We start from the raw sequence: 256382 nt of genomic DNA, 5'->3' as shown, positions 1-256382 counted from the left end.
CGTGTCGAAGCGAAGTGTCGAATTCAGGAGAGATCTACGAAAAAAGTCAGTTCTTCCTTATGTTCCACATTGAGCAGTCGACTTAGTTTTAGAGTCTCGGGCTAATTAATTCAATTTAATAATGGATAAAGTAATTCCAAATTTTGCTATGGATCGCGCATTCCCTGAATCTCGGTACGTTGTCGCGTGTAAAGAAAGTAATTAATAATGTTTTTCGAGCCGTTGTGTAGTTTGGTTATTTGTTTTGTATTTATTGTTATTAAAACCCATGCTGAAAGTTTTGCTGTTTCTTTTTGTTTCTCTCAACTTCAGTGTCACCCTGTATATAGCCAGCCACTGGATTACATTCTACATAAGCAATAGAGGGTAAGTGCTTGAAATTCATTCTCTGAACATACAACATTTCTAAGTTCCCACGTATTAATTAAAGTATAATGATAATTATAAACTCCCTTTCGAGAATTAAATAATAAACTCTTTTGAAATCCAGACTCGTTGTGATACTGGTCACAACGGTAGATATATAATTAAAGAAATAACCCCTCAGGTCACAATATTATGACATCGTCTATATGGCTCCGAATTAAATGTCTTTTTGAAAAGCATTTGCAACCTTCCGTCTCATTTTGCTCTGACTTTATTACCAACATTGTGTGTCAACACTTTGATAAAAATAATATATTTCTTCCAATTTACATATATATCGAATAAATCTACTACTAATCTTGAAAAAAAATTAAATATATACATATATCGAATATATCGAAATTTTGACATAGAGCAAAAACTCATTTTATTTATTCTAAAATCATATATCAAAACTCAATTTCATTTCGTGTGTACAATGAATAATTCTCATTTGAGTAGATTATACTGTAGTTGTAGTACTAAAATTATTTGTAATAATTTATAAATTGGTGACAAAATAATAGTAACTGTCGAAATTGATGAAATATATGAATATCACTTTTTTTAACGTGTCTCAGGAGTAGTAATTCTTGTTCCCTGCTAAGATTATTCTTATCGAGTAGAATTTTATCTATTTTTTACATGTTATGAGTTAAATAATCACAAATTTTTAACATGGTGTCCAATTGTTTTTCCCATTACGTGTTTTGACACTACAAAATTATAATGAAAAATATAACTTGAGCATTATACAGGGTGTTCCGAAAGTCCGTTAGGAAACTACTGGAGGTAATTCTACGGAATAAAATAATAGCAGTATGTAATGAAATTTTTTTCGAATTGTCAATTGTTTGCAAGTTATAGCTTGTCAAATTTTATTTTTTTTAATTTTTCTATTTAAATAACTTATTTAATTCGAGTTCGATTAGTCTCACATTTGGCACACCCACTAAGTAGATCAAGCTCTATTGGACAAGTCAGAGAAAACTTTCTTTATGCGCCGCTAGAACTCAAAATTTAATTGTTCATAACTTTTTTCTCATGCTGGACATCACAGAAATTTAAACATTATTAAAAGGAGAAACAATATAAAAAAAATTATGTACTCTTTATTCATGCCGATAAATGTAATAGACCAAGCAAACAAAATTTTTACTCGAAAAAAGTCCTATCCGCTAGATTATTGTAAAATTGTCTAAAGGAACATAATACAAGACATCTCTCATCTCGTGAGTCAAAAACTTTTATTAGCTAACTTTTCTATTTAAACAAATAAGTGAGGTAAAGAGTTTTTTCACTTTGCAGGGAAAACCATCATTTTTAGCGAAAAGTGACTCACAGACAGCTTATAGGGAGTAAAATTATCTACAAAATGAGACTTGTTAAATTAAAATCGGTAAATAAACAAAAAAGTTATTGCAAAAAAAACAGAAAAGTGCCCATGTTTTAATTTGTTTATAACTATCGCATTTATTAAAATTTTAACCAATTGAGCTTGAATTGAATTGAAATAAGTTATTTAAATAGAAAAATAAAATGAACACCCTGTATACACAGAGAATTTATTAAAATTATCGTACAATATTTTACAATCTACAATTACAAATAAGACAAAAAAATGTATAAAAACACAAGGAAAAATACTTTCTAAGAGGGCTGTAGTCTCTTGAAAGTTACTTTTTCTTCTAGATATCTCCCACTTGTTGCCTTATACCTACGATGAAATTTGAAAGTAAAACTGTTGTATTACAAATCGAATGGTTACAAAATATTTATTAAATTATTTTTATTTGACATAAAACTCAATCAATTCTTGTATAATTCTCTAGTGGTACTCGAAATTAGGCCTCACAGTATATTTTAATATCTTAAAATTAAGATCGGAGGAAACTGCAATCAAAATAGATTTACGATTCTCCCTGTTCGTAAACAAAACAAATTATTCGCCGTAATAGCCCTTTATAGGTTGCTAAATCAACGTTGAGGTTAAAGTATCTGCAATTACACCCAATGAATCAACTCAAGCGAATTATCAGCACCATGAAGAATTTAACAAAGACAAAGTACGTTTAATGTGCATGAGGTTAATATTACACGACCGCGTCGTATTCTTCTCTGTCACCCAACCCAGTGTTTTCAAGCACTTCAGTAATTATCAAGAAATTAAACTTCGCTTCACGCAGATCCGTGGATTACTTGTGGAATCTGCATGTAACCAAATTACATTCTTATCCCTACATAATTTCGCTAATCTAATAATTTATAAGATGTTTCCTAATCCTGTGACTTCGGGAGATAGTTTCTTTGTTCGTCCACAGTATAAACCTGAAGGCATAAAATTCATGGATATCTTTGAAGGTGTCTGTGCTACTTCTCATATCAAATTATGTTCGTTTTCGACACAAGTCAACTAATATTTATTCATCATTACCCATTCCAGGCAACTACAATCCAAGGACATACAAAACGCAGATAGGCCGATTGTACTCAAAGCGGACTCCGCTATAGGATCACTGCGGGTCCATCAATGAAAGTGATCGAACGTCTACTCTAGTGTCTTGCAATGTATTAACCAGGAGCGGAACTTGGCCAATCAAGTGACGTACATCAAACTTATTTATTGTAGTCAATAGAATTTCAATAAATCCACCAACCCCTCACGCATTGTCCAACCTACGCTGATGATCCCAATGGATACAGCAAACTCCTTGAAGTTTACAAATCCATAGGTACTCCCAAACTCTTAAAACCAATGCTAGTCAAGGCGAAGTCTAAAAGGCAACGATCTAGACACGGGAGTAACATACTCAAAGTCTCTACAAAACATATTTGGTTCAAGTAGGCTTATTTCAAAGCCTCCAATTCCGTGCTGTACCGAGGGTGTATCATAAGTGGAGAAAAGCGAAATAAATTAGATCGTTGACATTTTCAGTTGCTTGCCTCGCTTTCGATGGAGGACAATCGGCCAACGCAACGTCTACACCCCCAAGCTTGTTGAGGTTGGTGTGATGAGGGAGGCGACCGAAAATCCCGTTTGTCACATAGCTAACATACATTAACGTGGACAGAAGTATATTGGATCAAAGATTAAAAAATAATGGAAGTGTCCAGTTGTATGAAACATCTTTTTGAATAAGACCAAAACCAAAAAGGAAATCTTACATAAAATAAATAATGTAACTTTATTTCACTAGTAGAATAATGAAAAAATAATAAACATAATAAATCAAATTTAATTTATTTACTTATTAACATTAACATTTATATTTATAGTAATAGACATTTCGTTTTTTGTTTTATCACATTTAGCCTCCTTTCCGTTAATAACAACAAGAAGTACATTTTTGATTGATGTACCTTAAAAAGCATATGTCTTGTATTAGGCGAATTGGACGCAGAGAAATTATATTTTCCTTCATATTTCAACACCATTCACGCAAAATCCTTCTATAATTGCACATTTTCTTGAAATGCCGTCTTGATGTCAGGTACTGAAACAAGTAGGTAACTACCAACGTCGTGTACGTCACTAATTTTCAAATTTATCAATTTGCAACATCGACAACCCCCATTATTAGTGCAACCTAAAATAAGTCAAAGTTCACAATATACCTAACTACATGTAAAAGGTAAAGAAATAAGACCTTAGTCATTAAATACTCTTTATCGGATGTCCCAGTCAAAAATTCTTCAATATGTGCTCTTTCCAATACTGCAACTTTTCTTGCTTTGTATCCTCTCGATTCACTCTTCAAATAAGCAGTTAGCTTGTTATATTTTCCAGTATCTATATTTTTGTAGACCTTTAAAGTAGCCTTCAACATCGAATACTTCAACCACATAGATGAAATTGCTTATTTTTTCTTCAAATTTAAAAAATACGATAGCATGACTTCTTCATTTATTGTCATTACTCTCTGTTTTTTCCTCCACTCGTTAAATTCGGCGAAGAATTAGAGTGTAAACAAAATAAAACTGAGTAAAAATACATATATAAAATCACATTGTCTGAACATCAAAAGATATTTTCTTGTAATTCAGCATTGCCCACTTCTGCCTTAGTATAAAGTATAACAGAAAACAGAGTGTAGGCGTCTTTTTGAAATGTCGTTTATAAAATAGCAGCAATTTTTCATAATAACGTATCGTCACTTCGATATTTCACACACTCTATAAGATATAATATCATACAATAGATAGTAAAAAAATTGTTCTAGCAATATCTCCCGGATTTTCTTGGCAGAACCATTAGTTTACATGAGTGCCGATACAGCCATCTCTATCAAGCTGACATGTTATGTGGTATAAATTGCTACTTGGGCTGCCGATACCGATAAAAAATATAAATGCGTCCAATAAAGAAGGCCCATGTTAGAAAGGCTTACAACTTTTAAGAGCGCTCAAAACATGATCGATTTTCCTTTTGCTTCGTGTTTTAGTCAGTAACAAATTAACTGATGAACTTAATCTGTTTCTCATTTTCACCCTATAATTTTACTGTATACTGTAAATTTTTTAGATAGTTACTAAATCTACCGATATACTGCGTCATACTACACATATACGCAATCAAATAGTATAAATTTTGTCTGGCCTCTTTTTTAATTCGACTTGACTGGCAATATTTTAAAAGGTTCCCTTTCCGTTTTTTTAACATTTTTGAAAATATCTTTTAGACTTCTGAAGTTCGAAGGCTGCTCTTTTTAAGGATGTATTTCCAGATCGCGATCTTCTGATTAATTTCAATCCAATATTTCAATTCTCTATGTTTTTTCAAAATATTTTTAACAAGATAATCCTTTAAACCAGATTATTTTAATCTCAAGTAACAACTTGTTTTATAGAAAAAATTGACATCTTAGATACGTAGTATTATGATACTGCCTATAATTATTTATTTATTTATGGCATTCTCAGTTATTTTTTTCTTTTGTTTTTTCATTCTTCTTCGTAAAATTTATTAACGCCTAACAGATTTCAGCAGCAATATTTAAAAATACGTATTTTAATATTCAAATTGCCTCGGAACAAACAAAAAACAATGAGTTTAAGAATTTGAACTGAGATTAAAACAATTTCTGCATAGTATACGTTAATTCTCATCCGATATTTTTCTAAATTGTGTACTTTGATTGGTGTATTTTTACGCGGCTTATTCAAATGCAGAGAAAAACATCCCATTTACATAAATAACATGGACGTTTGATACAGGTGTGTGAAAGCAAATGGAGCATATTCGTAAAATCGTTATTGATTTTTGTCGATTTCTGACAAATTAATTCCTATAGGTATGTTGAACTGCTCTTACAAAACCGCCGCAGCAAAACCGTTGAAACAATCAAACTAATTTGCCAGTTGTGAATCATTAATACTAAAGTTAATTGCATTAAACGCGATGATTGCTTTTGCGTTATGTTGTCTGGTTTCATTCCTTATTGGAAATAGGTCTCGGCTTAATTTTCCAACCTTAGGTTCACGTATATGTTGCCATTAGTGAAATATGTAATATATCCTGACAATTCCTGTCTCTTTCTTTCAAAATGCGTGGGGCTTAGGAATCCTATAATCTTTATGAAAATTATTCTCCTGATCCTAAGATGCGCATTTTTTAGTTATTAAGAAAAAATTAATACATGTAGTTACCATCTGATTCAAAACATTTGAATTAAAAATATAAGAACTATTATTGCAATTATTTTAAAAGAATATATTAATATATTAAACAGAAATAGTCGCTACGGTATTTTTTTATTTTTGGCTTCATGAAAAGAGTTTCCTGTAAAATTTTATGGTCTTTTGAGGGCTTCAAAAGTTTATTTCTGCAAAAAAACAACTGAACATCATATATGCATGCGACTTCTAGATGAAATGAATATTTTTTTAACAGAAATGCCTGCCTATATTTTTTTAAATTGAAATAAAATTAAATCTGTAAGTTTCTCTGATTGTTACCCTTAGCATCCCTTCCTGGAGTTTGGTGCAATTCTTCCGACTCACCCTGTATAATATAATTGACCTAACAATTTTTTTTAATTTTAATCAGAAAAAACGTTTTGAAATTTGGAAATGAACTAAATTTTTTTGCCAACTTTTTAGATAGAGGTAAGTTCAGTCAAATCGCAACTTTACATAACATAGTCATCGCAATTAGAGACTAGATTTCATTAACTATCTTAAAAATATATAAGCAAGTTTAATAATAAAATTACAACTTATTTTTATAAAACGCATTTACGTTCGTTTAGCCAATATCTTTCCTTGCCGCTCTTACACATATAAGCCTATTGATTTCCTTCGGTTAGCAATCTATTTTCGAAGAATATATGTCCATATAAAATGGACCTATTCCTTAGGTAATAACTTTTGTCAACACGGAAAATGCGTTTTCCACCATTTCTACACCATTTGCCTCGCTTTGTTTGCTGGGAGATGATAAAAAAGGTGTTCAAACATATATCTGAGCCCTTTTTATAATAAATCACGCACGACAGCTGAAAATAAAAGACAAACATAGTATTATCTGACTGTTATTAACGTATTTTTCTGATCGAGCCACTTTTTCCGGCCAAGGAAATGATTTTAAATTATTCTCTTCATATCGTTGTTAATATCGCGTACAATGTATAAGTGATTGAAACCTCGTGTATTTACGATCTAATATTTCAAAGTGGTGTGAAGATTTACAATAATTTGAACAGTCACGTCGGATAGAGGTTCTAAAGTCATTAATTCTGTTTTAATGTTTTGGTATGTTGGTGATGAGTATTCCATTCTTGTCGAAGTGAAAGTGACATTTTTACTATCGACATATTATTTGAGTGATACCGAAAAAAGTTCAACAGGGCTCAGATCAAGGTGGCATGGTGGTCGTCTAAGATTGTATGACTCTTTTATGTAAAATTTGATTGAGAAATATGTTAGTTTGATGAAATATCACACTCTAAAACTAACTCTATATTCTTTTAGTAAAAACTGACAGTGTCAGGAGACCACAGAAATTTGAAAGGCATTGTCTTAAAAATTAAAATTAATGCAGTTTATACGATTTTTTATAGGTATACACACAGCAAAACCATAGTTAGCTTAGCTATTAATCTTAAAAAAGTTTGCATTTGAATTTTTTTAGAAAATTGTCATTTTGTGAAAAAATTTAAAGTATTTGGTACATAAAAATGTAACATCCATGGAAATTTATAGACAAGAAATGAAATCACCAAATTGCGTGCAAGTTTGAGTTTAGTTTTTTCCTCAATGGAGTAGAAAAGTGTTGGAAACCGAAACAAAAGTCCGACGTTGTTTTATTACATGCCATCACATTATTCTTAACCTTATTATTTTCTTTTCCACTTTTTTATATAATTCCTTAATAGGTTGACCTAAAAGTCACCTTGCCACTATAATTTCAATGTTTAGATTTCTTTAATTCTTTATAATCATAATTTTTATGAATATTTAGTGGCTTCTTGTCAATATTGAACACACAAAACATGAATAAAATAAGACAATCCTTCATGAAGACAATGAGCTTATCGTCTTTTGTTTTTGAGTACAAGGAGTCAAAAATAATTTTTTGAAATTAAATTTTAACCATCTTTCCCAAAAAATTTGTTACAGATATGGTTTTGGTTACAGCATTGATAATTTTTTAACATTTGCTGGAGATCTCTAATTACTATCTTGCCTAATGATTACTGTCCTCCTTCACCCTCCTTGTTAGCCAGACCTGTCTCCTTGCGATTTTTTGTTATTTCCGAAATTAAAATAAGTGCTGAAAAGACGTCGTATTCAGACTATCGATGACATCAAAGCAAATTCGTTAGAAACTTTAAAGGCCATTTCAATTGAAGCTATCCAGGAGAGGAGAACCAATAATGTATAAAATTAGTAATAAATTTAAAAGAAATAAAGTTCGATTATTTTCCAAACAGACCTCGTATCCACGACTTGATTTTTTTAAACTCTTATGTATCACGCGACCCTACTTCTCTATCTATTGATCCACGTTAGGGTAAACCTCTTTCTGTATTTTCTGCGTATTTCCATCATTAGATGTTACGAGTGCATGCATACTCCCTGTTTAACCACCCTGTCTATAAATTCTGCGAACATATCCAGTCTTCCGAAACAGATGTTTTATTTACCACAAAACTTATGCAAAATTTAAAGCTTCTTGTTTGTGAAAGAAGTAGCTAACAACACTTTGACACTTGAAATTTATAACCCGCCAAAGGTAAATGGACAACCTTTCTCGGTAATTTGCATATTACGTTTAAAACTTCTGAATAAACGTTCATAACATTGATCTGCTTAAAGTAACAACAGTATCGTACTATACAGTATTCTTTAAAAATGATTCGTGCAATTATAACTTTTAGTATAGACACATATACAGACAAAAGTAAAATACAAAATAACAATATCATACAGGGACCATATCATAATACAAGTAAATGATTTAAAATGAGATAAAAATTATATAAATTAAAACACAAAAGAAATATAAAAGTAATACAATAAAAAAAGAACAATTAATTAAATATAGCTAAAATCACTTGTTAAAAACTGTGCATTGTTATAAAAGGCATTTTGTAAAAGATAATTTTTAGTTTTGCTTTTAAATTGTCTATAATTCAGATTTCTCACATGCAATGGGATAACATAAAATGTACGTCAATATAACCTGTTCGTTCTAGTTTTACTCAATCTCAAAAAATTTACTGAAAGATTATACTTAGACCTAACATTATGAGTGTGAACTTCACTTCTAGTCTGAAAAATATTTAAATTATGTTTTATGTATAGCAAATATTGCAGTATGTATGTACATTGATGGAACTGTTAGAGTAATTAATTTAATAAATTGATTTTTGCAGTCATCTCTGTAACTAAGACCTGAGATAATCCTAATTGCTTTTCCCTGCTGCGCGAACACATCCATAGCAGAAGTAGCATGACCCCACACAATAAGTGCATACGATATGTGAGAATGAATACAACCAGAATATGTTGTCACGAGAATGTTCACTGACACCTTACTTGTAAGGCTACGAAGTAGTACATGTTTTTTGCAAATATAATTAGTATGATGTTCCCTCACACTAAATCTCTCGCAATGAAAATATCATGGTCTCCGACTTAGATATATTTAAGCAAAGCTTATTAGCGGTAAACCATTGATTAACAGTTAACTGAGTCTGAGGGATTGTATTAATTAAATCTCAGAGTATTTTACTTTTTACTGACAGACATGTGGCATCAGCAAACAAAATTCCCAGAACATTATTATCCAACGAGTTAATTGGGACATTAGTATAGGTTAAAAATAGTGTGGGTCCCAGTATTGATCCCTGGGGTACTCCGCGTTTAACAGTTTTCAAGTCGGATTATTGTAACTCACTAATTGCTTCCTATATGTCAAGTAAGAACTCAACATATGTATACTGTCCTCGGTAAACCCATAAAATTGTAGCTTTCTGACAAGAATATATATATATGGGGCGTTCCACGCCAAATCGGACGGTTCGAAAAATTTAAATTTTCGATTTCCTTAATTTTTTTATATTTTCTAGTACCCCTCAAAAAAGCCTTTCTGGTAAATTTTCAGATTTTTTTGATTACTTGTTCAAAAGGTATAAAATTTTCAAAAAAACGCTCTTTTTTTGGTTTTTTGATCATAACTTTCTTAATAATGGTCCAAATTAAAGCTTTTTTTTATAAAAATATTTGTTTTTAGATGGCCTTTACAGATAAAAATACAAAAGAAATATTCAAAGTGTTTTTGATTAAGATTTTTAAGTTTAAAATTTTAAATCGTGTTTTTGAAAGTGAGTGTATCTTTCGATTTTTGTGAAAATTTTCTATTTCAAACTACTATTCTTTTAACAACTTTTAGGACCGGTCCGGTCGTGGGCCCTCCATAATTACTATTTTTTTTTTATTTTTTGAAATTTAAAACAAAATTTTTCTCTATAAATCATTATAAGTACCGATTTTTGTATACCCTTTTTTACTTATTTTAAATTAATATTAATACTTTTTAATTATTAATAGGTGTTTAAAATCAATAAGTAAACGTTGTCTATTTATAAACAATGATAACAAACGTTTTTATTTATTTTCGTGTTCTTTTAAAAATTGTTTCAAAATTATTTTATCAATGTTTTTTTTTGTTGCAAAGTATTTTTTTTTATTTAAATAATAGTATCTTTATGAATTTCTATTCTATTTAAAAAGAGTCGCACATCTTATGATTATTATTGATGTCAAATTTTCACCTGAGAAACACTATTTAGATGCAAAAGAAAAATTAAATTTGCGATACAATATAGGGACCCAAAAATTTCATTCAATCATTCTAAGGAGCAATGGAAATATATTAGGTAAGGAGTATTCTAGTTTACAAAATAATATTTTGTTCCTTGGAATGATTGAATGAAATTTTGGGTTTGTTTGGGTTTGGCTGTATTGTAACGCAAATCTAATATTTTTTGCATCTAAATAGTGTTTCTCAGCTGAAAATTTGACAGCAATATTCATAAGATGTGCGACTCTTTTTAAATTGGATAGAAATTCATAAAGATACTATTATTTAAATAAAAAAAATACTTTGCAACAAAAAATAGCATTGATAAAATGATTTTTAAAAGAACACGAAAATAAATAAACACGTTTGTTATAATTGTTTATAAATAGACAACATTTAATTATTGATTTTAAACACCTATTAATAATTAAAAAGTATTCAAATTAATTTAAAATAAGTAAAAAGAAAGTAGACAGTGACAAAAATCAGTACTTATGATTTATAGATATATTTTTTTTAATTTTCAAAAATCAAAAAAAAAATAGTAATTATGGAGGGCCCATGACCGGACCGGTCCTAAAAGTTGTTAAAAGAATAGTAGTTTGAAATAAAATATTTTCACAAAAATCGAAAGATACACTCACTTTCAAAAATACGATTTAAAATTTCAAACTCAAAAATCTTAATCAAAAACACTTTGAATATTTTTTTTGTATTTTTATCTGTAAAGGCCATCTAAAAACAAAGATTTTTATAAAAAAAAGCTTTAATTTGGACCATTATTAAGAAAGTTATGACCAAAAAACCAAAAAAGAGCGTTTTTTTTGAAAATTTTATAACTTTTGAACAAGTAATCAAAAAAATCTGAAAATTTACCAGAAAGGATTTTTTGAGGGGTACTAAAAAATATAAAAAAATTAAGGAAATCGAAAATTTAAATTTTTCGAACCGTCCGATTTGGCGTGGAATGCCCCATATATAAGTCTACGAACTGTGTAGCTATATATCCATCATTATCAAAATCTTCATTAATATATGAAACAAGTTTGTTTATAGCCAATATGGTAGAACAGCTATTGGGAAAACCATACTGATTTGAATTCACAATACCAATATAGACTCATAAATTTTTGCAAAATATGGTATTATGGATATGGGTCTAACATTGGAATTATCATTTTTAGAGAGTCTGGAAAAATACTCGACTTGATACTAGCAATTAGTATGGTATGCCTTACAAAAGGTCAGTTGAAACTTTTTATAGTTATAATAATACAGGGTGATTCACAACTTATCCAAAAAAATTTGGGAATAGATGCGGCATGAGAAATGGAGTCAATATCGTAAAAAAAAACTGTAAAATCCTTATAGTTTCCGAGAAAAAAAATATTGAAGTTGTAGTACATTCAACCACTACATAGCTGGACAACTGTAGTCTCTAGCGTCATTCACCTCGTGGCCTCAGCGACTCCGAATACTGAATTCGGATTTTGCAATCGTCGTTGCGATATTTACATGTTATCTGTGGTGTTTACAATAGGTTCTTAGTAGTTAGTGTCAAAAATGGGTAGTTAGTGTCAAAAATGGTTTACGTGTACTCGGAGTTGATGGNCCAACATTTTAGATAGAGGTAAGTTCAGTCAAATCGCTCCTTTACATAGTCATCGCAATTAGAGTCTAGATTTCATTAACTATCTTAAAAATATATAAGCAAGTTTAATAATAAAATTACAACTTATTTTTTATAAAACGCATTTACGTTCGTTTAGCCAATATCTTTCCTTGCCGCTCTTACACATATAAGCCTATTGATTTCCTTCGGTTAGCAATCTATTTTCGAAGAATATATGTCCATATAAAATGGACCTATTCCTTAGGTAATAACTTTTGTCAACACGGAAAATGCGTTTTCCACCATTTCTACACCATTTGCCTCGCTTTGTTTGCTGGGAGATGATAAAAAAGGTGTTCAAACATATATCTGAGCCCTTTTTATAATAAATCACGCACGACAGCTGAAAATAAAAGACAAACATAGTATTATCTGACTGTTATTAACGTATTTTTCTGATCGAGCCACTTTTTCCGGCCAAGGAAATGATTTTAAATTATTCTCTTCATATCGTTGTTAATATCGCGTACAATGTATAAGTGATTGAAACCTCGTGTATTTACGATCTAATATTTCAAAGTGGTGTGAAGATTTACAATAATTTGAACAGTCACGTCGGATAGAGGTTCTAAAGTCATTAATTCTGTTTTAATGTTTTGGTATGTTGGTGATGAGTATTCCATTCTTGTCGAAGTGAAAGTGACATTTTTACTATCGACATATTATTTGAGTGATACCGAAAAAAGTTCAACAGGGCTCAGATCAAGGTGGCATGGTGGTCGTCTAAGATTGTATGACTCTTTTATGTAAAATTTGATTGAGAAATATGTTAGTTTGATGAAATATCACACTCTAAAACTAACTCTATATTCTTTTAGTAAAAACTGACAGTGTCAGGAGACCACAGAAATTTGAAAGGCATTGTCTTAAAAATTAAAATTAATGCAGTTTATACGATTTTTTATAGGTATACACACAGCAAAACCATAGTTAGCTTAGCTATTAATCTTAAAAAAGTTTGCATTTGAATTTTTTTAGAAAATTGTCATTTTGTGAAAAAATTTAAAGTATTTGGTACATAAAAATGTAACATCCATGGAAATTTATAGACAAGAAATGAAATCACCAAATTGCGTGCAAGTTTGAGTTTAGTTTTTTCCTCAATGGAGTAGAAAAGTGTTGGAAACCGAAACAAAAGTCCGACGTTGTTTTATTACATGCCATCACATTATTCTTAACCTTATTATTTTCTTTTCCACTTTTTTATATAATTCCTTAATAGGTTGACCTAAAAGTCACCTTGCCACTATAATTTCAATGTTTAGATTTCTTTAATTCTTTATAATCATAATTTTTATGAATATTTAGTGGCTTCTTGTCAATATTGAACACACAAAACATGAATAAAATAAGATAATCCTTCATGAAGACAATGAGCTTATCGTCTTTTGTTTTTGAGTACAAGGCGTCAAAAATAATTTTTTGAAATTAAATTTTAACCATCTTTCCCAAAAAATTTGTTACAGATATGGTTTTGGTTACAGCATTGATAATTTTTTAACATTTGCTGGAGATCTCTAATTACTATCTTGCCTAATGATTACTGTCCTCCTTCACCCTCCTTATTAGCCAGACCTGTCTCCTTGCGATTTTTTGTTATTTCCCTCTAGAACTTTTAGTTCTGCATGCTTTGTATATAATAAGTGAATACAAAAATTTACAAGTTCCACTTTTTATTCGTCGAAACAAATGATTAATAAGTTGACATTTTATAACAATGTTAATATAATTATACATACAGAGTGTTTGTAAATAAGTGCGAAATATTTTAGGGGGTGGTTGCCAGAGTTATTTTGTGAAAAAAAGTTAATTTAAACATAGGTCGAAATATACTTCGTTTCCGAGATACAGAGTTTTTAAATTTTATTTTTTTTATTTAATTTTATTCATTATTTCAAAGAGTTTTAAAGATATTGGCTCGGAATTTGATGATTGTAATTCATTTAGAAATATTGATAACAACCTACTACATAATGTATCAATAGAAATTAAAAATACACAACTTGCAATAAAATATTTTTTTTACAAAACAAATAAAATAATAAAACAATTATGCAGTCTGTAAAAAATACAAAAAAAATGCATGATTTAAAAGATTTAAAAAAGCCTTTATTCTTTTGATAAGATAAGGACTGAAACTATGAGAAAAATATATTTGTTAAAAAGCGAGTATATTTTCCCTTTTCTGCAAATATTACAATGGGATATTTGCATAAAAAACGTTTTATTAAATACTACTCTACACTGAAGGTTAATAACTTCTTATATTATTTTCAAAACCTTCATTAATATATTAAACAAGTTTGTTTATAGCCAATGTGGTAGAACAGCTATTGGGATAACCATACTGATTTGAATTCACAATACCATGGGTGTCAAAATAATTGGTAACTTGTATTTTCAATGTAAACTCATAAAGTTTTGCAAAATGGGATATGGGTCTAAAATTGGAAGTATCATTTTTAGAGAGTCTGGAAAAATACTCGACTTGATACTAGTAATTAGTATGGTATGCCTTACAAAAGGTCAGTTGAAACTTTTTATAGTTAGAATAATATATTTTTGTACATAAATAACACTTCAGAAAGTATTCTAAGGCATCAGACTTTGTATGATGATGAAAATGTAGTCTAGGATTGTGGCCTGAAGTCACTGAATGCACTGCCAAATAATGTAAATAGAAAATAACGAGGACCTTAAACCATTCCTATATCAGAAGCTTCAATGAGTAATTATTTTAAAACTTACAGTGTCTAGACGAAAAAATATATAATTAGGAGGATGCATAAAAAATACATAGACCTCGTGGTCGTTTGCTTGAATTTCAATTTAATTCGCTCATATATAACAGGCAGCAGTCTAGCAGAAAAGACTTTTCAGCAAACACGCAACGGAGAGTAATAGGCATTTTTTTTTTGTATGTGAATTGCGTTGTGATGCTATTCTGGGCTCATAAATCTACTTTATAGGTGAGAAGGGTTAGGCTAATGTACTCACATCTCGACGCGCTCCACGTTGATGCCCCAGGAATCCGTCGCTTCATCCAGGAGTGCCTTCATGTGCTGGGAAATGCTCTCACGTTCGCTAAGTATTTCGTGAAGTGGTCGCTGGCCCATTATATTACGCAGAGTCGTTTGAGCAAGGAGACGGGTGGAATGATGAGCATTTTCCACGTTGGCAATCGACACGGTGGCATTCGATACCCGATAGTAGACCACTGCGTCCACGGATACGGTCACGCTGTCCTTTGTCAGTACCTGCAGAAAAAAAAAGTTCAAAATGACATATCGTTATCTCTGTTTCAGTTATTTTACGAAATAGAACATAGCATAGTCAACTGTTACTTTAAACAAAGCTACAAGAGGTTCAATTACGATGGCATAACTTGATGACTTTTTTTTCATTCCAACGGTTGCTTAACACGTTCAAATTTAAGAATATTTGATCATTTGTGTGAATTTATCCACAGATTCCCAGACAAGTATCTTAACGTATTGTAACAAAATCCGGGATTCGTGGTAGATAATTTGTCAGTCAACAATAATTATTGAAAAGTTAAGGGTCTTCAAGTAGGTTTATCGTCGCCATAAAGTCGTTTACCTCTTGTCACCGGGAGTAATAAATTTGCAAAGCTCGACCATCGCAATCCTTCGGAGAAGGCCTCATGAAATTTAGCAACGATTCTGAACAAGTAGACTTAGATCGTCGGGGTTCATGTGTTGGGCATCTGGTACCGACTAACTGCGTTGGTTCAGCCCATGGTGAAGGGAAAATCTATATTTCTAATAACGCGCAAAATACATTCCAAAAGACGTAGGAATTCCAAGATATTTAAATAAATTGTTAGAATACTGTGAGGAAAATAATAATAGATCAAATAGGTGGTTTTTAGGCAGATTTTCACAAGAGGAAGGTGTAGAGTTACTTGTAAGTTCAGTTTAGTCACAAAATTATCCATACAATTGTAAATACAGTCAATTAGTTATTAACATGGAATATTTAAGCCGTTTCAACCCCCGATATTCAGGGAGCCCACCAAAAAATAAGAACAGAAACTTCTATACCCAAGAAGTTGTGTTTTGTTGCTCTTCCAAATTAAGTATCCATCAAGTGAGAGTACAACCAACACCTGGATTATACTCTTCGTGAGCGACGTACGGTAAGTGTCTAAAATCATTCTCTGAACGTACAACATTTCTAAGTCCCCAAGCATCAATTGAAGTGTAGATGATAATTAATTAAACTCCCTTTCGAGAAGTAAATGGTAAATTCTTTTACAAGTTAATATCGTTATGATACTGCTCATAACGGTAGATGGTTAAATAAAGAAATAAAACCTCAGAGTACGGGCAAACAAAGAAAATGTGGATATCTTTACTAGTAGCGGAATAGAGAGGAAAATATCATCAATAACACATATTTTTGGACACTGAATCTGAATCTGACCTCTTTTTGGATCTTATACGTCAGGATTATTTGTAAATCGTTAACTTATACACGGGTATCTTGAAGAGTCCTCATTAGTGGATTCCAAACATCCACACCAATTCAACGCCAAACCATTCGAATACAAATAGTAACATTAGGTATTTCATGGTCTTTTCATGGGAATTATTCAAGCCCTCTGACTTCAACTTCCATAAATATATACTACCATAAGCCTGAAAATCTGAGTGACAGTACCAGCAGGCCCGTATCTATTGACGATCTTGAGGTGTTTCAAAAATTTTGAAATGGGGAACTTGGTACCTACTCTATTACCGTTCATTATAAATCACCATAATTCATGAGCTCAATAATTCAATTTACATAACTCCTATGAAATTGGAAACGGAGTAAAAATGACGCAGGAAATCAAATGATCACGATATTTATGGTTGACTAACCGTGAAACCAAGACTGAATTAATTCTAACCTAATCCTTTATCAGAAATCATCATAACCTCATAAAACTAAGAACCTTGTAACCCCATAACCGCTACGAGACTGAAAATGCAGTGTAGAGGTTTGGATTTTTTCTCACTGTTCAATGCATCTCAATCCCATAGGGTTGTGGAACTATGGGGTTCTTGGGTCTATAATAAAGGGTTACTCGATTCTTAGTCAATTATAAACATCGGATCAATAGAATTCCTTCTCTCAGTTCATATCGTTCTCAATTTCATAGGGTTATCAGTTATTGGGCTTATGATGTTATGGTGGTTTTTGATAAAAGGTAATACAGCTACTGATTTCCCCTATTCCAACGCTTTGGAAACCCATCAAGATCGTCATTAGATAGGCACATCCTCGTACTTTCAGGCTTATGCTATTATGCACTATAGGGTTCTGTTGTTATGGGGTTAAGTTAGGGGTTTCAAGGTTATGCAGCTTGTTTGTAAGGTTCATTAAATACTATTTTCACTATTCGCAATCGAATGGTTTGGCGTTGAATGTGTTGGGATCCTGGAATCCACTATTGAGGACTTTTCAAGATATACCTTCATATAAATAAAAGATTTACAAAAAATTTTGATTCAGTATCCCAAAATTGTAATAACATGGTGTGCGTTACAACAAAGACAACTTTTTTTGTAGATCTGTGTACGTAATTAGTTATACCGAAACTAGAATAGAACCAAATGAAACATTAGCAATAAATATTAATCACTGAGAGCAATAAATATTGATCACTGAGACTCATTCGAATTGAAACTCAGGACCCGTTCTGAAGACATGAAATTATTAGTAAACAGTAAAATATCTGTCCTGGAATTATAAAATTACAAGAAATATTTGGCGAAACCGCGACGTCCAGTATTGGAAATTTTTGACATAGCAAGTATGATGTTAGAGATAATTACACTGAAAGTATTGGACCTAAGTACCTAAGTATTTATTAAAGCAGAACAAAAATTTATTTATTTTTTTATTTTGAAGATTTACAAATTGTGTAGTATTTGCATATAATTATCTTTTTCATTACTATTTTTATGTGATGGGGTATTACTTCCACACTGAAAGAATATTTTTTTAAATAAATAACTTGTTGCACCAGAAACGATTAAAAAACATTTCTTTTAGTGTAGAAGAAAAATGTAATTAAATTGAATAGTAACATTGACAGTTTAAGAAATTATCATCTGAATGAAAGAAAATATCAACTGAAACTTGACATTTTTTAAATTTAGTATCTACGTTTTCCTACCTTTATAACTTTAATACCAGTAAATTTTTTTAACATTTTAATACCCTTTAATTATTTACGCCCTGGTAAAATTTGTCATCGAAGCTGATATGCAAGAATAACGAAAAATGTATAATAAAGCAGAAATAAGCCGTCATAAAACGTATGTATAAAAAAGGTAATTTCTATAAAAACAGCTATATTTTAGCTTTTTATAGTTTCCCATAAAAATACCATCTCTTTAAAAAATCCATTAAATAAGGTAATCCAGTTTTTAAATTAATCGCCATAATATCTGCTAACATTGCAGCAAGGAATTTGTATACAGGGTGTCCCAGAGCTATATTGACAGGCATTATCTCGGAAACTAGTCGAGATAGAAAGAAATGTTATATAGAAAAGGTTTTCTGCTTAAAAAGATGCGTTTAATCATTTTATTTTCAAATATACAGGATGCCTCAAAAAGATGGTATATTGCGGAAATTCAATTTTTTAAATGGAACACCCTGTATATTTTTAAGTTTTTGGGTTTTACTTTTATTTTTGAACATATCATCGTGTTCAATCGCACAGTGTACGATTCGTGCATGCATATATCCCATATTACGATATACATTTTGATTGTTAAAAAAAATTAAATCACAAAGCCGGAAGTGTTACTCTGCCAAGAAGCAACAGGTAGTTTAATAACAAGAGCTGCACCAACGAACATACAAGACTAACCAGTGCAGAAGGAGATCAGGCTTTGAAAGCTGTTACAATATATGACCGTGTTGCTTCACACTCCAAAGGGCAGGTAAAGCCTGTTTGTTTATTATTTGTTGTTTATTCAGTGAGCCACATCGCTGCATCTACACAGGTAACACAAGGTGACTCTGTTGAAGTATCAGCAGAATGTTGGCTGTATTTCCCAACCATCAGATTCTTTAAACAAAAACAAATAGGTTCTTCTTCAATTAATTATTGAGGCTACTTTTGTAACTGTAAAAACTTTATTATCGATTTGTAGCAGTTTTTTCATATAATTTAACTTCCTGGTGTAGTAATCTAATTATTAGGTAGGTAGCTTAAGAAAACTGCTTTGTTCACAGTTACGTAAAGTCTAATATTTATTTATTTTTTATTACAGACTAAGGAAAAATATAAAAAATGGTTATATGATATTGATAAACTATTTATTTCCCACAATTAAGAAAAAGCAAAAAAATTGTGTGAGGATAGGAACCAGGAAATATTGAAGTATTTCGTCAGATCATAGTTTACGTCGCTATTTCAAAATATTAATTTACCCAATTTTTCTCATGTAACATTTTTGCTCAAGTTCAAATTAACATTCCACGTATGATCTTTTACAGTTTTTTTTAATCCACAAAATAAATTCGATATGACTGGTAAGTAAAACTATTTGTCGATGCAAAACATTAAAGTAAATTTACAAAACTGCTTTTACAGACATGTTTCTTGTGGTGCAATAAAAGTTTTAATAACTTTCGCCTCAGTTTTGAGTATATAATCGCATTTACTAACTACAAACAGCTTAAATTGGATGCGTAACCATCCAATTTTCAGTTTTCTGTTGACCTTTAGCCTGGCAAACATCACTTTGTTTCATAAGAGGTAGTAACTGATGGTGTCTGCTTTGCAAGAGGGGGCTTAGTCCCTCTTTTTACATCCATTCTGTTTTTACAGGATCTGTTCCAACTTTTCACAAAAGGATTTAATGTTTGTTAGTTGTTTTCCGCCGAGTTATCTCTTAAAAGCATAGAAAAGGTACGTAGCATTTTATAATTAGTTTATATTACAGTAAATCCAGGTAATTATTTTGTGGAAAAACGTTCGGACACGTCGATTAGTTTTTTTAGTTGCGGATTTTTTGACATAAGAAAATTGTATACAGGGTGTCTCAAGAAGAGCATATACAGTCATCATTATTTTTTTTAATGGAACACCCTGTATATTATGCCATTTTTGAATTGTACGGCAAATTCTGAACACTTTTTGTATAACATACCAGATTCTTAAAACCAGCGATTTTCGTAATAATGCCGTTTGAAAATTGATATTTTGAAATACACACAAGTAGGTAATTAAATAAAATGTTTAAATTGAACAACCTTGAAAAATTTTTTTAAAGCCAACAAAAACAACTTGGTATGCCAAAACAAAACAATTTTCTTCGTATTAATAGTTTTTCATTCCTTGACCCTAGACCATTTTGATGTAGTATTTTGTGACAATGAAAACCAAACTATCACTATTTTAAAAATGCATTTATCTGAGAAAGAACTTATTGAAGTACTTATGATGATTGGTTTTGGAGACAGAGACAACAAGAAGTGTGTAATGTATTTAATGTAATTCATCCTGATCGACCTCCAATTACTAGATCTACTGTCAGCAAAATTGAACTGAAATTTGCTGAGCACGGCCACGTTAGAGATTTATCTAAAGGAGGACCAGCAGAAATATCAGAAGGTTCTAAACTAGACGTTTTACTAGAAACTGTAAATAATCCCCGGGTAGCCGTTAGCACAATCTCCAGGAATAGTAATTTGTCATCAGGATCTATGTCACAAATACTCCGAAAAAATATCCTTATTAGGTTCAATTGTTACATGAACTATTAGAAGTCGATTTTGTCCGAAGAACGTTTTGTGAGCAGATAATTGAGATGAATAGATTTCACACGAAAGATTTTTTCTGATGAGGCTACTTTTGTTTTAATCAGACAAAACTGCAGGTACTGTGAAAATTCTCGTTGGATACAAGTCTGTCACACACAGCATAGTCAAAAAATAAATGTTTGGGCAGGTATTGTCGAAAACCGAATTCTTGGACCTTATTTTTTTTTAAGAAAATTTAAATAGAGGACGCTACTTTGACTTTCTTCAAGTTTGAACTCATCCCCGCTTTGGTTGTTGTGTTTGCTAATCCAGAAGATCCATATATTCCTCATATTGACATGGTTCCAATACGATGGGGCAATACAATTTCTTGACTAAACTTTCCCTAATAAACGATTGGATGCAGACGTCCTATTGAGTGACCACCAAGGTCCCCAGATTTAACCCCCTTAGTTTTCTTCTTATGGGGTTATTTGAAATCTAAAGATTATGTGAATAGACCAAATAATTTTGATGACCTGAAACAGAGAATACGCCAGCAGAGGTAATTGAAAACGTTCAACGGGAAACAATCCTTCGACTTCAAAAATGTATTGAAGTAAGCAATGTTTTATGATTAAACATTTTTTTTTCATTTTTCACATTTCAAACGTTACTATTACGAAATGCGCTGATTTTAAAAGTTAAATAATAATAATAATAATAAGAGTGTGAGTGAGTAATTCTGTTACAATGAAATTTTACATTATAAAACAAGTCAAAACACACACACTGTCAAAAACCTAACCTCAAAAAAGTCGACATAATATGTCACTGGAAGAGACTTCTAACAATTGGTCCGAAACTAACTAGTTGCCACGTCATCGGTTTAGTCTTCTTGGTGCTTTGCGAGACATGTTTTTGATAAGAAATTGGAGATTAAGTACTTTGGATAGTATTTATATTACCCGCATTCTTCTGAAGCATTCTGATTATTTAAATTCGTGTTTCCTTAAGAATTAATACCATACAAAACAACGAAGATAGAGACCGTTATTATGTATGTGATGTATGCCCACAGTTTTAGACAAACGCCCTACACTGATTGTTTACATTTGTTCTCATCATTAAACATGAAAATAGTGTTATGATAAATTTTAATTTTATTTTTCTTTCGATAATAAAAAAATATTAGTACAACACAAACCCAACAACACTGTGTTGTTAAGGTATGCTGTCAATTTGTTTCGAATACTTTTATAAAAACACCGGCTTTATTGAAAGCTCACATTAGCAAAGCAAATGCAGATCGTCTTCGCAGAGTCTTTGCTTGGTAGTCTGTTCCACACAAATATAATTAGAGTTGCCGTACCTCCCACATTTATTAAGTTATGTTATATTTGATCCCTTTGCCCTATATTCTATTTGTATCCCGTCTTTTTCCATAGTATATTGGGAAAGAGAAACTGCAAACACGTTTTTACGAATCCTTTCATTTTCAATCGGTTCCTTCTAATTCTATTGCGCTCAAAAATTGTTTATTCATGCGAGTGTATTTATTTATTCGTTGATATGTTCATTGCAAACGTACCTTTGACCAACTTTATATGTACAAGTCCACTACATAAAATCCCCATGAAATACCCTAATTATGAACTGAAACTGTTAATTAAACTGATGAAGCTTGTTTACAGTCTCCCACTACGTGAAAACAGATATAATTGAAAACTAATTGCAACTTCAAATTGCTAAAAGGGGTACCTAAATGTATCTCTCATGAAAACAATATTGGATGTTTCAGTATTTTGTTTTTCATCGATTTATTAATCTGTTATAAAGGGTATTACGATAGTTTCCTTCGTAATTACATATATTATATTACTTCTCTCACTCATTATTAAAGTACCTATTAACCTAATTCAAACAAATCCTATCAAACGAGGTATCGAGGAATGTTGTTTGACTTCATTTGATAGGACTTATTTCAATTACCTTAATAAAGAGTAACCACCGACTACGTAATCTTATTAAGCTTAATAATGTAACCAAAAAGTGGGTGTATGATTTTTTATTCAGATCAATAATATTTCACAGTTGGAGATAGAATATCCAACTAAAATTGAATTTATTATTCAAATAACAAAAGTTTTACTATAGACGCAAAACTATTTTCATAAAAAATATGCTTTATTGACTGAATGTTTTAGCACAAGGGTTTATTTTATTTTTAATTTTTGTTCGCTTGTGACAAGATAAGAAAAAAAAATTAAAACTAACTAATGTGTGAAAAAATCCCTGCACCCTTCCTTGGAAAACTATCCAAAGGGACAAATATTCCGGGGTTGATCAAATATTTAGGTGTGTAATTCACTTCCGGCCGATCCGAAACAGTCCTCAATCTTTCCTTCCGAATTGAGTCATGAAAAGCAATAAGTCTCAGTAGATCAGTCATCCGGTTAAATACATTGGGCCACGATAGTGTTTAAATACCTTTTGTGAGAACCGTGGATGTAGGTATAGAAGGAGATTGATCTAGTGCCTAATCTAAATTGAATTTGGAAGATAACTCACCTCTTGCGGGGGGATGTCGTATGTCCTAGTTCGAAGATCCACTCTTGCGTAAGCGTCGATGCATGGCAGTATAAAGAATATCCCTGCAACAAAAATTACGTTGCTGTAGTTATGCAAATAGAACAAATATAATTTATTCCTCATGCCAGTTAATATTTTGTATATGGGTACTTTTAATCTCATTAGACTAAACTCACGTTTAAATATTATTAAAGCATGCCACCAAACTTTATATTTGAGAATAATTCTTAGAACACTGTACACAAGGAATATAATAAAATTACAATAATCAAGATAGGTTCATTCGTTGCCATTAGTATACAATGTGCATTACACTAAAAATTTCTAATAAAATTACACACTCGCATAAAGGCGGAAATACACATACCAGTAAAATAGGTAAGTAACTTGCATGCTAAGAAATGGCATATGCCGGCGGATGGTACACTGCTGATACATTTGCAAGTAAAATGGAATGCCTCGTTAGTATTATGGCTTATTGGCATGTCAGTAGGTAGCAAGTAGACACGTTTCGACATGCCGCTTGAACTCCCCCGAAACCCCCCGCCTCACATTGCATGCCAAAAAATCAAATGATGTGTAATTTACTTGAGCGCCTTCTACAGGCATGCCTTTTAATAAATACACATACCAGGGGCCATCTTCTGCAAGCTACTTGCATGCTATTGTGCAAGCAAGAGGCATGTGTATTTCCGCCTTAATAGACATATCGATGCCGCAAAATTTAAAATTAGTTGATACAAGTAATAGTTTTTTAAGTAGACAGTAAAGTACAAGATTTAATCCCGCGCTGATATTAAAAAAACCAATGCTTTAAATCTACTTTACTGACAGTTAATTGTAAGTAACGTTCAGATGAACGTTAGTGCAATGGTACTGCAGTTGTACCGTTGCATTGTACTTGTATGGCATTATCTACTCAGTTTACATAAAATTAGTATTATTTACTGTATTGTATGTTTTGTGGTGTTCTGTCAAAAATGATGTTGTCTGATTGGTCCTAGTATTACTATGAGACGAGCGTTATTCAGTATATTACTTAGGTACACAATCACATTGTTTCTATTTAAATCCATAAAAATAACTATTTATTATTTGAGATAGAAGAATTCACATCAACTCCGTCATAAATTATTGAATCAGCAAAGCAAATAGGGTGTATTTTATTACCAGAATAATCAAAGAAGTATATCAGCAAACATAAAAAAATGTATTGTTTATCGAGCTGGTACATTTTTCTGAATTAAACAAAGTATGAAATCTTTTTCACTATGCGATGCTCACCGCTATTTGAATGTCTACAACAACATCGATATTGGAAAGTATCTAAATTAAAAGCATTCTTGAAACGGCAATCGGGTGGATATCGTGTTAAAAAATCTCGCGTTTTAGAAAATAAACGAAATAAAAAATTTCTAATGGATGTCCCTGATGATATACGTATTTACGTACAAAAACAAAATATTTTTGTAAACGAAGAATACTGAATCTGGGTCGTGTCGATGTGATGAACTTTTTTATATATAATTCCACATGTAAATATTCTTATAACATTTACTTGCTTAGTCCTACATATAAAATTATTTACCTTTATTTATAAGTACGTGAAAATGATTCTTAAAATGTGTGGTTAGAATAACAGCAAACGCATGTTTTACAAACGCTTTTTTTTAGTTATTATTTTATTTGAGTAAATTTAAATGGTAACAATGAATAAACAAAACATCAAGGATTTTATTTTTGTGCTTACTTTTGTTCTACACGTTTTACTTTTAAAGATTTCAGTACCTAAAAACGCCAGAAATTTCACTATTTATCGGCCAGGAATATGGCCACCTTAAGGTCCATAACTCGTAAATCTATTGTTAGCAAAAAAATCCCTACTGCAGGTACATCAAGTGTTGGAAGCGATTTTCAGCTCCTAGTGAAAATATTTCAACCTACATAGACGAAGTAAATGTTTCAAAACAAACAGGACAAGAGATATCCCTTACAGGCTGTTCTAATTTCACTATAAATGTTTATAATAAATAAAATTACTTTCGTTAAAGTTTTAATTTTTAACTTAGGGGCAGCAAAAATTATTCTAATACCTAGGCAATACTTGCCTGACATCTGTCACTAAAACTATGCCTTTAATGTCGATAGGCGAAAAAGTTATATTATGCATATCATTCTGCAAGTTTCTGTAATTCAGTGGAAACATAAGTTTACATGAAAATATGTTACATTCCCATTAATATAAATAAATTAAAAATAAAGTATACAGCGCAATTTCGTGCTTTTCCTTTCCAAAGCAATCGATATTTACGATACTTAATATGTAATTTGACTAAAAACGGGGAAATTACTTTGTATTATTAATTAGAAAGCTTTTGGCTTCTTTTTCCAAGGAACAAGCTGCGATGTAAATGAAAGGAAGTAAATAGTCATTAATACAGCAAACGATAGGTATTCCTTAATGCAAAAGGAATGATTAATTGTAAACTAAATAATTAAACAGTTAAACATATCTCACGCCGACTGGAATACTGTTACAAAGTTACTATTGAAATAATAGCATCTTAAATTCTTCGTGCTTTTATTTCCTTTTCTAATGAAATTTTTCCGTATTTTTTTTGTTGTTAACATATCAAACTATTATAAAGAAATGGCACATTGTAAATGATTTTTTTTAATAAATTATATTCTTTCCCTCCCTTTTTAAAAAAGTTGTGTAGGTGTATTTCTTAATAGCTAAATGTGCCTTTTGCAAATTTGTTTATTAGTTATAAAGGTATTTTGTATTTAATTTCGACTTTAATCAATGCCACATAATTATACGAAAAAATGCAAAATAGTTATTAGCTAAAATCACTTAAACATCTCAGAACGTTAATAAGCTAAGTTATGATTTTCTTTCGGGTTTTAAATTAAAAAATAAGTTATCCCGTACTATTGAAAATTATATGAAGCCTCTTTTGCTGTGAGAAATAATTGCGTAAACAATATATTTACAGATAATAAATAAACGAGACATATTTTAGGATTATATCTTCCATAAAATGCGTTTCTAATTTAAAATAATTATGCTATTAAATAAAAACACTCTTCACTTAATTTCCTGGGAAAAAATCTGAAGTTTTTCATTAATTTGAGTACCTAGTTTTCCCGTCGATGAGCATTTTCCTTTTAGTTTCTGTCAAGCCGTATTTTAAGGTGAAATCTTTGTATTTTGTACACAAAAAACGGTCCAAGTAGAATAACCAGCATGGGCTTCAAGCGACAGCTTGTATATAACAATTTAACAAGGTCTGTCCGGTGATAATATGGTGTTTCTCATACTTTTTAACAACGTTAAATGAAGATTTACACTATTTACACATCATATTATTTACAGCATTTATTTTTCATCTAGTGGGACATCTATCTCGGGTTGACCTTGATTTTGCTGAACCATCCGTTGAAAATATATTTTAATTAATCATAATGATTTCATAAAATTACTAAACCTAAAATATTCATTCAGATGGTAACCTAAAATAATTGCATCATTAGTGAACGGAGTAATATAAAGCTTGGCAAATTCATTAAATAGATTCCCAAGAACTTCTAACTCTCATTATGCCAATGAAACAAACGGTTGTTTTAAACATTGAGTGATCATTATACTAAGTTACATTTAATGACGTCTTTAACGACTTACTGCAGTGAGACAAAAAAAATGGTAATCTTGAATTGATATTTAACTAAAATTTTCTGCCAATCTCTTCACAATATTTACAGTTAAGTATATGCGCTATTGCACATAATTTTCCTATAATTTGGCTTTCTTACAATTTTCTTACATCCTTAAAACTGAAAAGATAATTGTTTCTTCGTTCTACACTGAAAGAAATGCCCATTAATCTTTTATTAGTTTAACTAGAATACACACAACATGCCTCTAAGAAATAATGGTTACAATAAATTACTTATATATTTTTATAATTGTTACAGGCTTTACGTCATATTATAGTAGGCAAGATTTGTTGTATAAAGACCAATATACGAAATTGTTACATTAACAGAATTATTCGTTGTTTTTAAAACGTGTAAAACGCGTCTTATAGGTGATCATCACCTTTCGGTGTATAATGGTTATGATCGTAAAATATCCGACAGTTCGCTGTGCATCAACTATTACGCTTCTTCTAGTTGGATGAGCATAGACATATGTTTTGTGATATACATGATCACAAAGCGTTGTGTGAAGTGGGAAGTTATGTAAGTATCTATATAACTGCTTTATAGTCTACATTTTTTTTGTTTTTTTTCATATTTAAATATTGTAATACATTTATTATTATACCTACTTACTACTAGATGTTCTAATAACGAGTATGGAACTTTTGGTAACGGATATAAACAGCGTTGTGTACTACTTATACAATATTTTAATAAAGAGTATGGTTTCTAGTCACTATACAACTGTCTTAGCCAATACGCGTTTAATATCCAATATTCACCTGTTTATCTATCACATATGGTATACAATGTTCTCATAATATCATTAAATAAAGATAAAGCGCATTTCTTTCAATGTATTATCTATACCATAATATATTTATACCGCTTTAATATTTAGAAGTTATAGCTGTGAATATGGTAAATTTAATTTTGATTAGGTACATATTTGGAAGGGCATTTATATTTCTTTGTTCTTCTAGTTTATTTCAGTCAATGTTTGTCTGATTAATGGTTTCCGATACCTTGAAAGAAGCTATTTTTCATTGGGAAGTAACTTCATATAAATGATTTTGACGAAGTTATCATAAATTCTCCACGGCATTTATATGACACTTGGCTGTATATATTTTTTCAAGTTTTAGAGACATTAGAAATAGAAATTTACCAAATACAGTGCTTGTGAATATCGTAATTATGTTTTTCATTGTGAACTATTTACAAATATATTTTAAAAAAAATCTAAATAATTTCCGTACACTTTTTGTTCTACTTAACTTAATTTTGTTAGAGAAAAGTTAAAGATTAAAATTTAGGAACCTCTTCTTTACTAAAGATGTCTCAGTTTCTTTTAAACTTGTGAATTAGTAAGTTTCATTGCATAAACAATGTTCGAATATGTTCTCGGTGAGTGAACTACAATAGTTTATCGTGCGCTTACACTGTCAAAAAAAAATTCACTTAACTTTACTCAATAATATATCAATTCCTGTCTACACCCGATTGAGTGAAATTTTCACTTTATTGGTATGAGTACAACTGAGTGAAACTATTGTATCAGAAATGAGTGAGTTTTACTCAGATCCGAGTTACTGCTAACTATCAATTGTCCGACTTTTGACTCTATTCTGAGTATATAAAACCAACTTAGAGTCGACTTTTTCTCTAATATGATTTAAATTTAACTATTATTGAGTCATTTTTTACTCAGACTTGGTTTTTAATTAACTAAACATTAAGTGCAAAAATAAATCACTCATAAATGATTAAATAGGATGAACTTTCAAATTAGGAGATATTGTAAAAATAATGTCTCAAATCTACACTCAATTGATAGTTAGCAGTAACTCGGATTTGAGTAAAACTCACTCATTTCTGTTGCAATAGTTTCACTCAGTTATACTCGTACTAATAGAGTGAAAATTTCTCTCAATCTGGTGTGGACATAAATTGATACATTATTGAGTAAAATTGAGTGAAATTTGAGTCAAATTTTTTTAAACGGTACTAAACAAAGACGACACTTTTACGTAAATATACGAAATAAATAAATTACAAATTAATAGCTTTATGAATAAGTGAAAATATTTTTTATGAAACATTTTGACCATCGTTAAAGTTGAAATATATGTCATAATTTTGTTATATTGCAATTGTTAGGTTAGGGAATTCTTGTAAGTTTCTGGGTGTTCTTTTTTAGATTAGGAATGGTGAAATTAACTCTCACTCAGACCATCTTATAGTAGTGTCTTGCATTAAGTATTCGTACATATTTATCACATTATTTTATTTATTCTATCATATCATAGACACTGATTCGAAGTTTAAGCGTTGCAATCAATGTGCATTAACTTTCCTTTAAAAGTATTGACTTTGGTCTTCTTCGCCCTTTTTGAATCTGAAGCGAAGATTTACTTAGCTATAAAATAAATTTCACATCTGAAGCGTGCTGGCTTGCTGACAGACTGAAGGGATAAGGAACGGTAATTGAAAAGAGGTTTTTTTTTCGTAATCTAAAAAGACGTCGTCAAAGGAGCCCATTAAGGGTATTTGCAATTTACTTATCGAGGAGATACTTCCAGATAAATTAAGATTTTGACACACATTAGGTGAGAAAGGAACTATAACTGAATGCAATGTAGTATTGTTTTTTATATGATATTCCTACAAATACATTAAATATTATTATAAGTAATGAGGTTTTCCGGGTTTCCCTCATTCCTGCACTGAATGGCGGTTAGGGCCTACCAACATAAGTCGTTCCTGGGCGCAAATGCGGCCTGCTTAATAATAATAATATGCCGCCTCCTCTCCCGCACAAGTCTCCGACTTCTGGGCTAATTCTCGTGGTTAGAATGAGGGGTAGAGATATTATTATTATTATATCTGCAAGGAATTATTGCATAATAGGGTAAGGGCAGTTTTGAAACTTTGAATAAATTTTCCACGAGGACCTGTCATAGTTTTCGAAGAAAACATTTTTTTTCGTACATCAATTTTTTTTATTTTATTTTTTTTTTTGGAAAAGTTAGTGGACCTTTGAAAAAGTTCTAGCCGTTTCTGAGACGATTTTAATACTCATTTTTTAACAGCCGGCATTTGTATTACACAAAGTGTTACAACGAGTCACTAAACGAACGACTTAGGCTCAAATCAAAGCTACTTGACCATGATAAAAATTTTAAAAAAAAAGTACAAACTTTTGAGTACTTAATTTTTTTACTGAAAAAAGAGAAGTTTTGAAAAAAAACTTTTGATTCAATTTTCTTTTGCCAAAAAAAGAGTACTTTTGAAAGAAACTGTTTTTTGAAACATAGGTACATACGTACATACAATACGTACAAACGTACATACCCCCTAGGGTGAAAGGGGTGAGTTGAAACTACGTCCGCTCTTAGGTCTCCCCATCCCTAGTACACCCCTAAAATTTCTGATTTTTATATTAATTTTTGACGGAGATATGGCAGGTACCCAAGAGCTATAGTCCAACCCGTATGTAAACTTCGTAGAAAATGTCGAAAATCAATTTTATGAATGTGTTTAAATCGAGGACGAAACTCAGTTTGGGGTATCAACTTTGTACTTAATGCAATTAAATAAAGATTAGTATAATTATTGTTTGCAAAGGTCGAATCGTACAGCAACTTTTTCAAAAGAAAAAAAAGTTATTGTGGGTACATTGGGCTGTAAAAATTTCTCTCAGCATTAGTCTTTTCATCAACATACGGTAGATTTTCTAAAAACCGTAGTCATTTTTTTGAAAATAACTAAAAAAATCATGAAAATTTTTCCCAGTAGTATATTTTTGTAATATAATTTAAAAAACTGAAAATTATCTAAAGGGCAATTACTACTCTTTGTAGTAGCAGTTTTTTTACGTGGTCATCTTTGTTAAAGGTTACGATTAAAGTTGTCAGAGAGGCCGCAATTCAATGCCAAGCGGGTCAACCGAGACATGTGTGACCCGCTGCCTGAGAATGCTTTTCACGTTCACGTCACGCTAGTATACTGTTGCCTTTGTTATCTTACGGATGTTGCGTAATCAATTCCTTCTATTGGTGCTTATGGTGGTGTACTGTACACTATTTAATTTATTGCTTTTTAATAAATAAAGCGTACGCCTATGTCCCAGGGCACAGTTCTGACAGCCAGTCCTAATACTTTGTTGAATTATTACATTTTAACAATTTCGGTTAATACGAGAATAAGTTGCAAGTATATTAAAGCGTATTCTGTGACCTGTCACCATTCGAGGCTCAACTCGCACGAAAAACGGAAAACGTACGTCGTACCACAGATACGGGACGTGCGGGGACGCGACAATACGATACGTCGCCACGTAACAAATGAATGCCGGCCTTTAAAAAGAACAATACTCTTTCCGCAGCAAAATCCAGTACGCCCTGGCTCTTCTGGCGTATCGGTCAGGTGCTCCCGAAAATCTACGTGCGTGTGTCGCTTGTTCCCAACGACAACAACAAGTCAACAGCGACTAGACTTTCACTCTCGATGCCCGCCGGGGCGAACCGGAGCTTAGCCGGAGCTGCCACAAGACCGTCGGATCGCGGTGGGCCTTGACATTTTCGCGTCGCACGCTCACGGAGACAATCACCGCTGCGCTCCAGCTCCGTCGATTCGCGGCAGGCCTGCTCGCGACACATTTTCTAAAAGATCGAGGCTTGAATTTTGTCGTCGGGTAGGACGCTTATTATTAATTTTCCCCACACCTGTTTGCCCGAATCTGTCTTCGCATTGCGCCTGTGTTTAATCAACAATAAGTGCCACTTTGCGTCTCATTTAACAGGTTGTCGAGAATGATATTCCATTAGAGATCGGGTTGGCGGGTCGCTACTGCAGTTCCGATGGAGAATTGTTATAATCAAACCGCTTCTATCATTTAATTTTTTTAAATATATTAATTAATATGAGTGAGATATAACATGTTACTGCTAAACGGGGCTCTAGTCCGCAGGGTAGTTGTTTTCTTTGACATTAGTGTCAAAGAGCCTTATATACACGGTGTCCCATTTTAAGTTACGCATTGCAATATCTTCTTAGGGAAGCACGTCCAAGAAAAATTTTTGGACAAAAGCTGTAGGGTTCTGAGGGGACATTCGAAGGTGATCTTGACCTTGACACAAAGGTCAACCGTAGGGGTAATTTGAAAGTCAATTAGCATATTTAGATACGATAGATATGTTTCTGACATGGAAATGGTTAGAGTGGAGAATTTTACGTTCATATATTCTTTATGTTATGGGTCAAATAATTTTAGGGTCAGATAAGGTCCTGAATAATATTTTTCGNAATATTCTTATAACATTTACTTGCTTAGTCCTACATATAAAATTGTTTACTTTTATTTATAAGTACGTGAAAATAATTCTTAAAATGTGGGGTTAGAATAACAGCAAACGCATGTTTTACAAACGCTTTTTTTTAGTTATTATTTTATTTGAGTAAATTTAAATGGTAACAATGAATAAACAAAACATCAAGGATTTTATTTTTGTGCTTACTTTTGTTCTACACGTTTTACTTTTAAAGATTTCAGTACCTAAAAACGCCAGAAATTTCACTATTTATCGGCCAGGAATATGGCCATTAAGGTCCATAACTCGTAAATCTATTGTTAGCAAAAAAATCCCTACTGCAAGTACATCAAGTGTTGGAAGCGATTTTCAGCTCCTAGTGAAAATATTTCAACCTACATAGACGAAGTAAATGTTTCAAAACAAACAGGACAAGAGATATCCCTTACAGGCTGTTCTAATTTCACTATAAATGTTTATAATAAATAAAATTACTTTCGTTAAAGTTTTAATTTTTAACTTAGGGGCAGTAAAAATTATTCTAATACCTAGGCAATACTTGCCTGACATCTGTCACTAAAACTATGCCTTTAATGTCGATAGGCGAAAAAGTTATATTATGCATGTCATTCTGCAAGTTTCTGTAATTCAGTGGAAACATAAGTTTACATGAAAATATGTTACATTCCCATTAATATAAATAAATTAAAAATAAAGTATACAGCGCAATTTCGTGCTTTTCCTTTCCAAAGCAATCGATATTTACGATACTTAATATGTAATTTGACTAAAAACGGGGAAATTACTTTGTATTATTAATTAGAAAGCTTTTGGCTTCTTTTTCCAAGGAACAAGCTGCGATGTAAATGAAAGGAAGTAAATAGTCATTAATACAGCAAACGATAGGTATTCCTTAATGCAAAAGGAATGATTAATTGTAAACTAAATAATTAAACAGTTAAACATATCTCACGCCGACTGGAATACTGTTACAAAGTTACTATTGAAATAATAGCATCTTAAATTCTTCGTGCTTTTATTTCCTTTTCTAATGAAATTTTTCCGTATTTTTTTTGTTGTTAACATATCAAACTATTATAAAGAAATGGCACATTGTAAATGATTTTTTTTAATAAATTATATTCTTTCCCTCCCTTTTTAAAAAAGTTGTGTAGGTGTATTTCTTAATAGCTAAATGTGCCTTTTGCAAATTTGTTTATTAGTTATAAAGGTATTTTGTATTTAATTTCGACTTTAATCAATGCCACATAATTATACGAAAAAATGCAAAATAGTTATTAGCTAAAATCACTTAAACATCTCAGAACGTTAATAAGCTAAGTTATGATTTTCTTTCGGGTTTTAAATTAAAAAATAAGTTATCCCGTACTATTGAAAATTATATGAAGCCTCTTTTGCTGTGAGAAATAATTGCGTAAACAATATATTTACAGATAATAAATAAACGAGACATATTTTAGGATTATATCTTCCATAAAATGCGTTTCTAATTTAAAATAATTATGCTATTAAATAAAAACACTCTTCACTTAATTTCCTGGGAAAAAATCTGAAGTTTTTCATTAATTTGAGTACCTAGTTTTCCCGTCGATGAGCATTTTCCTTTTAGTTTCTGTCAAGCCGTATTTTAAGGTGAAATCTTTGTATTTTGTACACAAAAAACGGTCCAAGTAGAATAACCAGCATGGGCTTCAAGCGACAGCTTGTATATAACAATTTAACAAGGTCTGTCCGGTGATAATATGGTGTTTCTCATACTTTTTAACAACGTTAAATGAAGATTTACACTATTTACACATCATATTATTTACAGCATTTATTTTTCATCTAGTGGGACATCTATCTCGGGTTGACCTTGATTTTGCTGAACCATCCGTTGAAAATATATTTTAATTAATCATAATGATTTCATAAAATTACTAAACCTAAAATATTCATTCAGATGGTAACCTAAAATAATTGCATCATTAGTGAACGGAGTAATATAAAGCTTGGCAAATTCATTAAATAGATTCCCAAGAACTTCTAACTCTCATTATGCCAATGAAACAAACGGTTGTTTTAAACATTGAGTGATCATTATACTAAGTTACATTTAATGACGTCTTTAACGACTTACTGCAGTGAGACAAAAAAAATGGTAATCTTGAATTGATATTTAACTAAAATTTTCTGCCAATCTCTTCACAATATTTACAGTTAAGTATATGCGCTATTGCACATAATTTTCCTATAATTTGGCTTTCTTACAATTTTCTTACATCCTTAAAACTGAAAAGATAATTGTTTCTTCGTTCTACACTGAAAGAAATGCCCATTAATCTTTTATTAGTTTAACTAGAATACACACAACATGCCTCTAAGAAATAATGGTTACAATAAATTACTTATATATTTTTATAATTGTTACAGGCTTTACGTCATATTATAGTAGGCAAGATTTGTTGTATAAAGACCAATATACGAAATTGTTACATTAACAGAATTATTCGTTGTTTTTAAAACGTGTAAAACGCGTCTTATAGGTGATCATCACCTTTCGGTGTATAATGGTTATGATCGTAAAATATCCGACAGTTCGCTGTGCATCAACTATTACGCTTCTTCTAGTTGGATGAGCATAGACATATGTTTTGTGATATACATGATCACAAAGCGTTGTGTGAAGTGGGAAGTTATGTAAGTATCTATATAACTGCTTTATAGTCTACATTTTTTTTGTTTTTTTTCATATTTAAATATTGTAATACATTTATTATTATACCTACTTACTACTAGATGTTCTAATAACGAGTATGGAACTTTTGGTAACGGATATAAACAGCGTTGTGTACTACTTATACAATATTTTAATAAAGAGTATGGTTTCTAGTCACTATACAACTGTCTTAGCCAATACGCGTTTAATATCCAATATTCACCTGTTTATCTATCACATATGGTATACAATGTTCTCATAATATCATTAAATAAAGATAAAGCGCATTTCTTTCAGTGTATTATCTATACCATAATATATTTATACCGCTTTAATATTTAGAAGTTACAGCTGTGAATATGGTAAATTTAATTTTGATTAGATACATATTTGGAAGGCCATTTATACTTCTTTGTTCTTCTAGTTTAATATTTCAATCAATGCTTGTCTGATTAATGGATTCCGATACCTTGACAGAAGCAGTTTTTCATTAGAAAGTAACTTCGAAGTTTAAGCGTTGCAATCAATGTGCATTAACTTTCCTTTAAAAGTATTGACTTTGGTCTTCTTCGCCCTTTTTGAATCTGAAGCGAAGATTTACTTAGCTATAAAATAAATTTCACATCTGAAGCGTGCTGGCTTGCTGACAGACTGAAGGGATAAGGAACGGTAATTGAAAAGAGGTTTTTTTTTCGTAATCTAAAAAGACGTCGTCAAAGGAGCCCATTAAGGGTATTTGCAATTTACTTATCGAGGAGATACTTCCAGATAAATTACGATTTTGACACACATTAGGTGAGAAAGGAACTATAACTGAATGCAATGTAGTATTGTTTTTTATATGATATTCCTACAAATACATTAAATATTATTATAAGTAATGAGGTTTTCCGGGTTTCCCTCATTCCTGCACTGAATGGCGGTTAGGGCCTACCAACATAAGTCGTTCCTGGGCGCAAATGCGGCCTGCTTAATAATAATATGCCGCCTCCTCTCCCGCACAAGTCTCCGACTTCTGGGCTAATTCTCGTGATTAGAATGAGGAGTAGAGTTATTATTATTATTATTATTATTATTATTAGAGTTTATTAAAAGTATTAATGGTTTCTTACGTGCCTTAGTAAAGTTTAATGTCGTCACTCACACTATATTTATACCTATAGGTACAGACTACTTCTCTCACATTTCAGAATGGTTTCCGATGTAATTAACATCGAGTTTGATATAGATTCCTTAATGGTATTCCGGAGGATTCCTAAGAGTAAGCAATTATTATGTACATAAATCCGCCGTTCCCTTAGCTAGTTGTGTTCACCGTACAAGATTAGCAAAAGCTGGATTCTCGTTGAAATGTCCCAATGGTTTTAAAATTAAGATTTATTCATCTCTGTTCCAGTAGGTAATTTATTTTCATTCCGTTCCGCGAGCAAGAAGGACTAAGCTAAACTAGAATAGGTACGTTGCAAACGATAATATATCATCCATTGAGAATACCTTTGCATTACCAAGCTGCTTCGTTATAAATGCCATTAATTCCCCTTTGTAGATATCTATTTACAATTCCGATATGTTTCGCTGGCTAAAGAGAGAGAAACTGGGTTTACTTAGGACCGTTTCAATTAAAACCTTGAAATTGTATTGTGGGTTTACTAAGTTCGTTCGTAGGCTCACTAAATTTACTATAGTGGGACTGAATACGTACGAATCATAATAAGAAATTATATTCGCAACGATAAACATCCCAGTTATCGACGAAAATGACCAAATCTAGTTTATTTCAGTCAATGTTTGTCTGATTAATGGTTTCCGATACCTTGAAAGAAGCTATTTTTCATTGGGAAGTAACTTCATATAAATGATTTTGACGAAGTTATCATAAATTCTCCACGGCATTTATATGACACTTGGCTGTATATATTTTTTCAAGTTTTAGAGACATTAGAAATAGAAATTTACCAAATACAGTGCTTGTGAATATCGTAATTATGTTTTTCATTGTGAACTATTTACAAATATATTTTAAAAAAAATCTAAATAATTTCCGTACACTTTTTGTTCTACTTAACTTAATTTTGTTAGAGAAAAGTTAAAGATTAAAATTTAGGAACCTCTTCTTTACTAAAGATGTCTCAGTTTCTTTTAAACTTGTGAATTAGTAAGTTTCATTGCATAAACAATGTTCGAATATGTTCTCGGTGAGTGAACTACAATAGTTTATCGTGCGCTTACACTGTCAAAAAAAAATTCACTTAACTTTACTCAATAATATATCAATTCCTGTCTACACCCGATTGAGTGAAATTTTCACTTTATTGGTATGAGTACAACTGAGTGAAACTATTGTATCAGAAATGAGTGAGTTTTACTCAGATCCGAGTTACTGCTAACTATCAATTGTCCGACTTTTGACTCTATTCTGAGTATATAAAACCAACTTAGAGTCGACTTTTTCTCTAATATGATTTAAATTTAACTATTATTGAGTCATTTTTTACTCAGACTTGGTTTTTAATTAACTAAACATTAAGTGCAAAAATAAATCACTCATAAATGATTAAATAGGATGAACTTTCAAATTAGGAGATATTGTAAAAATAATGTCTCAAATCTACACTCAATTGATAGTTAGCAGTAACTCGGATTTGAGTAAAACTCACTCATTTCTGTTGCAATAGTTTCACTCAGTTATACTCGTACTAATAGAGTGAAAATTTCTCTCAATCTGGTGTGGACATAAATTGATACATTATTGAGTAAAATTGAGTGAAATTTGAGTCAAATTTTTTTAAACGGTACTAAACAAAGACGACACTTTTACGTAAATATACGAAATAAATAAATTACAAATTAATAGCTTTATGAATAAGTGAAAATATTTTTTATGAAACATTTTGACCATCGTTAAAGTTGAAATATATGTCATAATTTTGTTATATTGCAATTGTTAGGTTAGGGAATTCTTGTAAGTTTCTGGGTGTTCTTTTTTAGATTAGGAATGGTGAAATTAACTCTCACTCAGACCATCTTATAGTAGTGTCTTGCATTAAGTATTCGTACATATTTATCACATTATTTTATTTATTCTATCATATCATAGACACTGATTCGAAGTTTAAGCGTTGCAATCAATGTGCATTAACTTTCCTTTAAAAGTATTGACTTTGGTCTTCTTCGCCCTTTTTGAATCTGAAGCGAAGATTTACTTAGCTATAAAATAAATTTCACATCTGAAGCGTGCTGGCTTGCTGACAGACTGAAGGGATAAGGAACGGNATCGATTTTCAAAAAGTAAGAATCGATGTATAGAGAATTAAATGCCCTTTCTAATAACTCCCCACTTTACCTCCATTCCCATTTGAAAAAATTTAGGGGATAGCACCCCCACTTAGGGGGTTGAAGATTTTGGTATGCTTTTTGAGCCAAAAGTTGTCCCCCTCAGAAACAAATTTGACCTGTTTTTGGATTTTGCCGAAAAGTTCTTTACTACCCTGTAATGCCTTGCGGTATGTTTTTGATGGGCTACCCTGTATATGTATTTTGATGGGCTGAAACCAAATCCGTAGCCGGAATCACTCTATTACCTTATTATTACCAGTGTTTTTATACCGTGCCAAATAACTCTAAAGTCTTGAAAATTTCTTTCCAGAAATAGGTAGAACTTCAACCATTTGGTGACTGCAGAGATATGAGGGCATTCGTAGATATGAACTTCGTTTCCAGATAAGAAATGACGTTCCTTTTACTTCTTTCTCTTTTCTGTGATTTTGTCTCGTTTTCCCTTTTAATCATCCAACAGACCACATATTAATATCCCACGTTCCTTGGTAGACGCTCCATTTCCTTGATGTCTTGGTGAAACCGTCCACTTTGATCTTTACTATAGTCTCCAAGGTTCCCCAGAAGGGAGTCAAGATGAGAGTCTAGGAAATGCAATTTCAAGTTCATCAAGCAACCCAGTTGTTTGAAGTTTTCCAATTCCTCAACTAAATTCTGGTGATCCTTACTTTTCTGATTCCCCAAGAAATTCAGAGTGACTTTCTTGTAGCTTAACCACGCTGATCTTTCATTTTCATTCATTTTTGTAATAAATTTTCGTCTGTTAACACGGTAGATATGGATTTGAGGTTACCTTGACGGTAAACCATCACGCATTTCCGGAAACAGTCACCATCTTTATCCAACGCTTTAACGAACTATTTTACGAAACCAAGTTTGGTATGTAGAGGTGGAAGCAGAATATTTGAAGGATCAAGGGTTTTGCGGATAATGTTTTTCAACCCTGGATAGAAATCTTTTTAACCATACATTTCTGTTCATACTGACTCTTTCTCTCTACAATCCCATTGACATAAGAAACGAGGTGAAAGATGAAGTTGGATTTTGAAAAATAGAATTTTCCATATGTTCAACGCATCATAATACATACATAAGGACGCGTAGATCCAGTCCTTGGGTCTGTATTATTTATCTCATAGCATCTTTTAAATCGCTTGCTTCACTCCTATAAAGTCAGCAGTCAATTGATTTGTTTTTTTTTTTAGTGTGGAAAGCACAATTGTTTTTATCTCCCGTAACAATGTTGTTAAACAATTCCCGTCATCTAAATTTCCACCTGTATGTACTTCTCTTCAATAATCAAAAGGAAGTAATGCCGAAGGACTGACGAATCTAGTTTCCATAATATATTAAAAATATCTCAAGCTCGGCAGCATTTGTTGGCAATTGAGGAAATGTGGAATATTTCTAAAGCCGTTTAGGAAGAGAATATTTATTTACTTCTACTGAAACGTTACCAAAGGAAATATGTTTTATAGGGTTACTGCTCACCGTAAGCCTTAAAACTGATTATTTTGCGTTCCCTTTGTTACATATCTTCTCTGAATATTTTGTTTGTAGTAAAGTAGGATATAAAAAGTAATGCCCTGAAAGTTTTGTAGATAACGTGAACAGTTACAGCATTATGCCAGTCCACTTATAATATGCTCTTGGCTATGGCTTGCGGTTGTAAGTATTTGATATAAATATTACATTCAATATTTACATGCTGACGTCGTCATAAAATCAAAAGGAAAGCGGAAATTGCAGCACTGTATAAAAAAGTTTCCTTGTAGATACAGACTGAAAGGAATCACGCTGCCTATCAAAATAAACAAAAAATAAATGTAGCGTTTTTAACTTAAACTTCTGACCCTATTGTCTTTCAAATCTGAATTGGGATTTTTGTATCAATTACCTTGAACAGTTGAAGATGTATCAAAGTAAATACGAGAATTCAGTAAATAGATTTTATCCACAACATTATAATCGGACATCCACACATATGAACCGTCGAAAGAGATACTTTATCCACTAATGGAATAAAGTAACTTTATTTCACTAGTAGAATAATGAAAAATAATAAACCTATAATAAATAAAATTTAATTTATTTACTTATTAACATTAACATTTACATTTATAGAAATAGACATTTCGTTTTTTGTGATATCGCATTTAACTTCCTTTCCGTTAATAATCCTTTTAGCTTTGTTGCCATCATTTTCGGAACGCATAACATCTGCCGAAGTTTGTGAAGAATTTGCACAAGTTAAGGATGTCTCTTCTTGTAAGGAACAGCTATATTTTACTTGGATTTTCCTTGCAATATCAAGTATGTTAGACTCCTCAACATAACTTTCTGCTAAAGAGGAGCTCTTCCATCCACAATGGCGTTTGATGGTTGTAAGATCAGCACCTTTATTGGCCAATAAAGTTGTTGAAGTGCGCCTCATACAATGGAAGCAACTATTGAGGTACCTTCGCTAATGTGTTGATTGAACAGGCTGAGAAGTACATTTTTGATTGATGTATCTTAATAAGAATCTGTCTTGTGTTAGGCGAATTGGGCGCAGAGAAATATATTTTCTGCATATTTCAACAGGATTCACGCAAAATCCTTCTTCTATAATTGTAAATTTTCTTGAAATGCCAGTCTTGGTGTCAGGTATTGAAACAAGTAGATAATTGTCAACGTCCTGTACGTCACTAATTTTCGAATTTGTCAATTCGCAACATCGACAGGCACCAGAAGCCCCTAGTGCAACCTAAAATATTTCAAAATTCACTATGTTATTAACAATATGTAAAAGGTAAAGAGATATTACCTTAGTCATTAAATAATCTTTATGGGAAACCCCAGTCAAAAATTCTTCAATATGTCTTCTTTCCAATACTGCAGCTTTTTTTGCTTTGTATCCTCTCGATTCACTCTTCAAATAGGCAGTAAGCTTGTTATATTTTCCAATATCTATATTTTTGTGGACCTTTATAGTAGCCTTCAACATCAAATACTTCGACCATATAGATGGAATTACATATTTTTTCTTCAAATTTAAAAAATACGATAGCATGAATTTTTCATTTATTGTCATTGCTCTCCGTTTTTCCCTCCATTCGTTAAATTCGGCGAACACGTTTTCTTAATGTTTCGCTGGCAATAAATGGAAAATTGCTTCTTGAGCTTCTTCAAAAACAGCCACAGAAGCACAATTACTTTCTTGCATTTTTACCAAATTCAAATACAACTGTTTATTAAATTGATAATAAACAACGTACCATAGCAACTAGTAGGTATAACAAAACCTACCACGTTTCATTGAGTACTAGTAAGAAATATCAAGTCGTGCGAATATCTTTTTATTAAATTCCAATAATTCTGACTCCACAAATATGATTGTGATGTGATTATGGATAAAACGTTGTATTGCATTCCTGTTTTAATTGCCTTTTATCCACTTAAGAATATTAAACATTCTTGCCCTCGATAAAATGCTATTTTAAACACTTATACAATAAATAACTATAAAATACTATAGTGGTATTATGAATAGGTAATAACCCATTCCTACTAGTTTTCATTAGAGAAGTTGGGCCGCATAAAGCTTAGATGGAGCCACAAATTACAAAACACTGTCTAGTTCAGAATTTTAAGGTATCTACAGTTCTATACATTTTGAAATGAAACTATCTTAGGATTTACTGAGATCAAAATTTATAGCCTTCAAAGATAATACAGCGGGCGACGTGACCCGTTTCTATTATTTAACTCGGCACGTAAAAAGAAACTATAAAATATCCTTTACCTGGTCCTTTGGCCCCTCCGGACAAAAGACGACCCAAACGGAATATTACAGCACGCTCATATTCTTGAACCACCTGAAAGAATATTTATTATTAATACAAATTTAAAATTATATATTCCTACTGTACAAGGTATTCGGTAAGTATCTAGTAATCTTTCGGGAACGCATAGGGATAGTCAAATTAATAATCTACCCACTCTCCATAATTTCTTCCCTAATTTTGGATTCTAACTTTAAAATTACAATGTATATTTTGATAAAATTTTAGCGTTGTGTATTATAATTGTGTATTGATTATCCACATAATAACACAAACCTATTTCCGTAGAAATAAAAACAAATTAGTATTTTCCACAGGTTTTACACTTTTTTTCACTTACATGGATCAGATCAGAAGAAAATAACAGGGATCGACAAAAGCTTTTGCCATTTTGCACACTTTCTGGCCGATCTTAAAAAAAATCTAATTTTGTCTCCTTGAAGCGAGAACTGATGGTGAATTGATTTGAAACAAGCTATGCATATCAGATTTCTTCCACGACATAAATTTGCTTTCAGGGATTAACTGCCTCCGTGTGAGCAATCTTAGCCAGAATTTCTATTTATTTAAAAGACGAAATGCTGTTTTAGGCGCTACTTCTTAGGGGACTCAGCAGTATCACTGGAAGAGAATAAATCTAATAGGATTAAACGAATTTAATCGTTTTGTAGAAAATTCATTTTCGTGGCATTAATTTAAGATTCACTTCTGAATGAAACTCATCCATTATAATTTAATGTTTTAATAGCGGTAATAGAGAATAAACAACTAAGAAATTAAATATACTCGTAGACCTAATTACGTCTCGGAATTTCAAGGGAGACTGAATTAGTTCCCGGGAGTAGAAAATTATATAAAGATGTTATAGTCTCCCGTTTCTGAATATTTTGTAATTGGTTAACTTGGAAGTTAAATAGCATTATAAAAATTTTATATTTATTTGATCATATTTATTAAGGAGAAGGGAATGTACAGTGAAACACAATATATGTGAATCATTATAAAAATACGAGAATTGGAAATATTGTGCTATTCCATAACTTTTTCTATTCTGTTAATTTATAATGTTACAAAATTCCACAAAGTTTATTGATATACACTTATTGTTGATAAAGACGCATATATTTGCTTTTCATCATTAGTCAATAGTATCATAAAAATGTTTTTAAATAAAACTAATTACTTAACAAATACCTAATTGGAAATTAGGCATGAAGGATTCAAAAGAATATCTATAAAGTAGTCACTAATTTAAGGGAAAATTAAAAAATAAAGTATAAAAGCATAGATTTTCTTGATTAAATATAAAATTGATATTCCAAAAAAAAATTGGAATTTTATTTCAATTCTACACATAAAATTTCTTTTCGTTTTATTTTTCAGGTGAATTTTAAAATTTGGAAATTTGGGCAGTTTTAAAAGTTTAGATTTCGTAATTATTTGTCAATACTCGTACTTTATGCACTTCAAACTTCTATTGGCAGTAAAGTATAATTAATTCAGTCATTTTAATAAGTGGCAGAAATAATATTTCTAACGAAATATTGATAATTACTTTTAGTTTTACATTTTATATTATTTTCTTGAAAGAGATAATTACTCAAATATGACATTAAGAATAAATTATTTCCACCTAAATCGATTGGACTGTTTTATAGGGTCGTAGACGACTAACAATTATGGACCTCTCGTGACTGTTGCAATTTATAAAATCACTAAGTATAGTGCATATATGCAGGCATATACAAAAAATGTATGCAGTACCATTAAATATGTAGAGTGGTTTCAATCAATATTTCTATGAACAATTTTCTAATGTATGTTCCATAATTCATACATTCGTCAGTCAAATTTATATTTGTAGCACATAACGATACGACTCGACGAATAATATGAATAACTGGTGATGCTATCATAATATCTAATACAGGTCACTTTCTGCCAATTTTTGGCTTCTTTATAGGTCTCGAGCAAATAGTCATTGGTCACTAGATGTAGCTCTTAGCTACATCTTTCATTTGTGATTGAACTAACGTTTTTATCTTCTTGTCACCAAACTTAACATCTTATAAGCTGAGACTAAATCGTTATAGTTACAATAATATAGTTACTGAGGAATTTAATACTATTGTAGAACGTCAGATCCTGTGCCAAAATCCAAGCCATTTATAAATAATAAAAAAGTGGTCCCAAGTAAGATCCTTGAGGAACACCTGAGTTTGCTCAACATTCATCAGAAAAAGAAGACCAGGAATCCACAACATACTTTCGATCTTGAAGATATGTCACTATGTAATTATATTACACAGCCCCACAACAAAAATGTCATATGGTTTTGATTGAACTAGTATATCCTATAGTATTTTGACGCGCTTAATCCGAATCCACTGTCAGAATTGCACTAATACGTCACATTTTTTTCTAACCTCAAAAAAATTGGTCAGAAATAGCAAAAATAGACGAAGTATGAGAAAAAACAACAACAAAAATTATTTTTCACATTTCTTATCATAGCTATATGTAATTGGGCTCACTGAATCCAAATCCACCTTTAAAAGTCTTACAGCATACCTCATTTTTTGTAACCTTAAAAAAATCGGCCAAATATCGAGGTTTGCAAGAAATAATGATCCATGAAAAATTTGCTATGTAGGAGTTACAGATTAATACTACCCCGTGGGGGTTGAATTCTGAATTGCAAAATTCAACATGGCGGATCCAATATGGCGGACGAGATTTTCGAAAAATCAATAGATTATTCCCGAATTGAATCCTGAGGGGTTTAGAGGTTGCTGATCACGAATACAAACTCAGAATTGCAAATTCAACGTGGTGGATCGAATATCCTCATACACATAAGGATATAATGCAAATTTGAACAGAAAAAATATTCAAGATTTTGACTGCCTTCAATCATCAAATTTTATTTTAAAATTTAGGTAGGTACCTAATTAGTGCAATGAAAATTATTTATTTGAAAATATATTATTATTTATATTTGAAAATAGAAGAATTCTTTCTCATGGCAATTTTTTGCCCTCAATCGACTGGCATAATGAATTTTTATATGTAACTTTTCGTCTCTCCAGGGCCATCATCAGCTTAATTTTTTTTAAATACGACCCTGGAAATTTTATTACATTTTTGCACGCCTTCATGACCCCCAATTCTGTACTGCCTCAACCCGAACCAGATTCAGTCATTTTGTCTCAGAAAATTCATCTTCAATGTATTTGTTCCAAATATCAAGTATTCTAGTTATTTGAACTATTACACGTTACAATAAAACATTTATTAGTGTTTTAATCTCCATCACCTGCTCATACATAATATCGATAAATTGTTGCTTCACCTAACCTAACCTCAACTGTGAAAGAGCATGTCACATGTATTTGTATGAATATCCTGAAAAAAATGTGTTTTTTTTCAAATATTTCGAAAACTAATCATGTTAGCCTTGATTTTTTAGAGTATGATTATGCAACTTTGACCCCATTTAAGCTACTTCTCACCATTTCCGAGATTCCTGTAGTGAGGAATTTGTAACAGCCTATATTATTTGTTCGTAGTTATAATCGGCGAATTCGCCATAATATCGAAACCATTACACACGGCACGGCCCACAAAAAAGTGAAGTTCCAGAAGGCAAGACTATGGTATGTGTGTATGTTTTAGGGGTCGCTGAATCCGAATCCGAGGTCCATTTGACCCTGTCAGGTTTGCTAAATACACTGAAGTTCTAAACTCAAACTGCTTAAGTTAAGTATTAAAATTTGAGTAACAAATAGGATTAAAGAAAGAAAGCTAATTGTTTTGACGTGACAAAGTTTTAATATCTGTAGGCCTAATTAAGTAACTGTATCCGTTAATGCTTCATGTATATTAATTTACACAGTGAGTCTATGTCGATTGAGATTCTTGAGAAAAGTTTTTCAAGGTAAGAGGTTTTTTGGCCTTAGTGATCACATGAAATCAGTTTATCTCACTATTGTGGTATCAAGACTACTACTCACTTTTGTGGTATCGAACTATTGTGTGTAATCGGCTAACATGTTTATATCCCATCTGCCTTAGCATCTTGGTGAAATCTTTATGTTTTAAGGAACTAATTGAAACCTTTTTAGGAAATCGAGAAAGTCCAGACTGTAAAGAAACAGTGTTGAATTTGGTAGAAAAATTCAAAAACCTAGGCTGCTTAATGAATCTCAAATTACATTTTTTATATTCCGAAGTGGATTATTTCACAGAAAAATTGGGCGATTGTAGTGAGGAGTATATACCGTACATATATTAATTTTTAATTCAATTTAAAATTCAAAGCGAATTGTTACAGCATAAATTATGTCTCACTCCTGACAACGTATATTATTTTTTTTGTAGTTTTTATTTATTATTTATTTTAGTATATTGTTTTTAAGTTTGTGCATATATTTTCATCCGTAGATTTAAAAACGTCACTTTCATAGAGACTAAGCCATGAAAAACCATTAATTTTTACATTGTGTAGGTTTGAGTAGCATCATTCTTATGTTTTATAACATTTTTTAATATTATTGTCTTAATATGAGTGCGCTAAATTGCTTAGCGCTAGTGATCTCTATAATCTAATGACAATAATCACTAAGTCTTTAACAATATTTGAAAACAGAAAAAATTAAACAGATAAATACACAGTAATATTTACTAAATAGATGATGATTTATAAACAACTAGTAGTTATATTGTGTATTACTTGAATTATTATATTATAATTAGTTAATTTTCTGTTAAATATTTTGGGCCAGAAAAAAGACTACTCATATTATGATATTCTTACTCATTATAATTAAGTGTACGGTTAATTTAGTAACTTAAAGATGGTAATTTACTGCACAAGAATTACCAATTATCTGTGGGATCATCCAAAGTAATAATGAATTCTAACATTTTCCAAATATTTTGGATAAACAAAGTCAAAGGATATATATACGCCTTTATAAGATTGAACCCTACTTACATATTTATGTATTCCGCCATCAAAATGAAAATCAAGTTTAAAACGTTTAAGTCCGTTGCGCCTAAATTAACCGCGAAATTATTAAAATTTTTAGCCATCCTTGCGTGTAATTTCGCTATAGCATATTATCCAAATTTCTTAGAATTAAATTAGTTTTATGCCATACAAATTTATGACTTTCTTCTGTGTGATTATATATAAAATGGATTCGAATCCCGATTTTTCTGTCTATCGAAGAGGATTAATGATTATTGGAAATATAATTTGATACATAATGTATTAGTCGTTTAACAGCATAAAGCTTCGCTTTTACCAAATGACACAACGGAACGGATGGTCATGTTTCATATGATTTCTAGTACATATATTTATTTAATACCTATAAATTTCATGCAATACTAACATAAAATAGATTTTTTTTTTTATAATTATCGCTGACTTGTAACCGTTTAATAACCATGCATGGGTATAATAGTGTAGTAAATACGTATAATAATTAGTGCTCGACAGTTGGGTGCGTAAACAAGGCGGAGAAGTTGGGATCAGTATCGTCGGTTCCGGTGGCTAGCCTCTTTTCTAGGAGCCGAAACGTCGAGACTTAAACAGTAATCAAACATCAGTACTATTCAAATATTTATAGGGGTCACAAACTTTATTTTTTTAGTCAGTAGCCTTTCTTATGTGATTTTCTTCAATATGTTTCTACTGAACACTTTCAATTAAAGAAAAATGATTAACATTATGAAAAATTATGTTGAAAAAAGAAATTAACTTCATAAATGGCTTGCTCTGTGTGGTGCTATCGTAAGGCAACGAAATATGTTTAAACTGTTTTACTTAGAAATAAAAGTAAGAACATAGTTTTAGGAAATGTTCTTCAAAGAACTATTTATTTTCTTTCACTAAGACTTATTAAAGTTAGATTTTTCAATAGCAGCTATAATACAACATATTCTGAAGAGAAAGTTTATTAGCACCAAAATAATTGGCACCGTATTTGGGAAACTATAACTCGAATTTACAAACTCATGGCATACTAGTTATGCGAAGTAGACCCCTGTATTAAATTAAAGGATAAACACTAAGACTGACAAGAGTCCTTTACAAAGTCTTACCACGGTGGCTTTGTTCAGAATCGATCCGAAATTCTGTTATGGGAAATGAGAGAGGATAAGGACTTTAATTAATTAACCCCAATAGTAGTCTTATCGACCCCAAGGATTGTATAAACATAATTAGTTTTATATCGGAGTTTCTCAGGGTGAAACGCCTTATAACGCCTGAAAAAAGAGAATAAGATGCTTATGAAGGTAAACTTAATTAACATATTGTTAATTAGTGATTTTAACAGATTTATTAATAATTATCTATTATAGAATGTAGGCATCAAATTAAAATAATATTTGCATTAGATTTTATCGCTAGAAAGTACAAAGAGCAGTTTTACACAAAAACAGATCTTTTTTTCACAAGATTGTTGACTAGTTAACTTTAGAACTATACAGGGTGTCACAAATTAGTAAGTCAAACCTACCACAGATTTCTTGGGCGAAAATAATGCGATTTTCATTATATCATTTTGAATTTGGGCTTATCTCTTTTCCCAGTTACAGCGTGTTAGAATCAAGAAATTTAAAAACGATTTTTACTAATAGTACTGTTCATATTTTTGTCTTTTCTAATTTTTACTTGTGCCTACGGTTGAAAGGTTCCTGTCGGCTTTCGCCATTTTTACTTCGGGAATTACCCCTAATATATTTATTTGTTGCACTGTCCGATTGTCCTCCGTTAGAGGCGAGATAGATTCCTAGAAATGTGGGAAACGTTCTAATTTGTTTGCTTGCCTGCTTCCGCTGAGCCCTGTTGCACTTTTCTGGCGACATTTCGACACTCTGGTGTTCAATCAGTGTCTTTTAGCCTAGTATTGATTTTGGGTGCTTGTATAAGCCTTCTATGAGTACCTATTAATTTTGGGCAGCTTCCATGAGCCGAATCCCTTGGGATCTTCACCGCAAGATTGCATAATATCTAGGTGGATGGGGCGCTAGAACCGAGTTCTAGACCGAGAGCAATGTGCTCGTAAGAAAATTCGTGAAATTTTTTCAATTAAGTTTAGAATTATTATTATTGATCTTCAAAATGCAAAATGGCAATAATTTAAAACGTACTACATGTACTGGCAAGGTTCCGTCCCTAATTAATGAACGGAAGGCATCAAGGTCGACGTTCGATCACAGGCCTTGATGGGGTCCGCAAGAGACTTGTAGCGAAGTCCGCCTCAGGTTTGGACAATTGGCATCACAGAATTTCAACCATCTTTAAATTATCGCCGACTGATACCAACTATCGACTTGTAGATTTTCGGAAAACTTTTCAGTTTCCGAAATTCTAAACTGAGGCAATTTTTTTCTTGCAGCACGTCATCGGCGGCTGATCTTGTAACAGCATCGTCCTTTGACGATTTCGTTTGCTGCGTCTTTAATATCTGGGTGCGGCTGAAAGCTCTTTATAGACTTTCGGCGAAAATTTTGGAAAGTTAGTTAAAAATATTATTTTCTGCGCCGAGCCTTCTGCTTCTCATGGGAGGTAGTTTGGTTCCCCTTGGACTTGGGACCTACGTAAAATGGTTGAAAAGAAAAGTTCTGATTGGAAAGATGAGCGAAAATTTGAAATGATATAATGAAAATCGAAATACGACATTCCGATTTTTAGATAAAATAACACATTTTAGTGTTTGTAAATAAATAATCCCTGACTCGAATGATTGGTCAGTGGCGACGAAGCATTTGAAGAGTAACCACTAAAGATGGTGGCAATGAAGAACAGTGAAACATTTGGAGGCCTTGGATGCGACCACGTTTCACAGAAGAACCGAAATGAACATCAAGGCAGGAATAGACATTCTGACAACGGATTCATCCCCACCGAGCCTAGCCCAAGAACAAGGGCAAACTAAGATTGTTAGCTAGTAACCCGAAAAACGAACGTACTACCAACGTAAATATCAACACTGACCGTAAAAGCCTTAAAACCGTTAAGCGACCCTTTTTCATAACATCTATTCGATTTTCGTTGGGGCAAGATTTACGCGTAACAGAGTATAACTCTTGGAAAGTTTGATAAAATGATTGGCGTAGAAATTTTGTAGTTCGTTAGGTATCAGGATGTATACCCGTATGAAAAAGATTTCAGGATCTTTTGTAATTGTACCAAAAGTTATATTTCTAGAGAAAAAATTTAATAAATTTTTTGTCAAACGAGTAAATAGTTCTAAAAACCGTGAACTTTTGAAATCCCACATGCCTAGATCGTGTGGGTTTTCTCGTTACATCAATATCTTAACATTGTTTCCTTATAAAATACAGCGCCACAGGTACATACACATCATTTTTGTGTACAAAAAAAGGTCACATGTTCAATACATGGACATGACTGTGGCGTTTCTCAAACAGCCTGCTCATTGGAGTCACCTTTACTAAAATTGTGTTTGATCTGAAATTAAATTTCACTGTTCTTTTAAACGCGGTTATTTTGAATGACGATTGTCGATCCCACTCTCAATGGGCCTTTCACTGTTCCATTATTTAATTTTTCTTTACACCAACTGAGGCACTAATTGTTCCCTAATTCATTATTGCTAATTATATGGGTTCAAATACAAATATTAACCAAAAAAATGATTTTTCACACATTTTATTGTAGGAGGTTGTATAGATGTAAATTATTTATGAAAGGTACATAGAATAAAAACAAGGTGTCTATGTTTTGGGTCTATATAATAAATTAGCGTTCTCTAAATCAATTTCAGTAAATCGTACACATTCTGCAGTCTGTTAAGTAAATATAGATATGGTCCAAGAAATTTGATATGAACGCTTGAACTGGAAAAAGTATATAGCTGGAAAGTACATTCATCTGAAATAATCTGCGTGTATATCTCTTTATACCGCTGGATTCTAGAAATATTTTCTCGAATAATGTTATTTCTTCACAGCGACAGGATATCGGTTTCTCAGGATTATCCATGAGTAGGGATAGTAAGAAATACGTGACAAATCAAGTACAACATCGGTCACGTCGATACCTAATTTCCGACATCATTCTGAATTTCTGTCTTATTCAGCCAAATCTGTTATTGTTTGAAAATGCCATGCTCATAATACATCAAATAGCAGTAAGTACCTAGCATATACAGGGTGATTTCACTTTAAATACAGAAACTACAGGAATAGATTAGTTGACAAAAAATAAGTAGAGTTTGCTCTATAAACTTTTTTCCTGGGCGGCGTGGTATTTGAGATACAGGGTGCTCAAGTTTCCGAAAGAAATTATTTTTTTTTTAATATTATGCCGAACGATTTGAATGAAATTTATTACAGCGTATTCACTTAATTAGTTTTTTTTTACTTATTTTTTGGTAATGAATCTAGTCCTGCAGTTTCTGTATTTAAAGTGAAATCACCCTGTATATACAATCATAGAGACGTATAGCAATTACTAGATTCCGTAACTAAACCTACCTCTATATAAAATTATTTTGTTTAGACACTGAAAAGAATCCGCCAAAAATTTTCTATCCTAATGGAACCTTTTATCCCATGCAAGTGAAATTTGATATATTCAGTATCACTTTGGACACAATAACCGCAATGAATTTGTTGATTTAGCACGTGAGATAACTTTTTATGTTCTTAGCATAATTTATTACTGGCCATCAACAACGCTTTTCGAAGCAAATAGTATTTAATTGTCGTCAAAAATATGATATATTTCATAACAAAAGCAAAATTACGTTTTGTGAAACTGAGGAACTTAGAATTAAATATTCTTTTGTGCAAATTAATAGAAACGAATGATGTAAATCAATAAAAAAAATATTCGTATTCGCTTAAGGCTCCCCATTTTGCAAAATAAAAGTCTTTGTTTATACTAAACTAACATTGGATTTAAATTTAGTCAATTTTGTTTAAAATAATTCCATGTACGCGAAATATTTTACCACTTTGTATATTATTATGACGGGTCAAACGAGATTTCATGTTATTCTGGAGTCACCTGGACCATACTAGTACCATCGATTGACTTTTCCAGTTTTATCCAGAATAAACAAATCTCTAAACTCTGCCAGCTCAAGGTTTGGCAGAGATCAGAGCTTTCTCTGCATTACGTTAGGTAATGTAAGATATTGATTAGTAATCACCAGTAACACTACGCAAGTGAAAGCGACATTAATATAATATTAGTTCAATTCGAGTTAGCATTAGGTAGATTATTCTAGTTTCCTTTAGGAACAGTATGGCTTATATAGTAAAACTGATTTTGTCCACAAATAGTTGACTATGTAGTGGTTTTGCAATTTTACTTTATTGTGAAATCAAATTTTGTTGGTAACTTATACAGTGTGTTTCAGGATTGACTGGCTAAACTTAAAGTTTTAATTTGTGTTGTCAAAATAAGTAAAAGTCATATGCAGAATATTCTTCGCTTTTGGGAATGGGAGGGTTGAAATTGAAAGAATCGTATTTCCTGAAACGTCTCTGGCATTTGACATGGACTGGAGATGTTTTTAATTGTTTACATAATGTTAATTTTCTGTCAAATTTCAACATCATGTATCTCTAAATCGAAGCAGTTCTATATAAAGTTTTCTTCATTTTGAATGGAAATCTCAAGTTTGTACAATTATTTCTGATGCACTCTATATAATAAGAAAATGAATGTTGAAGTGAAATAGTTCGTAAAGTTGCAAATGGTCAAATGTCAAATTTGTAGTAACTATAAACAATTCCTCACATATAGTTAATTTTTGTTTAATGCCAATACATATACAGGGTGTGGCATGTATAACCTACAAAAATTAAACTACAGCTTCCTGATGATATTTGTAATAGAAAATTATACGAAAAAGTTATATCTTCGCGTTTTTTTTGTAAATTAAAATTCATTTATTCAACGAAAATGAAGCCCGAGCCTATGTTATTTATTAAAAACTTTGGAAATGTTTTTATGCGACCCGAGACGCAACTTTATAATTTAAGTCGGTATAATCTAATACTAGTAATACTAAAAGAAGGTTAGGTTACAATGTCAAAAAGTTTGTGCAGACAACTGATTTTGTATTTGTATTGAATTCATTATTCACTTAATTATTAAATATTAAACATTCCATCACTATTAAAAAGTGAAAGATTCCAGACAAATGTTTTTATTTTGTAATTCCACGATAGTGACAGTGTAATTTTTATAAAGAAGTAAAAAATAAGAATAGCGTGCCGATTACATTAAAAACGAGATTCTTATTTCTTCATTTGCTTAATTTTTTAGTTTGTGCACAAACTAGTTTTACAATGAACCGAGATGCATTTACTATTTCAGAACGTGTCGATATGGTGTTAGTGTATGGTGCAGCCGGAGAAAATGCGCTCGCTATTTTGATCCATAATTGAACTTTAATTTACAAAAAATAACGCAAAAATAGAACTTTTTCGTATAAGACTTTTCTATTACAAATATCGTTAGGAAGCTGTAGTTTAATTTTTATAGATTATACACGCCACACTCTGTATAGAGCAGGGCAATCAAGAAACAATTACTTAAATACCAAATTCGAAATTCGACATTTCATTCACATGCTCAATATTACATCTTTCATAGAAACGTACTAAAACGAACAAGTATCTGTGCATAAAGAAAAATCTATTTTAAATCACAGACCTAAAGTACATTTAATCCTTTAGCGTTCAGCTTCCTATAAAAAATTAAATTGCACCGATATTAAACTGAATTGCAGGCCAATTCAATAGCGTCAACGTCAGTTTGGCGATATTCTAAAATAATATCCTGAAAGCGTTTAATTAAAAGAGTATTATTACTCGGCCTTTGTATTTAATAAGTCCCGTTAATTTTCAATTTTGTTTTGTATTCGTTCCCTGTTATTAATGCTAGAGGCTTCAAAGAATATTACGAGGACTCTTCTCGTTATAAGTATTTAATAATAAAAGTCACTACAGATTAAATTATCTGAAGCGGAATGTTTTGATATTTTTATCTCTTGAAATCAGTGAAAATTAAAAAGTTTTAAAATATTAATAAATACACCGTGCGTTATAAGGAATCAGTAAACGCTATACAGGGTGTCCTGAATTGCATGAGCCAAATATTATCTGGAAATAAATAAAAAACAAAAAGGAAAATTCCTATCTAGATTTCTATAGTCAACTCACCTTAAAGCACACCATCAATGAAAAAGGCATTGTTAAAATTACGACAATCCATGACAGAACTGTCAATATTTTTCCACAGGTTCTGTTTTCTTCGACCACCGGTTCTGCTGTAAAGAATAAGAAACGCATTATCATATAAAATATTTATAATTTTCTTTAAATTAATATTGTTTAAATGTAGTTATATCTAAAATCTCAATTTTAGGAGTAATACTAATTCGATTAGCTATTTCTTTCCGGTTTATTTTTTTAATTTCATATATCCTATTTTCCTCTTTAATAATGTGAACATTATCAATAAGGCTTAAATGAAAACAAATTATGAAATTACATTCAATATTCTCTTGTATTTATATACTTATATTGCCTGTGTTCCTTTTTCCTTCTCATTCTTCCTTTAGAATTGAGTTTGCAAGAGGGTAATTTTAAGAGAAAATAATACTATGTACGCAATATATTTCTGAAAGATAAATAAAAGTACTTTTTTAAGTTCTACAAGTTACAGTTTAAAACATTTGAGTGAAGTTACGGTGTAATATATTTTTATAAAAATGTAACATACAGATGATATTTAACTGGACACTTGAAAATAGAAATATTTTATTCCGCTTATATACAGAATATCTCACAGGAAGAAATCTTAAATACAAACCTCCATTTCTTATTGCAGATTTCTAAAATCATCAACTTTCGTTCGTAAATAAATACGTAATATGATAGAAAAGTATTTTCCAAACATTCATAACATTTTCATTAAGAATTTCATGTAACACACTTTAGCGTTTCTTTAACAACTTCAATTTATAAAAACAACTTTTAAGGTATTTATAAACACAACTTTTTAAGTCAGAAGTCCCATTAAAATGATTATTTGCCAAAGAACTTCACTGAGCCGATAAAATGCTTTGTACATATTTTGTTTGATATTGCCGTGTTATGGAGAAAGGAAAAGCTGGTAATAATTTGTTCCATTACGTAAAAAATTTAATTTAAGTACGAAAACGCTACATTTGGGGAATTTTCTTATTACTTTGCATTAGCACAAACAGTATGAAAACTCGTCCCAAAAGTAAGCGACATAACCCACGTCACATTCCAGAAAAGGTCACAGAATTTTGATTAAGGGAAGGGGATTCATCTACATTATGACATTTACCTAGAGGTCTCTCAGTTAAATTAGAGCAAAAACACCGAAGTATTCTCTTAATCTGATATTTTGAAACCGAATTTATTCATTTAGTACATCATTTGAGAAATACAAGAAAATGTATCTTTCTCTGCAGTTATTTAGAAACTAATATCGAGTTCAAGGAGAATAATAGAAAACTAATACATATTAAATGTTACTGAAAAAATTATATATCAATTAAATAATAGATAACTCTCATATTTTTTGAAAAATGAGTATTATAATAGTAGATAGCTAATACGGAATACTATTGGACAATAGAACGTTAAAATATCAGAGAGAGTCAGACGTCAATTACGAATACGAAACTTTATTAAAAAAATGTTCGATAATAATAACAAAAGCAGCATAACAGCATTAGTGAAAGATAGAGTAGAGCAAATGTCCTCCTTCCATAATGTACTACTTTTTAAGCACCTAATAGAATTTTTTCAAAAGAAATTCAATATTATGATAACAGTTTGGCTTTTGAGAATAAGCCCTGGTTATATAGGTACACTATATAAGTGTTTAAACGTACGAAATATATTAGATGTGGTCCAATCACTAAAAAACTATTTGTATGTTTCTAATTAGAGCATTCATTTACGTAATATGTTACTACCTATAAGCATTTTCACGTATTTTTCAAAGCACCATGGATGTCTTAAATTATTACTTATTAACCACAGAAATAAAGTTTATATTTATTGTTAACTAGGGAACTATTTGGAGAAATTTGTAAAAGATTCTGAGGGCTATTTTGTCCTCACATGGGGATTCTTTGTATTTATGTGTTGGCATCACTGCATCTGTTGAACAGTTGATTAGAAAAAAACAAGAATTGCTGCACGTTGCGTATAGGCACACTTCGGACAGTAACATGTGCCACTTGTTGTTGATTTTCAACAGTACACACTTCTTCTTCTTCTTCTTCTTCTTCTTCTTCTTTTTCTTCTTCTTCTTCTTCTTCTCAATTGATGGCCTAACATTTAGATGTATTTGGCCAGGTTCACACCAGTACACACTTTTAGAAGCCCCTATTCGCGTTTTCCATATCTAACTACGCCATTTTTAAACTCACTCTCTTACTATTAACTAAGAAGCACAATTACGAATATTAAACTAAGGTCGCTATAAATAAATTGATTCTTTACAAATCTCTCAACAGAAAATGTTCGCTGTTCAATCGTGGAGGCAATAGTTTTTGACAACTACAGTATTTTAATACTTTGATAGTAATGTTTGGTTTACAATAAACAAACCTCCAAATTCTACAAATCGCGATTGATGCAGTATTCTGTGAAACATTAGGACATGGATTAAAAATGATAATAATCATCTTACTATTTCTATGTTGGCAACATGTTTAGGTTTTTTTTATTATGATTTTGTTAAAAAAAAGGTCATATATTGACACAGGGAACAAAGACATTTAGTTAAACAGAAGGCGGCACCAAATAAATTCATATATCACAAAATTTCTGTTAATTTATTCTTTTTAATATCAACAACTTTCCACGCAATTCTTAGTAAACATCTATTTTTACACATTAAAACTAAAAACTACATCAAAAGCTGAGACGCAGGTGTAAAAACAAACAGAAGAAAAAACGTTTGTCTCTTTGTTAATGTCAAGGGTTTTAGACTGTTGAACTAAAACGATATTAATAAATGAAACCTACAGACATTTTCCATTGAGATAAATATTAACGAGATTCTTACAAGGTTTTTCAATTAGGTACGTGGCGAGTGCAGTTTCATTTAATTTTTATTTTGGTTGTAATCTATTTATAGCGACTCTCCAATGTTCGATTTATATCTTTGAAACTCAAGAAAATGTCTTAAAACTTTGGTATTACTAGTTTTTTCCTAATAAAAAGGTAAAGAAAGTAAGAGGAGTAAAATGTTATCAATAACCTTGTACTGCTGACAAACACAGTTGTTTGTACCTGAATCAAGAGATGTATTTATAGCATTATTTGTTCAGAACTTTGGCCACCTCTTGCAGAATTTTAAGTGCGAAGAACACACATTCAGTTTTTTTCTTATAACTTATATTTTCGCTAACTTTAACATACCACTTTGAATAAATCAAAAAAGTAAAACTCTAGACTATAGGTTGAGCTACTTCTTCGTAAAGTGTTTTTAAATTCAATTTTGATACTCCAAATAGTCGGATACATTCTTTTATAGGAAAACATTCAAATATACTTGGTATTGAACAACATATGACTTCCCTCGAGAACTTTAGGAAAACTTTTACAATTAATTTGAAATGGCTTTTAAATAAAAGTACTTCTTTAATAATAAAAAGTATATGAAATACCTACTGCTAACAACTCAGCACTAGTTACCTGAGTACCCATTAGCAATATAGACTACAGGACCATCGGAAATTTTCAAGGGGTCATTTGATCCAGCATAAATTACTTATAAATCAATACTACCACATATAACAATGACTTTAGAAACTATGCCGTTGTTGGTACAGGTGAGTACACAGGTAATCTAAACCTGTCCACCAAGGGGGGTGGTTTTCGGCAAAACATTTTTGTACGGCATTTCTAAAGTATATAGGTTATACAAAAAAAATGAACCTCGACCTAATGCCGTACAAAAATAGCAATACCGGAAGCCAGGAAAATTTTTGATTTTCTGAAAATTTTGGCCCGGTTTTTAGTGGTTTACTACAGTATGACATTTATACTGCAAGTTTCGGATCGATACGTAGATAATTTTTTAGTGACGTCGTACGTATCTGCTGATACAGGGGTTAGAAATGCAGGGCACAACCCTCTATTTTAGCCCCCATTGTTTTAAGTCATTGAAAAATGTACTGCATCGATTCCACATGATTACTTAACCTTTCAAATAATTCTTAGCAACTATGCCGTCTGAAAATTATGGTTAATGCAAAAGTATATAAACAATTATTTGTATTTTGGAATTGAGTTTTATTTTTTTCGATAAAACAAACAAAACAAAATATAACCAAAAACTATCGTACTAAATCATGGCCGGTTATAATTAATGGTACAAATTAAAAATTCGAATTAAAAAACAAATAAATAAATTTTGAAAATTTACAATATTTTGAAAATTCCTTGCTTTAAACTAAAAATTTTATATTCAAAATATTATGGCAGTAATTGACTTTTCATAAGTAAAAAAATAAAGAAAACCAATGCCGTACATTTTTAACTAGTGGATTTTACATAGCTGATAATATTTTTCATTACATTTTACTACATTTTTAGGACATTAATAACTATACGGCATTTACAAATTTTCATCAGAAATATAACATAAAGAATGGAAATTGCAATGCCGTACATATTCGTTGGAAAATTCATCGAAACTGTATACGTCCAAAATGAGTTTTATCCTAATTTCAAGAAAAATGTAATGTATACCGTAGAAATTTGATGGCATTGTCTTTAAAATTAAAAAAAAAATATGTATAGAGAATCGAGAAAATATTTTGAGAAATTTAGAAATTTAATGTCGTGCAAGAAAGTATTATTTTTAAATAAATATAATAATAAACAATTATTTTTAACTCAATATTCATCAGAATTCCTATATCAACATTTAAAACAGTGATATAATATATGTTTTGAAGTAACAGTACCCTCGCATTTGCATAATTTGCAACTTCTGTTACAATTTGAACAATTTACTTATGCAAACATTATGATGAAGCCATTGGCATATAATATATGTTTAAAATTATTAAAAATAATTTAAAAGTGCATTTGTTAAAAAACAACTTTAAGATTGTTGGTCATAAACATGAATAAATCCATACAAAAATCTACACGCCAAAAAGAAAAAAGAGACAAAGAAAGAAGATGTTTTGATGGCCAGCTAGAATGTCGAAGCGGTAATTTTAATTTTAAAATAAAAATAATTCCAAATTTTTTAAAAAGTATTCTAATACTTTTAGATTTTTTAATAATTTTTTGGATTTTGAAAAAATTTTACTTATGTACCTGTGAAAAAAAATATAAATATATGTTTTTCATAAAATTAATAATTTTTATATCGACCTACGGTTTTTTAACGGTATATTACTAAAAAATTATTTTACATCTTAAATATTGTTGTAGTAACAATGCCGACCATTTTTCAATAATCGGAAACCACAAGGGTCAGAATAGGGGGTTTGCATCAGGGGTTTCTCACTCCTGTATCGACAAATATGTTTCTTATGTTACATTACTGAAAAATATTTCTATATGATATTGTAAGTATTATTATAGAAAGGCCGCATAGTAGTAAATAATTTGTATTAAGGAGAAAATAGTAGTAAAAATAAAATCAATTCTTGCAAGTAATACTTATTTGCAAAAATATATTTCAAGCCATTTAGAACCATTTTTTTGTACGGCATTTTGTTTTTGTTGATTATTGTTGTCAATTATTAACAAAATATATTAATGCCGTACAAAAATTTTTCACCGTGAAATCCTACTTTTCAGAGGGAAATTAATTTTCCTATTGTGCACATGTTTCATGAAAAATGTACAGGGTGGTTGATTTTCGATAGTTTTATAGGGTACAGCCAAAACGGTGATAGATACAAAAAATCTGATTTCGATGTTCTGTCCTCTTTTTTTGAGTTTACTTCGCTGGTAACAAAAGGTCTTGGCTAACTTGATTAGTTTTAGATATACAGGGTTTTTTTGAAAAATGGCCCATTTACATTAACCTCTCTATCTCCGTTGTCATTCAATTTACAAGAAAAAAGTGTGCACATTATTTGTTCCATTTTTTATTAGGAAGCCATTGGCGTACTCAGATTTTTTACAAATCGCACAGTTTCTCCGATATTGCATAAACATAGGTTTTTTTAAATAGAACACCCTGTATTTGGCCATCCCGTTGAATAGCATTTTTTTTTACCTTTTCAGCTATATATAATAATAGATACTTTTTATTTGCCTAAATGAAGAAAAATGCAAAAATGTATAGATATAGATATTTTTTCAGTTGGCCATGTTATTTATTGTTATATTTAGTATTGGTCTCTTCGTTTTCTATTATTATTTTTATGTTAAGCACCTAACTTAGACTAAAAGATTAAAAAAAAAATAAATTAGATTATCCATTTATCTTTACTTAATAGGTTTAATTATAGGTACACTTATAACTATTATCTAAACATAAACTAAACAAAAATAACAACTATAAAATGAGAGAAACAACAATAAAACAAAAATGACATAACAAAGTCACAGCAAGTGCTCGAATTGTCGGCCATTTTCGTTGATACATAACTGACAACGTTTGGCAATGGAACGGGTCGCATTGTAAATGTGAATATTTGACACCCGCTGAATATAGTTTTCAAAATGTTCCCTTAGCTCCTCGACATTATTAGCTCTATACTTATAAATTTTGTCTTTAACATCCCCCCAAAAATAAAAGTCTATAGGGGTTAGGTCTGGTGACCTAGGCGGCCACCTGTTTGGTCCGTACGTACCGATCCAATTGTCCCCGAAATTATGATTTAATAATTCTCTAACTATGTGGGAATTATGTGGAGGCGCACCATCATGCTGAAAGAACATATTATATCGTTGAGCTAGTGACATATCGTCCAGCAGTTCAATAATATTTTCTTGTAAAATTCTCACATATCTCTGAGCGTTAAGGTTTTCATCGTACATTTCGTAAGCTAACACTCTATTGTGGAAGAGAGCTACCCATACATGAAAACCAAATCGCCCTTGTTGAATTCTGGCCACAGTTTGGTGAGGATTAACATCTGACCAATAACGCGCATTATGCCGGTTGAATATACCTTCGCTGCTTATAAAAGCCTCGTCGGTCCAAATAACATTTTGAAAAAAATTGGGGTATACATGAGTTTGCTGCAAAAACCATTGGCAGAAAATGATGCGTCTCTCTTCATCTCCTGGATGCAAATGGTGGACTTTTCTTATAGTATATGGTCGAAACTTGTGTTTTTTTAAAATTCTCAATGCTTTGAATTTACCAATTCCTATCGTTCTTTGAATTTCTCTGCTGGATACGTTGGGATTTGCGACAACAAAAGCTAAAGTATTGATTTCATCATCTTCTCTATTCTGTATATTATAAGATTTAGCTCTCGGTTTTTGAAAAGAACCAAACTCACACAAATTATCATAGAGTCGGCTAAAAATTCTCTTTTCTGGCTGATGACGCTCTGGGTATCTCTCCAAATATAAGTTTAAAGCTGTGTCACTATTTTTTTCACTTTCAATGTAACACTCTAACATTTGAACTTTGTGAAGATTTTCGTACACCATTTTTATACTTTTCAAAATTAAAACCAAGTAATAGACGTTTAACAAGCTTTCAATCAGTCAAAAATAAACTAACTGTCAATATTAAACAACAAAAGACGAATAAATAAATAACATGGCCAACTGAAAAAATATCTATATCTACATTTTTGCATTTTTCTTCATTTAGGCAAATAAAAAGTATCTATTATTATATATGGCTGAAAAGGTAAAAAAAAATGCTACTCAACGGGATGGCCAAATACAGGGTGTTCTATTTAAAAAAACCTATGTTTATGCAATATCGGAGAAACTGTGCGATTTGTAAAAAATCTGAGTACGCCAATGGCTTCCTAATAAAAAATAGAACAAATAATGTGCACACTTTTTTCTTCTAAATTGAATGACAACGGAGATAGAGAGGTTAATGTAAATGGGCCATTTTTCAAAAAAACCCTGTATATCTAAAACTAATCAAGTTAGCCAAGATCTTTTGGGACCAGCGAAGTAAACTCAAAAAAAGAGTTTCGATATCAGATTTTTTGTATCTATCACCGTTTTGACTGTACCCTATAAAACTATCGAAAATCAACCACCCTGTACAGCATGGCCAAAAACCTGTTGCGCCCTGTATTCCTAACCCCTGTATCAGCAAGTACGTACGGCGTCGCTTAAAAATTTATCTATGTATCGATCCGAAACTTGTAGTATAAATGCCGTACTGTAATAAATCACCAAAACCCGGGCCAATTTTTAGAAAATCAAAAATTGTTCTGGCTTCCGGTATTGCTATTTTTATACGGCATTAGGTCGAAGTTAATTTTTTTTGTATAACCTATATACTTTAGAAATGCCGTACAAAATGTTTTACCGAAAACTACCCATTGTTATATGTGGTAGTATTGATTTATATGTAATTCATGCTGGCCCCTTGAAAATTTTCGATGGGCTTGTAGTATAATAGTTGATGTATTACTTCCCTAATTTTTAATTAATTGATTGATATGCATCGCTCGGAGACGATGGTTTGCTACGGCTGAAACGCAAACAAGCGAAATATATTTGTTTTTATTTGGTTGATAGTTGTTGACTGAAGGATCCGATTGTAACAGTGCAATCACAAAATGTCATTCTATTAAACTGGAATCTGGTTCACTGGTCAGGATTCCGGTTTAAAAATCAGTTCGGGATAACTTGTTCCAACTAAAAAGCATGAAACTGCTGTAAATAAAACAATATGAATTTTCACTAAGCAAGGGACAAGCTAAAAAAATAAAAGCTACAATCCTTCTAGTAGTTTATTTGAAACATTATAATACGAGTATATTAGGTGCTCCAACAAGTTTCTATAATAGCATAAACGAACAGAATCCGTATTTTGACTTTACCAATCAACAAACTTTTCCAGTCAGCGATCTGTGTTCGCAGATTAAGCATTCCATTAAAAGTTTTCAGAATTTCCAACACCATTTAAATGTAATAATGTTCATAGGTTATGCGACTACCTCAGCTGCTTCAAGTTCAAGTTAATTTACAATTAATATTACAAAAATATTTCATAATTAGTTTTTTTAAAAAGATATTCGAAAATTATTGTAATGTATATTTTATTTTGGGAAATTATATTCTCATAACTTTCTCAATAATATTCGACCACCTTTGATGTCAGTAGCGTTATTAGAAAATCACTATTGATTTTAATTTGTGCTTATTTAATTAAAAAAGTTTCTCTTTCCAAAGTTGAACATAACATTTATGTGTACAGGGTGTTGCATAAGTGCAACAAAATTCAAAACTGCATTCCTTGGAAAATTTTAAAGGGGTCTTTCATATTAATTTTTTTAATTGGAGCCTACCCTAAAATGTTACAGGACGGTGTTGCATAGAAGCAAACGAAATTTGGCATGGTTACAATACATATACATATTTTCCATTTCCCTGGTTTACTGTAAGGGGCTGAAGTAAACCACCCCTTCCAAGTTTTCTTTTACAAACGTTTTATTCTTTTAGATTTCAAAAGCGGAATAATATTTTAAGATGCCTTTGTTTATTCAGAAATTTGTTTATCTCTTAGAAACATTTGTATTGTTCTTAGCTTTTGAGAAAAAAATATATTTTTTAGAAAAAAAGTATAAATTCAGTAAGTCAGTATTTACTACAATTAATTGTGGCAAATAAATCATCATTCTGAATGAAATTTATAAATAATAGAGAGTTACCTCTTTTTGCCACAAAAAATATTGTTTCCAACTTATAATGGTTTTCAACAAGTCACAAAAACATCAAACAATCCCAAAATGATTGTATTTACTCAAATATAATGAAGCACAAATCAACTAATTATAATATAATTTTGCTTACAGCGCAGAAATATTGAAGAGGGAAAATTTAAGATTCAGCTTAAATATTTGCATTATAAAGCACTTATAAAATTGCTTGTCTTAGTATTTCCTTCCCTACAACGGTTGAATTGTTTCAGGAATAAGAAAATACATTTATTATTGGTTCTTAATGGCGGATCTAATCTATCTAAGTTATATAACATTTATCGGTAATCATACATTTTACTACCAAAAGAGGAAGAACCTTTTCCGTAAAAAGATACGACGTAAACGCGTAAATGATTTCTCTTCTTAATTAACCAGCAGACTTCTTCTACACCGTTGAAATAGGATCACATTTCCAAAATTAATCTCTGTAATTGAATGGTACCAGGTCGAGTCGAGAAAAGATAAGGGAACGCTATAATTGATCAAAAATATCGGGGATCGCCTTAGTGGCTCTGAGCGTATCCCCTTTAACTCTTTAGTGTAACTGTAAATAATAATTATTGCAATGTATTGACATTCAGCACGAGTTCTGTTTAAGCAACTTGCAATTTAAAAAAATCGAAACGGTAGTATATTTATGAAAAATTGACATATTTAGAAGAAAATTATTTCAAACACTATTTTTCGACGTAGTCGCATTTAATCTCAATGCACTTTCTGAGCGGATAAGCTTTATGATACCTTCGTCAAAAAAATTTCCCGCAGCCTCTCGGGCCCATTGTTTCACGGCACTGGAGGCCTCATCGTCAGTAGAAAACCTTCTTCCACCCATAAACACCTTCAGAGAAGGAAGAAGATGAAAATCAGATGGTGCCAGGTCAGGGCTGTGAGTAGGGTGGTTGTTCCAACCGAATCATTCATTTCAACACGCCACTACAACAACAGTTCTCAACTGACTGAGACTAATGAGCACGTGTTCTGCTCCCAACACCTTGGTCTTGAAAGTAGTGTTGCCAACTTTGTCAAAAATAAGAACCACAGAACATCAGATTCTCAATATTCTTACTTTGTGGACGTGCCTCGTACAAATAATTCGAAAAATTGTTCTAAAATCCTACCAAATGGAGTCAAACAATGTTCTTTGATGCCGAAAATATATCTAACCTAAAATCATGTCAAAACATTGTTAAATATCCGCAAGAACTCAAACATATAATAAAAGGTTATGCTTTTTTGATATATAAGTGAAACCTAGTTTCTAGACTCGCAGGGATTATACATATAACTTTAGTTGACATAGGTGGCTTTCCTTCAAGAAAAAAGATTGATGATCTAAAATACAAAGAATAATGGCATTCCAGAGTCGAGTAAATAAGACACATATCCCCACGGAAAACGTTGAAATTACAATATTTCCTTAGGCGATCTTTCCGTTGAATATAAAAGAGATAGAAAAGAGGGTTCTATTAGAATATTGGATCACCAATAAAATTTTAGAATAAAATTTAGGATAGACTTTCATGCAAGTCATAAAATACGTGGAATATCTTTCATGCTTGAAGGACAAATTGGATCATTCCATTACATACATATGTGTGGTGCATTCTTAGCAATGAATAACAAATTTTTATTTTTTATTCATTTTCTATGCCCTTGTAACCTGAAATTTTCTGCTTAGAATCTAGCTATTGCTTTTTTAATACTTACAGCTACTAACAATAAAACGAACAATTTCCGACAATTTTACTCTCGAATTAAACGAAACGCAGGGTAAATTTTAATTAACTGGAGATTACAAATTTCCAATTTATATTTACTTTGTTTGAATTGACTATTTGAAAAGAACAACAAAATGTGGGGCTGCCTTATAATTACAATTTGAACATTTAAATTAAAGGAAGATGCCTCGAATGTTTAAATCTATAGAATTAATTGTTTATTTAATTATTACTGAATAACGGAAATCATTCTTGAGTATAGAAACCTAAGCGAAAATTAAATAAAACTCATAAAATATTCATAAAATCTTCCAAGCCTCCGAATATCTGTCTAAGACAGGTTTTCCAGTACACATTTTTACAAATTCATTTGATTGCAAATCAAATTCAACCTTTCGCAAATCAAAATCACCCTACTGGGATTAAAGTATAGGTTTAATACAGAAATTTGAACCACGTCATCAAATTGCAATTATAAGGGAGGTTAATTTTTTTCAAATGGGCATTTCAAACGAAGGAAGAAAAATTTGTACAAGGTAAACGAGAATTCTTTTTTAATTTACTGACTTGATGTTAAGATATTTGAATGCGACAAAATGTATACAGGGCGTTTAAAACTTAGAGAAGATGTGAAAACTTCGCCAATAATTTTTACGACAAAATATACACGTTTTCGCGATGAGTATTAAAGTTAAACTAGCAGTGTTTAAGCTTACTACAAAAACGGGACAAAAAAGCGGGAGACACGTACTTAAAATTTAGTTTGAAATTTTTATGTGAGCTCCTTTACTTCTTGCAAGATTTCACAGCTTTTACTCTTTAAGCGGTGAAACGAAATGAGCTCCGTGGTCCCCTTTTACACTTTGTCGCTACGCACTTGACCTTTAGCACCCAAATGAAACAAGTCAAACCATACGAATGCAAATGGCAGATAAAAATGTAAAAATAATTTTTAAGTACATATTCGCTATGTGGTAATACCTATCAGAAAAGTAGTATACGGTCATTTGCAATATTCCACAAGTAAGTGCCACATTAAAAAAATATTTTCAACCTTTCCCGCTTTACTAATATCAGCAGATAGAAACTAATTGCAAAACACACAACTTACAATATAATCAATGCTGGGATTTTGCACATAAGAGGCGTTAAATTAGCTTTCAGACAAAATGGGAAACATGTCTATCCAAAGATAAATTGGTAAATTTTTTGTATATCTATTGACAAAGGCAACTTGTCTAGAGAAAGCTATTAAGTTTAACTTTTGTCATTCGTATTTCTTCCGTCTCCATTTCGGTTAAATTGATGCTTCAACAAATTGGACTCGTGGCGCTTTTTGTTGCATGTCATTAAAATGAATGTATCTACGTTTAAGTATATATGTTGCATGAGCGTCAGTATCGCAAGCTGTATTTGTACTAATATTGATTTTAAATAACTTCAAGAGACGTACCGCATACAGTGGCATACGGTATCCCCACAGAATTCACAACATATATTTTACTTCGGAGATTTAAAAAATATATACTTTTGTTGCTGCGTTTATTTTTTACTGGAACTATATCAGTGGCAATAAACACAAATTTTAAAAGCCAAAGTCAAAAACTACATTCACGTTTTGTAATACTTGCGTAACTATCTAAGTTACATACACCCCTAAAACATCCCTTTTTATGTAGGAAAACAGAGTTATTTGCTAATTCCAATACGTCATGCATAAAGAGAATGGCAGAAATTCAGCGAAAAATACATAATAAACATTCATTTTTTTGTCTGCAAATAAAAGGGTTGTTCGAGGTTAACTGCTGATGTTTGTTGAAACAGAGCAAATATAGACGATACAACAGAAAAGGGAAATGTCAGACTGCTTTTGATTTTCGCACAGCGGAAACATGGAGTGGTCAAATATAATTGTGTTTATTTTTGGGGTCTAATTTTTAAATAATTCCTATAGGGGGAAGGACGAAAGTGGAAAAACAAACACCCACATTGCATAATACGTGAAGATTATCTTCCATTTTTCGGAATTGTTATTAAAAAAAACTACTGAATCAAAATTATTCAATAGTTATTAAAAAATTCAAATTAAGTAAAAAATATTTGCGGGAAATGCTCCTGCAAATATTTTGAGAGAATAATTAGGGTCTTAAAAAGTCATCATTTGGAAAATAAGTTATTTTCAAATTATTTTTACATCTGTTTTATTGTTTTTGTTATAAAATAACTTAAATATATCATTAGATGAAATTAAATAAAAAATTCATCATAGAGAAATTTTTTTTACAATTACATTTTATTTAAAATATTAAAAATAACATAGTCAACAATTTTAATGTTTTCAATGGCAATATCCTTCTCTGTCACTGGTTAATATATGGAGTGTTTCAGGAGAAACAGTAAATATTTAGTTATACTAGAGTATTGATCATTTTGAGCAGAAAAGCTCATATGAACAATGAACATGTGTCCAATTCTCAGTTATTATTGATATATCGAGTCTAACGTTCAACTTATTTCAAAGTAATTATCAATGAGCTTCCTTAAAACTGGTGTAAATTTTGTGACCTGATAAATTTATTTCCAAGTAAATTCTATGTATTCCTTTCCGTATTTATTGAATATTTGGCAACCTGTAAAAAATTTAAAAATGTTATTGAATAAATCCTTGCGCCAAAAAGATTCGTTATTTTAGGGTTATTATTGTGAAAACAGTATTGATTAACCAAAGATCCTACAGTGAAAAAATCAGACAAATATAAAATACAAAAAACCCATATCACTATACTCGTATATTTTACGCACTTTAAAAAAAATTATCTGTTTTCGTCTTCTAAAATCTAAACTAATAATGACTTCGATAATAACTTTTTCGAATAAAATGGAATTAAAAGTACTTATCCAATTTCCGAAATATGCAGTGGCATCAAAATTATATATCTTAGTAACGACGTTTTCCTGTATCTCCGCTACTGGTTGGCAGATTTGTGTACCAACTCAATACATTTTTGCTCATAATTATCTAAGCTATTGGCCCAAGTTTTATCAATCTACGTAAGGCATCTTAAAGGATATTTATATAAATGCGATATTTTTTTTAATTTCGACACCTTGTATGTCAGAAACGAATCATTTGCGGACATTGTTTACAAAAACTCTTCTATTGATTTAAGATGTACAATACGCCATTAAGGTAAGTATAAACACTGACAGAAGAATTGATAAGACTTGAAATTACATTAAAAAATATAACAACTATAATCAGAACAAATTTTAATTCTTTTGAATTTCAGTATCGTATAGGACTTAAAACTTCAACGAGTTGAAAAGTGTCTGAATCCCATTCAACAAAAAAAAACTTGAATTGAAGCTTTCCTGGTAAAAAAAATCTTTTCATTCAATCACCCAGCTCTAAAAACAATGAACGGTGTTGGATGTATGACTGAAATTTAAATAAATCTTACAATAATAGGAACTTTTTAAAAACGTACAATAGGATTTGATGAAACAGGAATGGTATAGCCTACGGGATTTTAAATGTTTTCTGTTCCTTCATCCATGTTGTGATAATTATGGGTAATTTTATTTAAGGTCTACAATGCCCGAAAATATTTGAGTAATTTGATATTAGCAAATATTTAAAATAACGTAATTCGCGGGCTGTTTTCAGTAGAATCCAATTCACGATAAACGCATTTCTTGTTGAATGTTCTTATAATTTCTGCAGAGAAAAGCTTCTGAAAGGACCTCTGAAAAATTCAGATGTTTTTCTTGACGCTAGTATTTAAAGACGATGGTTATTATGCCATGACCTGTGTATCTGCTCACCGTCAACTACCTTTAACTTCCTTTGCCTTATCTAGGAAACCTTGACCCGCCCTTGTCGTTCTCGGGCTATGTTCTGTGGGGGCGAACCCGCTATTAAAGATTCTAATGGATATATTAAATTAAATTAAATTAAATTAAAATGATATAAAAATAAATATTAAATTAAATTAATTAATTAAATTAAATGGAACACCCTGCACGAATAAATTAATTAAAACTAATTTTAAGTCAGAAGCATTACATATCTTATTGTTAGTGTACGAGTTACGAAAATATTAAAGACATCATTGCATTATCTTTCTTAATCTACAGCCTCAACATCATCTGATTTATTTTTGCAATATCGTATTCTAAAGCTTTATTAAATTATTCCTATATATCCTTTATGCTTCTTAATCTAATGTACTATTAACTCATCTCGAGATTTACTCAAGATTAAATTATCATAAATTTCCGAGTTCAGCAACTCTTTATGTTTATGCAACACGACCTTTCAAGTTATCTAAAGCTCTTCTGCATTTACAAAGATCATCCAAGTAGCGGGTACTGGTAATTTATGAAAGCTTGCAACGTACTTCCCTAAAGGTCTGAATACTAATTAAACCTAAGTTTATACCTTTTACCTACGACCACTACTGTAAATACTTAAAATCACACCGTCTGCGATCAATGTAAGATTCCTATTACGTACGGTAAAAAAATCGCACAGTTTTCCTAGCAACCGCCTAGCAACGATCAATACAATACTGTTTGTATTGACCGTTGCTAGGCGGTTGCTAGGAAAACTGTACGATTTTTTTACCAAGCTGTGCGATTTTTTACCGTACGACATAATAGGAATCTTGCATTGATCGCAGACGGTATGTTTTTAAGTATTTAAAGTAGTGGTCGTAGGTAAAGTATAGTACGTAATACGTGGTGTAATGCAATTACGCACTCATAGAATTACGCACTCGCCGCTACGCGGCGGCGTGCGTAACTTTTCCATTCGTGCGTAAAATGCTTTTTACAACACTTATTACGTAATATACTATTATGGTAAGTAGAAATTACGTATAAAGAAAACTAATATCCATTTCCACTCTTATCGTGATTGTTTTATTTACACATTTTAATTTAAATTCTCCTAATAAGCAAACTACGTTGTTATATTTATTCTGCAGGTATACAGCAGATATAGAGAAAATCGATAATTAGCACTCACCAGTTGTTTTGAATAATTAAGAAGTAGTAAGAAACGTTAAAATATGCCGCAGAAATAGATTTTTCGATTACTCGGGTATAAATAAATTAAATATCGCATTTTCAAGGCGACTGAAAACTTTTACATAATAAATATGAATATAAAAGATCAATATTACTTGATACTAGAAAATTTTAGTGACCTTTCTCATTTAAGGCTAATTCCGTTTATCATTGAATTGGTTAAAGATTATTATGAATTGTACAACGATTTTTTATATCTAGTATCCTCTACAAAACATTATATCACATTTACTGATTTTGTATAACATAGAAGTAACCAGCTCCACAAATAATTTCTTGTGTAACTTTTTTTTCTCTTACCATATTTTAAAAGTATGTTTTGGATAATTCGATTTGTTCGTAAATTTAACAAAAAATAAATTAGGCTTCAATGCACATAGGATTTTGCTCCATAGTAGAAGTTTGTTAGAGTAAAAATATATTAAAATTAATCATAAAAAGACTGATTATACATTTCTGGAGGATTTTGAGTTACCATGCATCAATCAAAAATGTGGTTTCCCAGTTCTTGAATACCGGTGTCTTGAACACAACAATTTCGAATTTACTCCATATACAAAAATCTGTAGGGTTTAAATCAGATGTTGGACGACGTCAAAACTAAGGTCTCCCTTGGATTACTCAACGATTTGAGTGTTTCGTATAATTATCTACTAGCGTGCTCTTACATTAAAATGGACAGTAACCTCGTCATGCATGAACCAAAATTAGTCTGACGGTTATAGGTAAACGTTCAAAAAGTACTGGAAGTAATTCGAGATAGTAAAAGTGTCATCTGCATTGAATCTATTCACAAAATTTAATTTTTTTCCCAAAATCTATTATAATTACAGAAACAACGAAAGAGATCAAATTCGTTTCAAATAAATTAAGCTCTATAATACAGACAGCAGTCAAAAAACACTTCAAACAGAACTAAAAATTATAAATTCCAGTAATATATTACCACCTCTATTTTTATAGCTTTCGATTTCTTAAAAAAAACTGTGTGGTGTTAGAAATTGCTAAAGTTCTTTTAAATGCCAGAACCAGGTAGATTAATCTTATGATTAATTAATTAAGTTTATACTTAACTGAATTATTACCTATTTAGATGTTATTTCATGAATAATAATAATTTGATATTGCATTTCTAGCAATCTGAATGAATTTTAGCACCAGTCTTGGAAAGTATTTTTCCTAGCAAACCAGAACTAAAATATTCTTTTGTAAAATTTTTAAATCACAATCGTGTGCCTTGGTCAAGACACGAGACTCGATGAACAGATCACCCATAAATCAATTTGCCTGTTGCAAAACTTTAGAGTTCACGCTAGTTGTGGTTCAGTCAAAGCAAAAAGATGACAGCTTGATTTATGGGCGATTCACTCACTGAATCTCACGCCATAGGAAGGCGTCCTTAAATCTAACATGTTAAGCAGCGAATTAAATTTACTACGTCCATATTTATATCAACTACTTCTTTAGTATGTGCCTAGAATTCGATTTTTTTAAACTAAACATAACTCTTATTTCCAAACACACCCAGTATACATCTGAGGAGATCGAGCCTGTTACCTAAGCTACTCAAACAGCGCAGGTCGAAATTTTCACCGATCTTTCGAATCCAGCCGCTAGAGCTGTCCAAAGAACCGAAAAGCGCTCCAGACACAGCCAAACAAAGTAGATGACGCCCGCAAAGCACGATGCTATTAGCAGAAACGAAGACAGCAGTGGATCACTAAGAAAATCAACGATTATCAAACTGAAGCCAAAAGTCGAGCCACCTCCAACAACGGGTTAAAAATGTCCCAGGAAAGGTGGAACTTCCTCAGTTCAAGAACACCCGCAAACAGCATTCCGGTGAAAGCATCAAGGGGTGTGATCGGACGTCGACTCTGAACATCTGCGATTCATTAACCAAAACTAAGTGCCTGACCGGTAAGCATTGTACGACTTTCCAAATTTCCCAAATTTCATATCGTTTCATTGTATACAGCCTATTGCACCTAACTAACGGTATTATACAAAAATAATATAAAACAAACTTTTCATATTCAATATAAAATTGTCGTGAGCTCAAGCTCAGATCTAGATCCGAAGTCTAATGTTCACATCTTCAGTACAATCCTACTGCCGATACAAAAGTGTTCTAAACCTCTAAAACATACCACTGCAAAAAGGTTTAGTAGAAAGCCTCAGTGGAAAGTGCCATCGGGAAGGTGTGAGGAAAGTTATAAACCTTGTTGCAAGCCTTAGGAGAAAAATCAAAGATGGAAAGAGACCAATCAGCGAGAAGCTTTAACAGCTAAAATTCCCCAAGTAAACCAATTCCTCAGAGTCAAGGTGAGTGGTGCCTACTACCGCAAGAAAAAAATTATAGTGTCGTTTTGCTCTATTTGATCTTCATAAATCTACAGAAGGTCATACACATCAGCTTCAACTTCGATTTACTGTCAGGACAGTTAAAATTTGGAATTTTATGAGACTTATCAGTATTTCAGCACTGTATTGTTTCAGAATGTACTTAATTAGATTGTGTTATTGAAAAATGGCACATATGTATGATAATGAACTTTTTGGTATATTATTAAATTGCGGGAAATTCCATTGTTATATATTCAGAAATTTCCGATGAAATTCCGTCCCGTTCTACGAAGATTTGTTTATCTCACACCGTCGAAATTACACAGGATAAAATAGAGAATTCCGTGTGTTATAGGCAGAGGAAGAAGTTTTAATAATTGTAGACGAAGATCATTTTTAAATCTCGGAATGGTTTCATTAAAATTTCGAATACATCCTGTACTTCCTGAAGTTCAATTTCCCTCTTCCAGTATGGATATTATAAAAGAAAAAAAATTAAATTTAAGTAGTGAACGGTTTATACAACAACATATTTCAGACAAATAAGGATCCTTGTTCACTACCTATTACCATTAAGAAATTGCAGAACCATCTTACAGTCTTAACATAGACTTTTTGAAGAAAAGGAAAAACAAGTTACGCTCTCAGCAATATTTTGTCTCATTGCGATATTTTAATGGCCATTTCTTTTTCTGGATATCGCTTCCGGAGGATTCACTGTTTGTTATGTGTATCATTACGCAGTATCGCCTGGCACGATACAAAAGAAATGCTAAAAACGTGCTCCCTTTTAAACGATATATTTATATTGGGGGAATTCAAAAGAATGCGGAAAAACGCAAAATTTTGCGTTCGTTATTATCAGACGATTTTCCTTCATCATTGGCGAAAAGGTGAGTTTAACACTGATGACCTGGTACACTTCAACGGTCTTATTAGTAGAAGTAAGCTTAATGTTGATTTATAAGCACCCTTAATTGCTATCGAGTCCCGAGGGTTTATAAATTTGTTGGTAGACATGTGTGTACGTTAAGTAAATATAGAATAAAGCTGAGGAGAGTTAGACCGGAGGAGAGGAGTTAATTTTTAAGATAAACTACTAATCAGACTGCCAAAGTGGTAGAATTTGTATTAGCACACGTATATGTTGTATGTGATGTGTATAATGGAAATCGAACATTGTTTTTAAGGATAACTTTGTGCTGCTGTATGGTACCATATGAAGAAAACAAGAGTAAATAAATGCTGACCCTAGTTAACAAAAACAGTGTGAATATATTTAGAAATGCTAGAATAGAGAATAGGTATTCGTTGTTGCCATCTAACCAGTATCGCGTATTCCTTGAACGGGTATTAAAATCTTGCAGCACTTGGTGCTTGAAAACGTAGAAAACCATTCGCCATGCAGAAATAAATTTTTTCTCTGCAGCCGCCCCATTTTCTCTACATTCATTTTATATTAATAGCATATCCATCAATTCATGACTACTATAATTATAGGCCAAATTAGTAAAGCATGAACAGAAATAACATTCAATTACTACGACTTTATCCACACGAGACTAATATCGAAATACTAAAGACACTTAGATATGAAAGCGGTAGTTCGATTTCCTTTAAATTCCATTAAAAAAATCCTCACCTTTCGAATTACCTGAATGTGAACGACCAAGCCAATTTTTACTAAAATTTCAAGAAGAGCGAGGAAAGCGTTTTTCTACCGCCACCAAAAAACTTTCTGCGAATAGCAAAATGTAGGAGAAAATACAAATTTTCGCTAAACGAATTTTCAAGTCAACTAATCTTGCATCCCTCGAAGCCACGAAAGAGGTGTCAAAGTTACCACGACGATGCAGGAGTACAAAAATATCACGATAGTTTCGAGTGATACTAAGTGTTGAAAAGCAATCGCAACGAAGCCTACGAGCCCAGGGGGTGTGACTTTAATTGTCTAGGACTTAAATTCTAGTGAAACGCGATACCAGGTCAAGACCTCCAAAGCACTTTTTTCAAATTTACACCGCACTGATCATTTTGTAATAAACAATAAATTCGAACAACAAGAAGGTAAGAGAAGCATCCATAAGTCCAAAACCAAAACTGGAATTAAATATGAAAGAAGCTGAAGTACCACTTAGGTATATAAAATCTTGATTTATCTACAATTTCTTGAATGCCTCATTTACGATATTTGGATAACAAAAAATCTGTAGGTGGGAGACGAAAGCTACTTACAAAATCCCACATTCAAGAAGAGAGATACAGTTTTTCATAATAACGATTCGAAGTCTATATTTCCAAGTATGTTTCAGTTGGAATAAAATAATTTGCTGCCATATATTTATTTAAATCTCCTTATAAATTGATATATAAACTCATAATTTTGTTTCATTCACAACAAAATTTCAGTTTTACTGTCTATTTTGCGAAAATGACGTAAAATGCTTACTTTGAATTTCGATGGACTACAAAATATTTTCTGAGAAATAAATAAAATAAATAGTTTAATAGGAATATTTTTGTTTTTGCCAAAAAAACGTAATCCCAATCAGCTATTATCGCAGCAAATTAACTTTCACATTTTGACAGTAGTTAGTGAATATCGATAAAACCTTACTTTAGAAAACCTCATTAGAAGCTCTTTAGGAGTTATTCCGACTACAGCAATATTAAAGTGCGGATTAATGCTAGTTAATACAAGCTTTACAAAATACCTACTTCATTTCGAAATTCCAACGTTATCACGTCCAATTTTATTTATCCGACAAATTGGATATGGAATTTAATTATGCTCTTTTTAAAGAATCCCTCAGTGCTGAAACTGTTTAAATTACTATTTATTAAAGAGCTAAATTAAAAACTCAGCTGAAAATGTAACAAATATAACCATCATCAAACATTATAAATATTGAGTTTCATATTTACACGTGAAATCAGTGGCTTTATTACAAAATTTAAAAATATTTTTATGCTGCTCAATATGAAATGTTTTTGATTAGGCAAAAATAAGTCTACAAAATCCACAAGGGGTTGTTTATTTGAAATTTTTAAATGAATAAAAATGATTTTATTCATTTTTAGTTCATATATTAACAGTAGGTTATATCAGGTAAGAGTTTTATAATTTTTTCTTATGATGACAAATAATAGGAGCACACAAAAATTGTATAACAACTCTTCAATAATTTCACGAAGCGATAATAAAATAGATACTTAATGTGACGTAAGAAATCATTTAGCTCCTCGATCAATATTCAGTTCTATAGATCAGATTACGGGTCTGTTAGAAAGTTCGCCCCTAATTTATACGTGTAGAAAAGGTCGATATGTCTCCGGAGAGCAGGGCATTGCCTCAAGAGGAGCTTTATATGTTTGGATCAGTGTACCCATTTTTCTTAATATCGAGCATAAAGAATGTATCTACAATAAAGGAACGGGGACAGATACGCGAATGTCAACTATGTAATAAACGGTCGGAATAATACTTCATAACATTTTTTAGAGCAGGGCCACAGCTTTATCCTGAAAAGAAATAATGCGATATTTAATGTCAGATATACACGGGTATACACATAACGTCACACTCAAATTTTATGTACGTTTATATTATAAGGTATTAATAAATGGTTTTACAGTTTTCCTGTGATAGTAAAGAAAAGTAAAATCACTTAGAAATTTTCGCTTAACTTTCCAATCCGAACAACGAAATCGCCTCCAACAATTCTACGCAGGGCAAAGTGAAAACCCAAGTCCAATGGGGTCCAAATCACCTTCACGAGAATCAAAAGGCGCGATGCGGAAATTAAAATGTTCATCTAACTTTCCAAACTTTTCGCCGAAAGTCGCTTCAAACACCAAAACCGCAGCAGACGACACCACCAGAGGCGAATTCTGTTGGCAGAGTACTCACCCGGCGAAGATACGATGCAAAAATATAAAATTCACCCGGAAGCAAACCAGACTATTCAAATCATCTTTAATTATACTGGAAAGCATTCAAATGAGAGCCAAGCAATTGGCTGCAAAAAAAATGAGGAGCAACTACTAAAGGGCGATTAAGATGAATTAAAACAAACGCCATGTGGCTCCCGTTCGTTCATTTTATGTATTTGATTGTGATAATTTTATATATTTGATCGTTTTGATTTTAATCATTTTATGTATTAGAGTGTGAAGTGTAGCTCAATTTGATTGTGAAGTGTAGCTATAAACACAATTGTGTGATTGTGAATTGTGTGATTGTGAAGTGTAACTCTAAACGTATGTGTGGTTCTTAACACATATGTAGCTCTAAACACATGTGTAGCTCTAAACATATGCTTGTGAAGTATAGCTCCAAACACAATTGTGTGATTGTGAACTGTAAGTATAAACACATGTGAGGCTCTAAAGACATGTGTAGCTCTAAACACAGTGATTGTTAATGTAACTCTAAACACAATTGTGTGATTGTAAAGTGTATCTCTAAACACATGTGTAGCTCTAAACAAATGATTGCGAAGTGCAGCTCTAAGCACAAACAAATATGGAAAGTTTCCGTAAAGAATGCCAAGTATGCTGGCTGTAAATTTTTTCATAAAGGCCTGTTAACATAAAATATTATACCAAAAATGCCAAAACAACTCTTTTCTGTACAACTGTAAGAGTATGATAGTAGGCTATTCATTTAACTTTTTTTATTTTTTAACGCTAAACGCTGATTATTTGTTTTCTCAATGCCATGTTGACGTGTATGGAATCTACCCTTTATACTTTATCCATTTGATTTAATAATCGATAATCGCTTGTTAACCGACGTTCCGTGAGATATTCTGCAAGTGTGAATACAAATTAAACCATGCTGCTTTATTTACATTAACGTATTAAAAAATTGGCATAATTTAATACACTGATTGAATTGTTTAGCATTAAAATATTCGTAGTTAGTATTACAAAATAAATTTACAAATTGAAACTAAAATGAATAAATTTGATTGTCTGCTCCTGCTTTTGATAAGAAGTAATTTACGATTGAACTTTAAATGTTATATTGCTCGTAATTAAAAAATAAACGTAACTTGCAATACTTTTAAAAACTGTATATTAAATGTAATTAGTGACACAGCTTACCCAGTGTACTAGGTAATTTCAGTAAAACACTAAGTAAGTATTCTATTTCTAAAAGGCTTATAAATTATTATTAATAAAATGGAAATAAATAATCCTCTTTCATTTTGTCTGTGTAAAATCAACAAAGAGAATTGTAGTTTTGTGAAGGTGTTCTAAATTCTCGGTAGGGAACGAGCTGGTAAAATTATTACAAAGTAGAAAATACCGTTCCTGAACAAATAATTTGATCAAACAAGTTTACAATCGAATTTATCTCCAGCAGTGTAAGTAATTTTTCAGCTTGAAAATTGTACTGCTGACAATTCAAAGTAATGAACTTCTATGACGCTATATTCCACCAGCAGCTACACACATAATATTTTACTTTAAAATTCATGGCAACATAACTGTAACTTATATACAGTCAAAATATAGCGATTGAGCCAAACGTGCCTTAATCAATTGTTGCTCGTTTTCGTTCTACAGGGTGTTAAAATTGAAAATATGTTTTTTTTAATCTATATTTTAAGTATGTATGGACCGATTGTTTTGAAAATTTGTAGTTTTATGTTTTTTGAGGTGGCAAATACGAATATGCAAATAGTGTTCGGGACACGTCTAGGGGGCGCTAGTTGTACTGTCCTGTCAAAGTAAAAATATGTCTAACTTTTTATATCTTGCAATTTTGAATTTTTTAACTAGAAATTGTTGAACTATGTTCTAAATAAAAAAGGTATACTTGCTACAAATCGATAAACTCAACTTCAACAACAAACTTTAAGTTTTTGAGATTCGACGGGAATTAAATTAGAAAATTATTTTTCCAAAGTAGTAGGCATGAACATAATAAATTGACAGCTGTCATTACAATAGCATATTGTTTTCTACTCAATTTGATTAAAAAGTAGTTTTTTCCTTGTCGTTATTTTTTAGAGAAGAGAATATCTTAATAAAAGGCTAAGAAAGTGCATTGAAGTTGCTGGTAGTTAATAATTTGTTAAGATATGCATAATAAAATCTTTAATTGCTGTAATGTTTGTCTTAATTCTTGATTCAGGCTTGGTATCTTAAGACCTGCTAATTTTCTAATTTAACTCTTTTATTTAGAATTGAACGTAATTCAATAATTTGTAGCTAAAAAATTTAAAATTGTAAAATACAAAAAGTTACACAGATTTTTACATTGATAGGACAGTATAACTAGCTCCCTCTAGACGTGATCCCAACATTGTTTGCATATTCGTATTTGCCTCCTAAAAAACAATATGCCATTAATCTATGTACCATTATTAATGACTCGCCCTATATAGAGATACGACAAAATGTAACCATTTTCAGTAATATTTTTCAAATTAATTTGCTGACTGCACTTGAATTTTGGTTGTGTCCTATTTCAAGATACTTTCTATACGTATATGTGTTGCTTTTGAAACTTTAATTAACGTAATCATTGTTTAAATAAAATGTATAGGCCTAATCAATTTTGCGGTAGATAGGTATGGGGTATATATTTTTGTCAGCATCTGCATGTTTTTTCTATAAAATGGCGAATGCGCCAATAGTAAAATTCATAATTTTAATAAAAATGTAAAACTACAAATTTTCAAAACAATTGGTCCATACATACTTAAAATATAGATTAAAAGGGAAAATATTTTTTTAACTTTAACACGCTGTAGAACGAAAAGGAGCAATAATTGATTAAGGCATGTTTGGCTCAATCACTATATTTTGACGTTAACAATATGCCATTAAGCTGTGTACTATTATTTATGACTCACCCTGTATAGATAACTTTTTATAAATATTCATTTTACAGATGCACATTTTCATTATTATGAGATAAAACAATAATAATTTCTAATAATTTCTTATACAGACTATTAATGAAAAGAACTACATTGTTTGAAGGATAATTCTACTGTCATAAATAAGAAAATTCAAGATTGATAAGGTTTTAAGTCATACTTTAGAACTGATATATTTCTCTTTAATATGTACTTTTTGAGGATTTGGTTATTTCTTTATTTAAAATATTACTACAATTTTACAGATAACAAGTGCCAATAAATAAGATTTTTTTAATCAAATCCACTTATTTGTTATGTACAATTAATTACAGCCGGGATGTATCGTCTAATACCACATTCTGTTGACGTTTCGGAAATTCAAGCCCCACGCTGGGCGCCATGTCGTCTTTCATTGCTTACGAGCGATCTAATTTTTTTGTACACCTTCGAGATGTCACGGTTTCTGGAGGTTTTCAACTAAGCCTGAATACACTTTTTGGCGACACTTCGAGTATAGTGACAATTCGCCTCTTTGGATTGTAGTTTTTAGTTTTCTATGTACAAAACTAGGATTTTCCATCTTTGCAGCGATGTCGTCTGCTCCGGCTCTGGTTTTCGCCAGAGACTGGGAACTTCGTACAGAACATCGACGGAAATTTTTTAAACACAGTCGAAAATGTTATTTTCCGCGGAGTACATTCTACTTCTCGTGGAGGGTAATGTGGGTCCGCCTTAGATATGTGTCTCTTCTCTGGCCAAGATTCGCTCTGCGTAGAATGGTTCGAAACGGTCTCGATTGGAAAGTTGAGCGAAAATTTGATAACAAAGAACTCTCACCGCGCGTGTCAAGGTTAGATCTATTGCAATGTTTTTTACAAATTTTCTGTAAGGAATTTAAAAAACAACATTGTGTTAAAGTATGTGTTATTAAATATTTTCACATTGTATACTACTTTCTATTACAAACACGGAAATAGATTTTTAATAGTTCAATTTTACCACAATAAGACATTTCTGTAGAATCAATACCAAAATACTGTTTACAATAATTGTTAACATTTTTTGCACAAAATGAAGCACCACAATAACATTGAACTTTTTAGGAGACATGTTTTTGCGTGTAACATTTTACTCTAGACTACACTAATTATTTGTCTGTTGATTTTAATCGTAAAATAAATTGAATGCCTTTATATTACCCAGACGGTTTGACGTCCATAATTTAATTAAAACTAATCTTTAATCATGAAAATCGATTTAGAACTCGAACAAAATTAAATAGTTGCGTTAATGTTTTAACAATATGATTTTAAAACCGTGTTTTTTAACAGTTCACCTATCAATTTTAAATAGAGTTGAATTAATTAAATGTTTTCATTTATTAAATTTTAATTCCAGTCTACGTACTGATTTTAAATGAAGCCAACTTCCAGTTGAAATTGAAATAACCGGAAGCTATAATAAAAATTATGCTCAGTTTCAACAATTGATGCTTTAATCCGTTTTATTTTAGTTCGAAACAAAATATATGAAGCATTGAAATTTTGGTAACAGTTTTATATTTTCAAATACTTAATTTGTGTAAATTTTAAGAATTGTGTAACGAAAATATTTCTGCGACTGAATTCTGTCCAACCGCACATAAATGTAAGAAATTGTCAAAACGCAGATAAGTATCTAGTTCTTTTAACAAAATTATTATTTTGCCCAAAACTAAATTAACACAAAAACATCTTTGCTTTAATTACACAGCGCCAATAAAGGTGCTGAACCGTGAATCAGACCAGTGCTCTAAGGTCAGATTTCCCATATAAGTTCGTGTTTTGATCCTAACATTAAGAAACTCCCCTAGAAAGCGTTGATCTGGTTCAGGCTTGTGACTCTGTGTGACTTGCCCAAGAATCAATGTAATAATGTAATCTTTAGTAATATTTAGCTAATATACCATTTTTAGTAGGGCACAAATATGGATTGTATCAATTCAGTCAACTTTCAATCAAAAGTAAAAACCCAGATATAAAGGTGGCTCTAAATAAAGTGAAACACAGTGTATATCTATAATACATTGGGTTTTACATTGGATACATTTTAACTGCAATGAAATGCCCAAGCAAATATCTCACAGGATAACAAATCGCAAATTGTTTTATATTTAATCTGCTAATGCGCAAATTTCCATTAAATTTGTCGACGCGGTAATTTGGAAATATATATTTTCCATGTATTTTTGTACACAAAACGATGAAAAATTTAAAAATTACAAACGGTCGGACTAACATGTCCTAAGTAATCTTTATACAGGTAATTATTTTATATTAAAATACTGAAACTTTTCAATTGGGCAGATATAAGGGTGGCTCATGAAAAGTACAGTACAGTATATAGGGTGTGGCGTGTATAATCTATAAAAATTAAACTACAGTTTCGTAACGATATTTGTAATAGAAAAGTCTTATACGGAAAAGTTCCATTTTTGCGTTTTTTTTTTTTTTTTCGTAAATTAAAGTTCAATTGTGGATCAACATGTTTTCTCTGGAACGGTCCTATCCGTGTGCTGTACGATGAGTTACGTGCTGTAGACCAGCCGCGTAAACAAATCGTCGTTGAAAGATAGAAATATACTTCTCAATTTTTCAATGCAAAAGTACAAACTAAGAAAAATAGATAATTAAAAAATATATATATTTTCTTATTATAATAATTAATAGTAACTACTATCTTAAATGCATTGTTTTTACTGCAAGAATTCGCAAACAAAACCACATACCTATGTAAGCATCTGTCGTTGCCAACTGCTTGCACTAAACAAATTCCATTAAAATATGAAACAGAATGAAATAAAACTTACCATTTCTAGAGAAAATGTAGAAATTGATGGCATGGCATGGCACCGACGCACCCAATTTTGGCGATTATTTTCCCAAATTTCACAATTCTTCCATCGGAGCAATTGGAGTATTGTAAACTAATGACTTCAAGTGATTCCAAAGATAAAAGTCCATTGAAGTTAGATCGGGTGACTGAAGTGATCATGGCACAGGACCGAAGCGTCCAATGCATCGCTGAGGAAACATTTCATTCAAAAGTGTCGTTACTTTCCGAGTACTGTGTGGAGAAGCCCCATCTTGACGATAAAACATGCGTGCCCGCACTTGTAATGCCACATCGTCCAATAATTCAGGCAACCGGTTCTCCAAAGAGTCAGCATATGTTGGTCCATTTAGTCGTCCTTCAAGGAAATAGGGACCCACGAGTACATGACCTATTATGCCAGCCCAAACATTTACTGAGAACCGATGTTGAAAATGAGTTTCCTAATCGCGTGAGAATTTTCATCGATCCATATGTGCATATTATGGAAATTCATTTCATCACAATCATCTGTTACACAAACATAAGCAGGAAAGTCTACTTGATCGACACATTGCCGTAAAAACCATCTGCAAAAACGCATTCGTTGATCACAATCCGGGGATTGAACTGGTTGCAGATAGAGGTGCATCAGCTGGCGCCTTAAGATGCGATGTACGGTACAAGATGAGGTTCCTACTTGCTGTGCGGGTCGTCGAGTACTAATTGTGGGGTATTCGTCAAGATTTTCCAACACTGCATCTTCAACATTAAGGTTCACTTGCTGACCACGTCCTTCTCCTCGAGGAATAACACTTCCCGTATCTCGCAACCGCTAAACGCACTATAAGATTGTATTTGCACATGGGGGTTGACGTTGTGGCCATAGTTCCGGGTACTACCTAGTCGCCGCGAGCGCATTTTCTCCGGCTGCACCATACACTAACACCATATACCACCATATATACACAATATCCGTTCGGAAATAGTAAATGCATTGTTTTCTCGGTTCATTGTAAAACTAGTTAAAACTACAAAATTAAGCAAAGTAAGAAATAAAAATCTCGTTTTTAATGTAATCGGCACGCTATTCTTATTTTTTACTTCTTTATAAAAATTACACTATCACTATCGTGGAATTACAAAATAAAAACTGTTGTCAGGAATCTTTCACTTTTTAACACTGATTAACACAATACAAATACAAAATCAATAAATCAAAAATGAACTTTAATTTACAAAAAAATACGCGAAGATAGAACTTTTTCGTATAAGACTTTTCTATTACAAATATCATCAAGAAGCTGTAGTTTAATTTTTATAGATCATACACGCCACACCCTGTATATGTACACTACACTCGATCCAACGACAAGGAAACGCCAATACAAATCGCAAGTTGTTTTAGTTTTAATCTGGTAACGCGCAAATTTCCATTAATTACGGTCATTCGACGCGGTAATTTCAAATTAAATAGTTTGCAGCTATTTCTTTTTGTTTCACAAAACGATGAAAAATTAAACCGGAGTTAATGTTTAAATTAGTAGGCTTTCAATATTGGATGACAAATTGTCTCAAATAAATGACAAATAAGCTATTTGTATAAAGTTTTCGTTGTTAAAATACAGTAAAAAAACAATTATTTTACTTTCGTCGATTTAGCCTGTATGTCTCCTGTGTTTCGTCAAGCTGAGGGAAATGTTCTTCAACCTGGGTTTAGGACAGAAACATTATCAAAATAACGTACCTCTCATTTATTTTCAACAACCTATTGTTCAATATTCAAGGCCTACCATAATTTGTGTACTAATATTTCGTTTCCTACTTATGAAAAATTGCAATTACCTCGGAAACCACACCCCTTAATAAAATTTTATAAATATTTTATTTGTAAATATTATGTAAAAAATTGCACAAGATTATTAAATAATCCCGCCTTATATTTTTTTATTTAAAAAAAATACAGCAGTGCTCCCATATCTACTCTCCTAATTATTTTATGTCCAAAATCAACTTACTTCTTACTAGAACACCTGCAAGTTACTTTCTCTTACGAATTAAGTATGGCATATCATTTACATACTTATTTAGATAATACTATTTCCCTATTCTAACCAAAAGGATTAACATGGATCTGTCGGACTTCTGCGAGGGAGAGGTATTTTATTGTTCTCTAGACCGATTTAACGTCTAAGAACGGGTTATAGTAGTTACTCCACAATAGAATAGATAGAATTATAGAGAACTTCCAGTCTCAGTACTAAGATCTAGGATCAATAGTTTGTATTAGAAATAATTTATCTAAAACCTGGGCTTTGAAAAGCATGTGTCATTGTTGATTTTTGTCGTAATAAAATTGTTGTACATGAATAGATATTTACCTAATTTTAAACTTCGTAAAGAACTAAGTGAATCTCTTGTAATTACTGTTGTCAGTTATTGATTTATAGTTTATTTTTCCTGTTGAGATAAATTTGCCCAAAATAGATTACAAAATGTTTTGATCATGTGCTACAGATTTGTTTACGGTATGGAAAAATATGATAAAATTACTCAAAAATATGAAATGAACTCATAACTTTATCTAAATCATGTCAATTTTCTTCAGTTACAAAGATTTCATAGAGCGTTATTTCAGAGATATTACTCATTTACTGCTGTCTTGATTAATAAAAATTTAGGCAAATCTTTGGTTGCCTCGGGAGGAATATAGTTAAAGTTTTAATATACCGCAAATGATTGATGTTCTTTAACTAAACAAATCAAAGCTCTATAGAGTTATGTTATAATTCTGAAATAAAATATACTTTTCAGAAATATTTTAATTATCTGTAATCCTACAATACTGTTCTAATATATTACCTTTGTAAGGAAAGAAACTTAACTTGCAGTTTGTTTCAAGTATTTCCTTGTTGGATTTGATTGTCGGGGAAAAAGTTCGTATGAGCGTAAAGCATTCACATTTACACTTAAAATGGGTTTCAACTGTATCGTTGAAACGACAAATGATACTTACAAGTTAAAATTTATAGTAGGTCCACGAGGGTAAAGGTTTAACAAAAAAATTCAATATTTCACTTCATATGTACAACAATGCAATGCAACGTGGTCGATAACACGTTCGTGATGTGTCGACCTTTTAATGATTTCCGTTTAGTATCACTGAAAACTGCTACATTTTGAGAAAGAAAGAGATTCTACTGCCTTTAAACTAATTAGTCGACTTTTTTAGAACATATTACAACTTTTTCTTGTAAAAGTACAACTTTTTTTGATTAGGTAATAAATAGTTGGGATGGATAATTTAAAAAAAATAATAAAAATTACAGATACTCTTACAATCTGTACTCAATACTCAAAATTTAAATATGCAAATTTAAATGTTATAAATCTTGCTTTATTAAAAATAAAAAACCACTGGCCTTATTCCGTTTATAGATTAAAACTCCGTAATCTAATCAAATACTATAACAATGAAATTATTTACACATTTTCAAGCAAAAAAATATTACCGCCAAAATACCAATTCAAAAAAAAAGGACAGCCGACCGTTGGGAAAAGCTTTTATATATTTTATAGTTATTTTAAGTTCATTTAAATTATTTATAAAAAAAAGAGTAAAAAGAAAGAGAAAAATGTTAGAAGTTCAAAAACTATTAAAGTATTTTAGTTTGAAATGATTTGTAGTCACAGATGTGTATAGGTTCGATGTCCATCAAACTTATGCCCTAAATGCATTCAAACAATTAAGTTAACAGATGCACTATGAATTTATATGAGAACATGTAAATTAACTAACTACGGTTTAAACCAGGAACTACTGATGGAAAATGCTCTAATCTAATTATGAATACTTTGAACTCACTCTGTTTTCGTGTCACTGTAACATAAACATTAAAGTACACGCCCATTTCACTTTGGTATGGGTAAAAAATTCGTAAAATAATCGCATTTTTAGTACTTCAGCACGTTCATTTCCGACTACATTGGAATCATAACATACTTATTGCGTTACAGAGTACTTAACAGACACTGCTTGTTTATAAATTTAACATCTCATCAACAAACCTGAACGGTTGTAGAATTTACGGGTCGATTTATACAAATTGCCTAAAAATATTCTCATGCAACATAAAATCTGACTGACCTTCTGTCATGTTTAACAGTTTCAGCTCTGTTATCAAAAATATTCAACCGAGTACATGTCATGCGGTGGATGCTGCAGCAACACTGTTTGGAAGCTTATCAAGAAAAGTCACTACCTATGCGGAGGCTGTTCTCGGCTTCGGCCCCTTTCGGTTCCGTTCGACATGCGCCGAACTGGAAAGCTGGAACGCATCTTGGATAACTTCCCCGTGCATCGAATGAAAAGCAATAATACTCGATTATGCCATTGATCATTGTTTCTGAGTTTACTTCAAATGTCTGCATCATACAAATGGAACATACGTATAATAAATTTTTTAGATTCCAGAAAACAAGAAATTTAAATTGAAATTTTTCAATGCGTCCACATGTAAAAACTTTAAACAGAAAAGAATTCAATATAATAATTGAAATATATTTATTAAAAAGTGCTTTTTATCCTTTTAATAAATTTTTAAATGCAAATTTCAACAATTTTCGAGATTAGTCTTTATACAGGGTGTCCCATAATGGATTGTACATAGATGCGATTTATGACGTCACAATAATGTGATCTGGCCAAACTTACCTTAGTCAAAAAGTTGGTAGTAACCGAGATACAGGGTGTCAGATGAATATGAATGATAAACTGCAGAAAATCTAAATTCTAACACTAATTAAATAAGAAGGAAACAGTTTGTTTGTTGCGAAGGTAAAAATTCTAGCATTGTTCCTATAAATAATGGTGTACCGCAGGGGTCTGTTTTGGGGCCTCTACTTTTTCTTGTTTATGGTAATGACCTTCCCGGTGCTCTTGACGGTCATTGTGTATTATGTGCAGATGATACTATGATCTTATCAAGTAGTGACACATATTTTAATGTTTCCCTATTTGATAAAGCTAAAAATTGGTTTTCAGCAAACAAACTAATGTTAAATGAGTCTAAAACTCAACACATGAACTTCACATCCGATAGACGGACTATTAGCTGTACGTCTGTTAAACTGTTAGGTTTAATGCTGGACGATCACCTAAACTGGAAAGGACATATTGATATTTTGTGCTCAAATTATCTTCTCAAATGTTTGTATTCCGCCGACTTAAAAATTGCTTGCCTCATGATATTCTAAGATCTCTTTATTTCTCTCTAACAAATGCCACTTGACTAACGGGGTTTTATTTTGGGGGAATTCAACGTCGTTTAAGGGAGTCTTCTGTTTACAAAAATCGACTATACGCATTATCAGTAATTCTTCACCAAGCCATTATTTAAATAACTAAAAATTCTTCCATTATCCGGTTTGTATATACTAGAGTCATTACTCAACATTCACCGTAACATAAAGGAGCTTAGACACAATTATGATAATCATAATTATAATACAAGGCATGCTGATGATCTGATTGTCTTGAAATCCAGGATTGACATTGATAAAAAAACTTAACGTATTGAATTTTCTTCAACATTTTAAAACATTTACCAAGCGTTACTTAACTGAAAATTGTTTTTATAGCGTTCAAGAATATATCAACAAATTGACATTTAAATAAATTTTGCATATTCACTTACTGTCTTCTTTTTATATTTTATTTATATTAGTGACACAACATGTACCTTTTGTATATAAAATTGTCAATACACAATATGCAACATCAAAAAAACAAATTAAATAAAAATAACCCCTTAAACTCTAGATTTTGATTATAAAATTCGTGAATCTTTTCTAAATAGAGCTACGTGATTTACTGACCTTGATGTTACATTTTAAATTAGATTGTCGTTTGATTAACATATTAGTTTATTAACCAAATCTCTTTTTGAAAATTTAGGCTTTATTTCGCGTAATTCTAAAGACTTTTAAAACGTAGATATTCTAAATATATTGTATGTAGCATTTGTGCGATACAAATTACAATATGTATCGATTGTTTCGAGTCTCATTTATCATGTTTTGATGTTCAATTAGAGAAAGTAGGTACAACGCAGATATTTAAAGACCATTAACATTAATAGTTATAGAATTTATCCTCCTCGTGAACACTTCAAGAATTATTGCTTTCTTGTTTTAATTTTAAGTCTCTGTCGTAGGCGAGTTATGTTTTCAATTATACTTCTTTTTAAAATTATAAATAATACTTTAAATGCAGACTCATTAGTTTCAGATTTTATATTACATTCTTACACATAATTCTAGATATCATTCTGCTTTACAATTACCCACACATCGTACAAATTTAGTAATGGCATCCCTTATATCAAATGAATTCTAATTATCAAAAGTATGAAGACCGACGATACATTTTTTCATTTTATAAATAACAAAATATTGTGTATTTAGCAAATGAAAATGTGCTAAACACACAAATCCTAATCTTGTATAATGTTATGTTATTTATTATTTGTTTTATTTATCTGTTATTGTGTATATCTAAGTTGTATGTATTGTATAGTACTTATGTATTTGTACTTAAAGTTAGGTATTTTTTTTAAAACTTATTTTTTTTAATGCGGAACAAAAACGTAATTATGTATATGTGAACGTTTCATGATTGCATAAGTATTTACACCTAGAAACGGATTTCCTTCCCTTTATTCATTATTAAAAATAGTTATTCATCAATAAAGCTGGTTATTGTGCACCAATGAATACAAATATTGACGGAGAAATTATTGAAGAAAATGGCGAATGCGCCAGGATTCGATATTTTTGTAGTATTTCTCATTTCAGCAGGGGCTGTACGCGTTTCTCCAACAATTTGAATAATTCAGGCGGTAGGAGGCGAGCGCCATTTTATTAAATTAATAGACTGCTGCCATATTCATCATTCATACAGGGTGTGGCGTGTATAATCTATGAAAATTAAACTACAACTTCCTGATGATATTTGTAATAGAAAAGCCTTATACGAAAAAGTTCTATCTTCGCGTTTGTTTTGTAAATTAAAGTTCATTTATTCAACGAAATTGAAGGCCGACCCGTGTTATATATTAAAAACTTTGGAAATGCTTTTATGCGACCCGAGATGCAACCTTATAATTTAAGTCGGTATAATCTAATACTTACTAGTAATACTAAAAGAAGGTAACGTTATTGTCAAAAAATTTGTGCAGTAAACTGATTTTGTATTTGTATTGAATTCATTATACACTTAATTATTAAATATTAAGCATCGTCTATCGACCCATCAGTGTTAAAAAGTGAAAGATTCCAGGCAAAAGTTTTTATTTTGTAATTCCACGATAGTGACAGTGTAATTTTTATAAAGAAGTAAAAAAAATAAGAATAGCGTGCCGATTACATTAAAAACGAGATTCTTATTTCTTACTCTGCTTTATTTTTTAGTTTGTGCACAAACTAGTTATACAATGAACCGAGAAAACAACGCATTTACTATTTCCGAACGTGTCGATATGGTGTTAGTGTATGGTGCAGCCGGAGAAAATGCACTCGCGGCGACTGGGTTGTACCGGGAACGATGGCCACAACGTCACCCCCCATGTTCAAATACAATCCTACAGTGCGTTCAGCGACTGCGAGATATGGGAAGTGTTGTTCCTCGAGGAGAAGGACGTGGTCAGCGAGTGAACCTTAATGTTGAAGATGCAGTGTTGGAAAATCTTGACAAAGACCCCACAATTAGTACTCGACGACTCGAACAGCAAGTAGGAACCTCATTTCGTACCGTACATCGCATCTTAAGACTCCAGCTGTTGCACCCCTATCATCTGCAACCACTTCAATAGATTTTACCCCCGGATTGTGATCAAAGAATGCGTTTTTACGGCAATGTGCCAATCAAGTAGACTTCCTGCTTAATCCTCCACACAGTACTCGAGAAGTAACGACACTTTTGAATTAAATGTTTCCTCAGCGATGGATTGGACGCTTTGGTGCACCTCGGTCACCCGATCTAACTGCAATGGACTTTTATCTTTGGAGTCACTTGAAGTCAATGGTTTACAATACTCCAGTTGATACATTGGAAGAATTGCAAAACCGTATACTTGAAGCTGCTGACACAATTAGGGGAATACCTGGAATTTGGGAAAATATTCACCAAAATCGGGTGCGTCGGTGCCATGCCTGTATCCGCGCTAATGGGGATCAACATTTTCTCAAGAAATGGAGAGTTTTATTTCATATTTTATTGGAGTTTGTTTAGTGCACGCAGTTGGCAACTACGGATGCTTACGGATGTGGTTTTGTTTGCGAACTCTTGCAGTAACAATAATGCATTTAAGATAGTTACTATTAATTATTATAATAAGAAAATAATATCTATTTTTCTTAGTTTATACTTTTAATTTTATTTTATTTTAATACTTTTATATTAAATAATATTTAATAACTTTTAATGAAAATTTAGAAATTTTGAGAGAAATGTTATTGAATTTAGAACTAAAAATTATATAAGTAATATTGTTACTGTGTTGGTGTCATTATAAATTCACCATACAAAGATCAGGGAAAAACATTTTCCAAAGACCTAGAAAAGTAGCTACGTATAAAATGTAATTAAGAATACAAAATTAAATAAGAGTATCTACAAGAGAATACTGGTTGCTAATTCGCGGCGAAGCAATTGCAAAATTACCACTGAAGATGCCTGCAGTGAAGAACAGCGAAACGTTGCGAAGTACTGGATGCGACTAGTTACAAAGGTCACTACGGAACATCTTAGAGAAACACCATTGCCTCAGAGGCGGCTTTAGAACTAGCAAGAACCGAAATGATCATAAGGGGATTCTGATAGCGGGTCTGTCCCCACAGAGTCTAGCGCGAGAACAACAAGTCTAAGGGAGTACTAAGTAATTCTGTTGTTGTGAGGCCCACGTTATTGTTGTAGTTGTTGTGAGTGCTGCAGGTAACTGTGCCGCCAATTACCTGCAGCACTCACTTTTTACGATTCATTGTACATGCCTCTAATGAGAGTTATTATAAAACAGACCCGTGATTCCTGTAAGTCATTAGCCCTGCCGGAACCTCTCTAATATTCAGAGGTGACAGAAATGCTACCCCTAAGTATTTGTGTCTTTTTTCCATTTAGCAGACAAAGTGCCAGAGCAGACAGCAGACATAAAAGCTAAATTATGTTCCTCAGTCTTAAATTAAGAAAAATGTTTTTGTCTAACTATTTTCCTAAAACACTATTTATAAATATTTACATTTGCAGTGGATGAATTATAATTTTTAATAATTAGTGTTTGTTGTTGTGATATACAGTGATTATCACTAATTTTCAAACAAACTGTTATTACTTAAGATCTTGTTTTAGGTTAAAATTTAATATTTAATGTAATTAAAAAATGTTTTTTTTTGAAGACAAAACAATAAATGCCTTTATTAAAAATCAAGTATAACGACAAACACGTACTGTCTCTAAATTAAAACCCAATGTTCAAAGCATTTTCTTTCTGCGCAAAATAACTTTTAGGCATATAACCTTTAAACAAAATAATTACACTTTGTTCCAGACTTTCATTTCAGTATTTATTCGTGTATATGAAAAAATATTTTAATATAAAATTTCACTTTATTACACAATAATTCTCTCGTTTAAGTTAAAAATAAATATATTTACTCGTACTTCACCTTTGAGAACAAAGAAAAATGCTTTAATTAATGAAAAAATATATAGCCAAGTCTTCCAGAATACCCTTTTGTTTACTCCGTGAAAGAAATTTAACTTATTCATTGTAAAGGGTCTCTCAAATTTACTGCAACATGATCCTCCTCTTTTATATTCCGCTCATTAAAAGCTTATGAGGCATTTTCTTACAGACGATAAGAAAAATTCCGAAAGATTTCATCGAATTTTGCGAGATTCTAAATGAGATTTATGAGATTTTATTGACATTCTAGGAAGATCTTAAATATTTGATTGCCACTTGAGAGATTTGATAGGATTTAAAGAGACCCTATACGATTGCATAATAATTTATAAAGAATATTATTAATCTTAATGTTTTTTTCTGTTGCCACTTATTAATTCGACGTAGTACCAGAAAGGTTAGCTGTCAAACGATAACATAACAACAGACGAGCGACGAATGCTACTGAAAAATGAACAAATGTCAATTTTACTGGCGTATTCTTTATTATTACAGTATCTCCAAGCCATAACAGCTTGTAAAGTAAATATTGTTTGAAATAGAAACACGATTAAATTGGAGCTTTTATCAACGAAATTTTAATTAAAGAAAGGCTTCTTCTCATTGGGCTGTCCAAATAAATGAAATATTTTTCACTTGTTACACTACATTATTAAATTTGAGGAATTGTAGTTTTCCACACAACAACATTAAAAATGTATATAGCCAATTTAATTCTGATTTCGTTGTTGAACTTACAATGTTGTAAAGACTATTTATAAAAAAAATATAGACAAGACCAACGTAAATAATTCCGGCTGTACACTGAAGAGTTAATTTTGAGAAAGAAGACTTACTTCTTAAACTTTTTGCATAATAACATGTTACTCGAACCCTCCAAAAAGAGTCTTATTTTGCTACCTACGCGAGAAGTATCTGAAACTTTCACAGTTTTGTCAGCATTCCTGCATACATTTAGGAGGTATTTTACCATTATCGATTATCCATGAATATAAATTATTCACTGAATAAAATTATGGGGATAGTTGCTCTATCATTGCGATTACCGTAATATAAGTGTCAACCTATCACATACGTAACTTCTGACAGGTCATATTTGTATATAAATACCGGGTGATTTCTTAACCAAATATCTCGAGAAATAAGCACTCTACGAAAAAAATGTCCATAATCAAAATTTAATCACTCCACTCGTGTTCTTATGGATACGTAGTTATTTTCAAAATATATAAGGTATGTGTTAATAAATATTTTCTGTGTTATCTTCATAACATTATTTTGACTTTTGATAGGTATATATTTTTTGTGGTAAATTCTCTACCTATTTCTGATAGTTGCGTGTACAAATTTAAACATGCAAAAAAGTTACAGAAGAATATTCAAAAAGGGTTGTAGTAAAATGAACGCCTTGTATGATTTAACCTAATAGGAACATAATCACTACATATTTCATAAAGAGAAACTAAGCAACAGCAAATTTTGCTCAAATCGGTTAACTGGGTTCTGAGTTAAAGAGAAAACAAGAAATAAAAGCAAGAAACTTTTAACGCCCTGTAATGTTTTTGCAGCATTTTTCGTTCAAGCAAGTTTGGTTAAATCGACACTGTTTGGATTCTAGATTATGCCCTTGTATATAACATTCGTTATGTGACACCCTGTATAATTAATTAATACAAATAACAGGAAAAATGTTTCGTATATTGAAATGCTAAAATACTATTATTATATTAAATATATTTTGTTTATTTATTCTGTTATTTTTCCGCGTATAGGACAACCAAATGTGCAAGTAAAGGGTTGTTTCTCAAAACTTTTAGTCTTCTTGATTACCTAAATTTTTTCGAACAAAATCGAAAAAGGTGGCCAGTATGTAAGATTTTTTTCCATGCAAAATTATGTTTATAAATTCAACTCTTTCTTTTTTTTTCAGACTGGCAAAAATACCCAATTAAATAAGAAATAAAGCTTTATTATGTAACTGAAAAAGAATTTGTAAGATGGGAAAAAAATGAGACACAGCTTTGTTCAGATGTAGTAAGAATTGATTAATACGTTTATAATTACCCTAGCAAATGTGTGTTGGGAAGTGTGGACCGCGTTGAATTAATTAGTTAGTGAAACTATTAATTGAAAGTTCAACAAACTATCGACTGGCAAGATATCTATAACACATAACTTTCAAATCAGATATTTGAGAATTATGTGTTATTCTTGGTACGTATACAAACAGAATAACACATTACCCTATGACACATATTATTGCTCTAAAAAAAAAAGGAGAACTAGAATTGTATCAGTCATACAGGGTGTAACTTTGAATAGAGGTCATATTTTTACCTTTGACCTTTAGGAACCTTTTTTAACCCTTTTTTAGTAATTTTCATACTCCGCCGCTGGAAAAGCTAGTGTAACCTCAGATAACGGCGTGCGTTAGTGGCATCGCATACACACTTATGAACTACGGTATGCATTGTTGGCAAACGTCATAATTTAAATGAAAAGTTGAGAATTGCCGCGTGTTCGTATAAAAAGTAAATAGTCTTGTTATTCACCTAATTTTTGCAGTAAATGATCAAAATTTTCTCCATTGTTGTCTAAGCATGCCTCAACACAGTCAAACGTTGTCTCCTTCTTCGTTGTATTTTCTCCTGTACCACTCGCAGAATTCTACTTGTCTGGTAAATCTTCAGGTTTTATCGTCAGTATTTTCTGAACATTGTACAGATATAATCTATGATGCTTCAGCATTCGCTGTACAGTCATATGGCATATTTATTATATTGTTAGCCACAATATTTCATCTTAGGGTACTGGTCCCAGAATCCTCTTCTAAGGCGTCTAAAATTTCTGGTTCTCACTCTCTGAGTTTGTTCCCATCTAATTAATATTAGTATTGGCGTTCAAACCTCCCATAATGTCTTAAATGTTGAACCAATCATCGGTGTGAAAAGCAGCCAAAGATATCGGCCAATTTCGATGTACCAACAACCCGACTGGAGAATGGTAAATGGTGGATTTACCACTTACAAAAAATAATTGCACTCACAAGGCAAATACTCCAGTTATTAATATATAAACTAATCAGTTATAATAATACAAACATCCCCTAAATATTAAAGTAGCAACTGAACGGACCTTGACCCAGATATGCGACATGATGCATAAAATACAGTAAGGCTGTATTAAGACAATCCCTAAAACAGATTTACTAGAAAATTATATGGAGGATTCAAACATCCTTGAAAATTATTGGTTTAAAAAGTTTTTCTTACAAAAATTCTGAAAAGTTTCTCTATAATGAATTAATTCACTTATGATATCTGTTTTTCGCTAAGGTTTAAGAGCAAGGATATAGTTAACTTTTTTTGCTGAGCCTGTTATAATCATTTTTTTTTATTCTTTTTTAAGGAGGATTTCTGTAGGAAGCCGTAGCGACAGAAGGAACAGCATTCGAGGATGTATGTTCTAAGTACCTAGACGTTGAATGATATCGTCTGGGACTGGGAGTATATTTTTGATGCTGCTTCGATCAACGTGGCTACAAGGAAACGCATCGCACAAATCCGTATGAAGAAACCAAATTCATTTTTTCCCTGGCGAAATGCATTTTTGTATATTCTGGTACAGAGATTTTGCTCCCTTTTCTGTTTTAAAAAATTTCCCCTCCGCCTCCCCACTGAATTTTTTGCTCCCTCTTTTGTTATAAAAAATTTCCCATCCGCCCCCTTCCGAATATTTTGTTCCATTTTTTGTCAATTTTCAAAAAAAAAACAAGAATACAAATTTTAATTAAGTTTTAAGGAAAAGCGCGAGGATTTTTTGTTAAATTTTTTACTCCCGTTTTTGTTATAAAAAATTATATTATATCTATTTTAGCAAGCGTAACGTGTGTTTCAAAAAATAGTTATTAAAGGTATTAAACCAATCAAACAAATTCAAAATATAATATAAATAATAAATAATATAATAATGCATATAAACTCGTAGAATACTTATGACATTGCGTGAAACAACTATTCTGTAAACTACTTTGTTTGAATTTGTTTAAATTACGTTAACACCGTTAAAATAGATGAAAAAGCATAATATGGTCCTATCAAGTCTTCAGTAAGATTTTAAATTTTATTAAATTAAAAGATCTACTTCAATTAGGTAACACAGTTATGAAATTAAACTGAAATTATTGAAATTACTTAGGTTCAGTGTTTGGAACAGAAAAATTAAATTTAGGTTTCAAAAAATATTTTTTACGCAATATTTAACATGACATTTGATATTTGTAGGGAATGTTTGTAACTCTCCACATAATTTGCAGGTAAATCTTTTTCGGTGGTCGTTTTGGTACAGCTCTACTCTATTTTATACACCTTGTCACCTTTATGGATTTAAATTCGTATAGTAGGTAGCCACGTATATTTTATTAAGTGTTCAAATTGGTTTCCCTCTGCTTCCATACAATAACAAAATCTACACTGCACTTAAAGAACACAAAAATCACTAAAATTAAATGAGATACCAACAAACCAACCCCATAAATATCTCCATTAGCAAGTAATTCAAAATGTTCGGTTATTTTCTAAACAGGCCTTGTATCATACAAATAACATGTCAAGTATTTACTTACTAAAGATTCTGCCCAATATACATGACTAATTTTATTGACAGAATGTTGCAAAACGCATTATAGAAAAAATTTTTATTTTCAGACTCATCGTTTTTCTCATGACCTCTTCAAATCAAAATAATAAACCTTCAACTTCAAATATCAGTTATTTTGCTCTACTTTGATGTTTCACGTTGACAAAATGGGCTGTCCTTGGTATCGAGGTTGCGCTACTTATATTCCTTTTTCATGTTATAGGAATTTTTCAGCTTTCGAAATTCATTTCGAACCGAATAGAATGTACTCAAAATGAAGATTGCTTAAATAAACAATCAAGAACTTAATCAAAAAGTTAAGAGAACTAAACGAAAAATAAAAGTTACTTAATAGAAAACCGAATAACCCCTGAATACATCAATATGTACTAAATATTTAAAATTTATTGCATATTAAATATCCATTACGTAGTTTTAAGTATTACGGAAAACTTTGTAAACGACTAAATCGGTGGGTTTTTTGCACATTACGTCGCGATTCTTCTGTAGGTAAATATTTTGTTCTACTGAATTAATTAACGACGCCCCACTCAACATCCCAACTCCTCCCTTGTATCAACTCTAGTTGCCTGTTAACTTGAAATCCCTACCTACGTCAACAATTCCTAAAAACTTCGTCCCACATTTTAGGAGGTTTGTATTTGACATCGTAGAATAAATAATTCTAACTAACTCCCTTGATTAACTTTTTCAGTTCTTTCCTTTCTCATCCACTGATCCAGAAAATTAAATATATGTGCCAACCAGTATCTCAAAAAGGCACCTAACTGTTATTTTGCTAAATATTATATTATTTAAACAATCATGTGTAAGAAAAAAATTGGGAGCGGTCATTATTGAATCCAGTAGTGGTACCTTTTTTTAGGGGATGATTTCTATGCTCACATAAAGAACCTTCGTGATGAAAGAATTTACGAAATGAAAATAAAGGTTACCGACCCTGAATCTCGAAAAGTGTTGCACAAACTAAACTCATTACTACAATAATACTGAAAAACAGATGTCAGAGATTCATTATTAGTTCAAAAGTTAGGAAACACCGACAAAAAAGCAAATGCATGGTACTTGGTTCATATCCTTTTATATGAAATAGAAGAAAAAATATGCAAGGTGAACTTTTCGGAAGGGGCAATGGAATGAGAGTTTTCCGAATGAGGTAATAGAATTTTAAGATTCTCTCTTCAGAAGTCTGTTGATCTTCAGTGGTATATGATGATGTACATACATCTAAAATAAGTCAGTTCTCACAAATGGTTCCAAAGTTCTAAAATTAATCAAAGATCCACGAATTTTGACCCAAGTGTTTTTTAAATCGCCATTACCCTGCTCTGCTATTACAGTATACTCAGTTCATCATGAGATAGATACTCCAAACTTTGGAAATTTCTACATAAAACGAAAATGATTTTTTTTCCATCTATCTTTGTCAACACACCTTCAATGCCTCATCATACTTACTATTTCCATTATTTTATAAGCATAGATATTATTACCATCATTATTATGTTACTGCCATCTTCAAACTTTTTGATAATCAAATGCTAAAGGCAATAAATTTCATAGCACAGTTCCGTGTATATTAAAATAATTTAATGTAAATTCTTACCATTGGTAGATGAGGTGTGTTATGCCAAAGTGCGTATTTACTTTTTAGTACAATGCAGGTAATATAATAAAATTTAAGGTCCCAATTACGTAAAACAAACAAATTAAGTTTCACAATGGCTTCGTTGGGGAACAAAACTGTGTTCAATAGCCCTCATAAAACCCATCAACTTGCTGAACTTATTGTATAGATATTTCTCGAAACATTCTACCTAATTTACAATTTTCTTACTTTACCAGAAAATCCACGTAATTTATTATCTTTTTAAACCATTTACTTGAAGGGGGTGATTGTATCAAAATAAGAAAATATATATGAATGTGGTTTTTGAAAGCCTTTTTGAGAACAACTTTCAAAACTCAAAAATTGAAAGAAAGAAACATTTTTTTATACGTATTGAAGTACATTTTATAGAGTTAAATATTTACACTTTTTAAAGTTCTAAAATATTTTTTTATGTTAAAAAAATGAGCAAGGACATTATTATATCACAGGGACAATATAATGAAACAAAATAATAAAAATACTTAACTGGTCTAAGAAAAGTAAATTATAAATTCTAAAGTAAACGAACTGAAAAAATATAAAAAATTTGTCTCGTTGTACAGTTTTAAAATCTATGGCACTTAGGTACCGCTCAGAAAATGATAAAGAAAGAAGAATTACTTGAACCAATGCTCGACCAACATTGAATTACATCAGAAAAGAACAGTAAAAATTACCAAACACAGGCCGGATTGAAGCGTATTAGTGCTCTTGTGTGATACTGGCATTTAATAAACCATTAAAACTTTTTAACTGAACATGTTCGATTTAAAAAAGTAGAATATCTTTCTAGAATGTACCCTAAGATTATTCTCATCATCATGCGACCCAACCACAATAGTCTCTGTAAAACTACACTCCGTACACAATAAATTCGTGTCCACTACATTAAAGTTTAATAAAATTTATAGGCAATTGGTAAACATTCGTTTGTGCAGATAAATGATCGAACAGCTGCACCGTGGAACATTAAACTTGTATTTCGGAAACCTTCCCGGAATCTAGCACCAAACATTGAATAAATTATTGAGGGGCATTTGGAACAAGCTACAGAAAGCTATTAATTGCTTCAGTATTGAAGTTAATTAATCAGATGAAGCTGCTTATAGCTAAAATACTTCTATTCTACATTACGTAAGTTGCATGTTTCATTTACACAATCAATCGCAAATCGAAAAAAAATTATAACGAAATCATATAATTTTATAAGACAACATAAAATAAAGTTGTATAAGTCATTGAGAAAGGATGATAATAAGAATAAAACAAAAAATAGACATAATTGTATTCATTTAAGTTTGCACTTTTGTACTTCACAGACCTATGCACTGAGTGTATCTAACTTTGTTTCTACGCTAATCACAAAAATTGAAGAATAAAAATTTCCTAAATTTTTAGATGATTCGTTCAAAGAAAAAATGACCTTTATGGCTTTGATAATTAATTAGGTACTCGGGAACTAATAATAGTACAGAAAATGTAAGCAGGGTTTTGCAAACATCAAAATATTCTCTATAAGAGTGCTTGTTGTTATTTGATTAAAAAAATCGATGCAAGAAACTTGATTTAAAAAATATAAAAAATTGCGTATTTAAAGATTTTTGCTAAACTTGAGGCAACTTTACAAATAATGAATAGAGTACGGATCTTTTATTTATTTTAACCTCTAGATATCCCAAAGAAACCCTCAAGAGTTTCTCTCATTGTGATTCGAATGACTGAAATTTACACTTTTTCTTAAAATCTATTAAAGGATACATTTTGCATATTTCATTAATTTTTCTAATTGAAAATGTTTTTTTCGCAAAAATGGATACTTTTTTCATCAAAAATTGCTAATGTGTATAACAAACAGTAAAATCAAATTAGTTTCCGAATGAGAAAGATATAAATTATATAGTCAAAATCATAAGTATTCCTTTAAAAATCTTTGTGTGTGTTTTAAAGTTTCGTACTATTGCCCTATTATTTTACTTATATTTCAAGAATGACCACAATAACACAAAAACGCAGGATATTTGATTTTGAACGACTCCTATTACAACAACTCATGCTAGGTAATTGTAGATTAGTGAAATATTATGAGTAAAGCTCGGGGTTTTCGTTGGCTAGTCATAGGCGTGTTCGGCGTGAAAAAATAAATAAACAGGTAGGTATAAATAAAAATAAATAAATTTGTCTACTTTATCAGCGAAAGATCGTTTTTTACCCCTTGGCGCGTTCGAGATTATGAAAATAGAAAATAACTGCCCTTATTACCGGTTTCGTATGGTGCACTGTAGCGAAAGGCCGACGCGAAGGCTATGATCATCCGAACGACTCCCGACTAATTATGAGCATATTCTTCAAAGAATTAAGCAAAGTTTTTATTACCTTATTGACAAAAAAGATTATTCCTAATTATTAATTATAAATTAAATATTCAAGCTAAAATAGGAAAACTGTTCATTTCACAATGGCAGTTGTTAATATTTAGCTAGGTAATTGCAAACAATTACTCTACATATATTTTCACTAAATGCCAGTTAATAGATATGGTTGTATAATCGTTCTCTGATGGTCTATATGGTAAATAAAATATAGGAGCTCACAAATGTTCATTTGTATTGGGATATGGTTTTTAGTACTTATGACGTTCTGCTATATATCTATGCCATCAGAATGTATTCATTTATATATGCTTACTACATGATTCTATCTACATATTCTTCTTTATTAATAGATGGCAGCAATTTTCAGTAAGTGCCTCTAAAAAGTTTTATCGCTTTATAATGACCACTGTCACTGAAAATAACACAATATAATTTGAAACTAAAAAGCTGTATACCTAAAATAGATTTGTACATCATTTACACACTAATGTTAGTTGATAGTCGTGAAACAACGATCGATAATAATGACAATACATATTTTACTAAATGTAGATTGTAAGGTCTAATGGTATTATAATTAGCAGGTATAGTTCTCTACGTGTGGGTAAAACTTTATTTTAACAATTTAAACTGACAAGAAAATTATTATTTATAATATTTAACATCGATGTTAAACTTTTTTCGTTCTCCAGAATACATCAGACACAGTTAAGTATGTTTGAAGAAATACTGCTTTTGTGCAATTTGTTCAGCTATTTCAGATTATTCAATACAGGGTATCCCGATACTTGATATAAAAAAGTCGAGTAAAAATAGATGAAGTCAAAATAATAACAGTTCTTCAAATAATTTTTTTTCATCTGGGCCTTCGTTAAAAAGTTACGGGCCCTCAAAGCTGAAAATTAAAAAGTTATTTTTATTTACAATCTCTAAACTATTAACTTCAGCATAATGCAAAATTGGTGATCGATAACACATTCGTATAGCTTGTTTTTTATGTTGTAAGTGAAATCTCATTATGGCCAGAACGCCAGGGACGGACTATGCCCAATGGCCAACAACCCAGCATTTTTGCATAAATGACGATCGCAATCTGCCCGTGTCAAAAATAAATTCACCGAAGAATTTGCCAGCGATAATACCCTCTCGATTCAACTCGGTAAAATTAACAGTTTAGGAAATATTTGTGTTTTTATGTCACAGTGCACATCGAGTTTACGCCATTTTTTGTTTTTAATTTTTAATTGGACATAATTGGCGTTCTGGGCATAATGAAGTTTCACTTACAACATCAAAAAGAAGCTGTACGCATGTGTTATTGATCACCAAATTTGCATCACGCTGAAGTTAAAAGTTTTGAGACAGAACAAATTTTTAATTTTCATGTTTGAGTTCCCGTAACTTGTGTTGTGTAAGAAAAAAATGTATATGAAGAACTGATATTATTTTGACTTCATCTATTTGTACTCGACTTTTTTGTATTAAGTACCGAGACACCCTGTATAATGAACACAATAAAAAAAACACTGCACTGCAGGATATTCAGGGTCCTAATTATGTAACGTGATATGTATCCATTAATATATAACACCATATGAATATATAATTTCACAAATATTTTCTCATGCCAATTATAAAATAGCTAAATTTTGAAACAAACAGTATTAACATTATTTTTTCAATGACAATTTGAAATAAAAATTCCCTTTTGGCGGAGGTTTTTAAGAGAATAACGAATATAAAAACCAATTTAATTGGCCAAAATAATTTTTGTTTGCTCAAGTTGAAAATATGTTACAAGAAGTTGTAAGTAAAACTGATATCAATAGGGGCACATATTTTTCACATTTACAACAAACACCTTCTTATGGTAACCTATCGCTCTCTGTTTTTGAGAAATATAAATTGTCTTTTAGTATGAATTTAGAGTTTATTATAGATTTTAAAATTCTGAACCAGATTCTGTTAGAAGCTTCGTTTCGTAAATTCTTCTAAAAAAAATCTAAAAATTATAATCGTATGGGCTGCTTGCTCACCACAAAGCAACAGCTTTTAAATTAATTTAGCGGCTAATATCAAGGGAAGGGCAAACGACTATCTTGTCATCTACCTAATGATAGTCATAAATGCGGAAGAAAGCATCTGTGTAATAGACATAATAGGAAAAAAACTTCGCCTTTGCACGCAAGGTTCAGTGACTGACCAGACATTAATGTATCCATGTGTTGGTTGAATCGATATTTTCACGAGTAATAGGTATCACAAGGGAGTAAGAATAAATTGAAAATAATTTTTTTCGAACACTTGTTGCCAGGCAGACCCAAGAGTACCAAGGGCTCAACTAGATATTACCTAATGACAACAGATTTGACAAAAGCTCCGACGAATTATTTTCTAATTTATCAAAAATATTGCTCATTGCAATCAGAATATTTTCGTTATTTTATTACTAACTTCATCCACTGGCGAAGTACCAAATCGGTTTTTATTTTAATACGACCCCCCGAAAATATTTGACATTGCATGTTCTGCTGAAACGTCAAGATGACAACTATAAATCAAAGACGTCAAAAGGTTTGTCAAATCTAGGCCGGAAAAGTAACTTTCCCGTACGGTATTTTAAGGTTTTTACGAAAAAATTCTCTTCCAAAGAGTCATTTATAGTCTTATTCGCCACATGAACTACTACTGATAATTACTTTTATATTAGTATTTGTCACTATCTGTGTTAGGTGGGATGTAAATGGAGTTAATACCTACAAATGGAACAAAATTATGTACGACACTTTTAGAAAAAGTGATATTTCGAAACAGCAAAGTCAAGGATGTTGACAATATGACTAGATGAATGTGAATTATTTCTTTACATAACCAATTTAATTTTTGGTAACAAAAAAGACTGCTTGAATTTTAGAATTACGTTTTGTTGAATTAATTTAAATAAAATAAAAGAAGAGGAACAAATAATGAAATATATTTTTTCAAAGAAATTGTGCCTGTAGGTTTCATTTTTATAAAAGTCGGTTTCTAGACACATTATGAAGGAATTAAAGATACAGCAATAAAATTAACATCGTAAGCACGTAACACGTTATAGCAGTGTTCTAAAACTGTACCTTATCGATCACTGAAATATAAAACTGCAGCCAACTGTTGGCATTAAAAAAGCGCTGTGAACACACGGACTTCAATTATAAGGCCGTATGCGGCGTCCTGATGTCTCTCGAGTAATAAGTAATTTGTTCGGCAAATTAGGGAAAACTAGAAGGCCTTGTGGGCTCCTATTTTTATGACAAAGCACGTAGATATCTATAAAAGGAATTCAAAGTGACTTTGTTATCTAGGACATGAACTATTATTATAAACTAATTCTAAGAGGCATTTTCAGTTTTTATTTGCGGAATTTCTTAAATAGCTTTGGAAACGTAAACAAATAGTAAGAGTATAGTATTTCATAGTGCTTATCCACTTGTCCACTGACGGAATACCTCAATATGCAAAGAAATTTGTTGTTATAGATAAACATTAATATTAAATGTATATACAATAGTATATTTCTATTTATTTTACTAAAGTATGTTTCTATTGATTTCATTAAAGTTCTAAGAGATTGCTTCCCTCTACAACAAAATTACGTAAATCTGTTCAGCACTCTATTTTTATGAATCCCTTAAAGTTCTTCATAAATAATAGGGTAAGGTAAAGATAATACAAAGTTTTAAAAAGTAAAAGAAAACTTGGCTCTAACCAAGATATGAATTACTCTTTTTATATCGTAAAATTTGAAACCGCAACTGGAATGATTCCATAAAAATACAACACAAAAACATAAAAATGAATTGAATTAAAGTACGCCATGGTTCAGTATTGCTTAATTATATTTCCCGTCTAATTTAAAAAGTAGAAAATATGTTTGATATAATTCTTCCAAACAAACACAAAGTATTTATTTTATTAAATAATTTTAAAGTACGTATTAAAAGCAATTTACTTTAAATTTAATCGGAAATACACCTATTACAAGTATCATTTTATGGATTTAGACCAAGAAATATAATCCACAAAAATAAGTTTTAAAACACTTCCAATTCAATTTAGTATTAGCATTAATAACTGATTGTCTTCTACTACAGTTATGCATTATGAAAATTACTTATTATTTTCTGTATATAAATCAGAATTCAACGGAAATAAAAAATAAGTATAAAATTAATTATTTATGTTATCAGGAAAAATACAAATGACAAAGTGGGAAAATAGTTTATTCTATAGAAATATTAAATAATCATAACCCAACAGGATACAATTATACTAAGGAAATAATTTTCCTGATATCAACTACCTTGTTCAATATTGTAGGTATACCAATTTCTATATTAATACATACTTAAAAAGTTAACGCAATATAAAAACAATATTCATTTAGAAATTTGGAGCACATTTAAATACGATTTTCTCATTATTTTGTGTTGAAAGTAAACACCAACATAAATTCCCGTAAAACGATTAACAAAAAAAAATAGACTTCCAATGTCCTCCAATTTTAAGAGATTGAATACGAAAAGAAAATTTACCAACTTTTTGCTATACCTTTGAACTGAATATATCAAGAAAGAAATTTAAAAGTTCTCAAGCAAGAAGGCAAGGAATATTAAATAGGAATCTTAAATAAAAAAAATTACAAAATTAGATATAAAAAAGTATAAACAAGATTGTTGTTATTTATACAAAAGTCAAAATGTCAAAGTCAAAATTAAATAGTGCTACAAATAAATGATTACTAACAATTGCTTAAACAATGTTTTACTCTCAACTAAATAAAAAAATCAAATAAACGAACATATAAAATAAATACATTTTAATTAAATGAGGATGTCTCCTAGTTACGTCAGGTGAGTCTATTCTTAAAAAACATTACACGCTTGAGATTTTTCAACATAGAAAAAAACGCGCCATTTTAATTTTTTTTTAATTTTCTTGCACTCACAATTATGCACAACTTTTTCAGCAGGCGCGTATCGCAATTATCATTTTACATAATATTTAGAACTATTTCCAACAAAAATTGGCGTTACTATATGAATCATCCTTGCAACCTACTTTTAAAACAGATACCGATTGGACTATAACTGCATATTCTATATTCAATAAACTTCTCCCTGTGACTATAAAAAATCTATACTATGAATTTTTTTTACTCTTCGAATTTGATTTTAGCACATCAAAGTCTATAAGAAATGATGGGCCTGATCTTTTTTTGTCGGCCTGTGTAATTATTAGATACTAGGTCGAAGTCCCATGAACGTGGAATATTGGGACACCCTATATAAAGAATAATTTCCAAGACGCTTCCGTTACCTGATATACGAATTTTAGTATCTAAAATTCGCTTTCATTACAAAAATAAATTCCGCAAGGTATTATTAGTGTTATAATGGAAAATAAAATCTCAAAAAATATTGTACGTGGAAATAAAAGTAATTTTTTGTAAAGAGTCAAGCGAATTAATTTACGAACATGAATAGCCCTGGGCGCATCTGTATCCTACTTTCGCAACGTCAGGAAAATATTTCATGCAAATTTAAAATATTCGGAGGCTTTATACGGGATTTTAATGAAAATATGTGACCCTCATGTTCACCTTTCACATAAATGAAATTTTTTTCATAATGAACATCGCATATAAAATTAAGGACTGACCTAATTATCTAACATTCTAACGTGTGTAATTTACTTCTTAGGTTGCCAAAACTAAAATAGAATTTAACAATCTTCACTATTCAAAAAATACTTCTGCTTAAAGCAAAATTTAACAAAATAAAATAATGTCTTTATCACCATTATTATCACAAGCGTAGAACTTGACTTTTCCTAAATTTTAACCCGGTTTCATAAATTTCACAAAAACATACTCACTTGAGAAAACGAGGGCAGCTGCAATATATACTAGGATAAAACGCACAACGCGTTATATTTATCTAAAGATTCAACCGACAAAATAGAGAAGTCTGACTTATTCTATTACCAAATATACTTCGCAAAAATAAAATACAATGTCAGATTAATTTTTCGACCTGTTTTGACAGCAAAAGCGTTAGACTTAATTTTATACATAATTTTCAATTTTATAGTTCAAAAACTAATCTCAGAGTTAGAATTTACCATGTTGTAATATTATAAAAGCTACATAAAGCATAAAATGTAATTTTAACGAATCTGACTGTTATTTTTTTGAAAACAGAGCACAAAAATGTAATTCTAATTCTATTCTAAAAGCCTGCTACTAACAAAAAAACCGTTTAAACTATACTAGCGGCCATGCAAACTATTTCATTACTGCCTAACAATATCTTGCTAAGTAAAAAACTTACCAGATATAGCTCCTGCATGAAAAGGAAACAAAATTGCATTAATAAAATAGTATTGATATTTTAATTGTTTACGTCTATCCTAACTTACTAACAATTTAGAATACAGCGCCCTTTCTACATTCAATTTAACATATATATAACTTATATTTGTTATTACCATTGTTTGTATCTTCAATAAGAAACATTGTCAAACTTTGCATACAAGAATAATATTCTTAGACTCACGCAATATTTATGTTTTACTAACTAGGATGTGTGAATAGCGTTACTTTGTTTACATTATGGAAAACGCGAAGTTAACTTTGCTACAATTTTGAACATAAACTTCGTTTGAACATTGGAATATATTCTACAGAAGAATAAAAAGACCTAAAATAATAGCTTAATTTTTTTAAGAAACATGGAAAAAGAGACAAAGGAACTGAATTTTATTGCAGTACGATGCTCTTCATTTAAGTAAAATTGTCTACCATGAAAAATACCGGGAAATGCCTAATTTAGGAGCACATATTCCATAAGAATAGTTTCTGGGTCTTCCACAGCATAAACTGATATAAAGTAATTTAACATAAAAGCATTATTTGTGGGTATCAACAAATAACATATATGACAGAACAAATTTGTTGTTCTCGTCACCTTTAAAATAAAAACTGATATTTGGAATGGAATAGATGGTGCCAATATTTATTTTATTTTTGTTTACAAGTTTGGCCGGTCAACAAAAACATGTGTTTCCAATAACAGAGCTCTTGCAATTTTTTAAAATACACATATGCAGCAATTTCAAAATGAAAAACAAAATCACAGAGAAAACGTTTCCATAGTTTTTAGTAAATATAAACATTTATTTGGTAAAAAAAATACATGAACGTGTTAATGAATTAAAAATGCCTACACAAACGAATGAGCCTGAATATACCTAAAATTAAGTAATGTTTGCCATGTAATTTTATTCATATTATCTGTCTATAAATATAAATAAGTCTATATTCGAAAAAAGATAATTGTACACTTCTTACATTCTCATCAATGGAAAATGGAAAACGTAATTAGTTGTAGTAGGAGGTAACCCAAATAAATGTTCGACAAAATACTCTAAAGTATTTAATCTGTAAACACTTAAACTGACGATAACTGTGGACCTTAAAAGTTATAATTTTTTTCTGTTTCAAACAACTTAATATGTTCCAGATGACTCCGCACTAAAGAATTATATAAAAGTGTGGTAGACTTGATAGGCAGAAACTCTTTGTCTCTCAAACGATTTTTGTAACAAAAAAATCAATCTGATATTCGAAGGTTAGACTAAATAGAATATTATACAGGGTGGGCCACCAGTAACGCCTCTGTCGCTAGTGTCCAAACGGCAAATATTATAGAAACCTGTTTAGGTGGGTACGTGTAGGTTGATTACGGCTACATTTTAAAATTTTTTTGAAATATACTGGATGTCCAAAAAAAGCGCACCATATCAAAGTTATGTATTTTTTTAATGGAACACCCTGGATTTTACTGCATTTTTTTAAAGCACCATAAAAAAATAGGTGAACTTTATTAAAGGTTCTGCATACCTAGGACTTATTGTTTGTGAGATATTTCAATTCTAGTGAAAATGCGGGCTTAGCGTAGAAATTTAATATTAGCAATAAAAAAAATAATTTTAAGAAAGCAACTTTGTATTTTAGATCCTCGAAGTTATAAATTGTTATATTTGTAGTCACTTAGTATTATTGTTCAGGGTGTTCAAAAAAACTGCTGAATATTTCTCTCAACTTTAAACAGCAATAACTTGGTTATTTCAAATGGGACACCCAGTATATTTTCACTTTGGAAGTTAAGAAATTTAAAACTCTCTTTCAATCTGTGTATAGGTTCCCTATCCTATCTCTAACGGTTTTGGAGATATTTGTGCCGTTTATCTGAAACGATTGCATCAAATATTTTACCAAAAAGTACATAACAGAGAAGCCCCTCTACAATTTTCTCGAAGTACTTTATTTCCAAGGATATACTGATCACTTGTGCTAATTCTCATATGCTTGGCAACATTTCTCCCTTCATGACTTATTGTAAATGACATAAGATGGATCTTCTGTCAACGAATTAGCATAATTTTATAAATACAACAAATATTTTATCTAGCCCACAACTTTAGTTACATCTAACTTTTACTCTAACTTAACTCTGCTAAAATTTGTTCTTTCGATATGTATTAATAAACTGAAGAAAAAAATTGCTTTCGTAAATAATCGCAGCGGAAATTCTTTGAAATATTTAAATCAGTACAAAGTATTGATATGAAAATTGACAAAGGTGTTTTAGGTGAAAGATAATTTATGCACTTGATGTTTTAATTAAGTCCTTTTTTAAATTTACATATTTCACAATTCAATAAAATATTCACAACTCACTGCGTGCCATGATATGGGGCCCATCCTACAGATATCGACTAAATAAAACTTAATTGAAATTAACTTAATTAATCAGACAAATGGAGATCATTGTATTAAGTTACTCTAGCTTTCGCTAAAGGTCAGTCATTTTTAGAACATCATAAAAGTACCTTAATATCAAACAGAAAACCGATACAATCACGCTGAAAATGTAAGTTGTTCTTTATTTAATTTTATAAACACCTACAGTGTCTTCGTCAACGATTCACCTATAATGTGTCGCATTAATGACCCTTCGCTCCCATTATAACTTTTCCGAGATTAATTAACGTCGGATATAGCAGACATTCCGCAGAGACAAAAGCAGCAAACGGCAGAAACGACAACAACAATCTGGGGCGTGGAAGATGGACGGTTTGATTAATTAGTCGTTTCACAATTATGCCGAGAATATATCCTCTTAGTGATTAACGTCGATCAATGACATTTAATGCACGATAAGGGATCGGGAAGATATCGTGACAGCCATCGAAAAAATCTCGCAAGGGATTGAAGAGGCATGCATTTTGTGTGATAGTGTCCCAAACGCTAAGAGAACTCTAGAAGGGAATTCCACGAGTGCTGATCAGCAATGTGGTGTGACAAAAAAAGTATAAAAAAGTGGTCTGTTCCTCGCATTGGGCCCATGGTATGTATTTGGACCCCTGAAGAACTAAAAACCACTATATCGATTTACTACTGCAGTCTTTAGGTACAGTTTTAACTTTAAAATCTAACTCATTTTGTGCGTCTTATACTTCCTTGCCGGGACTGGTAAGAGTATTTGAGACAGTATCCTGCAACTCGATTGTATATTCTTTGTTTCTCATTTTTAGACATTTGCCAATTTTTACTCAAATGACTCAATTTTTTAATCATTCATAAGGCATTTCTTTGGGTGCTACATACCAATTTCGTTGGTATCTTCCAATCCGTCATATTAGGTAAAAATAAATTATGTATAAAGCTTTATCTTATCCTCACTATTTAAATGATTCAATTTTTTAAACATTCATAACGCATTTCTTTGGGTGGTAAATCTTCTATGGTAAAAATAAATTATAAAGCTTTATCTTATCCTCACTATTTAAATGATTCAATTTTTTAAACATTCATAACGCATTTCTTTGGGTGGTAAATCTTCTATGGTAAAAATAAATTATAAAGCTTTATCTTATCCTCACCATTTCGCCCTATTTTAGTCGATTTTTTAGCGTTTTATTAAAAAATGCTCTGGTAGATCGGTTTTGGGTCCAAATATCTAAATGCGTCAAAAATTATTGAGGAAAAAACAACTTTTTTATCTTTGACTGCCTATATGTTTGTTATTATTAATTTTTGCACCAAGGTAAGTTAGGCTTAATCAATTTTATGGTACTTCATAGTACGTGCAATTTATGACCATCTAATTTCATTTTCTAAAAATGAATGACATTTAATGAATCCATTTTAAAAAGGGAAGAAAAAACTATTATCACTTATAACTACTAAATGAATTGGCAGGTACCAACACGTTCAAGGTATACTGGATGCCAAGACATGAAGTCATTGAAGGAAATAAAAAAAACAAATGAACTTGCAAAAAGAGACCTGCAAAAATTTTCTGAAGGTTAGAGTGTGCTTTCGCTGTGCCGCTGAATGTGATGTTAAGGCTTAGGCGCAGGAAAATAAATTCAGAAATTAAAAAAAAATCCTATCAGATGGAGTCAACAATATTCTTCGATAGGTACCAAAAGTACTTATGCAAAATATGTATAATCCTACAATCAAGTCCCCTAACTGCTGATATTGCGGGAAACAGCTATTCTGTAGGTTATACAGGGTGTAAGAAGTCTGACTGTCATTAGCATGAGATAGAGTAATCATAAATGAACAAAAAAGTTGTATATTACAGTGGTGTAAGATTAACTTTTCAAAATGAAGTGAGTTCTAATATTGGGAAGTTTCGTCACAACGTGACAACAGCGCTTAACCTAATGCTACACAGCTGATGCACACCAATCGAACTTTTGTACAAGTTGGACATTTTGATAATTTTTTTCTCGGAAATGGTTGAGTTTAGGACCCATGTCATATAAGTTTTTTTTGTTTATTTTAATTATTCTATTGTACGTATTGTATTCATAACTTAAGGCAGTCAAACTTCTAACATCCTGTATAGTTGAGACATCTAGCCGTTTGTCTACTATCGACATAAATTGTATCATACTCAAATATACAGATGTGAAATATAAGCACCAAACAAATATCTCCTTAAATATTCCTGAACACATGTATATTATAAATTGTAGTACATCAATGAACCTTATTTCTGTAATAAACCACCTTAATTTACCGAAATTATTATATTTATTTCCAGCAACAGCTAGATAAACTTAACTGCTGTTGACCGTAGTTATTATATTAGCTATTTACTATACTATATAAACCTACGGTCTAATAATGATTTTATCGTGAACACCGATTTGTAGATATATTCCTGTTTATGTAGGGCTGTTGTCCGCATAAATGTTATTTTATCTATTTCAGAACCGAACTTTAAACATATAGAATAAATATACTGTATCAGTTATCATCTAATAGTTCAAAATTTATTAAATTTTCGAATTCTGCATGTTTTTATAGAGGATTAGTGAATTGTATAAATGCTAATCATGTTGCAAATGAATATAGTTAGGACGATATTATGTTGTATTCATTCTTATCATTACTCAGTTCGATATAATTCTGATCTAATACAAATACTTGTAGATTTTTTGAATAAAAGAAATGTAACTTTCTTCACTGCAACTGCCTTTCTTGCTACTAGAAATCGTTAAATAGTTCTCAAATGTATTATAAAAACAGTCAAATCAATTTACTTCTTTTTATGCAATACGTAGCTAGGGAACGAACGATTCCACAGGTTCTCAATAAGTTTATTGTTTTATTGTTTTATTGTTATTAATGTTAAACGCCGTTTTGCATTTCAATGATTTTGATTATTGAAAACAAGTATTACTACCTACCATTAAAATATTCTTTCCAACTTTGTAAACACCCTATTTTTTGCCCACATCTAATTTACTTGAAATCCAGTAAAATGCTTTGGAATGTTTTATTTTTATTCATCAACCATTAAGTTTATGGGACTTATCGTGGAGACGTTGGTTTTTTATTTCTTAATAAACTGTTTTATTGTACAGATGTTAAAGTTAACTTCTTTGTTGCGAATGACTGAGAAGTTATATACTGTTAGTATAATGTTCGTAAATGCTGTATATCAAGAGATTAATCTGTTAATTTTGGAGGGTTCTGTAGCATCAAGAAAATTAAATAATGGAATAAAACCCAGAGTCGCTAAAGTTTTTAAGAGAGTCATTCGACTTGTAACAGTTTCAGTGGATTGCTTCAATTTCATTAATGTCACTTAAAGGATATTTCTTAAATCTTCTATTGTCGGCAATTAATGCTATCTAATCTCTAGAGGTATTTACTTAAACGGCACAATAAATTAGTTATGTTCTGCATGACTGTTACGACACATTTAATGTTCAGTTAGGTAAAATTCTGTTAAGCTATAAGATTACTTGAATAAATGCTTAATTTTAAGGAAAAATAATTGTTACAGTTCAATACTTTAAGTGTGACGAAATCGTTATAGACTAACTTGAAAACTAATTATAGGACCCAGTGTAAGCGTACAAAAATTGACCAAACCAAAATAAGGTTAGAATTCTTATAAAATATTTTTTTATACCAATTCTAATGGCAGAATAGACTTACGAAGTGTGTGGTGATGAAAATGAATTTTGATACTTTTCTTTCTTTTAATTTATTTTTTTAATTTACTTTAATTTATTCCTGTTTTTTGTCTTTCATTTTTATGTTATGTATAAAGTGTGTTTGTCAAATTTTGTTAGTGAAAATTACATTAGCAAACAGTAAGATTTTCTAGGCTCTTATTTTAAAAATATGTACGGTTCTAACATAGTAATTATGTCGCGCTGCTCGATGTGCACTATGACATAAAATCACAAATATTTCCTAAACTGTTAATTTTACCGAGTTGAACCAAGAGGCTATTATCGTTGGAAAATTCTTCAGGGAACTAATTTTTGTTACAGGCAGATTGCGATCGCCATATATGCAAAAATTCTGGGTTTTTAACCATTGAGTATTGTCCGTCCCTTGCGTTTTGGGCATAACGAAGTTTCACAATATTAAAAATAAGTTATACACATGTTTTATCGATCACCACATTTGCATCATGCTGAAGTTAATAGTTTAGAGACTGTAAATAAAAATAACTTTTTAATTTTCACCATTGAGGGCCCGTAACTTATTAACGAAGGCCCACATGAAAAAAATATATATATATGAAAAACTGACATTATTTTGACCTCATCTATTTGTACTCGACTTTTATGTATCAAGTACCGGGACACCCTGTATATTTCATTTTAATAAATTATTGAAGTTTTGAAAATCAACGTTATTTTTATCATTCAATTTAAATTATTTTTTATCGTTTTGAATAATTATTAACAATTGTTAATATCATAATTCATAAGAACAACTACTAATAATAAAAACGTGACGTCATTCTCGGTTTTAATTTTTTATTTGTCTGCTTTTCTCAGTGTTTTTGATTGCGTAAAACTATTTTCAGAAAATTAACCGTGGCTGATCCTTTTTAGTGATTTTCAAATTTTCTCTTAAAATTATTCATATTATTACTTTTGAGTGAATTATTTTTTTTTGGTATATACCATAGCCACTGAAGTCCAATAGATTCTCGAAGTAAGAATTCAAAAATTCCACGAACGTATAGGAAATATTCATATACTTTTGTGACGCCTCCGAAATATTTACCTTTGTATATTTTCTAGTACATTGAAAGTACGTAAATCATTGATTATACATTTGTTTCTTTCTTCATTCTTATTATCATTATATTATTAATTTTAATTATTAATTCAAAATTTATCGAATATTTTTTATTGCATTGATATTTTATTAGAAAATTTTTGAATGAAAACATTACATAGTTACAATCCTCAAAATCAAATTGTAGGTATGTTACTGCCATTGTGAACCTGCCATTAAAATTACATTATTTCTAATAGTTCCGTCCCATTAGCTTATAACAATGTTATTTGATAGTTGATTTAGAGCAGAATTAACGGGTAGTTAAAATGACAATGAAATAGATGAATTTTCGCTGTCGTAACATGAAATTTCACTAATGAATGTTGATTCAATTCAGCGGTTACTTCATTAATTTAATCACATAACAGAAATACAGGAAGCTTCAACGAAAAGGATAATATGAGACGTAAATATGAATGAAGTAAGCGAAAGTCTGAAGATAAGAAAAAAGACTGCCCAAATATGGTATTTTGAAAACTGTTCAGTTTTGCACCTTGTTTTTGTATTTGTTGTACATTTTTCGCGAAATATATACATATATATAAAAAAAAATAACTGCAACTTACCTCCAAAAACATGTTTGGTGAAATCTTCCGTACTGGTATTGTGTCCATTAGTAATAGCGGTAGACATGTCCGGAGTTACTTTGACCTCAGAACCCGCCACCTTAAAATAGACAAAAAAAATATTTTTAAGATAACATATCCAGAATATTTTTGTATGATACATATACAAAATGTTTTTTATTATAACAGCATAGAAACCTTTCAGGAGCCTAGCTAAAGCATATATTTTGTTATGGTTAACTAATTTCTATTAATGGCTAAATTATATTTCTCTCAGTTTAACTGTAAAGTTCACAACTTGGACGTAACAATAAGCAATTTTGAAAAACACGAAAATTTTTTTAATGTTTGGCATTTCGTCCACATTAACATAAAAAAATATTACGACTTGTCCCAGTGGTAAAAGGTATCTGTTTTTACAAAGTTATGTTCCATCACGATTTCACTTTCTAACATTCCGTTAATTTCATACGTTTAGTTTAATGGTTCAGGAACAGTCCAGTTACGGAGTAGACAATAGTTTAAGTGCAGTTGCAAAAACATATTATAACTCGACTATTTTTTTAAAGTTAATTTTGGATTAGTATTCTGGAGAATACATCAAAACTGCCTCTCACTTAAAATTATGTCCTACATTATTTGTATTTTGTATACATACAATAATAAACAATAAACGAGCTGAACTAAAAAAATTACAAATCTTGGAAGTGAAGGAACGATATTCTTATTCGACAGATATTTGTACCTGTTCGATAAAATTCAGAATATACTTCTTGTTATGTGAAGGGTATTTCAGGGTAACTCCATAGCTAATAAGTTTGGTGTACAAAAAAGTGTAGTTGTTAAATTTTGATACATAAAAAGTAACAGTAAATCAATGTGGTGTAATTTTTCAACTATCCAAGAATTTAGATATCCATATCAGTTTATATTTATTTTTTAACGGAATAAATGACGACACAGAACTACCAGCAGAAATGCCAACAAAATTTCTATAAATTAGATATGTTGAGATTAATATTAATTGTCGATGTACCGTCTGAATGTATATCAGAAACGTAATAAATAAATTGATTTAGAAAAGAGGGAAAGAAGGTGTTTACAGCAGCAAAAAAAATTATTTACAGAATTATTGCAGGAATATTTGATTTTGTTTTTTACCTGCGCATTCGCCATATTACAAAATAATGACAGGAAAAGATAAAAAAATATTATGATATATTACTTGTATATTACATTACATACAAACTATTTACACAACATTTTTGCATAGCCTCACAAATAATCAACTTACAGAAGACATTTTTTTAAGTGACACACACAGGCTGTTACAAATTCGCTTCTCACTACAGATATCTCGGAAACGGTAAGAGATACGAAGTAACTTAAATGAGGGCAAAGTTGCGTAATCAGGGAACCAACATTATGCCTCTAAAAAATCAAGGCTAACATGATTAGTTTTCGAACTATTTGAAAAAAAACGAAATTTTGTTTCAATTTCGCATTGTTTGAGGTGATACCTATTGAAAAAAGAACATTTTCCCATGCCAACTTTTTTCCCTCTATCGAAGGGCGTAATCAATTTTTATATGTAACGTTTCGTTTCTCCAGGACCATCATCAACTTAATTTTTTTCAAATACGAACCTGGAAATTTGATTACATTTTTTTCAAGCCTTCGTGATCAAGAAAAAGTATAGCACTTGTTAAATATAAACTCAGTTGCATATTAATTGAAAAAATAATCTGTTTCTAATACATCACGTTTATAACACACTCTCTTGTCTATAACTCCCTTATTGCTAGAAATATAACTTATTATTTGAAACAGAAATTGACAAGCTTTGAAACACTGCACATAGTTTTAAGAAAATCTAAACGTGTGAAAATTCGATTTAAAAAAATATGTTAAAAAATATGTTTTTCAGTAAAAGGATGTTAAATTATCCTGCAACATAGGATCTATACAATTTAAAAAGCTTCTGACAACTCTTCAATCAACAACTTGCTTAATAGTGCTGCCGCTACAGCAGCTTCAGAAACAGAATATTGTTATTAATAATGTACAGAGCATACTAACTGGTCCAATTATGTAAAAGTTACTCTCGACCGTCCGTGACTCCGCATATTAACCACAAATGGGCAGTACTTAACCCACAACGGAGGTCGCTGGATGTACACCTATCACGTGTGTGAGGGAAGGAATGTGATTATAAGGTCATCATATATTTATGAAAGGTTGAACGTGTATAAACAACAAACAGTGCTTCGGGCACGAAATTAAATTTGGGCGAAAGTTTTAACGAAACAAAAACTTTTTTGTTTATATAGGTACTTTGTAAAAAAATAGCGCAACAAACTTGCGGGGAGAAACTAGTCAAAATTCCTTTTAAAAGCCCCTTAAATAATACATCAGAACTTTGATTTACTCGTATACTCCAGTCGAATTAAATCATAAAATCTAAAAATTAAAAAAAATAATTAGTAGCCATTTTATTGCACTTTTGCAATAAGTTGCAAAATTACATTTTATCTTCATTTTTTTTACTGCCCATGAAAATCTAGACGACCTATTAGCTCAGTCATTATAGACATGAAACAGCCTGTTTCGGGAAAAAATACTATTAGAAGTTTATCTGCGGAATATTGTTCANTTTGAGGCTTTTTACACCCTTAATAAGTGGTAAAAATTTCAGCTCGAAAGCTTAATTGGTTTGGAGTTGGCGGCATTTGTTATCTAAGAAAATGCTATTTTCAATTCACTTTTCCCAAGCTCACAGGCGTTGTAGAGTTTCGATCATTAGTTGTTTTTGTACCTATATAGTTGTATGGTCATATGCATTTACTGAGAATTAAATTTTTCAAATTTAATTTGTTTAAAAATGACTGAAATATGTTAATATTTATTAAATTGTTAAGATAGGTAATTATTATAAAATAAAATAGTAACCTCTATACTTTAGTTTTCTTCGAATTTAAAAAAAAATCGAAAGTTGATTAGAAGCTGAGATATTTTTTTTTATTTAATTGCAGTGACCTTAATTATTAATATAAAGAACCGAAATTTGGAGAGAGTATACATTAAGAGCTATATTTTCATGTCCTACATTAACATTAAGGTGAATTCAACTATTTAATTGGGAAAAAGAAGATAGCGGCGATACGTTCTGTTACTTGGTCTAGCGAACGAGTGGGGAGAGCGAGGCGGAGCATGCGCGCTTAACAATTTAAAAAATATTAACATTTTTTCAGTCATTCTTAAACAAATTAAATTTGAAAAATTAAATTCTCAGTAAATGCATATGTCCATACAACTATTTAGGTACAAAAACAACTAATGATCGAAACTCTACAACGCCTGTGAGCTTGGGAAAAATGAATTGAAAATAGCATCTTCTTAGATAGCAAATTCCGCCAACGCCAAGCTAATGACGCTTTCGGGCTGAAATTTTTACCACTTATTAAGGATGCAAAAAGCCTCAAAAATCCTGAATTACAAGTGTCTGCGATGAAAATTGTATTAATTATTAGCAATTAAAAAAAGCGGACATTTTCGACCAGTTTTGAGCCTTTGCGCATAAACAAATTACCGGATTTTAATCGGAATTGTCTTATTTTACAGATTTATTTAATACCTACCTTTTTTGTATAAACCTTTTTTCTCTATGGATAACAGTTTTTTTACGCGAGTCAAAAAACCACTTTTCCATAACTTTGACCACTGTTTTAACAAAGTTTCCCAACTAGTCTCGAGTAGATTTTTTGATATTTTGTTTATAACACGTTTCTGAACAATATTCCGCAGAGAAACTTCTAATAGTATTTTTTTCCCGAAAAAAAGCTATAATGACTGGCCTATATCGCAAAATTAGATGTTTTACGTTGTAAGCAATTGAAGAAAATTTGTGTATCATCTCTTGAACTAGTATTATACCTGTGTCTCGTCTGCATAAAAATGTAACGACATTTTTTTTAATAGGAGCCTCTATATTTATAGATTTCTAAAGACGAATTCAGCGATACCATATAAGGTTATACCTACTTTTTTGGCATAGTTGTCAAAAAAATGTAAAAAATTGTCTTTTATTTCGTACTGATGACTACTTTAAACAATCATAGTCTCTTTTGTACTTTAAAAAACGTACCTACTCTTTATTAATCTTTTCTACTTACTTTAAAGCTTATTTCCTTCAAAAAACATCGATAAACACATAAAATTCACTAAAGTACCTTAGGTATAACGTGAGTCTTTTTAGTTTCATTTGTTGTTGAATTATTTTGAAAAATGTTTGCACGCTTAAGCGAAAAACAAGGAATTGAAATTTTAATTTTGATTGGATGCGGAGATAAAATCCGTAGTCAACAGAAAGTATGTGATGCTCACTGATAATGAAATTCATCCATTAGATCTATCTCAGCCAACTTCAACTTCTCCTCAGTTCACAGAACTCTGAAGTCAAAAGAGGCTTCCTTACAAAGTTAACGTCTTACAAGAACAATGGGCAGATGACACCGATAGAAGATTATAGTTTTGCGAGAAAATTAGAAATTTATATGAAAGATAACCCAATTCAAAAAATCACATAATTTTCACTGGCATCATTCAAGAAAGAAATCAAGAAATAAAAATACTACTTCTGATTTTAAATCTTTTCTAAACATTTTCAGCTAAGTTTTATTGTTTGAAATAGTAATCCTTTTAAAATTTTTAGCAAACTGTTACGAGTTACAAGCATCTTTAATTAAATGATACAAATTTTGCGATATTAATTTACACAATACGATTTGCTTAAAATTTAATGATTGCAAGAAAAAAACATTTTTCAAGATTAAAATACAAGAACTGAAATAGAGGCTATCCAAACAGCAGAACAAAAGTATAATTGCATTTAATGGACCTATCTGATACTTTATTCAAATTCTGGTTACAATATATTGGACAGCCAAGTGTACATTTGACCTTATTCTGCATACTATATAAGTTAAAAGTTTCTCCTTCAAGTAATTGTATTCTGTGTAACAAAGTTTAATGGTAGTTTCTAGCACTATGTCAACATATTGTATGTGCTAGCAAACATGTCTAGTTTTTGAGCTAACTTTTAGTAAACCAAACGGTTGTATATGCAATTATCCGCAAATGTTTAATAAAAATAATACGGAGATGTATTTTAACAAAATTTAAAAAGAATCATGATTTTTTTAACAGTTTTAATGAATTTCTAGGGCAAAATTTCTGCGTAATTTTAACTATGATTAAAATTTATCGTAATAGTTGCTCCATGCTTCTAGGGACGCTTCAAAAACTTTCTTTGTAGGCTACGTACATTTAAAATGTATAAGTATGTTATAACTCTTCTGTGGACCGTAAACACTGATAGATCATTTTGTCCAATCAAATTAAATTTCTCAAGACGGAAATGAAAATTTAATTAATATTAATTTCCTTTAATTATGCCAAGAAGCGGACACTACTATGTCCAATGAGATATTTGATTGTCTTGAATCGGTCGGTCCCTGTTTTTTTCGTCATGTACGATTTCCACATGGACTTTAGACCTAGAAGGAGATTATGTTTTCCATCATTTTAAATTTGCCCCCTCTTGGATTTCATATAAACAGCGCCCACGGTTGGTACAACTGTGGACAAAAAAATGTCGACCTAAAATATTTAAAAATACGTAATTAAACCTGTTTTACAAAGAGTTTAGTTTAAAAACTTTTTATTGTCCACAGCTGTATAAAATTGAAAGTCCCTTGTTTGAATTAACTGCTAAACAACAAAATAGATGACTTCAAATAGAAACTCCTCGAATGTTCAACCGCCTACCTGGACTATTATACTTTAATGAAATAGCTTAGGCAAATGTGTAACGATTATTTTTTCGTGACGCATTTGTTCGCCTAGTTTCATTTGCGGGTTTGGTAAACATTTTTTTTAAAAGCACATTTTAGAGATTAGACTTTAATATGACACGGACACTTTATTGCTTTTTATCCCGCCCAAAGATGAAACAACAAACAAAATAATACGAAGTATCATACCGAGACGGAATTCGTTGGATATCTGAACAGTTAATTTCGCATTGATAAATAAAGCTGAACGAAAATACACCACAAGGAAACGTACCTCCTACGCTGGGTCCGTTTTTCACCGAAACAGTCAAATAAACATTCAGTTAAGAAGAATTGAGAATGAAAACAGTAATACTCATAATTCTTCTGATCCACGTGCGCCGTTTAGGGGGGCAAAGGGGAGGTTGCCACCCCCAGAAGTTCGGTAATAGTTAACTAAACACACAATAGTTATCAGAGAGTTATCACAACAATAAATAAAGTGTCGTCATTGCGCTTAGTTACTTTAAAAATATGCTTTTTATTAGAATTCTTTATTACATTTTCTTACTAACACATATTCACCAATAAAAGATGTAACTGTGAGCTATATCTAGTGACCAATGCTATAAAATGCCTGATACCTATAGAGGCCAAAAAATGACAGAAAGTGACCTGTATTGCAGGTACTATGAAAGCATAACCAATGCCGCCCCTGTGGGGACGAAAGCAAAACTTTAAGTGATAATATTGACAGAAACAATTGGTCTACGGGCTATACAAGATGTTTCATAATAGTATGTCTTTATTCTGCGCTTGATTTTAAATAAAAAAAGTTTATATAAACATATGTCTTTACCAAGAAACAGGTGGTTAAAGTTTCAATAATTTTGTTTTTTTTTTTTTGAAAACCGGCTTTTAATTTAGCGAGTTACAGGAAATAATTTTTTGTTTCTTGCTTGAAAACGGTACGAAATACGAAAACATTGTAAGAGACAAAAAAGTTTCTAAATTGAACAGGGAATTAAATCTTAGAAAAGGCCAGTGACGTACCGGAAGAAAGTTTGGGGGGCTGAAAAGAGGCCTGACTCTAGAAAAAGTATCACCCTGTATCTACTACTGTACTGTACTGTACTATTAGGCAGGGCTAATGATGCAGATAATCTAAGTTAGTCTACGTTCCAAATTTGAGCTACATATCTCAAAAGTTGTAGAAGATACAAAGATAAAACTGAAATATTATTCAAACTATAACACTCTGTACCATGGTAACGAAATATTTACGGACATATGCCCTTGTTTGTTATTTTGTGTATCACAAAATCGCCGATTTATATATAAAGTTTAAAAAAAACGTTAAAATTGCTATTACAACTAAATTAATTGCATACGTATGACAAATTTTTTTATTAGAAAAAGTAAGGACTATGAGAAATTGCACAATATTTACAATAAGTGTTTAAAGAGTAAATCATTAAGCATATTTTGTATTCGTTAGGATCTAAAAATAATGTTTTCTTCAAAAATATTTCTTCAATGCAAGAAATAATTGAAAAATGTAGGTATGCAACAATGCAACTGTAGAAATAGAACAAGTTTACTAACAAATACAAGCAGCTAGCAAGCACAGTAGTAGCTCTTAAAAAAATGGAAAGGAACAGGTTATTTATAGACGAAAATTCATAATTTTCACATTTATGTCTATGTATTATTAGGTAGCTTAAGTTTTGTTATCTGTTGACCAAATTTTTGTTAATATCGTGGTGTGATTCATATACATATAGTGGAGTAATTTATTTCATAAGGATTATTAATTTTTAAATAAATTATCATTTTTAATACCTAGGCAAAATTATTGATTATGTGATGGTTTTTATTGTACTTTCAACAGAACATAGTGTCATTTATTTAAGAATTTCAAATATCTGACGTTAATTATAATTCAAAATCACTATTAAAATCTTACAGTCTCATCAAAATTTACAAGAGCTATTGTAATACATACATATCTTGGTTTTTATGTATTTTTACTTAGCAAAGGTATTATTATTATTATTGATACTGTTATAATTAAATAATTATCATTAAATAATGTAAACTTTCAATAATAATAATTTTTTAGCCTTAATATAGACGACATTTTAATGATAGATTTTTTCCTTTCTACTTTGAACAAACGATTAATTAAATAATTATTAATAACAAATTCGTTCGATGATTAGTTTTTGTTCAGTATTTCTTTGTGCTTATATGCAAGTTCTTACAAGACGTCAAATTTCAAATAGAATAATAAACAAACGATTTGACGTCTCTAGCAGCAAGACCAAGAACTGAAAGAATATATTGTCGTGTTTTGCAAGAAGATTTTTCAATTTTTTTGCTTCGCCCACAACTAAGGACCGCATTGAATATTTTCTCTTTACCAAAACAGATTGTATCTGTTTAACTAAGCTTCATAAGCAAGAAAAGTACATATCGATGGAAATTTTCCTTAGAATTCAAGTACAATATCATTATAAAGCTTTGTATTCAAAGCAAATTTGCAAATATGATTGTTCGTTCTTGTAATTACATTTACATTATTTTAAATGCTAATTCAGATCTTTATAATCTCCATCTTCTTATTTACTCAATTCTGGAAACAAATCACTGTATACTTTTATATACAGTTTGTTTTATTAATGAACTGAAAATACGGTGAAACGCATAAATAAAATAGTTAGAGCGTGGGCAGTTAAAATAACCGCTGTTTATTTCAAAGAACCACAACATTCGTAAAAATATGTTTAATTACAGTCAATATAACTTGGAGTTCATTTGAATTTACACTGACTTCTAATCGAGATATGCGCTTTGTCTTAAAATAAATTGTTGAAATCCTTCCAAGTAGACCGTTTTATAAACATGTACTTTAGACATAACCGTTCTTTTATATTTTAAGTAAAATCTCCCAAAAAATTATATTTCACAAAATTAGACTTTAGTAATTTTTTTATGAGAAAAAAGGAGCGATACATTCTGTCAAAAAAGTATCCGGAATTTATCAATAAAACGCAATATATTCAATTAATCATCAAAATCCATTTGAAGCAATAACTTTTTCCAACGAACGACCCAGATATCAAATCACTTTTTAAACGCATACTCCGGTGAGGATTTCTACTTGAAACGTGTTCCAAGAAGAGGTAATTTGAGTTTGAGAAAGAGGAAAAAGACAGCATGGGTCATATCCGGCGAATATGGTGGCTGCTCGATGACATTTGTTGAAATTTTGGTCAAAAATTCATTCAAAGTTATCGCTTTGTGTGACGGTGCATTATCGTTGTACAAAATCCAAGAATTATCCATCATTTGAAGACGCTGAAGGACACACTTTAGGTAGATTAACAAATTAACAGCTACTACTTGACAGATTGGGCTCAAACTTCATGTCAGAGTAGAGTACTGCTAACTTTCCACCAAATTAGAAGAATTTACTCGTACTTTACACGGAATTTTTAAATGACAACTCCATATACTACTTTGACAGAATGTATAATTTGTTAATACTGTCTAAGATTTCTCTATCACAATATCACTCACAAATATGTGAAACAATAAAAAAAATTCAACAAATCAAAAAACAAACAAAAACCATATATTGCTACGTATGGTAAGAATTGCGCTTTGAAACTGATGAAAAATACACTAACACTAAGGTTTTCATTTAAACTTATATTTTTTTTATGTAATTATACATTCTAAATTATTGCTAATAAGGACCATATATCAAATTTGAAAAAATCCCTAAACTGGAAAACTGTTAAAATAGCTTTAAAAAATAAAATGCTAATAATTATCATAAGAATTTGTTTCGCCATTTTTATGAGTACAATAAACTCTAATGTTTTGGTTCATAGATTTCGGACACCCTATGTTTGAAACTCGACTAAAATTTCAGTTAATTAGCGATATGGATCATCATTTGGACGATAAACCAAAGATGTGAAGTAACATAAAAAATATATTAAAAAGAAAAAATGATATTTATATCGATATAAAACATATTGGAAATATTTTTGCCGAAGACAAGTTTCATTAAGATTTTAATTAAATATTTTGTTATTCTCTGTTTAAAATGATAATATTTATAACGAAAATTTCGAGGCTGTTTGGTTATTTATAATTGTGCACTCGTTGCTCCTGAAAATAATTTTGAAATAATAAAACGTTTATCTCTGTATGTGCATTCATATTAAAAATTAATTTTCATACAAGCCATAGAAGCATTAGGAATTTTAGAAGAGAAAATAATGCCCTTCCGTCAGTTTGGAATATTTGGTTCAAGGGTATTAGTTGTTCTAGTTCTGATGTTTGTCCCATATTATAATACGCCTTTAAATTTAGATCTATAAATAAAAATTAATGTTAGGAAGATTATCCGAGCGCGACAGATGAGAGCACAATTTCGTAATTTATACGCCCCAGACATGCCCTTGACATTGTGATCATTACAAAAAGTTTATTATTTCTTAAAAAAAATAACTTTTGACGTAAAATCGATTTACTATAGCTGCGGAAAAAATATATTTTAAAATTAGTTGGACCTTTTTACAGGTATTTTTTTCAAATATAAAATACATATAGTAAAGATGGTCAAAATATTTTTTTAAATTTGAAGTGGATTTATTTAAAAAAAGTTATTTTTTTGAAGTCATTTGTTTCATATTAACTTTCAAGTATAAGTACTGGCAATGCAGCAATTTTTTGGAAATCCTCCAGAAAAGTATTTATGTACTATCATACTTTTTGTTACTTTTGAAGTAATATTTAACGTTCTCTATTTTCGAACTCGTACTTTTATTTTATGTACATATTTTACGTTATCCTGCAAGTAAGGAAAATATTGTGCTTATCTCGTACTGTTGTTAAATAATATAATTTTAATCTACACAGGTTTTTCAGAAAATATACAACGCGGTGACATATTCGACGCTTATCATTGGTATACTAACAATTTTGAGAGAAAAAAAAAATCAGAAAACATTGCTTTATTTTATGCTGTAATTGCTACGTGCTGTCAACAAATACTCGAAGAAATTTTACTTATTTTTGTTTTAACCTAAAAAATATGAAAATATATCAGATACCTACTAATTAGATTCGTGGACTCAAAATATGCAGATTTAGGCTAATTCACCTATATGGTGAGAATATAACTTTTTCCTCTTTCGGGCAATAATGACAACTATTTTTTATTTGATAGGTGATACCATTTGGAAGTTATTGGGTCACTTGTAAAATTTTGATTAAATTAGTAGTTTGAGTACAAAAAAATATTTTTGTATACATTATCTTGCAACTCATACTACAATGCTTAACAAAGTGCCAGTAGGTTCTGATTTTATAGGTTGACTGAAATTGAACTGAAACTGAAATTACAGTCAGCCTAGAAAATCAGTGACTACTGACTACTAGCACTTTGTTAAGTATGGCAATATGGGTCGCAAGATAATGTAGACATTTAAAAAACATTTTTTGTCCCAAACTGCTCATTTAATCAAAATTCTCTAAGAGGCCCAAAATGTTCCAAATGGTATCACCTATCAAATAAAAAATAGTTCTCATTATTGTCCGACGGAAGAAAAAGTTATGAACGGTTATTATCACCATACATCAATTTGGTAAGAGTTTTAAAAAACACTCTGTATAACACCGAAATTTGTAGATTGAAAGCATAAGTCCACACCCCAAAAATAATCAAAATCGATTAATACATATTCGAGTTATTTACAAAATTCAAAAAAGATTCACGAACTTTGAGGTCATCTAGCGACTAAATGAAGCGATTTCGGATATAGGTGAATTAGCCTAAATCTGCCTATTTTGAGTCCACGAATTTGTGGTCTTCCGTTGTACACGTTAATGTGGCACACCCTGTATATATTGTATCCGTGTATTCTTGTATTTCATAACAATTTTCTAGCCGTATAACTCTAAGAGATTTAACTACAAATTATTATCAAGACAACATTATGGCTGACAAAAAATTTAGTGGATTCGAGTTTTGTTAATACAATAATGACGTAACTGACCCATAATTAGTCAAAAGTGATATTTGATTGGTCATAAACATGATGAAGGAAACAGTCACTTAAAAAAGAATAAATTTGCTTAAAATGGTGTATTTTGGTTTTCAAATATTTTCTTAAAAGTTCTGCTGTTTATTTCTTTCGTCAAAAACGATTTAAAAAATTCATTATGCATAACATAATTGAATCGCATTTTATAGAAACAATACAAGACATATTTTCACAATGTTGAAATTTTTATGGTTATGTAATAACATAAACATACCCTCACACCATTCAACTGAGATTTTCAATAAAACAGTAAGTAGGTAATGATTTTCAATCACGGAATCTAAAAATGAATGCCAAATGATTATTAGGTCATTGGCATAGAAGTTGGGGTAAAAAAATCCCACTTTACTACCTATTCCTGCGCTACTGACCTATAAAAATTTGTAAATTTTACAATAAATCATGCACATGTGTAAATGTTACCACCACACCAAAGTTGAATGAATTTGTTATAAGCATACCAAACAGTTCATAAATAATATAATTTTAAACACAAACCAATACGGCTCTGTACAGTGAAAACGGTGAGACTTAGACCCTTGAATATAAGGCAATTGTAAATTATTTCTTGAGTTCTGTTTGTGGTTAAAGTTTGATTCGCCCGAACTGAAACACCCTGTATAGTTATCTAAAATAAAGACTGAACATGCAAAAATATAATTAATAAAGAGAAAAGATACATACTGAAACTATTTTGACAAAAAACAACGAAAACACAGTGTATTTTTTTACATTATTTAAAAATTTCAATATATTAGGGTGTTATTTTCGTATTAGTTATATTTAGATACACAATTTTTAGTTTTTATTTTGGACAATTATTTATTACTAGCTTGAAATGACCTTCTCTATACGTTACCGAAGTCCTGCTCATTAAAATAGAACCACCCTGTATATATCCTTCCTAAAATCATCGTAAGACAAGTACACTCTATATAGGTCTGGTCTGGTCCCGAGGTAATGGGCCAAAATTCATAGGTAGATTATCGAAGCAAAAATATTGCGATTTAGCCGAACTTACCTTAGTCCAAAAGTTGATGGTTAAAGAGATACAGGGTGTTAAATGTAAAATATAATTTTACTTTATTTCCATTTATTTGTTAATAATGCAAATATCCACTCAAAATTTTGGGGTTTGGGGTTCTTTGGGTAGAGGAATTGAAATTTGTTCACATTTTGTTTATAGTTCATAGAGGGCGCTAGCTGCAGTAGATTGAATGTGTTAAAAACGACATAACTTTTTTATACTTTAAAGTATCTCATCTTTGGTATCAAATTCTTATTTTCCAGCTATTTTACACAAAAAAGGTAGCTATCTCGCACCGTTTTCTAGATATTTGGCTTTTAAACTTCCAATGCTAATAGTTGAAATAATTAAAATAATTTAAAAATGTTAAAAACAAGGTTTATTTAGAATTAAAAATTGTAATGAACACTAAAATTGTAAACATTAATAAAAATATGTAATATTGACAATAATTCAAACTGTCCAGCTCTAATTTCAATACATTTATCAACGCGTTTATTAAAAGACTGTCTTATTTTAAAGTATAAATCCTTAACACGAAATGACTTTGCAGCATTTAAAACCTACTGTCAAAGTTCTTCTCAGGTGTTTATAGTTTCTCCATAAACAAATGATTTCATGTAACCCCAAAATGAAAGTCTCGGCATTCTATCTCACATTTATGTATACAATACAATTTAAATTATTTGATTTTCGTCCAAATCCTGCTTAAGAAATTTTACCGCTAAATTAATAATACCTGTGGGTACTTAATTGTAATTTAATGCATTGGAAGTTTCAAAGCCAAATATCTAGAAAACGGTGCGAGATAGCTACTTTCACAAAGTATAACTTTTTGTTTAAAAAAAGTTGAAAAATAAGAATTTGATACCAAAGGTGACATACCTTAAAGTATAAAAAAGTTATGTCGTTTTTAACACATTCAATCTACTGCAGCTAGCGCCCTCTATGAACTTTAACCAAAATGTGAACAAATTTCAGTTCCTCTACCCAAAACCCAAAATTTTGTGTTGATATTTGCATTTGTTAAAGAATAAATGAAAAAAAAACAGAATTAATATTTAACATTTAACACCCTGTATCTCTTTACCTATCAACTTTTGAACTAAGGTAAGTTCGGCTAAATCGCAATATTTTTGCTTGGGGAATCTACCCATGAATTTTGGCCCATTACCTCGGGACCACCCTGTATATTACTTTTAAGATATATTTGCAAGTCGATCGAAATAGTCGAATTGTTATAAAGAGAAATATAACTTGAAATACATTTTTTTTTGTTAATGAAAGAATCTGTTCACGATGCAAGAGGCACTTTTTTAAATAGTCAAAAAAATTAGTAAAAACACGAAATAAAATGTAAATACGTATCTGTTAGCATGCACACTTATTTAAATTTATTTAAACAGCCATAGACAAATTATTATCGCATTTGCAAATTTTTAAAAATGAAATAACTCATACTATTAACATTTGCGTTCTTCGGGATTCGTCGCATTTCAATATGTAAATGTATACTTATCATATTTGCAGCGCTTCACTTTGCGGAAAAAAAGTGACATAAATAACTGCCTTTCCCAATAAGGTACGACGAAAATAAATCAGTTTTATCGCCAACGGGCGCGCGTATTAAGAGTAAACATTGCAGACAGCCAGGAAATTTAAATCAGTGCACATTAAAAACAGCAATCAAAATAAAATCAAACACGACTTACTTTGTTAACAGGTCGCAGGCCCAGCGTAGCAAATTGTTATTCTACCGAAAATTTACAATCGTCGAACATATACTCGTAATAATTACTTGGTTCGGTATCTGCTGCGTTAATAAGGTTTGTTTTGCCAGAGAAAATTGTCAACGTGCACGCGTCGCCGTTGCGCTTGTATTAGCCACGTAATTTCTTGGTTAGGAAACGGCGCAAGCCCGTGATTAGAAATAGTCGCGTCCTTAGCAACGGAAGGAGTCTATTTAGGACGACAAGAAATGACAACGTTTTGCGCCCATAAAAAATTTATATTTACAAAACGATTTCTTCTAAAGTGGACAGTGGGAATCGATACAGAGTTTACTAAGCGACAGCTAAAACCGATTTCCTGCGACCCTACCAATGACATAATTTGATTCTCGTCGATTGGTTTCACGTTTCAAATGTATTGGCCCCACTGCATGCTTGAGGAAAAAACAGACGGCTTAATTCAACCATCTTTGATTATAGATCTTTGATCAGGTATATTGAAAAAAATTAGGACATAATATAAGAAAAATCCCTAATTTTGACTTTACTTCGATATACAGTGGGTGGCCAAATTATTAGGGACAGTACTCAGTTTCTTCTATTTTCTAGTTTATCTTAATTTTTTGAATAAACAGTTGGTTCTATAGCTTGTAGCTATTTGTTATTCAAAAGAGTGTATTATTAAGATCTTGAAAACAACAAGTTACGTGGCCGAAACTATTAATTTTTTTCGTAAAAGTTATACTCGTATGTGTGCATCAATGGAAATTTGAAAAAATTAATCTTAGTATTTAGCGATGCACCCTCTGCCGTAATTAGAGCTCTTATGCCTCGAGACATGCTTTCTATACAGATTTCTGTTGGATTTCGACGTTGTGATGCCGTTCTCTGATGAGAGTTTCAACCAATTGGTGCTTGGTGGTGATAACCTCATTAGCAATCACCCGTTTGGTGAGTTCCCATAGGGTTCATGCTCGGTCAGGGAAAAATGGTAATGTTCTGTCGGCCTAGAATGCAACAACAGTCCTGACTTTGTGGCAAGGTACCGAATCGTGCATAAAAATACACTCTGCATCATCAGATAATCATTCTTCGATTTGTGGCAGTAGCCAGGTTTTTAGTACTCGCTTGTATGGATCCTGCCTCATGATCCCCTCCACGATTTATAGGCGCCTTATGCCCTTGGCTGAAATCACAGTCCATACCATGATACCAACCGGGTATTTAACCCTCATCACAAGGAAGTCTAGATGGAACTGCTCTCTCTAAGACGTCGTCGGAGAAATTAAGTTTTAATTGCATGCGATCTATCATTTTGTGTATGTTGTTAAAATAACCATGACAAAATTCGCTGAGGAGCATCTCCAGCATGTTACGCTTGTACATTTTGTCGATAAAACGGATGTAACATTTCTTTGTTCAATACACGCCATACAAAATTCGGTGATAAATGAAGATTACTTATTATACGCCAAACACTTATTGAGGAGTTGTCAATGACAGAATCTATTATATCTTCATTTTGTACATTCACTTCTTTAGGACGAATGGACTTTTTTGGAGCGGGGTTACCTTCTCAAAGTCTACAAGATGGTGCAATAGAGACTGTATGGGCAGGTAGATGTCTATTTGGGTATCCTCATTGGTATTCTCGGGCTGCTTGTCTGGCGTTCCCGTTATACAAAGATAATATCTGCATACTCTTCAGTTGTATAAATAAATGCATTTTTTATTTAGCACCTTAACGCTAACTGCCAAATGAATAAACAAAACGACACAAATAATAACTATTGTTATAGTAATAATAATTTTTCATCATCGTGAAAATTTCGATTTCCGGGCGACTCTAACTACTGTTCTGTCCGACAAGCTTCGTGCGGTGAGACATGTGCTTTACTGCCAGATTGTGCTGTGAGTTTTTCAAGGCTATGTTCTTGCCTTGGATTCGAAACATCGGTGTTTTTCTTGCACACCCCGCGCGTTGTCGTCGGTAGTGTTGTCAGCAGTATCGAGCTCTATTGAATAGTATGATGTGGCTTTGTAGCCACACTGGGAGCGTTTGGATTTCCGGGTACACGACTGATGTGCGACGGTTGGATTCGAAAGATGCATGAAAATTTCGATTTTTAGCCGGAGCTGTCTGTATATTTGCCGAGACAGGCTCCATGTGGTGAGATATGTATCGGATTGTATTCTGAGTTATTTCGGACTCTACAAGCGACTTCTGTTTCTTTCCACAGCACTTGGCAAAAACTCTACGACTTCATATATCTATATAGAAACCTAATATACAAAAATTGGTAATGAATATTCATTAGACAAATTACTCTTCATATTCGCGAAAATCTATGTAATAGCTGTTTAGATCTTCAACAGCTAAAATTCAGATTTACTTGAATCTATTTTTTTCCTGCTCATCATACTCGTTCGAGAAATCGATTCTAAACATCTACATAAGTGTACCTCCATAAACACTTAATATGTTATTAAAATGGAACCTAATTTAATTTATGAAGCATGCCAATCGGCCAAAAATATCTCGACGCAGGAATATTTAATTTCTAAATTGAAAGCAAAATAAACAGATATAAGTACCTACTCATAAATATTTAACCGGTACTCACTAATTGCAAACACCGATTACGAGCAATTTTTCAACAAAATTAGAACCCATTCGGTGAAAATTATCCATAAATAGAAATGGGATTTATGAGTTATTGTGTTTTCTGAAAATACTTCTTATTCAGAAATATTGATTGATTTAAAGCTTAAGGCAATAAAAAGAAATTAGAATGAAATATCCCTAGCAAGCATTGGATATGAATTATAAAGAACGACAATTTTTCTTTTTTTTATTTTGCAACACTGGAAATATAAAAATATATAACAATTAGTAAATAAATCTTTAAACGAAGAATAATAGAAAAAGTTATGTTTTGGTGTATTCCTCGCGTGTATTGGACTAAAACTGTGATCTAGCGTGAGACACGCAACATGTCTAAACATCGAAGATTTTAGCACTTAGCGTATATTTGTTCCAATAATTCAATTGTAGTTTATCTTTAACTTGCCTCTTCACATTCGTTTGGTAAAGATAATGGGCATTAGATGAGTTTAAACTCACGACGGTTTTGCATCAAGTCGATCTCTTAATATTATATTGGTTTTTTAGTTTTATGCTACTAAGAGAAAAATCTGATCTATAGCGTAAAATAGGAATAATAACATTACTATCTAAGAAATAATTAGAAATAAATGATTAAATTCGAATATGCTATATCCATATTTTCGATATCTATTTATATATTTACGAAACTTTCTTCAGATTTATTATCACTTTTCTTTATCCCTACTGATTGGCAGTCAATGAGTGCATCTCTCATTAGATACTCTGGAAGTTGTATTTATTATCTTGTGACACTCTCCATGAATAAATAATAAATTTAGAATGCCAGCATTTGAATTCACTATTTTCACTAAAAATTTCACAGCCATCCACGCAAGAAATTATGCGTTATCCGTTGACTGCACGAAAAACTGTAAATACCTTAAAAACTAGAAGGCATATTATACCATTCGAAAGAGAACAGAATTGTTCATCAAGTTGCGCAAAAACATACAGTGTTCCATTTAAAAAAAATAAGTTAAGATGGTTTAAATTTGCTTAAATTCAACATTAAATTTCTACCACCCTGTGTGAAATTAAATCATTTTGAAGTTATGGCAGGAAAGCTTTGAGTTTTAGTTATGTCCCCTATAAATTTTATCGCTCTATCTTTATAATTGTAAAATACACATCTTTTTGATTTAAGTAGTGCTTTTTTAATTTTTTTTTTTTGAAAAAAATTAAATATATCAAAAACGGTTAACTTTAAGAATAGGAAACCTTTATGAAAGTTCAGCTGAAAATTGACGTAGAATCCAAAATTGCAATAATATACAGGGTGTTCCATTTAAAACAACGAAGATGACGTCAACGAAGCGTTAGGTGGACACCATTATTTTAGTTGAGAAATGACATTATTGATATTTGAAGTTCCTCGAGTTGTTATGTCGAGTATCACGTATCTGTTTGTCGCTAGCTATAGATATACAGGGTGATTCAGAACTTATCCGAGAAAAAATTTTGAATGTACGGGGTACTCTTACAAATACAATTTTGTAAAAAAAATCTAAAAAGGCAGTAAAATACACTTCTGCACAGCACTGGAAACTGGTCACTATAAAACCTGACCTTGTGCAAGGCAAAGCATGCAGCATGAACGGACAAAAAACTGAAAGAATTTTTTTCCCAAGGAAAGAAATAAATAAAAATTTTATAACACTTATACAGGGTGTAACGTAAAGGTTGGGAATAAATTAAACGGTGGATTCTTTAGTTTAAAAAATAAAATTTTGTCATATGAAGTTATGCTCTACGGGTTTTCTTTTCCAAGCTACAGGGCGCTAAAAAATTTCAAAAAATTTAGTTTTTCTCCAATAACTTTCGAACATTAGAAGATAATGGAATGAAATTTTATCCATAGCTTAATTTGATAATCCCCTAGTAACAGGAAAAAGATTGGCTTTGTAAGTTACTCAGTGGCGTGCGTACGTATTATACCGTAAGGTTTTTCGAAGAAAATTGTGGTACGCCACTGGTAAAAACATTTTTTTAATATTTTTGTGTAATCTACATTTTATTTTAAACAAAATTACCCTCTTGCGTTTTATTCCTAGCTCTTGTCACTTTTCCGTAAATAAACGTTTTGTAAATACCATTTTTTCCTATTGCTAACATAGGAAAATGAAAATAAAAACATTATAAGTATGCTTTGACCAAGCCACCAAAATTTGTTTTCAGATGTTTTCAGACAAAACATCATTGTCAGTCATGACATCTAGCTTTCCTTAAGCGGTTGTACTTTGGTTTAGATCTGTTAGAAATGGAATACTCATTTCCAGAATTAGCAGATATGCATTTTATTTACAGCCTTGCCAAGGGGAATACTATGTTAGCTGTGCGTCTTTATGTTGAACGTTTTCCAGCTCGGTGTATTCCAAATAGGAAGACTTTTTCGAGAATTCATGTGCGCTTACGTGAAACCGGCTCGTTAAAACCTTGCACCTCCGGCGGAAGATCTCGAAATGTAAGGACAGTACAACTTGAAGTACCACATCCTTCAGATGATCGAGGTGAATCGTAAATCAAGTAGGTACTAGAAGAATTGGAAGAATGGAGAGAGTAAGTCATATGACTGTCCAACGAATCCTGCATGATAATCTGCAAAGAGTTCAGGCGCTTTCTGTCGAAGATTATGCACCACGTCTTAGATTTTGTACCTGGTTTTTAAATAAGTGCAATCGGAACTTGTTATTCCACCCATCCATTTTATTTACCGACGAAGCTGGATTTACAAGGGATGGTATAATTAATTTCCACAATAGTCATATGTGGGCTGATGAAAATCCGCATGGAATAATACAATCCCGGCACCAGCAACGATTTTCAATTAATATTTGGGCCGGAATAATTGGCGATTTTTTTTATTGGCCCCATAGTACTACCAAACAGACTAGGCGGTTTATCGTATCTGGATTTCCTTCAAACAGATTACAACCTTTATTAGAAGAAGTTCCAATTGAAACACGCCAGAACATGTGGTTTATGCATGACGGCGCCCTCAATGAAACGTTCCCCAATAAATAGATAGGTCGTGGAGGGCCAAAAGCGTGGCCTGCTCGTTCTCCCGGACTTAATCCATTAGACTATTATGTGTAGGGGGCACTTAAAAAACATAGTTTATTCCGTTCCCATTTCTGATGTACAGATTCTTCGTCAAAGAGTTGAAATTGGCTGTCAGCAAATTCGAGATATGCCTGGTATTTTTGGACGAGTAAGAGAATTTATGAGAAAATGCATTGAAAAATGTATTGTAAGTTGGGGGGGCAATATTTTCAGCACCTTTTGTAATCTTGTTCATTACTTCTTATTACCTACTCAATGAATTCTTTAAATTCCAAGTCACTAGTGTTTTTTTTATTATTGTTAAAATAATGTGATATTTTAATATCATTTTCAAAACAAACAAGTCTTTTTTAATGCGTGTTTGACCATTTTCGGTAGCTGAGTCAAAGCATACATCATAATGTTTTTGTTATTTTCATTTTCCTATGTTAGCAGCGGGAAAAATGGTATTTGCAAAAGTTTTATTTACGGAAAAATGACAAGAGCTAGGAATAAAACACAAGAGGGTAATTTTGTTTAAAATAAAATGTAGATTACACAAAAATATTAAAAAAATGTTTTTACCAGTGGCGTACCACAATTTTCTTCGAAAAACCTTACGGTGTAATACGTACGCACGCCACTGAGTAACTTACAAAGCCAATATTTTTCCTGTTACTAGGCGATTATCAAATTAAGCTATGGATAAAATTTCATTCCATTATCTTCTAATGTTCGAAAGTTATTGGAGAAAAACTAAATCTTTTGAAATTTTTTAGCGCCCTGTAGCTTGAAAAAGAAAACCCGTAGAGCATAACTTCATATGACAAAAATTTATTTTTTATACTAAAGAATCCACCGTTTAATTTATTCCCAACCTTTACGTTACACCCTGTATATTTTTTATAATTTGTTAACATTTCTTGTTCGATAGAAAAATAACTTATTTTGTTGAGATTGGTAGAGAATTGTTGTTAGTGTTTTCATTTGATAGAATCATATCATAGGATTTATATTTTGTTTTCATTCTGTAAATATTTATAGTATATCTGTTATACAAGGTTTTTGCTTTGAAACTTCGTTCTCCTTATAAAAAAAAGAATCGTAATGGGGTGCGATGAAGAGATCAGTTCACGTCTGGAACCCTGTTCCTACAAAAATCCCTTTATTCTCATAAACTATTTGTTTTAAATGTAATTTATTATAAATCCAATTCGTTATTTAAATTCCACATATGTACTACATTTCACCTCTGTACGCGCCACTGTTTATTGTTCCCTGCTCTACGATCAAGCTCGCCAGGTTAGTATTTGACGTATAACCGACCAGTTCGTACACTCGATGCACCTGGGCGACTACAGCTACTACCAGAACACAGTGCGTATGCAGCGGTATTTCAGATTTTACATTGAATTTCATTTTAAATTTGAAAAGATTTATCTTACGCCTCCTAAAAATGATGACACGATTTTCCTATGATAAAAGGCCGACAATTTTTTGCTCTACTTTGCATCGTATACGATCCTACTATAGTATTTTATACCAGCAAATTCAACTGTTTTTGCTGTTATTGTTATTATTAATTAATAAAATTTATTTTCCCAGTTTCTATGAACTAACACAAACGTTGTCTTGCTTCACTATAACACAAATGCTTGACAATAACACAAATGTTGTCTTGCTTCACCATAAATTAAAACGATCTAAGTTCTACAACTTACATCAAGGATTTTGACTCCATTTTTCCAAATTTTTTCGGATAAGTTGTGATAAGTGCTATCTTAAAAATCATCGATTTTCTTTATAATTCTTGTTTAATACTCAACATTAATTCACTATTAGTACAATATGTAATAAAAAGAAATGTGTCACAAAACTGAATTCTTCCTGTTATTAAGATTTAATATTCAATGAATATTTTATAGAAATGGCTATAAGACATCTGTAACTTCTCCCACAGTGCATTAAGATTCGCAAATCGTTAAGAACGTACGTCTAGTACTTGTCACTTTCTACAAAAATGAATAACAGGATATTATGTCGATAAAACATAATTTGATTTTGTAGGTATGTACATGTTTTAAATTAATTAGCCCCAAAACTTCATAACCCTATATATTGTGACATGCAATTTTCTTATGTTATACTTCAGGGTTATGGAGTTTATGGATTATGAGGTTATGGAGTTTATGGATTATGAGGTTATGAAGTAATGGAGGTGTAGAATTATGAAGTTAAAACTCTCCGAGATTGAGGTTTGAGTTTAGCTTGTAAGTTTTTTGTTTTTATTTTTGCTCATTTTGTGTTTACAGTTTATTGGGATTTAAGATTTATGAGTTTTGAGGTTATAGTTTTTCAGGTTATGGGTTTTAGAGTTATAGGTTATCGATCTCAATATCGATTGAGTTATGAAAGTATAGGGTTATATGGTTTAAGGGTTGATATTGTTGGGTTTCATAGTTTCAAGCTGTTTTTTGAGGTTAGAAAAAAACGCTGACGTGACGGGGCAAAACAGGTTTCGGATTCGGTTTCAGCGACCCAAAAACACATATAATCCACTTGGCCTGGTTCAAGGAACCCTCCACCCATTATTTTGTGGTCCTGTGTTATTTAATACACCATTTACTAATAAAAAGCAAAATTAATACTGCCGCAACCCGGCAACCCACTATACACATGTGCATTGTGTGTGTTTTAAACTTATATTGCTTAATTGCGTATAGTATACAATTATTCAAATCCAGTTCTAACTGATATGACTGATATTAAATTAAGTCATATATGAAAAAACAATAATATGAAACTCTAATCATGTAATAAGTAATTTCTTTGACCATGATAGTAACTTTAAGGCTGAACCCTTTTTACTCCACACTTTAATAAAGGGCATTGGGTTAGTCATTAAATATTCAAGCTCTTTTAGGCTTTTCTTCACTAAATTCAATTCAATTACCACTATGACTACTTTGAATCAAAAACTGCTACACATTTTCCGGAAATTTCAAGATATAAAGGAATATACTTTCGTTTATTTTTAATTACAAATATAAAGCATAAACATAACTTTACATAACATAACATTTTTGTAAAACTTTACTTTACTTAATTTTTACTAATTCCTCCTTCGTCTTACGTCAGGTAAACACAAAAAGTCTGAAATTCTCACAATCAGGTACTTATACTGTAGGTAATAATGTAATTTCTTCAAATATCAAGGCAACAAAATTTGGCAGAATTTCCAGTTGTTCTTATTTGTTGCAATTTATTACAGCTTGTGAATTTCCGTGATAATTTTTGTCAAATTCATACGACATTCATCTGATAGAAAAAACTATTTACTAAAGTTTCTTGAATATAGATCTGGGCGCAGGATGTGTAGAAACAAACTTCCATAGGGCTCTAATTTCTTTTTCTTTTAGATCAGCTCCTCCAAATAGAAATGGCTTAGATACATTGTAAGAATAATCCTTAACAATATAACCTAACTCTTTTGGAGGTATCACGAGACGTTCAATATCTACGTGAGTTAACTGGACTTTTTCGATTAACCTCCCCGTTATGTAAACATCATCTATCCAAAAATAATCTGCATTTTGCGCCCCTTTATATAAAGCAAATATTACATCTGGGGAATAGAGGATGGTCCAACCCGAACAGTAGGTTGGGTAATTCCCACTTGGATATTCGGAAAATGGAATTCTCCATTTTGAGCGATAAGACCTTTTAACTCTCGCATTCATTACTGGCACACAAAACAATACTTTATTAGCACCATAAGGTGACAGATCCACTGTGAGAAATCTTTTCATCGTTGGTATGTTAACAAATACGTCATCGTCTGTCTTAAGGATATATTTGGCCTGTGGGCAATGATAAATAACGTACTTAAAAACCATCACATGTTTGTAAGTAATATTTCGGTACGTGTCTAAAAAGTTGCCCTGAATGAAGTCGTTATGCGATCTATTTTCATCCTCTAAAGTTTTCTGTAGGTCACTTGAATTAACGGACCCAAGCATAAACAAGATTTTGACATCTTCCTCGTTTTTTCCCCACGTCTCTCTAATCGTTTTCCTTTTAGCGAAGTTTTCCGGCGAGGAATGGACTAATATTACCAGTAAAGGTTTGGATTCATTACAAACTAAATTAAGTATAGAAAAAATAAAATCTATGTTAATAAGTCGATTGTAGTCTGTCGCAGGAAGTTGATCGATTGGGTATGAAAATCTACTACAGTTCTGGGTATTCGAAGTGTAAACGTCGTTTACCGGAAACACTCCTGGTGAAGCACGATGACATTGAGCTATCTTCCAAAACACCACGCACGAGGAAATTCCAGCCCAAATGAAAACAACCTTCGACCAAAGTCTTTTTTCAGGCATATTGGACCTCTTTCCAAGTCACTCTGCAAATAAAAGCAGTTGAATTAACCACAATAAAAAATCTAATGGTACCAGGTCTATAAAAAACTTTTAAAAAAGATTAGATTATTAAAATGATACGGTTAGGCAAATAATGCTTTATCACATTTATAAATAACCTGCTAATGTTAATAATTATAATTTACCTAGAACAATGCGGCAAGCAAAGTTACACGCACTATTTTTAATGTGGTAAGTAAATAAATACAATAAACCAACTAAACAACATTAATTTTTATATTGAAGAAAAAAAAATTAAAACATCAATGTCCTTATACAGGGTGCTAATGATAAGTTTTGCCAAACTTTAATGGCATATTCTACCGATGAAAATAATCAACTTTTGTCCTATAAAAAATAAATATTTATTTTATTTTTCCTGTAACATCACTGGCATAAAAGATTCAGTGATAAAATTTGGGGGATGACATTTTTCAGTAGGGACTATTTTTTCATGGATAACTTATTCCAAAATACATCTAGTGGCGTGGTTATTAGGGGAGTAGTAAATCAATTTGTGGCAATAAAATATTCTTGTGAAGTATTCGTAAAATTTACTGGTCTTTAGATAATTGAGAAATCAAATAAGAAGATACTTAAGTACCTACGTTGCTATTTACCATTTTCTATTGATTACTAAATATGTAACAATATAATCAATACCTATTTTTGGGAGATTTCAAAACACTTGCATTATTTTTGTGTAATCTAAGTCAATTCGAACCCTTCTTTTGTGGTAAATATTTCTAAATGAAGTACAAGAATTTTTAGTATATCATTCCAAGGATAAATAAATATATTTAAAAATGGACAGGAACAGGCCCTTATCTGATAAAAAGCTGGTGCAGCTAATTATGGAAGCAGACGACGAACAGGATGATTCTGGCAAAGTTATGGATACGGATGATATGAATATGGGAGAGAATGATCGTGACGCATCTGACTGTGAACCTTATCAGGATTCGGGTAGCAAATATGAGCCCTCGGGCTCTTCAAGTGAGGAGGAGGTAGCTGATAAAGGCCCAGATGAGGAAGATGAAAATGATAGGAACAAAAATTCAGACGACGACAATGATATAGTGATTGGACTGATACTGAAATTGACCCTTTCATTTATCCTTTTACTGGAATAACTACATTGCAAAAGGATATTCCATCAGCTGCCGAATTTTAATATGTTTCTACGAATATTTGATGAAGATTTGATCCATAAAATTGTGAGTTGGACAAATGAATAGGGCCAATAAATTGAAGCGAGAATGCAGACGTAGAAAATCTTTTTTGCGCAAATTTGAAGATACTAATAAGTATAGTTGAAATGAAATGTTTTCTGGCTTAATGCCTTTTGATGGGGAACGTTCATATGCCCAGTATCAAATCTTATTGTCACCAGAATCCAATTTATTATCATCCAAAATTTGGCCAAAAAATGAGTAGGAATTGATTCGAACTACTTATGAAATGTATATACTTTTGTGGTTTCAGCGATAATCAAACCCACAGATTACATAAAACTGATAAGGTACTTCAGTATTTACTTGGCAACATAAAACCGATCTACGATCCATCCCAAAATTTGTCGCTTGATGAAGCTCTTCTGCTTTGGCGGGGAAGACTCTCCTTCCGTCAATATATTCCAAACAAAGCGGCAAAATATAGCATAAAATTCTATGAAGTATGCACCCCAGATGGTTTCGCATTGACTATAATGATATATTGTGGAAAAGGTACAGTAGACAATTCAGTTGGCCATGCACATGCAGTAATCAGTAAACTTATGGAAGATTACATAGGAAAAGGTCGCACACTTTTTGTTGATAACTTCTACACTAGTATTCGATTATGCGTGTATTTGTTGGAGAAAAAGACTCACGTAGTTGGGACACTGAGGACTAGAAAAAATCTGCCTACCAAAGATACCAGAGCGAAGTTGAAACGAGGACAATATATTTGGCAAAGATGTGGAAATATCTTGATTCTGAAATGGAAAGACAAGAGAGATGTTTTCGCAATATCCACAAAACATAAACCATATATGACCAGAATAACGAATAATCATGGAGAAGAGAAGAAAAAGCCGCAGATTATTCTATAATATAATCAAAATATATTTCATACTACGTGACTCCCAGAAAATCTGTACGATGATATATGAAAGTCTTTTTTCATTTTTCATGTCAAAGCTGGCAATACAAAAAAACTAACATACCTGGAGGCGAGAAATAAAATCAGCGAAACAAGATGCACCAAATAAAACACCGAATAAGAAAAAAACTAGTACAGAACAACTTCATTTCCCTAAAATAGTTATGAAAACAATTCCCTGCAGAGAATGTTATAGACAATAAAAAGAAAAGGCAAATGACGGTACGTATGTTCCATTGTGTCTGGATGACAACGAAAATCAAATAGGATTGCCCTGATCCATGTTTTAAGAAGTTCCATTGTCAAAAAACTTTATTGATGTGCGAAAAAACAAGATTTTTGTACACTGTAAATAAATCGGTCCGAGTGGAAACAAAAAGCTACGAAGTGAATCCATCGAGTGAAATTATTGAGTACATTTTCAGACAGTATTGGGCATTTTGATAATTTTTTAATAATATTTGAACTAATAGTGATAGTTTCATTCAAAAAATTTTAGTTGTACTCATACTAATAGAGGAAAATTTCACTTAATCGAGTGTGGACAGAAATTGATACATTATTGAGTGAAACTGGGTGAAAATAAGTCCAATTTTTCTTAGTGTATGCTTCCCGTACAGGTTAGATATTTTTCGAAAAACATTGTTTAACTTCATTGAATTTATTTGATGTAACTTCAACGTCAATATCGAGACTTAATTGTTTAAGTGGAAATAATATTGTTTTCTAAAGCAACTGAGAACAAACGGGGCCTTCATAAATGATTATAAGCCACGTAATCAGTAATTTTGTCTGGAACAGTAATTTTATTTCCTTCGGGTTAGCAACTAAATTATGGTGAAGTTAACACTTGCTAAAGTAATAAGATTAAGGTTACCTTAAAACCAACGTTCTGTTTTATCAGCTGGAGATTGGTGTAATTTCTCACGACATTTTATTCAACCATTCGGCAATCGCATTATCTCGAGCATAGACTCAACGGTTTGTCGTTGGTCACTGTCAATGGATCATTAATATTAATAACGCAAAGATTTAAGGATTCTTGGTTGACAGTACTAGTCAATAATGCAATGTTGGTTGCCTAAGCTCGACGGTCACGTGGTTTGAAATCATTTTTGAAGGCTCTGTATTTGTTTGACATTCATTCTACAGTCAATATACACTAACTGATAAGCGACGCATCACATCTTATCTAAACCTCATTCCCATTCTTTAAAGTAATTATATCGTCTTTAAATAAACTTTATATGGCACACGCAAAAATAAAAAAAAAATGTAAATATTAACCTTAATATAGAAATGTGAATATATCGAGAACCGCTAGAATCGAGAAGAAATGACACATAGTATTCTCACAGTAGTTGTTCCATGTTGCCTCCTGTAGCTGTAACTGATCACTGATCACATGCCATTTTGAACTAATATTACAAATCCTGCAGCATTTTGTTTCGTGCATTGCAAAGCAGAAAACGCCTCGCATCCTTTCATTCCGTCTGCAGCATTTCGTCTACTTTCACCGTATTTCCCCAATTAGTGATTACCCATATTGTAATTATGCACCATGGTAATAAAGCACTAAAAATAACATTCGAATATTGCAATTTTACCCACACTTGACTAATACCGAAACGGTACGTTCATACTATTAATATTCGGTGATATAAAATAAAAAAAGAATTACTGTTCCAAGTGGACTTGGCTTCAGTTGTTGGACTAAATGGTAACTGTTGGCAACAAGTCAACTTGTATTTTTATCTGGAAAACTTGAACACTATAAACTTTTCGTAAATACCACCCTATTGAAAATGAAAGTACATAAAATTGCCTACAAATTTCATTCTGGTTTTTTCGCCGACGAACCGTTCAAAAACCCACTTTTTCCACACCAAAACTCTAATTTGTTATTAAAGACTGTCAGTTAATGAATTCTTACCAGTTCTCTGCACATGTCAAATTTAAATGTATAATTAAAGGTATAGGTAATTGTTTTCAACAATTACACAAGGTGTAAGTTATTTCAAATCCGAAATTGTACAAATTCAGTTGCAAAAAAGTTGAAATTCCAAGGAAAAATATTGAAAAAATATTATGTTACATAACGTAATACTGTATGTTATATTATTGTTTATTCTATTATTGGCTGGGGTTCTTCGAAGGTGGCCGGTCCTGATACAGGTTCGGGTTGTTCTATCGTCAGCGCCTGGGCTTGCTCATCTGGAAAATAAAAGAGGTGGTGAGAAAACAAGTACCAATAATCATATCTCAACGAGAGATGAATGATACGAAATAGATTAGGAGATTAATACCTTTCGCATCTGCGTCTTTCTTCAGTCTGGTCTTGGTCTCTTTCTTCGGTCTCGTCTTCGTTTATGTCAATGCTGTCTTCCGGGGGCTCGATATTTTCACACAGCCCTTCACAGGATGTGCAGATCGGAGAGCAATGAAGGCCACAACCACTCATCGCGTGCACCGTGCAAGGAACAATACAATGGTTTGATACAGTTTTGTCGATCGATTTCTGTATTTTGTAATCACTGGTATTTGTTTTCACATCACCCCTTTTATTTTCCAGATGAACAAGCTCAGGCGCTGACGATAGAACAACCCGAACTTGTATCAGGACCAGCCACCTGCAAAGAACCTCAGCCAGGGCACTCTAAACAACAACGGCTCATATAATTTCTGCTCATACAATAATGTAATATAAATATTATGATTGACCATAATACAATATACAGGGTGTCTGCGAAATTTATTTTGAAATTCCTCAATAATTTCCAAAACTGTCCGAGTATGAACAAAAAATTGGCACTATTATGTTTTTTGACATGACAAATATATGTGCAATTCTTTTGGAGGTCTCAGGGTCGGACACCTATATTTTGATTTTTTATTTGGCCGTTTGAAAAAAATAGAAATTCGATATTAACTTTTTTTCAACGTGTCTCTTTTTGATAAAAAAATGCAGTTCATCAAACTTCAGTTAAAAATGTTTTTCCTAACTGGCAAATGCAATCCCGACATTTATGCAGCAGCAATTTTTTCACAACCATTTTACTGTAACGAACAAGTTGTGATATGGAAATAGACCTTTTTAGTAGTGACGCATGACGTCACATACGCCAAATAATAGGCAACACCATAGTGCACATTGTCATGAAGAATTTCTCAATATTTTTACTAGATCGGTTTTCGAGCTTATGTACTTTAGACATGTGCCAAAAAAATTTATTTTTTGTCATGACCTTAAATATTGCGATATTCTGGCAATATTAGAAATATTTAAAAAGTTTCAAACCCTAAGTGACAAACTAATAGAATTAGATAATTTATATATTTAAATAATACATATTAAATTATAAATTAAAATAATATCAATGTTACTGAGCATGCGCATTAAAAATAATTTCATGTAAGCAAGTAGCCTCGCAACAGGAAATCATTGAAGGAAAGTTTGGTTATGGTTAAGAGTACGTCTATAAGAAACCACTTAAAGAAAAAACACTCGATAAACAAACTGACACAGTACAACACAAAGAAAAACAATAAAAATACTTAGAGAGAACTATAAAATGCCAAGATTAAACAAAACAAGAGAATATACGCTAATGATGACAGCGCTAACATATCAACAAGAGCTCACCTTATGAGGCTATTCTTTCCGACCATGAGCATTAGGAATAACACGGCTAATGTTAAATTTTTACTTTATTTAAATTTAGGAATATTCTTTTATATCGTTTTTTGTAAGTGTTAAGCACATTAGTGTATCTATTTTACGAAACACATGTCGGTTGTTCTTAATTACTTCAAAATCCTTGTAACAATAAATTAATTTGATGTTATTCATTTTTATAATATCTATTTAAATAGATCGCAAGGATCAGACTCTGTCTGTACAATTTCAACTATGACAATTTGTTGCAGATTGCCTAAATATGTGAGGTCACACTAAAAGATTCTATTAGTGCCTCGATTGAAGCTGGGCCTCGCAATGCTTGAATTTGATGAAACGTTATATCCCAAATAGCACAAACCTGTTCTAAAAATATATTTACGATATCTGGTGGGATATACCTTTATGTCTCAGGCTCTCAGGAATGTATGATGGTTCTAGTTATGTTTAGTCAAAAAAACGTTCGATAAGTATCTGCTTTGGTCTATATGTTGTCATTATCTGAAGATGTCTAAATATTATGGCAGATATAGATTATCTTTCGGACATCCGTGGGATATCTCATTGTTCCGAATTATAACAAATTTTTCAGAATTAAGAATTTTACATTGAGCAATATAAGAATGTTTATTTATGTATAATACTGGTTTACTATAAATAATCAGAGTATCAATATGTCAGTCGACTACAAAATGGAAATTATAATAGGCAGGTAGGTACTTGATTTTTCTTACCAATTTCAAAAAAATGTTTTAAAACGGTGTGGATTTTTTCATTTAACTGAACTATATATGTAGGTCACTTCACTGCGTTGGTGTTAATACTAATTCACAGAACAAGTAACGTAAAATGTATATGTGCTGGAGTTAGTGTTAGTAGTATACTCACGAAGCGCTCAAACTCATATCCTGATTTACAGTTCCCAGCCATCACCAAGTACAACACAAAAATGGTTACAAGTTGAACTAATATGTCGCTGAACTAATAAAATTTACGGGGTGAATTTAGGTATTAAGGCCCCATCATGAGTCATGATCGAACGACATCACATAAAATATTTTTCATGCGCATTTTTAACATAATGAAAGATATTTATGTGCGACAAATTATTGCAGTACACACACATCAGTTTAGTAGTATAATATACAGGGTGGGCCATTAGTGTGAGAAAGTATACTAACTCCCTTGTTACTTATAATACAGAAAAAAAATTTATATAATAGTTGTACAGAATCAAGAAACCTAAACTGCAAAATTAATTTCAAACATACAGGGCGATGAGTAAAAACGTGACACGCCAAACATTACATTTTTTAAATGGAACACCCTGTATATTTTTAAACAGTTGGATTTCTGAGGAAATTCTATATATGGCAATATAAACAGTTTATCATTTCAGTGCGGGGTTGCCAAGTTATGTAGAAAATTCTTAGAATTTTGGAAAAAACATGATCTCGAAGAAGTTGTATTAACTTTCAACTACTAACACTTGGAGCAAAAATATTTGACAGAGTTATAGACAAATGTTATACAAAGGCTCCTATGTTAGCTAATATCGATATTTTATACAGGGCATTTTTTTGTAAGACGATAGTTTTTAGAAAGTTCAAACTTGATTTTCTAAAATTTTTCAAATGGAACACCCTATATTTTATTGTTTTATTTTATTCGCATATCACTCCACTTCAACTTTTATTAAGTATGTTCTATACCTAAAATTGTTGGTTTTTAAGATATGGCAACATTTCTGAAAATACTTAATTTTTATTATTTTCGGTCGCACGAGATGGCTTTGGAAAAAACTGTCACATTGTGTCAACTTGACAGTTCATAATTTACCATTCCATTTTGCGTTCATTTTATTAGTTTATTGGTATCTATTAGTTATTTATTAGTTGGTATTCATAAAACAATTTTATATTACAATGAATTTTTCTAAAGAAGAAATGGTGGATATGATTTATTTATTGAGAGCTGCTGATAGAAATTGTTTACTCGCAACAAGAATTTATAATCAGAGATATCCAGATAGAAGACAACCACGTGCAAATACCTTTGAAAAATTAATGGTACGTTTTGATACTACTGGCAATGTTTCTTATGAAAAACATGATGATGAACTAAATGTTCTGTTAAGTGTTACTGAAGATCCGCATATAGGCACTAGAGCAATTTCAAGGCAAACAGATATAAGCAGGACATCGGTAAGGCGGATTTTAAAGAAGCACAGGATGCATCCATATCATATCCAGTTTTACCAAGAATTTAATAACCACGACTATGAAAGTCGCTTGGAATTTTGTAATTGGGCTCAGAGAAAAATGAATGAAGATAGGCTTTTTTTTTAATTGTGTGTTTTTTACTGATGAGGCAACGTTTCACAAAAATGGAAGCGTGAACAGACACAATTTTCATTATAATGCTTCTGAAAATTCGTTGCTTATAAGGACACATAGTCAAATCCGGTGGTCACTCATTGTTTGGGGCGGGATTATTGGACATTACGTTATTTGGCCTTATTTTTTCGACGAACATTTAACAGGGCAACTATATCTTCATTTTCTACAAAATACCTACTATGGAAAATTTATTAGAAAATATACCTCTAAATATTCGTCAGAGGATGTGGTATTTACATGATGGAGCCCCTGTACACCACACGCAGGAAGTTCGTAGATTCTTATACAATGAATTTCCAGAGAAGTGGGTTGGAAGAGGTGGACCAATTAGTTGACCTGATTAGGTCGCCTGATCTGACAAAAATGGACTATTTTCTGTGGGGATATGTAAGAGATCGGGTATATCAAACTCTCCCTACTACTAAAGAGGATATGAAAAACCGAATTCGACGAGTTTTTCAAAATATCAACATTGATATTCTGAATAATGTTAACACCACATTTGAACGACGTGTAGAGCTATGTCTAAACCAAGACGGCCGTCATTTTGAACACTTGTTGTAAAATTAAATATTTGATTTATTTTCGTAACTATTTTGTTATTTTATTTCCATTTAATAAATAAACTATGTTTTTATGTTCTATTAAGATTTTTTATACACAAATATGTAGTATAATTAATTTATTTTATAGTATAGACAAGTTGACACAATGTGACAGTTTTTTCCAAAGCCATCTCGTGCGACCGAAAATAATAAAAATTAAGAATTTTCAGAAATGTTGCCATATCTTAAAAACTAACAATTTTAGGTATAGAAGATACTTAATAAAAGTTGAAGTGGAGTGATATGCGAATAAAATAAAACAATAAAATATAGGGTGTTCCATTTGAAAAATTTTAGAAAATCAAGTTTGAACTTTCTAAAAATTATCGTCTTATAAAAAAATGCCCTGTATAAAATATCGATATTAGCTAATATAGGAGCCTTTGTATAACATTTGCCTATAACTCTGTCAAATATTTTTGCTCCAAGTGTTAGTAGTTGAAAGTTAATACAACTTCTTCGAGGTCATGTTTTTTCCAAAATTCTAAGAATTTTCTACATAACTTGGCAACCCCGCACTAAAATGATAAACTGTTTATATTGCCATATATAGAATTTTCTCAGAAATCCAACTGTTTAAAAATATACAGGGTGTTCCATTTAAAAAATGTAATGTTTGGCGTGTCTCGTTTTTACTCATCGCCCTGTATGTTTGAAATTAATTTTGTAGTTTAGGTTTCTTGATTCTGTACAACTTTTATATAAACTTTTTTTCTGTATTATAAGTAACAAGGGAGTTAGTGTACTATCTCACACTAATGGCCCACCCTGTATATTATAGTATTAACTAGAACAACGTTTTGCAATTAAGTTATTAACAGAAAAGGCCTAAGAACATTACAATAGATTGAAAATGCAATGTGCCAAGTACTAAAATGTTAAATGCATAGTAAAAATAACAAACTTTCTGTAACGGTAATAAATGTATAGGTTGCTGAAAAACAACTGATTAAAATTAGATTTAATTACGTCAGGTCGCGTTTGGTTTATTTAACATCGTTATCTACATCTTATTACTGCATAATTACGATCTACTATTCAAAATCACACACAAATCACAAATTCACACAGCTGTTATCCTTTCCATCTATTACATAGTCCCACAAAAAATAAAAGATTAGACAGAATCCGAGGCAGAATTGCTCCATTTTTTTTTAAATCGTGAAAAACTGCCCTTAAATACAGAAAATACCGAAAATCTCGCTTTAGAGGAATCAGCTTTAGGTATAAATCGACTAAAAAATACTGCAGGACCATGCTTATACAGGGTGTTTATTAATTGAATGCCGATACTTAAGGGTGTGAATCCTTGGGTACTTTTTTATTATAATTTTCTTATCACTCCAGATATTTTTATGAAATTTTGTACACACCTATTAATCATTAAGGAGCATTGTTTGATGTAAAAAATGTTTTAAAATCTTTGCCAATGACGTCCGTACGTGGTTTGAACTAAACATTTTTGAAGAAAAAAATGGTACGCCACTGCTTTTTATAAAAACTAAAATTATTTTTAAAATCTCCATTTATTTTACAGCAAATTCGGTCCCTAGACTTACTCTCGTACGACGCACCATTTGCACGTAAAAAAATGAAAACCAAAAAAAGTTTTTTCCCCAAGTTCATTGAGACTGCTTTTGATATTTTGTTGCCATTTTGTAGACACCCACCATGCGTGGAAACACTTTTTGTGGGGCAAAAATTAATTTTCTACTTTCACAAATGACGTTCACGTAGGCATAATATTAAATGGTTGGATAGAAAAAACGGTAAGCTCATCCAATGCCCCCTTAAAGCAAATGAAATAAAAATTAGTAGGCTGGGTAAAATGTCATAATTTTTTAAGCTTCTTTTCGCAATAAAGTTGACATTGATTTTTCATTATTAAAAAATTATTAGAGTAGGAGGTAAAATCTGATACAAAATTTCATAAAAATATCTGGAGTGATAAGAAAATTATAATAAAAAAGCTAATTTTTTCTTAAAACTGTAACACCCTGTAACTCAAAAATTAAGAGGTTTAGGACATATGTTGATATTAAGTTTTCTTCTTAAAATGACCCAAGGATTCACACCCTTAAGTATCGGCATTCAATTAATAAACACCCTGTATGAATTGCTACATCGGTCCCTTTTTTTTAAATCTCGAAAAAACAGCCCTAAATACGGAAAGTCCCACTCTAGAGGGTATAGCATTTGGTACAGTTGTAAAAAGAGAATGGAAGCTACTGCAGATTTTATAACGTACAAAATAACCCTAAAATCTGGAAAATTCCTTTATAGAGATAGATAGAACTTCAGCCATTTGATGCCCGCGAAAAGAGGTGAGGGTATTCGAGAATGTGAATATCGTTTCCAGATAAAAAATTGTTTCTTTCACTCCTTTTTCCATTCGTAGCGAACTCTTTTATCTTCAAACGATCTCTGTATTTTTGGCTCGTTTATCCTTTTAAGCATTCAACAGAAATCTGCCATCATATTTCTTCCTCGATATCGATGCTCCATGTCTTTGGTGAATTCGTTCACCCTGTGCTTCGCTGTAGTCTTCGAGTTTCTCCGGAATGTGGTCAAGATGAGTTTCTAGTAAATGCAATTTCAAATTCATCAGGCAACTATTTGACGTTTCCCCGGATTCAGATTCAGCGCGTCAATATACATAAGGATACATGGGTCTAATCTTTGGAACAGAACACTTCTCTGTTTTCTGGTACGGTGTTATTTGTATATATATATATATATATATATATATATACAAATAACACCGTACCAGAAAACAGAGAAGTGTTCTGTTCCAAAGATTAGACCCATGTATCCTTATGTATATTGATATATATATATTAATATGCATCAATTAATTTAACAACTTATATATCTCTGTGCAAATTTATCATTATGTAATCAAATTATTTCTTTGGCACATATAAATTAAAATTCTTTTCCAGGCAATTATAAGCCAAATGTGTAGGAAGTAGTAATGGAGCTGCAACCAACAATACACCGTTGCATTGTATTCCAAGTTAATATTTGTACTATTGGAACTTACATTAGTAGGCAACGTTTTTATTTTTTCGAATCTGATTCAGTCTTTTGTCCAAATAAGATATGGGATATATTATTTCTTCTTGTTAAATAATACTTGGTAGAACTTAATAATCCATATATTAGCTAATTATACACTAGGCAATAGATTAATCCTTAGATATAATGGAGAAAAAAAGATTATCTTTAATATAATATGACCAGGGATGGTTTCATGTGGTTTCAACAAGACGGTGCCACATGTCATACAGCCCGAAACAATCAATTACTGGATTAATCATTTACTGATCGTACTATTTTGGTGATCAGAATTGGCCGCACAGATCATGCGATTTAACGCAGTTGAACTTTTTTCTTTGGGGATTTTTAAAGAGTAACGTTTATGACAACAAGCCAACTACCACCCACACATGCCTTGAAGAAGGAAATTGGGCGCCGTATCAACGAAATTCAGCATTTTCTATTAAAAACCTGTGGTTTCTATCAAAATTACTTTTTGCATGAATTTCGGACATCCTTTATTTTTCGCAATCAGTCAAGGCAGCAAAGATTAAGTAAATGTTACTTTCATTGTCATTTAATAGCAGCAAGGATGTATAAGGAATATTTGCATGAATTGGAATGTATTCGATTTGTCAAAAAACTTATAATAGGTAAGTTATTTGTATAACAGCTTTGTCACGACTAAGAAAGAAGCACAGGCACTACTGGAGATGTCGAAATTGAAGAAAGGCGAAACGTTTGGAAGCTTTAAATGCGACCAGTTGCAGAGGCAATTACGGAAGGTCTTAGACGTCTGAGGAGTGATTCCGTCCGTTGCGGTCTTAGAGCCAACAACAAGAACCGAACATCCGGGCGGGTCTAGGAGTTCTGATAGCGGATCCCTTCCCACAGAGTCTAAACACGAGAACAACAATGACACGTTAAAAATTTCTATCTAAGGCTAAGGAAATGCTATATAAATCGGTTTTAACATATTAAAATATTTACCTTGCCCCCTGAAACATCCTGTATTGAAATAGTCAGATTCATTGAAAATAGAAGGATAAATATTTCAGATGCCCATATTAAATAGGTATGCAATTACAAAATTATGAAATTGATTGTTTCATTTCTAGGATATTTATTAAACCACAAATTAACACCAACATTTCATGGAATTTTACTCATAGTACTTTCCCCAATTGACGTTTGTTTTCATATACCAAACTACGATGAGTTTTAAAAAAAATTGAGTAAAAATGTTGCTGGTTTTTTGCTTTCTCCAGGACAAATACAACATATCCAATGGTTGTTTCTGTCTGAAGAAGCTGCCATTAAAGAGAAATAGACAATACGTTTCTAACATATTTCGAATATGAAAATTAGTTACCTACCTACACTTCTTAATCAAAGCATAGAACTCACTGGAATGGTTATTTCTACTTATCTATTTATATATTCTTAGAGATCTCTTATTTGAAGATGAATGAAGCAAAATTGTACTAATATTTATTCAGTTTATATCCATTTATTTTCCTCCAAGCTTCCACATACCCTGGACACATTACTTAGATTGTTTTCCTAATTTAAGACACAGAAATGAAAAACATAGAAATACTGGAATCGTGATAACAAGACAAACTGAGTTCTACCCGAAAAGAACAATTAAACACTGAAGTTTGAATAAATTTATGTGTAATTGTGAATTGATCACATATTCCCAAATGTAAATTTAAAAAATGAAAAACAAGACAGAATCGTATACCTATCGTAAATCTGATTTCATTTGGCTTTACACTTAAAATAACAGAATAAATTTTACGTTGATATTTAGAATGGAATGAAAATATTTTAAACCAGAGTAGGAAGTAAAACTTGTTGGTTATATAAACAAGTTTCCTTAGTAGGTACTTGCAAGTTTAGAATAAAAAACAAGCAACAAAAACATAATATTTAATTAACAATAAATAACCTTGATCACAACAAATCGAGTAACCTACCTAGTTATTATTTCGTTTATTCTTTAGTGTGATAATCACGTTCAATATTGGTAGATAAGACAATAACAATCCATTTATATTCTATATTTAAACACACAAAGGGTATAAGAGTCGTACTGGATCGTTTTAAATAATGTTCCAGACACGTAAAAGAAAAATAAGAATTAAATAAAACTTATTTGAGTTTCTTTTTGCTTGTCTGTTTTGTAACCACTTAATTAGATATCTGTTCAGATGTATACCTACGTAAAAAAATATGCAAGCTTGTTTTCTTTTTTTACACCTTATTTTTATTTCGACTCTAATTTTTATTTATTTTCTGTAATCCTGCTTTAGTAATGAATAAAAAATATAAGAAGCACTAGATAAATGTTCTCTCTAAGCAAACAAATGGTGTGACTTTTATGTCAAGTTATTTACAACATAATCTAATTTCATCTCCAACATAATTTACATAACTTAATTTTATTGCATCAGAAACAGTGATTCCTGTAGGCTTCAAAATAGGCATCATATCATTCAATTGCTTTCAAATTTTTTAATAAAAAAGAAGTCAGACGGAGCCAAATCCGCACTTACGGCGACTAGTCTTCCTCAGAGAGATTGCATTCGTGGAGAATCGGTTAGTCTTTGACTGCTTTTATAAATTTACACATTATCGTGAACCAGGTGGACTAGAACGTTTTTAGTCAATAGTATTACCATAAGTAACTGATATTATTGTCATGCTTGGTATAGTCTTTCCGATCTCAATTGAAGAACCGAGAGGTTGGCAGTATGTACCAGGTTGGGTCGCTGTCGCAGCAACTCGGCATTGAAAGTTGAAGAGCGCGCGGGCAAACGAGGCACAAACACAGCCGCACTGGACCACCTGGCCTTAAATTAGGTTGTCAATAAATGGCCTAGCAGTGCAGTACAGTAATGCGGAATTTGGTGCGATACAGGTAATTTTAATTCATTATAGGCACCTTCTATTAATCATTCATATTAGAATTGCGAAAGGCAGAAATAAGAGGAATATTTTGTTTTCTAATATTACCACAACATGGCATTTTAGAGACATTTGGAGAAATTTACCATCAATATAATAAAATTGTTTGAGGACATAAATAATTAAAATATGTTGTTGGTCAAATGAACATATAATAGAAATTTTCTACACATTATATGCAAATTATTATAATTTTTTACGTTTAGGAGAAAACTTTTTTAGGGAGGCCCATGAAACTCATTAAATTTTGTTGCTAGATGTTTTTATACATGTTCAACTGACTTCGGAAAGACTATACCAAAAGACGGCGGCCTGGCGACCACTTTACTTCCCACTACTCGATCCTCTAACTTTTATATGTAGTGCGCGCTTTCTCATGTTTGCACGTTTCACCTGCCAGATGAAATTGGTTGTACTGGGTCTAAAAGGTTTTTGAGTCTTTTTACAGCATTTTTTTAGTTACCTACAACTGAAAAACAACTTTCGTAAAGTTCCACTAAATTTGCTCGTATTGAGGCAAAGCAGAATAAGAAATGGGGTACAAATCAAAAATATATTTTATTTTTCAGATGTTTTGACCCACATTGAAATAAAACAAGTTGCAATTCTAAGCTTCTATTTTGCAATCTTGGCACATATTTATTTGACGGTTAGAAAGTATTTTCGTAATAACAATTTTTTAAATAGTTATTCAGATCTTTTAATGAACAGTAATTATAAGCTATGTACTATATATATTTATATATTTACAAAAAATATACTCTATATTCTTAATTTTTAATAAAAATAATAAGAACGTAATTTGTAATAAGGAAATTATGTATAAAATACAAACTAATGTCGCTCTAAAAACATCATTTTTGTAGGTAGGTACTGAAGTTATACGATACATAGACCGTATTCAGTTAGTTATAACAGTATTATAATATATAATAAGAAAATGCAGGAAAAAAATAAATATACATATTCAATCTATTTAGGTACTAATTTTACATGGACCCATCTTCTCACCTACAATATAAAATATTAACAATACGCGAATATTAAGTAGTAGGCACTTTTTCTAAATCTAAAATTCGATCACTTTCCACCCACCACGTAAACAATAAAACATAAACATTTTCCCATGCTACAAACGTATAACTGCAAATGGCACCTTCTCTTAATAAAATAAAACGATGCACAAGTAAAATTCCCACAAGAGAAATATAACAATTAAACGAAATTAACTTATTTTACTTCGATTCACATTAATAAAAGAGTATTTTCAAGTCCACAGTAAATAAAAAACAAAAATTTACTGAACCGTAACAAAACTAATTTTTCTTAATGAATCTCATTACTACATAAATATCATTAGGACATGTTTATCTCATATGATTAAGAAGACCAATTTGAAGCTAGTTTCTTAAGTACTTAATATCACATTAACATATCTTGACTAGGTAAAGGCATACTTACATACATACTTAGCTAGCTACTGTACGTTTCCTGCATAATATTTGATGAATACCACCTGAAATAGTTGAACTGTGAAATTACAAGATTCGCTTAAGCAATATTTTAGCAATATTCCGGTTCAAATTGCTCAAAAGGAAGCTAAGTAACCTGATACAAAAAAATATGACAAACAATACAATGAAAAAGTGCAATCAATCATCATCATTTGCTTTAACCAGTAGATTGCACTTTTAATTGACATGGAATGAGCTAACAGTCTTAAAATGCACCTTTGTGAAGTTGTGTCAAACTCTGTTGCATTGTTTGAAAATGCGACAAAACCTACAAATTGTGGTAAATACTGAAGCTTAACAATTGTAAACATCACATTTTCACATTTTGTTTGATACAACTTGGATCTTGAAATGGACTTTCATGAATCTACTTTGATTTTCAGATACAACTTCTGAAGTACCAGAAATTTATTTACCCTACTTTCTACAGAAATATAGAAAATTTTACCTTCGTTCGTCTAACAAATCTCTTCTTTGTCTGATATGAGATAAACATATACAAAAGTAAATCATTCGAGCAAGTGAGTATTCTTAAATACAAAAATCACATACGGCGTTTGCCTACTAAATTCCTTGAATATTGACCTAGGCGGAGAATGCGTAGTGGCGAACTTCCATAAGGCTCTGATTTCTTTTTCGTTTAAATTGGCTCTTCCGTACAGAAATGGTTTCGAAACATTGTAGGAGTAATCATTAACGATAGAACGCAAGTCTTTTGGGGATATCACTAGATGTTCAATATCTGTATGAGTCACGTGAATTTTTTCCGTCAACGTCCCTGTTATGTGAATATCATCTATCCAAAAATAATCCGCTTTTTGCGCCTCCTTATATAGAGCAAATATTACGTCTGGAGAATAGAGTAGAGTCCAGCCTGGGCAGTAAGTAGGGTAATTTCTATTTGGATATTCGGAAAAGGAAACTCTCCATTTCGAGCGGTAAGTCCTTAGAACCTTTGTATTCCTTCTTGGTGTACAAAATAATACTTCATTGGCACCGTAAGGTGACAGATCAACTGAGAGAAATGTCTTCATCGATGGCATGTTAACAAAAACATCATCGTCAGTCTTAAGGATATACTTGGCCTGTGGGCAATGATAAATAGCATACTTAAAAACCATCACATGTTTATAAGTAATGTTCCTGTAAGTATCTAGAAAGCTTCCCTGAATAAAGTCGTTATGCAATCTATTCTCCTCCTCTAAAGTCTTCTGTAGGTCACTTGAATTAACGGACCCAAGCATAAACAGGATTTTGACATCTTCCTCGTTTTTTCCCCACGTCTCTCTAATCGTCCTCCTTTTCGCAAAGTTTTTTGGCGAGGAATGGACTAATACCAGTAATAACGGTTTGGATTCGTTGCAGACTAAATTGAGTACGGAAAAACTAAAACCGAGGTTAATAAGTTGATTATAATCCGTCGCAGGAAGTTGGCTGATTGGGTAGGAAAATCTACTGTAGTTCTGGGTGTACAAGGTGTAGACGGTGTGCATCTGAGAAGAACGGGGATTCTGGACTATCTGCCATAACAACACGCATGTTAAAACTCCAACCCAAATGAAAAAAACATTCGACCAAAGTCTTTTCTCAAGCATGTTCAAAGCATTTGCCAAGGGTCATCCTGCAAACAAAAACAGTCACATTAGGTACAGAAAAACAGTATAGAAATAGTTACAGTAAAACGTATTGACATATGCCCTTAAGAAAATGTTTTAAAACTAGTTGTTGTAATAAAACCTCTAAATCCGGTCAATGGTAATAGACCTTTTTAGTAATGACGTCATTTTAGCCAAATAATAGACAACCCCATCGATTTTCGACGTAATGTACTCTGGACATAAGTGCCAAAAAAATTACATTAAATATTTAGTCCACGGGCCCACGTGCAAAGAAAGAAATGATTACCAGCAAGCTGTAACTTTGCGTGCAGCTTAGGTGTGACGAGTCTCCCAAGATTTGACTATGAGGAAAATTCAACAGTGGTAAGTTTTCCCGTGATTTTCAGAAAAACATGTCAATCTGGCATAAACATGGAATGTTATAACCAGCACTTTTTTTTAAGTTTAAATGAAAGATATACATTTTTTAAACCTCCCCAAAAAATTTGTCCGACAAAAATGTTGGGTATTTTGAGATTGTCTCCCACCCCAAATATGTCGATTTGGTGACATTATGGTTGGTGACAACCAGCAAGCTGATTTTTCTGGGAGAGTTTGGTAATTTGAAATGAAAGTATCTTATTGTCCGACAAAATTCTTGAGAAGTTTTTGCAGTCCGACGCCCCGAAGATGTTGACTTAACGACAACATGGATGGTGATAACCAGCTGTCGGAAAAAAGCGTCATTATTAAAAAAAAATGCAACATTAATCTGAGAATTTAATTGTCCGACTAAATTATCGTTTTTTTTGCTTGTCCGACAAAATTAAACTATAAAATTTTGCGGTTTCAATACTTACGCATGATGTGGAAGAAAAATTTATATTTAATAAAAAAAATATATGAATAAAAAAAAATTGTTTAAATTTCTCAAATTTCAAAATAAATATGACTAATTTAAATTTATTTTTTTATACAATTACAAAAAAATTGTATGCAGGGTGGTCCCGAGCTAATAGGTCAAAATTCATGGGTAGATTCTCGAAGCAAAAATATTGCCATTTAGCCGAACTTACCTTAGTTAAAAAGATGATAGTTAAAGAGATACAGGGTGTTAAATGTAAAATATTATTTTAGTTTTTTTTCATTTATTCCTTAATAAATGCAAATATCCTCGCAAAATTTTGAGGTTTGGAGTTCCTTAAGTAGAGGAAATGTGTTCACATTTTGGTTAAAGTTCATAGAGAGCGCTAGCTGCAGTAGATTGAATGTGTTAAAAACGACATAACTTTTTTATACTTTAAGGTATCTCATCTTGGGAATCAAATTCTTATTTTCCAAGATATTTGGCTTTGAAACTTCCAATGCTGTTGAACCACTTGTCTTATTGCTATCATTTGTATGCTACTGTCCATTAAGTATTATTCGTACCTAAAATTACATCTTAATTTAAATTGTATGTACATAAATGTGAGAGGGAATGCCGAGACTTCCATTTTTGAGGTTACATGAAATCAGTTGTTTATGGAGAAACTATAAACACCTGTTAAGAACTTTGGCAGCAGGTTTTAAATGCTGCAAAGTGATTTCGCATTAAGGATTTCTACTTTATAACAAGACAATCTTTTAATAAACGCGTTGATAAATGTATAATAATATTTTTAAAATTGGTTTAATTGGTTTTTCAAGAACAAAACTATGTGTAAACTGTTTGTCAAAACAAGATTGCAAATTTTAATTTAAAAAAAAAAAACAAGCAAAAATGTATGCATTCATTGTACAGTTACCATTTTTTATAAAATAGTTACAATAGTTTATAAAATAAAATGTACATATAAGTTTCTTGAACAAAAAAAATCATTTTGATGGAGAGTAATTAAATTAGTTAGTCATAATTATTTATGAATTTCAATTTCTGTTGCTCCTGTTAACAAGATAATTTTCTTACTTATTCTTCTTTATTTTTTCATTAAAAAATTAATTATTTTATAGCGGAATGAACATTAGGTACCATAAAAATAGTTATTTTTCGCATTTTTAAGGCAAATTTTCCAATATTTTTGGCGGACAAGTATATTATTGTGTTATACATTTCAATTATTAGAGAAAAAAATGAAAACCAGATTGGTTATCACCAACAATGTTGTCGTTAAGTCCACATCTTCGGGGCGTCGGACTGCAAAAACTTCTCAAGAATTTTGTCGGACAATAAGATACTTTCATTTCAAATCTTATTACCAAACCCTCCCAGGAAAATCAGCTTGCTGGTTGTCACCAACCATAATGTCACCAAATCGACATATTTGGGGTGGGAGACAATCTCAAAATACCCAACATTTTTGTCGGACAAATTTTTTGGGGGGTTAAAAAAAATATATCTTTCATTTAAACTTGAAAAAAAAGTGCTGGTCATAACATTCCATGTTTATGCCAGATTGACATGTTCTCCTGAAAATCACGGGAAAACTTACCACTGTTGAATTTTCCTCGTAGTCAAATCTTGGGAGACTCGTCAAACTTAAGCTGCACGCAAAGTTACAGCTTGCTGGTAATCATTTTTTTCTTTGTACGTCCCGTGGACTAATTGCGATATTCTGGCAATATTAGAAATATTTAAGAAGTTTCAATCTCCAAGTGACAAAGTAATAGAATTATAGAATTTATATATTTAAATTTATAGAACATTATTGACTTTTATAGTAATTAATAAATTAAGATTATATCAATGTGCATTAAAGATAATTTCATGTAAGCGATGTAGCCTCACAACAGGATATAATTCAAGGAAGGTTCGGTTATGGTTATCGATAATAAACCACTTGATGAAAAAAACACTCTATAAACACACTGACACAGTACAACACCAAGAAAAACAATAACAATACTTATTAGAACTACAAAATGCCAAGTTTAAACAAAAAGAGAAAATACACTAATGATGAAAGGAGTAATTTTTTCCTTTACTAATTTTAGGAATATACTTTTATATCGTTTTTTAAGCACATTAGTGTATATATTTTACAAAACACATGTTGGTTGTTCTTAAATACTTCCAAATCCTTGTAAAAATAAATTAATTTAATTAAATAGTACACAAGGGTCAGATTCGGTACAATTTTAACTAAGACAATTTGTTGCTTGTCGCCTAAATATGTGACGTCACACTAAGAGTCCATTTAAACGAAAATGAAAATATTCGCCACGCCACTAAAAGTACAGTGAAATATGAAATGCAAATGAACTGAACGCGTTACTGAATTTAATGATATTAAATGGTTCACATTCTATTGTATAAAACTCAAATATTACAAGATACATAAACCGAATTTGGATACAAACTAAAATTAATATTTGATAACTGATTTTGTTAGAAAACATAACCACAGAAGTGTGTACAGTTCCATAATAAAAAACAAAATTCGATTCCTATTTTTACAAACACGTCTGTTGTTTGTGTTACTTGAAGCGTCTGGCGCCATCGATTTTTTATAGAATCCCTTGACACACTTCCAGAATACGCACAAAGCAAGAAGAATTATTACTACTACTAAAAACAACCCCCTAACCCCTCTATCCTTACAACAAATGTGGAAAGGGATTACATCACATTCACGTGATGGCTTTGACGAAGATAAGTTAATTTCACAAGGAGAAGGTAAGGTAGTCGGATTTAGGGCTGTCAGGTGTCCCGATTTAGGCGGGATTGTCCCGATTTCATTTGATTTGTCCCGCGTCCCGCCTCGCTCTTAATCGGGACGCAATAATCCCGACTTTCAGTTATGTCGAATAGATGTATTTGTACAGAGCGCACTGATAGAATTTGCACTGGCAAGAGGGGAATTTAATTATTTAAAAAAGTGGTTTAATTATAATGACACTAGATTAAAATCATTAGAAATCATGACTGGAAAATGATTTTAATTTTGACAAAATTGTAGAAGTTGCCGAGAATTTTTAAATTGCAATAAATCAGGATTTATTGTTTGAGGAATATTCAAAATTAAAATCTTTCTTGGCTGAACTCTATATCACCATTTAAAAATAAATTAATTTAAATCATTTTGTTTCCTCCTTGCCTCATTCTAACGCGTCTTCAGAACGCGTATTTAGCTTTATGAATAAAGTGTGGAGAAAGGAGAGAAACTCCCTGTTAATGAATACCATAGAAGCCGAACTAATGGTTAAGTTTAATTTTAAAACGACTTGCAATGAATTTTTCAATTATTTGAAAACCGAGACAGAAAAAAAAAATTGCAACTGGCGAAATCTAATGAAAAATATTTGCAATAATTTGTTAAGTATGTACAATGTTAAACAATAAAGCAATATACTTACTTTGTACATTAAGCCTTTAATTTAACTTCCCTTCGTGCTGACTCAAATGTCCCGCTCTTTAGTATTGGAAACCTGTCAGCCCTAGTCGGATTTTAGAAATTTTTTATATTTATGGTACGTGTAGTTTGGACCTTGAATAAGAATTTTCCGAAGTAGTTCGACGCAACGTTCATAAATTACCGAGATAATCGATTTTGAAGTTTTACCTGACAGCTAAATCCACTTTGTGACACATTCTTCAACTGGGAGCGTTCGGGACTGACACGAGATCGCTGGTTTGAGTTACTCTATACAAGACAGTGACGACAATAGAGTGTATCATTTTTAATTGGTCCACGTGATTTTAGCTGCCATGTTGCATCCAGTGTCAAATTCATCTGTGATGTGTCATGTGTCAGGAGCGTTCTTGTGGTGTTATTCAATATTTGTATTGTTTTATTTTAATTTTGGTAATAATTAGTGATCCTATATTGGGTATTCTGTGCTAAGGGATAGTTATAATGTTTGCAGAAGCTCATATAAGGACGACCACCGTGAATTTCTTTTAGGTTTTTTGGACACTATTACAAAAAATATAACACCTACTATAGGAAGTTAAGGTTCCAGCTAACATAGAAGAACCAAAATTTAATCTTAGTTTTAGTGAATTAAATTCTCTTTATAATGTGTGCGGATATATCGTTCAAAGTATCGTTAAAACATCAAAAACTTGTGCAAACTGTGTACACGCTGTTACTTAATTCTAAAACGCCGATTTATAAAACATTTTCAAAATTTAGCGTACTTAAGATTTTTAGAGAACATGCACTCTTTTTTGCAATGAAGTGGTATTTTGTTTCTTCTTGCAGATGGAAAGTGTTTTACATCATTTTTTGCGATTGACAAAACATAAATTTAAAAGTTTTTCTTAAAAGAAATGTCTGGTTTAAATTTAGATCTACCAAATTGTCATCAGATCAAATATAATATTGTTAAAAGATTTATTATGTTCCGATTAAACATAACTTCCAAAAAATGACAAAAAGCATAAAAAAGCTTGCATGTAAAAGTATTGCTGGACATTTATTGTAACAAATACTATCACTAGTATTAAGTATTTATTTTTGTAATGTAAACTCAATAAATTTCATTGTGTAATGTAGGTAAGCTTAATTTTACTTGCCTAGAAAATAAAAACCATAGTTGCTACTATTATATATTTGTCCTCCCCTATTGCACAAATAGATTCTACATTAATTCATTATTTAAAATCACTTTCCAAGCGAGTTATTTGCTTAAAATCTGTGCGTAAAATTTATAATAAAAATACTCTTGTCTTTAATTTATTTTTTATAAGTTACTTTTAATTTGACATTGGATGCAACATGGCGGATGAGCGAGGTTTAGTCGATATTGTCACCACTGTCTTGTATAGAGAAACTGTAGTTTGAGTCCGTCGCGTGAATTTTTTATATTTTTTTCAAAACGCACCATATGGTTTTTTATTATTTTTTTCATCTCGAAAATTATGAACAAACGAAATATAATAAATACTTATGTATATGTAGAAATATTCTTCAAATATTTCATTAAAATGCACAATTGGTTGATAAACAATATTTATTATGAATTAACAATAAGATTTCATTAAAAAAAAACAAACTAGGTCTGGTAGGATGTTCTTTTATTTTATATTTATGTTAGTATTTGACATTTTACGCAGTGTGACACGAGCCAGAATGTTAGCTATCATAAAAAAATGGGAAGTAGAAATTTTTTAAGCATCTAGCTTCCTTTCATTATCTTTTTCTGATCTCGAAAATTATGAACAAACGAAATATTATGAAAACTGTATGTAGGAATATTCTTCACGTGTTTAATTATCATTTTGAGCTAGGTTGTGTGGGTCGTCCACCGTGTTTAAAAAGCCGCTTACAGAACACACCTGCTCGGGCATAAAAAGTTTAGGTAAATTCCACAAAGGGTAGAGAAGCATCGAAACTGAGTGATGAAAGAACAATCTTTCAAAATGTTAACGAAATTTGCTTCGACGTCGATATTTTGAATACAAAATGCGCCTGTAAAAACAACATTTACACGACATGATAGATGCTTATAAAAATTTATACTTCCCATGTTTCTATGATAACTATCATTCTGGCTTATGCCACACTGCGTAAAATGTCAAATACTAAAAATAAAATAAAAAACCTATCTGACCTCTTTGTTTTTTTTTTTAAAGAAACTGTTAATTCATAATAAATATTGTTTATCAACCAATTGTGCATTTTAATGAAATATTTTAAGAATATTCCTACATATACATATTTATTATAATATTTCGATTGTTCATAATTTTCGAGAAAAATAAAAAACCATATGGTGCGATTTGAAAAAAAAAAATGTCACGATACGGACTTGAACCATCGATATCGTGACTGTTAGTCCCAAACGCTACCAATTAGGCCACGCTCCCAGTTGAAGAATGTGTCACATCTAGTGGATTTAGCTGTCAGGTAAAACTTCAAAACGATTATCACGGTAATTTATGAACGTTGCGTCGAACTACTTCGGAAAATTCTTATTCAAGATCCAAACTACACGTACCATACATATCAAAAATTACAAAAATCCGACTACCTTACCTTCTCCTTGTCAGTAGAGAACTTCTGGAGTATAGTAATAATACTTCTTACAGTGTCGATAGAATTGTGTTTGTTATAACCGAGGAGATTAAGATCCGGTGACCTCGCTGGCCAATCTATAGGCTTTCTTTTGCTTATTCACTGGTTTGTAAAAATTTCCCTTTCATTATTATTCCCTAACGTGGGGGGGTATGATGTATATCGTAAGGCAGTTAAAGTATAGAATATTCCGGTAAAGTCTCATGAAAAAAACGTAAATAGCAAGGTAAAGTTAAAAATAAGTTGGATCAAGCTTAACCACAGGTTTTTGATGATAAAAGTATTCATTCACCAGAACTTTTCCTTACTTGCACGACATTAGTTGAAATCAACTATCCTTCCCATTAATTTGTATTTGTTGTTGACTTTTACGTAATGCAAATGTACTTATTACTTTTCAATTATTATTCATAAAACTCTTAATTAACAAATGCGCAAATTTGGAGCATTTACGTATGTATGTATAAATATATTAAATTCTACATATATTTTTAATAAATAATTACAAGCCACGTTACCAGTAACTTTGTTTGGAACATAATTTTTTTCCTTTATGTCGGCTATTAAATTTCGATAAAATTTAAAATTATTAAAACAGTAAGATCGAGATCACATTAAAACACAACACTCTGTTTCACCGGTTGTAATTGGTGTAATTTTACGAGATTTTATTCAACCAATCAACGATCGCATTATCTCGAGCGTAGATGTAACGGTTTGTCGAACGAATCATTAATATTGATGCCAAGATTTAAGAAATTTTCGTTACCAGTTCAGATGTTTCGTCTGAATGGTTTCATAAGGACTAATGTACAATTAGTCTTCTCACAGACAGTCTGCCGGAAACAGTTTATAAATAAACCAAAACATCTCTGCAATTTAAAACAATTTATCAAAACAACATGACAACATATCAGATACGTTGTGTTATGAGTTAGGATAATATTTAAATGAAAAAAAAATCCTCGATTTTAACCAACACATCACAAAAATAATGACATTAATGAGAGGAATAAACTTATTTAATATTTTTAAATTCTAAAATAATCTAAACGGTACCTATTTAACAAAATGAGAGAATGTAGAGGCCAATAATAAACCATATCTAAACGAGTAAATTTATGAAAAATAATGTAGCCGTAACCCGAATATCGTATTCTACATTCAGTCTTGCGTAAGATTAACGACATAATGGATTTAATTAATTATTCATCTCAATTAAAAAAAAGTACGTGACCTAAGTTCAAGGACAACAAAGCAATGGCAAGGTTAAGATGACTTTTTACATATATTTGGCTCCAAAAGTCCGTTAATTACTATTTATCTCATCTTAACTAAAAGTGAGAAAAATATACGACGATGCCCTGCATGACGTCTCCCTATACAAGGTGTATGGAGTCGAACGGACTATACTTCGAGGGTAGCTTCCTTGGATAAAAATAATCCGATTTAGATCAAGTTGCCTACCTACTAGATCCACCACAATCATCACTTCCACTAAAAAAAAAAAGAAATAAGCCTGCATTGATCTTCGGCTATCCTATCTATATAGAATTAGTGAAATCAAATTTATTCAACAATAAAAATCTTTGGAAACCTGTAATAAAATCTTTACCTTGCACCCTGTTCATTTAATTTCGAAGGTTTTTTTATGTTTTATTGTCAGCTATCAACTGGTAACTAGAACCTGAACAAACATTAGAGTTTTACGAGTACCTAGTAAAAACTGATTTAAATCAGAACTATGTAGAAAGCGTGACATTGGAATATTACCTGTATCTAACAAAGTAATGAAAATACAAAATGCATTAGTTTATCAAAAAGATTTCTCCTCCGGCAGATATAACAACTCGTTTCAGTAATACGAGGTCTCTTCAGCAAATAACCAAACTTTATTTTTTTAAATTTTAGGTATTGCAGTTCTGGATAGCATCATTTGAAATGGTCTTTAGCTGTGACGAATTTGCTTTGACGTTATCAATAGATAGTCTGAAAACGGAGTGCTTTCAACACTGATTTTAATTTTGGAAATAAGAAAAAATCGCAAGGAGCCAGGTCTGGCAAGGGTGGCGAGTAAGAAGGGTGGGGGAGAACAGCAATCTGATTTTTGGCACACTGAGGAACTGACAAAGCTGAGTGTGCGGGCGCATTTCATGGCAAGCAAGAACCGTGGGTTGTCTCGTCACAACTCTGGTCCGGATTTCTTCACGTAACATCATTTTGACATCGGAACAAGACTGGCGTGCTTTCTTGGGATGTGGTGATCATTTGCCAATCCATTGTGATGATTGAACTTTTGTGTCAATATCGTAGCAGTAAGCTCAGCTTTCGTCTCCCGTTGTGATCCTTTGAATGAATGTTTCATCTTCATTGGATTGTTCAAGGAGGAGAAACTTCCACACGATCTTCTTTCTATTATATGATCATCAAACAAAGAACAAATGCTGCAACTCGATGCATGTTCAATTTTTCAATCAGGATGATCCAATTAAGATGCTAATCTCTACTGCAACTTCTCTCACAGTCAATCGGTGATTTGCACACACCACATCCTTGACTTTCTGAAAGTGAGTCATAAGTTGAAGTCAAATTCCTTCCTGGTCGAGGACTATCTTCAATTGACTGGCGACCACTTGTAAATCGTAAAAACTATTTGTAACATTACATACGACCATCTCACGAGATTACATCTCCGGGAGCTTGTTTCAAAAGTTAAAACGTTTTCGGGAAAGTTTTCCCTAGTTTCAAGCAAAGTTTTACGTTGCATCGTTGTTCCAGAAAATCGCACATTTAAAAAATTGCCACTAAGACTTAAATAACAATATCACGAAAACTAAATGAGATATCAACATTATTTATATATAAAATTTAAAGTCTGTTGTAAAGAGAATTGTAAGAGCTTTCAAAAGAAATATTACTCAACCCCCAATGCCATTTAAATATTTTGGGGTGATGCTTACCCTTGCTTGGGAGTGAAATTGGCGGAGTCAAAAATACCAGCAAAGAATGTCCCCCTTTAATCTAAAATCGAAGGGTCTGAGCGTTTTTCTACAATCTTGACGTAGTTCCTGAAAATGGCTCTTTCGTTTTCATTTGGCCACCCTGTATATTTAATATTTATAAAAATATGTAGGAATATTTCCCAGATGAATATGTTTTTCCTTTCACCTATTGCTAGAGTATTAAAATAACTTTTAAACAATGAATCAACTTGTGACGCTAGATTTTAGAAAAAAAAGCAGCAATATGATCACAATAAAAGTACACTTACATAACATATTGGGAACACTTGACATTTATATTAGGAACATCTGCTTATAATTATATCTAAACATCAACTGGAACGAAAAATTTCAACTCGAACAAAATTCTCAGAGCTTGTATATGTATACATATGTGAACATTTTTAGTAAAAGCTAAATCAAATTTTTTGAGGCTGAATCAAACATCGTGATAAAAAATGTATTGTACAGTAACCTTGTGTGTCTTGTTTCATACGTAAATCGACATATAGATAACATCCAACAACGTCAATAAATAATTAAAATTTGGCGATTACACCTACCAAACTCGTCATCCGTGAAGCAACTACATTAAAGTACAATTTTAGTCGTTACCGTTTTATAATGGAAATTACATTTTCAGAACACCGACAAAACAAACATAAACTTTTTCTATTCCACTTACTTGTCCAAGGCCAAACAAATAAAATAAATATTAAGGCACTTCATTATTTTGATTCAATCTGGCTACAACGCAGTGTTTCATTTTTAGTGACTGACTATTCATCTAGAGATTACACTGCCACACAAAAAGTCAAAATTTATGACTTCACGACAAATTTAGGAGAAAAGTGAAATTTTTAGGTGAAACTGGTAAAATATTTTGTCCAATATATCATTTTCGTAGTACCTACCTATTTTGAAGGGCTGAACATGATTAGTAAGATTTACCCATAACCTCGAAATTTCTCAGAAAATACACTATTTGGGTGAATACCAGCCCAAATATGGATCAAAACTGATTTTTTCCTAAATTTTGACCAAATAAGTCAGTTTTAACCCATATGAGCCAGTTTCACCCAAATATTTCATTTTTCTTCGAAATTTGTCATAAAGTCCCGAATTTTGACTACAGAATCTTGTTCAGCCCATTGAATTCCTTCAGAAATTATATGTAGGTCTCTTGGGTTTGGACTTTTTATTATGTGGCTGATAACAATCAAATATAGCAAAAGCTCTCGTTTTGCCAAACCTACAGATGCACAGTGAACACGAATATCATGTACCTGCCGAGAATAGTTTAACTATTGTCTTTACATATCAGCTGCACTGATGTAATAAAATATGCAAAAGTATTATTGGTAGTAATTTGATGCTAATTAAATATGCTCAATAATCATGCAACAGACAGAAAAAATATAAGCACAAGCTCTTACAGATAAGTCTTGTTATTCAAACTAGTGAAATAACGTAAAGCTTCGTCGAGTTAAATTCTTACCTATTGACATGTTTCTAAGACAACCCGTCTTTCGCGATAGATTCGTTGCACTTCTTGCATTAAAACAAATTCGTCTGCTTAACCAAGCTATTTTAATAACGTTCCTTTTACAAGTTTCTAGGTCACGCTGTTTCTTGCTTTGACTTTCGTCGTCTGAATTTTTATTGGCTCTACCAAAATATTTTTAAAAGTTTTTCCAAATTGTAAATGTGTTTATGCTGAATAAAAACGAAATAACGATTAAAAGCATAGTAGATTATTGAACACTGTAAAAAATCGTGTGTCAAATAGTTGTTAATTAACATCAACCAATCAAGGTCCTCTTTTCGCGAAAAAGCACAAAAATGGCATTTCAACAATTACATTAAAGTAGCACAAATAAGGATATGTACAAGTCAAGGCAAAGCCCTGAAAGGTAGAATGCATTCAATTCATCTTTTGGAGCTGACTTAATTGTTACTACTACTACACATTAAATCCTTACGATACATTTATTTAGGCCCTTTAAATTACGAATATGTGTACCATTTCGTAATTATCTGGTACTTTCATTCAATTCTCAGTTATATAATCTATCAATCTGTCTACCTAATTATCCTCATTATTAAAAATTATTTATATTACCTACGTCGCTGACACTATATTGACTTACGACTGACACTCTTGACACGCAAATAGAGAACTTCAGTTGTGGTTCAAATATTATTAAACGTGAATTAAGCATATTAAAGACAATATAACTACTGGATAATCAATAGAAATATGTTTCTAATGCTATTGGGACACGTGTCCATAAGTCTGTGCGAATAATAAAATTACCTGATATTATATTTAAAAGTAAGTATATCTGCCTAGTAATTTTATTGGTAAAAATCAAACTTAAAAATAATATATAGGAGTAACGATTATGGACATGAATATTTCATTCCATCAATTTTTTTTGTTTATTCGTAAGTGCTATTTAAGCACAAGTCCGAAGTGTTTCTAGTACCTGTTAACTCAAAATGAAACAAGTTTATTAACTAATTATTATTATCATTATTATAAGTTTTCCAATTCTGGATATACTAAAAAACTTTAATTCTAACTAGTTCTAAAATTCTAACCAATTTCTTATCTTAACTAGTGCAATGTTTTTCGTAGTATTGCTAAAATTAGTTCTGGAATTTTGACTTTGACAATCACTGCAAGCACTGTAAAAAGGGAGGTTCCTTTGAACTCAGAAATTTCTTTATATATTATCATTCACAATAATACACCTGTTCACCGAATTATTTTTTGCCAACGTTTTCTTCCAAGCCTGAAAAAATCAGATCTCTAAACACAATTTTCAAACAAATTTTAAAAATCAGTATCACCATTAAAGAAAATTCTTTAAAGATTTTTGGACAGAAAACAGAAAAGATGAAGATAGAAGAAAAAAAAACAGAATAACAGATTGATATTTGTAATTTTCCTTCAAAGTTTCAAAGAATAGCATTAGCCCCTTATTTCTGACTTTCGCAAATATCCCACGAATTGGTGACAGTTTGATTGACAAATCCTCGAGCTAATAAAATAGGGTTATTGACCAAATTTCAAAAAGTAGATAATATAATTCTACACGTATATGTGTATATACACAATTAGAGATTGAGAAATGCATCAGAACAGTTCTAAAATAATTATTTAAAACTGATTTTTTATAACATTTCAAAACGGCTTAATCTTCAAATTCGTTTATTAAGTAAAATTATTATTTAGTAATAATCAATTACTATCTTCCCTTATAATTAAAGCAGAATGTGTGAATCGGGATTTGTGAAAGCTACTTCGTAAATTTTACCGAAAATTGATATTTTTATGATCATGAATTAAATTTTTAAAAAGAGACGAGCGTTTTAATATTGGTGAAATCAGAGGTATAAAAGCAGTCAGGTAAGGATCAACATATTTAATGAATGATTTTATTGTGTTTATTTGTATAAAATACCTACCTATTTATTTATGGAAATTTATAGTGCAGTTCGGGAGTCTTATGGAAATAATATGGAATGTGGAAAACAAAACACCACTTAAATTTTGTTGAATCCATTACAATCAGGAAATTAATAATAATTATCACAAATAATCTTAATTGATAGACTGCTGTCACTAGTGTCACTTTTGTTTAAAACACAGGAAAGAGGGCAGCACGGTTTGATGGACAATTTTGACATATTTTCTTCTTCTTCAAAATTATGCAATAGGATCGCTACTAGCTTCTTGTTCAATTGCCCCTTATGACGTCAGACTAGTTTTTAAGTAACGAAAAAATTCGTAAATGATTTCTACCACTAATTTGTCATATATTAAAATTTGACTATACAGGCAGGTTCTTTTATATAAAATCTTTGACTCAACAACAATTTGTATATGGTTTGTTTTTATAGTGAACAACCCTATTAATTGATGCACACAACCTTTTCAGGCATTACAGGAAATGATTTTTGGGCTGTATATTATTTGACAGTATTGTCCCTATTAAAAATTAAAATATACTTAGTAAACTAAAACTATATACAAGGTCTGTTCAGAAAATAACCTAACTTTGTTTTAAAATTTATTATTAAATTTATACACTATTGGTCCTTTCTCCTTCAAAATACTCTCCTTCTTCATTTGAAATAGCCTTTAAACTATGTGAAGAATTTGCTTTGATCTCATCAGTAGTCTGAAACGGCATCCTTTCAGCGCTAATTTTAATTTCGGTAATAAGAAACAATCGCAAAGAGCCAGGTCTGGCGAGTAAGGAGGGTGAGGGAGGACAGTAATCTGTGACAAAGATGAGTTATCTCGCCACACCTCTGATCTCTTTTGTCTCAATGTCGTAGCCGTAAACCCAGCTTTTGTCTCCCGTTATGATCCTTTGAATGAATGTTTCATCGTCATTGGATTGTTCAAGGAGTTGACGTCAGACGTCCATACGATTTTCTTTCTGTTGGTCACCAAACGTGGAACGAATTTAGCTGCAACTCGATGCCTGTTCAAATTGAACAGGCATCGATTCAGTAAAAATTTCATGGCATGACCTAATTGAGATGCTAACCTCTTCTACAATTCCTCTAACAGTCAATCGGCGATTTGCACGCACTAGATCTTTGACTTTCTGAACAACGCAATGCTGTTAACCGCATATCACTAAATATCTTCATTAGCGCCTATTTCAAAAAGTTCAGTTATTCTCTGATCAGACCTCATATTAAATCGACTGCGATGAATATCAAATATTATCCCTGGCAAGGAGACCAAAAATTTTATATACTTACGCAATAATCTAATAATAGTGTTTTATTTATTTTTAACAAGCTGAACCAACAGGATGATTGTAAATCAAAAGTAAAAGTTGTTCAAGTAAGGATTCTATACAGTACGCAAAGGCAATATACAGCATATTTCGTATAACATTCTACTCCCCCACCCCACATATTATTTTTTTTTTACTTTTCTGCCTACGAAGCTACGGTCTGGTTTATTTACTGACCTTCCACAATGGAGAAGGTAGAGATTACCAGGAAACCTGTGCATAGTTATGCTTTCCCTCTAACTAAAACAGATATTTAAATACTTTGTAACATAATATTGTAATCAGAAAATGCCTTAAAATCACAAGGAAATTACCTAAAATTTTCATCTTTACAATGTTTTCCTGGATAGAAAGGCAAAAGGGTAAAGAGAGTACAATGTTATGTAAATAACCTTGTACAATTAATCGATTTACATTTAGGAAAATTCAATAGCCTATATAGAACTAATGTAATGTATTTATACAAATACATACAAAAGTTAGTAGCTATGATAAGAAAATATACTGTTAAGTTTGTTGTAAACACGGCTCGCACTAATTGCAATTTTGAAACCGACAACATGGGAAATTGGCAAACGAATATTTTTTTCCCTCACTTGAATCCTAAAATAACTGAAGGTTGCCTGGTTCAACAGCAAGAGATTTGATAAAGTTGGAAAAACCTATGTGTTTTAATTTTAGCTGTTAACTTAAGTTGCTATTCGTATACAGGATCTATATAAAAAATTTAAATGCGCTGTTTTCCTATACAGGGCGTTGAAGTTAAAAAAGCATATAACATTTGCTCAAAAATATCTATGAATTTATTTGACGTAGATTGATGGAACTTCATGAAAAATTTATTGAGTGGTACAATAAGAATTCTAGAGAATACTTCGGAGCCACTGAATATTTTGGAAACAGGACACATAATCCCTAATGATCTTCCTAAAAAAAATATATGTTCCATTTTTCAACAAGTCAAATTTTTTGGTATACCTAATGTAATCATCAAAAATCCAAAAAACATTGACGTTAAATGTTCAATTTTCTAAAAAAATCTAAAATTTCTGTCAGTATTTTTTTTAATTTTCATGATTATGTTGTGTTTAAAATAGAACTTGAAATGAATGTTTTGGAAACGCTTGGCCCTTCGAAAAAAATTAAACACCTGTTATCTTAGAAATGATGTACATAGTTCAATATACATTTCAAAATTCTAAAGATGTTAATAACAGTGTCGTCCAGTATATCCAACAAAGGTTGATATAATTGACCTAATTTAATGAATCTTCACCGTAAGTTACCATAATTATTTTATTAACCCTGTAGAATTGGAACTGCCACAAGAGGTCAAACGACCTAGACACAAAGTTGATTCGTTTAGTGTCTAGGCGTTAAAATTTTTTAAATGTTTTAGTTTTTCTCAAATGACACTAACGATTCATCCGAAACTCTACAAAGCATTATTTTGTTTTTTCTTAAAATCAAATTTTTAACGATTGTTAATGACAAATCAGATTAATGTCAAGATGTAATATTGACTAAGCGTTAAAAAGGTATCATATTTCACTAAAATACTATTAAAGTTGGATCAATGATAGGTAATTAAAAGAAGGCAAACATTTCGCAAATTTATTTACTAATTTATTAACCAAAGGCAGACATACTGGAAGTATTTTGGAAATAGGAAAAGAGCATTTAAAACCTGCATCTGTTGTAATAAAAGCTATACTTCATTTTATGAAAACTAGAGCCATTTTTTAATTATTAGGTTAAAGCAAGCCTATTACGCCTAGGATTTCCCACCGAAAATCAGCACCCCGGTAACTTTTACTCGTATAATTTCGAGTTTATAGAAGAAGCTACCTGTAAAAGTTGTCTGGCCCTTTGATGCCTTCAAAAATTAATTTTTGGAAAAACAGTTAAACATAAACATACCTACGCGATTTTTGGGATGATCGCTGTTTTTTTAAATATACTGAAAAAAAAATTGTTCCCTATACAGGGTGTTCCATTTAAGACTGTATCAGTACAGCGTCGCTTGGGAAAATATCATGAAACTGTTACAATTTTTAATGCAACACACTGTACACAAAAATTGTTTACTTTCATCTAGAAGTCGCGTATGCACTCTTCAATTATTTTATTTAACGAATTTTCGAATCCCTTTCACTGTAAATAATTGGTGTGGTGAATGTACTTAAATTATTGAGTATATTTTCACTTATTATTGAGCACATTGGCAATTTTACTAGTTCATGACTTAATCACATAAATATGTACTCTAAATAAAAGTCATGTTTAGTATATTTCCTCCTAAATCTGAGTGAGATCTGAGAATGTTTCCAAATTTCGGAATTTTTTTACCAGATTGTAACATTGTCTACCAACTTCACATTCCATTAGGTCATCTATTATAGAGATAAGTTCACAATTGTAAAGTTAGGGTTATCTTTGGTATGCAGTAAATATAATAAATAAGGTCCAGCATATTCGGTCCTGAGTAAGATTCGGTTAATTAAATGAATAAATTGCATTAGATCTAAAGGAAAGAAACTTTTTCTGGATAGATTCAATATGTAACAACAACAATAATATGGATCCCGAGCATAGTGCAATATTTTGAGTGTTAGGATCTTTAATTGATTTACTGTTTCTTATTATAAATCCTAATTTCTTAAAAGCTACCTTGACAATATAATCAATGTTGTGAAAAGCATGAAATGCTATCAACATAACCCGCAAATCCTTAGAACTGTATCGACCGGGTGTTTGTGAATCAATATAATAATCGTATAGCACATTTATGTTAAGTTTGATGTTAATAGACTTCAAGTTTATTGATATCTTGCTGAAGATTGTGGGCCTGGCTGACTGAAGAGATGGAAGTATAGATTTTAACATCATCAGCATACAAAAGCTTTTCACAATTTAGCATATCGTTAAGGTCGTTAATAAATACTAGAAAGAGTAGCGGACCCAAGTTTAGACCCTGATGAACCCCCAATGTAACTACGTAAATATTGGATTTCAAACCGTTAAATTTAACATATCGAGTTCTATTATAAAGATATGACCGAAAAAATGTTAGTAAATCGTCGCTAAAGTCAAATATGTTAAGTTTTTGTTGCAAAATCGAATGATCTATCCACTAGTTTTATTAAATAGCAGCATTGGAAAAAAAATCAAGACAAAAATTCATGAAAATAGTGGAGAAGAAAACATTGATAATGCTGAGTGCCGAATAAAATAGTATTTCCGATCTCAATTGAAGAACCAGGAGGTTGGCAGTAGGTTCAGTCGCTGACGCAGCAGCTCGGCACTGAAATTTTTGAAAAACTTGGCCTTATATTTATTTAGCGATACCCATATACAAGTCTGGTCGCCCAGTTGAAGAAGGAGCGCGCGGGCAAACGCGGCACAAACACAACCGCACTGGGCGACTCGGCCATAAATTCAGTGTCAACAAATGGCCTAGCAGTACAGTGCAGCAATGCGGAATTTGGTGTGATTCAGGTAATTTTAATTTATTATAGGCACCTTCTGTTCACTAGCCTAATAAAATATTTAAAAGATATTTATTTAATTAATTATCTCAATAAAATATTTACTTACGTGAGAAGAATGCAAGATATATACGAAAACTAATCGCTTAACTAAGGAATAAAACAATAAAAGGAAGTTAGATAAGGAAAGTGATTTGAAATTAAAATATGCTTTAATTTTGCATGTCAACCCATATAATTTTATCTTGTGTGACTAACCTAACTAAACGATGCTTCAAACATTCCATGTGTATTTAAATCAGGAAAAATAGATCTAAATAAAATATACAGCAAATGAGGTTTTAACTAAATAAGTAGACACTAAGATTTTGCAAACTATAACTTCCTTAATATTGCAATAAAAATAAGGTTTGTAAAACTGTATCAACAATTTTTTTATCTGAAATTTGGTAACATAGACGACTTAACTTGGCTCCTTTTCTTTAATATCAAAAATTAACTGTAAGAAAATGTGTAAATTACCCTTCTTTCGACATTAATTCAGAAAAAACTAAAATACACCAAAAATTATTGCATTCTTTAATTTGAATGGGTAGGTATAAAACATGAAAATTAGTACGAAAACATTTTTAAGGGTGTAAATAAACGTCACGTTATCAGATTCTGAAAAAAATATGGCTGATACTTTTCAAAATATAATTTAGATGCTTGAATGACACTACTGGGAATACATTTTATTAGTTATCTCCATAATATATTTCACAAAAGTGAACTTAGACAGCATTAGTATTAAATAAAGTTTTAAATAATTTTAAAAAGAGGAAAAACATTGTTTTTATAACAAAAAGAAATGAGAAGATATTTTGAAAATTCAAAATATTATCGTTTTACAATTATTAAATAAAACTAGGCAGATTTGTTTAAAAATATTAATAGGTAATAAGACTAATCATCAAATTTAATTAATTACAATAAGTAAAAATAAATGTATTGCAGTCGTATAGTCGCCATAATTTATGATTCTTATTGCCATTACATAAGTTAGCTGCTAGAAATTAATGTTTTTTATTTCTTGATAAAACCATCAGATGATTAAAATTTTGGGAAATTCTATTCATTTCCTACAATTATCGATACGAAGAATATGTATGTAAAACAATTACTTGCAAATAACTTCCAAGAAATCAATATTGATTCACTGAAATACTTCTACACAATTATATTTAATTATACCATTATAAAAGTAGGTAGGCTTAAAGTTTTATTTCATAAATACTTTTCCATACCATCGGGTAGGTATATTTTTTAAGTTGGTGCTAAAATCAATAACCCCTTTATTGATTTTGCTCTACGAATTTCTCAAACGCCTCAGTAATTCCTGTCTCATTTTTTATAAAATATTTTATAAATTAAAAATTAATTTAAATAGCATTTTCACATTTTTTATGCGTATTATCATTTTTCTTTAAGAAACACCTACGAAAAATTATGTTGATGTACAAATACTCGTCACTTTTAGTACGAGTATAAATAAATTTATACCAGTATTAGGCATAGTTAACGTTGTCCGATGACAGACGATACAGATGGACATACAAAATAAAATATTTTTCTACAAAAATTATTATATTTGTACATTTAGGATTCACGAATTTTCAAATTTTGTCTTACTTCCCCTAAATTGTCCTCAATCTTTTTTTCTCAAATTCTCTGACCAGGTTTTTTCGGATTAGTAAACACTTACACTTTGAGCTGAGACACTAAAGAAAGTGACCATAAAAAAGAAAATTTGGTGTAACGTTTCATATTGATTATAATTTTTTCAAGAAAAAAATTAGTTTCACTGGTTTATTTAACTCCTAATTACAGGTATTAGAGATAAAATCACTGTTTATTATACCTCTACCCTTTAGTCTTCAATGAATATTACAACAAAAAATGTTTATTGTAGCAAGTAAAATATTAATCTTACAGGATTGTAGGATTTTAATGTTTTATGTCTAACGTTAATTGGAAAATAAAAGAGAATGGCGATGGAATTGTGAGTGGTAAATTTCTGTCAAAAAATAAGGTCGCTGGGGCTTCTGTCTGTTCTGCTATAACCTCAAAGTATCTCAGGGACTCAGGGGCCTTTCTTGCGATAAAAATAAACACCTAAAATAGGGCGCTTTAAGCAGCATGCAGTAATTGAAAGATAGGTATTCACAATAGGCAATTTATTCAAAAACATGCGAAGAACTGCAAATGCAAATTTAAAATCCATAAATAGAAACAATCAGGTATACTTGCCTGGTCAAACATCGTATGTATACGTTATTGTAATGATTTACATTTTACAGTTAACCTCTAACTCATGTTAACTCGACAACACTTCTACAACTGTTCGGGTAAGAGTTTTCATTTAGTGAGGGCGAGAGATGCTGGAGTATAAAATATCGATTGCTGAACCTAAAACAGCGTGCACTGCACACACCGGCATTATCAATAATAAACAAAACTCGTACATGTAAACGCGTCGCATATACGAATATATTTATAAAACTGCTCGGACAATTCGATTTCTCCTCGTTGCACCAGCCCCACGCAATAACTACCAGGCAGGCAGCACCGGCTGGTAAAAGTTCAGATATTTTGTTCGGCATAGCTAACTGTCCCTAAAGTCTCGAAGGGGCGTTACCCTCTCTAGGTGCCATCCAAAACCGAAACCGCGAGAAGCAAAGATCAACTTATTGGCAATAACTTTTTGGTTTTTAACGGATGAATGCCAGGTTACTGAACTTTTGTCTTGAAGTATTACAAATAATTCTTTAATATCAACTAAATGAAAACCATTATGTAATTAAACACATATTTTTGCATTCCATGTTGGATATTGGTATAATTAACTTGTCTTTATATTGACAACAAATATATAAAAAGCATCGTTAACAATATGTAATTGTAACTGGCTGTCGATAATAAATTTTGCAATAAATAGGTACCTAAAAATAAAGACTCAACATTTGCTACAGAGATCTTAAAACCGATTTAACTTTTAAAATTGATTTAGTATTTTCGTAAAATTTATTTTTAATTACTTATTTCAAAGTATATGAAATAAACATGTTTACTTTATATGTAATATTCTCTGGGGTCTGGGGCACTTCGATACCTACTTCGTTTGGTCAATATATTTAAAAAATATTAAAAATAAATGGAACTCCATATCATAAAATGCATGATTTTATGCAACCAATTATACTTTCTACCAACTGTCGAATCATGGAGAAACCATTAATTCCATGATCATTAATAACTACTTCTCATTCTGGTTGCATGCCTTTTGTACTAAATTTTACAAAAACAGCGTTGCGCATTCCTTTTGTTCTTTTTATGAAAATATTTAAAGTAACTCGATACTAAATATTGTTTTTGGCCATATTTAAGAAATAAAAATAGTTATTGGCAGATACAAATATCAATTTTAACGGAATTATTGAAATATAAATAAGAATTATTATGACTATTATGATTCTTCTCATTTCAATTACAACAACTTTTTAAAAGATTTACTCTCTGTTAACAGGGATTTTATATCTTCGTTCGATAGTGTAAATGATATGATAAATTTTTGGAATGAAAATATCGTTGACGTTTTTTATTTCCATGCACCTAAGAAAACGGCGAGAATTACTAAAGCCTCTGCTCCTTGGTTAACATCTAATCTAAAATTTATGATTAAACTTAAAAATGCTGCATATAAAAAATATAAATCTGCTCTTATTCAGGAATCGTTTAATGAATATAAAGAAATGTGTAATTTTATGAATAATGCAATTAAATCTGAAAAGAAGGCTTTTTTAACTTATAAATTTGAACAAGAATCAGACACCTTCTGGAAAACTTTAAAAAAATTAAATTTAACCAAGTGTAAAAACAATATACCCACTAAACACGAAACGTAAATGAAACGTTGCAAATGAGATGTTTTACTAAACATTTGAAACATTAACTAGAAACGTTTCTGTTTCATTACAGAAATGTAGCACTTGAAAACTTATTTAGTGAAACATAGCCGAAACGTTACAATTGAAGAGAGCTTGAAACATTACTCGAAACATTCCCTTTCGATCTCGGAAACATAACAGACGAACAACCCTTTGCTATTTTTGCTTATCTTATGGAACATCGGCATTAGTTTAATTAGTTAAATTTTGCTCTCATTCCTCAATCCTTCTCAAGCGTTAGTTCATTTGCCTTTGTTATATAAAGACATAATTAGAAAAAAAAAATGTGGTAGCATATTTATAATACAAGTCTAGAAAAAATGTATGTTCTGACTTGCGTAGACTGCGCGCGTTGTTTCCCGTGTGTCGTTTCAATTCGTATTATGTTAGGTTAGGTTTGCGGTTTGTCAGTTTGATTGGTTTCGTTGTTATTCATCTCTACTTTGACGCTATTTTATGTGATAATTTGTAGTGTGTGCAGTTGTGGTTATTGTTAGGTGCATATAAAATAATGAATATTGATGCAAAATGTTTAAAACGATATGTGTAAAGAGATTTCCAATTTTGCGTCACATCTACCTAAATATAGTTATACCCACTACTATTACAAACAAGAGGACAAGGGACAAGAACTAAGGAAATGGAACAACAACTATACGTTTCGATATAATTTGAAGAGCAACTACTTAGTCAGTGAGAACTATTTGAAATATGGATGATTCAAGTGAAATAGACGTAATTTATTTTATATTTTGTACAAATGTTTATATTTGTTTATGTGTATAGGCATGCTTAAATAAAAGAGTTTAGGTATACCTACAGATATTTACTTTGTCAAGATATCATTTTGTATCCTTATTTCTGCTGTATAATTTATTATTATTAAAAGGATATATGTAATATTGACCATGCGTAGAAGAAATTATAACTTTATATTATTTTTCAGTAATGTTATTTGTTTTTCATGTACCTACCATTTTAAGATTCATAATCATAACTAACTTTTTCTAATTATCAGTTCGTCATTGTTACCATATTCATGAAGGTCTCAACATTAGAAAATTTCCATTTCAGAAGCGTATTTGAACTATATAAAATGTGTAGCTTTTTTTTAATGCTTCTGATATTGTTTTGTGATATTTTTATTTGTACGATGAATGGCAAAATTCATAATCCATATTAGAAACTTTTTTCAGTGGCTTCTCAAAAAGAAAGAAATTCTTAGTAAAAGTTGCCGCATCCCCAAACTAGAAGAGCATATTTATTTTTTTTAATATACAATGTAACTTTTTTTAGTTCGAATTAAGTCATTCACAATACAAATAAAAATATCACAAAGGAGTATTAGAGATATTTAAAAAAATACTCACACTATTTATACTATTTCAAAAACGCTTTTGAAATGAAAATGATCTAAAGTTGAGAGCATTATGAGAACAATATGGTAATAAAATTATTATGTTACTCAAACATTTCTGAAAATATACTGAAACGTAAAACAAAAATATCGAGGGCATAAATGGAACATAAAAAGAATGTTACTGAAACCAATTTTTTGAAACGTTTCATTGGAAACGTATTTTGGGGAGGACATCTTGGGCTTCTAGAACGTTACCAGAACGTTGCATGGATTTTTTATGAAACGTTTCAAGAAAAATGGAAACGTTTCTGAAACATGTCAGAAACTGAAAAATGTTAAGTGGGTAATTTTCCCATTTGACTCACAATCATTTAATTAATTTCTTGTCAATAATATTCCTCAATAAATTTAATTAATATCAGTTTACTGATGCAGTTATAGATAAGTACAATACAATTTTTCCTGATGATGGGTTTTCGTTTTCTGAAGTAACAACTGAGGAGGTAAATAGAACAATAAGTAGTATCAAAAAACCTCAAGCTAAAGGCTCTGACAATATTAATCTAAGGCTTCTTAATATAGTTATACCACACTTAATACCACATATTACATTTTATCATTAATACGTGATACATAAACACAACAAAGAAGAATTTCGACCACAAGAATTTCTATCTATCTATCCCCATTACTGCAATGGGGGGTAAATGTGTATTTAGTATTTAGAAAACTATTTTCAATTAAAAATTTTAGTGCAACATTAAAAATTTAATATCTAAAATAAGAGTGCTAAACAGTGAAAACGGTAATGTTGTAGGTATTCGAATAAAATATAAAAGGCCTTTCTAAGTAATTTGCAGTATTAAAAGGACCAATTTTTGGACATTTTAATTTTTGTTAAAATATCCTTATTAGAAATTAGGAAACACCCTCTATAACAGCTTATTATATCTTAGCTTCTATATATTTTTTCATGTAAGAAAATAATTGTTTCATCCTGTTTTCCAACATTTTTAATACCAATTAAACTCATGTTTAAACAGGTATGGGAGTATGTTTTGTGGATTATTTAATAACGCAACTGAAATATTTTGTCAATAATTTCTAAGAACCACTTTTTAATCAATACTAAAAAGTGTTTTTACTAAGTAAGTGTAGAACATAATTGACACTTTATTTGCATTTGAATATATATGGTTATTTTTATTTTAATTTGATACAACTGACGTGCAATTTTTAATTTAAAGTATCACGCAACATTTTGCCAGGACCATAGTAGTTAGTAGTAGGAAGTTTAACTGTTGAGGGCTTTGACATAGCTATTTGATCTTCAATGTTATTACAGTTAAATTTTATATGTAAATAATTGGAATCAGACATAGAATGTACTAAAAAATATGTATTTAACCTTTTGCAGATACACTATAACTACTCCTTCGTAACAGTCTCGATATTTAGAGAAAAAAAGTATATTTACAACTTTATATAAATGAAACACAATATAATTAATTATACCAGGAATAATCAACCTCCTACAAAACACCATTTACATGAAAATCAACAAGCTACGCTGTATCTATTTGTATATTTAAGTAGTTTAACTATAGCAAAACATTTTCTTATTGTTGTATTATTATAAAAAAAACTTTAACAATTACTGAAAAATAAATAAAAGGTAAACTTTTTAAAATATCTCAAATGGTGTACTGCCATGTTCAATGATTGTTAAGGTTTTAATTCGGAAATGCTTATATCCAAAATGGCGTACGTATTATGACGAATTGAAAAGTAGATACTATATAAATTGAGAAAAATGCCATGTACATGTTCATATCCATTAAACATCCAAATTCTCTGAAATTCTTCACTATTCCCGGATTAGAGTTTTATAATTGTAACTTGTTTGATTATCCAAAAAGCTTCGAATATACCCTATATCAGTTAGCATCGCTGACTTCAGGAAATTTATTTCCCAGAAATAAAATCGCAAAAAAAAAGTTAAACCTGTGAAACGAAAATTCAGTGGAACCGGACCACAGCATCTTACTCACCTACCAAGAAATTCATTAGTATCTAAATATTCTTATACAATACAAGATAAATAACATAAATACCATAAGCCCTGACGTACATCGACTGGTATTTCTTTAAAAAGAACTGTTAAATCATTTTCTGAGAATAATGTCATTGGTTTTGCAAACGAATCATTATTATCGGTGAAGATTTAGGGATTTTCAGTTGTCGGTACCAGCCGTGCATTGTTGGTTGCCTAAGCTCAGAGGTCACGTGGCTTGTAAACATTTATGAAAATTCTGTAGCTAGTACCTATATTGTAAAATAATGTGTATAAGAAAGTGATTATCTTAGTTAAACAGTAACTGAAAATATTCAGTAGGAATAAATAAGTGTCTTTATCGAGATTGTCAGGTTACGTTTCTTGGCTTCGTTCGCTAGAGTATTACTTTAATGATTTATATATTAGATAAATTACCACTGCAGAAAAAAGAGACAAATTCAATTTCTTTCAACAAAACTTCATTATCGAGTAGATTTATAGTTTCATGATTCGGAGTTAATTAATTATTCATTCTTTAATTAATTATTTTAAAAAGCAGCACATATTTGCCCTACCCAGAATTTGTTATGATGATGACTGGTTGGCACCGTGATAACAACGTTTCCATGTGGGCACGTGGGTATAGCCACCCCACAAAACAATTAAGCTGTCTGGCGGCGTTGGATTTCCTGGATAAAATTTATATTAAAAAAGCGTGAATTAATGATATGATTGAATGTGTACTACCTGAACAGTGAGCATACAAACATTAAAGATATTAGATATATATATATATATATATATATCTGATAAATATTTTTCTTAAAAAATCTGTCATTTATAACCATAATAATTGGAGACTAGGTTTTCGATTGTATATGTATAGAGACAATCAGGAAACATTCTACCTCGACTACAGACAAAAAATTTTGACTTTTTTTAAAATGTGGAAAAGGAATTGAATATATGTTTGCGTCGAAACAAACCAAACTTAATTTTTTAAAAAGAACACCCTATATATTTGGATACGTTTCCATACAAATGCAGTACTAAAGTTTTGACAGTTGCAACAATCTCAGTGTAGAAGTTTACAGGGTATTTTCTTCTTTATTTGAAAATCTTAGTAATTTATTACCGCAAAAGAGTAAATACGCATTGTTTCCAAAGCAATCTTGATATTGTCTATTGCGGAGGATCAGTAAATAATTCAAAATATTCTGTAAACCATCAAAGCATATATGATATGTACCACTGTAATAATTATAAAAGGGAAGGAATTCCGAAAAGCCTCTAATATTAATTCAATTGTTTTTTATGAAAGTTTGAGAGGGTAAGAAAATTTTCTAAAACCTTAGTCTTAACAATTTTTTAATAGATGGAAGGTCAAAAATGATAAGAAAAGTAGAATGTTATGTGAAAATCCTTGTACATTAAAATCTGTAGCTTTTTCCACTTAATCAGTTAATATCTTATCACATTCCTTGTAAATGTTGTGTCATTATTGAAATAAACTATTAATTAAGGTTTCCTCTAAAACCCTATAACTTTTGGGGAGTATAAAATCGATGTTTTAATTTTGGAACCTCAGAATACTAGATTATTAAAACTTTGACTTATTCAAACGAACCAAATTAAATCCAACAATTAAATCATCTTCGATGTCGACAACTACTTTATGGTGAAACCTATTCTTTCACAACAGAGAAGAAGCATCTTGGATAATTGTGTAACTGACTTCGCCTGCTCTAGCTTGTCAACAACGTTTAGAAAGAAAATAGTATTAAATAAATAAATACTTGGCTACTAACTTGTCTAACTCTTCCGCAGAACTTCCTATAACACTGCACTGTACAGGGCAATAACACTTTTTTGAGAACCAACAATTTATAGTTCACTATAATTCTATGAACCACAAACTCTTTAATAATTACAAAATGTTTTAATGAGATGACACTGACTCCTTTTTGTTTTATCCTTTATCTGTTTGACCTCTTCTTATAGCTTTAACTGTTTAGATAATTTCTGGCAAAGTGTGACTTAAAGCAAGGCATATTTTAATGTGTTCTATCGGTTATATTTCAGAAAGAGAATAATTTCTAATAAATTTTTTCCCGATCCCTTACAAAAAACAGGACTTCACCTGTACAACATAGAGAATCAGAAAAAATCAAGTAGGTTTTTAAATTTGGAGTATGGAAATATATTTTAATTCTAAACAAGTATTCCTTATGAAATTTGTTGGTGTATTACACGATGAATGTAAACAAAGTATAATTCACAGTGATAGATTCACCAGTGGCGCACTTACTGGATGCGTTTTACTGTTTTCTTAAAAAATGACAGGCCAGTGTTTTAATAGAAATATTCCACTATTTTTAAAATCCTCAGATATTTTAATAAGAATAACTAGTATATTATTCCTAGATTGCACAGTTTTCCAGTAAAAGTTGAGTCTAACAAAATTCCATTACTTTTGTATGTAAACCATTTGCAACCTGTTGAAATTTTACATACAGGTGATAGTAAACCCGTTTTTGACTTCTGTGAGAAATAATCCAATTTTTTTAAGAAAATATTGTGAATTGATGAAATTCACCAGAAGAGTAGTTAATTTTCACAATCTGCATATTTGGGACAATGCGTATGTACATATTCTAATGGTGGGATATTGCCAGTAATACATTGGTGTCATTATTTTTTTTTAAGAAAATAGTAAAATTTATCCAGTACGTACGCCACTGGTGAATATATGAACGTGAAAATTCATAACATAATCGGAAAAACATTTTTCTTAGAAACCTCAACAATCTGTATCCGGAAAACGGAAAATAAAAAAGCTTTCCCCCTTTTCAACTCCATCTGTGGACACACTGTATACATGAAAAATGTATAGGGTGTTTCTAATAACTTTATTTTATATACTTCCGCCAATACCATAAACGAAAACATATTGTTCAAGGAACTATGATTCTGTTATAAATCACAGCATAAAATGTTAAAACATTCACCAATATTGATGTAATTATATTTTATTTAACACTGCAACCTTCGTCAGAGAAGTTAGTAGTGCATATTGCGACACCAACAAGTTTAAATTACAAAATGGAAACTGCTACTACTAGTAACGCTGAGACAAAACGTAATACATATAGGTTATTATTAAAAAAACAATGTATTAATATTATCAAATATTGACCGCCTAGCCGGGTGTCTTGGCCGATGGATTTCGATCGGCCTAGGTAAGCATCACGGACGCAGGCTGGAACTTGGATGGGTGACCTAAGGCAGGCTCGGGGACGTGGCTGTGGCATCCTACCAGAGACCTGGGTCGCTCAACACCTTCCGCCTGTGTGTGGTCCCCGATAAAATGGTAATGAGAATAGAGCAATAAATATCTGTAACTCAAGACCATTGCTTTCATACATAAAAATTGTACGAGACTTTGCCACCAAGCCACCCGTGTAGTAATAGGATGGTTTGAAGAAAAGTACTCGTTGTAGGGGATCCTAGAGTTCCCCAGAATACAGTTTGAATACCGCTGATCTAAACTAATCTATCACAGTTTTAAATTTTATTCATTGAAATTATGCTTTAAAAAATCCAATAGATACAAATTGTTTACTAAATTGTATTCAATTAATATAACTTGTGATTTGTGGTCGACATCTCGTCTACATAAAATGTACAATACAAGATTATGGTGTAAACAATAACGCTTGATAAAAATATTTTTTTTCGGATAGAATATAAGCATTTTAATACCCACTGACTTATCATATTGATACGATGAAAACTTTTTTGGAACCGCTAACTCCACCGATAGTTCTGCCTTTGGTTACAATAATACAGATGTTATCTCCCAGTTTTCCTAATGAAAACTAAATCAGAACTGATGATTAAACTAAAATTTACGACCACATATATTTACCTCCTTTTGTGTAGTACGTAACTCGGAGACGATTCCACAAGTTCTCAATAAGTTATAACAACTTTGATTATTGTTAATTACAAGCGCCGTTTTGCAGTTTCAACAATTTTGATTCTTGTCGATGCTTATTATTATTAATAAAAACACCTTTTAAACACATAATAAATCCTTTTACATTTAGTTCGAATATTTAAAAAATTTAACGTTATATATTTGATTTATGCAAATACCTACCTACATAATTGACACCATTTACTCTAAAAAAAAATACCCGATATACAGAATTGACATATAAGATATACTTTTCCAGTGAACATTTGGATGTCAATAAAATATCCGAAAATAAAAGTGTACCATGTTTTATATATGTCTGTTTTATTTGTATGTGTTATTTGGAATTTTTTTCAATTATAGCGCATGGGGGTATCTTGGTTCAAAACGCCCCGGCCTGCCCGGAACAACACGGAGTGCAGGCATACGCCCATCCGGAGTCTTGTAACCTCTTCTTCCTCTGCACCAATGGCACCCTAACCGTGGAAACCTGCGAAAATGGACTCCTGTTCGACGGTAAAGGTGCCGTGCACAACCACTGCAACTATAACTGGGCTGTGGACTGCGGACACAGAAAGGCTGACTGTAAGTACTCTTTACTAAATTTTTTCTAAAAAAAAATAAATAATAATAATAATAATAATAACTTCGACGCCACTGGGTATTTTGGACATTGGAAAAGTGCATTTAATTTCTAATAATGCTTGATATATGTATAAAACTTATTAATTTTGATTATAGCTGCGAAGTACTGCTTTTGTATTCAAAAATGGACAGTCATTTTGTTTAAAAAAACATTCGAGAATGTGAAAACGACTTCGCAACTGTGTATCAAAAAACATTTTTTGAAAACTGTTTCGAAATATTAATGAAAAAATGAGTACAAAGTGTCATGTTAGTATTAAAGATTAAGAAAAAAAATGTGTAAAATACTACGATTCAAGTGTTCAGTATGAATGAAGTGGAAAACGAAATGAATCGAAGCTTTTTGCTTTTAAACGACCCGACTCCTAAAGGTTTGACATGGACCCAGAAAACATCTTACATGGTGTACGCGGGAGCGCAAATGGCTCCATCTGTCGTGCTGACTCCCAACTGTGCCATTCAAATGGCTACAGTAGGAAGCGACCTGCTATATTGCAGGTACTTTGTTGCATGACTGCCACCCACAGAGGGCGTAGCACAATGTTTGAATTGTCAGTGTTGCAACTACTCCGAGTTAAACTGACGAACGACCCTAGCTGTTGCACTAGGTGTTGCGAGTATAATTCAATGCCGGTAGGGGCATATAGCCCTCGGAGTAGTTGTTTCTCGCAACATTGACAATTAAAATCCTACATGGTGTTTCTAAATCATGACACCAGATTTCGGGAGATAAAACTGTCCTTTAAACTTTCAGTGACTCCAATCAGCAGTCCGGGATGCGAATACCAGTTCGGACTTTACCCAGATGGAACTGAATGTTCTACCCATTATATAAAGTGTGCTTATGGAGAACCAATTCCCCAACATNTTACTTTTACAAATTTTCGCAATTACCCCTTTAGTGAACGATGACGCATCTATTTTTTTTACTAGAAAACTATCGGTTTTATCGAAAAATTACAAAAGGTAAAAAAGTTGCGCAATAAGTCAGTCTCCCCAATAAATATTTTTAAATAAATAATTTGCTTCATATAAAAAAATTCTAATAAAATATTGCAATGGGGTTGACTGTTTGACTCCTTTATAAAATACGCCAATGATCGAACAAATTTTGAAAAGTTGTCTCTTTATTAGTAGGATTCTCATACCAAGCTTCGTGTCTCTAGCATTCCTCATGTTAAAGAAAAAAATTAAAATGTGAATTTCAATTCCCTCCTTTAGAGGGTATATCGCCTCAGGGGTGCAACTTTCATATAAGGTATTTTTACCTCAATCCTCTTATTTTTGGTTCTACATTCACTGATACCATTTTTGCTAATTCATTTAAAAACACCCTGTATACGTTTTTGTGTTGGGTTATATTTAATTGTATTATTTGTAAATTTAGAGTTTTTGATAATCGTTAATTATTATTATTTCTTTAAATACACTACATGATATTTATCTTAACAAATAATTAAATAAGTAATTGTTTAATAACGCAAAAGAAATTAATAGTTCAAAATGCTAAATATTTTGCATAAGCTAGATTAGATCGTATGTACATGTTCAATCAGTTGACAGTACTAAATACCAAAATCACGCACGGTGCGCGACGGGCTGAGCAAAGTGTTAGTTATATGAATACTGAAAATTGTACTATAACCGTACTGAATTTATGATCTATCACTGCACAGCACTTTTAGGTTTACAATGTTGCCAAGTTAAAATTACGCAAAATGGATACAATTGTACCATGAGAATGTATATTAGTATATCCTTATAGAGACATCTGGACGGCCAATGCTTAAACTAACAATATACATCACATTAGTATTTATGTTAAGTTTGTATCTATTTTACGACCAACTTTCGACATTCTTTTTTAGAATATCTCCTAGACTACTTTTTATATCTGCTTTAAAATTTTAACACGTATAGAGGGCGCATGATTCACTTGTTAAAGGAACATTTCATCAAAAAAAAAACAACATTGGACGAAATAACACAGATTGCAATTTTGCGTCCGTTATACGGACGCATTTTTACATCGGACGCAAAATTGATACGTTTTATCCTACTCATGGACGCAAAATTGATACAAGGATGCATATATATATATATATACAGTGTGTCCGTGTTCTAGTATACTCTATTTTTATAAAACTTATCCAATTTCCAGATCCTTTCTTCCTAATAACGTGACAGATTAGAATTACACATTTAGGTACACATAGTACACATTTACGAATTTATTTCTGTTCTTTAATTTAATTACATACCGATGTATAAACAAAAGTTTTTTTCGTACCTACGTACCAATTTAAGAGGATGCTAAGGAAAAGGATATATTCAGATTTTATCTAAAAAAAAAATACGTACTATTTCTTAAATATTAAATATGACGTTCTGTTCAAAAGGACAGCTTTTAGTATTCTTCTTAGTATCTTTAAAAAAAAATCAGGCCAAAGGGGATTAATAAATACAGCCTTCCCGAAGTCAATGGAACATGTATAAAAACGCCTAGCAATAAAATTTAATGAGTTTCATCGCCTAAAAAAGTTTTTCACTAAAGGTAAAAATGTATTATAATTTGTAAAATGTGTAGAAAATTTCTATTATTATGTTCATTTGGCCAACATAATTTAATTATTTATGTCCTCGAACAATTTTATTATATTGATGGTAAATTTCGTTCCAAAATGCCATGTTGTAATTTTAGTAAACAAAATGTCCCTCTTATTTCTCCCTTTCGCAATTGTAATATGAATGATTAACAGAAGGTGCCTATAATAAATTAAAATTACCTAAATCACACCAAATTCCGCATTGCTGCACTGCGCTGTTAGCAATTTGTCAGTCACTTATCAACAGCTGAGATTTATTGCCCAGTAGGCCAGTTCGGCTGTCTGTATACATCGTTTGCCCGCGTGTGCATTATATATAATACTGGGGTTCTACAATCTACAGATTTAGTTCGATCAGACCTGTATATAGGTATGGATAAATAAATATGGGAGCAAGTTTTTCAAATATTTCAAAGCCGAGTTGCTGCGTCAGCAACCGAACCTGGTACATACTGCCAACCTCTTGGTTCTTGATTTATTGAGATCGGAAAGACTATACATCTTTGATCAGAGTGTTCAGGTTCAAAATGGGTCACTGTGTATATCAATTTTCAGTTATATAAAAGACTATTTCAATTCTGAAAAAATCTGAGTCAAATTAAAAATAGTTACTCAATAATTATTGACAAGTCGCTCCTTCAGCGACAAGGATCATTAATGGTCTTATAAACGGAAAGCTCTTATTCATATCTATTATGATTTTAAGAGCAAAATTGTTGCTAATTAGTGAGCTTGCTTAATAATAGCATTTATATGGCCCCGAAGTAGGGTAACTAATCTTTTTGCCAATTTGTACTTTAGATTTTAGTTCAATATGATATTAATCAACAGAATTCTCTTTAACTCTTTGGCCTGAAGTTTTTGTGTAGAAGAAGAAGAAGACTCAAGACTCGAGCAACACAATGGAAATCAATAGGAATCTTGTGAAATGACAGTATAGAATTGACATAATAGTAGTGTCAAAATTAAGAATTTGAGTCGTCAAATGAAGTGTATATGTTGTGACGACGGTAAATGATTAAAATTAAGATTAGTAACATAAGTGACATTTACAGTTTGTTATAATTATAATTATTGTTAATAGAATTTAAACACAATGGTTGACACCGAGAGACTAAGACAATGGCTTTCTAATGTAAATGTATTAAACATATAGATATCATTTTTCTCAACTAATATAAACTTTTTCAGTATCATAATCCTGATGTTGCATACAGAGAAATTCTCAGTGTTACTAATCAATATAGAGGTTTACACCCTGAGCAAGATATTTATAGTGAGTAATCTTAAAGTTAGCAATTATATTTTGTACAAAGTACGAATGTTTTTTTCAGTAAACTAATGTTATAAATTTTTGTCTTTAAGCTTTTAATGACGGCTCTCGCATAGAACTAGTAAATTTAAGCGGGACAATTCCAGTGCGTTATAGAGGATCTGTCTATAACATACCAATTTGTATTTGGTTGATCGATACCCATCCAAAAAATGCACCTATTTGTTACGTCAAACCTACTCCTGATATGTCTATAAAAGTTTCTATGTTTGTTGATCAAAATGGAAAAATATATCTGCCTTATTTACATGACTGGTTACCTGTGAGTATATACAAAATGTATTTTCAAACTAAATATTATATTGCAAATATTTTATTAAATTGACTGCCAGTTCTAACTTTATAAAGACTAAAAATTAGCACTGACAAATAATAAAGATAAACACGTTCAAATTAAACATAAAACACTGTTTACAAGATTTAAGTATCATTTATTTAGTCATTTCTATAATTATCTGCAATTAGGTAAAATATTTATTATTTTTAGAACTCGTCGGACTTACTAGGACTTATACAAGTTCTTATAGTTACTTTTGGAGAACAACCACCCGTGTTTGCAAAGGCTAAGGACAATGATATGCCTTATCCCCCTAACTGTAAGTTATTTTTATTATACCTACTCGATCCATCAACATAAATTTAAATTGTTAACTTTTCTAACAATAATTTCTCTTCCCAGTTCAGATTTGCCAGATTGTAATCTTGATACACATAATCTTTTAACAAACAATAAATTCAGATTAATAAATGACATTGAAATTAAACACTACAAATTAGAGTGAATAATTATGTCACAAATGAAAATGAGTCTTATCTGCATGTTGTAGATGATCTATTACTTAAATCTCAAAAAAGCAAATTAATTGAAACATATAAAATTCTATAGTTAAGGATAGTTAAAAAAAAAGTTTTTGTAACTTTTGTGTTTTTATTAAAATATCTATACATATAAAAACAATAATTAAAAATGCTTTAAGTAATTTTTGTTCGTTACATTTTTTTTTCTCTAGAAGGGAATTGATTTTTGAACAGAATATATTAAATGTGTATAGTTTTATATGTTTACCATTTTAGGTATATACATTTGTACGAGGTTTGATCAAAAACTTATTTTGCCTTTATCTCGTCTATTATTGAGAAAAATTGCCTTGAGTATCCTTTTGAGTTTGGAAAATAGAAAAAAGTCACAGGGGCCATGTCTAAACAATAGTGTCATCATAATGTTGTTGTTTCGCCAAGAACTGTTGGCGAAGCAAGTGGTTTTAGATTATTGTTCATAAAATTATACAAGGAAAAATCCCTTGAAGTTATATACACCCTTTATACTTTGTAGCTTTCATGCCACAACCTTCAGGAAGTTACATCCCACCGTATCCCCCAACTTCTTACCCACCATCATCGACCGGATTCGGGGGGTACCCTCCGTATCCCCCATCAAGCAACGCTTCATTTCCGGGCTATCCACCTTACACAACTCCCTATCCACCATACCCGGGTAATAATTTCGGCGGTCCGAGTCCCGCGGTTGGTACCGGCACAATAAAAGACGAACATATTCGTGAATCTCTGCTTACCGCCATAGAGGAAAAATTGATGAGACGGATGAAGGAACAATTCCAACAGAATCAGGCTGAATTGGAGACTCTTAAAAGAACGCAAGAGGAATTGAAGCAGGGAAAAGCAAAGCTGGACAATATTCTCACTAGACTGGAGAAGGAACAGGTAAAAATATCTCATTATTAGGTGAGGACTGAACTGTTTATTTTTTGCATCGCTACTTTATTACTTTGAATGGGGTCATTTTTATATATTTATATTTGCCGCCTTCGAACTTTAGAAACACACATCATAAGTTTGCTTTCTCAAATTCCATTATCAAAACTGCATTTTAAAAATATTTTTCGTGTAATTATAATCTCAAACACATCTTATTATGCCTAAACACTGAATTAAATAATTTTCATTATTTTTTTGCCAAATTCATCCACTTGTCACACGTCATAGATTGATATTATGTATTTCACCTAATCTCGGTCAGGATCAGAGGTCATTGGCAAAGATTCACAAACTGAACACGGTGCTTAAAAAAATATTTTCGAATATTTTTTATGAGAAACGGGAAATAATTTTAATTTTTATTTCAAAGCTAATAGGTTAGTACTTGTTACTTCATACGTGTTCTAATAATAATTTCTTTTAGAATGACTTGGATAAAAATATTACACTGTTAAAAGATAAGGAGCAAGAATTGAATAGTGCAATTGAAAGAATTAGTAATCAGGAATCAATAGACGTAGACGATGCTGTGACTACTACTGCCCCACTGTATAAACAGTAAATATTATTTACTAATTTTTAATTTCACAATATTATTTTTTTATTTACGTTAAATTTGAATTTCCAACTTATCCTATTCATAGAAAATCATTTTTAATGTGTTTGTAAATAAAAAATTGTATTTGTAGACTGCTGAATGCCTTTGCTGAAGAAGCAGCTTTAGAAGATGCTATTTATTATATGGGCGAAGCCTTAAGATGTGAAGTAATCGACCTCGATGTGTTTCTTAGACAGGTCAGGACATTGTCCAGGAAGCAATTTATACTCCGCGCTTTGATGCAAAAGTGCCGTCAAAAGGCCGGTTTATCCATATAAATGTTATAGTTCCGTTCAGGTTAACATTGCTAATAATCTACGCTCTATATATTTCTTTAATTCAAATGTAAAATTTAAGTTAAGTATATTTTTATTATTTTATGAAGTGTATTAGAAATATATTCTTATTTATACTGTTATTAATTTTTTTCCTTCCATTCACTAATGCTTAGTAGTTGTCCGCTGTTGTGTATCCGCATGTAGTACGAGGCCAAAAAAAAACAGGTAAGTACATGTTTTACCAAAAAATTATGAGCAACATTTCAGTTTCAGTTGGCTACAGAAAGGTCCATTTAAAAAAAAATCAGTTGCTGTGTTTATCTGGCAGGCTTTGATTTGCAAGAGGATTGATTGACTTGAATGAGCTGAAATTTATTTCAATATTTTGTTTTATTTATATGAATTAATATTAAAAAATTGGAAAAAATAATCTTAGTAGAACACTTAAGGGCTGTAGAATTACGTGGTTACTAAATTTTAAGTAAATAATTAATACAATTTAGAAAATTGCAATTTTGAAAAAGTTATTTCTAAATATGTGCCTATTTGGGGACTAGAAAAAAATATAGACCGTTACTTGCTTTTCACGTATTGTGTTAATGGTTTGTCATATCCGATCATCCTGTATATTTAAAATAATTAAATAACGTTTATTTTGAAAGATCATTTTCGTGTAGTAAGGAACGCGTCAAAAGAGGCGCTGTTGTAACGCAAATTGTTGGGAAGTAGAGAACATCTCTAAAATAAAACATTTTACTAATCTATGATGTCTGCGCTCAAGGACTGTCAATTTTGACGGTTGTCTAGAAAATCATTATTTGATTTGCGCTACATCAACAGTAATTTTGACATTTTTTAATATTTTGTGATTTACTTACATTAGCGATCGAGATTTTACCACTTTGTTATAATGTTTAATGTGTGAAAAATATAATTATGCCATTCGACCAGTTAGAAAATCAAAATCCGAGTGTTTATCATAAGAGCGCTGATCGATCGGCCACATTAGAGGAAGAGAACGATTCAGTTGTAGATGAGTTTGATAATAGAGAAGTGTTTGGTAAGAAGGCAAAACAAAGCAGATAATACACACTTTTCCTCTGTCCTTATTTCAGATCTTATTCGAGATATCAACGACCCTGAACATCCCCTTACATTAGAACAATTACATGTTGTCCAAGAGGATTTAGTCCACGTAAATAATGGTGATAATAAAATATTTGTTAACTTTACTCCAACAATTCCCCACTGTAGCATGGCGACGTTGATTGGCCTTTCCATTAGAGTGAAATTGTTACGTTGTTTGCCTACTAGATTCAAAGTTACAGTGGAAGTGACACCCGGCACACATAACGCTGAGCAACAAGTTAACAAACAACTTGCAGACAAAGAAAGAGTCGCAGCTGCATTGGAAAACACACATTTAATTAAGGTTATAAATCAGTGCATTGCCCCCAGAGCAAGAGCCTAATTGCAACGATGAGTTATACCAACACCAATTTGAACTCTTCATTATCGGAATGCAGCATTTCATCTGCATATAGTAAGTCCATTAGATATATGCGTAGAATTTTCAAATATGATCAAATGGACTTTCAGTTTGCGTTTTGGCAAATGCTTTATTTATTCGTGTCACCACAAAAACTGATAAGAATGTTTCAAGCAAGAAAATATACAAAGTCTCAGTACGCCAGGGATGATCCAGCTTTTTTAGTTCTATTTTCAGGAGTGCTTTGTCTAACATCTGTCGGTATTTCTATTGTGCTTAATTTGTCATTTATGCAATTTATAAAATTTCTGTTCTTTGTAATCTTTGTCGATACTATTGGAATAGGACTAATATTAGCTACAATTTTATGGTATCTAACAAACACTTTCATGAAGCCGAAAATTAATTTGCGAGATATAGAATGGGGTTTTTCACTTGACATGCACTTCAATGCTTTCTTTCCGCCGTTAATTTTGTTACATTTCATTCAGCTATTTTTTTATAACTGGTTAATCAGCAAAGATCTGTTCGTGTCGATATTACTAGGAAATATGTTCTGGCTAGGTGCAGCATTTTATTATGTTTATATAAGCTTTTTAGGTTACAATTCCTTGCAAATATTAAACCATACCAGGGTATTTTTAGCGCCAATACCCTGGTTTGTTGTGTTTTATTTTGCTAGTTTATTTTTTGAATGGAACATATCCCACAGTGTTATGAATTTTTATAAATATAGAGTTTTGTAAATAAAATGTGTAACGATAAAAAAGTTTGTAATAATTTATGTCCTCATGTCCTATGTCCCTGAGCTGGAAATACTACATTCAATTAGCTAAGAAAAATATGTCGGTCTAATTTAAAAATTGCAAAAGGGTGAAAATAAAAGTATTAAAAATTAAAAATTAAATGCTGTTTGTTGGTAAATGCATCACTTTGGCAAAATTTTTTTTAAATGTTTGTAATACTCCGAATAAGGTTTTTAGGGAAATTGGAAAATTCAGGGAAAACAAAGTGCTTCTATGGAATTTTTGTATGAACTCATAATTCACGATTCGAGTGACGTGACATTCTGTATTTGTTTTGTTTGTGATGATCTTGGAAAAGTTTTCATAACTGACGATAGGAACTATATATTTGGTTGATTCTTCTTTTTTTGTTTTGTTCGTTATGCTCCTGTGATGGAAATAACTTGATTGAATATTTTCAATTGAAAACAAATCTGGAAGATCTGGAGAAAAATGCATTCTAGCCTAATGCATGTATTTCCCATTGGCATACTTCTGAATGTACTCAAATTGAATACCCAAGGCCACAATCGTTAATAGATACAATAATCACTCGAAAATATGTTTTATTCTCATTTTTACTTTGCTTACACATTTTCAATAGCTTTTCACAAATTTACAAAACAACCACAAATTTATTGAAATTTGAACAGGACGTCTGGTCAACTAGTTTTTAATAAAGTTAAAACTTAAATAAACTGAGAAATTAATAGAACATATTTAGAAATAGTGGACTCGAAAAAGCAGGAAAAAGTCAAATATGGAATTTTAAATGTATTTTTTGAACGAAACTTGTAGTGAATATAGTTTTGTAAATAAAATCATCACTTTCATTTCAAATTTAATTTTTAAACATTTTATATCTGTCAGCTGTGTTGGTGTAGTGTTAAAATATTTTAATGAGGTAAATATAAGAAGCAAGGTGACCAAATTCCCGAGGCATTTGAATGTTGCTGAATACTAATCACTTTTTAGTAGGTATCTTGATCGTAATTAAAGAAACAGGATTTATATCATAAGTGGAAATATAAAGACAAAAAGCATATTCTGGTTCACTTTGTCCTAATTGAATATTTTTAAATATATAGCTACAACCATTACATACAACAGAAAAAAATGTGCAAACAGCAAGAAACTATCCTTTAGTCAAACGACAATAATACAGCATTTAACACGTTCAGTGCAAACATAAACGTCGTTTCGAGTTGCGTCGATCAATATTTTAACACCAGTCCTCAATCTAACATCAATGGTTTCGAGATACGTCATGGCCTATTTCACAATATTTTTAAGAAACACGATCCAAATTTTGAAAGAAGTTTTAAGGTTAATAAGAAAATTATTATTTTCTGTCAGTGTTGAAAAAAGCAAACATTTTTCCATTAATTATATACTCTTGTTTAATTTCGATATCTCGATCCGTTTTCGAGAAAAAAAGATTTAATGAACACTATGTTTTGATAATACGAGAAAGTAAAAGCGAAGCAAACTGAGTGTTTCTTCATGTTACAACAATTAACAATAAAACAAATGAAATACCTACGTAATAATGATTTAAAGTAATTGTTTGAAGAATCCACCATTGACACTGATACACTTTACACGACGTTTTCTGAGAGATCTTCGAGTTTGAAACAACATGTTGGGATTGCATCTGACTTCGTTGGCAGCGATTTGTATTCTTTGCCACAATTCTTCATACGAACCAATAGATTCTTTGTAAACGATATCTGTCATTCGGGACCAAACAGAAAAATCAAGAGGATGAAGTCCGAACTTCTGGATGGCCAAGCAAAAATGCTTCCTCAGCTTGAAGAAGTTCTACTTTATTTAACAAGAGACATGTGGTTCATGCACGACGGAGCTCCACCGTATTTTTCTCGGCCAGTGTGTGCATATTTAAATGCAGTTTTTTTTCCAAATTGCTGGATTGGCCATGTGAGCATTTTTGCTTGGCCACCCAAAAGTCCGGACTTCAATCCTCTTGATTTTTCTTTTTGGTCTTGGATGAAAGATATAGTTTCGTGTGAAGAGTTGCTATCCGGAATCGTCCGTCGACCGCATTGAATATGAGTCCAGCTTGACGGAAATTTCCATCAGTGAGCAGTGAAAGTGTTAATTGACATTCAAAAAAAGTTTAAAAGGCAAAAACCGCTGCAGTTTTCTCAATAACGAGTGTGCACCGAGTTCTCTCAGCTGAAAAGCCTTAAGAATCTTAATCTTAATAATGTGTTTCTATCGATAATTATTAGATTTTAAAACACTAGATCGTTTTAAATAAAACACCCAGGAAATTATAAATTACTTTACTTATTCATCTATAATACAATCACTCACGCTTCTTAGCACTTATAGGAGCTGACTTTGTGGGATGTGTTTGTTTCGTAGGATTGTACTTGTAAGTTTTAACGATCGGGCCTCTACCTGCCCGATGGAACTGGATATCATCCAATCTTGTCCTTTCTTCCAATTCTTTAGTAATTTTAATATTGGTCCAAGCTGAAATTTATATTACAGAATGTTTTTTACTAATTCTATATTAGTTGCCCGACTATTGATTTTACTTACAGTCTTTTAAACCTTCCCTAAATCCCTTTGGTTTAATTGGCAAATTTTCAGGGTTAAATTTCTGCAGAGGTTCAATTTTGAAATAATCTCGTACCGCTGGTATTCTCAAAACACCAACTTGTATAAGAGATATGAAGTTACTGGAGACCCAGTACATTAAAATGGCGCCGGGAAAATTAAAGGTGAATGGCAGAATTAGCAGAGGTAGGCCACGTAGAACGTACTTCATCAGCTGCATATTTTGCGATGATAATTTTGCAGAATCAGTACCCAACTAAAATGAAAGATAATTGTGTTTTTTCTAAACCTTACGTTTAAACACTGCCGTGATTTAGCAGAGATGATATTACCTCAATTGTAGCGTACAATGTGGCACTTGTAATAATAGGCAGGAGGAAATATTGATCAGGAAGTGTAAGATCAGTGAACCACCATAATCCTCCTGTTCTTAAACTTTCTACAGGAGCATTACACATTTGTCTGAGACCCATAAAAAATGAAATAAATATGGGTGCCTACAATAAAAAAGTTTCCAATGCATTACTATGCACATATTCAACAAAATTGTAATATTCCTTATAGCTCAGCATATGACGGTTTTTAGGTCTGAACTCTTGACACATGCACCGATTGACGTGAAATTTTAACACCGATTGAGTAGAAAATTACTCAAGAAACAAAAGCTACATAGTGCCGATGTGTGCTTTCACCCTGGGGGTGAATGCCATCCCTTTTCGGGAGTGGCAAGGAAATCACCCATTTTAATCACAAAAATCAATAGAGGGATGAATTCTAAACAAAAAATGCTCTATAACGTTTTTTCCAAAAATTAATATTTTCCGAGTTATTTGCGATTGAAAATGTTGATTTTTCATCTAAAAGGTGCATGTTTTTCAACCATTTTTGATAACTCGAAAACCTTGCGTTTTATCGAAAAACCCATACAGAGCAAAAATAAAGCTTTTGAAATAACGAATAGATTCATTTTTTGTTGATTACCGTAGATGTAATAATAACCGAGTTATCACTCTCTAAAGGTGACTATTTATTTTTCGGAAAGTAAAATCGAACCTTTTACCGTAAAATAATGGCGAAAGAACAAATTTTTTGAAGAAAATGAATATAACCTTTTTTAAAGTGCTTGGATAGACCTTTAAAATGCTTTTTGAAAAAAGTTCATAGCTAAAAAACTCGCGGAGTTATGATGAAAATAAAATGGTCATTTCATTTTTTCGGAGAAAAAATCAACAATAAAATCTATGGCTGAACCATAAAAATAGTAACTAAGCGTAATCTATGTACAGTTGACTTTATTTAGGTACTAATAATAGGCTCTGCAAGTTTGACCAGTTTAGAATGCCTAAATTAAAAGAAAAGTTTGAAATAATGAAAAACAAAATTTAATTTAAAAAACAAAAACCCTTTTTTCGAAATAACTGAAAAACTAAACAAGATACGTGAAAAATGCAAGGGTTCAAAATTGAAGGTCTTTTTTTTATAATATTTTTGCTTTCTTTCAATTTTTCTGTACAGCAAAAATTAACTGAGACATTATGTTTTTCAGGTTGCATTTGCGTGTAAGGACCACATTCTTTGAGCCCTTAAAACCTAAAAATCTCGAAAATGAAGAGTTCAAGACCCTTCAACTATAAAGGTTGATTTGTAGTTCTTGCAATTCCCTGCAAATTGCTTTTTGGAGCAATGAAAAATATTAAAACGAATTGTATTATTCAGTGAAAATTGTGGGATCATGTAAATTTTTGATAATAAAGTATAATTGTATAATTCACAAATAATTTTTATTTTCCCTTTCACTAATTACATAATTTAAGTTTCGAGTTCTAAGTAATCTCGTTGAATTTAACAATGTATCGTTGAGTGTTTTGAAGCAGGTAAAAATTCTTCAATTCCTCATTAACGGTTGTTTTTAAGTGTTGAAACGTTGCAATGAATCATCAGTAATACTATAAACAGTGATGAGTCTTTCATTCATTATAAATGCTATGAAGATGTGAAAAAACTTTTTGCTTTATTTTCTGCAATAAGGGTGGTTTAAAGGTTGAAACGTTGCAATAAATCATGTACTACTTCATAAACAATAAAAAATATTCAATTATTCATTATTGCTCCGTCAAAACATTTCAGAGCCGCGAAAACTAATTTTTGTTTTTTTTTTCCTCATAAAGGGTGGATTTTAAGGGTTGATATGTTGCTACAAATAAAAAATTATTATTCAAAACATAAAAGAATGCTTATTCTATTGACATAAAACTTAAATCTATGGTTTTTATGTTTTTTGCAAGAAGAGGAAATTTTCACCCCCTAAAAACAATAAGCACACATTATGGATACGTAACTTTTGTAAATGAGGATGAAATGAGCTTACTCACCAATTTTCATGAAAATCGGTGCGTGTGTCAAGAATTCGGAGGTAATACCCTATTTTTACCGTTGTATACTGGACTATTAATAGTATTGGAAAACTAGGTATTATTTTTTTAGGTCACCAAAATAATATTATAAAGCTGGTTTTAAAAATGTGTTACGGGAATATCATTATTAATTCAATATTTGAGAGGTGCGACGACAAAAAGATATAATGTATGGTTTTTTGTCAATTAATTTATAAACTTTCAATATGATATGTGAAGTATTAAAGCAAATACACAGAGTAAACTTATCTCATTAATATTGTATTGGTCAAAGTATGCGATAGAATTAAATTATATGCTTTAAAAAAACATACCTGAACTAGTGGGACAATCATATTTTTAAGAGGATTCAGTTCTTTTTCTTTCATAAACAGCATCATCTCCTGAGAATATCTCGCAGCATCAATTTGATTGCCGGTTTGCCTTGCTTCGGTCATTTTCAATTGTAGTGCCTGTAACTGTGGAAGGTAGTTGTTCATTTTTGCGGCATTCCTTTGCGCTATTATAACCAGAGGAAATAAACATAACCTTATAATTAATGTCCCTAAAAAATATAAATAAATAATATAACAGTTTTCTCTTGACATACCTAATTTGTTAGTGTTCAGATATACTCACCTATAGCTATTGAAGTCCACCACGGTACACCCAGTGTCACATGAACATATTCAAAACAAGTCTGAACTAAACCTACAGGACTAGAGCCCCCTAAACCTAATGATGCAAAGGTAGGTTCTCCAAGTACATTTATCTGACTTGCAATTTGTTCAGATAAATCTGGTACGGGCGGCGGTTCAGGTATGGGTTCGATATTTTTTGTGGTATTCGCTGTATCCACTACAGATATTCCTGCCGTCGCCAAAATTAAAGTTTTCTCATTTGCAAACCTTTGAAGTCTGGCACATAATTTTTCTGCTGCTTTCTTTACATATCTAGGTCTAATGCACTGTTAAAAAGGTATAATATTAATGTAAGTATTAATACATAATACACAATATAATAGAAAGGTTATGCTGTAACATGTTAGAGTTCAAAGTGTACCTTATTTACAGAAGAAGTAGACTTCTTTTCTTCTACAACATTTTGAAATGAACTCAAAGTTGCATTATTTTCTTGTAGTTTAATACCTATTTTTGAAATGCGGGTCTATAAATAAAAGAAAAATTTATTATATGCATATTGTAAATATATTCATAACTTTACCTTAATTTTATCTAAAACATGTGGCTCTCTATATCTTACATCGTTCAGTAGTTTTTCAACTTTTTCTGAGTTTTTAAAAGTTTTAAAATCAACCTCCTAAAATTTAAAAAATACAGATGTCATAACCTATAAAATGCAGTTTTTTGTTAATTAATAAAAATACCTTAATATTTTTTAGAACATTTTTATAGCCTTTATATTTAACTATTGAACAGAACCGTGACATGTTAAAATAACCTTAATGTTTTATTTTTAAGATTTTTTATTAAACATTGGTCTGTCAAAATAATTGAAATTGTCAAAATATTCCGGATGTCGATGTCAGAAAATATTAGGTCAAACCATAGATTTTACTATATTAGATCTATGAGTCGAAAAAACCAAAGACACAGATTGAAGAGAATTGTAAATTGAACCTGTTGTAGGGTCTAGAATCAGTGCCATGTGGCTAAGCAAGTAGATGCAGTGTCGTAGTTCACATACATTTCTATGTGAGTACAGTAACATTTTCTATAGATAGGAGGTATTTTATCATAAACGACAAAATGAATTTAACACTCATATCCTGTATATTACTAAATGATGCAGTATAGGTAATAGATTATAATTAATACTATCGCTAGAAATAAGAACTAAAAAAATCATAAACGTCTCAAAATTTGACAACTGATTCTGAAGGATATACCTTCTCGCTTTTATCAGACTAATTCTTCAAAATACTCTTAAGCTGCGCTAAGTGAATAACGGTCGGACAAGACCACCAAAGTCTTATAATTGAAAATCTGACCTATCGATAAAACCGTTGATCACGTGATATAGTCGAACCAGACGCTGGTCTGGTCTTGAGTCTTGACTGGCCAGGCAATTTACTTAATCTTAAATTATTTTGAAAATATTTTCTTTATTTGATACACTGAAATTTACAGATACGTTCTTCCTGTGCACAGAACATAATAGTTTATGCTTTCTATTTCTATTTAGCATATTATATTGGGTATAGAACTTCTATCATTACTTTACCAACTTAATTAAATACTACTTATAATGACTGTTCTCTTACTAATTAAACAAAATCGGTTGATAGGTGTGAACTATGACTGTCTTCTATATCATTTATTAAATTAGATTGAGGTATACTCGTAACGTAAACTGTGATCATGATGTAATTATGTTGGAGATGACAAGTAATTATGACAACTATTTCATTTTTTTAACAAAATTGTGATTGCCAAAGGAACCAATAAATAAACAACAACTATTTTTATTTTTGACTAATAAAATATGCTTTCAAAAATTAACATAAATTGTGAGTAATGGAATAATTATTTAATAATTTATTTTGCAATGGCTCTACCCTTACGTTTAATAAGATGTGTATTACGACCAAGGTTTTCCCCAATAATCCGTCATACCTCTGGCGAATCTGGCATTTGTGTGAAGAAACCTGAAGATCCATGTAAACCTCTACGACACAAAGGTTTGGTTTTGGGTTTATATACCAACCCTGATGACCACTTTGATCCTGGAAAATTTACACCTACCGGTGAGAGATATAATTATATGGTTTGCAATAGATTATACGAACTTCTACATTATTCTGGACCCCCACCCACGAAAGGCGAAGTAAGAGTTTTTTACAATGTAGATGAAGAATTTGGTATGGTAGCAGTAGTGGGTTTAGGCCGTGAATGTCAAGGCTATGACGTTTTTGAACAAATAGATGAGGGTAAAGAAGCAATTAGGTTGGCATGTGGCACAGCCTGTCGAGCTCTCCAGAAAATGCACGTGTTAAAAATATACACAGAAAGTTTTGGTCATGCGGAATCATCCGCTGAGGGTGCGGCTCTTGCTGTTTGGTTATATCAAGAGAAGAAAAACAAAAAACATCAAGTACTAATTCCTCAGCTAGAGCTATACGATGACTGTGACTGGACAGGTTGGCAAATCGGTTTGCAAAAAGCTGCTTCCCAGAATTTAGCCCGCCAGTTAATGGATACTCCAGCGAATTTGATGACACCCACGTCCTTTGCCCAAAATGCTGTCGAAGTTCTTTGCAAGTCTGGTATTAACGTCGAAGTCAAAGTTCGAGGTTGGGCAGAAACTCAGAAGATGTTTGCCTTCTTAGCTGTAGCGCAGGGTTCCTGCGAGCCTCCAATATTTCTAGAGCTCAGTTACTATGGAGCATCCCGAGACGAAAGACCAGTCGTTTTAGTTGGAAAAGGAATTACTTACAATAGTGGCGGCCTTTGCCTTAAATCTTGTAATAACCAACGATTTATGAGAGGTGACATGGGCGGAGCAGCTTGTGTTGTTGCAGCTTGCCGTGCCGTGGCTGGTTTACAGTTGCCTATCAATATTAGAGCCCTAATTCCCCTGTGCGAAAACATGCCTGGATGTGCCGCCATGCGGCCAGGAGACATCGTAAAAGCAATGAATGGGAAAAGCATCAAAATTGAATCCACTGATACAGCGGGACGACTTTGTTTGGCCGATGCTCTGGTTTACGCGCAGAATTTCTGGCCCCGGTTTATCGTAGACGTGGGCACTATGACAAACGATATGAAACATTCCCTTGGCGCTTCTGCAAGTGGTGTGTTCAGTAATTCCGAGGCTCTCTGGGAGTACATGCTAGCGGCTTCAATGCATACAGGAGACAGAGTTTGGAGGTTCCCACTGTGGGATCATTTCACCAAACTTATAGGCCGTCACCATGCAGTGGACGTGAAGACATTTGGAGCAGGCGGCAAGCCTAGGTGTGGTGGAGCCTGCAAAGTTGCGGCATTCTTGAATGAATTTGTTCCATGCGGAGACTGGCTGCATTTAGATACATTTGGCGTCATGCTGTCTAATGGAACCGATTTTGCTTACCTTCGGGAGGGCATGTCCGGTCGTCCAACCCGCACCCTTATTGAATTTCTGTCTCAATTGGTTTGTCATCGTGAATAAATAAAAGTACAAGTAGCAAAATGTAACAGTGTGTTCAAATGTAATATTTATTCAATAAATAGGTCTATTGAACACAATGTAGTTTTTTTTTATTAGTGATTTAATAATAGTAACAAACAACATGAATATAATAATGTATGTCGAAGAATTTTAATAGTATATTGTTAGTTTCTGCACATTTTCATTTAAATTTAATTTTGTTAGATATGATTACAAGACTAGGTAAGTATCATGTATTAACAGCTTACTATAAAAGAAGTTTAAAATAATACTGTTTGTACATTTACGATTTTTATAATAAGCTTAAATACATTATTCCTTTTTTGTCTACTAACAATATTGACCTAAACCGTAAATAGAGATTTTTCTAAATTTCAGTTTCAATTCCTAGTTTTTCTGATATATTTTTGATAGATTAACTTTTAGCACAAATGTATTCCATACAGATTTTTAAAATTAATCACAATTTGCTCTTAATCAATGTTCCCTATATGCCTTATTACATTCAATATAAGGCATTCTCTTCGCCAATTCAAAAATAATTAGGAAAATATAGACGAAAATGAAATAAAATGAATTTAAGAAAATTTATTTCCATTTTAATTATGATGGGTGTTGCAAAAATTAGAGGATGGTAGGACATCAAAAAATAAAATGACTAATAGTCTTGTGTTTTTAACATACAGGGTGTCAAAGATGATTTTACAAATAAAAATTGTAGTCTTTATTTCGAAAAAACAATGTAATGAAAATGAATTGAAATTGCTTTGTTAGTTTTTAACCATCCGCTAGAGAGATCCAGCTGCTCATTCAATGACATTTTAGGCGGAGATAACTTTTTTAGATTAGGTTTGTTACGGTGTACATGTCTTGTACTCTAATGTAACACTTCATTAATGTGCTTTTTTGAGAAACACCGAACCAGTCATCCCAAAGTCAACCATCTATCTTTAATATACAGTGTCCACAAATGAATGCATGATATTTCGAGGGTAAATATCCTTTTAATGAAAATAAATTTTCGAACCATCATGCTTCCTTATAATATTAGCAGACTTCAAAAAAATGAAAAAATAAATATTTTTTGAAGATATGTAACTTTTTAGGGAAGCAACAACCTTTGAAATGTAACCCTTAGTTTTCGGACACCCTGTATATAAAGGAATAGCTACTATAGTTAACATTAGGTTAAATAGTTGCGTTTTTCTCAAAAGACGGTAAGTTTTCTTTGATTTTACAATAATAAGGGTAGCTTTTCTGTACAATTAAATATTATATTAAGGACATAGGTACTCTGAAAAAAACCTAATCTCAGAAAATGTATGTTATTAAATGTCATACCGAGACCGACCCCTAGTAGATTGTCAATAACTTAAACACTGTATCAAATTTCAGTGAAGCTTTCTAGATCAAAATTAATCGATTTAGTTTAATTTATATTTTTACTATTTTGCTTCCTTAAAAGCATTGGCGGCGCGTCTGGAGACGCAAGTGACGCACCGCTTCACCCAAAATTTCCGTTTGGTTTTGCAATTTATAATTATTTCCGATTCATTTAAAGTCGTTTGACCTTGAAAATCTGAAAATTTTCGCCAGCGCCAACTTTTTAGGCAATCAATGAATATGCCTCACCTATTTTCAATGTAACAAGCCGCCACTGGTTAAAAGGTAAGAGGCCTACAAAAAAATGTATTTATTTTTTTTGAAAGACCTGTAAATTTTTAAGGAAGCGAGATTGTGCTAATGTAACTTGATTTAATTCGGTTCATTTTCATCAAAGGAAACCACACTTGATATATAACCCATAAGTTTCGTGACACCCTGTCCATTATTAATGAATTAAGCGAAAGATAATAGGCTCATGGTCCATAAAAAAAATCGTTTCATCTTTTAGTGTTCTGAAATCTAAAATTTTATGCGCATTTGTACAACACCCTGTACAATACCGAAAATAATGTTTACCAGTATTCTTACACAGTTCATTATTCCACAGTATTAATTTTATTATTTTTTAAAACATATTTATCTTTAAAGCACACTCGTCTGGGATAATTTATTAAAATAATTTGAATGTATGTATATTCTCTTCGTATCTTCGTAAAACTTTTTCTCATACTGAACCTTGACGTATACCTAATTGACATTTCACTTAATTATTTAATTCAAACATCTACCTGGAATATTTTTTAAATCTCACTCAGTGGAAAAGCCCGTCCAGTTAGTAAATTCCGTGTGAATTTAACCTATAGAATACATTTGACTTAGATAAAACATCATTCCTAAATTTCCTAATTATTTTTGATAGTTTGCGCTTATCAATATTTCCGTGGCCCATATTCAGAGAGCTGTAATTTGAACTTTATTTTCTGTCACTGTGGTACTACTGCTGACCTGTTGTTGAGGACCAGCATGTAGCTATAGCTATGTCTGCGATGGAGCTAACGATGCACTCGTAGATTCCTTAATGATGTGCGCCCCCTTAGTTTTCTCATCTAAAGAATCGTACATCGGATATTCGCAACACAAAATGAATTTCAGAAATTGGGGAACTTCAACGTAAATAGATGGGGGTATAGGAATCAACGGAGAAGTGGAAGCCTTGTAGTATCTGTAATCGGATATGCTGGAATAATAGAAAAAGTAAGATGAATATGTTATATGTAGGTAGCATACTTTCTGAAATTAAAAAAAACTTCTCAAGACGTTTACTAAGGCGCGCGCCATTATTCCATGGCTAGAAATTGACCTCAATGATTTGGGATCGAAGGGGGATTATCCCTCTTTATCCTGCCTCATCTCGTGTAGGCCTGGACAGCCTTCGTTGGTGATTTACTAAGGGTGTATCCGCATATGAAATCGTTATGAATTTAAGATGAAACGCAATGATTACTCACTTTTTTTTGTTAGTCACAAAAATTCCTGAGTCCATTTTGCGTGCCTTGCGGACAAAACATAAGAATCTACGCCCAACAAAAATTGTATGTGACACATATTTTAATCAACTCCTCATCAAAAGGACCATTGAAGGAATAGACTTGGTCACAGTATAGAACCCACTCCTCTAAAAGTCCAGTAAAGGGACGCGTGGTCTATGCGCAGTAGCAAGCCAAGCCCCTAGTCCACCAACAAGCCAAGCTTAGCTTTCAGCTTTTGAGGTTCCCCTACTTGCGCGTGGTCTCTGCGCAGTCACTTAAAGCGACTAGGGTCAATTTTTTATAAATAAGTTAAGAGGCAGTGAATTTACTGTTTTCTATACTGTGACTTGGTGCAGTGCAGTGTCGCTACCTAAATGTAAAATTAGCTAGTGACGTTAGGAAGAGTCTGAGAAATTTCGACTATCAAAAGAGTTATTTGATTACCTTGTAGTAAATAGATCATTTGCAATTAATCTGTGTGTTTTTCAGTTTTTTTTTTTTTTCGTTGAATTCGCGAGTCCAAAATCATAATAATGTCAGGACGCGTTGGCAGGGGACGATAGAGGTAAAAGCCAATTATTTTCTTTTGCTCTAATTTCTTAATTAGAAGTTATAGAAAAAGTGAATCTATCTTTCATTGTAATAAGTTTTCATTAAAAATGTTCTATTAACATTTATAAAAGCAGATTCTCAATAATGTCAAATATTTTTATTCACATTTGGAACCCTTCAAACATCTCTTAATTCGACGCCACTGGTTAGTTTTTTCAAATTGTAGGATCACGCTGTTCCAAGTCCATCTTCAATGGTTATTGAATAAAACTTAACTTTCACTTTATACCTTCGAAGGACCGAACAGCCTTAGGAGCGCTTAGATGGAAGTTTATCGCACGTCACTGTTACACTCTGACTTTTTACATAATAAACGTTTATTTACTTCATAAGTTTATATCTTGTACTGACAATATTCAAAAGCAAACGGACCAAAAAGATCAGTTAATTCATATTCATATTCATTTTTACGGATTATCAATTTCAATGTTACTACTTTAAATTTAATATTGCTTAAATATTTTACGATAGGTATCCAAATTCCACAACCATGGGCGTAGCTAAGATTTTTGCTGGGAGTGTACCCAGGGCTGCAAGCTCTACGGTGGCCTCTACAAAAAAAACGCACGCACTTCATAACCTAAACACTTTTTCGATTGATTCTAAAAAAAACTCACGTCAGAGACCTACCGATATAAAATTTCAAAACACTGTGAAACTTGCAGCATGGAGCAACAATTATTTGGGCCGGCCGCGGCTCACCCTGCCCCCCTGGCTACGCCCATGTCCGCAAATAATATCAGCCAAGCTACTTATAGTACTTCGTTACAGTTGTTAATTAGTAAACGCAAGACTGAAAGATATCAGAATCTCACTTATAGTCAAAAATACAAAAGATCAATTTGCACAAAAATAAGTTACTAGAAATGTGTAAAAAACCACGTCCATGAATGAAACTGAGATCATAACATAATAAACTGAACATAATAAAATGAAAATTAATAAAATATCTCCAAAAATTACCAAGGCTAATTTTGTAAAAAAAATTGTAATTAAACTTAGAAATAAATTTTAAAATTACTATTTATGTATTCAATTCTGTTTTTTGGATTAATTTATCAACTAGAAACGTTTTTCTTTTGTGAGAAAGCTTTTATATTAATTTATACTTACTCCCTGTATTTTTCATCGGAAGACTTTTCTAGAAGTGGTATTCCAGAAAGGAACAGTATAATTATGGTAGTGAACAAAGGGGAAATTATTGCAACCCACTCTATTCCTTCAAGCACGTTGAGGGAGATTATAAATATCCCCCACCATAAGACTATTTCCCCGAAGTAGTTTGGGTGCCTGGATAATCTCCATAGACCTAAAACACACCAGTATATATTTTGAGATAATGAATATACCCTTTAAAACAATTCGCAATCAAACTATTTGCTTTTTAACCAATAAATTAAGGAAATTTTTAATAGAATCCTCATAAAAAGTATCATGTCGTCGAAATTTATCATGCTGAATGCTGAAACTCTTTTGGACTTACCATCATTGCACCATTTCCCTTGGTTGGATGGATCCTGCCTAAATGAGAACTTTTGTAAGTCGGCGTACGTCTCTGCCAAGAGACCAACAACGAAGAATGCCGTTCCTGTTGAATCTAGCGTGGTCATAGTTTTCGGAGCTTTTGGAATGGCGTGTCTTGGAGAATTTATGATAATGACTGGTAAACTTACTACATACACCCAAACCGCCTAAAATATACAATTAGCTGGAAAATTTGTCAATATAACCAATAATTACTTAAATAAGATATTTATAAATACAATAATTAAACTGGAAATAATAAATTATGGACGAAAAAAGGCAGTAATTACAGATGGTTGACTGACCAAAAATAAGAAAACTTAGGCGTGCAAATATTTATTTTTTATTAGAAACAAGCAGTTTATTTGTATTAATCATTTTTTAAGCTATTGTCATTTGTTTTACTAATTTCCTAGCTAATGAATTGACAAAGGACCCTATCCACTATTTACCTGAAATGTCCAAAAAATTGCAAATCGAATGTTGTTACTTTTCTTATCTTCGAATTGTTTATCTCTACCTATTTTGATAATTCTGTAAAAAAGGTATCCCGAAAGACGCATTCCCCATAGACAGACAAATACTGTTACCATCAGTTGCCTGCTGTCGTAGCTTTTCTTAAAAAAATTATAATTTCTTTAGTACCTAAACACACACCAATGCAGAAAAAATGTACCTTTCCTCCTTGACCTAGAAAAAACGTGAGCAAGGCTAGTATTATAAAATTTATTCCTCCAGCAAAATCAGTAACTTTATCCATTTGGAAAGTGGCTGCTATCAAGAAAAATATTACTTGCATTGTTACTGTAACTATAGCACTTATTGCAAAATGATCTTGGTCTAAAATTTCGACAGCCATGTTTTGATTTTTTTGTTGCTGGGTTTGTCCTAAAAATATAAATTTCATTACAATTAGGTTGAAGATATTTAATAACAAATGGAAGAAGATAAAATATGGAACCAGAAATATGGATATTGATATTAACTCTAGTAATATTTATCTATCTATCTATCTATCACTAATAAATATTAATTCTAGATATTAATTCTAGTAGTTTTAAAACTTTAAGTGCTGATACTGAACCTTCATAAACGTTTACAAGCCACGGCATAAGAATCCGAAAATCCATGTGGTATTTTAATGTTCTCTATTCTATAGTATTCTATAACTATTTATGAGATGTAAGCACAGCTTTCAATTTTTATAAACTTTTTTAGTTGAAGTCCATTTGCAAGTAGAAGTAAATTTAAATAAATATTTAAAAATGTTCTTTTAGATATACTACAGATGATTTTTATAAAATATTTGCAATATTAGTGGGTTTTACTTTGTAGGTTCATACCTTCTACGAGTACATAAAAAAGTAAAATTGATTTTCCAGCAAAAAATTTTTTGTTTCCCAATAATCTTTAAAAAATAAAAACATTGTGAACTAAATCACGAAAAATGAAATGTAAATCAGGAAAATTTTAAATTAATTTCAATTACTTGCTGAATTCACAACTGGAACGGTCCCCATCAGGTGAAAACATGGATACAGGCTATTTTTAAATGACTTTGATCTAGTTATAAGTACACAACACTACAAAATAGGTACCTACTTTAGTACTCGGCAGAAATTATAATTATCATCTCTTCTATATTTTTACTTTACTTTAAAGGTATTAAACTAATTCAAATGAATGCCAACAAAGTTCCTAAAATACTCATCATAAGCTTTTTGATACCGAACATCTGCGTTAATTAAAAAAATAATAATTACAGAGACAGTCATTAATAATTGTCTAATATGCAAATATTAAATAAAAAATAATCTATCTATCCCATATTTCCAATATCTTATTCTCTTATTTCACATAGTAATAGGAATATTGAAAATAATATATATACAGGGTGTTTTCAAGTCTGTCATGACTTCAGGAAGTTGTTCCTTGAATTATTATAGACCTCAAAGCATTATCACTAAAAAACTTGACGGAAATTGGATAATGCATTTAATTTATATAGTGTTTTCAAAAGAAATAGCACAAATGGTACCAGTGAATCTACAGCTAAAAAAGGACACGTTTTGCAAAAAAATTACCTTAACAAAATATTTACTCGTTAGGAAATACAAATTCTCAAAGTTTCCAAAAAAATATGGAATAACGGTTATAATTTGAAAACCAAAAAAGGTGTAAGAGTCAAATTTTACACAAATTTTTTACTAATGCATGTTCAACTTATCAACAATTTTTCTGTCGTTTATAGGGAGTTGAAATAAGCATTATCTATGCTATTTTTTGTTACAACTTTTTTGTTTGACAAAAATTGAATATTCTTAAATACGTATCACATATACTGGTTTATTTTACGACTTTTACCTCTTTTACTTTTTTGTTTTAAAACTAAGCGTTTAACAAAAAATGAAATTCATTATCATTCGCATTAGAACTACAGTTTTCGAATAATTATTGAGAAGTTGTTTTGAAAAGTTTGAGAAGCTGTATCTCCTAAGGGGTGAATATTTTATTAATGTAATCTTTTGCAAAATGTGTTCTTTTTAGATGTAGATTCACCGGTACCGTTTTTGCTACTTCTTTTGAAAACACTCTGTATTTTATTTTTAAGAAACATCAAGCCATTTTTGAATTATCATTGTGTTAATTTTAAAATACAAGCTTTTTTATAAAATTGATTTTCGAGCAAAAATGTCCTATATGCTGTTTTAATTGTAAAATATAGATATATTTTCTTGCATTTTGCTCTAACACTATCTTTGAGGATTTATATTAGTTAAAGGACATTTTTAAAAATCTGTTATTTAACTGGACGTAACATTTTAGAAGTTAAAAGTAAATTCTTGTCAATTACAAAGTTTCAAAGGGCAGAACGGGATAACTAAGTCCAAGGTCGCAGCTTCCCGAAGATCGATATTCACCCCAAACATTGGAGGAATCAAGGGTCGTCGCTTTATTAAATGCCACCTACATGTGCCTTTAGATTAAAAAGTTATTAAAACGTTCAAAAATAAACGCATGCTGTACAACATTCGTATGTGTCTAAATATACAACATATTTGCCGGGTCATTAGATTTTCATCTTTCCATGCAGTAAAACCTTTTGAATCGATCACATCACAATGTTAATTACGTTATTGTTCAAATTTGTTACAATTAATACAAGACTGGACACATTTTCTTACTGCAATCATATCTATGAAGCAAGCAGTTGGATGTGTGTGTTTTATTAAACTTACAAAACATTGTATAGGTTTGCATCCTACGTCCGACGCCGATGTTCACTTCTACGCGTCGCGGCGCTCACTAAGCACTTGATGGTTGATGCTGGTGATGCTGATTGGTTTCCTGGATAGTTAAAATGACGCAGTAACATTCACGCGACGTGTTGATTTCTCAAAAATTAGTATATGTGTATGTAATGTGTATGTAACGAAACCTTAAGCAAGGCATAGTACCTGTAAACGTATTGCAAAAAAGTGAATTTTTCCATACACAGGGTGTCCCTAAAAGGTCTTTACAACGCTTCACCAGACACATCAGTGCGGCTCAAAATAAGTCGATTTACTTACCTTAGTTAAAGTTGCTTCATTTGGGCGATATACGGCCCTGAAGTGCAATTTTCAATTTGTTTTTCTTTACAAATTTAAAACGCCTTATGCGAATTTGCTAAAATTTGGTAAGTTGACGACACCGCTCGCTATAAGACAATAAACCTCATATCAAAATTATGAGTAATATCAATCCATTGGCGTAGAACTTGGGTTTTTTAGTAATTACATCTACACCAATGCAATGAAAGAAAATAATTTTAGTTTTATTTTTATTCATTTAATAAAGTTAAAATTTTCGGATTACAAAGATTAAACTATAAACAAAATACTAACAAAGGAAACTACAGTTCATTTTTTAAAACAACGTTTTCATATTCCAAGAACCCAAGCTTGGTCCAAAAGTCAATAGGAGTGGCCTTTTCACTCCTTTGAAGCTTCTTCTCTTCTGGTCCATTTATAAGCAAGTATGTCCACTCTTCAGATCCTGTTGGTTGCCATCTATTCGTCTCATCCTAAGAAGGATTACTAAAAATAAAAATTAAGGAGAGGTAATTTATTAAAAATTGATTTAAATGTTCTTTACCCGCTGCTGGCATATGAGTACAACATGTTATGGCAAGCAGTATGCTAGCGCTTATCTTGTCCGAAAATGGTTTTGAAGAAGATATTCCATAGAAATATATAGCATCTTCCCCATGACATACACCTGTTTCAAAAATTTGATTTGTATAGTATTTTTGTTAGTTTTAGTTGAAGTTAGCTTGATAATGGTAATTTAGTAAAGTATCGATCAATTTCTTACCTTCAGTTTCTGGCTTTTTAAAAACTATGGATTAAACCTCCACTATAGTTGAAAATGTAAACATAAACTGGAGATTTATTTACCTTGGCTTGCATTTTCGCCGCTAGTTCCGCAGAATAATAAAGTATGCCACCTGTCAGTAAAAATCTAAAAAGAAATTATTTTAGTAATTCTAAAACAGGGAAACTCTACTTTTCTATTCAAAAAAGGTACTTGTGTAAATACACAAAGAAAATAAAAATAATGCAGGAAGAAAAGACAGAAAATTTATAATCACAAATGTAAATGTGTTGTAAATGGTGTACTCGTATAGGTGTGGGGACAGGACGGTGCCCTGGGGGACGCGGAATTTTCGGTGGTGTAGGTAGGATTTTATGAGTTTGGTAAAGGATATGGGATATTGGTTGGTGAGCATTTTCATCAGTAGGCCTTCATGCCAAACGGGATATTGGTTGGTGAGCATTTTCATCAGTAGGCCTCCAGNTGGATTTGGATGCGGAATTTTCGGTGGTGTAGGTAGGATTTTATGAGTTTGGTAAAGGATATGGGATATTGGTTGGTGAGCATTTTCATCAGTAGGCCTTCATGCCAAACCGTATCGAAGGCTTTTGCGACGTCCAGGAAGACAGCACCAGTGTACTGTCCCCTGTTGAAGGCCGCCGTGATGTGCTCGGTAAGGCGAAGGATTTGGAGTTCAGTGGAGTGATTGGGTCGGAAGGCGAATTAACTGCTCGTCTGGAATGACTCGCAGTTCTTGGGAGCAGTGGCGTACGGTCGGGGGGGGATAAGGGGGATATATCCCCCCCCCATGAACTCAGGTTTATATGCAGGTGATAGCCAAGACGCATAGATTTTATTTTGTAATGTTTGAAATTAATATAAAATAACCTTATTCATTAATATATTTTTTATTATATCCCCCCCCAAGGGTCAAAGCAGCGTACGCCACTGCTTGGGAGTGGGTTCTTAGACGGGTTAGGATAATTTTTTCTACCACTTTGCTCATAGCCGGGAGCAGGCTAATGGGACGGTAGTTGGATGGGAAGGTGTGATCTTTGTTGGGTTTTGGAATAAGAATTATGTTTGCTGTTTTCCAGCGGGTAGGGAAGTGTCTTAGTCTGAGTGTCGCGTTTGTTATGTTTAGTAGGGCCATGAGGCCCTTGTGTGGTAGGTAGTCGTTTAAGTGTCGTGTTATGTATATTGTCGGGTCCGGGAGCTTTTCTGTTTTTAAGTCTGCGTAATGTCAGTCTTAGTTCGTCAGGAGTTGCGGGGGGGATTGCCTGGCTCTCTGTCGACGCGTCGGGCCGCGCGCTCAGCCACTCTCTCGAATTCCTCGTCTTCGTCTGGCAGGCTATCGGCGAAAGCCTCGGCCTTTTTCTGGTTCGTGTAAACCATCCCCTTGCTGCCGTGGATTGGAGGAATTTTACGGCGAGCGGTCTGTCGCAGGGCCCTCTGCGTTTTCCAGAGGCTGTTGTCTTGTGGATCCAGCGACTCCAGGTGCTTAGCCCAGTTGTCCTGTACCATGTTCACCCAGAGCCGCCTTCACCCGTCTGTTAAGTACGTTTAAGTCGTCATGTCTGTGTCGGGGGAGGCGTGTGCGGGTGGCAAGCCGTTTCGAACGTCGTCTGTCACGTATTAAGTTTTTTATGTCATCGGGGAGGGTGCCCCGGGGGTTTGTCAGTCGGGGGACAATAGTCTCCGTCGTAGTCTGAGTCAGGGCGTTTTTTAAGTCAGTCTCAAGGGAGAGGATTGCCGCCTCCAGGTCATGGGTGGTTTCGATGACTGGGAGCGCGATGTTTCCTTGCATTTCTGCTCGGAAGCGCTCCCAGTCAGTGAACCTCCTCGTGAAGGTGCCTTCATATCTCTGTCTTCGCTCCAGATCTAGAAATATCGGATCGTGGGCGGTGAGATCTGGAGTAAAGTGTTCAGTATTCTTAGTTTTTACTTCTTATCTTAGGCTTATGGTTAGTAAGGAAAAGAAAGACGATATGTATTACATTATGTGCGAAAAAGAAGCGTTGTTAAGATGTATGCCTTCATGGAAAAATAAACTTTTAGAGAAAAATATAGTGTGCCTTCCTGAAACAGCCACCCAGATAGAGTTCCCTACAAAACAAAATTACTGGTCAGGTGGCTTGTAATCATTTATGAAGGCAGGTTGTGGATGTCCCAAGGGAAGAGCCATGGAGACTACACATCTCCCTGGAAAGAGCCATGGAACAACTACTGAACATGCGTTTAACCCTATTGGTTGATTTGAAATGACAGCAATGGCAAATAGTAGTGTCAAAAATATATAACCTTCAAACGTCAAATAACGCTTGAAATTTTATTTTTTAATATGAATTATGGTACATAAGATATATTTAATATTACTCGCAATTCATAAATATGAATTCTACTATAACCATAAATGCCTCAAGGATGTACCTTAATAGATTAACAAAATCACATATAGGTTCAATTACAAGGCAAGTTAATGTTTATATTTGTATTTAGTATCTAATGATTCAAAAAGCGAACATCAGGCCGATGATACAGTTTGTTTTGATTTCGCAGAATCTCATCAGTTCGAGAAGCTCACAGAAAATCAATTTATAAAACTGAAGCCAAGAAAATTAGGTTTTATGTTTTGAGTAGATATGTTGAATATCTTAAAAACTATGACAAAATATTGGAGAAAAGCTTTCCCGGCGCTATGCGCGTGTACAGGGTTTTTATGGACGGAGTCAAAGATTTTATAAGGGATACCAAAGATTATTTTAAGATTATACGAATTTTAAACGCCACTGGTAGTGACTTCAGCAAACTTCTTCGAAGAGAAATAGAACTCTATCACCAAATGCCCAAAGATATGAGAAAGGTAGCTCCAGTTTTATTAGTTTCGGCACTACCATTTGGAAACTATGTTATATTCCCTTTAGCTTATATGTTCCCCAGACATTTGCTTTGCTCACATTTTTGGAGCTTACAACAGAGGTCCGATTTTAATATAATTTTTCTCCAAAATCGATTGATCCATAACAGGCCGGTATTTCGCCACTTACAAAGCCAACTAGATTTCTTAAAGTGCCATCCCCTTCACGATCAGTGGGCTAATATCCTGGGAAAGTTAGGTAGCGGTCAACAAACAAGTCCTGAAGAGATATTAAAATGCAAAGAATTGTTTACTTCTGAACCATACCATTTACTCTACCTAAGTCGAAATCATGTTGTAAGTATATCTGATTTCAGTAATCGCAATATTGAATTTAGTTCAGAGAATTTAAACTTACTCTTGTAGCTACGGTAATATATTGCTAAGTCAGTTCATTTTTAGTTGCATTTACTTAAAATGCATGAACAACACAAGGGGTGGTTTCGCAGGACGCGATTAGCTGATAGAGCTTTTATACTGATACAAATGGATAAAGCAATAATGAGGGAAGGTGGCGTGCATAATTTACCGATTGACGCATTAAAAAATGCATGCTTTATCAGAGGTCAGTACTTAATATGCAATTATTTCAATATTCAATTTAAACTGCAGAACTAAACCAGCAGGTACAAACCAATAGTCATTTCAATATATTCAGAACGCCCATTTTTTCCTCATAAATTTAATTAATCACTTTTATTATAGGACTGAATCCCACAAATATGAAAAATGAGGAGATGGTAGTGTGGTTGACCGACTGGATAAAATTGTCAAGTAAAATTGACAAAGACAGTTATTCTTTACTTCTCCATTCTCCTGTATTATTAGGTTACAATGCGCCATCAAATTGGGCTCTAATTTATCCACCAAAGTAGTTATAAATCCTTGTTTCCTTGTTACTATTTATTACACAACCTGTTACCACATGGGGACGATATAGGAAATAATAAATAAAATAATATTTTTATATTTGCATTTTATTATATCACAAATTCGTAGTACAATATGAAAATAATTTTATTGCCAAGAAATATTCGCTATGTATTTTCAAATGCTATAAAAGATGGTAATTTTCCTAATTTTGGCCGAATTTTTACACCACTTTCTTGATCATTTTCTCTCTCAACAGAGCCACTCTGATTCGAGTCAATTTGTTTTCCTTCGTTATCCAAATTATTTTGTCCAATATAATATCGTGATTTCATATTGCCCTCACAATTTTCAGCGCTAATTAAATTTTCAGATTTTGTACCTTTTACTGCACTGTCAAGTCTGACTGTAGTTGTACAGTTATTGGAAGATTTCTTGGCAAATTTATTCTTATTAAATACTGAATACTTTCTTACCATTTTCCCATGAGGATAGGGGCATCTCTGTTTTAGGCAATTGCCACTCTTCTCGTAATCTGGGCAGAGAAACTGATGGCGTTTTTCACACTGCAAATTATTCTCTTAAAGCAGTCATTTCAACTATAAATAAAATCTCTAATGTTAGAGAGTATAACAAACGTTACCTCAGCAGCTTTTTTACAGAACCCTTCCAAAAAATCCCTACAAACATCAGCTCTAGGGTTAATACGGACATGTAAGTATGGGCAATCTTCTCTTGAGCAGGAGCCGTCCAAGTAAAACTTGCATGTTGGCATTTTTTCGGGAGACACATTGTGCGACAAAAAGCATTTATTGTCTATACAGGCTCCTTGTAAAAATCTGATTAAAATAGAAAATGATTTTACTGCAAATATCTCGCGCATGACTAAATATTCAATTACAAAAATATTGTTAAATTCTCTTAATTGTATCATGTTTTTTTTTTATTTTATTAAAGCCAAAACACGTTCGAGACCTTACTATCTGTTTCTTTTCTGGATGCTACGATTCGTAAGAAATAAAAACAATTTACATCACTGCAGATGCTAAAGGTTCAAAATAAATCGCCAAGTATTTAAGTTGAATAATATCAAATTCTACAAGCTGTCTTAAATAACATAAGTCAACTTTTACCTGTGGCAGAACTCATAAGACATATACAGTCCTATAAATAATATGGACCAGAAAATGCTTAGTTTCTAATATAGAGAACGTTTTCTTGAATATAATTGAAATTCTTAAAAATTAACTAATAAAAATGTTCCACTTTTATCTCTGAAACTGATCATTTCGTGACAAATGTTTATTAGATTTTTTTGGCAAATTCTATTACCTGGTAAAGTTTAACTTATATAATTAAATAAGGAAAAAGATATATCTATCATGGATAGATGTTGGTTAACTTAGTGATTGAATTCATGGAAAAAAAAAACATTGAAATATATGAATGTATTAGAATGAACTACTTACTTTGTACATAAAGCAATTTGGTCAGGATCGTGTTTCCTACAACATTTTCCATTTTCTTTTCCTTTACATCTTCCAAATTTCCTGTAATAGGGGCATGGTATATTACAAACCCGCAGTTTGGACGTATTCTTTATAACAATTTTCACTCCAACCCTAAAAAATTGTAAAATTAGTGAAATTTGGAAACAATATAACTGACTTGACTGTCTTACATTGAAGATTTAGACTGTTTTAATATCTGACTATTTGTTATTGATGATTTTCTCATAAATTTATATTTTGATTTTCGTATTCCATTATCTTGTACTTTCCTCATATTATTTTTCTTATGTGGATTTAATGTGATGTTCAAACCATTTTCTGATTTTTTATAAAGAATCCCTCCAATGTTTATTGTAGATAATTTGTTTTTATTCTGTTTCAAAAGATTATTCCTTGCTATGTCAGTAATGTTCAGGAATCTGTTAATATAAACATATTTTTTGCTCCTAGGACTCGTATCCATTATTTTAGCACTCCTGTTGTCTAGCTTAGACTTATTTACAGGTTTTGAAACAGGACAAGATTTGTTGTTTGACTTAATAATTAATTTATATTTTGATCCGGTTCTGTTTTTATGCGACATAGATTTTTCCAGTAACGAAGATTTAATTATTTTAAATTGTGACCTGATCGATGACCTGCGCTTTTTAATTTTAGTTTCAGATATATTCTTAGCCGATGTCCGCACCAATTTTGTTCTTGTAGAAATTATTGTACAATTGGCTTCTTTCCCACAATTTTGACCTCGGTTGTTATTGTAGTTTTCTTCTACCATTGTGTCGTTTTTAGAAACTGGAGCATTTCTTAATATGTTTGGGTTTATGTGTATTTTGTTATTTTTACACTCGTCATTCCTCAATTTCAAATTCTGTACATTAGGATTAATATGTATTTTAGGAGGTAAAGTAGACTGTTTTTTTATGTTACCATTAAAGTTTGGATTAACAAAGACTTTTTTATTAAAATTAGGGTTTACTAGAACTTTTATAGGTTCGATCTCAGTAGGACGATGAGTAAAGTCTTGTTTCACGTACACAAATTTGTTTGTTGAATTAGCCATGTATGTAATATCTTGAGTAAAATTTATATAAGGAAGTAATTGTTGTTGCAGTGGTTCATCATATGCTGAAATATGTTTAACAAAAAAGATGTAAGGCAATCAGGAACATTACACAATTAATACTTACACAGACAATTGTACATTTTAAAATCTGCACAAAATATGAAAACGATATAAAATATTTAAAGCACACTGGATTCTCACTATTCAACTGATCACGTCACCTACAAAAATTCACAGAAATCACTGAAATTAGTGAAATCTAGTGATGGGAGATTTCGAGTGAAAAATCGAGTGGTACTCGATTATTAAGATTACTCGAGATATCTCGAGATGTTTACTCCCACCACTCGAGTGATTATTACCCTACGGTTGTACCCCAAAATTGCATACTGCAAATAGTCACTGAGTGCGTAACCTTTTTTTTAGAATAAAACGAAAGTGGTTAGGTTTTGAAGTGCGAGCTTTTTTTTTTTTTTAGCTACGCTTATAAGTAATATATGACTATACAAACATATTTGTGCGCCGCTGGGATGAAAACGACCAATATCTCGTATCTCGAGTGATCACTCGATTATTAGAAGTACTTGATTACCGATAACTCGATTATCAAAATTGGTCGATTATGCCCATCACTAGTGAAATCACCTTGTGTGTTTGACATTTATTTTTAATTACCAGTGACAGTGTAAGGCATATTCGATTCTATAAATCGAAAAATTGTCGATTGTAATGTAATCAGACCGATCAGATTTTCTATGTTTGAGTGTTAATATTTTGTGGTTCAAGCTAGAATTCAGTGGAAAAAATAAGACAAAGTTAATGACAGATGCAAATTTCATCATTGAACTTTATATTACCTATGTGCAAGTAATAGCGCAATCATGGTTACTAACCTAATATAAGCTACATTTCGCCGACAGAATCGATGAGTCAGAATTTGTTGTTTTATTTATAATATGGACTATGTAAAGCCATTTAAGATTGTTTAAACAGGCCAATAATATTACGTTGATCAAATATATTTTATTAATATATTATTTGAAAGGTTCTTTATTTTCTTACCAAAAAACTTGTTTTTACTAAAGATTTTATCAAAGATAGAAAATAAAAAAATATCGTCAGATTTCAATAAATTCTTTATACTTTAGCAGATTTAATTAAATCGTATTTAAAATAAATTCAAAAAATTATTCCGAACTCAAACGAATTAGCGATTAACGTCCAGGGAAAAAGTACCTAGGAAGGAATACGCCTGGCGCCTGGTGTAACTACTGTAATCAATTATAACACTAATGGTTCATTTTTTATAATTCTGTTATGTTTTAATTAAAAAGAAATAAAGAATATATATTTACTAATTTTTTGTTAGTTTTTTTATAAGAAAATAATTTAAAACAGGGTACGGAATTTAGCTTGCTAACAAATTTAGTGATGATTTTGACTTGCACAGTATTCCCAAAACTACTGTTTCCGGTAAATGTCAGCTTTTAGTTCTTTTCTTTTCCGTAAAGCATGGTAAGTTAGCCAAATATAAATATTCTTTTATAAAATTATCAAGATAGGGAATATTTCGAAGTAAACTAGTTAAAAAACTATTGTAATGAATTATAGTGTTTTATCATTATTATAGGGAGTATGTTATACATTACAAATTTTAAAATGTATGTGTATAATGTACCAATTATTACCACGTTTCATTTTTTATTTTAGCCGTTTCAAAGATTCGTAGAAACTGGCCGTGTGGCCCTTATTTCTGATGGCCCCAATAAGGGTAAACTTGTTAGCATTGTTGATGTTATTGACCAAACAAGGGTGAGTATATAGTATGTATAGGTTATTGAATCTAAAATACTTATATACTTATGATGATCCAGTTTTTGATAGGAATTGCCGGCTGATACATAAATGAAGCCAATTTAAAACTATCTGATAATACATTCTATAATTTTAATGACAGCTTAATGTTGCAAAAATGTAAACAGTATGTCAATGTAGGTATTAGTTGATGGACCAGTAAGCAATGTACCCAGAAGCCAGATTAGGTTAAATCAATTGCATTTAACAAAATTCCGAATCAAATTTCCATACACAGCGCCCACACGAGCTGTTCGTAAGTCATGGATTGATTCTAAAATTGATGAAAAATGGACCGAATCTGTATGGGCGAAGAAAATTGCTGCCAAGAAAAAGGTAGGTTATACAATATTTCCAAGAGCATAATAATAGCGGTTAGACAAAATGATTACTGTCTTGTAAATCAACTGATTTGTTTTACAAATTATTAACGTTTTAATGATGATCCATATTTGATAGGAATTGCCGACTGAAACATAACAGAAGATAATAAATAACTGAATAATCAAATGGATTTACTTTATTTTTCTCGAAGCAAAAATGATTTACTTATAAATATTGTTTTTTATTACAGCGTGCCGAACTTACGGACTTTGACCGTTTCAAATTGCGCAGAGCACGTTCCCGTAGGAACCATATCCGTACAGCTACTTTCCTTGCTTTAAGGAAGGCAGCGTCCAGGAATGGAACGTTATATGGTAAGAAGAAGATGGCCAAGGGAGGAGACAAACCCAAACCTTCAAAGAAAGCGAAGCCACAAAAAAAGGAAGCCCCTAAGAAGTAATGTATTTGTAAAGTGAAAATAAAAAAATTTGGAAAATTATTGTTTTTTTTAGTATACCTTCATTATTTTGTTATTCAATTTTAATTTTATTTATTTTTTAATTATTTTTATTACTCCTTAATATGCATGCATATAAAATGAAGTAAAAAAATAAGCCCATAATAAAAATAAACTTTTAATCCAAATAATGTGATCGAAGAAGAAACGATTAATCACGGATTATTTCATTAAGAGTAATGGGACGTTCACCATCATTTATTTCTTTAAGAGCATCTTTTCAATAAACGGTGTCAAAATTATAATCAAGGAATATATTTCTATTAATAACTTATTTTTGAAGAGATTTAATTGAGACTGCGTGGACTTTTATCAGTGGCGGCGCCCCCCCTAGTAATTTTCATAGTAAAAAAATTTTATTTCAAATTTAGTTTACGATGTTTTCTGAATAATTAAATAGATTAGCCTTATGAAACACATTAAAAAGGAAATGTTAAATTTGTAACATGCAGTCAATTTAACTAGACTTGCAAAATTCGTTTGAAAAATTGAATATATGGTTTCCGAGTAGCTCGCTCCTACGACTGTAACATGTTTACATCGGTGGTCATGGTTACCGTTGTGCAGCAGTGAAAGACGGAGTGGGAGTAGCACATATTTACTATGCAGTTTGGGCTCTGTTTAGTCCGACCAACCAAATATTAGCTATTCACGGCTTTTTTTCTTAGTAAACATGATTTGTTTACGTGTGGTGTAAAATTTTGTTACTTTACTTACTTTTTTAAAGATTGTAAAAGTTTAAATTGATTACAAAGACAGACTAACGGTAATGCTGTCTATTGAAAAATCAATGGTGTGAGAAATACCAAACTTTAATGGAAAAGTAATTAAAAAGTTTATTTCGGACAAAAGCTGAAGAATGGACGTTCACTATAAAAAATAATGTTCACATTTTCCCTATATTTCAATAGTTCTTAGAATAAAACTGCCTAATTATTTTTTTTCCGCCCTGCCTGGTATGGAAGTCAAGAGCCGCCACTGACTTTTATAGTATGCTAGTCCATTTTTTGTGTAATTTTGATATAAAGATCACAGCATTCATGGAGGAAAGAAGGGTTGTAGTAACCAATAATGTTCAACTTTTAATGCTAATTCTTATATTTCCCTTGTTTTCTAAATTTCAATATTAAAGTGCGGATAACTTAAAATCTCAATTTTAAATTTATTTATTTTAATTTAATTTAAAAACCATTAAGTGACATAATTTGAAATTGGGCATATCTATTTGTTGTCCAAAATTTGAGGCCTATTTCTAAAATTTAGATGCTTAAGTGGCGGAGATACAGCGGCATACTTTTCTAAATAAAATTGTATGCCACTGCTTTACGGTAACTCAACGGTAACAATCATATTTTCGGATTCGTCTTTCAATTTTCTACAAATTACTACTCTCTTATGTTTTTCGAAAAAAGACAGATTTTCGAGTTAAACTTAAACGAAATGTAAACAGCAGATCTCAACCCATTGGATTTCGTTTTGTCAGGTGTTGTTAAACGGCTGGTATACAGTGAACAAATTAATACATCGAGCAGTTTAGAAGAAAGAATACATGTTTTTCACCAGATTCAAGCAACAATAAATATAAATATTTTATGGGAATGAAATTCGAATAAGATAAAAACAAAGTTACTTTATTACAACATTTTGGATTACAAAATAGGTAGCAAATATGCTACTCTTGTAGATATAAAAAAATATAGGTCTAATCAAGATGTAACCGAATTCCCTACAAATTTACAGATTCGCAATTATTCTACCGACTATTAAGTTAATTAAAAAATATTCTAATAAGTTATAATCATGCTAAATATTACATTTACTCATAAGTTAACGAAAATAAGACACAAAATCACATCCCTTGTACAGAAACGATTCTTAACGAGTAAAATTCTAAAATGGCAGTTAACAACAATATCATAGAAAAACCACTAAGTTTTACAATCGGTACTTAGTTCTGCATGTTTCAAAATCCAAGGATGCTTTAAAACCTCCTTTAATTCCAGCCTTTTATCAGGATTTACAACCAACAGTCTCTTCATTAAGTCTTTTGCTTCATTCGACACATGATCGGGGACAGTAAAAAGAGCTTTACTTATTCTTCGGTAAGTCTCATCATAGCTATTTGATTCAAAAGGTGGTCTTCCGTTGAGAAACTCGTAACACAGTACGCCAAGACTCCAAAGGTCTACTTTCTCGTTATGGGTTTTTCCGCATACCATTTCTGGAGGTAAGTAGTCAAGGGTTCCGCATAATGTTGTTCTTCTTGAGGATGGCGCATGCACTGACCATCCAAAGTCGGCAATTTTGATTTCACCCTTTGCGCCAAGCAGCAAATTTTCTGGTTTGATGTCTCGATGAATTACTTTCTTCGAGTGACAGTACAGGAGAGCATCTGCTATTTGTGCTATGTACTTCGAGCATACATCTTCTGGAAATCTTTTCGTAGGGCTCATAATTAGTTTAGAATAAAGCGCACCTAGGAAAAATATTCTGTAAATAACATACAGGGTGTTGCGCTTAAATGTGATACAAGCCTGTAATTTCTTTATTTTTTGACTGATTTCAAAATTTTTAAAATGTAGGGTAAAAAATGAGAATACATAGTTTTTTGGAAAAAAAATCGCTAATACCAATTAGCTGCTTTGACATTAAAAAAAATGCTTCCTACATTTTAAAAAATATTTTTTGAAATCGGTCAAAAAATAAAGAAGTTACAGGCTTGTATCACATTTAAGCGTGACACCCTGTATGTGGGTTAACAAAGAAATATTATTTGTAAAAACCAATTGAACAAAACAGAAAAAATTATTTTGCTCAAACGACACGGTGTATTCTACCGCAGTAACACCCTTTTCATATTTTAAAACACATGGGTGTTTTAATTTAATTTTTTCCAGAATGGAATACTCTACCTCTATTATACGTAACTATTGTTTTTACCATAATTTCATAGAGTTAAAAAAGAGAGAAAACAGTCAAAAATAAAATAAATCAAAAGTCTAAAAATAATGTGCTTACCATTCGGAGCATACTCTAAAATCAGGTATACTCTTGATTCGTCATGAAAATATCCATACATTCGTAAAATATTAGGGTGTCTTAAATGACTTTGAATTTCAATTTCTCTGCGAACTTGATGTTCATTATTAAATTCTTTAATAGCACTTTTAAACAAAACTTTCAATGCCACTAAAAATTTCGATTTTTTTTCCCGGGCCAAATACACATTACCAAATTTTCCTTTACCCAAAGGTTTACCAATATCAAAGTCGGTTAATGTCCATTTATGTTTCTTACATTCCTCTTGTTGAATATTTCGAGGAGTGGTCTTCGGTGTGAAATGTGGCTCTGCATCCACTTTTTCTTTTTTATTATTCGACGACCCGTTTCCTGCGTCTTGTTTAATTTGTATTTTATTAACATCTGTTAATACTGATTTCACTAACGGTTTATTTTCCTTAAAAAGATTATTTTTTACCTCGTTTTTTACTGATTTTGGTGTCTCATTTTCCTTATTTATGGAACTAAAAATATTTAAGCCGGAATATTTTTGATCCATTCCCTTCACTGATAACTTATTATTTGTGTGAACAAATTTCTGTACACTATACACAATTTAATACATGTTTTGCATAAATAAAATAAACGGTAATACTGGGAAAATCAGAATTCAAAATGATAAATGATGACTGACAGCTGATACAACTTCAACGGTTTTTATTAAGGAATACCAACAGAATGGACTGATGATTTAGTAACTTTTAATTTTTAACATTCTATAATTTGGTAGAATGTGAATGTTGATGTTTTTGTTGAACTGTTTGAAATAAATAATTGACAGATTTATAGACTTTTTAGGTTAACCTGATTGCTAGTGGTCGAAGTTGTGTAATTCTGTAGGAAATTAATATATTATTTAAAGAATGATTTCAGTGATGATGTCCCAGAAATTGTGTGCTTCGGGAAGGCTGTTAAAATCTAATTTCAAACATAAAATTTTGCAGTCGTTTAGTTATGTCAATATTCGTAACATAAATTCAATAAAAAGAGAGCTAATTTTTAAATCCAAATCTTTTTATGTACCAAAAAGGAACTTTTATAGATTGTTTAGGAGGGAGACGAAAGAACAATTAAAAATTAAAGATGAAGTCCCAGATCAATATACTTTGATATATCGCAGTACTATGGATAGATATATCTTATATGCTCAAATTATTACTACTTTCACCGCATTAATTGCAATAGTAACCACTATTGTTAAACATGATTTCTCAAATCCTCAGTTAGATTTTTCCGAGTTTAGGACACATCCCCGAGAAGTTGATAATGAGATATACGTGTATATGACTGCATTTATTACTATAGTTGTGATACTGCAAGTAATGATATCTCGTTTGCCTATCAGGATATATAATTTACCACAACAAAAGAAATATATATTTGTATTTCATGGAAATTATCCATTTTCCAAAAGGAAGCTGGTATGTAAAATAGGAGATGTTGTTCCTTTACCAGAAACAGGAGTTCTGCCATGGAAAGATGGAAGATATTTAATAAAGAACGAACAAAAACTTATTTTAGTGGATAGGTATTTCCGAAGACCCGCTGATTTGTATATAATGTTAGGAGTTCAGAGGGACCCTGATGTAGATGAAAATGAATAAATAGTAATTAGTAAAAATTCTTTTATTTTACCTCACGCATTTATCCATAAAAAATAGTTCAGTTAAGAATGACTTTAGCGAGGGGTAATATTGGAATGGGAATGAATTTAGCGAGGGGTAATATTAATACTCCAAAAAATTTAACATGGGTATATTGCGGAAAGGATTTTCCTGCAACTGCTCCGATTACCAGCGATTGCTTACAGATTTACTACTTTATCCTTATTATCTAAATTGAATTGTTTTGCATTAAACTGCCGTTTTATTGTCAATGGTTAATAATGTATGTATATCATCCGGCACTGTTAGTCAATGTAGATATTAGCAAACCTAAACATATTAACGTTGTTAATTCATCCAATGATTTTAACTTTAAAAGAGCTAATTTTCCGACCTTGTATGAAGATATTGCTAATACTGATTGGCGCTTTCTTAGAGAGCATGGAGATCCAAATAACGCAGTCGAGTCATTTAATAATAAGTTGAAGGACATATTTTATGATAATATTCCCATGAAAAAACCTACAACGAAATCCTACCCTCCTTGGTTTAATGGTCATATTATTTATAATATTAAACAAAAGCACTCTTGTTGGCGAAGGTATAAAAAATTTAATAACGATAATGATTTGAATGCATTTAAACGTCTTAGATCACAGGTAAAATTTGATATTAGATTAGCGCATGAAGCCTATCTTCACAATATTGAATTTAATATAAAATCAAATCCAAGGAAATTCTGGACTTATTTTAATTCCCAATTTAATTTAGCACCTCTTCCTCAGATACTGAAATATAATGATGACTTAATTGACGATCCCCAATTGATAGCTAATAGTTTTGCTGACTATTTTTCCAAATCCTTTACGGTACCAAGCATGATTATTAATAATTCTATCTTTTCATCAGCATCATCAAATATTTATATTAGTCAAACTGATGTTATTAATGCCATTAAAAGAATTAAACCTACTATGACTATGGGCCCAGACTTAGTTCCTTCATTTTTGGTTAAAGATTGTGCTACTGCTCTGGCGGAACCACTTGCGTTTATTTTTAACTTAATCCTTAATTCATGTTATTTTCCCGATCTTTGGAAACTGTCCAGAATATGCCCTATTTATAAAAAAGGTGAAAAACTTGAACTTACCAATTATAGGCCTATTAGTATAATCTGTAACTTTGCCAAGGTCTTTGAAATTATTCTTCATAACTTCATTTACAGTCGGGTTTCAAATACAATATCGATTGAACAACATGGCTTCATGAAGAACAGATCAACGGTTACTAACTTGGTCACAAAATGTCAATACATAGCTGAAAAGCTTGACCGTCAGAGTCAAGTGGATGTTGTGTATACTGATTTCTCTAAAGCGTTCGACAGACTCGACCACGGAATTTTATTGGATAAATTAACAGCGTTTGATCTCAGCATACCAATGATTAATTTGTTAAAGTCGTATCTGCAGAATAGATACCAATTTGTTCAATTTCGGGGGTATAAATCTGAAAAGTTTCAGTAGAGATCGGGTGTACCACAAGGATCTATTTTGGGCCCGTTATTGTTCGTAATGTTTATTAACGACATAATTGCGAATGTTAATTGGGTACACTGTTTGTTGTATGCTGATGATCTAAAATTATTCACAGAAATTAGATCTGAATCTGATTGTGCTCTACTTCAAAAAGCAATAAATGTGGTAGCTGTTTGGTGCAACCAAAATAAATTACCTCTAAATGCAGAAAAATGTAATGTACTGTCTTTTACACGTAAAATTAACCCCATTAAATATAACTATAACATTGATAGTTCTATGTTGCAAAGGCCTCAGTACATAAAAGATCTTGGTGTTGTTTTCGATGCGAAATTAAATTTTATAAAACACATTGACATGGTTGCATCATCTGCTTATAAATCTTTAGGTATTATTATACGTTCTTCTCGAGGATTCCACAGCATACATACTATGAAATTACTTTATGAATCTTTTGTTAGGTCAAAATTGGAATACGCATCAATTGTCTGGAGTCCTTTTTATAGTGCACACATTGAATCTTTGGAAAAAGTTCAAAGAAATTTTTTTAAATTTGTCGCATTTAAGCTTGACGGAATATATCCTGAAAGAGGATATCCACATAATGCACTACTTGATCGCTTTCATTGTAATGATTTAAAAACACGCAGAACTACACATCAAATTGTCTTTTTACATAAAATATTAAACAACTTAATTGATTGCACCTGGTTACTCAACAAAATTCAGATCAAAGTTCCTAGGCTTGCTTCTCGTGAAAATAATATATTCAAGTTACCCACTGTAAGAACTAACATTATGAAAGCATCTCCTTTATATCAGATGATTGTCAACTATTGCAATGTTGAGGACAGGTTAGATATATTTTCTTGCACTATTAATGAAATTAAAAAGCGGATTCTTTACTGTTAATTTATAGTTTTAATACTTTATTTTTGTTTTTACTATTTTATTGATTCGTGTTTATCTATATGTATAAGTGAATGTGCGTGAATATGTATCGATATTTTTAGGTATTTATTTATGTGTAATGACTTTATATATTCTATATCTACCATAGTTTTGCTATTCTAATGTATATTTTTCTCTGTGTATGTATATTATATTATGTTATTGCCATGTTCATTTATTAGGTATTATTAATTCTATTTATTGACATATATTTTCGAATGCGTTGTGTGTTGTACTACTACATTGACTTTGTATCCTATAACTGGGCATTTGCCTGTTGGATATGTAGTGAAATAAATAAATAAATAAATAAATAAATAATGTTTGAAATAAAGTTCTTCAAGAATTTGGTTATTGTCTTGGGTATTGTGGAGAAGTTGGTGAGGTATTTTTCAACAAATATTAACATAATTCTTTATACAAAATTTAATTGATATGAAATTGTAAATTTTATTTTTTTAAAAAACTGATTTTATGACTAAAATAGGGATTTACATTTAAAACAAATAGTTTGATATACCATTTTTGGACCATTTTGTATGCATTATGAAGACTAAATTAAAGACGGACATAACTCCGCATTGTATGTTGGTTTTTTTTCAAGTCAATTTTCAAGAAATAGCCATAATTTTTTTTTTGAAAATCCAACAATGTAGCATTGTTTCACATACTCTAATATCCGAAAACTCCAAATTTTATGAAATTATTATTATTATGAAATTATAATTATTAAAAAAATGGTTTGGTTATTTAGGGAACCTTTGATATAAATGAATAGTACCAACACATGATATGTTGGAACAAAATTCTAACTTGGTTCAGCCGCTCAGTCTACAGTGTAGTGCATATGAAAAGTACCAGTGAAACGACAGTGAATAGATTGGTGAAAAATTTGGAACATAAACATTTTTTCACATTAGTTTCCTAATCGAGAAATTGATTACAGACACTGAACATTACTATACATAATGGTTCAGAAAGACAGTTGTCTGCAACAAAAGAAAAAAGAGCCAGCAGTTTATTATTTTCCTCAGGTTAATGCACTTCGCTACTTACACGAGCAATGCAATTCTAAAATTGAAGTGACCTATTCTCCTAATTTACCCTTCGGTACTGCATTTGAAGGGACGATTTCTGTGTGATTCCAAATGATTTCTTGCAGAAATGTATATGTATTGAGGAGAGCGGTTACTCCCTTGGAGGTTAGTTATTTGTCGCATAATTTTAGACTCTTCTATATTTATTTGAGCATTTTTCCATCTGATCCTTTTAGCGTAATAGTAATTTGTTTTTATGGTTTTCTCATAAATGGCTAAAATTTGAAGACATTTGACAACATTTTTCATATAGCCATCTTGAAATTGTCATAAATGGAATATATTTAATATGTAGTGTTAACATAAAGGTTTTTGGGCTGTCCCAAAACTATTTTTTAAGTTTATCGAAAAAAATAAATGAAAACATTTATAGAAACGAAACTCACTTTCGGTTTTTTAAATGGAATACGGGATATTTTTAAATATATTAGACAGGGTTCGTAGTGGCCTGGAAAACTGGTAATACAGAGAAAAGTCGGGGAATTTGATGTTTGCAACTGGAAATTTTGTGAAAGCCGGCCCTGGGTTCTTGAAAGAGAAACTATTTGTGGTTTTGAAACCTTAGGAGGATCTTTGAATATAAAAAAGATTATGGAGTCCAATCTAGAAAAAGTCTGTAAAAATGAACTATAAGTGACCTGGATTTTTTTTTATAAGTTAAGGAAAACCTGAAAAAGCCAGGGAATTCTGTATTACTTTTAAACTAGCCTGTTAAGAGCTTTTTCTAAAGGTTATGGTGATATGATAGGCCTACGTCTAATAATGAGGGAGGTCTGGCAAATAGTGTGCTATAAGCATCCCTTATAGAGATGTTTACAACACATTTATGGATGTATCTTATTAAAGATAGATCTATCTTTGCTAGGAGTGGCCTATGGAGGCCTATAAAAAAAAACGCTTCAAAACCTAAACACTTTTTGGTTTGATTATAGAAAAAAATTACCTACATAAAATTTCAATACCTAAACACTTTTTGAAACTTACAGAATGCAGCAACAATTAGGAAGATGAAAGATTCTATAGAAATATATGTAAAAATGTACAGGATGTTAAATTTTCTAGGACTGAATTAACTTTAAATTTTTTTTGTAAATTCAAGGATTTATTATGAAAAATTGTATATATTATTAAAAGTATTGCCCATCGCTATTTTTTCCCATCTTTCTGCAGCATACGGATTCCGCATCGAAAGAACAACTCATCTTTTGATGTTATCCACCAATCGACACAATTTTTCATTTCGTCGTAAGACTGGAAGCGCTACTTAGCCAGGCTGTGTTCTATGGACCCAAACGAGCAGTAATCTGATAGAGCTATATCTGGTGAATACGGCGGATGGGGCAAAACATCCCATTTCAGCATTTCTAAGTAGTTTTTCCTTCAGCGCATGGCTCCAATGCATCGTGTTTGGTAGAGTTCACCATGTGATGGTTTCATTCGGTTGAAGCAGCTCATACTACACAACACCAAATTGATCCCACAAAATGTAGAGCATGAGCTTCCAACCATGAATATTCGGCTTTGCCGTCGATGTTGATGCATGACCAGGCAAACCCTACTATCCTACTAACCGCGGCAAAAAAAACTTTTGTTTTGCAGCGGAAGCAATTATTCACATGTATAAAATCAACATCTCTCGTCATCAATTTGTACGACACTCAGTTTCCTTGCTTTTAAATCATGGCGAGTGATATTATGGTTACAAAAGTATCCGATACGCATAAGTGTCTGACATAAATGATGCAGCATAAGTGACGCCATCTATTGTAAATCCCTCAAAATTAATTCAGTCTTAGTAAAAAATTGAAATTGACCGTGTTTTTACACTTTTTGATATTCATTTAACCTGTTAACGGGTTAAAATAGTACGGGAAAAGCAATTTTTGTAATTTTTTTCTTTCTGTAGGAAATTAGTAGTTTTCATAATACTCCAGATGGAACCTTTCCACGGACCCCCTGGTATTTGACCGACGCTCGTAGTAGCATTAGGAGAAAATAAAAGAACGATTTTGTCAATTGCATTTTTTACTAATAATACACATACAACAATAAAAATATAAATGCAGTACACAATACTTTAGAGTTCTTAATAGCACATTATATAAAATATTTCATTTATATATGATATGTTTCGAATCCTACTTCAAACGATTTATAGAAGACATCACTAATATTCATAGACTATCTAACAATTTCAACATTTATTTCATCATAATGCTTATTATTAGGTACTACGCCCACTTTAAAGTAAAAATGTGTCAGTCTAGTTTAACTAACGGCTTTGAAATTGCAACGCATCCTTGTTTCTCGTCAAACAAACAAAGAGATGGTATCTCCTTTGGCGTATTTCTGAAACGGAAAGGAATATTTTAGTTTTGTAAACACAGTTTGTTGGACCTGCCAAAATAGCCTCGATTTTAGGTTTTCTGGGATTGAAAATGGTTTGGCACCACAATCTATGTGCCAATAATCATAGTAATAGTTACAGTGTAGAATTGAAGCTATTTAGCCAGTCTACAAAACCATGTGTACAAAACTAAAATATTTCTTTCCGTTTCGGAGAAAATGGCGACGGGACTTTTTATTTGAACATTATTAGTTTAAATAAAAATAGATTGGCCACATATCCTTAAGGCTTTGGCAAACAGAACACAGTCTGCGTGGCGTTCAGCAGTGTGACATTCTGACATAAAGAAACCCGTAGCTTTGTGAAAAGTGGACAAAGAAGTTGTAAGATTAACTATACAGTTTCCGAATAGAAAAAATAAAATAGAAAATAAAACATTGTCATCAGGGCAAAAATAGTTGGCACCCGCAATACACTGTGTTTTCTGTCATGAATTAAAAAACGCCGTCTAGTATTCTAAAATTCGTAAATTATGGATGTTACTTTTTGATTACAACAGAATAGACGACACATTTTTCTTTTTCCGTGGGCATAACGTTTGGAGATTTGTCAACACAAAAAATACAAAAACATACTTCGTAACAAATAATTAATAAACAATTTGAATAACATAATTATTTGGAAGGCCTGTAGTGATTTTTTAAGAAGTTGAAAGTTAATGTAAAAATTAGGTCTTACTCTATTATCATGTAATTCTACAACATTAAAAAAAAACGACGAAGCAGACTAGTAAACATTTGTATTAAAGAGGATATGGCTTAAAAATAATTCCAAAACGAATAAAAAACGCAACACCCTGTATATATATATCCAATAATAAATTTTACGAGACTCAAGACACACATGAAATGGAAACGTAGAAGCCACTTCTCTAAAACTAATGATTGGTTACGCTTAAATAAATTAAAGCTAGGTATGAACATCTAAATTTAACTTTTTTTTTAATGTTGTTTTATTACGCATCCACGGTTTTAGTTCAAATTAGCCAATGTGAAACAACATAATGATGACGACGTGACAATAAATAGTACATTATAAATATTACGGAAGTAACATATTAACTAGCTAATTTGGTTTTAATGCTAATGTGAATAAGTAGCGACGCAAGTTCTAAATCTTCACTATAAGCATTTTTTAACCAAACACTTCTATAACCTGTTCGAAGACGGGTGACCTGTAAGAAATATGTTTTATTATGTTAATCAGTTTCACTTATTGTCTAAATTCAATAATAATGTATTCGAGAGGTGGGCAAGATCTGCATCTACATATAAATCGCACGGAACTTTAGTGGGAATCGATTCGTGCGGATCCCGATACAAAAATAATTCCGTATTATCTCATCACCGCATCAATGCAAATTGAGGATGAATTGAAGTGAAGCGGTCTCAATTGATTCTTGTGCTCCATACAGGTCGGTGAGATACGATGCATTAAATACAGTTTAGTGCGTGGGGAACATTGAAACACGGATACGAAACTGCGGAACAGTGGAGCCGGGAACACATTTATAATGTAAACGTAATTGGCAGAATGATGGGTATTCCGTATTTAATAGTTGAACCATTTGATTAAATATAAATTAAGGCCAAACATATCGCTCCGTGTTCTGCTGAGGTTCATGGTTCTGCTAATGAATGAGTATATAAATATTGTTTGCAAAAAATGTGCAAATCTTGCCCAGGTTGTTGATAAGTAATTATCTCGCCTTAAGTTATTTTAATAAATAAATAAATAAAATGCAAAAAGCAATTTGTACTTTAACTACTGTTGTATTTTTGTACAAAGGGGTCGATTTTAAACAGGCATGAAGACACGAACAGAGAACATGATACGAGATACTGAAAGCGACAAGTGCACACATCTACAATAAGTACAAGTACACAATATATTATACAGGGTGGGCCAAAAGTACCGGAATGGCAGGATATCTGGGAATATTCAAGGGGTAGGGTAAAAGTGAAGCACTAGGGGTGTAGGATTTTTCCCTGGCTGTCTATCCGATGGTGACCTTGAATTTAATCTGGATCATGATATTCAAGGTCATATCAAGGTCAGACGAATTCTTGTAAATGGGACCCCATAGATTTGACTTCGAAAATGAAGAGCGGAAATTTTTACGTTTGGATATGACCTTGAAATGACCATGAAGGTCAAGGTCAAATATCGAAGATAATGGATGGTCAATAGTGGTCACCGAAGGCAAAAGGGGGTTACTGAAAATCAACAGTGGTCATCAAGGGTAATAGACGGTCTTGGGTGGTTAATAGTAGTCATCGAGGGTAACACAATAACCAACTTGACCTTGAAGTGACCAGAGGATAAGGGCGGAGGTCAAATCCAAGGTCACCGGTTTAGTAACCATCAAGAATCTTAGAACTATTGTGGAGAACATTTTTCCTGGCGGATTAATCTGCCATTCCGGTACTTGGGACTTTTTGATATTTGACCTTGATCTCGACCTTCATGATCATTTCAAGGTCATATCCGAATGTAAAATTCACCTCTCCCTCTCTTCATTTCTGGGGTCCAAACTATGGGGCCTCATTTAAAAAAATTCTCATGGCCTTGATATGACCTTGAAGGTCATGGTCCAGGTCAAATTCAAGGTCACCATCGGATAGCCAGGGAAAAATCCTAAACCCCTAGTGGTTTTCTTTTACCCCCCTGCCATTCCGGTACTTTTGGCCCACCCTGTATATTAGTTTGCAGATAGGCACATGTTACTAATTGTAGGTAAATCTAATTAGTTTTAACACAATAATTTCTGCTATTTTATAAAATGTACATAAAAAATAAAAATAATTCTTAATCTTAATCTTTGATTTGAAATATTGTTTTAAAATCATTTCAAATTTTTAATAAAAAATATTTGTTACCAATTTTTCAAAGCACTGTGTTTAGTTTGTGAATCTGTGTCGGAAATTAGTGACACTGACAGGTGAACTACATAATATCAATCCACCTGATGTGATATGACGACAAGGCGCTAGGCATACAAAAAACAAATGGCGAATGGTAATTCGGCGTAATGAGATTACAATCCCGATGTCCATATGACCCCGTCACCTCTAGATCAAGGTCAAATGAAGGTCAAACACATTGAATTAAAATTTTCCGCTCTTTCAGAATCCGGGGTCAAAAAAATTATATCATTCTATTTAATATGTTTGACCTTCATTTGACCTTGATCTGGACGTGATGTGGTCATATGGGGACCAGAATCGTAATCAGCGACCCCAAAAACAGGAAGGCCAACTGGTTCGAGACCCAAGGATATGACCTCTAGATGACCTGCAAATGACCTTCAGAGGTCGGTTCGATCAACAGGTGGAAGCATATTCGGGTGTAAAATTTTTCGCTCTTTCAAAATCCGGGGTCAAAAAAATTGTATCATTCGAGTTAATGTGTTTGACCTTCATTTGACCTTGATCATATGGAGACCACAATCGTAATCAGTGACACCAAAAACATAAAGGTCAACTGGTTCAAGACCCATTCCTAGCTCAAATATCAGCCGCGAAATCAAAAGAAGAATCTGACCTCTACATGACATGAAAATGACCTTCACAGGTCGGTTCGATCAACAGGTGGAAGCATATTCGGACGTAATATTTTCCACTCTTTCAGAATCCGGGGTCAAAAAAATTGTATCATTCGAGTTAATGTGTTTGACCTTCATTTAACCTTGATCTAGACATGATGGGGTCATATGGACACTGGGATCGATTTCTGTTTGTGGACCTGTGTAATTTACCGACTTTCTGCACGAAGTTTTGGTTTTTATTGGAACTCAAATTTAAAGTGGTGCTTAGCTTATATAGATATTTATTTCAGTGTTTTGTGCCGGTACATTGTGTTTGTGTGTCTTCATTGTCAAATATCTGCGTGAATTTTATTGGTTTAATTTCTACAATAAGGTTTTTTTCTGCCATCAGGATTAAGGCTAAACACAAGAAGTAACTAATTATAAGAAGCGGTTACTTACTGGATAAGTAGCTTGGCCTATAAAATTTGGTTCACCAAACACATCCTCGTCCTGAACAACGAATCTCAGCAATGCGAAATGGGGATTAGCTACTTCAAATACGCAAGCTTCGTCGTTCCACTTTGGATTGAACCCATTGTCCAGTATTCGCCTTGTGACGAGCTTCACTCCAGAATCGAACGGCGCACCGATAACTTCCACCTCGACGAATGGACTGGCGATCCCCCTTTTAGATCTACACAAATGCCTGCCCGCTATTATCCTTATGGAAACGGTGTAGGGCTCTACATCGATCAGGGTGTTCTTCTCGAAGGGATCAAAGCCTTCTCTGAACATGAAGTCTGGCTTTAATAAGTAACCGCACATCGCGTTATCCCGGAATTTGGCCTGGTTCAGCTGCATCGGCTTGTCGCCCGTTTGAAAATTTAAAGCCACCATCTGCGACCCGCAGTTCCACATGTTTATGGGATTGTAATTGGACGAGTCGAATCTTTGCCCTTTGGGATACACCCTGGAGAACTGGATCTGGTGGTATTTTAAGAAGAATTCCCTCTCCTGTTGGCAGATGATCTTTTCCGCTTTGTGTTCGGGGAAAGAGGACATTTCGTAGAATATAAAACCTTGCTGTTTGGCCTTTTCTAAGTTGAAATTAACGGATCTACAGTAGATAATGAGGTTCGACATTTCTTTTGCTATCTTTTTCGTCCTCTCCAATTCGCGGTGTTCGTTCTCCAGGCGACTGGCCCTCTGGATCACCTGCTGTATGCTCGAATACCATTCCAGGGCCTTGTTAATTGAATTTATTTAATAAAGATTTTTAAAAATTGCCATATTTAGAAGACAAACATAAAATATTTCAGAAATGTCGAAGAACAAAAAAAATAAATAAAATGTTACATTAGCATTGAGATTATTTTTGCTTAAGTGAAACTGTAATATCTTAATATGTAGTTTCGATAAAAAAAAATTCTTAACAAAATATTAAAAAATATATACTCAATAATAAATAAATAAATATTAAAAAGAAAAGAAAAAGATTATAAAAATTAAAGAAAACCTAATCAAAACTTACCAAATCTTCCGATTCCACCGCACATTCAAAAGCAGTACAGGCAGTAGAAGTAACGATCCTTATAATCCACTCCATGCCAGGACATTCAGGATTGTGTCTTATATCGACGACGGCCCCTTTCATGTCCAAACTGCCCTGGAACATCGATTCACCCGACTGCAAATGAGATTCATAGTGAGCTGGGCCCATCCAAACAAGCAAATTTAACTTACGTTTTCATCCATTTCTTGTGGTTCGTTCGGTTCTATTTCCTTCACGTATACTCTCGGGAAGTAGTGCTGCTTCAAGCCACCGTAATCGCCTTTCCACCATTCATCTTCCGGTTTCGTTACGTTTGTAATGATTGCGTGCTTACAAAAAGAAAGTTCATCACAATTTTGCGCTCTATAATCGTACAGAGCTTTAACGGTAATCTTGGAATTTATGACGCTTGGATCCATGTAGGAAGGGGTGGCGTAAGTAGATGAATCATATTGCTCCTGAAAAGAAAATTTCCGCATTTTAATAACCGATTTGTTCAAAAAATAAAAAAAAATTGAAAAGTAAAAGAAACAAAAAATTAAATTTTACTAAAATAAAAAATGTACACAATCTTTTATTCTTATTAGTTTCCAAAAACCTTATACAGGGTTAGTCAAAAGTATGAAAACCCCAAAAATGGTGGCGAAGTCTCAGCATTTTTCACGGCGCTACCTTGAGGTCAAGGTCATGTCAAGATTAAGTTGTTTTTTTTTTAAAATAGCGACCCTCTTCCGACAATTCTGCATCCGAATATGACATTTACAGTGACCTCAAGGCTTAGGTCAAGTTCAATCAATGGCAAAATGTTGATTTTTGTTGTAATTTTTTATTTTTAACTACGCGGAATGGGAGGTAGTATCTTTGAGTAGATACCTGATGGTACTTCTTAATGACCTTGATGTCACTAAAAAATTGTGTCCCTTCTATCTCATCTTCGAAAATAAAAAATGACAGCCGGAATAATCACTTGACCTCTACCTGACCTTGACAACTGACCTTAAGGTCACGTTTAAGATAACAATAACATGTAGAATTGTACGCTCTCTTATTTTTAGTGTCGAATTAAGGGGTGGCTACTCCAGAAACCAATATGACCTTGACATGTATTTTCGACCTTGAACTCAAGATCAAGGTCACTAAGGAGTACCATCAGATATCTACTCAAAAAATGTCACTCACTCTGATTCCGTTGTTAAAAATAAAAAAAATATCAGAAAAATCAAGTTTTGACGTAGAACTGACCTTGACCATTGACCTTGAGGTCAAAGTTTTCCAGGTTTTCCTTTACTTATAAAAGAAAATTCAGGTCACTTGCAGGTCATTTTTACACACTAATTGGTGTTTATGAATTACACTTTTTCTAGACTGAACTCCATAATCTTTTTTATACCCAAAGAACCTCTTATAAAAGTTTCCAAATCACAAATAGTTTTCTCTTTCAAGAACCGAGAGCCGGTTTTCAAAAAATTTCCAGTTGCAAACATCAAATTCCCTGACTTTCATGAATACTTTTAAAATTCCCTGACTATTCTGTTTTGTATGAAGAATAATGAATTCCCTGTCTTTTCCCGGTATTCCAGATACTATGAACCCTGTCAATGTCATATACGGAAGCAGAATTTTCTGTTCTTTCTATTTCTGGGGTTGAAAAGTAGGGTCGCTATTTAAAAAAACCGACTTGATCTTGATATGACCTTGATAGTTGGAAATTGTTTTGGATTGCTCTAGGAACAAAACTATTAGTTTTGTTCCTAGTGCATTAGAAACAATTTGTAACGGTTAAGCGCAATCGCATTTGATTTGAAACAATGAATTTTAAACCTATTAGCTATTATGATTTATGCCGAAAAAATTTCACAATTACTTTTAAAGAAATTGTTTATTTAGTAGTAGTGACAATTGCCTTTATTATTTCACAGACCACATGGAATTTGCAACAAATATGTATAGAATTGAAAAATATCCATAATAAAATCGGATCTGGTAACCATATTTTATACCGCAACTTTTGATTAATAATACAAATTATTATTATTATATTGAAAATTAAAAACAATTCGTAAAATGCTTTAAATAATACAATAAATTAATAATAATTATCGTATTATTTTATATTTATTCTCTTGGAATCAATCGCAGCACAAATGAAAACAGCATAATAATTTTAGTACCAAATAATGATTTGATTAGAGCAACTCATCAAAGTTTTTAAATTTCGTTGAAGTGACTAAATTATTTGTCAATATTTCTCACTTTAAAAATGTACATAATACGTAAGCAAAATGCCTCAACGGATTTACCTTGATATTTTTGATATACAGGGTGTCCGCAAATTTCACCGACAACGTTTGACTGCATATTCACGATGATAAATAAATACGATCTACGAAAAAAAGTTAAATAAAATCCTTTTGGTTTTTGAGTTACAGGCCTCCAAAGTTGTCAAAAATAAAAATAATTTAATTAATAACTTCATAACCCTTTTACCGATCACGTTAAAATTTGGGACATTTATTTGGACTGTTATGGCGTATTATTTCTTAAAACTTTAGTCTTAATTGATATACTGGGTGACGGTTTTCTCCGGTTACTTCTCCCTTTTAGCAGTCAAATATTCAACAATCAATATTTAAAAAAAATCTAAAATTGAGTTTGTGAAGGAAAATAACGTACTTACATAAACTACTTTTAATAATTTTTTTTACTAATATACCTTACATTAGGTATTTCTATGAAAAGTTATTCCTGATAGTAGGTATCTATGAGTATATTGTTTAAACAGTTTATTCGATATATTTTCTAATTTTTGTATTATAAAATTATTTGCGCCACTATAAAATCCTTGTAGCGTCCTGCGCAATCGCTTTATGCTCAAAGTGAAATAATTTATAAATAAAAACAATAATTGTTTTATAAACTTCTTACTACATTACCATTATCTGAGTATGTAGCCCTAAAAATGTAAAATAGTAGGAGCAAAGCCGTTACTTACTAGTCGTTAAAAAATATTTACAGTTTTATGTTAATGCATACACAAGAGGTGATATAACTCCATTTAAAGAATTCTTCCTACAAGCCCAGAAGATGTAAGGGGAGATAAGAAGAATTAAAAATTTAAATACCGCACATTATTCTCTCTAGTGTGAACGTCGGCTTAAACGATTGGAGGATCGGGAATCAAGAGAAAAAAACTGGAAATATTAAAATGTATTAAAATAACTAGTTGGACGGTTCTGAAGATAGTAAATTGGACATAAATATCGAGCCCAATAGAAAAGATATGAATAAGTCCGACATCCGAAACTATCAGAATTACTTTCTATAGGTAAAGGTACAGATAGAGGCATTGCACCCTTCAAATAAACCTCTGAAGTTTATGGGCCGGGCCGAGCGAGGCGGAAGGGGGAAGGGTATGGAATTCCAACAGTCTAGGGTTAAAAAACTATGAAGGGAGTCACAGACACTGATTTTTAAATACATTCTGTCTGAACTGCAAGGTGTCTGAACAGGTTGTTTCTGTAGGTACCTAGTAGTGGTGTTGAGTAAAGGGTCACAATATAGTTTTGTTTAATAAGTGACTTAACAATGAAGATTAACATATGGTACATGGTACGTAAATTTAATTTTTTTTCTAAATGGCAGTTTTTGTACTTATCCACCTAATTATTATAAGAAACATGTACAAAAATATTTTTACAAATAAGATATTTGTAATTTTCAAAAATTGTTTTGAAAACATAATTAGTTTTTCATTTCTGTAATATGAAAATAAAATTTTAATTATGTAATAAAATAATAATAAAAATAATAATCTAAAAATGTACAGGATGTCTGAGGTTTTAATCGTGAAAATTTTTTAGGCGATAGAACGCGCAAAAATAAAAGAAAAATCCGCATGAACTTGTATTGTACACAGGGTGTTAAAGTGAATAAAAAAACTTTTTCTAAATATCTTAAAAACTACCAGGTTGATTTTGATAGAACTTGGTACATTTTTAGTAATAACTATGGGATTTAATTTGATGCAAAAAGGTTTAAAGCAATTATTTCAGGGGCGGCGCTGGGGAATAATAACTGGATATTTTATAGCACATTTTGGGCACGATACAGTTTTTTACAAGTTTGATATTATTTTTAGGTAAGGTAGTAACTAAAAACTGATTTGTCTTTTTTATTATTTAATATTATTAATGAAATTAATTTATTTTCCCGGGAACGAGCGGATATTTTTTTTTCTCAAAAACTAAATAAGACAGACATTAATGCAAGAGACAAAACAATTGCATATTAAATTACTCAATTTAAAAATAATATCAAACTTATAAAAAAGAGTGGCTTGCTCAAATTTGTCAATAAAATATCCAATTATTATAATTCCTTAGCGCCGCCCTTGGAACAATTAATTAATTTAAATGTAATGACATCAAATTGAGTCTAAGTATTTTTTGAGATATTTGAAAAAAGTTTTTTTAATTAACTTCAACATCCTGTATCTCGAAAACGAAGCTTTAAAACATATGAACATTCTTTTTATTTGTGTGAGTTCTATCGACTATAAAAGTTTTCCGATTAAAACTGAGACACCCTGTACTTATTGGTTGTCATCAATCAGCTACAATTTTAAATTATTTATAAAGGGTGTTTCAGAAAACATGGGCCAACGCTCGGGGGCAGATTCCTAACCTAAAAACAAGATTATTGTTTCACATCAATATGGGTCCGATTTCCCTTCGTTCCTTAGCTACAAGGTGTCAAAGTTTTAAAATAAAATGTTTTTTCCAAAAATTTAAATTTTTCACTTGTGGAATTGAATGAAATTTGGACAACAGATTATATACAACCGAATACACATTCCTAGGTATTATTATTTTCAACATGAATGACTGGACTTACTTGCAAGCTCTTGGATTTAATCAAAGAAAAAATTGGTTCTCCGTTAAGATTTCTAATTTATAATTAATTACGTAGGTTAAATTCTAGCTCAATTTTGATCAAAAATTGAGTCACTATTTTTTCGTTTTTCCTGGAGTTTTCAGTATTTTAAATGTACCTAATATAAACAATTATTTATTTATCTAGGATTAATTATATATTGTAAACATAGTATTTACAATAAACAACTCGATAAACATAATATAACATTTTATAGGAAATATTGAGTGTCCCAAAATTTTAATTTCAGAGCACATTTAAATTAGAAATTTCAACGAAGAACCAATTTTTTCTTTGATTAAATTCAAGGGCATGCAAGTAAGTCCGGTCCTGTAATCCATGTTCAACATAATAATATCTAGGAATGTGTATTAGGTTGTAAATAGTTAGTTGGCCAAATTTCATTTAATTCCCTCAAGTGGAAATCTAGATTTTTGGAAAAACATATTTTATTTTAAAACTTCGACACCCTGTAGCTAAAGCCGAATTTACACGATGCAATTTGAATGTACATCGAGGATGATTCATCAAAGATGAAACCATGTAAATAACGTTCCATCAACAAATATTTCATCCAAGATAAACAGTTCTGCCTCTTCACTATCGATTCACCTTAGATGAATCATCCTGGATGTACATCCAAATTGCATCGTGTAAATTCGCCTTAAGGAACGAAGCGAAATCCGATCCATGTTGATATGAAAAAATAATCTTGTTTTGAGGTTAGGAACCTGCCCACGAACGTTAACCCGTCTTTTCTGAAACACCCTGTATGTGCGAGTTTACAATAATTATTTTGTCACCTTTGACAATTAATGCTCAATGATCAAATTGTTGTTAATATAATTAATATGGTCGGATCTTGTGAAATTTAAGACTAGATAACAAGAATAGATGATTACCATCGCTGGGAAAATAAATCTAATCATATCATTGGTCCAAAATGCTTCCACCACCCCCTATTTTCATAAAAAAAACAAACATTTTTTTCAGATTTATTTATTTTTATAGCGTGTGCGTGCACGCCTTATAAACAACCAATCTATTTCCGCCGCCTTTTTTCTAATGCAACGACAAATTAACGTCTGTGGGTCTGATTGTGAGGCCTCTATTAGTATTTATTTATTACTGTTAGCAAAAATACAAAATATGAGGTCGTTATTTCATTTTAGTATATTATTAACCAAAGTTCCCTCTAAGCCGCGCGGGTGCGCGACCGCGCACTAATTTTTCGAAAGTTGCGCAGCCCTTTTTATATTCTGCGCACAATGGACTTGTTCACCATTTTTTGTTTCATTTCATTTTATAAAATGTTCAAATACAGTAGATCTTGCACCTAATACAATTTTTTTTGCATTTGTTTGTATACAATAACAGCGTTTTAATATTATTTGTGTGCTACCTGTTTGTTTTAGATATTATGTTTTGTGGTATTTATTTTGTTTTAAGAATTATTTTCCCTCTTTGACCTATTTTTATTACTTTCTTTTTAGTTTGTAAATAAATAAATAAATAAATAAAGAATATAAACCAAGATATGAACGATAACACAGGCCGACAAAATTTCAAAAAAAAAAAAAATTCCAGAGATCAGACACTACGCTTCCGAAGGCATTTGGCGCGCTGAATCCGAATCTGGCCTCAGAATTGATCCATCACCCTAGGTTTCCGAGATATTCTAACCTAAAAGTGCAAAAAACACGTACTTTTGCTATATTCAAGGTTATGTAACTTGGCGAAAAAAATTTTTTTCTTAAAACTGAAAACATCATTGGAAACGACTATCTTTCCCCTTCAAAACGCATTTTTTTATTTGGAAAAAGCTCTATTTTTCGCGGAGATATCGTCAATTTAAGATGACCAGTATGGCTATATTATTACATCATGGCTAACCCCATAACACTGAGCGCTGCTAGCCCTAATTGTTAGGAACGTTAACCCCAAGCCCTATAACCCCACAACACTAAGCGGAGCGAGCCCTCATCGTCAGGAAGGTTAACTTCAAGCCCTATAACCCAATAACACTAAGCGCTGCGAGCCCTAATCGTCAGGAAGGTTAACCCCAAGCCCTATATGTCTGGAAGGTTAATCCCAAGCCCTATAACCCCACAACACTAAGCGCTGTGAGCCCTAATCGTCAGGAAGGTTAACTTCAAGCCCTATTACCCAATAACACTAAGCGCTGCGAGCCCTCTAAGGCTCGTAGCGCTTAGTGATATTGTGTTATAGCCATGGTTTAATAAGGAAGCTATACTGATCATCTTTAATCGACGATATCTCCGCGAAAAATAAAGCTTTTTACAAATAAAAAAATGCGTTTTGAAGGGGAAAGATAGTAGTTTCCAATGATATTTTCAGTTTTGAGAAAAAAAATTTTTTCGCCAAGTTACATAACCTTGAAAATAGCAAAAATACGTGTTTTTTGCACTTTTAGGTTAGAATATCTCGGAAACCTAGGGTGATGGATCAATTCTGAGGCCAGATTCGGATTCAGCGCGCCAAATGCCTTCGGAAACGCAGTGTCTGATCTCTGGAATTTTTTCCTTGTTGGCCTGTGTAATCTAAAAATCCTTTCTTGTTTGTGTGTTATTAAAATGCTTTAAAATTTAACTTTCAAGAGTATTTATTAAAAAAAAAATGACTTAAAACACAGGCACAGACCCCCCCCCACTTGCACACTTATACATACGTTTTGAACATTTTTGTTCCCATGTACTTTTATACCGCGCAGTCAGCGAAAAAATTAGAGGGACCATTATTAATAACCTTAGAAAATATATCAATTATGTATGTATTTGTGCACTAAGTAGTATATGTATTTATTTTTTATCAACAGAGCAGTTAAAATTGATTTGGAATTGGACGTCAGTGGCTTAGACGGTAATTTATAGCCAAGCTTGTCCATGCACAGATCGTCGGAGAAAACACTGCATGCAATGCGCATCTTATCTGCGTAACACTACCGCATTGAATAAAATCGAAGCTATCAATTCAATGAGATGAATCATTTTATTGAATGTGTATAGCCGTTGTAACGATTCGATAAATATAAGACGACACATCGACGCGACACTAAGTCTTAAAAAATGAAATGAAGACATGACATGACGCGAGACATGAAAGTTAAGCTGGTCTTATTTTTTACTCAATAAAAATGCACATATTTCCGTGAGAGTATTGAACTATCTTTTTTTTTAGTAGTTTTTCGGCAAGCGGTCTAATTAATTGAGCTCGAAACTTCGGTGCGCAAATAAGACGGAGATTTGGGAAATTCGTGGGGGATCCGCAAATGGCGTCAAAAATTAATGAAAAAACTTTCGTCCCGAAATGCTTTTATATTTTAAATGCAAATAATTTTTCTATTATTTCCGACGTAAATATGATATTTTCCACTTTTTCATATTTCGGTTAAAAATTACATTTTAAATACTTTTATGCTAATTAAGTTAAAACATTGCTATCAGATAATTTGTTTAAATATTTTTTATGCATCTAAAGTGCCTGAAAATATTCAAATCATTTTATTTTGTTCAAAAATTTATCAGGAATATTAAATTTCAGGTGATGAAAATTTTACATTTTGTAGCTACTTAAATGTTCCCAATCTGACCTTTTCTAAATAATTTTTTTGCTGTCAATAATATGCAAGTAAAAACAGATTTTAAAATGACTGGAGAAAGATATTAACTGAAAATTTAGGATAAGATAAAATTTACCTGAATAAATCTAAGCAACATTATCGTTGAAATTGTTGACAATGTTTGTCAAACTAAACAGAGTAGGTAATTATAATTAATTGTCTTTGCTTTATGACCGTTTTATAGATCCTGCGCAAAAGTCACGAACGGATGCAGATTTTCAGTCACGCGATTATTTAGCCACTAAAATAGAAATCACAATAGATAAAAGTACGTTCGCACAGGAATATGCACTGCATATTCCTGACTGTTGGATAGATCTGCGACTTAGAATCACAAGTTCTAACAAAGTTTATATTTTTTTAAAAATTTTTCTAAATTTCAAACAATGATACATAAATTTATAAGGTATATAGGTATCTACAATCATTATATTCTTTGTTTTAGATAACTACAATAGTTTACGTACAAATTTGTACATCATCAGGACACCTGATCCAAAATGCTACTTCTAAACCATCTTCGGTGAATAACGAAGAAGATAATAATCCACCCTCTACCAATACCAATCATACAATTGGAGAATTAATAGTTCAACGAACAGAAGACATTAAAAAAATTGTTGCAGATCAGCAACAAGCAAGTGCCATTGAATATCCCGTTGTTACAAAGTTAGAACCAAATTATTCTGAGGAAGCTAAGAAACAAATAGAAAAATTATCGATTGAGGAACTAAAAATAAAATGTCAGCATCTTTCAAAATTGTTTCAAGTAAATAAAACTAATGTAAATATTCCGTCGGTTCAGAGTGGAGCAAACCCGAACCAAAACATTCTAAATAGATCCAATAATCATAAACCCTATAGTTCTCAGCTAAGACCAGTATATATTCAACCAAAAACCACAACTAAACCAAAATATTATACCACTCAAAAACCGAACGGATTCTACATCACCCAAGGCAGCCAAAGCACACAAAAACCTACAATACACACACAACGGCCACCGATTAAATATATTCGTTTGGAACCTGTAATACTTCAAAAAACAATACTCAGCGATGGCAGAACTGTTTATTACTGGCATCGAAGTTTACCAACTGCTGTAGAAATTGCCAGTGACACTACGCAAAACAATCAACTTTCTACTTCAACAGGTCAAGCATATCCATCCTACAACAATTACTATGGTCAACCACCCATATATACCACTTTTAACAATAATCCAGACACCTATGGTAATATACCAAGTAGATATGCCTCATGGCCACAAAATCCTTATTCATCAAACAGTTACGTATCCGCATATCAAAACGCTTATGCTTTCACAGAAGATAGTTCAAAGGAAGAACAAAAATCAACCGAAGCAACAACAGAGTCATCCACTACAAGCACCACAGAACAAACCAACTATGGATATGGCTTCGGTAGTTTCTTGCCTTTTTACGGTTATAGACATGATGCTGCGACCACCACCACCACCACAACAACAGAACCTACAACTACGACTACCACACCGAGATCAACAACTGAACAACTAAAATCAGACGACTTGCTCTATGCCCAACAGCTAAAATTTATCATACCAGTGCCGTATGAAGACCTCAATGGTGGAGCTGCACGAAACCCTTGGGACTTTGACCAATATGCTTACTACCCTAAGGAGCTACAACCAGATACGGTAAATGTACAAGTACCATATAATCCTACATTTCATATGATCAGAGCAGTGGCAATACCCAGTTCAGTTAGTAAAATAAGCGATGAAATTAATCCGCAAATATAAATTGTTTAGTCTTAATTATTGATTAGCAGTTTTAAGTAATCTCAAAAACGGATGGATTATATTTTATTTTATTAAAAAAAAAGACATAGTCTGGCTGAAAAACGTATAAAATGAACGATTTTCGAGATAAATCAGGTTTTGAAGCAATAGCAGAAACAATTAGTACAAAGGCAGCAACAACTAGAGTTTAATTTTTTTCAAATTATTTCACGAAATTTGTTTATTTAAGATTAGCAAATGCAAAATTATTTAGAAGTAGCTTAAGAGAAGCCAGTTAAAGATTTGGTGCACAAAATAAATATTTTAAACGGGCGTCCGCTGCCGCGCCGATTCGTGACGTCATTTAGTGCGATCGAGAATCGAGGACATGAATAACAGGGACAAGAGGGCCCGAGGGTATGGGCATAGCAAGTAACAAGCGTCTAGACAAAAATAAAACCTAGTTGTTGAAGCCTATTTCACATATCTGATTTATCTCGGTAGTAAAAGCTTACCAGACATCTTTGTAATGATTACTAAAAAGTATTTGTTATTAATCTAGATATACTTTACTTTGATCTACCTCATAAGTTAGAATGTTAAAGTATTATGACTGTTTATAAGTACAATCTAAGATGTTTATAAAATCTTTAGAATTTGATTCCACAAGACGTGAAAAAACATTGCAAATCTATACTAGGGTTGTTCCGAATGTGAGATTTTTGATATTCCTGAATGAATGCGAATCCGAAAGTGAATAATAATAAATAACTAAAAATTAGCTCTGAACAATAAGTAAAGTGGAAATGTGGGAAATACAGGGTGCAATTTAAGTACAAAAAATTATTTCAAATGATTCCTTGGATCATTTTAAAGAAGAAAATTTCTAGTGAACCAGTTTTCAGTTTTGAAATACAGTTTGTTAAAATTAAAAAAAATGACTCAATATATCAGCTAATGATTGGTTTATTGTATCTCAATTTCTCGTTTCAAATTTTCACAAGAGTGTCATAAGTGGTTTTAGGATTATTTTTACATATCTCCATTAAAAATCTTTCATATTAACTTTAATTTTTAGTTTTTTTAATAGGGATAGACTAAAATGTCTTATGTCGATAAAATTACAATTTGGACAAAAATGGAGATAAAACAGTCCAATAATCAGCCAACAGCCAACGGTGATATATTAAAGTACAAGAATTTTTTAAATACTTTGGTGTTGTATTGAAATTTATAAAAGGAAAATAGATCACAGCCAAAAATGTACTCTTTTTATTTAAACAAAATAAAAAAGTATGTTATAGTTGTGTTGCCAATTCCACATTTTTATCGAAGTAAAATTTGGTTCAAAATAATAAATATTCATTTTCTTTCACGTTTTCTTATGAATTTTCTTTCTGTTTACTGGGTGATTGCGAATTTAAAATTTGATGCAAATAATTCGCTTTCAAATACAAATAGGAATATCCGGAAAATCTATGTCTGTTTAGTATTTAATGATACTCATAAAATAAAAGTGTGCAAAGCCTGTCTAATAATTTTTGTATCTATACAGGGTATTTCATAATGATGTGCAAATATTTTAAGGAGGTGTTTAGAAAGCAATTTTACGGGGGGTACTTCCAACCTGGATAAAACTTAATTTTCATTGTCAACTTCAGTCAGTAATTGTTTTTGGATCTAGACATACTTTCATGAACTGTAAATTTGACAATTTAGCAAACATGAACAAAGCTTTAAGCTCCCTAATTATTAAAAAAAATATTGGTACCATATAATTTTTTGTTATCATAAATTATTGTGATATTTTCAGGGTGAAAATGGGTAATAAAGTACATGGCTTTAAAGAGCAATGACAGATAGCATATTTTTACTATATCTTAAAAGTTTAAAGATATCTTGTTCATATTTAAATTTGACACTAATTTACATATTATTATTTAGTCCGATATGTTGCGCGAGGGATAGTTTTAGGGGATGATTGTCTAATTCACCCTTTTATTTTTGTATTTTAAAATTTTTCAATAAATATTGATTAATTATTAGAGAAAAAAATAATTTTGATATGAACCGTTTTCCAGAAATTCAAATTTTGGATTTATTCAAGCAATGACGTAATTAAAATGCGCATTTTCTATAAATTGTTTAACAAGTCTAACATTTAAGTCTGTGTATGTGACTGATGTTATGAAATTTTATAAACGCACTCTCATATATTAACAAGAACTTCTTGAAAACGATTTAATTTGTTGAAATTAAAGAAAAATACCTATTTTTCTTTAATAGTTTAAAGCTCAACATTTTTCAACAAAATTTTTAATAGGGTAAAAACAAAATCGGAAGGATGGAATCGTAATACCCTTAAACTTTAAGAAATTACAACAAATATTTGGGTATAATTTACACCCACCCTGTATATTGAGGTTAATTAGGAATTTTAAAATATTTTAATGATGCTATACAGGGTGTTTCGAAATTAATGCCAAATTTGAGGGACCTATATATTTTATTTTTTGCTTAAAAAGAATTTGGTAGTATATTTGAATTTCTTAAAAATTATTAATTCGCTAGAAAGCCATTGCATTTAGATACTTTTTGTCTCTTGATATTTTTTTCGTAAAACGCAATGTTTTTGAGAAAAATGGCAATTCAGTCACATTTTGACATTTTGCTCGAAAACATTGTATTTTACGAAAAAAGTTTCGAGCGACAAAAAAGTTTCTAAATTTAATGACTTTCTAGCGGACTAATAATTTTTAAGAAATTTAAATATGCGACTAAATTTTTTTGGCTAGAAAGACAAGGGGGCCCATGAAAAATTGTCTTAAGGGGATTCTCCGCCAAAAAGCATAGCATTATTAGATTCCACATGTCATAAAACCCCTTATACAATAGGGTTCTGATATAAAAAAAGGGGCAGATTGCCGGAGGCTGTAACTTAAAAAAGGGGGCCACTTGGCAAAAATAAAAAATGCGGGTCACCTAAATTTATTTTAAGAATCTATGACCAAATTTTGTTGCATTAATTTCAGGACACCCTGTATGTAATATATTATTACATATACCAGGTTTGCCTTTTATATTTCGGGAATAGAGAACAAAAAACGAATTAATCATTGTATAGGTATGGCTTTATTGTTTTTTTAAAATAATCTCCTACACTTTCGCATGCGCTTGAACCAACTGTCATTTCGAACGCATCAACCGCTTCTTCAAGTGTCGAAAAACGTTGGTCTCGTAATTAATTTTTGATGTGAAGGAATAAAAAATGTCATTAGGTGCCAAATCAGGGCTGTACAGCGGATGACTCGCCAATTTAACTTTGTCATTTCCTAAAAAGTCTCTTGTTTGAGCCGATGCGAGAGAGCTCCCATTGTCCTGGTGGAGAATGATGCGTCTTCAAAGTGTACCATTCACAACTGACCGCCCGACATTGCTCTAATGGGACAGATACCACATGTCCGATTTTTCTGAAAAAAGCAGACGACTATTTGCTTAGAAGTCCTTCGTGTACGAACAACTTTTATTGGATTTGGCTCATCTTGAAAGACCCATACAGTCGACTGCTGTTTACTTTCGAGCTCATACACATAGATCCATGATTTGTCGCCTGTTACGATATTATAGACACATTTTATAGCACTGCGATTGTATTTCTTGAGAATTTCTTTTGACCAATCCACATTTACCCTTTTTTGAGTGTTTGTCAAATTATGTGGGATCTAACGCAAACAAAATTTTTTTGGCCGACAAACGTTCATGCAATACTGAATGTACGTTGGTCCCACTAATGCCCAAGGGTGCCTCAATCTCATGATAAGTCACATGACAATCTTGCAATACCAGTTCACACGCAGCGTCAGTATTTTTTGGAACAACAACTGATTTTGGACGATCTTCACAAAATTCATCACAATTGATTTCCATGTACCACCGATATACAGGGTTATCCAAAAGTCCCAGTATGGCAGAAAAACTTTCAAAGAATGCAATTTGGGAAAAAATGTTCCAGACAGAAGTAAGGATTTTTCCCTGGCTATCTGATGGTGACCTTGGATTTGACCTTGAATTTGGAAAGAAAGTCTCTCTATCTCCTTGCCTTAACTGACTGGGATAACTAGCTACCCTACAGACTGAAATTTTTTAAAATTCTTGAAAAAATATTTTTACAATGACCTTCAAATACTGGTTCATATTTGTACATTTGTTTTTCCGTTCTTCCTTACTTATCAAAAAAGTTATAGTTAATGTAAATAAATTAACCTGACTTTGACATGATCATTGAAGGTCATTGTCAAGGTCATACTTGAAGGTTAAATTTCAGCTCTTTCCAAATCCGTAATAAAAAATGGGAGTTAGCAATGAAAAAACAAGTTTGACCTTGGAATGACCTTGAAGGACATTGTCAAAGTCATGATCAAGACCAAATTTGGACGTAGAATTTCCTGCTCTTTCCAAATCCGCAATAAAAAATAGGGGTTCCCAATTAAAAAACTTAACTTGACCTTCAAATGACCTTGAAGGTCAAAGTCAGAGGTCCAATCAGATAGCCAGG

At 31.6% G+C, this 256382-nt stretch overlaps 15 protein-coding genes and 1 pseudogene across 18 annotated transcripts in view; 8 read left to right on the top strand and 8 right to left on the bottom strand.

Moving 5' to 3' along the window:
- Positions 1–15380: 15380 nt before the first annotated feature.
- Positions 15381–131033, bottom strand: LOC108906334 (band 7 protein AGAP004871-like; the record flags this gene model as incomplete). Its single annotated transcript, XM_018709565.1, has 7 exons — positions 130850–131033; positions 116158–116257; positions 108249–108260; positions 54860–54966; positions 42601–42673; positions 23724–23806; positions 15381–15640 (listed from the first exon to the last, which is right to left on the bottom strand). Coding segments are annotated over exons 2-7 (602 nt in total), but the record flags the coding sequence as incomplete, so codon positions are not given.
- An 8550-nt stretch (positions 131034–139583) lies between these two features.
- On the bottom strand, positions 139584–144760 carry LOC108906351 (beta-1,3-galactosyltransferase 5-like). The gene is made up of 2 exons (XM_018709585.1): positions 144428–144760; positions 139584–140979 (listed from the first exon to the last, which is right to left on the bottom strand). The coding sequence occupies exon 2, from the start codon at positions 140954–140956 to the stop codon at positions 139913–139915; it is 1044 nt and encodes a 347-aa protein (XP_018565101.1). The 5' UTR covers positions 140957–140979; positions 144428–144760; the 3' UTR covers positions 139584–139912.
- An 11690-nt stretch (positions 144761–156450) lies between these two features.
- Positions 156451–179827, bottom strand: LOC108906374 (beta-1,3-galactosyltransferase 5-like). Of its 2 annotated transcripts, none has more exons than XM_018709609.1 (2): positions 179545–179827; positions 156451–158967 (listed from the first exon to the last, which is right to left on the bottom strand). In XM_018709609.1, the coding sequence occupies exon 2, from the start codon at positions 158939–158941 to the stop codon at positions 157856–157858; it is 1086 nt and encodes a 361-aa protein (XP_018565125.1). In that variant the 5' UTR covers positions 158942–158967; positions 179545–179827; the 3' UTR covers positions 156451–157855. The 2 variants fall into 2 exon arrangements, with proteins under 2 accessions (XP_018565125.1, XP_018565126.1); XM_018709610.1 differs by lacking the exon at positions 179545–179827 and adding an exon at positions 167410–167428.
- Positions 179828–187759: 7932 nt separating this feature from the next.
- On the top strand, positions 187760–191465 carry LOC111692246 (protein obstructor-E-like). The gene is made up of 4 exons (XM_023456152.1): positions 187760–187796; positions 189000–189221; positions 190036–190167; positions 191443–191465. Exons 1-4 carry the CDS (start codon positions 187760–187762, stop codon positions 191463–191465), a joined length of 414 nt encoding a protein of 137 aa, XP_023311920.1.
- Positions 191466–192826: 1361 nt separating this feature from the next.
- LOC108906339 (tumor susceptibility gene 101 protein) lies at positions 192827–195997 on the top strand. Of its 2 annotated transcripts, none has more exons than XM_018709570.1 (7): positions 192827–193028; positions 193079–193163; positions 193253–193482; positions 193708–193816; positions 194554–194942; positions 195421–195554; positions 195686–195997. In XM_018709570.1, the coding sequence occupies exons 1-7, from the start codon at positions 192984–192986 to the stop codon at positions 195870–195872; spliced, it is 1179 nt and encodes a 392-aa protein (XP_018565086.1). In that variant the 5' UTR covers positions 192827–192983; the 3' UTR covers positions 195873–195997. The 2 variants fall into 2 exon arrangements, with proteins under 2 accessions (XP_018565086.1, XP_018565087.1); XM_018709571.2 differs by having other exon boundaries at positions 192828–193022.
- Positions 195998–196631: 634 nt separating this feature from the next.
- LOC108906370 (MIP18 family protein CG7949) lies at positions 196632–197370 on the top strand. Its single transcript, XM_018709604.1, has 2 exons — positions 196632–196932; positions 196988–197370. The coding sequence occupies exons 1-2, from the start codon at positions 196809–196811 to the stop codon at positions 197341–197343; spliced, it is 480 nt and encodes a 159-aa protein (XP_018565120.1). The 5' UTR covers positions 196632–196808; the 3' UTR covers positions 197344–197370.
- Positions 197334–198124, top strand: LOC108906369 (protein unc-50 homolog). The gene has a single exon (XM_018709602.1). The coding sequence runs from the start codon at positions 197352–197354 to the stop codon at positions 198105–198107; it is 756 nt and encodes a 251-aa protein (XP_018565118.1). The 5' UTR covers positions 197334–197351; the 3' UTR covers positions 198108–198124.
- Positions 198125–200437: 2313 nt separating this feature from the next.
- Positions 200438–204641, bottom strand: LOC108906368 (mitochondrial inner membrane protein OXA1L). Of its 2 annotated transcripts, none has more exons than XM_018709600.1 (8): positions 204513–204641; positions 204350–204445; positions 204188–204292; positions 203765–204092; positions 203461–203690; positions 201065–201229; positions 200715–200988; positions 200438–200645 (listed from the first exon to the last, which is right to left on the bottom strand). In XM_018709600.1, the coding sequence occupies exons 1-8, from the start codon at positions 204573–204575 to the stop codon at positions 200476–200478; spliced, it is 1431 nt and encodes a 476-aa protein (XP_018565116.1). In that variant the 5' UTR covers positions 204576–204641; the 3' UTR covers positions 200438–200475. The 2 variants fall into 2 exon arrangements, with proteins under 2 accessions (XP_018565116.1, XP_018565117.1); XM_018709601.1 differs by having other exon boundaries at positions 204350–204442.
- A 994-nt stretch (positions 204642–205635) lies between these two features.
- On the top strand, positions 205636–207295 carry LOC108906352 (annotated as a pseudogene).
- A 148-nt stretch (positions 207296–207443) lies between these two features.
- Positions 207444–215673, bottom strand: LOC108906348. The gene is made up of 6 exons (XM_018709581.2): positions 215586–215673; positions 213023–213234; positions 212799–212963; positions 212306–212513; positions 211936–212131; positions 207444–209918 (listed from the first exon to the last, which is right to left on the bottom strand). Exons 2-6 carry the CDS (start codon positions 213203–213205, stop codon positions 209717–209719), a joined length of 954 nt encoding a protein of 317 aa, XP_018565097.1. The 5' UTR covers positions 213206–213234; positions 215586–215673; the 3' UTR covers positions 207444–209716.
- Positions 215674–219009: 3336 nt separating this feature from the next.
- LOC108906347 (LETM1 domain-containing protein 1) lies at positions 219010–220564 on the top strand. Its single transcript, XM_018709580.1, has 4 exons — positions 219010–219173; positions 219262–219916; positions 220022–220184; positions 220325–220564. Exons 1-4 carry the CDS (start codon positions 219094–219096, stop codon positions 220492–220494), a joined length of 1068 nt encoding a protein of 355 aa, XP_018565096.1. The 5' UTR covers positions 219010–219093; the 3' UTR covers positions 220495–220564.
- Positions 220565–220599: 35 nt separating this feature from the next.
- On the bottom strand, positions 220600–223316 carry LOC108906343 (zinc finger CCCH domain-containing protein 3). The gene is made up of 5 exons (XM_018709575.1): positions 223188–223316; positions 222171–223125; positions 221959–222111; positions 221133–221328; positions 220600–221055 (listed from the first exon to the last, which is right to left on the bottom strand). Exons 1-5 carry the CDS (start codon positions 223201–223203, stop codon positions 220657–220659), a joined length of 1719 nt encoding a protein of 572 aa, XP_018565091.1. The 5' UTR covers positions 223204–223316; the 3' UTR covers positions 220600–220656.
- A 1197-nt stretch (positions 223317–224513) lies between these two features.
- LOC108906333 (60S ribosomal protein L14) lies at positions 224514–225740 on the top strand. The gene is made up of 4 exons (XM_023456149.1): positions 224514–224578; positions 224774–224875; positions 225059–225253; positions 225492–225740. Exons 1-4 carry the CDS (start codon positions 224576–224578, stop codon positions 225699–225701), a joined length of 510 nt encoding a protein of 169 aa, XP_023311917.1. The 5' UTR covers positions 224514–224575; the 3' UTR covers positions 225702–225740.
- Positions 225741–227401: 1661 nt separating this feature from the next.
- LOC108906349 (serine/threonine-protein kinase Aurora-2-like) lies at positions 227402–229433 on the bottom strand. The gene is made up of 2 exons (XM_018709583.1): positions 228777–229433; positions 227402–228234 (listed from the first exon to the last, which is right to left on the bottom strand). Exons 1-2 carry the CDS (start codon positions 229315–229317, stop codon positions 227687–227689), a joined length of 1089 nt encoding a protein of 362 aa, XP_018565099.1. The 5' UTR covers positions 229318–229433; the 3' UTR covers positions 227402–227686.
- A 151-nt stretch (positions 229434–229584) lies between these two features.
- On the top strand, positions 229585–230429 carry LOC108906350. The gene has a single exon (XM_018709584.1). It carries the CDS (start codon positions 229682–229684, stop codon positions 230420–230422), a length of 741 nt encoding a protein of 246 aa, XP_018565100.1. The 5' UTR covers positions 229585–229681; the 3' UTR covers positions 230423–230429.
- A 5590-nt stretch (positions 230430–236019) lies between these two features.
- LOC108906363 (1-phosphatidylinositol 4,5-bisphosphate phosphodiesterase gamma-1) overlaps positions 236020–256382 on the bottom strand; it is a 30789-nt gene continuing 10426 nt past the window's right edge. The window contains exons 10-13 of the mRNA XM_018709596.2: positions 241685–241951; positions 241473–241628; positions 240401–241186; positions 236020–237586 (exon numbers count right to left, since the gene is read on the bottom strand). Of these exons, the coding sequence (XP_018565112.1) occupies positions 237470–237586; positions 240401–241186; positions 241473–241628; positions 241685–241951 (1326 nt within the window). The 3' untranslated portion in view covers positions 236020–237469. The remainder of the gene's footprint in view (positions 237587–240400; positions 241187–241472; positions 241629–241684; positions 241952–256382) is intronic.

The sequence above is a fragment of the Anoplophora glabripennis genome, unplaced genomic scaffold (genome assembly GCF_000390285.2).
Source record: "Anoplophora glabripennis isolate ALB-LARVAE unplaced genomic scaffold, Agla_2.0 scaffold139, whole genome shotgun sequence".
Taxonomy (NCBI): domain Eukaryota; kingdom Metazoa; phylum Arthropoda; class Insecta; order Coleoptera; family Cerambycidae; genus Anoplophora; species Anoplophora glabripennis.
The sequence above is the reverse complement of the archived record's forward strand: the minus strand, read 5'-3'. Positions and strand labels throughout refer to the sequence as shown.

Bases quoted from the DNA above. Each gene is read 5' to 3' on its own strand.
- LOC108906351 (XM_018709585.1), bottom strand. From the start codon at position 140,956: ATGCCTGAAAAAAGACTTTGGTCGAAGGTTGTTTTCATTTGGGCTGGA.
- LOC108906374 (XM_018709609.1), bottom strand. From the start codon at position 158,941: ATGCTTGAGAAAAGACTTTGGTCGAATGTTTTTTTCATTTGGGTTGGA.
- LOC108906339 (XM_018709570.1), top strand. From the start codon at position 192,984: ATGGTTGACACCGAGAGACTAAGACAATGGCTTTCTAATGTAAAT. The intron at 193,029-193,078 runs GTATTAAACATA...AAACTTTTTCAG, and splicing joins AATGGCTTTCTAATGTAAAT to TATCATAATCCTGATGTTGC. The intron at 194,943-195,420 runs GTAAAAATATCT...AATTTCTTTTAG, and splicing joins CTAGACTGGAGAAGGAACAG to AATGACTTGGATAAAAATAT.
- LOC108906370 (XM_018709604.1), top strand. From the start codon at position 196,809: ATGCCATTCGACCAGTTAGAAAATCAAAATCCGAGTGTTTATCATAAG. The intron at 196,933-196,987 runs GTAAGAAGGCAA...TCCTTATTTCAG, and splicing joins TGATAATAGAGAAGTGTTTG to ATCTTATTCGAGATATCAAC.
- LOC108906369 (XM_018709602.1), top strand. From the start codon at position 197,352: ATGAGTTATACCAACACCAATTTGAACTCTTCATTATCGGAATGCAGC.
- LOC108906368 (XM_018709600.1), bottom strand. From the start codon at position 204,575: ATGTCACGGTTCTGTTCAATAGTTAAATATAAAGGCTATAAAAATGTT. The intron at 204,093-204,187 runs GTACACTTTGAA...CCTTTTTAACAG, and splicing joins CTACTTCTTCTGTAAATAAG to TGCATTAGACCTAGATATGT. The intron at 200,646-200,714 runs GTAAGTAAAATC...TATAAATTTCAG, and splicing joins TAGGGAAGGTTTAAAAGACT to CTTGGACCAATATTAAAATT.
- LOC108906348 (XM_018709581.2), bottom strand. From the start codon at position 213,205: ATGGCTGTCGAAATTTTAGACCAAGATCATTTTGCAATAAGTGCTATA. The intron at 212,964-213,022 runs GTACATTTTTTC...AATTTTTTTAAG, and splicing joins TTCTAGGTCAAGGAGGAAAG to AAAAGCTACGACAGCAGGCA. The intron at 212,132-212,305 runs GTAAGTCCAAAA...GGTGTGTTTTAG, and splicing joins AGGGAAATGGTGCAATGATG to GTCTATGGAGATTATCCAGG.
- LOC108906347 (XM_018709580.1), top strand. From the start codon at position 219,094: ATGAATTCTACTATAACCATAAATGCCTCAAGGATGTACCTTAATAGA. The intron at 219,174-219,261 runs GCAAGTTAATGT...TTGATTTCGCAG, and splicing joins CATATAGGTTCAATTACAAG to AATCTCATCAGTTCGAGAAG. The intron at 219,917-220,021 runs GTAAGTATATCT...GTTCATTTTTAG, and splicing joins ACCTAAGTCGAAATCATGTT to TTGCATTTACTTAAAATGCA.
- LOC108906343 (XM_018709575.1), bottom strand. The intron at 222,112-222,170 runs GTAAGACAGTCA...ACAATTTTTTAG, and splicing joins AAACAGTCTAAATCTTCAAT to GGTTGGAGTGAAAATTGTTA. The intron at 221,329-221,958 runs GTAAGTAGTTCA...TATTTTAATCAG, and splicing joins CAAATTGCTTTATGTACAAA to ATTTTTACAAGGAGCCTGTA.
- LOC108906333 (XM_023456149.1), top strand. The intron at 224,876-225,058 runs GTGAGTATATAG...ATGTCAATGTAG, and splicing joins ATGTTATTGACCAAACAAGG to GTATTAGTTGATGGACCAGT. The intron at 225,254-225,491 runs GTAGGTTATACA...TTTTTATTACAG, and splicing joins AAATTGCTGCCAAGAAAAAG to CGTGCCGAACTTACGGACTT.
- LOC108906349 (XM_018709583.1), bottom strand. From the start codon at position 229,317: ATGGATCAAAAATATTCCGGCTTAAATATTTTTAGTTCCATAAATAAG. The intron at 228,235-228,776 runs GTAAGCACATTA...TATTTTTCCTAG, and splicing joins TTTAGAGTATGCTCCGAATG to GTGCGCTTTATTCTAAACTA.
- LOC108906350 (XM_018709584.1), top strand. From the start codon at position 229,682: ATGATTTCAGTGATGATGTCCCAGAAATTGTGTGCTTCGGGAAGGCTG.